At 42.0% G+C, this 246,561-nt stretch overlaps 29 protein-coding genes, 4 long non-coding RNA genes and 1 other non-coding gene across 39 annotated transcripts; 19 read left to right on the top strand and 15 right to left on the bottom strand.

Moving 5' to 3' along the window:
• The first annotated feature begins 9,197 nt into the window (after window positions 1-9,197).
• On the top strand, window positions 9,198-11,254 carry LOC9269394 (protein SHORT INTERNODES 1-like). Its single transcript, XM_015793286.3, has 2 exons — window positions 9,198-10,080; window positions 10,169-11,254. Exons 1-2 carry the CDS (start codon window positions 9,576-9,578, stop codon window positions 10,570-10,572), a joined length of 909 nt encoding a protein of 302 aa, XP_015648772.1. The 5' UTR covers window positions 9,198-9,575; the 3' UTR covers window positions 10,573-11,254.
• A 15,204-nt stretch (window positions 11,255-26,458) lies between these two features.
• LOC4346235 (kinesin-like protein KIN-7H) lies at window positions 26,459-34,071 on the top strand. Its single transcript, XM_026027641.2, is given in 16 exon segments — window positions 26,459-26,538; window positions 27,127-27,344; window positions 27,725-27,814; window positions 27,917-28,017; window positions 28,093-28,206; window positions 28,323-28,404; window positions 28,484-28,551; window positions 28,631-28,696; window positions 28,771-28,895; window positions 29,116-29,170; window positions 29,173-29,238; window positions 29,240-29,449; window positions 29,538-29,654; window positions 29,731-30,783; window positions 33,053-33,354; window positions 33,445-34,071. Coding segments are annotated over 15 exon segments (2,961 nt in total). The 5' UTR covers window positions 26,459-26,538; window positions 27,127-27,139; the 3' UTR covers window positions 33,752-34,071.
• Window positions 34,072-46,350: 12,279 nt separating this feature from the next.
• Window positions 46,351-48,698, top strand: LOC4346234 (cytochrome P450 78A9). The gene is made up of 2 exons (XM_015793446.2): window positions 46,351-47,490; window positions 47,594-48,698. The coding sequence occupies exons 1-2, from the start codon at window positions 46,471-46,473 to the stop codon at window positions 48,227-48,229; spliced, it is 1,656 nt and encodes a 551-aa protein (XP_015648932.1). The 5' UTR covers window positions 46,351-46,470; the 3' UTR covers window positions 48,230-48,698.
• A 6,628-nt stretch (window positions 48,699-55,326) lies between these two features.
• On the bottom strand, window positions 55,327-60,224 carry LOC4346233 (rab GTPase-activating protein 22). Its single transcript, XM_015792603.3, has 5 exons — window positions 59,803-60,224; window positions 58,979-59,114; window positions 58,793-58,842; window positions 57,467-57,520; window positions 55,327-56,877 (listed from the first exon to the last, which is right to left on the bottom strand). The coding sequence occupies exons 1-5, from the start codon at window positions 60,036-60,038 to the stop codon at window positions 55,656-55,658; spliced, it is 1,698 nt and encodes a 565-aa protein (XP_015648089.1). The 5' UTR covers window positions 60,039-60,224; the 3' UTR covers window positions 55,327-55,655.
• A 2,540-nt stretch (window positions 60,225-62,764) lies between these two features.
• On the bottom strand, window positions 62,765-65,759 carry LOC4346232 (probable 6-phosphogluconolactonase 3, chloroplastic). Its single transcript, NM_001422679.1, has 3 exons — window positions 64,976-65,759; window positions 64,734-64,869; window positions 62,765-63,609 (listed from the first exon to the last, which is right to left on the bottom strand). Exons 1-3 carry the CDS (start codon window positions 65,632-65,634, stop codon window positions 63,130-63,132), a joined length of 1,275 nt encoding a protein of 424 aa, NP_001409608.1. The 5' UTR covers window positions 65,635-65,759; the 3' UTR covers window positions 62,765-63,129.
• Window positions 65,760-68,071: 2,312 nt separating this feature from the next.
• On the bottom strand, window positions 68,072-71,255 carry LOC4346231 (RNA-binding protein 1). 2 transcript variants are annotated; one of them, NM_001422678.1, is made up of 6 exons: window positions 70,902-71,255; window positions 69,823-69,944; window positions 69,506-69,734; window positions 69,259-69,320; window positions 69,102-69,183; window positions 68,072-68,623 (listed from the first exon to the last, which is right to left on the bottom strand). In NM_001422678.1, exons 1-6 carry the CDS (start codon window positions 71,107-71,109, stop codon window positions 68,520-68,522), a joined length of 807 nt encoding a protein of 268 aa, NP_001409607.1. In that variant the 5' UTR covers window positions 71,110-71,255; the 3' UTR covers window positions 68,072-68,519. The 2 variants fall into 2 exon arrangements, with proteins under 2 accessions (NP_001409607.1, XP_015650783.1); XM_015795297.3 differs by lacking the exon at window positions 68,072-68,623 and having other exon boundaries at window positions 68,844-69,183; window positions 70,902-71,254.
• Window positions 71,256-73,090: 1,835 nt separating this feature from the next.
• On the top strand, window positions 73,091-75,907 carry LOC4346230 (protein LEAD-SENSITIVE 1). 2 transcript variants are annotated; one of them, XM_015793443.3, is made up of 2 exons: window positions 73,091-73,330; window positions 74,915-75,907. In XM_015793443.3, exons 1-2 carry the CDS (start codon window positions 73,237-73,239, stop codon window positions 75,679-75,681), a joined length of 861 nt encoding a protein of 286 aa, XP_015648929.1. In that variant the 5' UTR covers window positions 73,091-73,236; the 3' UTR covers window positions 75,682-75,907. The 2 variants fall into 2 exon arrangements, with proteins under 2 accessions (XP_015648929.1, XP_015648930.1); XM_015793444.3 differs by lacking the exon at window positions 73,091-73,330 and adding an exon at window positions 74,141-74,283.
• Window positions 75,908-84,732: 8,825 nt separating this feature from the next.
• Window positions 84,733-86,331, top strand: LOC4346229 (heat stress transcription factor B-2b-like). The gene is made up of 2 exons (NM_001422676.1): window positions 84,733-85,136; window positions 85,238-86,331. Exons 1-2 carry the CDS (start codon window positions 84,816-84,818, stop codon window positions 86,087-86,089), a joined length of 1,173 nt encoding a protein of 390 aa, NP_001409605.1. The 5' UTR covers window positions 84,733-84,815; the 3' UTR covers window positions 86,090-86,331.
• Window positions 86,332-90,167: 3,836 nt separating this feature from the next.
• LOC4346228 (RHOMBOID-like protein 2) lies at window positions 90,168-93,135 on the top strand. The gene is made up of 5 exons (NM_001422675.1): window positions 90,168-90,621; window positions 91,412-91,575; window positions 92,061-92,227; window positions 92,310-92,557; window positions 92,762-93,135. The coding sequence occupies exons 1-5, from the start codon at window positions 90,341-90,343 to the stop codon at window positions 92,871-92,873; spliced, it is 972 nt and encodes a 323-aa protein (NP_001409604.1). The 5' UTR covers window positions 90,168-90,340; the 3' UTR covers window positions 92,874-93,135.
• A 494-nt stretch (window positions 93,136-93,629) lies between these two features.
• LOC136351476 (uncharacterized) lies at window positions 93,630-94,230 on the bottom strand. The gene is made up of 2 exons (XR_010734662.1): window positions 94,088-94,230; window positions 93,630-93,853 (listed from the first exon to the last, which is right to left on the bottom strand). It is a non-coding gene; the product is annotated as an uncharacterized lncRNA (long non-coding RNA).
• Window positions 94,231-94,318: 88 nt separating this feature from the next.
• Window positions 94,319-96,327, bottom strand: LOC9270406 (uncharacterized). 2 transcript variants are annotated; one of them, XR_010734661.1, is made up of 5 exons: window positions 95,830-96,327; window positions 95,606-95,740; window positions 95,507-95,539; window positions 94,843-94,930; window positions 94,319-94,638 (listed from the first exon to the last, which is right to left on the bottom strand). It is a non-coding gene; the product is annotated as an uncharacterized lncRNA (long non-coding RNA). The 2 variants fall into 2 exon arrangements; XR_001547968.3 differs by having other exon boundaries at window positions 95,606-95,830.
• A 2,001-nt stretch (window positions 96,328-98,328) lies between these two features.
• On the top strand, window positions 98,329-104,101 carry LOC4346226 (plant UBX domain-containing protein 8). 2 transcript variants are annotated; one of them, XM_026019878.2, is made up of 11 exons: window positions 98,329-98,588; window positions 100,107-100,168; window positions 100,272-100,776; window positions 100,858-100,941; window positions 101,029-101,135; window positions 101,426-101,657; window positions 101,753-101,941; window positions 102,027-102,191; window positions 102,716-102,859; window positions 102,937-102,993; window positions 103,686-104,101. In XM_026019878.2, the coding sequence occupies exons 1-11, from the start codon at window positions 98,505-98,507 to the stop codon at window positions 103,797-103,799; spliced, it is 1,743 nt and encodes a 580-aa protein (XP_025875663.1). In that variant the 5' UTR covers window positions 98,329-98,504; the 3' UTR covers window positions 103,800-104,101. The 2 variants fall into 2 exon arrangements, with proteins under 2 accessions (XP_025875663.1, NP_001391822.1); NM_001404893.1 differs by having other exon boundaries at window positions 98,372-98,588; window positions 100,266-100,776; window positions 103,686-104,094.
• A 265-nt stretch (window positions 104,102-104,366) lies between these two features.
• LOC9270168 (non-specific lipid-transfer protein C4-like) lies at window positions 104,367-105,038 on the bottom strand. Its single transcript, NM_001404892.1, has 2 exons — window positions 104,684-105,038; window positions 104,367-104,599 (listed from the first exon to the last, which is right to left on the bottom strand). Exons 1-2 carry the CDS (start codon window positions 104,958-104,960, stop codon window positions 104,592-104,594), a joined length of 285 nt encoding a protein of 94 aa, NP_001391821.1. The 5' UTR covers window positions 104,961-105,038; the 3' UTR covers window positions 104,367-104,591.
• Window positions 105,039-109,620: 4,582 nt separating this feature from the next.
• On the top strand, window positions 109,621-112,339 carry LOC4346224 (BAG family molecular chaperone regulator 2). The gene is made up of 2 exons (XM_015794793.3): window positions 109,621-111,240; window positions 111,318-112,339. The coding sequence occupies exons 1-2, from the start codon at window positions 110,761-110,763 to the stop codon at window positions 111,786-111,788; spliced, it is 951 nt and encodes a 316-aa protein (XP_015650279.1). The 5' UTR covers window positions 109,621-110,760; the 3' UTR covers window positions 111,789-112,339.
• A 339-nt stretch (window positions 112,340-112,678) lies between these two features.
• LOC112936156 (uncharacterized) lies at window positions 112,679-113,145 on the bottom strand. Its single transcript, XR_003238260.2, has 2 exons — window positions 113,010-113,145; window positions 112,679-112,913 (listed from the first exon to the last, which is right to left on the bottom strand). It is a non-coding gene; the product is annotated as an uncharacterized lncRNA (long non-coding RNA).
• An 8,975-nt stretch (window positions 113,146-122,120) lies between these two features.
• On the top strand, window positions 122,121-124,114 carry LOC9271721 (protein DETOXIFICATION 49). Its single transcript, XM_015794008.3, has one exon. The coding sequence runs from the start codon at window positions 122,299-122,301 to the stop codon at window positions 123,907-123,909; it is 1,611 nt and encodes a 536-aa protein (XP_015649494.1). The 5' UTR covers window positions 122,121-122,298; the 3' UTR covers window positions 123,910-124,114.
• An 11,459-nt stretch (window positions 124,115-135,573) lies between these two features.
• On the top strand, window positions 135,574-136,410 carry LOC4346223 (non-specific lipid-transfer protein EPAD1-like). Its single transcript, XM_015794222.3, has 2 exons — window positions 135,574-135,971; window positions 136,079-136,410. Exons 1-2 carry the CDS (start codon window positions 135,629-135,631, stop codon window positions 136,204-136,206), a joined length of 471 nt encoding a protein of 156 aa, XP_015649708.1. The 5' UTR covers window positions 135,574-135,628; the 3' UTR covers window positions 136,207-136,410.
• A 1,468-nt stretch (window positions 136,411-137,878) lies between these two features.
• Window positions 137,879-139,814, bottom strand: LOC4346222 (uncharacterized). Its single transcript, XM_015793440.3, has 7 exons — window positions 139,362-139,814; window positions 139,150-139,268; window positions 138,966-139,054; window positions 138,793-138,867; window positions 138,593-138,685; window positions 138,348-138,446; window positions 137,879-138,198 (listed from the first exon to the last, which is right to left on the bottom strand). Exons 1-7 carry the CDS (start codon window positions 139,706-139,708, stop codon window positions 137,944-137,946), a joined length of 1,077 nt encoding a protein of 358 aa, XP_015648926.1. The 5' UTR covers window positions 139,709-139,814; the 3' UTR covers window positions 137,879-137,943.
• A 673-nt stretch (window positions 139,815-140,487) lies between these two features.
• Window positions 140,488-142,584, top strand: LOC4346221 (uncharacterized). Its single transcript, XM_066303836.1, has 4 exons — window positions 140,488-141,096; window positions 141,517-141,625; window positions 141,860-142,025; window positions 142,556-142,584. Exons 1-4 carry the CDS (start codon window positions 140,513-140,515, stop codon window positions 142,582-142,584), a joined length of 888 nt encoding a protein of 295 aa, XP_066159933.1. The 5' UTR covers window positions 140,488-140,512.
• A 1,034-nt stretch (window positions 142,585-143,618) lies between these two features.
• On the top strand, window positions 143,619-144,905 carry LOC4346220 (dehydration-responsive element-binding protein 1I). The gene has a single exon (NM_001422673.1). It carries the CDS (start codon window positions 143,924-143,926, stop codon window positions 144,677-144,679), a length of 756 nt encoding a protein of 251 aa, NP_001409602.1. The 5' UTR covers window positions 143,619-143,923; the 3' UTR covers window positions 144,680-144,905.
• A 2,818-nt stretch (window positions 144,906-147,723) lies between these two features.
• On the top strand, window positions 147,724-148,686 carry LOC4346219 (dehydration-responsive element-binding protein 1J). Its single transcript, NM_001422672.1, has one exon. The coding sequence runs from the start codon at window positions 147,815-147,817 to the stop codon at window positions 148,523-148,525; it is 711 nt and encodes a 236-aa protein (NP_001409601.1). The 5' UTR covers window positions 147,724-147,814; the 3' UTR covers window positions 148,526-148,686.
• A 2,289-nt stretch (window positions 148,687-150,975) lies between these two features.
• On the bottom strand, window positions 150,976-153,264 carry LOC4346217 (sorbitol dehydrogenase). Its single transcript, NM_001422671.1, has 4 exons — window positions 153,037-153,264; window positions 152,183-152,250; window positions 151,871-152,107; window positions 150,976-151,793 (listed from the first exon to the last, which is right to left on the bottom strand). The coding sequence occupies exons 1-4, from the start codon at window positions 153,167-153,169 to the stop codon at window positions 151,122-151,124; spliced, it is 1,110 nt and encodes a 369-aa protein (NP_001409600.1). The 5' UTR covers window positions 153,170-153,264; the 3' UTR covers window positions 150,976-151,121.
• A 6,479-nt stretch (window positions 153,265-159,743) lies between these two features.
• Window positions 159,744-162,317, top strand: LOC4346216 (uncharacterized). Its single transcript, XM_015794628.3, has one exon. It carries the CDS (start codon window positions 160,091-160,093, stop codon window positions 162,068-162,070), a length of 1,980 nt encoding a protein of 659 aa, XP_015650114.1. The 5' UTR covers window positions 159,744-160,090; the 3' UTR covers window positions 162,071-162,317.
• Window positions 162,318-162,375: 58 nt separating this feature from the next.
• LOC4346215 (hydroxymethylglutaryl-CoA synthase) lies at window positions 162,376-166,970 on the bottom strand. Its single transcript, NM_001403686.1, has 12 exons — window positions 166,692-166,970; window positions 165,887-165,993; window positions 165,577-165,709; window positions 165,197-165,340; window positions 164,931-165,089; window positions 164,721-164,794; window positions 164,555-164,630; window positions 164,376-164,431; window positions 163,935-164,022; window positions 163,706-163,846; window positions 163,474-163,623; window positions 162,376-162,946 (listed from the first exon to the last, which is right to left on the bottom strand). Exons 1-12 carry the CDS (start codon window positions 166,758-166,760, stop codon window positions 162,740-162,742), a joined length of 1,404 nt encoding a protein of 467 aa, NP_001390615.1. The 5' UTR covers window positions 166,761-166,970; the 3' UTR covers window positions 162,376-162,739.
• Window positions 166,971-171,371: 4,401 nt separating this feature from the next.
• Window positions 171,372-172,985, top strand: LOC4346214 (transcription factor PCF2-like). The gene has a single exon (NM_001403687.1). It carries the CDS (start codon window positions 171,521-171,523, stop codon window positions 172,640-172,642), a length of 1,122 nt encoding a protein of 373 aa, NP_001390616.1. The 5' UTR covers window positions 171,372-171,520; the 3' UTR covers window positions 172,643-172,985.
• A 3,219-nt stretch (window positions 172,986-176,204) lies between these two features.
• On the bottom strand, window positions 176,205-176,787 carry LOC4346212 (uncharacterized). Its single transcript, XM_015794053.3, has one exon. The coding sequence runs from the start codon at window positions 176,738-176,740 to the stop codon at window positions 176,258-176,260; it is 483 nt and encodes a 160-aa protein (XP_015649539.1). The 5' UTR covers window positions 176,741-176,787; the 3' UTR covers window positions 176,205-176,257.
• Window positions 176,788-178,750: 1,963 nt separating this feature from the next.
• Window positions 178,751-191,465, top strand: LOC4346211 (probable protein NAP1). Its single transcript, NM_001422669.1, has 24 exons — window positions 178,751-178,824; window positions 179,463-179,849; window positions 179,927-180,001; window positions 181,172-181,252; window positions 181,336-181,416; window positions 181,521-181,603; window positions 182,125-182,209; window positions 182,764-182,889; window positions 183,024-183,131; window positions 183,399-183,443; window positions 183,524-183,666; window positions 183,960-184,092; window positions 184,654-184,758; window positions 184,839-184,917; window positions 185,311-185,504; window positions 185,972-186,117; window positions 186,533-186,614; window positions 186,728-186,838; window positions 187,371-187,496; window positions 187,568-187,683; window positions 187,766-187,862; window positions 188,337-189,334; window positions 190,000-190,209; window positions 190,641-191,465. Exons 2-24 carry the CDS (start codon window positions 179,481-179,483, stop codon window positions 191,125-191,127), a joined length of 4,080 nt encoding a protein of 1,359 aa, NP_001409598.1. The 5' UTR covers window positions 178,751-178,824; window positions 179,463-179,480; the 3' UTR covers window positions 191,128-191,465.
• A 180-nt stretch (window positions 191,466-191,645) lies between these two features.
• On the bottom strand, window positions 191,646-201,270 carry LOC4346210 (ABC transporter G family member 45-like). Of its 2 annotated transcripts, none has more exons than NM_001422670.1 (22): window positions 200,996-201,151; window positions 200,715-200,835; window positions 198,418-198,506; window positions 198,101-198,185; window positions 197,832-197,991; window positions 197,560-197,636; window positions 197,434-197,484; window positions 197,275-197,365; window positions 196,631-196,932; window positions 195,847-196,442; window positions 195,585-195,745; window positions 195,369-195,472; window positions 195,105-195,264; window positions 194,856-195,019; window positions 194,416-194,748; window positions 194,031-194,321; window positions 193,602-193,685; window positions 193,398-193,531; window positions 193,069-193,296; window positions 192,797-192,968; window positions 192,444-192,698; window positions 191,646-192,183 (listed from the first exon to the last, which is right to left on the bottom strand). In NM_001422670.1, exons 1-22 carry the CDS (start codon window positions 201,118-201,120, stop codon window positions 191,914-191,916), a joined length of 4,053 nt encoding a protein of 1,350 aa, NP_001409599.1. In that variant the 5' UTR covers window positions 201,121-201,151; the 3' UTR covers window positions 191,646-191,913. The 2 variants fall into 2 exon arrangements, with proteins under 2 accessions (NP_001409599.1, XP_025875711.1); XM_026019926.2 differs by having other exon boundaries at window positions 191,661-192,183; window positions 193,069-193,287; window positions 200,996-201,270.
• On the top strand, window positions 196,811-199,047 carry LOC107278468 (uncharacterized). Its single transcript, XR_001548241.3, has 4 exons — window positions 196,811-196,951; window positions 197,898-197,970; window positions 198,163-198,223; window positions 198,842-199,047. It is a non-coding gene; the product is annotated as an uncharacterized lncRNA (long non-coding RNA).
• Window positions 201,271-213,141: 11,871 nt separating the features above from the next.
• LOC112936283 (small nucleolar RNA Z247) lies at window positions 213,142-213,280 on the bottom strand. Its single transcript, XR_003238410.1, has one exon. It is a non-coding gene; the product is annotated as a small nucleolar RNA Z247 (small nucleolar RNA).
• Window positions 213,281-225,508: 12,228 nt separating this feature from the next.
• Window positions 225,509-226,044, bottom strand: LOC107281977 (phenolic glucoside malonyltransferase 2-like). Its single transcript, XM_066303798.1, has 2 exons — window positions 225,813-226,044; window positions 225,509-225,702 (listed from the first exon to the last, which is right to left on the bottom strand). Exons 1-2 carry the CDS (start codon window positions 226,042-226,044, stop codon window positions 225,509-225,511), a joined length of 426 nt encoding a protein of 141 aa, XP_066159895.1.
• A 1,965-nt stretch (window positions 226,045-228,009) lies between these two features.
• LOC4346208 (bZIP transcription factor 29) lies at window positions 228,010-232,073 on the bottom strand. Its single transcript, XM_015795646.3, has 4 exons — window positions 231,011-232,073; window positions 230,794-230,926; window positions 230,620-230,704; window positions 228,010-228,749 (listed from the first exon to the last, which is right to left on the bottom strand). The coding sequence occupies exons 1-4, from the start codon at window positions 231,985-231,987 to the stop codon at window positions 228,550-228,552; spliced, it is 1,395 nt and encodes a 464-aa protein (XP_015651132.1). The 5' UTR covers window positions 231,988-232,073; the 3' UTR covers window positions 228,010-228,549.
• Window positions 232,074-239,726: 7,653 nt separating this feature from the next.
• Window positions 239,727-240,223, top strand: LOC112936215 (uncharacterized). Its single transcript, XM_026020020.1, has 2 exons — window positions 239,727-239,838; window positions 239,931-240,223. The coding sequence occupies exons 1-2, from the start codon at window positions 239,727-239,729 to the stop codon at window positions 240,221-240,223; spliced, it is 405 nt and encodes a 134-aa protein (XP_025875805.1).
• Window positions 240,224-245,369: 5,146 nt separating this feature from the next.
• On the top strand, window positions 245,370-246,403 carry LOC107275552 (transcription factor MYC2). The gene has a single exon (XM_015793873.2). The coding sequence runs from the start codon at window positions 245,512-245,514 to the stop codon at window positions 246,301-246,303; it is 792 nt and encodes a 263-aa protein (XP_015649359.1). The 5' UTR covers window positions 245,370-245,511; the 3' UTR covers window positions 246,304-246,403.
• The last annotated feature ends 158 nt before the right edge of the window (window positions 246,404-246,561 follow it).

Raw genomic sequence — 246,561 nt, 5'->3', positions numbered from 1 at the left:
TAGCTAATACTTAATTAATCACGTGCTAATGAATCGCTCCGTTTTCCGTGCACGAGGGATTAGCTCCCATCCATGGAATCCGAACACAGCGGATCTCTCCCACGTTTGTCAATGCTAACGGATCGGATCAAGATTAATACTCTCTCCATTCCAAATTGATCTACATATTTCATAGGTAGTACATCAAGATCAAGAAAAACTAATAACTCTCTCATACTATATTTACTCTAGCAACAAATTCGATGCATGCACCATACCCACTATTTCCTAGCCAATAACAAATCAAGATATTGCATGTGGGTTATAAATACTTGTATGCATGAATGCATGCATCAATGTCTATTTACTCAAATGCACAAATAACGAATAGACTTAATGAATAAATATAAATATGATGATTATTTAGGAATAATCTAAAAAAACTATATGATGATCATTTTGGGAACGGAGGGAGTACTACTGCTGCATGCGTCGCGGCCATTTTGTCAATGCCTGCCTGTAGTTGATCATGCATTCATCGACCATGTAGGACTTGCACTATACAGCTACAATGGAGCCGGCTGCCATCTTGCACTGCTACAGTCTCATGCATCTTAACAGCCACTGCTATAGTGGCAGTCGTAGTAGTAAATTTTACGGAGACAAGGACTTTTTGATTTGTTCTCGATTTGTTGATGGCCCCATGCATGATACGAATCCGCGGTTGTTTTTGTATGGTTAGTACTTACCAACTATTTGAGGTTTATTTGGAGTTAACATGAGTAATTATTTTCTCACTTGATTGTTGTACATACATACTTCTCCGTGCACTTTATAAGTCATATATATCTTGATAAATAGATTAATGTATAGATACATTTAATTAGCCTAGCTATAAATTTTACTCCCTCTGTATTTTTTTATATGATGTTGGTTAATTCATTTTTGAACTAATCAACGCTATATAAAAACGAATGAAGGGACATTGTTAGGCTTATACTCCCTTAGATTTATGTTACATGTCGTTTTAAACTTTATTCTTTTTATCAAAAGCTTGTCGTTCACATGTTCCAAATCACTTTTAGAGGTGACATTCCCTCTCTAACTTCATTAATGTAGTCAATTATTAATACAGTTATGATTCTCACTAGACTATCCATCGCAAAAATATATCAACTTACTATCGGATGTGACGATACGACCTAGTACTATAAATATGAATAGACCCCGTCTCCATATTCGTTGAAATAGGTTGTGTCTAATCTATTACTAGATTTTTTAGATGGGTGGAGTACTTGTTAAAGGTAACAATATAATCTGGCACTTCTAATTAGTTTATGTGTGATTTGCTAGAATAACATAATTTGAAACAGGCGAAGTACTTCCAAGTACTTTCACACAATATTGGTTTTATGACTATTAGAGATATACTAATAAAATACGTGTTTGCAATTTTATGAGAAAACATTGGCCAAAGTTTAGTTTTAAAAATAAAACACATACTTCCTCCAGGTTGATAATACTTATTATCGTTTTGGACATGAGTGATGTGAAACTTTGAATTTTTAACTATAAATAATTTCTAAAATATTTATCTTAGAAATATGAAGATCCTAGCTATATATAGATTAGTCTTAAAAATACTTCAATGAAACCTTGTATTTGTTGATATTCTTTTTATATTATAATAAAAAATAATGGTTACAATTGTGTTTTGAGATAATATCTTTATCTAAAACGACAAATATTATCAATTCAGATGAAGTAGTTATTACCAGTACTAGGATTTATCAGAGGGGACGGCACTGGTTTGATATTGATATGCAATGCGCAGATGGATCGATAAACGACGAGAGATGGATAATTAAAATTGCATTAAACCGCGCCACATGCGCTCATCAGAACGGGCGGGTGTGCATGTTTTGCGCAAGCAATTAATTGAAGAAGAACGCAGCTAGCTCTCGATCTGGCCGCGGCTACTAGCTCGCCAGCCTGCATGTATATGCTCGCTCAGCTAATAAAACACGAAGCTCTCTTAGCTGACCTCTCAAGAGTAAAATTAACAAGATGCATGCCCAAATACAGAGTCTCACTGTAGTCTATGTAGCTCTAGTGCATATCATAGGATCAGCAATCTCTACCGATCGACCGATTGACTTATTATTCGATGATGGCATTTTGACAGTTAATTAGGGACTACTTGTAGTAATTTTCCTGCACAACATATATATTGCAATATACTTGCGTACTAGGAGTATAAGCCAATGGGTCGTTTAAAAAAAAAGAAGCAATATGCAAGCCAATAATTATTCCATACAGCATCTCGATATTCCCCGTGTACTGTACGTACGTGTATATAGCTAGGTAGGTGTATATATAGCCACACGGATCCAAGGAACCAGCAGCAGCTATAATATACGCATGTGTCGTTACTGTATTGCTCACCTTAGTACAGTATATGTATATTGCTAGCTGCATGGTAGTGCTCATGGAGTACTGTCTAGTGCAGTAGTATGCATGTATTGTCGATGTAAACAGAGACCATCTTCTTTCAGGGATCTGACTCAGGTTTCTTGTCCGGATCGATTGATATCTCTGCAATCTTGCAGCTGGCTTTTGGCTTATATGGACACATGCATGATGAGATATGCATGCATGCTTGTGTGGTTACTGTATTACTCCCCCGTCCTAGGATATAGTAATATAGGATTTACGAATCTGAATATGCTCTCTGTATAGATTTATAGAAATAGGATACGTTGTGTCATCCGATTTTAGGTTGCTATATTAATATGGGACGGATGGAGTATTAGTTGCTCACAGTGTAAGTAAAGACTGAAGAGACTCCTATATTCCTCTCGATCAGTACTCCTGCATATGCTCTCTGTGTGTTGCATAACTATGCATGTTAATTCATCCTTTTCTCTGTCATTAAGTCATAACTACTGGTGTAGTGCGTTGCGTTATTATAACCCGTGCAAGCATCTTGTGTGAATAGGAGATCATGCATGCAAAATGCTCTACATGCATGCATCCTCATTAACCAATGCAATACTAGTTGATGAGAGTTAACTAATTTACCCGGCAAACGTACTGCCGAGTACTACTATGCAAATGCATTTCAATTTTTGGCTTGTTGTTTTCACTGTATGCCGCTGGCTGTACATGTAGCTAGCAGCAGTATGTCCCACGTACGATCGGGCCGTACGTACGTACGTCCTGTTAATTATATGCACATGACACATGAACTACTGTGTCGAGATCGATATACAACAAACGCTTTGTCATTTTCACGTAATGGGTATGGGCCCTCCTTAGCTATACTGAATGATTGCAGATTTCCAGCATCGATCAGCATCAGCTATAGCTCTCACTGATTAATTCAAACAGTGCCCAGCCACCAGCAGCAGCTGGGACCAGATTTCTGACCGACTATAGGCAACCGGGTCTCTCAGATCGACCACGTACTTGATGTAGGAGTAAATTGCAAAGGATGGAATAATGTGTACTGTAGGGAAAAGTAATAAACGTTCTGTCGTCCAACGTACAACACCATAAATCCATATTACTGTTTTACTACAAGACATGGAAGTATATGGAACAGCTCTATATGTACGATTCTCAAGGAGTCAAGGCCCCTTCGGATCGTAGAAATGGAAAAACGGAGAAATAGGAAAAACACGATATTCTGACATGAATGTAATTGTAAAATAAAAAAAAACATAAAAATGATAGTTTGATTGGACCGCAGGAAAAATGCAAGAATCGGATAAGAGAGATGGACTCAAAGGAAAATTTCTAAGAGGTTGAAGCTCTTGTTAAATTTTCATCTAAAAAAGAATTAATTTATAACTATAAATGTAAACATATATAAGCTGTGAAATGCCTAGGCAACTATCCATTTTATAGAAAATCTTTTCAAATTAATGTTAGCCTGCTTTATATACATCTAGCATCTCCACACCAAACGATGTGCATACATGTGTAGCATGTGCCGATTATATTTGTGCACGACATTTAACGAAGTAATTTTGTTCAGGGAGATCGAGCCCTACCACGTACAGTGCGTACTACACAAATATATATTAGTGTACTATGCTCCATAGTATATTTGATGGAAATCTTAGTGGAATTAACACGTGGAATATATATTACACAACGTGTAGTATACCCTCTGGGCACGGCAGGGAGGAGGACACTGTTCACTTCCCTGCTCTTGAGTTTTCATGGTGAAAAAGTTGGTAGGAGTAGCTTAGTAGCCATAGCTAGGAAAACCCCTTTAGCACCCATATATCGAGTGGTCGTCGACGTCGTCGTTGAAACGTTCGGTAGACGGTAGCTAGGACGCATGCACGCACCTTGTCATAGTTGATAGTTGCAGGGGTAAAACAACCAACACATGCATGCACGGGGCCGGTTTGTCTAGAGCCCAAATTAAGTAAAAAGAGTATGAATTAAATCTTATAAGTCTGTTTTATTCTTTTACTTAGTTATTACTACCTCCATATCTTAATATATAACGCCGTTAATTTTTTATCCAACGTTTAATCATTCATCTTATTCAAAAAATTCATGTAATTATTATTTATTTTATTGTGATTTGATTCATCATAAAATGTTCTTTAAGCATGACATAAATATTTTCATGTTTGCACAAAAAATTTGAATAAAACGAATAGTCAAACGTTGGTCGAAAAGTCAACGGCGTCATACATTAAAATACGGAGGGACTAGTATGTTGTTGGGTCAAAACCAGAAACTTGTTAGGTTCTTAGTGTGGTGGAATCTTTTCACCGGGTTCAAAACTCATAGACTTTATAAATCTCAAGATATTAATTAGCTCGTCAATAGCGAAACACCTATGTAGGGCTCATAAATCTTGAGATGTATCGGTTCAGTATTCGAAATTGCTCATGAACTCATAGCAGTATATTGTGCGTGCGTACATTTATATGAATGAGTATGCATATGTTTATATGAGCGTCTACATTTGTACTGTGTTAAAACAAAAGCAGAAACCAGATTGCATGTCGTGCTAGATTATTTTTCCCGATAATTCCAAATAATCATCTACTGTTCTAGTTTTTTAAAATCTGTCGTAACTAGTAGCAAAACGAGGGAGTGATCACTACTCCCTCCGCCCCAAGAAAAAACAAATCTAGAATTAGATGTGACACATTCTAATACAACGAATTTAGATAGATGTATGTCCCAATTCATAATATTAAGATGTGTTATATCAATACTATGCTGATTTCTATGGGACGGAGGAGGTAGCTAGCTAGTCCTATAATTTCTATGCAGTTTAGGAACGGAGAGAGGACGTGGTCACGGCCGAATAGTGGACCCCGGGCACCTTAATATTTACTCCTTCCGTCCTATAATATAAGGAATTTTAAATTTTTGCTTATATTCTTTGATCACTCATATTATTAAAAAAATTTATGCAAATATAAAAAAATAAAAAGTTGTGCTTAAAGTATTTTGAATAATAAAGTAAGTCAAAAAACTATTTTTTTTAATAAGACGAGTGGTCAAACAGTGAAAAAAAAACTCAAAATCATTTATATTATGGGACGGTGTGAGTTTATTATCTTTGCTTAATATTACCGTCGCACGTTCGTAGCCAGGCCGCGAGCGATCGAGTACAGCACGGGAAAATTTTGTACATCATCTACAGCAAGGTGTAGGCGATGCTGTTGGTGCATTATTGGTTCCTTGGTTGGCAACATCATCTCCAGCTTGATCGATCGATCGATCCATTGTGAACCATTGCATCATGCGTGTACTACTACTAGTACTCCAGTACTGAGAGTTCGAGGGTCTGTTTGGTTGGTGACAGTAGTTTGCCACACCAAGCCTTAAACGTGCCAAAAAAAATTTACGTTAGTGTTTGATTGAATATCATGCTGAATCAAGTCACACTTTATTAGTGCATTGGTTCACGCATCGTAATTTTATTTGCTAGCTAAAGTTTATCATAGTTATAACCAATAAACTGTTGATCACACCTTATGTGACTTGTCACAGTATAGCAAATGGTGAGTTCTTATTTCTCTTTGCAAGAATTGAAGCCAAGTCCACTGTCCACGGCTGGTCCAACATGGACTAGTACTAGTATATTGCTCGGCCTACAAACCGGATTGGATGACTTCCTGCTTCCTTCTTCCATTGACAGAGAGCATCAGTCAGCAAATATTTAGCTACGTACGTACACAAACCAATAAAGTATTAGCACGGGTAATATCTAGATGATATATGAAAATGATGTGAGTGTGCAAGCGAGGAGTAAATTAATTATGTGGAATAGTTCTATAACAAATTACTACATAGAATTTGTTCTTATTTTTGTAAAAACGTGTCATTTATAAGCTCGAGAAGCAAGCACATCCATTATTTTCCATTTAATGTTGAAAGAGAACAGAGATACTCCCTCCGTCCAAAAAAAAAAAAGGCAAACCCTATATTTCCGTGTCCAACTTTGACTGTCCGTCTTATATGATTTTTTTTATAATTCGTATTTTCATTGTTGTTAGATGATAAAACATGATTAATATTTTATGCGTAACTTATCTTTTTAATTTTTTTTATAATTTTTTCAAATAAGATGAATGATCAAACGTTGGGCACGGAAATTAGGGTTTATCTTTTTTTTTTGGACGGAGGGAGTAGATAGACGACCCGTATGCAACGACTATGTGTGATAAGGAGATATGCCAAAAAAAATCGACTAGCTTTGCATAATATTCAGGATTTCGATTATGTGGCTGTCACTTCCCTATAGAAACAATAGGGGTAAGCGCGTTAGCTAGCCACTTTATAAAACCATTTTGACTTTCTACGAAAACTGGTCCATAAAACCTTAGGGATTACTCCATCCGTTTCGAAACGTTTGACACCGTTGACTTTTTAGCACATATTTAACCGTTCGTCTTATTAAAAAACTTTTATGAAATATGTAAAATTATATGCCTACATAAAAAATATATTTAACAATGAATCAAATGATAGAAAAAGAATTAATAATTACTTAAATTTTTTAAATAAGACGAACAGTCAAATATATATTAAAAGGTCAACGGTGTCAAACATTTCGAAACGGAGGAAGTATGTAGGAGTAGTACGTGATGAGAAAGAGAGAGACGTGGCGGCGCTAGAACGCGGCTGGCTAGATATATGATCTGTTGGCGTACGTGTGAAGTCCAAGTGCATCAGAGTTAATGTAGTGCATGTACGTCCGTATTATACACCTCTCTACGTACGTACGTGTGTACAATTCAGAATTTCAGCTGAAGAGGTGCATGTACTACAGTACAGTACATACGTATATCTGAAAAGCTAGGCAGGAAAGCCCTGATGGATCGAAAACAATTAAAGTTGGTTAAGCCTCGGGGAGAAAACAATTAAAATTAAGTGCGGAGCGGCGGCACGGTGGGATATGTGGGATGGAATACGTATACGGAAGACCGTGCCCTTGCGCGCGGCGCCTCGTCGCTCGGATGAATCGCTGCTCCTGCTGCGACCTGCTCGAAAACTTTTTAAAACCTGCCTTCATCGTACTTTTAAAATGTTCTCCCAGTACACGTCATATTTTAAAAGTTGTGATGATAAATACACGAAATTTTATCACTGTGTACCAAAGCTTTGGCCTGTCAGCTCAAATGTGGTGTTAGCAAACTCAAACAAACACTAGTATATACTACGATTCCATCACAAAAACAAAGCCCTAAATATGATTAAGAAAAGTGCGAATTACCCCTGAACTATTACGACAATACGAATTAACCCCACACGAACCACAAAACCAGACATATATTAAACCTTGAACTATTGAAACTGGACGAATTACCCCCCTGACTTAATTCGGAGCGGTTTTTGTCCTACATGGCAGACACGTGGCAGCGACATGTCATATTAATTCCTTCTTTGTGCTGCTAGCGTTGGAGGCGAGTGGCTGCAGGTGCGGTTGGGTGGCTCCAGCTGGCGGCTGGCTGGCGTGGATAGGAGGGGAACCAGTCCGAGGCGGGCGCGGATGGGAGGGCGCTCCAGGCGGCAGTGGGAATGGCGGGGAGAGGGTGCGGCTGGGAGTGAGTTCCAGGTAGTGACAGGAGCTACGAGAGGAAGCTTTGGTTGGCAGCAAGCGCCGACGAGCGCGACTGGGTTTGCAGTGGTGAGACTTGCCTCGCCAGTGTCCGCATCACCTCTGTGGAAGAGAGGATAGGGGTGGCAAGTGGTGGAGACGTGCGCCGAGGCCATGTCGGCAACGCGCGAGATCCCTCATGTTCGTGGACAAACGCAATTTGTCGCTACACAGCGAGTACCTGCGTGGTTCCCCTTCCCCACCGCGCTTGCTGCCGCTCGGCACCGGCATGCTCCCACAGATTTGACGCTGATGATGGAGAGGGCAGATCCGGTGGGCGCCTTGCCGCTACCACCGCCACTTTCCTACCGTTTTCCTCTTCCTCTGACTTGTCTTGAAGGCGTCGATGTCAGTGCTGCCGCCTTCGCCGCTTCCCCCGCTGCTTTCCTTGTCTACCCTGGAGAGGACGAAGAGAGGGAAGGTGGAAGAAAGGAAAAGGCATGAGCATGGCATGTGGGACCATCTAATTTTAGAATATTTATTTTATTGAAATGTTCCTGAATGGATTAATACATTATCACGCTCGTTGATGCCATGCAGGATTAAAACCACCTTCTACAGGATTGATGGGGGTTATTTGTCCGGTTTAGAGATTTGAGGATGTCAAATATCTAGTTTTGTTGTTAATTTAGGAAGGTAATTCGGTCGACAGCTATACTTGGGTGTGTTGGGGGTGGGGGTGGGGGGGGTTAATGTGTTTGGGAATGAATGACTAAATTTTAGTCCCTCTAATAAAAGCACAATGATTCCATCACAACTTCTATAGGAGGGACTAAAATTTTTATGAGAGGGTCTAAAACTTTTTGTAATATGATTCCATCACAACTCACTAGTAGTATTTTGGTTTGGTTATCGAAGCAAGAGGGCGAAGGAAGGCATGCAGCCCCTGCATCAGCTAGCTGCATGCAGTGCAGTGCAGTGCAGTGCAGGTAGTGCCTTGTTTTTATTCAGTTGGCGTTGCAGCGGGAGGCAGGGCGCCGGCTGCGCCTTTGTGCTTTTGCGTGCAAACAAAGATCCCAACGCAACGCAACACAGTAAAAATCTCACCCTCCTTCCTCCTCCTCCTCTCTCTCTCTCTGTCTCCTCTTCCTCCTCTCCCTAGCATCCCATCCCAGTAGTATTAACTCCACCCCCCCACCTCATCACTCGCCGCCCAAAAAGCTGCCTCCGCCGCGTCCTCCTCCTCCTCCTCTCTCTCTCACCCCCCGCGCCGCGCCGCACACAAGCCAAAATTTCCCACCACCACCACCACCACCACCACCAGCAGCAAGAGGAGGCAGCTTTAGGAGCTCGTGGATTTTGTTTTTCTATCCCAGATCGGTCGGTCGATCGCCACGCGGCGGCTGCATGCTGATGCTGCGGGGCGGCGGCGGCGGCGGAGGCGGAGGCGGAAGCGGCATGGAGGGAACGAGAGTGGGGGAGCCGGCGGATTGATCGACCCTATGGATCTGGGCGCATGGCGGGATTCCCGTTAGGAGGCGGCGGAGGGAGGCACGGCCGCGACGACCACCACCGACCTCCCGTTAACCCCACCGACTCCGCCGCCGCGTTCCTGTACCCGAGCACCGCGTCCCGTGGCGGGTTCCAGCTATGGCAGCAGCAGCCGCCGCCGGCCGCGCACCCGTTCTACGCGCAGAACATCATCCGCTTCGCCGATGACCCCGCCGCGCCGCCCTCCTCGCGTGGCGGGAGGGGCGGCGGCCCCGGTGGCTCCGGCGGCGGCGGCACCATCAGCTGCCAGGACTGCGGCAACCAGGCGAAGAAGGATTGCACCCACCTCCGCTGCCGCACCTGCTGCAAGAGCCGCGGCTTCGACTGCGCCACCCACGTCAAGTCCACCTGGGTCCCTGCCGCCAAGCGCCGCGAGCGTCAGAACCTCCTCGCCTCCGCCGCCGAGTCCTCCAAGCGCCCCCGCGACTCCGCCGCCGCCGCCACCTCCACCACGCCCACCACCTCCTCAGGTACATGCTGCGTCCAATTATGCACTGCTTGCTCGCCCGCCATGGCTTCGATTCTTCTTCTTACGATAGATGTGTGCAATTGTTGTAGGGGAGCAGCAGCAGATGATGGTGGGCGAGAGGTTCCCGCGGGAGGTGAGCTCGGAGGCGGTGTTCCGCTGCGTGCGGCTGGGGCCGGTCGAAGAGGCCGACGCCGAGGTGGCGTACCAGACCACCGTCAGCATCGGCGGCCACGTCTTCAAGGGCATCCTCCACGACGTCGGCCCGGAACACTCGTCCGGCGGTGGCGGCGGCATGGGCGGCCGCCACGCAGCCGCGGGCGAGGCGGGCTCCTCCCCGAGCACGGCCGCGGCGCCGCACGGTGGCGGCGAAGGCGGCAGCAGCGGCGTCGCGGCGGCGGCGGCGGCCGTGTCGTCATCGGCTGTGGTGATGGACCCGTACCCGACGCCCGGCCCGTTCGGCGGCGCGCACTTCTTCCACGGCCACCCGAGGTGATCAAACGGCCACCTCGCGCTAAGCTCGATCGATCGGCCGCTTGCTTTGCTTTAGGCATCCATGGCGTCCACCTAGCTAGCTCCTCCGCTTCATTCTCTAGCTTAGCTAGCTCCTCTAATTACTATTCGATCAATTGCTTCTTCTTAATTCTTCTTCTTCTTCTCATCACTGATGCATAAATTGATGTGCTGCATCTCACTGCTTCTGTAGTTAGCCATCCATCATCCATCGATCCATGAGGTTAATTACTCCATAAAGTTGGAACTAGTAGTACTAGCTAGCTAGGGAGCAATGATTAAAAATGAAAAATCTCTGACAGTTAGTAAGTTTTGGTGTCTTGGGGGAGTGGCTTGATTGACACTCACCCTATATTCTCTTGCATGCCCTTCTTCTTTTCTTTCTTTCATGCTCTTCATTCATTTCTATGATGGTGATGATGCTGTTCCCTTGGGGGTCTTTTTTCTCTAGTACTGCAAGTAGTTAAGGTTTCTTTGCCTTTGCTCAATACTCCTAGCTTCTAGTCCTATCTATGTCTCCTCCATAAGGTGTCACAACTTTGGTGCTTTACCTTTAATTTGCTCTTCAAAAGCTGAGCCCTAGCTAGGAGTAGCTATACCTCTACTTAGATGGGAATTTTGTTTGAATAATTGCTGTGCTCAACAGTGCCACTTGCATTGAGAGAGATTAATTTCCTCTAGTCATCATATGCTCAAAGAAAATTTTACTACTTCAAGAGAGATCTAGCTAAGCTGCAGTGGTCAAATGATGAGATCACTCTTGCAGTAGTTAGCATTTAACATATCAAGTTTATAATCACCTATTAAATGTAATTATTCAACCAAAATTTCATTAATTTGGGATACTGTAGCAATGCGCATAGTATGAAATTAACGGTTCATTCAAATTAGTTCTTTTTCTTCTTCTTCCTCTTCTTCTTTTGCTGGGAATGATCCTTTCAAATCCAGTTCATATTCCAAGAAATACTACAATTATAGTAGTAAGAGATAAGCTTGATTTTCCCATGCATGTCCTTAATTTATTGACAATGTTCTTATTCTTGTTATTTTTAAAGTAAAATGAATTTGGCCATGAAATTTATCTTACAGATAGGTTTATTAGTAATTCGCCTACACTTTTTTGTTGTGCTGTTACAGTGTTCAAACTGAGAGTTGTACCACAGGATTTGAAACGGCTAAGTCCATAAGCCAAATCTATCGTTGATCCTATCATGTCTCGGAACATTCTCTCCAGCAGGAGTATGTAGTTTTTCTAGAGGTGCAATTTTACTCTGCCCAAAATAAAGGTTAATTTGCTGGATAATATTTGTAGTGATCTGTTAGGAACTTAATTTTTGTGCGATTCAACATTCTCTTGGAAGGTTAGCTAGCTTGCGATAAGTAATCTTTTAGCTTAATTGACAGATAACTGTTCCTCATATTTTACTTCATTGGAGTTGCGTGACATTCATTTCACCTCTTGAATTATCCGTACTACCTAGTATCAGACTAGCAGTACGTGCACATTATCTTTGATTCCTGAATGCTAGCTGGCCATAGAGGCTGTTGTTTTTTCTCACGAAAAGTTATGTTTTTCTTCATCGTTTTCCTTTGTTTATTAATTTTAAGATTTCAGTTTGTACTAATTAAGCTCATACAATATATTTTCTCTTTTGAACATCACAAGAGTTTATTTGTGATTTCCTCCCATGCTGGATTTGTTTTCATTGTAATTTGTATAGGCTCTGTTTTTTTTCTCACCAAAGAAAGGATCGGGAGGAATGGGAAATTTTCTTTTGAATTTTGCGTATCGTTAAACAGGGTACCATGCAACTGAACCACCAATTAATATTGTACCTTGCAACTTAATTATCTGTTTTATTGTGTATTACAAAAGCATTAGGGAAAATTAGTTGCTACCATGCATTATTTATACTAGTATTAGTCAATATAATCAGGTTAGTAATTTTTGATGCGTTGAATTCCTTTTTGACCTAGCTACATGGCAGGAGCTCTGTTGTTTTCATTAATACAAAGAGAGACAAGGTGCATGCATGTGTCAAATTATAATTTTTAGAATTATAGCGGGCACATCTTAATTATTTCTGCATACAATATTATCGATGTTTTAATTTGTTTTTTTTTGGGTGGGGTGGGGTAGGATTTCTGTTTCGCTTAAGGTACTGTCAATAGAACCTTTAAGTTATATGCAAAATTTAGTACTGTATTAATTTTCTTCTTTTCTCTTCAGATATTTAGACCTGCGAATGAGTTTAATGTTTTGGTGATCATTCTGCTGCACATGACTTTGTGTACTGCCTGATCCCCATGCATATGGAATTTCTTTGTAATGGGATCATCTGGGTTTCCAAAGTTCTACTGCTAGTGTTTGTACAATTTCTTCTATTTTTGTAGTAGGTGCAGAGCTTTATTTGGTATTCTAATTGATGCATGTACTGCATGCCTTTTGGAAGCTGGCATTTGAGTTTTATGAATGGTCTTCTCTGCCCTTTGTATTTTACTTTTTTTTTCTTTCTGGAATTTCCATATTTATGGAGATCGCTACGTGTATTTCAGATTAATACTGCGGTGCACACATTTGGTGATTATTCTTCCCTGATCTTCTGGGCATTATATAACTCTAATTTCAAACTCTTTTGAAATTTGATCTTATATATATGCATGCCATCTGCGTTTAGTTCGATATTTTTTTATTCCCAAGTATTAATTTTTTCCCTAATATATATATGTCTGGTCATTGCTGCTTTCGAAATCACACTTTAATGATCATTACAATATTAAATTTTGTGGGAATACTGTAGCTCAGTTTTGTTGATTTCGGCATAAACTGATCATTGCACCGTTAAGTTTATTTAATCTCAAATTCCTGTCAGTCACTCAATTAAGGCCATCAATTTTTTTGAGTATTATTTGTGGCATGCACTATATAATCAACTCAAATGATACTTTCGGATAAAATGCATATGGTGCAGTAATGTTGTGCTGAATCGGTTGGTCGATTCTGTTCGCCGATAGTTCATTTTAAATATTCGGATAATCCTGTAGGAATGGCAGCAAGATTTCGAGGACAAGACATATGACCTAAGGAAGATCTAGCATATCATGGGGTACAGTACAATAAGACCTTTGGCTACAGTTGTGTCGACAACTTTAAACAATCTTGGAAAGTAACCAAGTGACATCTGAAAATCACTTAAAAACCTTATCAGAATCCGAGATGCCAATCCATCAGTAAACTTAAGTTAATCACTGACGATAGATAGATTCATCTAGGATTAATTACTAACCCATGCATGTTTATGTATTTCTCACGCAACTGCAAGGGAATTAGGGATAGATATGGATGGATGGCTTCAATTCAGTCTCTTCTCTTTGGCATGTGTTCCTTTCAATGAAAAGGCATGGGAGTAGGAATAATTTGTACGTGACTTTGTTTGGACCTTTCTGAGAAGTGCGATGCATACGCTTCCGATTCGGTGCATGCGCATACACAAAGTCAATGCTATTGCATTTGTATATAATATCTGCGTTTTTTTCGAAGATTAATTATATTTGTGTTTTTTTTCCCTATCATCAAACCTAGCTTTGGACAGTGACAGATATATATTTACAAGTGTGCTTCCCTAATCCCCACCATCCTCCTCCCAATCTGCCTCCTTTTCTGCTGGAGACACCACCCTCTAGGGCTTGCAGCGATAACATTTCCAGTGAATCCTGAGAACATAAATTATATATTTAGGTGCTTCAGCTAATGTGCACAAAACTTTTTTTTCCAAATTAATGCTGCAGAAAATTAATTGTGTTGTCAATTACTGCACAAAATGTCAAATAAAAAGTAGTACTCCTACATTGGTATAAGGAGAAAGCATAAATAATACTACTGAATCCATTCCAAAATATAGGTACCTTTCTAGTAGTTCAATGGGAGTACAAATTAGTACTAGTAGTATGCTAAAAAGGAACCTGAAAATGAACAAGGATTAATTTTTCTTCTCTCAAAAAAATTCTACTAGCCATTTAATTCTAAGATTTTTTTTTGTGGAATAATGGATGACACCATTATCAAATCTAGGCAACTCTTCTCCAATATGAGTTGCTTTTCTTTTTTAGCACCATATATATGTATACTTCCATTTTTAATTTGGTATGTTCGGTTCAGTAGTCACTTTCATTGGCTGCTCGTCAGCTTATCAGCTGCGCAACCACAATTTAAAATCTAAATTAATCTTTTCATTGTTTTCAATTTTTCAGTATTGGCTTTTAAACCACTAAAAGCAGATGTTAAGTCACACCCTAAAATCCTTTATAGTTAATTTGTTTATTTTTCTACTTATGGTTATAAGCCATAGCTCAACCAATCATGCAAATTCTCGTGAGATTTGAAACTCACTCGCTAATTAGCTACTCTCTCTATTCCATTTAAGTGTAGTTGTGAGTTTGTTTTTTTAACGTTTTACCATCTGTCTTATTTGAAACTTTTTATGATTAGTATTTTTGTTATTATTAGATTATAAAATATAAATAATAATTACTCTTAGTTAATCTGACTACCCTAGAAAGTGTAACCAAGGTGTGGGGACTGATCAGACCCCACATATATATAGGAGCCAGCTAAGGTAGCTAGGAGGGTGCAAAGGAGCTACATAAGGGCAAACTTGGAAATGATAATGGCCAAGGGAGCAGTAGTATATATGCAAAGTAAAGGGTGTGTCCTGGAATATACTTCTTTTCCCTTGCAAAAAAGAAAAAAAGAAATGAAAGTGAGTACACACATTCCCTTTCCCCCTCCCTTGAGTTTTTTGCAGCCCTTTGTAAAGGGCAGAAATAAGGAAGGAAGCATGGATGTGACGGGTGCAGTGGTACTACTGTCTTCTATTATCTCCTTTACCCTCGTCTCCATCTAGTTGTACTACTATAGCCAGCTACAGTAGTAAAGAGAGAACAACTTGGTAGTAAGAACAAATTACACATGACATACAAATGAACAATACAAAATTTGTATCTCACTGCATCGACTTTTTCCGGCCCTGTCTGTCTAGCTCCAGCCAGAAACAATTGTATAGGAGTACGTGTGTGTGTAGACATGTACATGCATGGACGATGTAGCATGCAGAAGGAGAGCAGAAAGAAAGGTTACAGCAAGTACAATAGCAGCCTATAAGACAGCTGCAAACATAATTTAAGAAGATAAATGAGTAGAGATAAGAACAGCAGGCTACAAATTTATAGCCAACTGTAGCACGGACTCTAAGACGCAGTGCGTGTATGATAGGTGGAACCAGGTATTAATAGTGTAGTATATAACTATTATATGAATGAGCTATTAAATTATCTATAGATGAATTGGAGCCAGTGGTTGGCTATACTATTAAACTTGCTTCTAAATAAAGCTTAGCAGTTTGCACTAGTGCAGCAGCTGTAGCTACCGTATGTACTGCTGCGCAATGCTGCATGCATGCATGGCCGGCCTTCTCCATCTTTACCGCCGCCGCTACAGTGTATATGCCTCTGCTGTTTCTTGGCTAGCTAGTTTGCCGCGCCGTTGTTCTTCTGAAATCTCTGATAAAAGTGTAGTAACGAATTAGAGCAGGTAGAATAGCATGCTATAAATCAGCTGCAAACATATTTTAAGGAGATAAATGATGAGAGAGAAGAGCAGTGAGCTACAGATTTGTAGCCAGCTGTAGCACGGACTCTAAGACGCAGTGTGTATATGACAGGTGGGACCAGTTATTAATAGTGTAATATGTAACTATTGTATGAATGAGCTATTAAATTGGCTATAGATGAATTCGAGCTATAGTTGGCTATACTATTAAATTAAACTTGCTCTTAACGAGAGTACTCAATGCATGCTTTGAATTGGCAGCTTGTTGCATTGTATTGGGTCGATCGAGAGAAATGCCAATACATGCCGGCCATTGCCAAGGACGATTCATGGAGCAATCGATGCATGCAGCAGCAATGAGACAGATGCAGCAGCCATAGACCTAGCTGTAGCAGTAGTAGTGTAGTAGTAGGAGTAGCTTATTGCAGACAGCGTACGTAGGGTTCTTCATGGGGAATCCATAGCCATGGATAGGGTGGGGAGAGCACTGCCGGACGAACTGGTCCCAATCAACAACGTGTACGTTCTTGATCCAGAGCCGAGCTATTACTGTTACTTTTGCAATATTATTAATCGCATCAATGCTTGCATATATATGAAGTTATTTGGATGCCTGTTTGTTAGAGCTCCAAACTCCTAAATTTAGCTCTAGAAGTTGGGTCTGGAGTGAAGTTATGGAGCTGTCTAAACTCAGCTCCATCTCTCTAGTTTATTTTGTGAGAGAGTTCTACCTAGCTCCGTGCGCTCTCATTTTAGATGAAGCTCCAGAAGAGATGGAGCTGAAGCCCTAGCCGTGCCAAATAAGTCCTTGCTTTGCTATTCCTACTCGGCCGGGCACTCACATGGGCGTGCCACCCGGCTGGATAGTACATGCATGCAATTGCAGAATTTAAGAATTGCATTTGCATCTATTAATTCAAAGCCACTGCACCTGGCTGCAGCATTGCAGCTATCTGTAGCTAGGTATTACATCCGTTACAAAATAGTATAAGGTACTCGAAGCTTTTTAATTTCAAGGAGATATGTGAAACTATACAAATAAGAGAGATGCATGGTTACATGGGGTGTGTTTAGTTTACGCTAAAACTGGAAGTTTGGTTGAAATTGAAACGATGTGATCAAAAAGTTGGAAGTTTATGTATGTAAGAAAGTTTTGATGTGATGGAAAAGTTGGAAGTATGAAAAAAAGTTTGGAACTAAACAAGGTCATGATTGGCATTGAAATGAGATAATAGATGAATAAGCTAACTGAAAGTTGGTTGTTATTTGCTGAGATGGAAAAGTAGACGATAAATTTGATATATTTTAGAATAAATATTTTTTAAAATGCTACTCTCTTCATCCCATAATAAGGTATTTTGGGTGGATGTGGTACATTCTAGTACAATAAATTTGGACAGACTGTCTGTTCAGATTTATTGCTAAGATGTGTTGCATTATCTAAAATCTTTTACTCTATAGTATATTATAGGACGGAGTGAGTAGAAATTACTGCTATCCTCTAAGACAGAGAGAGTAGCAGATGAGTAGTAGCTCTGGCTTTCGCCTTTAGATCGGCTAGCTTGCTGATCATCTCCTGCTGGACCCAATTGCTATGAAGGACCCCCCCAACATGCCATCCATCCAGATCGATCAGATTCAGTTTTTCATCTCTGCCCAGCTGCATATGCATCGATCTCAGTGTCAGCATCTGGATATTATCTCTGCTCAAGGAGAGGGCTTATGTTAGCTACTCGCGCTAGTAGTAGCAGCTGGAGCCTGGAGACACTGGAGCTAGCAGCAGTGACAGAATTCAGTAATAACACACTCCACATGGCTACTTAAACACCACATAAATACTCCTATGCATCGTCCGTTCACTTCAGTTAATTAAGCTTACTTACTGTACACCCCCAGTACTACGTACAGTGTACAGGACGATGAGAGTTTATTTAATTACCTCCAGTATCGCTAATCTCTTCTCTGTAGTACCGGCCGTCCTACGAGATGGAGTATCAGTACACTGTTTGCATGCGCTTTCTGCAAGCTCAGCTCCAGGGTTTTTAAAGACTAGCTATAGCCAGCATCAATGCTCCTTTTGGGGTCTAGCTAACATATGCTACAGTTAATGTATTGATTAGTGCTGCTTTTAATTTGCTGCTTGGGCGGGGAAGTTTACAGGACACCTTTGTTCTTATGTGTTAATCATACAGAGTGCTAGTCTGTAGATTGTATTCCTGCCTTTTGTCTGCACTATTATACTGTAGCCACGCACTGAAAAATCGTGCTTAACTAGACGTTCTTAGATTTAGTTTTAAATTTCTCCCTGTCAAAGCTGTTTCATTTCTCTTGCGCACATGCATATGATGGTTTTGATATGATCGGCGTAAGTGCATACTATACGTTGTACTTTTCTCTGCTAAATCTCGATATGTCGCACTGCATCAATTAACACTAGCTAGCTGGTTGCACTTTCAGTGTACATGGCTTAACACTTGAATTCTTGCTTGTACAGACCACGTTCTTCTCTGCATGCCCTCCCTTTTCATTAGTGAAGAACTTATAGCTGCTTTGACCATTGCAACGACGATGACATTGTATCATGCACGGAGCAGTGCAGTTTTCAGGGATCTCCAGCCCCTGTAATTTACTTCCTCCGTTTCAAAATGTTTGACACCGTTGACTTTTTAGCACATGTTTGACTATTCGTCTTATTTTAAAAAAAATTATGAAATATGTAAAATTATATGTGTACATGAAAGTATATTTAACAATGAATCAAATGATATGAAAAAAAATAAATAATTACTTAATTTTTTTAATAAGACGATGGTCAAACATGTGCTAAAAAGTCAACGGTGTCAAACATTTTGAAACGGAGGGAGTATATATCATGCGTACTATGCACTTATGCAGTATGTAGGCAGGGATATTACTTACTAAAAGTGCATTAATAAATTAAATACTCCAGCTAGCGCTGCTTCTTCCCGGCCTCCATTTGATAGATGTAAGTCGTGGTCGTTGTTATTCCGGCAATGGATCGGACGCAATGACGCGATCAATCATGCAGACATTTTCTGACTCAACTAGCCGTGTTTCCAGGAGGCAGACCGGCCTCCATTATATCAGATCTGTGCTACAGCTGCTAGAATCCAATGGTATAGTATTAATTCAGCTTTATGCATGGTAGCAATATACAGCTGCTGTATGCATCCTATACGAAAGTATACTCCAGCTAGCTAGCTAAACGAATAATGAACATCGATCAATTCTCGAGATGTGTAGGGTACAAGTAGTTTTCCGACTTGGCAGAAGTAGGCTGTAACAAACTCGCCGTGTTTAATTGCAAAGTTTTTCTTCAAACTTTCAACTTTTCCATCACATCAAAACTTTTCTACACACATAAACTTCCAACTTTTCCGTCACATCGTTTCAATTTCAATCAAACTTTCAATTTTGGTGTGAACTAAACACAGTAGTACTAACAAATTGCAATGTTGCATTGGAATACTGTTTTTTTTTTTACAGCCTAGCCTTTTTGAGAACTTATTTTACATATATTACTTTACTTAGAGACCGTGGGAATGATGGAAGATTTTAGGTTGCCACCTCATTAATATTTTTAGAAACACCCCTCGTCTCTGGTTAATTGCGTTTTGATTCAGGCTCGGGCTAGTATAGTGCAATCCCTCCACATGATGCATACGGTATATTTGTTTGGTAGAAATAGATGGAGTAAGAAGAATTATTGCGAGGGATATAATTTTCAGCGCCGCATGAAATCTAATGCTACTGAGTATAGTAGTACAACTCTCGGTTACTCAATCATGAATATATATATATATATATATATATATATATATATATATATATATATATATATATTAAAAAAAGAACATGAATATTGTAGTCGATCGTCTTCCTGTCGCCTCTCTCCCCTCCTGCGTAAATTACAGGCAGTCCAGTTCTGAAGATTCAGTGCACAACCAGATCGAGCCAGAAGCATATGCTAATTTCCTGACTGACCCAACCACAATCTCAGCTTTAATTTTGTACACCGGATATTATCCTTGGAGTTTATTTACTCCTTTATGTTTCTAGTACGTACACTGCTATCCTGCACTGCATATAATTAACACCAGCGTGCATTATTTATCAGTGATCTAGGTCTACGATATTTTTACGTTGCCAGTACTGTGCCATGCATCAATAATCTAGGTTTACGACATTTAATACTGTCTTTTCATCAGTGCTCATCCGATCATTCGATTATTATTATTATTATTATTATTATTATTATTATTATTATTATTATTATTATTATTATTATTATTATTATTATTATTATTATTATTATTTGTTCGTTTTTAAGGCAAATCATCATCATCATCATTCGAGTTACAAATTCATAGCCGATCGATCGATCCTTTGTGCGTGCTGGCCTGCTGGGATGGGCTGGGCCATACACGCTCGTTCATCCCAGATAAAATTCGGCCCAATACTGAACACTAATGGGCCTGGCCTGATGGGCTCTCCACTTTGTGAGGCCCATCTCCACAAGAAAAACGCAGCCGTCGGCGGCGGTGGCACGGCACGTCTCCGGCAACCAACCGCACGGTACGGTCGCCGGAGTTAACACAGCCGCCGGATTCGCCGGCACGCGCCTGCCTTCCGTGCGTTCCCGGCAGGCAGGCGGCCGGCCGCCGCGGCCTTTAAAACTTTAACAACTGTTTTTGAAGACAAATTAAGGCGCTGTTTTGTTCTCAAAGAAAAAATTTTCACTATGTCAATATTGAATGTTTGAATACATGTATAAAGTATTAAATATAGATAAAAAAAATTTAACTATTCAGATTGCGTGTAAATTGTAAGACGAATCTTTTAAGCCTAATTACACCATGATTTGACAATGTGGTGCTATAGTAAACATTTGCTAATGACGGATTAATTAGTCTTAATAAATTTGTCTCGCAGTTTTCAGGCGGAATATGTAATTTGTTTTGTTATTAGTCTACATTTAATATTTTAAATATATGATCGTATATCTGATGTGACATGCCAAAAATTTTCGTTCACGAACTAAACAGTCCCTAATTAATTAAGACAACTGCATTCCATGATGTACGTGCACGCAGCAAAAAAAAAGGGGACAAACCACACCTTTCTTCAACGCTGCAACGCAGGTGTTGTCGGTCACTGATCGGGGCATTAATATCTCTGTTTGACAAAACACGAAAAGAAATTAATCCTAGTACGACCCTGACGGCCAACCGGCCGTCTGGGCTCTATCCATTCTCATCGTTTTATCTACAGCTAGCTTAGGTCTGATTTAGTTGGGGAAAAATTTTAAGTTTGATTGTCACATCAAATATTCGACACATTTAAAGTATTAAACGTAATCTAATAACAAAACAATTACAGATTCCGCCAGAAAACTACGAGATAAATTAATTAAGCCTAATTAATTCGTTATTAGCAGATGTTTACTGTGGCACCATATTATCAAATCATGGCGCAATTAGGCTTGAAAGATTCATCTCGCAATTTACGCGCAATCTGTGCAATTAGTTTTTTTCGTCTACATTTAATACTCCACGCATATATCCAAACATTCGATGTGACGACGTGAAATTTTTTGTTTTGGGAACTAAACAGGGTCTTATTATAAGCTGGAATACTTATTAGTGAAAAAATTATTGAATAAAACTCTTATATATGTATTTTCTTAACGTCTTAAAAACCAATGAAAAAAATAAAGTACGATAGAAATTTATTAAAATCAAGTCTAGAATTTAAATTTTAATCATGACTGATAAATTGAAGAGCTAACGATGAAGCCGTGCTTGCAATAAACGGCTGGCCGGCCGTCTGCATAGTACTTCATGTGCAGGGTTTGGTGGTGTTGATAATTAAGCACTTGAAACTGAAGTTCAAACAGAATGGGAAAATCAGGGGCATGTTCAGTCACTTTCTGGTTAATTAAAAATTGGCTCAAAAATTCAAGGGGATGAGAGGTCCGTGCGGCCTGCCTGCTGCACTGTGCGTAGTGTCATCTGGCAGGTAGCAATAGATGCAATGGTCCATGGCTAATTGGGTTGTTCAATTATGTTAAAATGTTGTTAGTACCAGACATAATTAAGCACCGTCGCTATCTGTGTCATCTCATACGTGTAGGGGGGGGGGAAATAATGGAGTTACTTACACTACGAAAATGTAGGTTGTTTTTGACCTTTTCTAAATCTACAATACATAATTCTGACCGGATCAACATTATATGGAAGTATATTGCAGGATAGTATTATCTTTTTTATGAAATCAAACCATATAAAGTTACATGTATTAATGGTCAATGCATGAAAATTCTGATTTGCACGCATTCTAGAAGTATTTTGGATTAACAGAGGGAATAAGCTAGGTCCAAGATACTAACATCCTAATTAAGCGCTAAACTACAATCCTCTAGGCGTGCATGGCGTGGGTGGATAATTCCATGAAACCCTGTCTGTTTCGAAGTCTAGCTGTCAGAAAGCAACAGCATTCAAGCAAATTTTGTTCAGCTTTACGCAACCTATAGAGTTCTTTACTCAGCAAGAGTGAAATTAATCAGCGAAAGGTGCAGCTCAATGAGGTAATAGGTAATTCAGGAACCAATAAAATATCTGTGTTTTACATTGGATTTTCCTGATTGACAAGAACACAATTGCCCCTAATATGGACTAGCAGTTTGTGCTACCAGTACGCTCTGACTTGCCATTTTCCTCAGAGTTATACTGTCAAATACTGAAGTTAACTTCCAGATCTGGTTAAATTCAGAGCTTCAGCTTCAATTCAGGAGCATACCGTCGTGCAGGTGAGTGATCAATGTGCAATTAGCTGCAAATTAACGAGAAAACAACAAGGAAAACATAATGAGCAGTGGTCAAGGAGACAGAGCCAACAAATCATGAAAGGTGTCTTCCCCAACGTGCCGGGCAGTTCTCGTGTCACTGCGATGACCACCATATCTGTTCCATTCAAGAACCTGCTAATAAAACAGACAGCCTCGCCGACAGACAGAAGGCTTGTGGATGGATGGAGCAGAGGGTTTTCCAAAATCGACGAAAACCGGCCGGTTTTTTGCAAAACCTGACTTTCCGGACTGGCTCGACAACACAAACTGCTCGATTTTACAATCATGTTTTTCAAACTAAAATTCATCTTTCAACACAATCTGACTGGATTTTGTCCGGAGTAACGGTTTTCAAACAGTTTTCGTGAAAAACCACTGACCCGGTTTGGCGAACCTGGGGTGGAGTCACCACGTCCACTGTCCACAAGCATAGCATTCCTTCCTACCTTCTTGATCAGAGAGAGATTTTCCTGAACTTTTCTTTTTCTTCAGAATCTTTGCTCTAGCTCTCTCTAATGATTATACACACGCATACTGTAGCACCACGTTCCAATCTGTTTTTCTGTTCTGAACATTAGTGTGGATTAGTACTCCTAACTACCCTACGCAATGTGTGCTGCTACTATCATCAACGGATAATTAGGGGATAGTGCATGCATATGCATGGTATAGCTGCACATGGTTTGAGCACCAAATGTGAGCCATTATTGTCCTTGCTAGAGCTTACTTAGTTGCTGGTCTCGACCTGAAGTTAATTTCAGACAGCATGGGAGAGGAATTATGGATGGGATCAGGCCAGTGCAGTTGCTGTTTGGTTTGCAGAGCTGATGAATGATGTACAGGCAATGAGCCAAGAAGCAATCATCAGTTGAGTTTGAGTGCATTGGGCTACTGCACAATTCAGGCATTGCTGTGTCATGTGGTTGGAGATCAAGTACCATTAGAGAGTCATAACAGCCAGAGGGAATATAGATAGCAAGAAGGACAGTGTTTGCAAGTACTAGATCTGTAGCAATGCCCAAACAGTGCTCATTGCCTAATTGCTTGCTACTCATTAAGCAGATCTGGTGGTGATTGTATACCAATTGCTCTGACCAAACGGTAGGGCCTTCTAATTTTCTGCATGGATGGCAGCATGGTCAGCCTACCAATTGCATGCTTTATTAGGATGACTTAATTTGGACTTAAGCTCCACTAAAACAACCTAAATCATTGTAACCAAGCTGCTAACCATGTAACCTATTTTGCTGAACAGATCTCTTGAGCTTAATTAGCAGCATGAACTAGATCAAATGTGTGCGTCAGGAAACGGTTGGAACATGCCAGATTTTCTGACACAAGCAGAGAGGCAGAACTCGTCGTCATATGAATCCTCATCACATCTTCTTAACCATTAATTCAACGATTAGAAGATATAATCATATTTTTAAATAATAAAAATAGTTTAGATCTCTGGTCTCTGCCATCCAGGGCATCGTGTCAATGTATCTTTCAGATCTAAATGACATTTTTTTTTCTTGGATGGTATCAACGACATGATTAAATAAATTTTGCCATCAAACAGTAATACATTGCCTTGGATGGTGAAGGGGTTATCACGCATTGCTTTTGAGCTTTACGCAGATCTGAAGCTTTTGCGGTTCGCTAATCTTATTGTTTAAGGCCTAAGCAAAATCGACTAGTACAGTCTACAGTGCTTGTCTGGCGCATCATCAACTGTCATTATCTTTTTCTTTAGGAGTATTTTGAAGGATATTGAACTGTCATTATCTCCTCTGAAGAAAATTGTTATAGAGTAGACATTTTACCAGGTATCCTGCACCAAACAATTCAATAAAAAAGATGATCTGAAACTTCAACAAAGACGAGACTTTATCGATTCAGCACAGGCAAAAATGGCTGAAGAAAAAAAATAAGGTGACTACTAGAATTCTGTGGTGATGTTTGATTGCTCATCTGCTGGTTTTTTCTGAAATCTGGAGTGTCAGGGTTGGAATGTTTTTAGATTGTTTGAGAGCGATCAGAATGTTTTCTTTTAACGACCGGGAAAGTGACACTGATCAATATAATCTATTATGCTAGTACATCTGGAAATGTTAAAGAACTGGGAGAAGAATAGCATAATCCATGTTCCACGCCAGGAAGCTTCCCAATCATGCCCCCGTTCTATGATAAACAATGCAGACAAAAAAACAATCTATGATCAGACTATAATCGCATGATATCGAATTATAATATTTGCTATCTTCCAAATTGTTCAACTGTTCAAATTTTTTGCGCCGTCTGTCCATGATGAGCTCCTCAACAGTTTGTTTTCAGATGCAGGGTCTGTCTGTCTGTCGGCGGCGGTGACGATGAAGATGAAGCTTAACAGTAGCATTTGCACTGATGACAATTAGATTGGTTACTAGATCATTTTGGTGTTGACAGGATGGTTACCATGGTATGATCTTGGATGAAAAAAAAAACCATGGTCCTGCATTTTTTTTGATTGGAACACTGACAATATCCTCATTGAATAAGTTTATTACCATTAGCATCATCTGTGGTGGTGCCTCAGCTTTCATGAAATGAAAGTCAATCCATGATCACCATCGATTGTGAGAGGCTAAATAATACAGTATTGATGTTGCTGATGAAGATTGAACAATTCATTTGCACAATGAACAAGCAATGGGGAATATATATATATATATTGAAGAAAGGAAAGGTAAAAGGTGAGAAGGCTTACTGTTTTTTTTATTTTTCTTTTTTCGAGATGAGAAGGCTGCATCTCGATAAGCTAGAGAGAGGACGGTTAATCAAATGTTTAGGGGTTAATTAGCCTTCTTAGTCGTGCTAAATCGATCAAAAAGGGGGTAACACAGCACGTGACAGACATGTGGGTCCCACTGGAACTTTCTATGGGGCCCACGGGCGCGCTTGACCGCGATTGGGCGATGGAGGAGTCCTATCTGTAACGGGTAGAAAAGTCGGTGTGCGCACAGCACAACAACACCTGTTCCCTTTTACACCTTTTCCCCCTCCCATTTTCCCCTATTTTTTAAATTTTACTTACTCTCTCCGTGCAGTCATGATTTTCCGTACCTAACTTTTACCCCGTACCTAACTTTTACCGTGTGTCTTATTTAAAAATATTTTTAAAAAAATTAAAAATATAAGTCACGAGTAAAGTATTATTCATGTTTTATCATCTCATAACAATAAAAATGCTAATTATAATTTTTTTAGAAAAAGACAGACGATTAAAAGTTAAACGTGAAAACTGATGGTTGTACTATTTTTGAACGGAGGTAGTATTAATTAATTAATTATAAAAAAAGAAAAAGAAAAATTCCACCAAACCACCCCTTCCTCCTCCTCTTCTTCTTCTTCCCCGCAACGAGGTGAAGTGGAGGAGACAAGAGAAGCTCGAAGAAGCTTGCAGCCGCATTGGTCGTCGTCTTCTTCAGCTCTCACCTCACCTCGCTCAGGTAATGTCCATTCTTCTTGTTGTTGTTCTTGCTCGGGTGGTTAGTCGAGTTCGTCGTCTGCCACCTTTGGGTTGGGGGCGAATTTTGATCTGGGTAAACGAGAGGAAGAAAAAACAACTAGTATTTGGGTTAGGTGGGTGTCCATCTCCCTCCTCCTCCTCCTCCACCCATGTGAGGCGCATAAATAAAATTTAAGGAAGAAGCCACGGCCATGGCGGGGACCATGGTCCGTCGTCGGAATACCTCCAACCCCGCAGTCGGCGGCGACGACCAGACCACGCATTTCTTTTCTTTTTTTCTTTTTTCTCGAGGAGGAGCAGGAGCGGCTTTGCTGTTGCATGGTGTAGTGTAGCCAAGCCACCTGGGCGGGCCTCGCCGGATCGCCGTCCACGTCCCGGCGACCGGTGACCGGCCGCTTTCGGCCGCGGGCACCACCAACCTCCCTCCCTCTCTCCCAAAATCTTTGCATCTTTCCCGAGTCCGACACGTGAGGACGATTTTCTTGCAATGCCGTTGAATTGGTACTAGTAGTATAAGAGAGGTGGGGGTTTTGATGCTCATTTCTTGGGTGGATTGGGGGGAGTGCAGGTGGGGAGGAGATATGGGGGCGGCGGAGGAGGAGGCGGCGGCGGCATGGGACAAGGCGGAGGCCAAGGAGGAGAGGATAATGGTGTCGGTGCGGCTGCGGCCGCTCAACGGCAGGGAGGCCGGCGACAGCTGCGACTGGGAGTGCATCAGCCCCACCACCGTCATGTTCCGCAGCACCGTCCCCGAGCGCGCCATGTTCCCCACCGCCTACACCTACGGTACAGTACCACCTACATCCTCCTTCACCTCAATTTTGCAAATGGGAATCTCACATTGTTTTGGTCAATCAAGTTTCTTGGAGTGTGTTTAGTCCACGCTAAAATTGGAAGTTTGGTTGAAATTGGAACGATGTGACGGAAAAGTTGGAAGTTTATGTGTGTAGGAAAGTTTTGATGCGATGGAAAAGTTGGAAGTTTGAAGAAAAAGTTTGGAACTAAACAAGGCACCATGTAGTACTATGCATTTTGTAGCCATGTAGTTTGGAAAAGTTTTGATGTTTGTAGCCATGTAGTACTATGCATTTTGTTTGGCTGGCAGCCTGTTTGCTTGAAGAATGAATCTCTTCTACTTTCTTGTTCCTTTCAAAAATTTTTTACAGATAGGGTGTTTGGTCCTGATTCCTCTACAAGGCAGGTCTACGAGGAAGGAGCGAAAGAAGTTGCTCTATCAGTTGTCAGTGGAATCAACTGTAAGCACCGAAGAAATGACGCAACTTCGTTGCATTGTCGCTTTGAGTTTTGTGAGGTGATGTGGGGTAACTAACATCTGCACTTGGGTTGGTTCTTGGCAGCAAGCATATTCGCGTATGGGCAAACAAGCAGTGGCAAGACTTACACGATGACCGGGATAACCGAGTATAGTGTTCTCGACATCTATGACTACATCGAAAAGGTGTGTGCAATGTGAACATTGCTTTACTTTACCTCTGCGAAAATTTATCCGTCTCATTGTGTGCCATTGCTACAGCATCCTGAAAGAGAATTCATTTTGAGATTTTCGGCAATAGAGATATACAATGAAGCTGTGAGGGACCTCCTGAGCCACGACACCACACCCCTCAGACTTCTTGATGATCCGGAGGTACACTCACTGTTCTCCTTTTACTAGCTTGAACTTACTACATAATCTGTTTGTGTTTTCCTCCAACCTGTATACTGTTCTCGAGTTGTTCATGTTTCCATTTGATTTCAAAACAGAAAGGAACTACCGTAGAGAAACTCACTGAGGAAACCTTGAGGGACAAGGATCATCTTAGGAACCTTCTTGCTGTGTGTGAAGGTGTGGGACTGAACTTGTTGGAAATAAGAGAGGCATTGGCCTTCAATTTTCTTTAATTGCTTAATCTGGTTTGCTACAGCTCAAAGGCAGATTGGAGAAACTGCTTTGAATGAAACGAGTTCAAGGTCCCATCAAATACTCAGATTGGTCAGTGGCACATCAATATTTTTTTTTTGTTTTATGCTACTTTTTAGGAAATGATTTTTTGACAGACTGTTAATTTCAGACAATTGAAAGTTCTACTAGACAGTATTTGGGAAGAGGCAACTCAAGCACCCTTGTAGCTTGTGTGGTATGGAATATCATCCTATATTCAAGACTCGTTTGTATTGTGTGTTCCATGCACTGAGATTCTTTTCTGGGCAGAACTTTGTTGACCTAGCAGGAAGCGAGCGTGCATCTCAGACTGCTTCAGCTGGAGTGAGGTTAAAAGAAGGTAGCCATATCAATCGAAGTCTTCTTACACTGGGAAAAGTTGTTCGGCAACTCAGGTTCATTTTCCTCTCGCAAGAACTTGTAATCTTTAGTGGTTTGCCTTCTATCCAGAATATATGTTTCTAAGTAGTCAAGGAGTCTCTGCGCACCCTTTTTCCTCTCTCTTTCATATTCACTGGATGAACTAATTTTGAATTCCTTTTGCGCGTCGCAATTCAACTCTTTGATTGCATTATTACCATCCAATTTAGTCTAAGCTATATGTTCATGTTGCAGTAAGGGAAGAAATGGCCATATCCCCTACAGAGATTCAAAGCTGACTCGTATATTACAGTCTTCCTTGGGAGGCAATGCAAGAACTGCTATTATCTGCACAATGAGCCCTGCACGGAGTCATATTGAGCAATCCAGGAATACACTATTGTTTGCTACTTGTGCAAAGGAGGTAGTTACAAATGCACAGGTCAATGTAGTGATGTCTGATAAGGCACTCGTGAAGCATCTACAAAGAGAACTTGAAAGATTACAAAGTGAGATTAAATTTCCGGCGCCAGCCTCCTGCACTACTCATGCTGAAGCATTGAGGGAGAAGGATGCACAAATTAAAAAGGTATTTTTTTATCCTATCATATAAGATACCATGCTTCTGTATCTTTTGCACCTTGTAACTTTATACCCATTTGTGTATGTGTGTTCAGCTGGAGAAACAGCTAAAAGAATTGATGGAAGAAAGAGATACTGTGAAGTCTCAACTTGACTGCTTGCTTAAAAGCGATTGTGATGACCATAGTGACGGCCGCGTTGCGAAGCGATGGGTATTTGTTTCTTTCATACTTAATATTAGAACTATTGCTCTGTGCAAAACTTAATGAACTGGCTTTCCTCTGATAGGATGAGCATAGTCGATCCTCAGAGTCTTTTGCACGGAATGCGTCTGAAGAAGCATTTTCAGTTTCAGATACTTCTGGTGTTCCTTACCAGGATCAAGATAATGCTGTGTTTAATGGATCCTATGTCTTCAGTGATGACCGTGATGATATTGTATTCCCTGTTCAAACAGTGGATCTTCCTGAAGAAACAAAGCATGAAAAATTTATGTCACCTTGGCACCCTCCCAGCCACCATAGTTCTTCTGATTGCATAGAGTCATATCATATGACAGAAGCGGCTTCCAGAACTGCATCAGAAGTCTCTGAAGAGCATTGTAGAGAAGTCCAATGCATAGATATACATGAGCATAGAAGAAGCACAAGTCACAAATTCGACCTTTTGCTGCCCCAGGACACCGAGTTCCAAACACCTGAATTAGAGATCTCCAAAGAAGCAGTCCCTCAACCTGATGAAGACCAAGAACTTGAGAGCATAACAAACAGAATGGAAGATCCTACCAGGATGTGCCCTGTCGAGGAGGAGCAACAAGATGAGATCGTAGATACATGTGAATCTAATGGTACCACAGACAATGATGTCAAGCTATATACATGTGATTCTAACATTTCTTTTGACATTCAGAAACCTTACCCTAATGGATGTCTGACTGTAAAAAGGTGTATACTGAGCTCCAAGGATAGGGCGTTGTCTAGAAGTAAAAGCTGCAGGGCTAGCTTTATGATTATTCCAAATAGTTGGTTTGATGATTCCGAGTACACCAGCCAGACACCACCTAATGAAATCTTGAAGCATACCCCAAGAAGGTTTGACAAGGTTAGGAGAAGCTTGTATCCAGAAAATGATAACCCTTCTTCAGTAGACCGTTCTGAGTTTTCTGGTGAAGTTTCTTCTGATGAAGTAGTGAAGGACATGAGCACCATTGATGAAGTAGCCAAAGACATGTGCCCCAGCGACGCAGAACAAGAAACTCTCACCAGTGACATCAGTTGTCTCACCAAGTTGAAGAAGACTGATAGTGACCATGAGGATGAACTTGATGAGTATCAGGATCAGGTAATCATGTCAAGAACTGACCTATGAGCTCTTTTTATTTTTTGGCAGTATTTTCCTTAAGGAGTCGGTAAATACTATTTCCTATAGTACTTCAATACTAGGTATCCACATCATGCTATACTGTTTTCCTTTTATTTTGATTATGGTAAGGTTTGGTTTTTGACTATCTATTAACTTATTAAAGTAGTAGAAAAAGGAGCCTCCACGTTTACTCTCATGGTCTAGAAAATCCCACATTAATCCAAATAAAATAAGAAAAAGGAGAAAAGAGAATCATATTAGGATTACAATATGTGGAAACGGACAATAAAAACAGATAAAACCCAAAGGAAATGAGGAGTACGTGCAAACGGACAAGGATTATTTATAAACAATATGAAACACCGATTTTGGAAACGGTAAGAGAAACTAATCGTAACCATATATACTCATGCTGTCATGCATGGCCGTGGCAGGCAATTTATTTGTCCATTTTCTAATTGTACAATAGTACATGCCATGCTAATAAATACATTAGAGATAATTATAAGATGCCACTAATAGTCTAAAGAGTATAAAGATGGAGGAAGGAAACAAACAAATATACCAGATGATCCATCACGTCTGCTCTATAGACATAGGAATTACTACTACTTCCGTTTCAGGTGATAAGACTTTCTAGCATTGCTCACATTCATATAGATATTAATGAATCTAGGCACACATATATGTCTAGATTCATTAACATATATATGAATATGGGCAATGCTAGAAAGTCTTATAATATGAAACGGAACAAGTATATTAATTAGAATATCGTACATTAGTCAATTTGGTTCAGCATGGTTACAATTTAAACTTTTGTTGTAATTTCAATATTTTCTACAACAAAATATGAAAGAATATATGTCATTATGTGAAAAAAAAATTATAGCGATGCTAACCGTGCAATTCGCATCGGCCACCATGTTTACTCTTATGACCTATAAATTCTCACATTAATCAGAAAAAAATAGAGTCCATACAGAAATACTTAAAGTAAGAAACATTGAAAGATGAGATTAGAGTCCATACAAGTATATAGTTTAGAACTAATTAAAATTCGGAATTAAAAATTAGGAAAATTAAAAGTAGAAGTCGGAGTCCATATCAAAATACAATTTACAAATAACTAAAATTAAAAATAAGAAAAGCAAGATTGGGAGAAGAGTATAAGTCCATATAGGAATACAATTTATAAACAATTGAAATTCGGAATTAAAAAAATAAGAAATATTAGAAAAAATTAGAGTTCATATAGGAATACAATTTATAAATAACTAAAATTCAAAATTAAAAAAAATACATAATATTAAAAATGAAGTTAGTGTCCACATATAAATACAATTAGAAATAATGGATTGGGAATTAGAAAAATAGAAATATTGAAAGAAAAGTCTAGAGTACATATAGTTCCTATAGAACTAATTGAAAGTCAGAATTAGAAAAATAAGAAAAATTAAAAGTAGAGTTTAGATTCTATATAGAAATACAATTTAGAACAACAAAACTTTGAAAATTTTAAAATAAGCAATGTTGGGAGAAGAGTCTAGCGTCCTTATAGAAATACAATTTATAAATATCTGAAATTCGGAATTAACAAATAAGAAATATTGTAAAAATAGTCTAGAGTCCATATAGGAATAAAAACTTTAAATAACTGAAATTTAAAAAATAAGAAATATTGGAAGCAAATCTAGAGTCCATATAGGAATACAAGTTACAAAATAACGGAAATTCAAAATTGAAAGAAGAGTTTCGAGTACATATAGAAACACAATTTACAAATAACTAAAATTCAGAATTAAGAAAAATGAATATTGGAAGAGAAGTCTATAGTGCATATATAGGAATAAAAGAATAAAATGTATGAATAATGAAATTCGAAATAAAAAATAAAAAAAAATGAAAGTTGAGTCTAGAGTCCATATAAAAATACAATCGATAAATAACTAAAATTTAAAAATTAGAAATATGAATATCATGCAGTTGTTAGTTTGATGAAGAATTTAAAATTATGTTGCCATTTTAATATATTTAATAAAATTTGAATATATTTAAGCTATTATATGAGAAAAAATATATGATGATGCTAGCCGCGCAATCTGCGCAGGCCACTACGCTAGTTATAACATGAATTGACAGCACACTAGTTCAAAGATTGCAACTGTTGTTGCCTATGCATAATTTGCCAGTCTGTTTTGGCCTACCGATCTGACTTTTATTGTCTTCGTGTATTTTATTTGTGCAGCAGTCTATTAGAGATGGATCTACAACCTTGAGAACTGTCAAAGATGTTGGCATAGATTCATCACTGAGTGCCTCTCCTTCTCGTTGGCCTATTGATTTTGAGAAGATGCGGCAAGAGATTATTCAGTTGTGGCACGAATGCAACGCTCCCATCGTACACAGAACTTACTTCTTCCTCCTCTTCAAGGGAGATCCAGCAGATAACATCTACATGGAGGTGGAGCACAGGAGACTGTCCTTCATTAGGAGGTCCTTCAGTGCCAGCCCTGCAGGAGGCGAGCTTAATTCTGCCGTCGTATCAAGGTACATTGTTACTTGATAGGAGTTTAAAATCAACAACTTGGCTTTGCATTGTCCAGGAAATCTGAATTCCAGCACTCATTCTGTTGACAGCCTGAAAAATCTTCGACGCGAAAGGGACATGCTCTACAAGCAGATGCTTAAGAAGCTCACCAATGGGGAGAAAGAGCGCGTTTACGCTAGATGGGGAATCGATCTGAGCTCGAAACAGCGAAGATTGCAGCTATCTCGTCTCGTCTGGACGCAGACCGATATGGAACACATCAGGGAGAGTGCATCCCTTGTTGCGAAGCTGATTGAGCTGCTGGAGCCAGCACAGGCACTGAAGGAGATGTTTGGACTGAACTTCACACTAGCTCCCCGATCTGAACGGCGATCCTTCGGCCTTCTAGGTACCTGAAAGAATTGCACATTGTGACCGGCAAAACGATGGCCCATACGATGACAATGACAACATGGAGGTAGAAGAACACGTAGTACAGGAGGTTGACTTGTTTGGAGAGGAATTGCTCCCCAGCACTGATTTCACTGAAGCTTCTGATGCTTCCCTTCTTTCATTTGTGTGTGTGTGTGGTTGGTTTCTGATGTATAATCATCTTACAGATATGAACCAATCAGCCATATTGCAGCTGTTACATATGACTATCCTTGTGTCAGTTTGTCTGGGGAAAATTCATCAATAAAATTCTTGGAAGGCTCGGTTGGGTTGTATGCTTTCTACATCAGTCTGAGTGTAACCATGCGTATTCCATGATGCAACTCTGAACTTTGAAACTCAAAATGGTGTCAGTATTACTGGGCTTCAATTGAGGCCCATGTTACGTTACGGGCTTCAGCCCAACAGACGAGCCCATGTTACATTCGGCCCAGATCGATGCTCTGACGACTCCAAATCGATCCAAGATTGTTCATCATCTGTTCGTGTCTACTGCTCGATCTAGTACTCTTGTCTGACGAATCTGTGTAGGAAGAATAAATCTGTAGTGCAGTGCAAGCGCCAACAGCAATGCATGGTATCAGCTGCGAGCAGCACACGGTTTTTGCAGACAGAGACCCGTACTTTTGCTTGTGGCTCGTGTTCATCGTTGACAAGATCAGAACACGCTAGCTCGATAGCTAGCTACAAATATATATGGTCTTAGAACATTCCAAGAAGAATATATATGAACTCTCAATCACAGAAATTTCAGAGAACAAGTTGATCTGATTGAGAGAAGCTTCGGAGAACAACTGAACAAGTTGATCTGTTGTTTTGCAGGACTAGTACGTGGTGCATTGTGCCTAACCTGAACTTGATCATGGCTATAGCTCTACTTAATTACTACTATTATCAGTCATGGTTGCCTAACCTAGCTAGCAAATCGTATATGACCACTTGGCAACCAGCTCGAGAGCTGTACGGACAGCTCAAAAACGTGGCAGAGAAAGAAACGGCCGGTTTCTGAACTTCTGATTCGACAATATCAGCAACACTATATACACTGAACGATCAGAGAGATCTGAAATATTCTGAATTGCCATTTCATTGCTTCAGACATCACAACCCTGTGCATCATCATATTCCTGTGTGTGCGTGGCATCTACAGTATAAAGCAAGGAGAGGACCAGTAGAATCGATCAAGACACGATCTGTCATCATCGATCTCTGTTTGTCCATGAACACATGATGAGCTGGGCGAGTAGCTAGCTAGTAGCCAGACTGCACAGGATGCAGGAGATGAGAGATGAACTGAAACAAAGCAGCAAAATGAAATGCATATGGCCCCGGCTCTCCATTAGCAGCAGCTGCGAGACACGTCAAGAGAGACTAAAAACATCAGGAAGCTAGGAGATAGAGGCGACATGGATTCAGTGTATGTCAGTGCATGCACTGGTGGTAAGGTACGTTTCTTGACAGCGGCAAAATATATTGGCCCACGTCTCTGATCCGATAAGATCTATGATGCGGCCAGATAGAAACCGATCGAACTATTATATTCAAGCATTTAATTAATTACCAATATCGACCTAAAGGAAATAAGGAAGAAAACAAAAAACTTTCATACACTAACTAGCTACTAGCTAGCTAGCCATCTTGGATTAGGATTAGGATTAGGTTTTAGGTATATCATGCAGTATTAATTATATTGTTGCACACACCTTGGAACAGAGATCGATCAATATCACTGATTCTAGCTAGCTAGTGTTAGTTAGGATGGTGCATGCATGATAGTACACATGGTGGTTGATTAGTTTAGTTAATAATTTGTCACGTACGTAGTACTAAGTACTCTCTCTCCGTCCCATAAAAAATGAATATGACATATTTTAGCACGATGAATCTAAACATACATATATCTAAATTCGTAGTATTAGAATATGTCATATTCTTAGATTGATTTTTTATAGGATGGAGAGAGTACTGTCCATAGAGCAGCCGGACCAACAGATAGCTAAGATCTGAGAAGCTTCCGCTGCTGTGTTTCTTTTAGTAGTTAATTTCTTGCTTCCTCCCGCCCTGACCACTGACCAAACCAATCATTCCGACACATGATTAATATTTGCTGCTTGCTACTGATTAAAAGTACATTAAATATTTATATATTATAAATCGTTCGAAAGGAGCATTTTCTTACCTTCAAAAATCGCCCTCTCCCGTGAAACGAGTGGTCTTCTTGTTGAATTACCAGATGGACAACCGAGCTAGCTATATTATGTTCTCAATAGAAACACTATTCTCAACCAACCTTAGCCTAAAATTATGTTCGGATTTAGCAAATGGCCTGGCATTCACAAGAAAAGGAGGGGCAAAATCTTATTGATTTTGTACCGTTGGATACATATCAAAATTTGTGTTCAGGCTCCTTCTGTAATTGATTCGGCGATCCTCTGACAACAAGAAAGGACAACGTTTCTGTTTCCTGTTCAGTTAGGTTTCGGATTTGTGATTAGGCTGGGATATATAGGGGCATGGGGAGGAAGAAGAGGAGGTTTCCCTAGACTTAGAAGGATAATAATCAGTGACGAGCATCAGAACCACGAGGTTGGAGGCGATGGGTGGGGTTGGTGGTGAGGGTGTTTGATCTAGAGTGGATTTACCAGGTAGCTAGGGGTGGTGGCGGTAGTAAGGGTGGAGCCGCTGGAGATGGGGAATACACTGGGCATGGGCACATTGTCACCGTACGGTTTAGAGAAGAGAAAAAGGGGGAGGGGGATGCGAAGGAGAGGTCGGTTTGGCAGGCCTGCCGATATCGTTGGCGCCACCTTCTGGCTGCGGCAAACCCAGCCACAGGAAGGAGCGTGGCGGACCGTGGCGCATATGGCTCGATCGGATCTAAGCAAGGAGCTAGAGGGGGAGGAGAAGATAAGGTGCCTTCACTGTAGCAACAAGTATGGATCTCAAAGCAATTTGGGTCGTACAACTGTGGCTGTGATGAGGGGGTTTTTCTTGCAAATGTTACATTGACAATCTGCACTATGTTTTGAGGGCTTTGATTATACATATGATTCTTCTTAATACTGTGTGCTATAGCACATTGATAATCTAAGCACTGTAAGGTCACTTTTAGTGCTGTGTTTCAATTGGTGTCTATAGGATTAATTTCCCTATAACGTAAACAAAAGACATGAGGCGATCAATTTAGCGAGGGAAAGGGGAAAAAAAAGAGAAACTGGTTTACACAAGAAGGTCTATAGTTTCAATACGACGTTCAACACATGACGAAAGAAAAATGTTACTCCCTAAGTATTTTAATGTATGACACTGTTGACTTTTCGACCAACGTCTGACCATTCGTTTTATTCAAAATTTTTGTGCAAATATAAAAATATTTATGTCATGCTTAAAGAACATTTGATGGCGAATAAAGTCATAATAAAATAAATGATAATTACATAAATTTTTTAAATAAGATAAATAGTTATACATTAAAATATGGAGGGAGTATTAAATTAGCATATTGAATTAGTAGCATGTGTTGTGTAAGACCGTATACTAGCTAGTTTGTGTTGATGACGCGAAGGATAGACACTGTTGTCCTGCACAGGAACTGCCTAATTAACTACTAGCACCAACACAACAGTGACATAAGGGAGAGCCGTACTGACCACCTACTGCTACATTACTTTGTTATCTCGTCATGGTTAAACCAGCCTCTCTACATTTATAGAAGTGTGGCTTAATTACTATACGTTAGTGTTAGAGAATTCGATGTCAGCTTTGTTTTTGCATCATTAGATGCACATTCTAATAGCTTAGTTAGTTAATGAGCTCATGCCTCTTGATGTACATGAGATCTAATTGAACTACTCCCTCTGTTCCAAAATATAAGGCTCAACCACTCATAATACAAAGACCAAAAAAAAAATTAATCACCTTCTTAATTGGATCACCTTGATGCATGCAAGCAATATGATTGGGATATTTAATGGTATAGGATTTAATACAAATCAATTCTATTGGACCAACATGTGCTAGTTAATGTATACATATATGCACGTCTTATATATAAGATATAAGAAAAAGTGGTTGTTTATGGAGGGAGTAGATGAGTGTCTAGCTAGCTAGCTGGAATGGTTAGCCGGGCCATAAAAACTGTACAATCAAGGCAAGGCGTACATGCAAAAATGAAAGATACTCCGGTTGTCGTCGTTATCCGCCATGGCCGTTCGGTTGCCTAGCATCTATATAATCCCTTCGTTTTTTAACTGGGATGACGTCGTTAACTTTTTTTAACATATGTTTAACCATTCATTTTATTTAAAAATTTTATGTAAATGTATAGATATAAATCGTGCTTAAAATATTTTTAGTGATAAAATAACTTACAGCAAAATAAATGATAATTACATAATTTTTTTAATAAGATAAATAACCAAAAGTGCACTTAAAAATCAACAACATTATCCATTAAAAACGGAGACTACTATATAGCTGGCCTCAACGACATCTCTTGCAAGCTAGCTAGCGATCAAGGCGCACTGCACCATTTGAATATATATATATATATATTTATATTCATGCTAAATATGTACTCCGATCCATATGCTTGCATGCATGTATTGTTCTTTTGTTAGCCTAGCTAGCATATATAGGCAGGCATGGACACGTGAACTGAACCTGCATAATATTGTGGGCCGGAACCAAACTGATCCATCTCCTGTGTATGTCTATACACCCCTGCATGGCTACATATATGTATATAGGGCCGTTTTTGGGTTGTAATCAATATTTTCGTAGTTTAATACGGAGTATACTACTACCTCTATTTTTTAAATAGATGACGCCGTCAACTTTTTCTCACATGTTTGACCATTCGTCTTATTCAAAAAATTTACGTAATTATAATTTATTTTGTTATGAGTTGTTTTATCACTCATAGTACTTTAAGTGTGATTTATATCTTATACATTTGCATAAAATTTTTGAATAAAATGAATAGTCAAACATGTAAGAAAAAATCAACGGCGTCATCTATTAAAAAACGGAGGTAGTAATTAATTAGGCTTGTTTGATTGAGACCGATTCATTTATAATGCCCACCCTAGATTTGACATCAGTTAGGACATTCAATCTTTACTACAATATATATCCCCATTTAGCTTCGTGCCGGTAGCAAATCAAATATGATCAATGCAATCCTATACCATATGCCAAACCAAAGAATTTGTAGGGCGGTAATCCAAAACAACCCATATATCCTAAGGCCTTGTTATTTTCAATTTTTTTCACCGGATTATTAATTTGCTTTACACATCAAAAATCACATTTTCTCAAAAGATTTCTTTTGCTACATTGTTTAGACCACTTGTTAAATGTCCAGATTTATAGTCAGAATTCTTTACATTTAGGTACAGATGAAGTACTTGTGTTGAGTTTATTTATCAAAAATATTTAATTTATCCCTACAATCAAATAGGTAATCTACAACAATAATTTGCTCAGTGATTAAATCAAACTAAGCCTTATCTTTGTGTGTGTGTGTGAATGTGTGATGTCCTGTTGAGATTAATCTCAGCACACTTGCTATAAATTAAAACAAATTAAGCATGGCTTTGCATATAGGTTTTTGGGAGGTCAGTCTTTGCTCTTTAATTGACCCCCGGCCTCAACAATGGGGCTCTCTGTACATGTGACTCTATATATGATATTAGATGTTTTGCATGCCCCGTCCTTTAGGATCCTCAGAAGCATATCAGGTTAAGTTATACTAGTATATTTATACTTGTGCTACATATATAGATCATATTATATATTGACATGGTTCTATAAAAACTGGATCATCGAAGGTATATCAGAGGCAGGCAATTTGCTTAAACTACGAGCAATAATAGTGGATGTCATTTTTAATTCTTCAGAAAAAGGGGGAGCTAGCTGTACATGCATGCATTGCTAGCTATATACAGTCAAGTGGTAGAAGACATGAACAGATGAGACAGAGAAAGGACGAACCATTGAACAGGATGGCCATATTCGTTCTGATCCAAATTAAAGAAGCTTCCTTTTAGTACTAAACTAATTATGTTTTGTATCGTTCCTGTCGTCCCCGGCTTTGAGTTCGGTCATCAGATTGAATATCATTGCATTTCATTTTTTTTATAAAAAAAATTTTAAGAATCGAAGAGAACAGAATATGTATATAGAAGCATTGGATCATTGCTCACCGGGTTGACTTGCGACTTGCGAGCTGGTCATCCTTGGACTTTCTATGTCCCAATTTGGCTAATTAATTTTTGATGTGATGTCGAAGGAAACTATAGTCAAATGACTCAGATGCTTGGCAACAGCTGCAGAGTCCTCGAGCCAACAGAATTGAGTTCTCACACACGTGTCAGTCTGTTGTTATACATGTCAAATGTATATATATATTCTCTCCGTTTTATAATTGTTGGTAATTTTGACTTTATATCGTTTCAACTTGATTACTTTTATTGTACAAAATAAAAGTACAAGTATTAAAAAATATACTATATTACTAAATTATGTTACAAAGTAGATACAAACATATAAATCCCGTTCATCACAATCAAATGATTTAAAAGATATTAGTGGACAAACTAGAGCATGTTAGTCAAAATTGTTAAATATTATAGAACAGAGGGAAAAGAAAGAAATATAACAAGTAGGGGTAAAACATGTGAGCGCCTTGCTGCCTTGGAGTCCTGGAGTCAAAGGTAAACGCTATTATGCGTTTCATTATAGTGTAAGTTGTTTTAGTTTTGTCTTAAGTTAAACTTCTCTTATTTTGACCAATTTTACAAAAAAATGCACTAATATATTAATATATATATATATATATATATGTACTAACAAGACATATTTTATGGTGCAATTTGGTGCTATAAATGTTGATATATTTGTTTCCAATAAATTCAGTTGAAATTAAAAACAATTAACTTAGGATAAAACTAAAATGATATAAAACGGAGGGAATATAGTTGATAGTAGCAGAGCAGTTGTTTGACACTTCGACGGTGACTAGACAGTAAAAGGAAGAATTCCTGATAGCAACAATTGTCTAGTCAAATTTAAGGTTACATTTATCAATTTAAAGTTCATGTTACTAATAAAAGAATAATTAGGTAGTAGATATACTTCTTTTTAGGGCATGCAACGAGTTGCTAGACCTTTAATTTGGACGAGCATCAATCGGCAAGTTTTCTTTCTCAACCCCATTGGGTTGACGACTGTGGTATAAATGCCCACACACGATGGATACTATTAGCAGTGACATATACTCCGTATATAACTATACTATTAAAGGTACATGTAGTGAAATTAAATTATATTGGAAAGGGCGAGGAAATGAGAACGCACACGTACAAGCACATAGTTTATTTCATATGGCAACTGGCAACATATATAATGGTTCAGAGAATACTACATTTTCTTATCACCGATCATATTCGCCTATCTTGATGTTAAGAATGAATCAATCATTCTCCACCTTTCAAGAATTAAAATATAAACACTACATCATATCCTAATACCATCTTGATCGGCCGGTTGGTAGGAGGTAAGGTAGAAAGGATTTTTATGAGCGTTTAGGACAGTTTGAGACGCAGCTTCTTCCATAAAGCTTTTTGAAACAGTCTAACTCTTCAGTTATAAAATCAAAAAATAAACTAAAAGTTCCTACTAGCTGCTTCTCAGAATTTAAAACTCTCCCAAATATACTTTAGTTTGTGCCACGAGTGATACTCGCGGATCGGATGAGTAGAGTATTGGGGTACGTTGGAACGAGGGTATACATAGTACGACATCAAGCAGACAAAAGACAAGATTTATATTGGTTCAGGCACCTTATCAGGTAATAGCCCTAGTCCGGTTTATATGAGATTGATGATGACGAGAACAGATTACAAAGAGGGCAGTCGGGACAGATGGTACCGACGAGATCGTAGTCGAGGGATTCGACGAGATCTCCCGGTGAGTTGGCTCCGTGTACTCCAGCTTCGTAAACTTTGGTGGGTGTGTTGGCGATGGAATTCGATGCCTCGAATCCCTCTCAGTGGGTCCTTTTTATACCGTGAATCATCTTGATCCCCAAGAAAGGTTTGAGGATATCGGACCTGGTACGGTACAACAGAAACTCTATCCCTTCCGAGTAGAACTTTGGAAATCACTTGACTCGTGGAAATATTTTCTATAATCTGAAACGGTTTCCGTACGACACTTACGAGAACAATCCGTATACGTGAAGGTATACCTTATCGGTATATTCCATAAGTCGTAGGATAGGAGGTATGCCTTATCCGTAACCCTGACAGCTTGGATGCTCTATATCGCTACATAATTTTTCACGTCCAATCTATATAATGTATAAATAGATCATATAATAAATTAATTATATACTAGTTATCTATTATGGATTTATACAATTGAGGATTCGATTTCTTATTTGCACTGTCCGGTGCGAGTCGTTAAAGAAAACGATTTGAGCAGGTAAATCAAAGCAGATGTCATTCTTGTTTGTCCTCTTTCTCTTACCACATCTTTACAAATTCTATATGACATCATATCTCACACGCTGACGCCACACCACCATAGACCATGGCAATTACTATGTCAAAATAATTAAGCTAATTGGAGTTTTTATTTATTTAATTATTATTATTTAATTTATGGGATAATTTTCTCTAAGTATTACAGCATAATAGATATCTTTTCCGGTTATAAATATTTAAAGTTTATGATAAGATTTTATCAAACTTTTACAACTTTGACTAATGAGGTATTTCTAAAATGCTTAGTTTTTTTTAAAAAAAATAATATATGTAGATTTGCTTTCAAAAACATTATCATAATATTATAAACTCCTTAGATTTTAGAAACTAATTTTAACAAAAATCTGATGGTAAGAATTCGAACATGTTTTGAACCAATATTATTTTAAGTTTCGAATATTTATAGTCAGATAATATAAATAGGTCATGTCAATCACAAGACTGTGTACGTGCCGATGGATAAGGTATTGGGGCAATTGTAAATTTACCACTATTTTGAATCGTTATTGCAAAACTGCCACTAGAAAATTACAAAAATGCCACTAGAACTATCATTCGAGTGACATCCTTGCAAAATTGAAAAAAAGGTGGTAAATTTGCAAATGCCCCTAAGGTATTACATCAATGCTTTTGTCCCGTAATACAGTACAGCGTACAAATCAATCGATCCGTGGGAGCCATCAAATCTTTGGATCGAATTCGTCGATTGCTCCATCAGCGTACCCTTGATCGAACAATCCAACAGAAATGGTCATTCAAATCTTCCATATTACAGTATGTTTCAAACAAGCTAGCTGCCAGCAGAAACGGTCATTGAAATCTCCATGTTATATGTTTCGTCAAGCGTGTAGTACTAAGTTACAGACGGCTTAAATTATTGTATGTTTTTGCTGTTGCTTCCAATCAATAAACCTGATGCGCATCATGTTGGTTAATTACGTTTGCCACCTACGTCATAATCTCATCATATCACTCACTCATACGATCTATTTAATTGGTTACCAACATTAATTCAAGTGTGAATATCCACAGAGAAAAATAGTGCCTTCGATTCCATTTTCAAAAAAAAAAAAAACTTCAATTGATTCGTGTGCCAACTCAGCTTCATCGATCAGCTTCAGTTGGTCTGGGATGTGGTGCAACTAGTCCAAGCTCTCTCCGCGCACTATGTTTAATATATGATCCGAATTTTAGACCCACGATATATTCGAATTAGTTTTCTATTAGGACTTAAGTCTTTGCCTATTAGGACTTCTATTTCTCCTATATATATATCCCTTGTAAGCTACACGGAGAGGGTGTGACAGCCCAATGTATGTCCTACGTTTGTATCCAACTCCTCTATTGTAATCATTGCTGGTCGGCGCCCGTAATTTTTTCCCGCAAGAGTTTTCCACGTAAAATTCGTATCTCCGTTATGCACCTATTTTCATAACACACTAAGGACAATCTTGTCTGGCACTGGATAGGTGACCAAAGCTACTCCGCCAGCTCAGCTTACCACAGCTTTTTCATGGGGCAGCACTCCTCCCCTTGCGCCGACATGCTTTGGCAGGCTAATGGCCCTGTCAACTGTAAGCTTTTCCTCTGGCTTGTGTTCCAGCAGCGCTGCTAGACGGCAGATCTTCTGCATAAGCATGGTATTGACAACCACTCGACTTGCCCCTTTTGCGCCCAGGAGCATGAAACGGTGAGCCACATCCTTCTCGACGTATTCTCTCGCCAAGTCTGGCGCATTACATCCTATCTCCCTCCGGCTAGTCTAGGTTCGCTCCCTCCCATCGCGATTCTCTTTAGGTCTAGTGGACAACGGCCAGGGCTCGCCTGCCTTTGCATCTTTGCAAGGGTTCCGACTCTTTGGTCCTCCTAGTTTCCTGTCAGCTTTGGAAAGAGTGAAACGCCAAGGTTTTCAATTATTCCCTTTCACCGTTTTTGATGGTTATAGGGTCCATCCTTTAGGAGGGTCGTCTCTGGTCTCTCGCTGGTGCCGCCTCGTTTAGGGACCTATTAGGAGATTAGGAGGCTCCTCTGCCAACCCTCCCGCTAGATAGGAGCAACATCTTTTTTAGTTTTTAGTTTTTGCTCGTTTTCTGTTTGAAATTCTCCTTGTTGTAACCTGCAACGACCGGTCTGGTCGGTTTCTGTAGTAAGAACTCTATTTTTCTTATATTATGCTAACATGCAATTATTTTGCACATTCAAGAAAATATATATGCCAAAGAAATAGGTCTACATATCATAAGGACGGTTCACGATTCACGAATGACTTCGAGAATGGAGTAAGGATTTACATGATGACACAGAATTATGAATTAGAAGAACAATAGTATTAGTGTAGGAAGAATGTAATCCCAATTGTAAAGGAGCGACGTGTGGTGGAGGTCGGACGACAAAAAATATTTTTTGTCGCCAGCTAATTTTTATGGGTGTTTTTGTGATTGTTAGCAAGGATAGGTGGATCCTGCATGGCCATCTGGTGAACCTGAAGTTGGTTTCGTGACATTGTAGTCCTTATTTGATTAAGAAATTGAAGTAACTCTTATAATCATCGTATAATTTTGTTTTCCATTCAAAGAAACAATATGAGCCTGTTCACTTTGATGCCATTTTTAACCTTACCAAATTTGGTAAAGTTACCAAAAAAGTGGCTATATTTAGTTTGCTGCCAAATTTTGGTAACTATATAAAAAGAGCAATTCTACGGTACTTAAGGAGGTACCATGAGGTACCAAAAATTTAGTGAAAAATTTGGTACCTCATGGTACCTCATAGTAACTAGGTATTAAGAAGTACCAAATTTACAATAGAAAAAGTGGTACCTCATGGTACCTCCTCAACGACCGTAAAATTGCTCATATAAAAAATTATGCGCCAAAATTTAGTAAGGTTTTTTTTAGCAACAAAGTGAACAGGCCCTAGACCTATAGGCGGACAGAACAAGATCACTGACCTATAGATCTACTTCACTACGAACACATATGTCAGTTACCCAAAATTAAATACATGACGTAACGGCATCGTATCCGCTTCTTGGATGAACTAGCATAACATACACACTACTCCCTATATAGTATAGTATAAGCTGAGAAACATCAATAATTAAGCGAAGTGTGACCCGAATTTATAGTTGATGCAGTTGTCCCCTATCCGGACGGCGGCCATGCACATCATCGTACGCCCCCATCATATCATCACACGTACCATCCAGAACATACTCGATCGATCGACCTCATCGTCGTCCGCAGTGCAGTCCAAAATCGTGTGGTCGCGTCGCGTCGGCGCTTATCACGGCATTGATTAGCTAATCATCACTCCATTAACGTCGTAGTACCATCTGAAATCGACAGCAAATTAACCTCGCCGGAGTCGAACGATGAGCGACGGCGGCGAGGCCGGTTTCGTCGTCGTCGTCGGCGGCGGCGGCGGCTGGTGGCCATCAGGTGGGCCGTACGGTGTACGACGTATTGGCGTGCTCGGTGGTGTGGTGGGGCCGCCACATCGATCGCACGCCGGCTCACGTGCCACCATCGGAGAGCCACGCTGGATCCACGTGCCGCTCTCGGCGGCGGTCATCCAACACCACACAAATATCGCGGGAGAAGATTAACCGTTAAACCGTTTTATCAGCCATGGGATGTCACTAGCAAATTAATCGATATCGCATCTTAAATATTGATCAAACTGTGGCTACGGATTGATGTAGAAAAAGAAAAACAGATTGATCCTTTTAGCAAGTTTAATAGCTAACTACCGGCTATAAATTATTTATAGTTGATTTAATAGCTAATTTATATAATATTTACTTATATAAACATATATACAATTAATATAATATATGGTCCCACGTGTTATATGCGCATGTATCTTGAAGTTTTTGCTGTAGCTGATTATAAATCTATAGTGCTCTTATCTCTCATCTTTTATCTTTTCGAAATATGTTTATAGCTTGCTTATAGATGCTATTTTACCCGCTCTTATAAATCTCCGATCCGGTGCTATAAAAAGGCCCCAGTGCGTGTCAAACAAACTCAAACTCAAACTGCACTTCCCTTTTCAGCTCTTCTCCAACCTCAATTTCACCCCATTTTTCCATATCCTCTCTGCACACGTACGTACAGGTAAACGTGCCTGATCATGGACATGGACTCGTCGCCGTCGACACAGGACTGTGGCGGCTGGCTGCTGTACGTCTCCCTCGCTGCCAAATGCGGCGGCGACCCTTGCCGCGTCGTCGGCTTCGTCGCCGTTGCCGTCGTCGCCTTCGCCGTCACGTCGCTCCTGCACTGGCTGTCGCCCGGTGGCCCGGCGTGGGGGAGGTATTGGTGGAACAGGAGGGGTGGTCTGGGCATTGCTGCCGCCATTCCTGGGCCCCGTGGGTTGCCCGTGCTCGGCAGCATGTCGCTCATGGCGGGACTCGCGCACCGGAAGCTCGCCGCGGCGGCGGGGGGCTCGCCGGCGAGGCGGCGCCTCATGGCGCTGTCTCTCGGGGAGACACGGGTGGTGGTCACCGCCGACCCCGGCGTCGCGCGGGAGCTCCTCGCCAGCGCGGCGTTCGCCGACCGGCCGGTGAAGGAGTCCGCGTACGGGATGCTGTTCCACCGCGCCATCGGGTTCGCGCCCTACGGCACGTACTGGCGCGCGCTCCGCCGCGTCGCGTCCACGCACCTCTTCTCGCCGAGGCAGGTGTCCGCCTCCGCCGCGCAGCGCGCGGTGATCGCGCGCCAGATGGTGGAGGCCATGAGGTCCGCCGCCGCCGCCGCCGCCGGTGGCGGCGTGGCGGCGAGGCCGTTCCTGAAGCGCGCGTCGCTGCACAACGTGATGTGGTCGGTGTTCGGGAGGAAGTACGAGCTGGCGGCGCCGGAGAGCGAGGAGACGGCGGAGCTGAGGAGCATGGTGGACGAAGGCTACGACCTCCTCGGCCAGCTCAACTGGTCCGACCACCTCCCATGGCTCGCACCCTTTGACCTCAAGAAGACGCGGTCAAGGTGCTCGTCCCTTGTCCCCCGCGTCAACCGCTTCGTCACCCGCATCATCGACGAGCACCGTGCTCGCCTCAGCCTCGCCGTCGACGCCGCCGTCGACTTCACCGACGTCCTTCTCTCCCTCCACGGCGGCGACAAGCTCTCCGACGCCGACATGGTCGCCGTCCTCTGGGTATGTACAGTACTCCAGTAATTAATTACCACTCGATAATGAGCTTAATTAATTGCTCCTAATTAAGCAAATCAACTCATAAATTGATAATTTAATTTTGCAGGAGATGATCTTTCGAGGGACGGACACGGTGGCGGTCCTGATCGAGTGGGTGGCGGCGAGGCTGGTGCTGCACCAGGACGTGCAGGCCAGGGTCCATGACGAGCTGGACCGAGTGGTCGGGTCGGACCGGGCAGTGACCGAGTCGGACGCGTCCAAGCTGGTCTACCTCCAAGCGGTGATCAAAGAGGTCCTGCGCCTCCACCCGCCGGGCCCACTGCTCTCGTGGGCACGCCTCGCCACGTCGGATGTACACGTCGGCGGGTTCCTCATACCCTCTGGGACCACCGCCATGGTGAACATGTGGGCCATAACCCATGACCCTGCCGTTTGGCCCGACCCGAACGAGTTCAAACCAGAGAGGTTCGTCGCAGGGCCCTCGTCGGACCAGGCCACGGAGTTTCCGATAATGGGGTCGGATCTCAGGCTCGCGCCGTTCGGGTCAGGAAGGCGAAGCTGCCCCGGCAAGTCGCTCGCCATCGCCACTGTCGGATTCTGGGTTGCCACGTTGCTACACGAGTTCGATTGGCTTCCCTTGTCAGATAAGTCGCGCGGCGTCGATCTGTCGGAGGTGCTGAAGCTGTCGTGCGAGATGGCAACCCCGCTGGAGGCAAGGCTAAGGCCGCGACGCAAGGTGTGATGACGTGTCACCACCGTCACGTGGGACTAAGACGAGGAGAGGGAAGCCGACTTCCACTTCCTTCTAGTGCTTGTTGAGATGTGTAAATGTCCCTAAATGTAAAGTGTTACGCTTTGAGTAGAAATGCCCCTACGTTGTAGTGCGTAGTATTGTACACTTGTAGTATGTAATGCTTGTATTTTTGTGTGTTTTGCACGTCCTAAGTAGTGGAGTAGTAGCTGATAATAGTTAGTTAATTACTCTGCTATTTAGTCATAGTTAACTACCTACCTGCAGGTGATGAGAGTGACAGTTTTTTTTTGTTTAATTAACTGCAGGTGATGAGTGTAGAATAGCTCGGTATGCCCATCTCTATCCTAAGTGCACGCGTGCGTGTGTAATTATTGTCAGATGTATGTTGTTTTCAATGATAGTGTACATATTTTTGGCGAGCTCGATCTTCCATTAGGAAGTGATCGCTGCATGCTTACCTCAAATCTGTCTTTAACTGTCAAAGCAAGAATCTTTTCACAGCTTCTTGGTCAAATATGGGGTTTGTCTTGGGGGAAATTTGGATGCATGGGACCATGCATTTCTGCATATTTTGATCGATATGCACGAGTATATAAATGCTACTACTAGTAGTAGTAGTAACAGCTATCATGGACCAGTACTGCAGATACATGTAATCTGTACCATCAGGTTGCTGTCAAGCTACATGGCCTGTAGCTGTCTGAACCAGAGCCCTGGTCTGAACCAGAGCCCTGGTCTGACATAGAGAATCTTTAATCACTGATCCAAACAGTAAAGTTTGTTTATCACTGTCGTTTAACAGAAATCTCTCAGCTCTCGATCGTCGATCATCTGAAAACCGTTGTCTGCTGGTTCGTACAACCTGAAAACCCTGCTAGGGTTCGTCTGAAACTGTGGTTTGATGGCCGCGTTAACCATGCCTGACGAGGCCAAGAAAACGATGTGTCCGAGCTAACCACTGTACTTGCCTCCTGCTTGTCGTCCCAACCACACGAAGGAAGAAAGCAAACACACCTGGTCGATTAGATCGTGTATCTGAACCCGAAAGCTCAGCTCTGCACAACACGACATACAAAACAGTAACTGATTTGCAGGTTGTTGCTAGCATGAAGCATCTTTTAAGCTGCTGCTGCTAGATTTTATCACCTCGCAGATCGAAGCAGGCCACAGTCACCACATATCTTGAGATCCAATCAAAAAAAAGGTTACAAAAAAGAAAGGGAGATCGAAGCAAAGATCGTGTTCTTGCGTTGAGATGCTTCTCGTCAGGGATGATAGCTGCGTGCATGGCGCAACTAGCTAGCAAGCAGCTGCTTATCTCCATCGTCAGAACTTCATCTTCTACCTCCGGATGCTGCTGTGTAATAATATATGCTGTATATATTTATGTATGGATGTACTGTATGATAGTAGTATATATATGCATATATGATGATGAGGTAGCTAGATCGATGTGGGTTGCGATCTTGCTTTCTTGATAAAGCAGGGACAGCAACTTTCGAGTCATCGCTACCCAAGCGTGTGCCTTTCCTTATCGCACGCACCCAGAGATCGATCGATCGATCGAGTTGCTGTCCACCATGGATGTGCCACTTCAATTCCCCCCAGCCCAAGTTGCAAAGCTAAAATGGACGCATTTCCGCACACGACGAAATTATTAGCCAGGTCTTTTAATTTGGCATAAATTCAGGAACAGTGAATTAGCTAGTGATCGATCTGCATATAGTACAGCGGGCCATTGGCACCAAGAATATTCATTATATATATATACATGCTTATGCTTAATTAGTTAGCAGCTCTTGCATGCTTATACCTTATTATGACACACCTAGATCGATCGATCGATCTTCAGTTTGATGCCTATATGAATCATCGCATCGAGTGAGCTAACCAAGCATGGGTTTCAGATATCAGCAGCAGAAGAATTGAAGCTAGACGTATATATAATATTCTTCAGATACCATCATCAGAAGAGTACTCCCTCCGTTTCACAACGTAAGTCATTCTAGCATTTCCTATATTCACATTGATGTTAATGAATCTAAACATATATATCTATCTAGATTCATTAACATCCGTATGAATGTGGAAAATGTTAGAATGACTTACATTCTAAAACGGATGAAGTAAAAGCTAGTACGAGTATATATTCTTGTGCACATGTGCTATATATATCAAAACGAGATATGCATAAAAAATGCCACTTGGTCACTTGCTGTTGAGGAGAAAGGAACTACTCCTACCAATACTAACGAATAATAGCACAGCCCCTGGATGCATCAGAGGGTGGTAATGGTATAGCTTTTCTCTTTAGCTGGGGGTCGCAAAGGAGATGAGCATACTCCTACTAGATATGATAGCCCTGTCGTCTCTGCACTATCTCATCAGCTAATATCGAGCAACAGATCATTCAGGCAGGGTCAGCTACTCACACACTCACCTGGCTGGCTCTCTGCTCTGCTCTGCTCTCCTCTGCTACTACTATATCAGTAGTACTACAGTAGTAGTAGCTTGAGGTTGAAGATAAGATCAAGAAGAGAGAGCAAATAAAAAGGGTTTGTTGGCATGGCAGGAGGATTTGAGGAGAAGATGGCCCATCGGCGCACGACGTACGGCCGGCCGACCGGCACAGCTGATTAAAGCGACGCAACAGCGGAGCCCATTTCAGCTTGCTCCCGTCGTGACACACGTTACAAAGTATCTAGTAGATCAGTGGCAGAGTTTGGAAATTGTTTGAGCCCGAACAAACTTCGCTATAACTATTACTCCCTCCGTCCCATAATATAAGGGATTTTGAGTTTTTATTTGTAACGTTTAATCACTTATCTTATTTAAAATTTTTTGAAATTATTATTTATTTTATTTGTGACTTAATTTATTATCTACAGTAATTTAATCACAACTTTTTATTTTTTATATTTGCAAAAAAAAAAATTGAATAAGACGAGCGGCCAAACATTGCAAACAAAAACTCAAAATCCCTTATATTGTGGGACGGAGGGAGTACTACTTTACTATGTAAATTTCATCATCAGTTTATTCAAAAATATTAAATTCAATTGAGTTTTTACTGGCGAGCCCGGGCAGCCAGGCAGGCGGTGCCACTGATTCCAATGACCCCCGCGGTGCCACTGATTCTAGTGACCCCAGCTGCTTGCTATTTCCTACCTTCGTTTCATAATAGATATCGCTTTGACTGTTTTGCTTGTAATGTTTGATCATTTATTTTATTTAAAAAATTAGTATAAATATAAAAAAAATAAATTATACTTAAAAGTACTTTGATAATAAAGCAAATCACAAACAAAATAAATAATAATTTTAAAAAAAATTAAATAAAATAAATGATCAAACATTATAAATAAAAACTTATATGGGGCGAAGGTAGTACTTCACTTCCTTCATCTAGAAAAACCAACTTCTATCTAAATATGTTAGTTAGAAGTTAGTTTTTTCTCGGACGGAGGACGTAGGCATGTAGTTCATGAGCTGACCGCTGCACACTCGCTGAAAGGAGCTCGTTCTCCTCCGTGCATGCAGCTCTCAACACACGCACGTACGATGTTAAGCTTGCCCACACAAGCTAACATAAAGCTAAAGCTAGCATTTTGCCGTGATCTCATCCACCGAGACGAAGAAAAGATTAATTACTAGCATGATGAACCAGTGTTAGTGCAAGAAGCATGCATGAGGTTTGATAATCAGTTGTGTTAGCAGAGTTGCATCTATACTACTCCCTTCGTCTTATAATATAAAAAATTTTGAAGGATGTAAGAAACACATAGTACTAGAATGTATAATATCCCTTCAAAATCTCCTATATTGTAGGACAGAGGGAGTATGCAGCTAGCACAGGCAAAGAAAAACATAGCAAATTAAGACCTCCAGTCTTTTCGCTTATATTTATGCTTATCAACCAAAATTTAAATTTTTAATCTTAAATTTGGAGCTGATTTTGAGGTTTTTTCATCGAAGTTTATTTTTCAACTATTGCTTTTAGATCACTAAGAACACGTATATAAAAGTTTTATTCACAAATTACTTTTTATTTGTAAATATGTCGTTTAGTTTATTCCACGAATAAAGAAAACGATGGGGTCGTAAAGTTGCAATGGCCGGTCACTCCACTGCATCAGGAGCTATTAACTAGAGTAGATTAGATTAGATAGACAGCGCGCTATGATTGGCCGGCAATCTTATCATGCGTCACTACCTCTACCAGCCTGAAGCTATTGGCTTAATTAATTTAAGGCCAAGCAAAGCTCGATCTGTCAGTTAACATAGTTTTACTGGGCGAGACATGCATGGGGACACTGATTTGATCCAAGCTTTTGTGTTGCCATTGTTGCATAATGCATAGCCATCCACTTGTAGTACACCTACATTGGCTCGAGCACTATACAGGGAGGAGATTATTTGGCAGGGATGCATATGTCGAAGCATAAAGCAGGAAAAGACTGGAGGTGATCAGGTGATCGAGCCCCAGAGCAACTGTACGCTCCCTTGGTCATGGGACGCCCGACCAGATGATCTGTCTCCCTGGCCCGACCTAGAACAGCGCCAATTTGATCTCAATCTGCAAAGGCAAAGGCAAACGAGCTAGGCACACAGTGACAATCCAGGTAGGGAGAGCAATCCAGAGATAGATAGCTCAGCTGATGATCAGCTGAGACCTCCCTATCTGCAGGTGCAGGAGGATGATTGATCCAGCAAATTCTCATGTTCCTCATCAACTGCTAGCTACTCTCCATCCAGTGGCGGATCCAAAAAATCAATTCGTTGGTGTTATAACATATCTATTGGTGTCATAGACTCATAGCATGCTAATTATACTTAGATCATGGTGTTATAATATATAGATAAGCAACTTTGCTATAGGTTTTACCAAAAGTCGTCGATGTCATCTGACACCGGCCATTACACTCTAGATCCGCCCCTGTCTCCATCCATCACATTATAGTGTTAGAAATTTGTTCTAAAATGTAGCAATCTCTCATCTCAACAAATCAAAACCATCTCTTATTTAATTTATTCATCTACTTTTTTTTATCTCAAACAATCATAACTATCAACCATTTAGTTTCACTTATCTAATTGTTTATCATGAAAAATTATAAAAGTGGAACAGTCGAGCAGTTATACTAGAGTAGTAGCATAGCAGCCTAGCAATAGCAGTAATGTACTGTGACTACATTTAGCTCCATCAGTTTGTCTGTCTGTCAGATGTGCTGTGACTACATTTATAGACATGAAAAATGAATATTGACACTGTCAATCTGTCGACAAGGGAAAATGGAGAAACACAGGTACTCCACTGTATTATAATTAATTAGGTACATTTCAGTCTCAGCTCTTAAAGCCACTGGAATCTGATATATTTACCCTGAATGCTTCTTGGGTTCTTCTTCTTTCTTGCATCGAATCAAAACTAGTAGAACGTGGTATTAATCCAGGTACATGCCTTAACCCCCCCCCCCCCCTTTTTAGTTTTTTGTCCTTTAGCGAATGAACAACAGAATTCCTGCCATATATATGTAGATCCTGGGGTAAAAATTACTACTTAGAAGAGGACGCCAAAGCAATATTCATTCAGTTCATAAATATTTGTAGTTTCTTTTACTGATGTATATATGGTCTAAGATTTTTTTTTGTCTAATGTGACCGACATACCACTGATTATTAATAACTACCATTGAACACCTGACAAGAGTAACCAAGGAAATGGTGCATTGAGCAGTGTAAAATGACTAGTATTTATGAATGGTACTAAAAAGACTGAAATAAATATGATTGGTGGGAGTATATTACAATTTTGTTGCCTATAACTCTTGAAATTTTGTTGCCTATACGCCTCAGGAATATTTTTTAGGACAGCCAAAATTTTGATAAAATATTGTCGTCTGGTTTTCTGCCAAAACTTGGGATGGCGTGGGAGATTTGCTTGTCAAAATTTGCAATGTCAATTTGCTAGTAGCATAATCAAACAGACTGATAATTTCATGAGCATTATGAAAATTTTAATATGGTTAATAGACTCGAATAAGCAAGAAACCAAACAGTTTTCCCCCGCAAAAAAGGGAAACAGAAAACAAAAACAAAAACAAAAACAGTTTTCTAGCGAGATCACACGTGCTATGTCCCAATGGGCCATGGCAAGCACTGACAGTTGCCTGGACATAGTTTCAGGTATTATCACATCGGAGGTTTGGATGGTAGCGCAGGTGTCCAGTGATTAGTACGATATGATGTGTTTATCACCCATTTTCTCTCCATGCTCCGTGGAATAGGACGTCCGAAAAGTCGATTCGATGCAGATGTCCACTCTGATCTGATGGAACATCCAGTCATAGTAAACAGCACTAGGAAATGCTTCCACTATCACGATAAAAGTTAACTAAAAAAACCCACAACAAGAGGATTTTTATAACGCTGGTGTATGTTCACCTACAGGCTGAGCACCTGAGTCTAATACACTTTTATGTTGTATTGCCCAAAAGAATATAATATTATGCTTTACTGAGATACTCCATCCATCCAAAATGTTGTAATCTAGGATGGGTACCATCCTGGTATAACAATTCTGAATAAACCCTCCATCTAAATTCGTTTTAACCCATCCTAAATTGCAATATTGTGAAACGAATGAAATATGTATTATACAAGTCTCAAATCTTCATGCATTTGCCTTGTAATAAATACTCTATCTGTCCCATAAAAACTCAACATAGGATAGGTCAGACCTATCTTAAAATAACAAAACTGAATAGACTCTTATTCAAATTTGTTGCTTTTGTCTAGATTCGTTGTTTTAGGTTGGGTTTTTATGTAACAGAGATAGTAGACTTTTAAGAACACTATAGTACTATCATATCAACTGATAAAAAATTAGAGTTAGCCATAGGAAAAAAAATTCAAAGATTCATCTCATGGAGAGGATGAACTAGGGCACAAGCTAGTGTTAACCAGCAGTTTTTGTATGAACCTGAAAGATGAATCTGTAGTAAAAACCAACCATTGCTGCCACCAACTGCAAACTCAAACAACACAGGCAACAAATAAATTGGAAAACAACACGCTATTCCAGGTAAAAGAAACTTGTTTTCCTATAAAAGATTTAAAGGGATAATGTTGTTTTTGCCAATAATACACATTAAAGGCAAAAACAAAATTTTCCCGGCAAACAATGTACGGTTTACATTGCCAGTGCCTTGGTGAGGTATATAGCAAATCAGCTTTGCTAAGTACCGCATTCTCCTATGCCCGGAACGAGTTCTTTATGCCGGGTTGACAAAACAACAGGTAAAAAAAAAAGATCACCTTTCGGTGAAAGCACACCTCAGGAATTCGCCGAGGTTTGCACGGTATTTTGTAACTCTAAATTCTAACAATCGATCTGCCAAAGAATGCAGATGCATCAGATTTTGTCATGGAGGTTAACCACCAAGTCATGTGCATCATCTAGAAGCCTCCAGACGTCGAGCTGCCCAGCCATGCTGTTGCACTCCCTGAGTATCTCATCCATGCTGCTATACCTCTCAATTATGAGCTTCCTCTTCTGTAGGACACAGGCAGCAATGGCATAGAGCAACAAATCATCAGTTGGAGGGGCATGCAGCCTTATCTTTGACCATGTGGATCTTCCAATCCCAGCTCGAATGGCTGCTTGATCAGCCCACATCACCTCCCACAGACACAGGGTCTGCTCAAAAGTGAGCTCCCTTCTGAAGAGAACCACCACCATTCTGTATACAAAGAAGCAGTCCTCAGCCTGCAGTTTCTGAAGGTGTCGGTAGAGGTGCGAGTCCTTGCGCTTGATGATCTGGGAGACGATCTTCAGCTGCCTTCTTATTCCAACCTCATCGAGCCTGAAGTTGTGCCTCGCTTTCCTCATGAAGCCCACAAAACACCAAAATGCTTCATGATCTTCCTCCATCACGACAATTATAGGTGACAAGAGGTCACTCATACCTTGGCAGTAGCCAATCTCTGGATCAAACAGCGCATATGCCTCAAGCACTGCAACTAACCGAGCAGCATGATAAATCATGTAAGGCTCTAAATGGTCATAATCTTTCAATCCAACAGATCTTGCGTACTGCAGTGCTTTCTCCTTGGACACTTCAGCTCGGTTATGTGATAATAAAGCCCATTCAGGGTCTGTCCGGATAGCATCCAAGCGTATAATGCGTTGCCATGTCGCGAAATCCTCTGGAGTTTTGTTATTCCTAAAAAAGCCTGACTTGGATGAGGCACTCCTGACAAATTTAGGACCTTGATCACGGTTCACTTCCGTATTGGCAGAGACGGACATCCTATCAAGGTCCTCTTCATCAGAAGTCCCAGAATCAGAAGATTCCGATTCTGCCAAATATGGATCTACATAAGTTAACTCACTTGTATCTTCATCTATGCCTTCAGTGGCATTCTCTTGTCGGCTTATCCCACATCTTAAAGATTTCAATCCCTTGGGTGACGGAGAAGACCTCGTATTGACACTTTCCAAATTAAGCGGCTCTGATTCTTCATTGCAACTATGATACTCACAGGCGGCTGCTTCATTTATAACATTCAGCCCACTTCCCTTGTAGGAATGCAAAACGTGATGGCACTTACGCCTCAGCTTTTCATAATCATTCCTGCACCAGAAGAAAAGCCAGTTTAAGGCAGAAGTTAAACAGTACCATGAAGGAAGTCAATGTACAGTATGATTTATCTTTATTACTTACTACTAAGAAAGAGTTGGTGGTGGCATTAGAACCACACGTCTGTACTGGATATTTTCCGTACAGATCTAAAACATGCATATGCTATTGTACAAATATCTGGTAACACATTTAATTCTCTGTACTTATTTATATGCAGTTGCTAGTTTATCTAATGTAGTTATTTAGCTATCATTTAAATACAGATCCAAATCCTAAATTATGCGCGCAACTACTTAAATTTGAGGTTAATTGTTTTTTATTTACGTAGCCTACAATGCATGACATGTTTACTTGAGAGCCATTATAATGCATGGGGAAACATGCTGTTATAATTGGAATTGCAACATGTTCTGAATGAAGTCAGGGAAATGAAGGTCCACTCATAAGCTGCACGTCACTTATTTCCTCTTGCTTCATGGTATGTCAGGATAAGCCATTTTCAATGCATGCAGGTCTTTCCTAAACAGTTTAGAAAGCACAGGCTGATGCAAGAGAAAGAAAAGAATTGTGAAAAATGTACCTTTTATTTGTTTGTATGACATTCCTTTCTGCTTCAGTACTATTCAAATCATATCTGTATGTTACAAAAACAGAGTCAATTCTCTGGATTTGGTGCAGTAACTGTAAATATGAAGTACACGTGTTAAAAAGCTAAAAGATGGACAAAAGGGTACTTTCTTAAATTCTCTATAGCAACTACATAGAGGTTAAATGTTTGTCATATTTCTGGTGATCCTGGCTAAGCAGTGTTGTTAAACAAACCTCAGGCTCCGATTGGTCAGAGCTTGAAATTTAGTTAGCAGATTCAAGTTACAGCCCTTACTGTATGTTAGGTGATACTAGCAAAACTAGGTTACTAAAGACAGCTAGCAGTAACAGAACCTTCTTGTTTATTAGTCACTGTAACTGTAACAGGTAAATACCAATAGGAGGTAAGCATTAGATTGACTTCTTCGAACTAAAAGTCAAAAGCATTAATTGATGGCCTGCTGGCTGCTGCATAATCCTACTTGGGGCATATTTGGGAAACCTTTTAAGCCTAAAGTGACCTATACTCATCCAAGGCGTTGCTCCAGCAAAGTGCACGCCACATTTCCAAATGCAAATTTCACCCAAGTTGCATTTGCCACCAGTTATTGTATGTATAGCAAGGATTGAGATTATCAGAGTGATAAATTCCCTATGTGTAATCAGATGTAACCTTTCTGTAACAGAAAACAATATGTAACAACGTACTACACTATTAGGTAGAATTTACACCAGGGGACATGCTGTATCTGTTTTCTTCATCAGTATTTGTACAGCAAGTCAATATCAGCTATGTCATCAATCTCATTATTCAGTGTCATTGTACCACATAGTACCAAGGAGAAACTACACAAGTTTGGTGTGTGTACCTACTGTAAGATTGCTCAAATAGTTTCTGATATTTATGGGATTCAGTTCCTAGAAACTTGCTACATATGCAGAAGAGGGGTTCAACATTTGCGTGTTCTTTTCTTCAAAAGCCTCAGTTCAAAATTCAACACCAAATAGTCAAATACAAGAATATGCATCTAACAATATGTCTAGCTTGATTAACTGTATTTGGGGATAAAGTGCATCCCTGTTCTTTGAATGTTTGCAGCACTGTTCTATTCAACATTTCAAGAAAATAGACAGAGAAAAAAACATGAATAAACAATTCACAGCATTAAGTACTCAGATAGGAAAAATCCTGTAAATAACTAGGAAAAAACTCAATCGATGCTTCCTATAGAATTTTTTTATCTCGTATCTACAATCCTAAAACTTCTTTATAACACAAAAATGTGCAGAACTAAAGAGATTAAGTACGCTAACTTACACTCCAAGTAGAAAGGGCCAAACTTTAGCCCTGATTTCTGGTTCAACTCCCTGGAAACAATGATGGATTAATTTAGCTTCAACATTGTATGGAACTATGAATATTCAGAAATTTGTATAGCTAACAACCGCACATCTACACTAGTTAGCCAGTACAAATATAACCTGGAATAACAACAGGACTTACTCCACCGCGGACTTTCTTTAGAAACTTCCTTCCTCCATCACGAAGCTTCCCATCTGACGAAAATAGATGGTTCCAATGCCGACAAGAAAGTGGCCGTTTTCTTTTCCTTCGAGACCACGGAGATTTAGTTCCACCTCTGAAAATAGATTGTTCACTTTTATGAAATACCAAACATGCTGAGTGAGATAAGAATAACTCATAATTGAATGATGGCTCTATGTTATGCATTGTTTGCAGCATAGCATTCACAATAGAGCTTCCTTCGACAGCCAAATTTTATGAAGAGGGTTTAGTGTTATCCAATGGAGTTCAAATGTACTACAAGTTACCAACAAACCCTACACACAACTTGTAATCTAACCTCACCAATAACGCAAGTGCTCAAGCCGTAATATGAACAGGCACCTAATTCGAAATGAACTAATCCATGGCATGATATGATTTTGCAATACATAGTTCTGAAGTCTATCACTTGCACTAACATATACCAGGACACCCTAAATCGCATAACCTAACTGTTTCGCGCACCATAAAATTGGTCAAACAGCTTATTGACATTTTGCAGAACTTAGCTTTCTAGCATAATAGGATGAGCCAGTCTCAGAGCATACAAGAAGCACCTCGTTCTGACCTCTTATACAGCAAAAAGGTAAAAACTTTTTAGTCTAAAGCAAACACCCAATCCAATCCGAGTGAAACACACCCGACAGCACGGCGCTAAAGACCGGGAAGCAAAAAATAAAATAAAATAAAAATAATAAAATCCCCATTTCTGTACTAGTAATCCAAATCCGGAGCGGGAGAAGTAGCAAGTAGCAACCCACCTATCAGAGTGCGGCGAGTACGACGCCGGCGAGAACGAGGCGGAGGCCGCCGCCGCCGCCGCGGCGGGGGATGCCGAATTCCCCGACGCCGCCAAGGACGACGACGAGGAGGAGGACGAGGAGGAGGCGACGAGGAGGGACCGGAGCTGGACCCACGGCGGCGGCGAGGACGGCGCCCTGGGCGAAGACGACGCCGACGACGACGACGAGGTGCTGGATCGCCGCAGCGCCTTCATCCCCACCACCACCACCTACTCACCACTCGCTCAATAACAAGCTAGTACCACCAGAGCGGCAAGGCCGCGAAGCCTCCCTCGCTCTCTCCGCGCCGCCGCGGCGAGCCTCCCCCATCCGCCGTTCAGAGGCCACACCTCCGCCGGCGAGAGCTCGCCGTCGAATGGATGCGGAGGCGGCGCCGATTCGGTTTCCTCCGCCGGACAGGGAAGGGAGTTAAAAAGCAGGAGGGTGGGCACCGGTTTTAAAACGTGGGGAGTCCGAACCGTGGGGCCCACCTGTCAGTGTCACTGCTCTGTGGGGCCAGGCGAGGTGGGGCCCCACCTGTCAGTGGGTGGAGTTGTCCTGGAAGCGAGTGAAGGAAGAGGGGAGGGGGGTCAGTTAATTAGTACAGGCAGGAATTTATTGTTGTATAATATTATCTTGGGATTAATTTCAGCTTGTCTTATGTGATTTAAGGGTATTTATAACTGAGATTTGTTTGATCTGGTATTTATCCTGGTTTTAATTGGGAGATTTGGTTTTGCAATGAAAATAGAATATTTGGAGATTTGGTTTGCAATGAGAAGAAAATAAATAGAAAAGATTTGGTTTGGTATCTGTCCTCTTCGTGTCGTGCGAGTGCGAGCTATGGCCGTGCCAGAGTCTCCATCTCTCTTTGATGGCGTAGGATAAATTAGTGCTATCTCATTCGGTCACTCCTTGTTCAGTTTTTGGCAACTTTGACCGCTGCTAATCACCACGGGGGTGAATGCAATTTTCAACATGTGCTTAAGCTAGCCCAGATTAGTGTCAATGGTCAAGATCATCATTGATGTTCTCCAAACTCCTCCTTTCCGTGACAAACACAATTTAAAACCCCATAAAGCCGCCGCTAATGCTATTATGCTAGTACTATTAGTCCATGATGCCATCTTGATTCATTTCTACTCGATTATGTGGCCACGACTGAATCTGTTTGAGAGAGCTTACCGTTAGGAACTCTCTTAAATAATCTATTTTTTCGTTTAGATTCTAAAAAACCATAATTATAAAATCCAGTATATAAATTAGAAGTCAAAAAGTTGAAAACCCAGATTTTCTATATTTTCATTAAGTAACTATCAATCGTCTGTTTCTTAGAATTTCAAACTCCCTGCTACAAAGGTTTAAATTCTAATAGCAACCGATGAGAATATAGAGAAGTTGAAAAAAAAAACAACTTTTAGGTTATGGTTCGTTTTCTCGATTTTACAACTACATCTTAAAATCTAGATAAAAAGTTACATTATTTACAAAACTTTTGATTCTAAAAGAAATTATAGTTGCTAGAAAACTTTTGATTCTGAAAGAAATTACAGTTGCTACAAGCTATCCACAGTCCAAGCTATTCTGTGTTCCGATACTAGGGTTGGGAACCCAATCTCCCCGCACGGAAAACGGAGCGGTCCATTAGCGCGTGATTAATTAAGTATTAGCTAATTTTTTTTAAAAAAATAGATTAATTTGAAATTTTTAAGCAATTTTCATATAGAAACTTTTTTAAAAAAACACATCGTTTAGCCATTTGAAAAGCGTACGCGTGGAAAACGAGGGAGAGGGGTTGGGAATTTGGAGTTCCAAACACAGCTATATACTATCAAGGTATGCATGCACTAGAACATTGCAAAATTGATTAGATATTGGGCAGCTTAGCTAAACAAATGGACCCATCAGATCTCCCCGACATAATGCCGGACCTAATCTGATTTTCTTTTGGTTCTTGGACTTCCTCTTCTTCTCATCGCGGCTCGAATTCTTCATAGATGAGATGAGCAGAGGCAGAGCAGAGCGGCGGGTAGGAGATGCCCAAGATCCCAACGCTGACGGCGACACGGGCTTGATGGATGGGACCTCGTGTTCCCCGGGGAAGAGACCGGGATGCACTTGTATAATCAAGGCTAATGCATTGCGCTACTATCATTACCTTACCTGTGTCACAGGAAAATGGGGCCATGTTCTTCTCCTCCATGTTCATGTGACCTCTAGTAAGAGTCACATGTATAGTATAATGTATTCTAGACCTGAGAGGTCACCAATTCACAAATGCAATTGGAGAATCTCATGTGGCTTGTGCTTAGATTTCCTTGTTGCTAGATGCTCCTGACCAAACTAATCTGTAGAAATCAAGAATTCAGAAAGTAGCATGAAGAGTAAGCAGACCAGACCTCACTGATGAGCCATTTACTCTGTGCTCATCTTTGTGTACTGTTGATCTGTTGATGCAGTTGGTAGGTTCAGACTTGAGAGCAGGGTTCACAATCTCAACGAAAACCAGACTTCTCGGGCCAGCTAGATAACACAAACCACTCGGTTTTTCAGTCAAGTTTTTTTTTAAAAAAAATAAAACTAAAATTTAATAATTTTATAAATTTTGTTGAATTTTATTGGTTTTTGTTGGTTTGCCAACGTTTTCACGAAAAACGGAGATACCGCTCAGTAACAGGAATGTGAACCCTTGACAGATTAAATATGATCATGTCATCAAGTTTTTGCGTGACATTTATATTCAGATGGCAGCCTTGCTGCATTGACATGCACAAATGGTTGGCACAGTTCTGTATAAATGTAGCCCTAAATGTTTCTGCATCTGCAGCAGTCATATCTGATGCATGACTGGGCTCGATACTCACAGGATACCTGACGGCACTGAATGATGCGTATCTGAGACATGCATGAAAGCAAATACAACTGATCCACACAAAACATGGGACGGAAAACAATATTCCACCTGATGCTACTTTGTAGTATCTGCAATGACATGTAAAGCAACAGAGAAAACCGCAAAAAAAAAACTAGCAAATGCTGAACAAAAGTGTCTTTGTACAAAGGAAACAAATAGGTAACATCAAATTGTACAGGTACTGATCTAGATATTTCCAAGCGCATGACAAATACCCCATAAAGTGGTAATCAATTGACTGAAACTGGAGTCTCAGACACTTATGCTGCATAATACTACGAAAAGAGCACAAGATTTCCACAGAGGACTAATGCAACAGAGAATAAAATGAAAATCCCCTGAACTTTTTATACTTCGGATCAAAGTTTCAAACTTATATAACACAGTGGGCTTCAGATGCTGGACAGCATTGACACTGCTGGTTTGTCAGTGAACCAAGTGAGCACTCCCTCTTGCTGTGAAACCATCTCAACAGGCAGCAAGTCTGAAGAGCTTTGCTTATCTGAGAATGCCTTATGCACTGCCCCAGCTTTCCCAGCACCAGTGACCACAAGTGCGATATGTGCCGACGAATTGACTAAGGGGAAAGTAAATGTTATTCGCTCTGGTGGTGGCTTGGGTGAATCCTTGATGTAGCTGACCCACTTTAGGTTTTCATTGACAACCGGATGACCGGGGAAAAGAGAGGCAACATGCCCATCAGGGCCCATCCCCAGAAGCATAAGATCAAGCTTGGGGAATCCAGTTACTTCTGATATTGCAACCACACCATCATTAACTAGTTGCTTTAGACAAGTTTCATATTCATCTGCAGCCCCTTCAGCTGATAGTGTGTCGTTTATGGCATAGATTTGGCTTGCAGGAATTGGCACCTACATTGTTCAAAGTCATAAACTTTTGAATACAGTTCTGTTGATATACATAACAAAGATAACAGTCTATTCTTGATAACATATGATGAAAATTTGAGAAAATCTAAGTGCAACGAGAAAACAGATATGAACCCTCTGCACACAACTCAGTTGAAGCTGAATTCGAATATACACATAAAAGGTGTGCAAACTGTGCTTTAGATTGCATGACAAAAAGTACTCATACACATAGACTATGATATAGACATATTCTTTTGCTAAAGTCTAATAAAAAAATCCTCAAATACAACTCAGTGTCCCTCAAAGATAGTTTCTAAAGAGAACAAACCTATTGCACATTTTTCACGGACTATTCGCAGCAGAAATTGAATCTCCCAGTAGCAACAAGGCCAAACAGATTAAAATACATCATGCATCACCTAATTGGATTCTAAAAAAACAAGTGCATCCAAATGTACTTGGAGAGAGCAAGAGCATGTATAGTTGTGCGCAATTGAACAATTGAGCATGTATGGCAGTGAGTCCCTTTTGTGGGCCATCACCGCTCCCGGCCACAGCCCAACATTGCAACTTTTGTACAGTTTTCACTCCTTCTATCAATACAAATGGCAGAAATTTGCTGTTTTGTTTTTTTTAAAAAAAGAATATCTAAAGTGTGCAACCCAACGTTAGAAAATTATGTGCAAAGAACCATAATCCTGGTGTTCTGTAAACCAAAGTCCAATTTAGGTGGTGAGAACTGCAATTTACTCTGAAATGACCAGATCCAGCAAAATATGCAGGACAGCATACAGTATTTCCATTTCGCACCTACGAAAGAACCATCATGACTACTTCCTCCGTTTCACAATGTAAGTCATTCTAGCATTTCCCACATTCATATTGATGTTAATGAATCTGTATAGATATATATGTCTAGATTCATTAACATCAATATGAATGTGGAAAATGCTAGAATGACTTACATTGTGAAACGAAGGGAGTAATTCACAATGATCACATTTTGGCAAGCTACCTGCAGATTGTTAAGCGACAGCAACCCAATTCCCCAACCATCGAAACGGATTATGAGTTACTATGATATGACAGCCAAAAAGGAATGGGTAATCCAAGTGAGTTGCTACCTTAGAAAGCAACCCATCCATGGCGAGTTTGTAGTTGCTATCTGCGTGGTCCTTGGGCACCACCCTCTCGTCCACCCAGAACACATGCCATTTGCTCCATTCCACCGCCTCCAGGTACGGCGACTCCGTCAACTTCCTGCAAATCCCAAGAAATCCCCATGTTTATGTCTTCCACACGATCCAAAACCCAAAGAAAAATACACAACAATAAAATCGCTATCTCGAGGAGGGCGGGGAAGAACCTGAGGGCCTTGATGAGCGAGCCACCGGAGAGCGCGACGGTGAACGCGCCCCTCTCCGCGACGGCCTCCCCGGAGAGCCGCGCCGTGTACTTGGCCAGAGACTCCGCGAGGTACTCCTCGGCATCGAATATGAGCAGCTTCTTCCTCGCCGCCGCCGCCGTCGTCCCACCGGCGCCGCCCGGTGAGGCCGTGGCGTAGACCGGCGGCACGACGGGAGAGCGTGGGGAGGTCCGGGATGCTACGAGCCGGGAGGGTAGAGACCGACGGGGTGTCGCCTGAACCCTGGACGCCGGAGACGACGACGAGCGGCGGGAGGTCGTCGAGGAGGCCGCGGCGCAGGTGGAGGAGACGGCGGCGGAGGCGGACATGCTGGCGTCGACGGCGACGGCGGCGGCGGCGGCGGCGGGGGAAGGTGGAACGAACGGGAAAGGGACGAGTGGATGGGGAGAGGTGGACCACTTTATACCGTCCAGATCGCGATGGACGGCTGGATCGCGCTCACCGTTTGCTCCGCCTCTCTCTCGATGTGGACACGTGTCTCCCGCACCATGATGACGTGGAAAATGGAGAGAAAACGCCATTTTTATATTTTTCTCCTTCCCCTTATTTGCTAGTGCTTGTTCTAGTGTAATTTCAGGTGTTAGTGGTGTATGTTCCATAAGGTTATGCTAGTTCCAGGGTTGGTTTTGTTCTTTTTGCTAACAATTTATTTTATTTATAGCTATAGTTCTATCAAAATTCATTTGTATTCTAGAATCTGACCGAAAAGAACCCTTTGACAGAGTAAAATCTCTCTTACTAGATACATATGATACATTGTGTTATTTTAGTTTCGGGAATTAGGATTGCTTTTATTCGTTTCCTAGAATCTGTTAAGGTGTATTTTATCCGTTTCACAATGTAAGTCATTATAGCATTTCCCACATTCATCCTAATGTTAATGAATCTATATAGATATATATATGTTTCATTAACATCAATATAAATGTGAAAAATGCTAGAATGACTTACATTGTGAAACGGAGGGAGTAGTTAGATAAAAGAGCTCCCAGAAAGAAAATGAGTTACATCTCACCCTGGTTAGCTATGTATCAATAAGCTGGGCGAATTTGGATGCCCTCCTTAAAAATCCCATTTGAACCTGCCAGCTAATATATTATGATTGATGTGGATGGTTGTTTGGCATACTGTCTAAAGAATTGTTATACTAGATATTCTGTTATTTACTGTTTGATTACAGTTTTAGTCCCTGGTTTTCCCCATGTGCAAGGGCATGATCCAGGTGAAAGAGAGGACATAACAACTTATGAGTTGTCTGGTACTTCTAACGGCCCCATCATTTCAACATAATTACAAATAAAAATTAATTTGTGAATAAAACTTTTAAATATGTACTTGTGTGTCCGTATATCTAATTTGACAACCAAACCCAAAAATTTTCATCAACTAAACAAGGCTTTATTATAGGTGATATCGATCACTGTTGTCTCATTTTTGCGCGATACTGAATCAATGTGATTGATCGAATGTTGTCCAGCACGTGTCCCATTTTTTTATGTTGTTTGAAATTTGTTTATGGTATCGGCCGCATGTGATGTATTCCCCCCTTCTCGTGAACACTCGTGATTCTGACAGCCCGCAGAGGCGTTGGACAGTGGATGTTCATGTACGACCATTCATGCCACCCATTGCAGTCCAACATGTTCGTTGATTCGAAAGAGAAAATGGAGGCCAGTAATTGCACAAGAACAAAAATTACAGCGTAATAATACATTCATAGGACGAGGAGACATAATCACATTAATTTCAGCTATATACGTATATAAATGCAGTTCTAACGTCCAAGCTGCCCATATACCCAGATAAGCAACGTAAACACGAGCTTGCGGAACAAATCGCGGCCCAAGATTCGAACATTTGGGCTATTAACATGGTCGAAAATATTTCTTAACGAATTCAACCAGAGTTAGTTAGATCGAAATAAATTTATTAATTTGGTGAAAGCATTACTATATACAGCAATAACTGAATAATTGATTACTCGTAGCTTCTTACTAAAATCACAAGATCAGAATATTATAAGTCAAGTACAAAACAGGAACACAGACGATCTTACACGCTGAAATGTTAATGCACAAATCTTACACACAACAGGAACATGTTGCCTAGAGAGCTGACAAAAATATCTTATAAGAAAAAGATGATAAATCAGCACTGAGCCTCAGCAGTAAGTTCAGTATTTGCAGTCAGCTCATATATATGCTGACTACTCAGATATCAGCAAGCTGAGTATTAGTCGTCAGTTTTGATATCAGTTGACAACTTGACATTATAACTGACTCAGATTCAATATGAATATCCCAACAATAAAGTAATACTAACATCAACATTATTAGATAGCATACAACTTTCTACGATAAATAAAATAGTAAACAGTCTAACATGAGCATACTGATAGAAATAACTTGCATTTGAATATACTTCATATCAAAAACTGCACTATGCAATAAGCTGAATATATTATGATCTGTGATGTGCACAGCCGAATATGATCTTTCAATTGACAAGAAATGGAAACAGTCAAGGAACCTGGCAGAAAGTACTAAAACAGCTGAGTAAAAGTATGATCTGTCATGTGCACAGCACAACAAGCAGGGACTGTGCGCGGTTTACCATTCAACAGTACCAACCTCAGCAAAACGATCACAGCACAGCCCCATATCAACAGTTTAGGGATATGAACCCTACATACCATGCCTGGCTCACAAGTCACAACTTAACCTCATACTGTTGAATATCTAAAGGCAAATCAACCCTTGTAGCACTCAACTCTATTGTCAAAGCTTTTTATATTCCTAAAATTTGGTGACACTAATAAGAATTCAACAGGGTCAAGACGTAAGCACTGCCCAAACAACCTCTGGTGGGTTCAATTGAGCACAGGCAGCTTTGCATCAGCAGGAGAATTGGTTCTAACATGCATGGTGCAGGGACAACTGATTCTACGAAAAGCCAGGAGTAGGAACAATCATTACCAAAGCTAGTACTCACGTCCAGCGCAACTACATATATTAAGGCAAATAATAACACCACAGAAAGGCAAAAGGATTACATTATATTAGATTAAACCTAAGATGTTGTCATGTATTTGCGAGAAACAGTAAGCTCTTAAAATTACTAAATATGCCCAAAAAAAAGGGAAGCAAATGTTAACTAGAGATAACAATAACCTGATAACAAGCCATACTGTCTGGGTGACGCCGCGAGATACAAATACAGTTGACCATAAATATTAAGGAAGCAGATACAGTATGAGGAAGTACTCTCAGAGTTCCAATTTTCTATCATACGGTACGCAATCTAATGGAGACTGAATATCGATTATTGCATCATCCCTTTCACGATTTCAAACCATGAGATGCCGAACCCTACGAAGAAGCCACCGGCGGAGATATCAGCGCAATATAGAAGCGTTACGCCGCAGAGTTTGAACGCTCGTATAAACGTAGGTTCCGCAAGCACCTCAAAACCAGACTCGCGCGACTTAACGCCTACCACGAGGCCCGCCAGCTGACCTCGGACCAGGAAAGCGTGAGAACTGCAGCCGCAAATGGGCTGAATCACGATCGTGTTCGTCAAACTTATAACCTGCAAAACGAATCGTGTTGGTTTATGTTTTTTCCAATCGTCGTGTGAGCAAGAGTACGAACCTCAAACGCGCATTCCGTGCAATGAAGGATACGCATGGAAAGACCAAACATAAACAGGAATAGGACATCAAGCTAAGTTTAAATCGTGCAGTATCCTATAGTGAGCTCATTCTTAGCAGCAAACTATAAAATGTCACCTCTAGAAGACACAAAGCGCATCAAAACGTATGTACTATGTTGGCATTCTGCAGTGGGAAAATTGTAGATATTTCCCAATTGATAGCCAACTTAATGCTACCTTGAAGTAGAAAGTTTAACTAAATAAGAAAGCAATACTATGACCAGTTTCCAAGGAAGCGAGGTTAGAGAAAAAGAGGAATGCACACATATACGTGACAGATGCATGTTTTCAAAGTGAAGAGTCATATTATCTGTAAAACAACACAATCCATATCTACAAATATAAGTATGTTCACCTTGCAATGCTTCAAGAGCAAGAGTAGCTTGCGCAGGGTTATCAAAATCAACAAAGCACAAGACATGAGGATCTCCTCCAGGCTGCAGAAAATTAGACAGTTAAAAAGAGATATAGTGAGAGCACAGAATTTCATAGCAAAAGCATATTAAGCATACGTGTCTTGACTCCTTGTTGACAAGTCTGACTTCACGAAAACCTACAAAAGGGCGAAATATATCTGCAGAGCGAAAAGGTCAAGGAGCAAAAGCATATACCTATTGATAGCCAAAAAAGAAATATGCCAATACACCAACTCATAGAGCTATTAAGGAAAAAAGAAATTAGAATATCAAACAAAACAAAGTTGAGTTGTTAAGGGAACGAAATTTAGAGTAGAATACAAGTACAATTATACAAGGATACGTGACACCTCCCTTCGTGTGCAGTTTGCAGGCAGGCCTTCAACGTACAGAGTGCTTGATGCATCTGCTGGGAGAGGAGGCTCGGGCCTTGCACCATAGCCCATACCTCTGCTGTCCATGCCAACACCAATCATCCGACGATCATCAACAGGATAGCCTCCCATTCCACCCATTCCACCCATACCACCAACAACTGGCCTATTGGTTTCAGTGGCAGCAACAGAAGGCATCTGCAAGCATAGCATGCAGACTAAAAGTTAAGGAACTATCAACTTTAAAATAATGCGTATATTTATACAGAGGAACTTGAAGTTGTACCCCATTACGCAAGTAGCGATCATAGGATGCTCCGATAGCCTCATTCTCTCTCAGTGCATGGTAACCTGTCCTGTCAGTCTCACGTGGATAATAACCAGTCATGTCTTGTCCTGCAGGCACATCTGCAAAGTAATAATATTAAGTTTAAAAGACGATTCCAACTATCTCATATAATTGATACAATCAATACAATGGTAAGTTCAAGATCCTTCAATAGATAAATTGATGAGAAAAGGAGGAAACGATATTATAGTAACAAGGAAAAGGATATGATGACATAAATTATGCCACCAACCACAACTACCAATAAAACAACATGCAGTAACTTAGATACTGAAGGATCTATACCCAACAGAATCTATTGAAGGATCTACACCCTGTCAGAAGATAGCATAGAATCTACACCCAACAGAATATAAACATCTGCAACTTATATATGCTTTGTGTAAATCATTTCCCATAAAGGGAGCAGCAGGAATTCTTCCCAAGGCTCCAAAGACAATGAAACTAGTGACTCCCAACCGGAGCTCCTTAGTCAAGACCATAAAAAATAATTCTAAACAGGCACATATTGTGTTACAGGGCTGTAACACTGCATGGAAGATAGTGCAATAAGCATAGTTAGAAACTTATCAGTACACCTTCACCCCTTTGAAAGTTCCGGGAAGATTGAAACTCACAAATAATAAAGAAATATTTTCAAACATTCAAACATGTAACTATCTTGGGAAAGAGGCAGTTACTGGCTAAATCAAATAATCATTACTGGCTAAATCAAATAATCATACTGCAGCATTAGATCCTATATTGCAAGCTTTACGAGACCTAAAAGCGAGGGTAAACATACTGACTGTTACATACAACGAACAAAGTTCGTATAGAAATTTCTTGTAGATCTCGTGGCGAAACTAAGGGTAAAAACAACGTGAAATTTCAACTAGATCTTCGTCAATAATTTCATAAATCATGGCACGCAAGCAATATCGGGGAGCAAAACAACCACCAAAACGAGGATATAGCCTAACCCCCTAGTACAGATCCAGATCTAAGATGGCGTAGAGCGCGAGCAACGGACGAACCTCCGTAGTCGGGGCGCGCGCGCTTGAGCGGCGGCGCGGCGGCGGCCTGCTGCGCCATGGCGGCCTGCGGGGGCATGCCCGCCGCGGCCTGGCCGGCCGTCGCGACAGTCGCCGCCGTGGGGGCCATCCCCGCCGCGGCGGCCGCCGCCGCCACCATGGCCTGCTGCTGCCGCGCGTCGGCGAACCTCCAGTAGTTCTCGGCGGCCATCGCTGCCTCCCTCTCCTCCGCCTCCTATCCCCCTAGGTCGTGGATCTCGCCTCGCGGCTTGGTGAGCTTGACGGCGGCGGCGGCGGCGCGCGGCTAGGGTTTCGCGAACACGACACGGGGAGGAGTCTGGTTCGGGCAAGAAGATGAGATCTCGAGAGAGAGAATTGATGGGGAAAAGAAGGCGAAAGCGTTGGAAGGGAATACGTATTAGGACAGGGTTTCCCTCGCAAAAATGCCACCGCAACTCGTGCTCGCGTCGATCTGGGCCGCGGAATTCCGATCGTACGGCTGAGGGAGTCGGCCAAAATAGGTGGAGGGTTCCAAAGGGTAAAAGCGTACTACTGCAGGGGGTTTAACGTAAAACAACAAGCGCTACCTACTACCACGATCTGGGCCGTGGAATCCTGATCGGTTGGCTTGTGAGGACCAAATTAAGGATTGCTACCAATGGTAACCACACTATTGGGCCTTCACACCCTGAAAGTTTATATGGGCCGAACTGGAGCCCGGTCCCCGTTAGGTGGGCCTATTCGGCCTTAGATGTGCCCATTTCGGCCGGATGAGACGTTACTCTACAATCCATGGGCCTTTTAGAGATGATTTGTGGCCGTACAGTGTGTGGGCTTCTGTCTAATTATCGTGTCAGTCACTTCGCTTATAGATATGCTTATCATGCAAATGCTAAAAAAATAAATCTTTATCTTTATCTTTTATTTATACTATTATAAAATTGAATATGTTTTTGCTAGTACTCTGGTACGTTATCCTTGTTTGAGTCGGTTTTTAATGTTGTTCGCTTTTGGAAATATGGATTCGTGTTTGAGTCGGTTTTTATGTTTGTTCACTTTTGAAAGTATAAAAGGAGTCGTATAAGAAATATCTTTAAGAAAACTCACATGCTAACTTGAGACGAAAGTTGGACTCCTAATTGCAGCTCATAATTTTCTAAAAAAAGATTAAGCGAATTTCTAGTGTAAATTTTATCTTAGCTAAACTGTATAACAATAATAAGATTAAAATAGCCTTCACCCATTGCAACGCACGGGTATTTTTTATAGTTAAAAATTAAATTTTGGTTTATAGGTATAAATATAAACGAAGCGATGGGATTTAAAAAATTAACTTGTTGCAAACCGGAGTTGGTGAATCGTCCTTTTGCAACTTTGGTCATTTGGTGCATGAGCGCCTCGTTTTACTTGCTCCTCTTTATGCTTACATCCTACCTAATAGCTATCATGATGAATTTGTTGAATGCCTTAGAACAGAGGAACAGGAGGTTCCCATGTCAAGCAAAAGGGAATGCTTTAGGCAGATCATGGAGATAAAGACTCTATAGAAGCAGCACACGTGAACGATTCTTGCGTAAGTACTCCGCCATAATTTCTGACGAAGATCGGTTTACTAATAGGAACGGACCTTTGTAGGGTAAGTGTGCGTGTAGATATAAGTGCTCGCGTCCATACTACTTCCTCTGTCTTAAAAATATAAGTATTTTTTATAGACACGAGTATATTAATAAAATATGTAGAAATGATTGGATAAGGATTGTGATTGGTGGAGAAGATAAAGTATGTCAAGACAACAACAGTTGTAAATGTGATCTGGACATAAGCATCCACTCAAAATCCCTTATATTTTTGGGACGGATGGATTAGTATTTATCAAAAATAGAAAAGAAAAACAGCAAGTAATTAGTAAGGATCAGCTAAAAAGATCAAGAAAAGCAATAGTACGTGATTAGTAAAGATTTGCTCATTAAAAAAAAGTATAGGTACGATTACGGTGAAGAAGCGGAGAAGGTGATTATAAAAAAGAAGAAGAAAGGGGCGCATCACCTTCACGTTCCGAGATGTGGCACGAATCCCGAGGACTGCAGCCCGAGATCGGGCGCGTGTCCCGAGGCAGCATCGGCGCCATCAACCAACAACAAAGATAGTACTAGTATAACAACTAATCCCAACTCGCGGAGCAGCGAGATGAGATGACACTCTTCTTCACTTGCTGAACCTGATAGCGACATTATTCTTCCTCTCACCTTGCCCCTTCACACTCGTCACTCGCTCCAACCAGCCGCCTGAGCTCTCTCGCCGTACGTCGGCGCTCCATCGGCCGGAATTATCGGCGGCGATGGGGCTGCTGTCGCACCGCGTGGAGCGGTCGGAGATGAAGCCCGGCGACCACATCTACACATGGCGCGCCGCCTACACCTACTCCCACCACGGTACGTCCCTCTGTCGATCGCCGGCGCCATTGCCATTTGCCGACGCTCCCGTTTCAATTCGCTCGCCTTCCAAACCCATCTGAATTATGCGAGTTTTTTTCCGGCAATCTAGCCATATCCCGTGCGACCTCAATCGCCGGCGCCATTGCCATGTGCTTGCGCTTCCGTTTCGCCCTCCGAACCATGTGAATTACGCCGAGTTTTTCTTTCTGGCAATCTAGTTAATTAGCTTCCGAGCAGGCAAGCATTTTCAGTTTCCAGGGGTTATGAGATCAGAATTCCCTTGCTCTTCTTCTATACTCTGTAGATGCTGCTGCTGCTGTGATACTTCCAGCAAAATTTTTCAGTGAATCGCTGCTGCAAATTATTTGCTAGGCCGGCATTGTAACCTGCACTTTCCAGTTCAGTGATCATCGATCGCATCTGCAGTCATCGGAGCTGAATTTTTCGTGCTAAAGCTGCGCAATGTTATCTCCGGTATGCTGCTTCACTAATGGATGATTCGCACTCCTGCCGCAACCAAATGTTGGTTTTACAAACATGGTTAGGATATGATTTAATTACGGTTATATCTAACCATATATATTATCCAAGCCCCAGTTGGCTAATTATTTAATTGATGACTATTTATTACTATCTGCTAGATACCCAATACCAATCCTTGTTAACCACCATTCAGTAAGCTGTGATCAAAGGTGCCTGCTTTTCTTTTACCATCACTTTGTTACCAACACGCATCAGCTTCTTCCAGCTGCGTTGCCTTACACTCTTTTTACTTTGCATCTCTCACTTTTACATGCTCCATTGATTTAATCTCTTTATTACTTCACCGACGAACGACCTTTGATCTCTGCGATTGGAAGAAGCGTAAAGGGGCTCGCCTGTGTCGCCGCTTGCTGCTACCTTCCTTCCTGGACGGCATGGGGCCGGCGTTCTCGCCATGAGATTTGCAGGTGTTTTTGCTTCCGATCATTGGCATATGTAGGGCAGCATCGACATGGTGGTGGTTGGGTTTCTCCACATGACTGCCTGCATCCAAAAGATGCGGTGTGTTTGCGAGCTACGATCGAGTACTGTGTCTAGTCTGTCATTTACACCTTTTGCACCCCCTCCAGCAATCTCTCTGGCCTGTAAAATCTTCGGGTCAGATCGATCAAAAGAAAATCTTAACTTCAGTAATTGTCGCATGATTACCATGCTAACTAAGAGTAATTTTATTGTCGGTACTATAGGTATCACATCTTCTAAGGTGAATTTTGATACTACCTCTCTCAATACCTTAGGTATGACTGAAAGAAAATCTTAACTTCAGTAAGGAAAAGTCTATACATACTAAATTCTGTCTAACTAAACACTTATTACTAAAATTGCGTGTCACATTATTTTTTTTCCGAATGTGTAAAAGTCTTGCACGCCAAAATAGTACATCTAGATTTCTTATAACTTCCATCTACTTAAATCAAACGGTTGATTACAACTTACCATTACTGCTTTAGTTAACCGTTAGTATATTACAGAGGATTAAAACAACAAAAAAATTCTCCTTGGAGATCATGTTGTGAACTTGGGTGTTGCAATATTCAGGGATTTACGTTGGAGGGAGCAAGGTGGTGCATTTCACGAGGAAGAAGGAGGCAGGGACGGCAGGTCTGGACTCGGCGATCGCCATCTCCAGCCTCCTCTCGCAGGGCTCGCCGGAGTGCCCCACCTTCCCGGACTGCGGCTTCCAGCTCCCGGACAGCGGCGTCGTCCTCACCTGCGTCGACTGCTTCCTCCGCGGCGGCTCCCTCCACGGCTTCGAGTACGGCGTCCCGCCGGCGGTGTTCCTCGCCAAGCTCCGCGGCGGCACCTGCACCACCGCCGCCGCCGACCCGCCGGACGCCGTCGTCCGCCGCGCCATGCACCTGCTCCAGAACGGGTTCGGCAGCTACGACGTGTTCGAGAACAACTGCGAGGACTTCGCGCTCTACTGCAAGACGGGCCTCCTCCCCGCCGACGAGCCGGGCAGCATCGGCCGGAGCGGCCAGGCGTCGTCGGCGATCGGCGTCCCGCTGGCGGCGCTCCTCTCCACGCCGTTCAAGCTGCTCGCCGCCGGCCCCCTCGGCATGGCCGCCGTCACCGCCGGGATGTACTGCGCCGGCAGGTACATCACCGACATCGGGGTGAGGAAGGACGTCGTCAAGGTGGAGGTGGAGAACCTGTCGGCGCATCTTGGCTGGCGTCGCGCCAAAGCCGAGGAAGAAATGGCCATGAAAAAACAGCAGCCTTCATCACATGATACTAAGGTCAAGAAGAGTTTACTTCCTCTCAAGAGAAAACGTGACAATTTCTGCGAAATTATTACGAGCTGAAATTCTACTACAATTTGTATGGTTTTGTGTGGATAGGTTTTGGAGTTAAAATGCAATAAGTCCTGGAAATATATGAAGCGTCAAGTGTGCTTTGATTTAATCAAGCATTCGCTGTCTCTGTGTGTGTGTGATAGATAGATCGATCTGATCATGAATTGGGTGTGCCAAGGAGATTGGATTGCTGTACCACTATAGTATTATAGTCAGAAAATTTACTCTCTCTCTCTCTCTCTCTCTCTCTCTCTCTCTCTCTCTCTCTTTTTCATTTGAACCATCTAGTAGTATATATCTCTGTATTCTGATAAGCAATATCTCAATAACAACTTTCATGCAGAGTTGCAGACCATTGTCTACTAGTGGTAGTTGCGAGCTTGCATTCTTTGACAATGTGTGATGAGCTGTTGATTTGCCAGTGTTCAGTGAGCTGAGCTGTGCTTTGTTTATGGATCTAGCCAAGATGTTCCAAACCACAGTACATTTCCAGAATAATAAATCTGCGAAGAGGTCCCCGTCGTCATTTCCTGAATAATTCAGGACTCATGACAGTAACATGTCGCTACTGTCTACTTGCAGCTCGTATACAATGTCTGTACTCGTCGTCAGTAGATCCTTCTCCCCGGACCCATGATTGTTAAAATGACAAGTTGTGGCAGAATCAATATGAGGTCGCCGACGAAACTTCATCGCCTTTACTCCATGTGAGAATGTGAGAAGATGAGATCTGGATTGGATGAGGAGGAGGAAGAAGATGGTAAAGATGTCTGTTGTTTCTTCTGAAATTACACTCGGGATCGGACCCTTTTCCTTTCCTCTGTGCTTGTTCTGCCTTTAATGATTGGTTTCATAGACCCTCTCGTCAGTAAATGAAAAGGCTGGCCACGTTGTGTGATTTGTGAGATCTGGGGTTGTGTGTTGGTTGAGCCAGACAGAAAAGTACCAGTTACAGACTGGTTCACAGGGGAGGCAACCAGAAATATTCTCTGCACAAGAGTTACAGTTTACAGAGTTATTACTACAGAAAAATGATCTCTTTGCCTGAATTGTGTCAGTGCATGAAGATATGGAGTAGTAGTATGATGAATATGTTGCAGATGAAATTCAGTCAAGACACAAGTAGAAGTTCATTTGGTTGGAGCCTTTGGAGAGCATGTGATTAGGAGGTGGTTGATTAATTGTTCCAATTTCCAAACTGCTCTCTTCGTCTAGCTGAAGTAGTTCTTGTTCCTACTATCTGTTTGCATGAGGGTAGGTAGGTGAAGAAGAGAGGAAAAAAAAAACGCTGTAAAGTTGAAGCAATGGCGATGAGGCGACGAAGACCTACCCCTAGAAGGGCACGAAAGAAAGAGGTGAGCTTGTAAATAATCGATGATTGCCAGGGAGAAAACAACAAGCAATGCCGGTTTCTGTTCCTGAAAGGTTGTGCTCAACACTGTTTCTGTACGCTGCACAGCTGCAGCTGGAAGAATTCCTTGCCTCTTATATGGATCCAAGGAGCAGAGATGTATGGGGATCCATGTGGCCAACGGGAAAATTGTTTCATTGACGGTAAAGGATGTCGGTAGGCTGATTTCTCTGATCTTGTGTTTCAGATTGGACAAAATAATCTCATTGTTTTCCTTGACAGGTAGCGACTAGCTTCGATTTTGCTATATATTTATTGATAAATTTTCTTTTAAAAAATTATCACACATAAATACGGTATAATTGTAGTGTAATTACATTATAAGTTGTATGAAACTATAATGTTACTTAATTTGTATGAAATTTTTGCATAATTTCAAACCGTTAGATTTATTTCATTCATGCAAGTTGGGAAGAAAAAAAATCATAACGGGTATACGGGTGAGGAGATTTGGTCTTGCGACCTCCACTTCATGAAAATAGCATGTTACTGTGGGATTTTTTAAAGTTATATACAATTTTATTATAGTTATATGCAAGTCATGATTGCACTATATTTATATCTGTTAAATTTATAGGAGAAAAAATGTCTACGGATGTACAGGTGACCGATGGGAGGAGCATTTACGTACTACTGATCTTGGTGAGCCCATCTAATAGTGGGCCAGGGGCGGTTGAATGGATAGGCCACTTTGGGCCGCCTGCTATGGCAGTCCATCTTGGATATTCCGTTCCTGTCCGAAATATTGACGGCCTATGGAGTTTGGTGTCAGGCTGTCAGCTTACGCGATGTGCGGAAGCTTAGCAGGCTGGGCCGTTTTGTGGGCCTCTTTTGCTTGTTCTGTGCAAAACAACACTAACAACATCTCCACTGCACCCATCTCTCTTGCAGGCTGCAGCCACCCATAAGTACTTCTTTTATAGGCAAAATTTACTAAATGACACTAAAAATTTGTGTAATTTATTGGTAGATATCGTAAAAGCGTGTAATTTATTTTTTACTGTAATGTTGTGTTTAAACCATGTGATTCTAGGGGCATTCTTGTCCTTCTCAAGAATTTGTCTTTACAATCGAGTTGAAAGTGTCATCCATCAAACAACCAGTTTCTTAGGATGTCTTTTAACCGTGACATAATTTTTCGATATCTATCATCAAACTACTCAAAATTTAGACGTCCTGTAGCAGATTTTACCTCTTCTATAATGGTTGAACCTACTGTTACTGCACCAACCAGCTAAACCCATGAATGCTGTTACGCACTATTTTGATAATTAACCAACTGTTTTTCATATATTTATATTTATAAGCTAAATTTTACTTCCTCCATTTCATGTTAAGTGCAACCATGAGTTTTCGTGTCCAACTTTAGTCGTTCGTCTTATTTAAAAAAAATTTAATTAGTATTTTTGTTTATATGAGATGATAAAACATGAATAGTACATTATGCGTGACTTATGTTTTTTATTTTTTTAAAAAAATCAAATAAAACGGATGATCAAAATTAGACACAGAAACTCATGACTGCACTTAAAATTGGATGGAGGGAGTAAAACATAACTATAGAACTATTTTTTATAGTTTTTGTTACAGTTTATTTTACAAACCTTTAAATCAGTAAAAACACATACATAAAAGTTTTGATATTTTTTTAAGGCAATGAACGAGGCCCAACGAATACTCTACAGAAGGATGTACAGTACAGTAGGAGGAGTCTATACTCTATACTACGCTCCGTACGCACATTGTTTGCGGCAGTCTTCAAGACAACTTTTTTTTTTTTACTGCCATGAAAGGAAGCAGGCTTGCGGTGAAAGAAAGTTGTCTGCCGATGACGATGCCAATGCCAGAGACTTTCGCACAGTACAGTAATCCATTGCGGTCAACTAGGGCCTACGGTCAACTCTGCAGGGTGCCAGGGTACAGGCAGATGCAGCCGAAAGCCGTTCAAAGGAAAGGAAAAATTACTACAAGCCGAGCAGAAACAAAGCTCTTTCAAGTTCACACTTCACACTAGAGGTGTGTTTAGGTGGTGTTTGAATCCAGTGACTTAACTTTAATTCACACTAATTTAGAGTATTAAATATAGACTACTTATAAAACTAATTATATAAATAAAAGCTAATTTGTGAGACAATTTTTTAAGCCTAATTAATCCATAATTAGATAATGTTTATTGTAGCATCACATATGCTAATTATAGATTAATTAAGTTATAGATTCGTCTCACGAATTAGTCCAAGATTATTGATGAGTTTTATTAATAGTCTACGTTTAATATTTATAATTAGTGTCTAAACATCCGATGTGATAGGGACTAAAAATTTTTAGTCCCATCTAAACAGGTTCTTACTTCACGCCAAAATTGGAAGTTTGATTGAAATTGGAATGATGTGACGGAAAAGCTGAAAGTTTGTGTGTGTAGAAAAGTTTTGATGTGATGGAAAAGTTGGAACTTTAAAGAAAAAGTTGGGAACTAAACCAGGCCTAGGCCTAGTTGGCAAAAATAAAAATTCTTTGATGTCACATCGAATGTAAAAAGTTTTTAGACACAAATGAAAAAAACTAATTTCATAACTAGCCTGGAACCGCGAGACGAATTTATTAAGCCTAATTAATCCGTCATTACCACATGTGAGTTACTGTAGCACTTATGGTTTATCATAGATTGTGTAATTAGTTTTTTTATCTATATTTAATACTCCATGCAAGCGTATAAAGATTTGATGTGACATTTTTAAGAAATTTTTTTTGAACTAAACAATGTCTAAAAGAAAGCCCAGTCACAATTTAAAACTTAATTTAGAACTATTCCAAGCATTTAAATTTTGAAAATTAATTCAAAATAATTCTAAGCATTTTTTTTCCTATTTTCAGCCTTGACCTTAAAATCACTAACGCAAAGTTCTTTTTTTCACCTTCCCAACTAATCTCTTGCTTTTCACGCGCACAGTTTTTAAATTATTAAACGGTGTGTTTTTTTAAAATATATATAAAAGTTTATTTTAAAAATGATGTTAATTGATTTTTTTTCAGTGTTCTAAGCTAATATAATTAATCACGCATTCAAAAGGAACACAGTTTGTCGTACCGGGATGTGCAGTAACTCCCAAACACAGCCGAAGAGTAGAAATATGAAAATCCTACCCAAAAAGCATTTCTCATCATCAGTGCTACAGTACCTATATGTGCTATTGACGGATTAATTAAATTTAATAAATTCGTTTCGCGGTTTTCATGTTAGTTATGAAATTAGTTTTTTCATTTATATCCGAAAACCTCTTCCGACATCCAATCAAAACGTCCGATGTCACAACAAAAATTTTCTTTTCGTGTCACCCTCATTTGTTTTTCTACGGTTTGTATTTGGAAGGTAACCAATGTGACACTGCATCAAGCAGTCAAATGTCAAATAATGGAAAATCAATCCATTTCCGTCTTCTGCATGCTCAGCAAGCTGTCCTTGCCTGATTGGCTCGATTCCCTCGGGTTTCCCTTGACCACTTCTGTCGGAGGCACATGTACTCCAGCTGCACGGTCGTTAGACGTCTGAAGTCTGATGTATAGACGGCGCACGTCTCCAGACCAAAATTCCAAACCAATCCAACAGAACATGTGTGTAGAAATTCCAAACCATTCCAAACCTTTGTTGGCCTCTCGGTCTCCATGTTCAGACTGATTAATTACCAACTGACACTAGCCTAAACTCTTTGACACTCGTTTCGAACTTTCGATCTCAAGTAGGATAAAAGGTAATATGCTCCGTGAGTCATTCCCAACCCAATAACTAGGATAATTTCCATAGTATTAAATAAGCTACCACCTAAAATAAAAAATAATGTGGTAAGTGAATAAATGAGAAAAAAAAAGAAACCAAATCTTGTATGAGATATGGTTTCTACATAATATACAAGATATTATATGAGATAAGTAGCATTAAATTTAAGTATGAAAAATAGTGTTTGTATTGAAAGAGTAGTGTCAAGTGATAGTTTCTCGATGAGGTGAGTTTATAGAAACTATATCTACTGTGGGACCGGCGTTAGTCGAAGCACACTGCACAAAACAGTAGTATATCAACGCGTAAACACCAATCATTATGGGCATAAAACCGTCATAAATAAAGCACACAGCATGTACTACAGTTAAGACCTACTCTTAGAAAAAAAAAACTATAGTTAAGACCCCTCCTGATCATTCTTGCTTCCTAGATAATCAGGGTGCCAACAGAAAAAGAACCACACGTTTCTACTCTCGAGTAATTGAATTCAATCAACAACTATTGGTGTTCCTGCAAATGAAGGCCTGGAAAATACTCTCGTGTAATTCGCTCATGAACACATGTCTGTATCACCCAGATAGTGCGAGATTAAATTCTAGCAGAACATGGCATCATCTACTCCACCATTACATTCCTATGCACCAACTGTTTTTGGTGTAGACGCAAAATATCAGCGACAGACAGAGAAGGGAACGTACTAGTTTGTATGTGATCAAACGCATCGTCTTCAGATCAGATCAGATCAGATCAGATGTTGGATTTCCAGTTGTACTTACGGCGACCAAAAAATATCTGATCCGGCGGACCCTCGTTCAGCGGCTCAGGCCATCTTCGGCTGTTACTGTTGGGAAAGAGCTAGCTCGTTCTCTCCTTGGCTACTACTAGTAGACTTGCGGAGTATTTCCGAACCGCTGCGTTCAAGATGGCAACGGTGAATTCACCATCGGGGGTCACACCCGCGTCCCCGTCATCGCGGTGAAAAAATTTCACCGTCCCCGTTCCAGTCAATCACGACGGGGCTACAATTTCTCCAGCCCCGATCACCACGTGGTGAACCCGTCCCCGGTTAAACAACAAATTCATCAACAAATCATATAAATGCAATGGAACACAAATCAGCAGTACATCACATTGATATTTTTCCAAAATAATATACTCAACAAACTACTGGTCATATCGACGGCGACGAACGGCGGAGGAATCAATGGCGGCGGATGGCGTGCTGGCCGGAGGCGGTGGGTGCCGCGACCACGGTCTGAGGCGGCGCGTGCGCGACGACGGCCGGAGGCGCTGGTCGGAGCGATGACGTCCGGAGGTGGCGAGCGCGCGTCGACGACGGCCGGAGACATCAGTCGGCGCGACGACGGCAAGAGGCGATGGGCGGCGCGACAATAGCCGGCGGCGGCACGCGTGCGTCGACGGCTGGGGGCAGGACCGCGCCCGCACGAGGGGAGACGACGGCCAGCGGCGCTATGCGCAGTGCCGCGGTGGCTGGGGAGATATTTGGAGATGGGGAGGGTTGATTAGGGTTAGAAGATATATATACATGGTTACTGAGCTTCATTTTTATGGGCCAAAACAACTGTACAGTCTAGAATTGGTCCCTAGCTACATTACATGCGGGTCACCGCGGGAGACGGGGATGGTGAATGGTGCACCGTCCCCGCCCCCGCCATCCCCGATGGTGATGAGTTTTGGACCATTAGATTCACCATGGGTGGTAGATATCAACCATCCCCATTCTCTAATATGTGAATTCATCGCGGGGAATCGATGATCAGGTCCCCATTGCCATCTCTATTCCTTACACAAGTTTTCCAAGACTTCTCTTTCGTTTTCCGCGTGCACGCTTTTCAAACCGTTAAATTGTACGTTTTTTTAAAAAAAGTTTCTATACAAAAGCTGCTTTAAAAAAATCAAATTAATTCATTTTTTTTTTAAAAAATATCTAATACTTAATTAATCACCTGCTAATGAATCACTTTTTTTTCCGTGCAGTGGAGTTAGTTCCCAACCCCAAGTATCAAACACAGCCCTATATAGAACTTTACTGATAATCAAATGAATTTAATTTTGTATTTTTTTAAAAAAAATAATATTTAATTAATCATACGCCTGATTATATATCTCGTTTGGTGTACCGCAATCGTTTCACGAGCCACGTCTGGTTCGAACAAAGCCTAAGTTTTTAAAAGTAAAATACTCCATCACACAAAGACTCATTTTTATCCGCTTCATTTGTCCAAAAACACTTAATCTTCAATACAATTAATATATTGGAGTTTAAAAAATTGATAGACAAATGTGTTAGAGTTTAAAAAATTGAAGATCAAATACATCGAGTAAACTCTTTATATCGGTATATGTGTAAAATAGGAGTAAGCAAAAATAAAATCTTTTTGGGTGAAGGTAGTACACTCTAATATCAAATTAATACGACTTCCATTGTAAAATATAGTATTCTTGTATTTTCTCCAAACTAAAATGAAATGTGACATATTTTATAATAGAAATCTGAGTTTCATCATATCTAGAATCAAATTACTAAGATATGTCGTATCTGTACTAATTTTTTTTGAACGAAAAAGTACTATATATAAAAGTAAGAACGCGTAGAAAAAAAATATAGGGCCTCATCTTTTCGCTTATGCTTATACTTATTAGTCAAAATTAAAAAAATTAACCTTAAATTTAGAGCTGATTCGTTAGGAACGTGTAGGGCTTGTTTGGTTTAGTGCTGTACCAAAACATTGGTAATGCCAAACTTAGGCATGTTTTGGTACTACCAATAATTTGCTAGGGTAGAATTCTTACTAATGTGTTTGGATTGATATGAATTGAGAGCCAATTTTTTTTATGGTAAAGAAAGTTCTAGAATTATACCAATTTTAGCATGGGCATTACCATCTATTTGTATTAAACCAACCCATCATATTTACTATTCAAATTGTATAAAAAAAATAAGCATGGCACATTTTAATATCAATCTAAAGTGACCCGTATTTTTAAGTAAAGACCGAGATATTATATTTTATTATAAAAAAAGTGATCCGTATGTAAAAGTTACCCATGGCTCCGCTATATGTACAATATGGACAAGCAAGCGAAGCAAGACAATCAGAGCAAACACAGTAGCAGTAGTATGTAACGTTATCCGAGCTACTAGTAGTAGTGTTCCAGTACGTGACTGGCTGTGCCTTTCCTAGTGGAGGCCCACACCACACCCACGAAACGTGTCCCTGATTCCCCCGCCTCCAACGAACGACTTGAACCTTCCAGAACAAACCAAATCCATAAAAAAAGACACGGAAACTTCTCGCACTTTCCCCCACCCATTCTCCCACCTCCCGCACGCAACCCAACCCTCCCTCCGTCCGATCTCCCGCGCGACGCCCATCCAACCGCCGGTCAGTCGCCGTGACACGACCGACTTGCTGTGTTAGCCCCTCTTTAGATTCCACGCTAAAACTTTACCCCCTTATTAAGCGAACATTTGAACATATGCATGAAGTATTAAATATAGGCTAAAATAATAACTAATTAACAGATTACGACTAATTTGCGAGATGAATCTTTTAAGTCTAATTACTCTAAAATTTAATATGGTGCTATAATAAACAATTACTAATAATGGATTAATTAAGCTTAATGAATTTATCTCACGGTTTATTGACGAATTCTATAATTATTTTTTATTAATGTCTAAATATTTTATACGAAAGTCTATATATAATGTCTGTTGAGACACGCTAAAATTTTACTACCCTAATCTGCACACCCCCATAGTTTATATCTCTCCCGCCTCACCCGCTCCCACCTCTCCTTCCGTTTCCTCTCATTAACTTCCTCTCTCGCTTCTTTTCTCCACGCCACGCTACCCGAAACTTCCAGAAGCAACCAGACACCACGGTGTATCCAGGCCAGATCTGCGCGGCCGCCGGCGGCGGCGGTGGCATGGCTGACCAGACCGCTGCTGCCGTTGTCGTCGGAGGAGGAGCGGCGGCGACGATGGGGGAGCCATCTCCACCTCCGCCGGCGCCGGCAGCGGAGGCGGCGGGGGTGGGGGTGGGGCAGCAGCAGAGGACGGTGCCGACGCCGTTCCTGACCAAGACGTACCAGCTGGTGGATGACCCGGCGGTCGACGACGTCATCTCCTGGAACGACGACGGCTCCACCTTCGTCGTGTGGCGCCCCGCCGAGTTCGCCCGCGACCTCCTCCCCAAGTACTTCAAGCACAACAACTTCTCCAGCTTCGTCCGCCAGCTCAACACCTACGTACGCCTCGCCGCCGCGTTTTCCTTTCTCTTTTCCGTTCGATTTCGATCAGCTCGACTAATTTTTGTCTCGGCCTCGCCGGAATGGATTGGATTATACAGGGATTTAGGAAGATTGTCCCGGACAGGTGGGAGTTCGCCAACGACTGCTTCCGCCGAGGGGAACGGCGGCTGCTCTGCGAGATACACCGCCGGAAGGTGACGCCGCCGGCGCCAGCGGCGACGACGGCGGCGGTCGCGGCCGCGATCCCGATGGCGCTGCCGGTGACGACGACGCGGGATGGCTCCCCGGTGCTGTCCGGCGAGGAGCAGGTCATATCCTCCAGCTCGTCCCCCGAGCCCCCGCTCGTGCTGCCGCAGGCGCCGTCCGGCTCCGGCTCCGGCGGCGTCGCGTCCGGCGACGTGGGGGACGAGAACGAGCGGCTGCGGCGGGAGAACGCGCAGCTCGCGCGGGAGCTCAGCCAGATGAGGAAGCTCTGCAACAACATCCTCCTCCTCATGTCCAAGTACGCCTCCACCCAGCAGCTCGACGCCGCCAACGCCTCCTCCGCCGCCGGGAACAACAACAACAACAACTGCTCCGGCGAATCCGCCGAGGCGGCCACGCCGCTCCCGCTCCCCGCCGTCCTCGACCTCATGCCTTCCTGCCCCGGCGCCGCCTCCGCCGCCGCGCCCGTATCAGACAACGAGGAGGGAATGATGAGCGCGAAGCTCTTCGGCGTCTCCATCGGCCGGAAGCGAATGCGGCACGACGGCGGCGGCGACGACGACCACGCGGCGACGGTGAAGGCGGAGCCGATGGACGGGCGGCCGCACGGCAAGGACGAACAATCGGCGGAGACGCAGGCCTGGCCCATTTACCGGCCCAGGCCCGTTTACCAGCCCATCCGGGCCTGCAACGGATACGAGTACGACCGAGCCGGCAGTGACCAAGACGGTTCAAACTCTACCTAAAAGTTGTGTGTTAGACCCGTCTCGTTTAATCAATCTACTCTAGCAATTAACTACTTCTACTCCTCGATAGAAAAAGAGGCAATCAACCTTGGGATTTACCTAGTCCCAATGTCTTTGTAGTGTTCTTTTTTACTTGTAGTATGTAGTACTCCTACTAGTTTTTTTTTTCAGATTATTATCCTTTGTATATATACTGCTGCTGCTAGTGAGAAGGCATAAAAGATCAGATCGAGTTCACTTGCTATTTCTAACCTTTTGTTTGGTCATAGACGGTGTGGAGATGTGAGATTTGGCTGCCGGATTAAGATATTCCAAGGGGGGGATTAGTGATGGCGTTTGTTGTGTAACGGGGAAAATATCTTGCCCACACGGCGCACCTACTAGAAGGTGCGAAAGCCACTTTTCTTCCAAGCCAAATCGGGGGTTTTGATTTTATTGCGATTTGGACAGTGACCTGTCCTGCCAGCCAGCCAACGGTCGAGACCACAGGATTCTAGTATGGGCATTTCGTTTCCCAGTTCAGTTTCGTTGTTGTTGTTGTTAGGAGCGAGTCAAATTAGTCAAAGACGTCGAGTAAATATCATTTTTAATTGACCTGGTTAAAATCATGTTAGTTCTACCGAACATTGATGGTTAATTTTTGAGTATTTTTTAAGCAACATAGAAGCAAAACGGCTGTCTGATGGTTTTGTGCCATTTTACACTTTACAGTTACCCGTTATTATATGATACAGTAAATTATAGCCAAAGGGAATGAGGTACAAGTTGTGAGGTGCTACTCTGATTTGAGTACTTGAGACCATTTTAGGCACGACTCAAGGTTGGAGGTCTCAAAGTTGATACTTGGCGCTCCATCTGCTTGTACAATGCAGGTTTACTATAAAGATTTGGGGCCTTATTACCTCATGGATGGTCTACCAATAGCTATATCGATTCAGGCTGTTTTTAGTTCCCTTCAAACTTTAAACTTTTTCGTCACATTAAATGTTTGGACATATGCATGAAGCATTAAATATGAAAAAAAAAGCAATTACACAGTTTACATGTAAATTGTGAGACGAATCTTTTGGCCTAACTACATCATGATTTGACAATGTGTTGCTACAGTAAATATTTGCTAATGACGGATTAATTAGACTTAATAGATTCATCTCACAGTTTATAGGCGAAATCTCTATAATTTGTTTTGTTATTAGTCTACGTTTAATATTTCAAATGCGTGTCTGTATACGTTAAAAAAGTTTTAGACGGAGAACTCAACACGGCCTCAATGGAGATCGACACAGAACATTCAAAACTGGTGGGAGACAAATACAAAGGAGTGCCCAAGAAAGATCTACGCACACTAATTCTCCTGATTGTCTAGGAGACCTGGAACGAGAGAAACCCAGCGATATTGCAGCTCCGAATCTACTGAGAAAGATTAAGCAATGACTTAGGCTCTAGTAGGAGTATAGCTGCTACAGGATTGGAGCTATTACCTAGTAACTTTGTATACTCTATGGGTGTGTTTGGAAGATAGGTTAGGAGAGGTTGTATTTTCTCCTCTTTATTTAAGGAAAAAACACAATCTCATACTTTTTTTTTCAAAAATTGATACTCCAGCAATGATTTAATCTTTTCTTGAGCTATAAACGTGTCCTCCTCACATTGCTCATATTTTTTCCCTTTTGAAAGTTCACGTTGTCTCACACCTACGATCCATGGCTGCCATCCTCAAGTATGCTTCATGGTGGCCATGCAGACATGATGTACCTTTACCGTGTACGATGTAACAAAGAGTGTGGAGCCAAGCCGAGCAACCAGGACAAGAAAGATGTGAGCACTGTGTCGTTTAATCCTCTCTCTCGAATTCTCGGAGTTCATTGATCCTGACAAAAATGCAGTTAGGCTGTGTTTGGATCTAAAGTTTTTTTTTTCAAACTTTTAACTTTTCTATCGCATTAAAACTTTTTTACACACACAAACTTTCAATTTCTCCGTGACATTGTTCCAATTTCAACCGACTTTCAATTTTAGTGTGAACTAAACACATAGCTTCTTCGACGGTGGGTTGTTCTGATTTCTGAATCTCTGCAACTGCACGGCCGTCAAGTTGTGGGGGCTGTGCAAGAATGGCGGCGCGACCGTCGTGGCCATCGACGGCCTCCTGCAGGTCACGTTCAGTTGCGTACTTGCGTCAACAACCTCCTGGTCACCGGCGCCGGCACCCTCGACGCTGGACGAGAGTACGAGACCAACTCCCTACCCAGGCCACGACGGTGAGATCTTAGGGTTTGTTTAGTTACTGAAGTTTGAAGAAAGTTAAAAGTTCGGAAAAAAAAGTTAAAAGTTTATGTGTGTAGAAAAGTTTTCGATGTGATATATGATGTGATGGAAAGTTGAGAATAAAGCGGAAACTAAACACGGCCTTATTAAACTTATCGATACTAATTTACTCAGATTATCTCCTCTTATGAAGAAAGTAGTGGGGAAATTCTCGTACATCCTGCAGATTCTGAAGTTGGACGGCGTGACGAGAACACGGTGATAAGAGCGGCGGACATGAGACGCGGGGATTCCACATTTCCGCGTCTCCATGACATTGTTATGGCCGACGTGTCTACAACCCCATCATATTTTGAATTCAGGTTGTCTAGCCCACCACCTTATATAGCTAATCGGAAGATCCACGGGCGTTTCTCGACCAACATTACTCCTCGATAGCCGCCCATGGCAAATGCTCCAACGCCGCCAAGGTGACAAGAACAGAGCTTTCCATTGCCAATTCGCCGTTGTTCTTGCAGCTACCTCTGGTGCAGATCAGCGAGACGTGACGTCCGAGAGGATCAACGGCACGCCGAACAGCAGGAGGAAGAACCAGGTCGATCAATCAGTCTCAGTTGTGACCAAACGCCGGCTATAATGCAGCGCAAAGAACAGCAACGACGTGCCAGGGATGCCCAACTCGTTGGGCCAAGCACCCAGCCCGGTCGCCTGAGCAAGACGCTGATGTCAGAGTACTCCAACACTGAACAAATTCAAGTAATTGAGTTTTGTTACTCTGGTGTTCAAGTAATTGAGTTTTGTTACTCTGGTGTGTTTGGTTCACGTTTAAATTGGAACGATGTGATGAAAAAGTTAAAAATTTGTGTGTAGAAAAATTTTGATGTGATGGAAAAGTTGGAAGTTTGAAGCAAAAGTTATGAACTAAACCAGGCCTCTGATGATAGAGAGTTAAGGGCCGGAAGAAAATTATTAATTGAGCGGCGAAGTGAGCGTAGCTTAACTGATTATATTTTTTAGGTGACCTATCTGGGTTCAAGTGTTAGACTTGATACTGATGCTTATATAGTTATATTTACGACTAATTATTCTTTTAGTGGTAAGTGACATACCCGTCGACTATGAGATACCTATAATGACTTTATTAATCTCAGTATATATATCAGTTCAGTTTTTTTAAGGTGATTATATAGATAAGATACATGCGTGTATATTCGTAGGGACGAGTGTGTGCGTGTTGTGAGCACATGCGCATGTGTTGTACTATGTTTAAAAAAATATTAATTGTATTTATAGGATTTAAATTTGTCCCAAAATAATTGTCACAATAGAGTACTCGTAATCTCATTAATCATTTCTCATTTAAAATATTTCTAATTTTATCCTCAACCACCCATCCACTCTTACCTACAAATCATTTAATAAAAGACGTCACAATCTTTTTTCTTAAATTTTAATATATGCTAAACTATTTAGAATTATAATTATTTTGGGATGCATGTAGTAAGTCTACTTTTAACATCCGACTCGTTTGGAAGTAACTAAAAACCTTCAAAACACTACACTACTTTGTCATTAGAAATTTTTAAATGCTCATAATAAAGTTGGGTGGCACAAACCTCTCTTCATAATAATTTTTACTAAATGCTTAACAAAATCCTATCTCCTCCTGCCTGTCACCGGTCACCGACCGATGGTCCCCGCAATCCAATCCAGCCAGCCAGCCTCGCATCCCCCCCTCCCCCACTCGCCGGCGACCGCTGCCGTCGCCGTCGTCCACCTCATTCCCCACCTCGTGCCTCGTCTCCCTTCCAAGCCAAGCCAAAAACCCCTCCACGAGCCGCGCCGTACGCCATCGCCAACCACCACTCCACTACTACTTCCCCCCACACTCACTCACTCCACTCCCACCACAGCAACCGCTTGCTTTGCTTCGCCCATCTGAGCTATAATTAGCTCGAGGAGAGAGCCCTAACCCGCCGCGCCATGGCGAGCAGCAGCGGCGAGGGGAAGGGTGCCGGCGGCGCGGGGTACCAGTACGCGCCGTACGGCGGGTCGTACTACGACGAGGAGCGGCGGTGGTGGCCGTGGCTCGTGCCGACCGTGCTCGTGGCCTGCATCGTGGTGTTCCTCGTCGAGATGTTCGTCAACGACTGCCCCCGCCACGGGAGCCCGCTCCGCGGCGAGTCCTGCGTCGCCGGCTTCCTCCACCAGTTCGCCTTCCAGCCGCTCCGGGAGAACCCGCTCCTCGGGCCCTCCTCCGCCACGTACGTAACGCTCCTCCTCCTCGCTGCTTGCCATTTGATTCGATTCCCCGTTGCGCAATTGAGCTTGGAAATTGGGGGGAATTTTAGGTCCCGTTCGAATCCACTAAAAAAAGTGGATTTAGTCAAGCGTGTGAAGCTGGCGTCTTTGTCGTTACAGGGGATTTCCTTTTCCGCTCCAGGTGTCTAGGAGATAAAAGAGAGAGAGAGAGAGAGAGACTGCGATGGCGACTACTTGGATCTTTTCAACTACCGTTTTCGAAAGAGAAAATTACAAAACCTTTAGCAGCATTGCATTAGATTATCTTGTGCCATCTATACATCTGATGGAGTATTAAGATTTATTATGCTTTGTGCCTTCGTAGAATGGAGCAATGCAAATTCTGGAACAATTCGGTTGGCACAGGAATATTTTATTCTTACATGATTTGTCTACTAGTAGTGTTTACGTCACTTGCAGGTTTCCCAAATTGCAGTCGTGAAATGTAGGTAGTATTTTTATCAATTAGATTATTAGAATTAGGTGATTGGCTTTTGTATTGGTACTACTACCCCTTGCAATCCAGGATTATGGAGGAGTGACGTTTTTTTTTTCCAACACATGTTAAAAAGGGTGAATTTTGTTTGTTCTAGCCTGCGAATTTCATCACATCGGAAGCTTTCTGAGGACTACATTATCTATCTTCATTGATGCATACTGTTCTGTAATACGCCTGTGCAGTTTATTTATTTTGATAGTGTTAAGAACAAGGGGGGTTCTTAGTGCTAACAAGTTGTTTGCTCCATTGGCCAGTTTGGAGAAGATGGGAGCACTAGACTGGGCGAAGGTTGTTCATCAGCACCAAGCATGGCGTCTCATTAGCTGTATCTGGCTACATGCTGGCCTAATCCACCTGATTGTCAACATGCTAAGCTTGCTATTCATCGGACTCCGTCTTGAGCAGCAATTTGGGTTTGGTAAGCTTCTACAAGTACAGAATCGGTCCTTTTTACCCTCAGCACAGCATACCGTTTCTGTTTGAAGCAACTTGGTTTACTATCTTTATACATGATCGTCCCGTCTTTTATTTGCAATTGAGTTCTCCGAGGTAGTTTTGACTTGGCACTTTTAGAAGTACTTGTCGTACCCTATGTTACTCATTATTCATATTCATATCAGAGTCTCAAACCCATATATTACCATTGTGTTAAAGCCAATTAACTGGTTAGATTGCCATGTTATCATTTTGTAGGCATTACTTACAATGCAAGGCCATTGTTCTCACAAATTTGAGAATGACTTTATCTTCTAGTCTTCATATAAAGATGTAGTCAATTTACATATGTCTATATTCTAAATATTGGACCCATAACTTTCATATGTCAATGTGTACCCATTTCTCATTTTGAGTTTGAATCTGGTAATGTTCCTGCACACTGACAACAGTTTCCTTACTTACTAGTGCGTATTGGAATCATCTACTTGCTATCTGGCTTTGGCGGTAGCGTGCTGTCTGTGCTGTTTTTACGTAATAACTACATCTCCGTTGGTGCCTCTGGAGCTTTGTTTGGCTTACTTGGGTCTATGCTCTCCGAGCTTATTATGAACTGGACTATTTATTCCAACAAGGTCAGCAGAACAGAGACTGTACCTATATTGTTTACTCCAATTCAGTTGTTCCCTGCAAGTTTCAGTTTGTTCACTCTTGCAGGCAGCGGCAATCATAACTCTCCTGTTTATAATTGCAATCAATTTGGCGATCGGGATACTACCTCACGCTGATAACTTTGCACACATTGGTGGATTTGTGACTGGATTCCTTCTTGGGTTTGTCCTGCTGGCAAGACCTCAATTTGGTTGGATGGAACGTCATGAGTTGCCTCAGACTAATCAACCACGAAAGTACAGAGCATACCAGTATGTTTTGTGGGCTGTTGCACTCTTCTTGCTGCTAGTTGGGTAAGTCTCTCCACTTCATCTAAAAGCACAGTGCATGTGCATAGTTAATACTCGTTCACATCTCACTTTTGTAGTAACAAAAGCATAGCGTCGACATATGCAATGCTATAGACTGACATAAAATAGCTTGAATAAGCAACAGTTTGACAATTCATCAATAAGAAGCTATACCTGAAACCTGACAGAGGTGAATTACTGATGCAGGTTTGTGATTGCCCTGGTGATGCTTTTCAAGGGGAAGAATGGAAACGATGGTTGTCACTGGTGCCACTACCTGAACTGCATACCAACATCCAGATGGAAGTGCAGTACTTAGATGCTTCAGAATTCCGTTAGCTCTTCTCCAAATTACAAATATTCTTCGGGAACCATTTTCAAGCTTGTGTGCTTGTAGATATCTACAAGAAATTTGCCACAGAGTCGAATTCTGCCCTTTCCAAAGTGTAGTACAATTTTCTGCTTTGTAATTTGAGATTGTAACAGCTGTTTATTTCAGCCCAACTCCATACTGCATTGCTCAAAAAATTTGTGATGTTCAATTGGATTCTCTTATATCATCTAAAGTTCGAAACAATGTTAATGGTTATGGAGTCTAAACATTCTTCTTTCAAAGTTTCAAGGCCTTCTCTGGAAGACTAGAATGTGGGAGTTTCTACTGGTCTAATGGAATTAAACCAATTCATATGAAACTAGTAATAAATTGAAACTAGTAATATGCCCGTGCTAATGCTACGATAAAAATTGATATTGCAAATAAAACACCCAAAACATTGGTACTTTCAGCAATGGAACAGATAGTTAAAAAGTTTACGTTAGCACTGAATTTTTTTCGGCAAAATATTATGTATTACATTTTGTAGTGGGTACTAAATACGCACACAAGACAAGCCATTCCTATTTTAGACAGAAATCAAGCTCCACTGTATTTTCCTTTGAAGTTAAAAAATGGAAAATAAACACAACTTCTCAGCATGCAACCAGAGGACAATATGGAAAGAAATAAATGATTGCAGTGAAACCTCATTTTTATTTCCATACAAAATAAAAATTAATGTAAAAATCAGAAATTCACTGAGCAGAACCACATCAATATCTTTACATTAGATGAACAATATCTTTACATTGTTCTTAATGAAAATACATCAATATATATTGTGGTAACACCTAGGAGGTTCAATAAATAAAATAACTTAAGATCTTGCAACATGTGTCACTAATATTTAACAAAGTGGAACAATTGCCATGTAATTTGTCTATTCTTCACTTGGAGGTTGGTGATGCTCTGGTAGCTGGTAGCTGGCAATTGAGTGAAAATAGCTATAAGTGAAAAGATTTGCCATATTCTCACCAACCTTAAAGTGCAAGATAAAATGTTATTTTGCAAGGTAATATGTATCAATTGTGATGAAAAGAAAAATTCTCAGCATGGAAATTAAAAAGGATGCTTCTCTAATGCCACCTTGGATCCTTTGGAATAAGATCATTTCAAACAATTTATTCTCAAATGGTTTGCAGAAAAAAAAACAGTACCAAGCTAGCGCCAACATGGCCTTGCATGACACAGACACACTCCCGGTGTTCATGGAAGTCGAGGCAAATTATCATGGGGTGTGCAATATCTCAGCACCTTAAAGCACCATAGCCCTTGCAATCTTTAAGCTTGACAAAATATTGTCCCTCAAATAATTCCTAGGTGACATACATTCTAAACACAGAACTAAAAACTGGAGTCATTACCTCACTTCTTTTTTGAGAAAGTAGTGATCAATTGAAGTGAAAAATATTCATTCAAACTCATTTGTTTTTCTGAATCAATGATCACATAAAAATGGTTTGTTGAAGTTCAGTGATCCAGCACTGTAAACAATATTTATTTTCTCATAATGAGGAGAAAGTTGTTTACTTTCCAAGACATAACTGCACAACATCTTCTCGTTACTATTGTACATAACTGCACAACATCAGAACCCGAAACACTTCCTCGTTATGCGTGCGTGGAAAATCACTTCTCAAACTGCTGCAACGAACGTTGTCAAGCAATCTCCAGTATGGCAGTATGTGATCTTTGGTGATATCCAAACCTAAGCAATTAAAAAACCAGCAGACTCCGAATCAGCTCCAAGAAACTGTAGTTCAGAATGGAACTCAAACAACACCGAGAAAGATTTTTTAAAAAAAATTAGGAATATCAAGTGAATCAGGAATGGAGTATGTGTGCTGTCAAAAAATAATGTCATTACAAAGGAACAACTAAATCTTTGATGTGGTAGTAGTACAGGTCTTACTTTAAATATTTCCAAGGCTGAAATGAACCAAAACTTCTGCAATGTATTGATTGTTTTGCCTCAGGTTGAGCGATTAAGGATAGCAGATCTGTTGACAAACAATATGGGTAAGAGTTGATGTCAGGAGACCATACCACCAATATATTGCCCAAAATTGGATATTTTTGCAAATACACGGTTTTCAGATAGCAAATAGTGCATGCGGCATTAAATCTAACAATTTCCCTTTTCTTGAGAGGGAGAGAGATTCTATTACATGCAGTACAATATACACATTTGGTGATTTGATAATATAAATCTGTTATTTGTTATATAAATTTCAGTATATACCCCTATAGGAAATAAAGCAGCATATACCATCTCTATAAAGAAAAATGCAGTATATATGCTCGTAATGGTGAATAAAAAAATAGCACATAGGGAACATTGCAGTAAATACTTCTGTATATAAAAAATCAGTATATGCATTTACAGGAAACATTCAGCATATGCATCTACAGGAAAATTTAGCATACAAATCTGAAAGCATGCAAGGACTGACCTACAAAATATCCATATATAGAAACATAAAGATATTAAATCTAATGGTCTCCTAATAAACCACTGGGAACAATAAATCTAATGGTCTCCTAATCAACCACTGGCAATAAGTTTTGGGGCATACTTTTGACTCAAGTGATAAAACGATTCTCCTCACCTGCAAACGAGTAGAAAATTTTAGACACTGTGAATGATCTTGCATTAGAAAAACACCTGTACTAACCTGCTGCTTTGCCACATGTACGTGAATACTCTGCTGCTCTCCTTCAGATGTGTTCATCACATCGGGTCAAAAGAAACCCAGATGGCAGCCGGGCTGATGTGGTGACGATGGCGGAATTCAACAAGTCAATATATCCTGCAACGAGGAAAACAATGGTGTCAACTGTACATCATTGAGCAGACAGACAAACAAATCAACATGTTGTTGATGAATGTCGCAAGCACAGATTGTCATGGAGGAAGGCGTGCGACGGCGATGCAGATCCTGGTGATGCAGCGTGCGACGGCGAACAGGCGGCAGGATGGAGGGGAGGGGCGGTGCTGGGTTGGGCGTTGGCGGCGGGGGTGGACGGGGAGGAATGCGTGCGACGGCGACGGCGGTGGCGTTGATCTGGCCGAGGGATGGACTCGAGCGGGGAGGGGCGGCGGTGGGTGGGGCGTCGGCGATAGGCGGGGCATCAACAGCGGTGTCTGTGGGTGAGAAGGGAGGAGATCACCGGTGGAGAGGCGCAGGTGGCCAGAGGGTTGACGGGATGGGGGCGCTGTGCGGCGAGGTTGGCGTTTGGCGGAGGAAGATCGGGGACTCCCGTCGATCCGGCGGTGCCGCAGGTGGAGGTGCCGCCGTCGGCCGGGGAGCGGCAGTAGGGGGAAGGGGCGCGAGGGGTGGATGCGCGAGCGGAGGGGGTGGTTGGCGGCTGAAGGGATGGTGGCACCGTGATGTGCGGAGCAAAAGAGGAGGCGTGGAAGGAAACAAACCAATTTTCTGCCCGGTGACTACGCGTGTGCGCGATCTCCCTCCCACCGTGTGACCCCGCGCACGCTGCTATCGTTGGATCCGAAGCATTGGATGATTTTCAGCCGTTGGATTTGATGAATGAAGTATGAAGGATGTAAAAGCCGGTTGGTGAATTATAGGGTAGAATAATGTAAATTTTTTGCGTTCCAAGTGGAGGCATGAGAGCATGAAATCCGACGCTAAAATTTATAACGTGATCGAAGATGTTTACATGGGGCGTGTTTGGTTGCCCGGCTCGTACTTGGCTCGCATCTCGGATGCAACTTGTAGGATGTTTGGTTGACTGTACATGTCCCACAACTAAGCCCAGCGGATGCAAAAACTCCCTCGCAGGCAGGCTAAGGAGGAACGGCCGAAACGAGCTTCGCTGCTTGTCCTGGCTCCACGCATGCAGCCGCGCTGCACACACGCGTGCAAGCGCCGCACCCGCGCATGCAGGGAGAGGCGATGGGGTCACCAACACCAACCTGCCTCCCTCCTCATTTCTTCCGTCTTCTCTCTTCGCTATCGCCGGCCACAGCCACAAGTTGCGACCATCTCCATCTCCACCAGCCAGATCTAGCTGCAAGTCCTGCTCCTCCGTATTTTCTTCAACAATGGGCCACGAAGAGCTCTCCGCAAGTGGATCCGAAGGGCATGAGCTCACTACTGCCAGATCTACCAGTCTGGTAGCGTTGAATATGGCGGGTGCTCATCACCACTTTCCTCACCCCAGAGAGAAGGATGAGCTCGGCTCCAACTTCTTCATGTCATTGTCGTCGTCGTCGTTACCAGCGCCACCACCTTCCTCGTCGGCTTGAGCTCGTCGCTGCACGAATGCCCCCACCGCAGTCGGCAGCTACCTTGAATCTCTCTCCTCCTCACCTTTCTTTCTTTTTTTTTTTGAGAACACTTCCTCACCTTTCTTTGGCCGGATTCAGAATTAACCTAGGAACTTAGGCCCGCCAGATCCAAGTAGCCACAAGCTCCTGACCGCCAGACCCGCTGCACCCACGGCGGCGAACATGCCTGGCTGGGTGGCACGAGCGGCTAGCTACCGGCGGCGACAAGCTCCTCTGCGAGCTCTCTTATCATTTTCTTTTTTTTCTTATTCTTTCTTTTTTCAACCGAATGTTATTAATCACTAATAAATATACTTGATTTACTGCTGTGTGACCATATATGCTTTTGACAGTGTCTTAAATTATTGTATATGCTCATCTGACAGTGTCTTAAATTATTATCGCCAGGAACTCCAATATCAATTTTTTATACATTCTGCTTATATTAAATCTGCTACAATATACCGTAAATAAATAGCTTTTACATGATAAGAATTTTCACTCTCAAAGAAAGTAAGTACTCGAACCTACTTTCCATACAATCAACCAAACAAAATCTCTTTCAAACCGTATCTTCGATGCAAGCAACCAAACAAAATCTCACTATAATCCAGCTAAACCAATACAACCAACCAAACAGCTGCATGTGTATCTACTTGGCCAGGCTAAACTCGGTCTGGACGAGAGAGATGGGCCAGGCTAAGAAGATGCGATCAACCAAAACACACCCAGGAGATGGGCCAGGCTAAGAAGATGCCATCAATCAAACACACCCATGGTTTCACATCGGAGAAGGCAAGGTATATTCGACTAGGGGCAGAGGAGGTGCAGCAAAAGTGCTTTCTTTTGTGCCTTCTTTTGCTTCGGGGAGATGCCTCGCTTCTCTCCCTTTCCTCTTCCACAAGAAGATGGGCAAAGCAGCGAGTGTAGTATTTTACCTCCATGCCCCTAACACTGCCCCGGCACTGCTTCGGCTTGTTCCTACCCTTCGGAGGGTAATAACGTAAATGAACCTAGCCTAGTGGGCTAAACCGCTAAAGCAGTTCACGGCCCACGGCCCAACAAACCTTAAACTACGGGGAAAAGAAAAGAAAAAAAAAAGAACTCGCAACTTGTCGAATTAAAATTCTTCACACACACACACGGCCTCGTGGCTTCGCGACTCCTCCTCCTCTTCTCGTCTTGGGTTTCTCTCCCTCCTCCTCGCCGTCGCGTCGCCGCGGAGGCGGAGGCGGAGAGCCAAGGCCGCGGCGGTGCAGCCGCCCTCCCCTCCTCCCGCCGCCATGGTGAGGCCGACGCAGGACGCGATCGACACCTTCGTCGGCATCACCGGCGCCGATGAGGCCGTCGCCGCCCGCAAGCTCGAGGTGACGCCCACCCGCTCCGTTCCCGTTTGTTCCCCCCATCACCCCCCCCCTTCTCCTCCCTTCACCGTCGCCATTCTACGCCTCGGAATGTGTGGGGCTTGGATGCGTCGGGTCTCGAGTTAGGTTTGTTGTGTTAGATGGCGTTGCGCTGCGGCGGGGGATGGGTGGTGCGGGTGCGATGCGCGATTTGCGGGAGGTGATGAGAACGTGGGGGGGGGGATGGGGTTCTAGGGTGTTTAGAGTTGAGAACATTTTGGGGATTGGGGATTGTGTGGTGCAATGCCTTCGAATTTTGAGCTTTTTAGTGATGCATATGCTCTTAGTTTTCTCTTCAGCTTGCGCGGTCAGGAATGCTGAACACATTAGTGGATTAGTTTATGGGCATTGCTATGGGTACGATTGTGAATTGTCGATTCACGCGGTAGGACATCCAACTTTGTTTATGTTATGGAACTTTGTTGACACAATCCTACTTGGAGTAAGAGTTGGATGGAGTAATTCCTATTTTAATGTTTTTTTAGGGAAATCCTATTATAATGTCTTGGTCTTCCATTTTGTAGGAAGACCGCTGTTGTCACTGAATGGTTTAATAAATGTTTGCAGATCTGCTTTCTGTAATTTTATTGAACATTGATTTATCTATCGGGCAAGATGGTCTTTATTGATCAATAGTCTTTGTGAGAACAATTTTCAGATTATGGTCCATTGAGTTTAAGCATGAGAAAATTACTTTATTCAATCTTTATGTGGATTTTTGACTAGTACAGCAAATAAGCATTCTGCTTAGTGAATATTTGGACAGGTTAGTTATATTGTTGTTGTTGCAATAACTCTTGCCAATCATTGGTCTGTTTGGAAATGCTCTGTTGGAGTGCTGAGTGAAGTACTGCTTTATACTTGTTTCTTCTGGTTGCAGTAGGAATAACTTAGCATAGTACCTTCTGCACCTCTGCCGAAGATGCTGAATCAGAGTCTGTTGGGCCTTAGCCTCTTTCTTCTTCAATTATGAGTTTGGAAAGATTGTTATCTTATTTTGTTAGGAATCATATATATTAGGATCCTTATTACAACTCCTCTTTATATAAAGGAAATATCAGGAAGAAATAATGCGAGCAAAGTATTACGCTACTTCTTCTGCCTCTCTTCCACTGCATTTCTTCTGCCTCTCTTCCACTGCATGCTTCTGCCCTTTTCCCCGTTACCCTTGAGTACTACTTCTTCCGTTCTGAAATATAAGCATATCTAGGATTCAAATTCTGTACACAATATAAGGATTCCTAGAATACTTGTCCCATTAATCACCTTTCATTCAAATTGTCTCCCCATCTTACCACAACCACCCCTCATTTAATCAGGACACTATATTCTTCTCTCCTCAAAACTTAATCTATGCTAAACAACCTAGAACTGCATATATTTGGGAATGGAGGGGGTACAACACACAGAGGCATACACAAAGTCCTTACACAAGTAGATATTTCAAAACGAATTTCTAACTGACTAAAATCATTCTACCAGGAACATCATGGTGACCTAAATGAAGCTGTGAATGCCTATTTCAATGAAGGAGATAGGACCAGGTACGTGTTTTTTCTCCTAGCGGTTCTTATGTGCATTTATTGACCTGATACCATGTTGTTCCCGTTGTTATATTTAACTGACTCATACAATTTTCAGCACCAGAGCCAATGAAAATCCTATACCTACCGGTTATGATGACATGGAGTTGGATGAACCATTTGGTCCTGTTCCTACATTTCACATGCCTTTGGGCAACCCTTTTTCACTTCTGGATCAAGGTTTTTTAGAACGAGCTGCTGCTGTGTATGGTGAGGGACCTCATATTACACACCCTAGGGAGGTGAGGCGGATAGATGTTGAAGTTAAGGACAACAATACTCCAGCAGGTAGTTCTGGTCATGGTCCTGTTATTGAAGATGTTACTGGACATGAGTTTTCACATGGGCCGGAAATTCGTGGGACTGTTCTGATTGATGAAGATGATGATGATGATAACTTGCCATCTGCTCAAGATACTCGTCTCCCAAGCAATCCTTCAACTTCAAACTATTCTGTACCAAGAGCTCCTCCAATTGCTAATGTTAGTGACTACAACAATGACATAGAAGAGGAGATGGTTCGCGCTGCAATAGAAGCATCAAAAAGGGACGCAGATGGACTGACAAATGTAAGACTGCTTATCAGATATCTACTTTTAAAAATTTGGAACCTACACATCTTTTTTATCAAAACATTTGGTACTATGCAGGGTCTAAGAAGTGGAGAACGTGAAAATGCATCACGTGGCAGAGATGATGATGAGATTGCTCGGGCGGTTTCTATGTCCTTGGAGGTAGTTGTTGAACACACAAAGTTCTGTTTTTATGTGTTCTGTTTTTTGTGTGTTATGCTGAATTCATTTTTTTTTGTGACTATTTAGACAGCAGAACAAGAGAGAGTTCTGCGCCAAGTGGGAGCGCATGTGTCTGATCATTCTGATTTATCCGATAAGGAAGACATTGAAGGAGCAACTGGGACAGTGGAAAGGTGTCCATCAAATATATTGTCTAACAATCTATGCATGTGTGATTTTTCATTATATTTGGTTATTCATATATCAAGTTTTATTAGGTTCCTAGTTACTCAATGTCCATTGTTCCATGAATCTTGAGTTCTCTTAATGGTTTCAGCTTCATAAAAGCAATGCATTCTTGCAGCTGCACCTACCATATTCTTTGGATATCTTTTTTGTTATTAAGTTTGTTGTGATTAGCTGAGCATGAGCTTCTTCTATCTAGTTGTGACTGATTCATTGTACATATTATTTCTTGTTGTAGGCAAGTACCAACTTCAGGGAAAGTTGGAACATCTGATCAGTTGGTAGATGAAGAGAATTTCCAGGATGATGACGTTGAGGAACATTCTTTTGTTAGACAACACTCTAGGCGTGTACCATCTGGAAATGATGAGTCCACAGAAGCACTTGAAAGGGCCAACAGTCATCCATCCAGTCTCCTCCCTCATAACATTGAAAACAATCAGCAGTTCAATGGAGTTTTTCCATCAGAGGTGGTATTTTAATCCATCACACCTGTAATGAGATAGAATTTAACCATACTACAGCTTCTTCACTGCTTACAAACCCGTTAATTTTTGTTGCAAAGTGGGGTGGCATTTCTTCTGAAGAACATGATGAAGCTGTTATGCTTGAAGCTGCAATGTTTGGTGGAATTCCTGGAAGAGCAGCATATCCATTTTCTCTCCCGTATCATCAAAACTCAAGTCGCTACCCCACGGTTGCTCATCCTCCGTCACCAACATTAACTGCACAACGGTTGTTAAGGGAGCAGCAGGTATAGACTTTGGAGTAGTATCTATCTGTGGGATAACATAACAACGGCTGCATGCAAGTATGTTAACCTGGTGTTTGAATTGTAGGACGATGAGTATCTAGCATCTCTCGAAGCTGACCGAGAAAAAGAATTGAAGGCAGAGCAGGAGGCTGAGCTCCGCAGATTAGAAGCTGCTGCTGAAAGAGAAGCTGCTATTGCAAAGCAAAAACAAGAGGAGGAAGAAAAGCGAAGAAAACAACTCGAGGAAGAGGTAATTGAGTTAGTAGTTAGCGCGTTTGAGAGTTGAATGGATAGTAGTCATAGAACTGTTCATACATTAGTTATATTGGCATATAACCATGCTAATCATATCGTTATGGTTTATTAAATTAAAGTCATGCCACACTGTTGGCAGGCCAGTGTGCTTGATGAATTTTATCATTAGTGCAGATACGATTGCATGTCGGTAACAATGTCTGGATTGTTGCAAGTTATATTGCTTTACTTGTTTCTTATCTGGAGGACTTCTCAGACTAACTAACTCCTTAGGTCTGATGAGAAACATTCTTCTGTATTCTTCTGTAAATTATGTCATTAGTAGTAAGAAAAGGTAGTTAAAAGCTAGCACTATGATCTGACTGTGACCATCTTTACCATCTACGTAATATCAAATAAATGATAAGGAAGTAATTATGTGTCCTTTAGAACTTGCCTACTATGCCTTTTCCATGGTTTGTGTTATTTTCACCACACAGTGGTATATTGATTATGTTATTTATGGCAATGTGAGAATAGGAATTGGAGTCCAAGCTTGCAGCCAAACAAGCATCATTGCCAAAGGAGCCATTACCAGATGATGTAGGGGCCGTCACTGTTGTAGTTCGCATGCCTGATGGTCGTCGTCAGGGAAGGCGCTTTATGAAATCCGACAACCTTCAGGTAACATTCTTTTAGTTGCCAGAATACCTAATGAAACTCACTGGTATTCCCTCAATAAATTTTTGGAATTCTTGCAGGTCCTTTTTGATTTCATAGATATCTCCAGGACTTTCAAACCAGGAACCTATAGGCTGGTAACTTTGCTAACCTTTTCATTTTTTTCATGGTGTTTCAGGAATGTTCTATACACAGAAATCAGTGTAGTTTACCATTAACCTGTTGAAACTGGATTTGCACTAGCACAAGCTGGTTATTTACGCCAGCACAAAAAGAAAAAAAAAACGATGATTCTGCCTGCTTTTATGTCATTATGTGTCAGTTTATTTTGCTATTAGTGTTATCAAGTATCATGTACCATTCCTAGAATAGATCAATTTCTGAACTATGTGATTTTAAAAGATTTAACATCAATACTGGAGGTTGTCTGATAGTCAGCGTACTCATCCCGTTGAGCTAGGTCAGGATAATATGCCTGTGGCATGGTAGACTGTAAAGAGATTACATTGAAACCGCAGCACCAGCTATTTTTTAGCACTCACACAACATTTAGTGGGCATGCTTTTTATTTTCATTCCTCTGTTTAGGTCCCTAAGATTTAGGATCTTGTTTGAATATCGTATACACAATGCATTCTAGCTTGTTGGTTTTGCCATGTTGTGATATTTGGATTATAAAAAAAAACTAGTTACTTAAGTAGCCTGTAAACAGGGGAAAATTAATGCATGGGAGATTTCATGTTGTTTCTGTTTTATAGCATTTTTAGATGTTGCTGATTGAATCTTGTGGTCCTGAATATTAAATATAAATGAAAATCTACAATGTGCAGGTGAGGTCTTATCCCAGGCGTGCATTCACCGACTCTGAGTCTCAGATGTCTTTAAGTGATCTTGGCCTCAATAGCAAGCAGGAAGCCTTGTTTCTAGAGCAGATTTCAGGATAGGGGGAAACCGGGAAAGAGTTAATTGCAATTAACACAACAGGGATTCACAGAATTTTTTTTTCTTTTTACTTATGCCTGGCACATGTTCGTGAAAATATTAGCAAGGTTCGCATGAAACTTGGCGTTAAGGTCTCATGACCCTCTTTTGTGTTTTGGAATGGTGACTCTCAAGTACCGGGTTTCATGTGATACTCACCCTGCATATTTGAACAGTCAGAACTCAGAATGTACATAGACTGCTGCTTTCAGAGCTACCGCAATTCATCAATTCATTAATCTATGTTCGCTTGTTCAAGATAGTATCTGCACTGTTGGACTGTTTATAATGGCATGAATCCAATTAACCCTAGTAAGGTACTAGCATGTATGGGTGGCCTCTTGGCCCTTTTGTCCCTGAACATAACTTACCTGCTCCATTGATTCGAGATGTAGCCAGCCAGAGGGTAGGTTGGATTTATGTTCGAGAGTGCATCGCTGGTGCTGTTCCACGGAAGTCGATTCTTCCAGGAACGCAATATTGTTGGCTTGGATCGTTTAACATAAGCTGAGAAAGGAAAACACACAAGGAAAACAAAGAGGGGCACGATAGCCAAAGGAGGTCATCGTTAATGAACCAGCAACCGGGCATTACATGATTGTTCCATAGTACTTACTGGTATTATTCATCGACATCAATAGCAACTGCAGTACAATCTGAAGATTTTACTAAACGAGACACGAAGACAACGACGGCTTCGTCAACACCTTGATTATTCTTCTTCCATGGCGTCCGGGGTTAACTCTCGTCTCGTCTTAGGCAGCTGCACACAGCAAAAGAAACAATGATGATTAGAGGCAATCATCATGAGAAAGAAGCCGATTAGTTTTAAGAGGGGGTTACATACAGCAGTTGATCTGGCTGAGGTGGCATCTGGAAGGCAGGCTGTTCATGATGCTGATGGCGCTGCAGGCGCAGCCCTGGGAGATGGAGCTGAGCGCGCTGCAGCACTCGGCGCTGGGGTCACCGGCGCCGGGCACCGCGTACGCGCGGCACGCCAGCAGCCTGTTCAGCTGCGGCACGCACTCCCCCCCGCCGCCGCCCTGCGCCTCCGCGCCCACGGCCAGCAGCACCAGCACGAGCGCGCACGCCGCCGCCGCCGCGTTCCCCTTGCTCGCCGCCATATCTCCCCTGCTCCTGTGCTTCTTCAGACGATGCTGCAAATATTACCTTACCTTTGCTGCTGCTGCTTTGCTGTGCTTGCCGGTGACGGTGAGGAGCGGCGGGTTTTATAGGGGGTGGCCGGAGCTTGGGGGCGCCCGGCGAGCTTTGCATGGCTCACCTATGCCGGTGATCGATGGAGAAGCCGAGCACGGCAGTTTGTGCGCGTGGTACCGAACATGCGTCACGCTCTTGGACTGTGAGCCTCTTCCCCGCCGTGCGTCTCGGCCGGGGTCGGAGAGGAAGAGGGAGCGCCTGCTGCTTTGGTGAAGAAACGGCCCATCAACCCTTCGGGCCCCGTGTGAACTAACACGACCCAATCTCGAAATTAATGGGCCATATTATATGGGCCACGTGGAGCAGGTAATGCCCAAGTAGTTCTTTGCAGGCCTATGTTAGCTTTTTTTTTTGGGCCTTCCCAGCTGCCGAGTCGAGTATATTTTGCGGATTAAGTCCACTTTGGCTCTCTGAAAAAATGATTCAAGAACCTAAACCACAAAGCCGGATATCTCGACCCCCGAACTATTGAAATCGGTATGATTTGACTCCCTTAGCGGTTTCGCTAATGTGGCGGTGTTGACCTAGTCTGTGGGGTTGACGTGACGCTTAAGTGGCATTTGAATTAAAAACATATATGTGGGACCCGTTTGGCCCCGCATATCATCCTCTCTCTTTCTTCTTCATCCCTTCTCTCTCTTTCTCTCTCTCTCTCTCTCTCTCTCTCCCGGAGTGGTACCGACCAGCGGGAGCTAAAGCGGCGGCGGCGGCAGCGAAGGAGGAGAAGGAGGCGGTCCCACGTTGTCCGCTCAGGTCTCCCCCCAGCACCCTCAGGCCGCGCCGACACCCATCTCTTGGCCCGCCAAAGCCATCAACCACCGTCCCCCTACTCGATCTCGTTGGCGTCGGCTCTAGCTCGTCGTCGCTGCCGCTTTAGCTCCCGCCGGCTACCACCACTCCGGCCCTCGCCCGCCGCCGCTCCAGCCTGTGCTCCCCGTCGCCTGCCGAAGGGGAGAGAAAGAGAAAGAAAGAGAGAAGGGAGGAAGAGGGGAGGAAGAAGAAAGAGAGAGAGGATGACACGTGGGGCTCACCTCACAAATTTTTTTGTGTGTGAATGTCAAACAGGTCCCACATATATGTTTCTAATTCAAATGCCACCTAAGTGTCACATCAATCCCACAGACTAGGTCAACACCGCCATGTTAGCACAATGTCAGCGAAAACGCCCTCCAAAACCGCTAAGGGAGACAAATTGCATCGATTTCAATAGTTCGGGGGTTGAGATATCCGGTTTTGCGGTTTAGAGTCATGGATTAGATTCTGGTCACTTTTCAAGGAGTCAAAGTGGACTTATTCCATATTTTGCTGGACTTATTCCACACACGCTGACGCTGTGTAGTAGTGTAGTACCGTACAGATCTGAACACAATACTGTATTTCTGATCAATGTACAAAATACAGTGTGCGTTCAGTTGACAGAACAAGTGGCTGTTGCTCGCATTGTGCCATGCATCAATTTGTTTTTCTAAGCAAGCTAGCACACACGCATCTCTGCAGAAGAATCCCACGACCTTTGGCATCTTCTCTGCATCGTCCACTGACCAGCGGTCTGAATTCCGGCTCGGCTCATCCTTTCCCGGAAAGAAATTCTCCATGTGCGGTGGCCACTGGATCTGTATCATGCAACACGAGGGACTAATTAATTTGATATAAGCTTAATTGGAACTAAAGTATCAGCTGGAATCAGGACGTCAACTTGATTAGATAGCCAGGTATTATCACCTTATTATTTCTGTCCATTAGGCATGAACCAGGAACATCACTCTGATCTCCCATTTCAGTACTGAAAACCTTCACCAAAGCAGACCAGGCCGTTCAGATTGTATTTATATATGCTCTTCGAGTGCGATTCTGAATTAGATTATATCAAAGGAGCTAGGTACACAACTACACAGAGTATCTCGTAAAGCAGATCAATGAGCAAATCAGTGATCACTGAATAATTGCAGGGCTTTTTTCTTCTCCTTTATGGTCCACATATTCTTGTTCGCCATGGTCCACTTTAGATCATAAATATGTGCATGTAACCATTACAAAATAAACGCTAATCCAGTGTCTTTTTTGTGATAAAGAACGGGCCAGTCGGCAAAGATATGAACTTTATTCGGATGCCATTACATTGGTCATGAACAGTGTAACGATCTAAAATCTTTTTCCTATGATATCCTACATGCTAGCGATGCAACTCATAGTGACTATGAGCATACATAATTGAGTGGGCAGGCACCTAGGAGTATCTGTATATATCAATAATATCATCGTCTAACAGTTCATTTGTCACTCTTTTGTCAGCTGATCGTTCAACTTCATGTAGCTATATAGGAGTTGATGTTGCAACTTAATTATTAACCCCTGAAATCTTAACCAGTACTGGCCAAAGTAATCTAGATGATCTGGCAGCGCATACCGTGTGGAGTTAAATTGGTAGGTGCCTTTGATGCTTTCACGATTTCACCTATCGAAATCTCAAACGAAAACGATCTTTTTGGTGCGGTTTTTCTCCTGGTTCTTTTGTGTACTTTATACCATAACCACCAGAGATACACACCAAAGCGATGAACAGTGAAAGGAACAGCAACATCCTTCAGACTTGAGAGTTCAGTCTTCCAGATCAGCAAGCGAACTGAATTTAATCAAATGTACTAGTACTGTTTTCTGGCGGAGCTACAACTGTATGATCCAATGATCAGCTTGTTGGTCGTCTCAAGCATCATATCCCAAACAAAAAAAGAAAAAGAAAAAAGAATCAGTAAAGTACACCTCTCGCTTGATTGATTGCAATGGTGGACCAAAAATTACAGTTTGATCGATGTGAAGCGTGTTGCATCAGTAACTTTTTAGTTTTTACTACGTACTCTCCTTTTCATCGAAAGAGCGAGATCGAGAAAGGATGCAGTGTTTGCAAATTGCAATTGACGACGAGAAATCAATCGAAAACGAAATAATTGGCAGTACGGCAGTAGGTCTGACTCACGCGTCCACGAAAATTAAGCGACGCCAATATTCTTCAAGCTCCGTTTCGTCTTCGTCTTCGTCTACCTCTGTCATGTGCCTGTATCGTACACGCTCGTGCGCGGATCGAGTACACGCGCGAGCGATCGAGCCGTACCGTTGTGCGTACGTACGCTCTCGCGCGACCGGTCGCCGGCGGCCGGCGACCGGTGGCCGGCTGGTGGTTGCCGCGTCGGCGGCGAGGGTGGGGCCCCCATCGATCGGTCTCGTTCACCTCGCGTAGTAGGTTACGGCGTCCCTTTCCGATCACGTACGCGCGATCCTCTCGCGAAGCAAAGAACATCATCCTTGTGATGGAGGACGTGGGTGCGCGCCGACGTGGACGCGTCGCCGTGCTCCACGTGTGCCCCGGCTGTCGGTGGCCTCCCTTGCCCGAGGAAGAAGATAGTGCAGCTCTCGCTGACAGATGGCCCCCACCTGTCATAGGCACGCGTGCAGCATCCGACGGTACGGATCACCCGCAACGGCTTTTTACGTACTCAATCCGTTTCATATTTTCATATAAAAAAATCGTTTGATTTTTTTTAATCAAACTTTGATAAGTCTAATTAAGTTTATAAAAAAATTTAGCAACATCTAAAATATTAAATTAGTTTTATTTTAATAATATGTTTATTTTGTGTAACTGTATGGATTGCGAGAACAAAATATCAGTTATAGAATGATGTGGCAGAATGTATATCACCATTGCTAACATTTTAAGTATAGACAACCACCGATCTGATCCGACGTGGCAGGTGACGTGTGCTTGAGTACGGGCAAGTACATTTTCATCTCGAGGCTTCTCCGGATCACCGTCGTTAACGTAACACGTGGAGATGTAACAACAGTAAAAAGGCCAATTATTATTCAGTTTACCCTACTGCCTTTCTTTTTCTCTTCTGATTGGCAGATTGGCATACAGGATTCAGGATTTACCTGTCTGAAGAATTGGACTGTTGTTGTGGCAGCTCTCCCATGCAGGGATGTCTCTGCTTGGCCATATTCTGCTTCTGTTCACCGAACAATGCAGATTTTTTGTTGGCTTCAGTCAGCTTCATTTTCCACTTCGTCCCCAACACATTCTCCAGTGTGGGGGCAAAGCTAGCAACTTTACAAGTTAGCACTAATAGCACTTTACCAAGTTGTTATATCTTTGATGAACGATTGTTATATTATTAATACACAGTGCACTCAAGCATGCAAGATGCTAGGCAGCAGCAATGCAGTAGTAATATCTGAAATTAAAGAAGATGCCATCTGCCCAGCAGATAGATCAGCAGAAGGAATTGAGCATGATGAAGCATCAGATGTAGGCGTGTACAAGTGTAACGCTGCTGCTTTCAGGACCATCCTGAAAGAAACACCCTTTCTTAGGCTTTAATTTGTCCTGCACTAACTGAACATTTTGCAAATGGAGGCTTTCTTACTCTCTTCTTTCTTCTAGGCATCTACCCACATCCATGCAGTAGCACTAGTACAGTACTTGTTACCATCATATCATATCATATCAAGAATGGCACTGCATATATACACAACTGATTGAGTGTGTACTAGTAACAGAAATGTTCCAACCCATGATTGGGGTGATGAGCACAAAGATGAGAGCAATGAGCAATTGAGCATTGCTTGCTCTCCTGCCGGTTTGTATCAGAAGCTGACACTTGGACGACATCACCAATGGCCGATGCTTCTCTCGCAGCACGTACACTCCAAGGTACTAGTAGTAGCAGAGTAGGAGAGAACTTTACAGAAGTGTATACACGAAGCATATCATATATTCATATCATTCCTAGAAAACAAAAAGCGAAAGAAATTAAAAAACTAAGAGTAGTAGTAGTTGGTAGGATTGTAATTTGTCAGGTGAGGGGTGAAGTTGGCGAGATAGCTCTACAGAAGCAGAAGGCTTTGCTTGGAGGCGAAGGCCGGCAACGCGGAGATGAACTGAAGAAGAAGGAGAAGAAGGAGAAGATCGAGCCGTACCAAGCAAGCAGCTTTTGCAACAAACCAAACCACCAACCGATCGATCGAACAAACCACCATTCCCCACACAGCCACGCTCACCAACCCAAACCGACGCGTAGTCGACGAGTTCGATCGATTGCCCGACCGTATCCGTACAATTGCTGACGCAACCAAACCATCACAAGGTTAAATACAGTAAAAGAAAAAATAAAGAAATTCTCTTCTTCTTGTAGTAGAAGAAGATGATGCCATTGGAGTTCTTGGCCATTGTATAAACAGGGCTAAGCTAGGAGAAGGAGCCCCACACTTGTCTACTTGCAAGGTGGACACCATTGGGGTTGGGTTGGGTTGGGGGTTGCTTGGTTGCTTGCATTGCTTAGTTTTCATCAGTATAAATATTCTGCTGCCCTGTCCCTTAGTTGTACCCTGTCTTTTTCTTCCTCCTCATACCCTTTCTTCTTAGCTCTTCCTCCCATTCCTTCTTCGATTCATTCCTGTCTCCAATTGGAGGTCACAATTGCAGCTTGCAGCTAGCTCAAATTTCCATTTTTTGTTTGGTTGTCTCTCGGCAGCAAAGCAGATATAGAGCAGAGGAAAGCTAAGCTAAATTAGTTAGTTAGATTACTAGTCTCTGGCAGCTGGGTGATCTTAATTTGATCAAAGAAGAAGAAGAAGAAGCAAGTTTTTTTAGCTCCTGAGTATATTATAGGATTAACTACTACTAGGATAGTACTCCTATATGAGAAGAAGATGATGCGCGGGAAGGATCAGAAATTTCCGGCGATGAAGAAGGAGACGGCGGCGGTGGCGAAGGAGGAGGTGTGGGAGGTGCGGCCCGGCGGCATGCTGGTGCAGAAGCGGAGCCCGGAGTCGGAGCCACCGCCGGGCGGCGCGCCGGTGCCGACGATCCGGGTGAAGGTGAAGTACAACGGGGTGTACCACGAGATCTACATCAACTCGCAGGCGTCCTTCGGCGAGCTGAAGAAGCTCCTGTCGGAGAAGACGGGGCTCCACCCCGACGACCAGAAGGTGGTGTACAGGGACAAGGAGAGGGACTCCAAGGCGTTCCTCGACATCGCCGGCGTCAAGGACCGCTCCAAGATGCTCCTCCTCGAGGACCCCACCGCCCAGGCCAAGCGCCTCCTCGAGGAGCGCCGCCATTGCAAGGCTGAGCGCGCCGCCAAGTCCGTCTCCCGCGTCGCCCTCGACGTCGACAAGCTCGCCTCCAAGGTAGCTACCCCGCTGCTTTGCTTTGCTTGTCTTCTCCGACTCCGGCGTCGTTGAGCTGTTTGGTGGTGTACGTGCAGGTGTCGGCGCTGGAGGCGATCGTGAGCAAGGGCGGGAGGGTGGTTGACGCCGACGTGGTGGCGCTCACCGAGGCGCTGATGAATGAGCTGGTCAAGCTCGACTCCATCGCCGCCGACGGCGAGGTCAAGGAGCAGCGCCGAGTGCAGGAGAAGCGGGTGCAGAAGTACGTCGAGGCCCTCGACGCCATCCGTGCCAAGACCAAGAAAGCGGCGGCGGCGCCGCCCAAGGCCCGGCCGCCGCACCTGCCGCCGCGGCCGCCGCCGGCGCAGCAGCAGCAGCGCCGGCAGTTCCAGCCGCCGGCGCCCGCCACGGCGACCGCGCCGGCGCCACAGACCGCGACGGCCAGCTGGGAGTCGTTCGACCTGCTCTCATCCGTGCCGTCCACGTCGTCGGCCCCGGTGACCACCATGGCGCCGGCGACCACCACCACCACCTCGCCGTCGCCGAGGTTCGAGTGGGAGCTCTTCTAGACGATGTGGGGCCCACACTGGCCGCATGTGTGTACACGTTCATTGGCCGGTCGGTACCTATGCCTTTCTTGCATGTTCATCTTTGGTCACTCATGGTGCATGTCAATTGTCATTCTTCCTTTCCTCTCTCTCCCCAATTCTTTCTTTCTTTCTTTCTTTCTTTTCTGAATTCTGAGTGTATATTGATCTCTACAAAAAAAGGGGCTAAAATGTCAAGTGAGTGAGTGAGTGTGATCCTCATGAAGAAGACAACATCAAAACCATGAGACACTCTGATGATCCATGGTCTGCAAAAAATAAGTGGTGGCCTTTGAGATGATGATCAAAAAGGAAATTTTTCATGACAATATATATGTACAGTACTGTATACTACTACTAGTGTACATCAATGGTCTCAGCATATGTTGCCTGTCTCATTCATCTTCTTCTACACTGTATGTATGTATTATCATCACTTCCTACATTGTACAAACAATGCTGCTACTACTACATTTCTGGTACTCATATTCAGTAGAATTCAGCTGTCTGGAAATGCAAGTGCAGCATATGCATCACAGCTCTGAATTTCAGATTGATTGGCTGAATAATTGTGGGGACTGATGGGCAATTATTAGGCATCTGCCAGTGCAGGGTAGTTAGCAATTTGGATGCATTCGATCGGCGGCATAAAACTATGTGCTCTCTCCTCCATGCTTTGGACCGGCCGGATTTTATGTACATGCCATGGATCAAAAGCCTCCATTTTTCTGCACTTGTTTAGAAGCTCTGTTTGGTCAGCATGACAGGTAGCAGTAGTAGTAGTAGTAGTAGTTGTTGTTGTTGTTGTTGTTCAGAGTTCAGAATTTGTGTGCAAGGAGACAGGGGAAGCTAATAATACTGGGCTTGTGGGGTTTGTATAAAGTTTGATACATACTTTCATTCATGTGATGGCCAGATCAGCCTATCAATTGTGAGTTGAGTGGTGCAGCAACAACAACACTTCTGCTATACTATAGTGTACTCTATTACAAGTAGATATGATCCTCTGTCCCATTTTTTCAGCTGGCACTAATGACATGATCACTGCACAACTTAATTTGTTCTGTTCCATGCTAGCCATTCTACCAGCTCTTCTCTTCCCTTCACCTGAATACACAAGCCAAAATGAGAGCTCAACATTTGCATCACGAGCTCTTTTCGGACAATCTACTTGGGTTGGTGTGCACACAATTGTAGTAGTACCTGTTGTGCAGAGGGCAGTAATTGGTGTTGTCCTCAAGTTGCAGACTTTGCAGAGATGCCTTTCTTCAGAGAAGCACAGAAAGAAAGGCAGGCTGAGTTGGAAGCTTCATGCCCAGCTATTAGAAATAGGGAGTCTAGGAGATCACAGTAGTAGTAGTAGCAGCAGTAGCTCATTTGGTAGTAGGATAAAAATTAATTACTCAATTAAAGAGAAAGAAGCTGCTTGTAGTAGTAACCTAGGAGCAGCATCATAATCGTATTGGCTTCACGTTGTACTTTTGCCGTCAATTCGTTGCAGATGCGTAGTCGCTATCTGCCCGTAACTTGACACCAATGGCTGGCTCGACAGAGACAACCCAGCTTATAATTAATCAACATCACAGAAGAAAAAGATCATTAGCGTCCGTCAGTTAGTCCTCAAGTACGTACGCCTCCCTGTTCCTTTGCTTGCACATTTTCGTGCAGATCAGAATCAGTTCAGAGCAACCAAACTTTCGTCCTCAACACACACACCTGCAGCCTGCAAGCTTGCGTTTTTCTGAATTTTTTCAGTCGGTGGCGTCTCAACAGCTCGGTAGGTGCGTGAGAGAGTGAGGAGGAAACGTCGCATTTGACTTGTGAAGCTGGTCATTCCTTTTGGCTTTTAGATCTGCGTGTACTGCTTGGGCTTGATGCTTTACCTGCCGCTGATGTTTGAAGTTTCTGCTAATTAATCAGGCTTTGCTCATCACAGAGAAAACACTTAAAACACCCACTTGCTGAAGCTGGTCAATGGTGATTAGCTATACTATTTGCCATTGCAGCATGTGATGCTCGCCCCGTTGATGTAGTATATATGAATACTCGAGTCAAGTTTTGGAGCAAATGAGAATGGTGATCTGCATTGTCAACGGTTGGCTCTTCCTGTAATTATATTCACTGTTCAGAGCTAACACATGCTCGGCCATCTTCTGCCATGTCTTTCTTTTGCATTTCTGACAGATCTTCTGCCATCAGCCATCTCTAGTAGTAGTAGTAGTAGTAGTAGTTGCTCAGTCGTTAGATCCATTGCAAGCCAAGATTTGTAGCATGTTCCATGTTGTACATTGCTGACAGAGGATTCAACACACGATTTTGACTGTGCACATTTTATATGGAAACAACGCTCAGTCAATCGACAACTTTCGTGACCATTTTCACCCAGCCTGCCATCCACGATCCAGATTAGTAAGGCAGAAATGGGCTAGAATGTAATGGTGCTTGTGTTAGAGCCACACGTTGCAGCTGCTCTCCACACGGTACAGTGGATGAGTGGAATACAGTGTGTTGCCGTCAGCGATCGAGTGCTTTGTGGAGTTCGTGTGTGGACAGACTTCAGCAATTGTGTAGTAGCAGCTGGTGGCAGGCTGGACCATTCTGTTTGGGCCGGTCAAGCTGTTGCTGTACTTTAGATGGGCCTTGCACCATGAAACGAGGTGTCAAATTTTGGCACATTCAGGCCCATGAAAACCATCCCGGGCTATAAACACTAGCATAAACAGTACTGGACTCACAGCCCAAACAGAGGAACTGTTTCAGCCCACAAAGTCAAACAGTACTGGACTCAGCCCAAACAGAGGAACTGTTTCAGCCCAAAAAGTCACCAGTAGCCCTGTTAGTGTTAGCCCACGCATGAAGTCATCGTCGGCCCATTATCTTGGGCCGTGTCAGCCCATGAAGTCATCGTTGGCCCATTTTCTGGAGATTGGAATTTCCAGTCCTTTTTGCCCTGTTCTTTTTCAGCCCATTCACTAAATTATTAAAATAAATTATTTGCCTCACGTTTCAACAAATACGTTTATTTTTTCCAAAAAGTTTTCTTGCACTGTCTTGCGTAGATCACTTGTTTTAAACTATTTGTTATGTTTATTTCTTAAAATATTTTATTTTGCTCTATAGTTAAGTAGAATAGTAGATACTCCCTCCATCTATTTTTAATAGTTATATTTTCAAATCTGAAAAATTTATTTTTATAGACATATTTCAATCTAACAACCTATCATCTTAATGACTTACTCAGATTTAATGCGTAAATATCCATTCTTCCACACAAGATTGGCTACATGGGCATCGAGAAATGTAAATATTAATGAATCGCTTGTTTACGAGGAATGACTAGTAGCATGTTTAAATAGATGATAAGTAGAATTACTTATCTTTGGTCTGTGTGCCAAGATGAAATATGACTATCAAAAGTAGATGGAGAGAGTAATTCACAAACACAATGCTTTTTTAAAAAAAATAAGATATTTTTTTTGAAAAGATGACAACCACAATGCTTTCAATAATCTAGGGCCTCGCACCAAACTTCCCTCAAACTCCCAACTTTCCATCACAACACGTTACATCTAAAACTTTCCTACTCACATAAACTCCTAACTTTTTTTCTAAACTACCAACTTTCCCTAAACTTCTCCCCAATTTCAGAAACTAAACACAACCTAGATTAAACGAGACAGTTACTTTCAGTGATTCACCTAGCAGCTTCCAGGTGTGTATGCACTATGCACACAAGCAGTTGCACTGCAGGTTCAAGTGCCCCATTTGTGCAGCACTCTTGGTGAAACAGTATCAGCTTAAGCATGCACACAAACATGCAGTACAGTGTATCACTGGTGATGGATCTGTGGATATGGTGGCATCAGGTGGACCAGTACTACACATTGTTGGTATGTACCCCTCCATTTTTATATCATAAGTCGTTTAACTTTTTTGTTAATTAAATTTTTTTGAGTTTGACTAAGTTTATAAAAGAAAATTCTAATATTTTTCATATAAAACAAACAGATTATCGAAATATATTTAATGTTAGATTTAATAAAACTAATTCAATATTGTAGATGTTGCTAACCTTTTTTTATAAACTTGATCAAACTTAAAGAACTTTAACTAAGAAAAAAAAATCAAATGACTTTTAATAGGAAACGGAGGGAGTACCTCCCAACTGTAGCCATGCATCATCTCTGCACATTTTCTCTTCTTGAGCCCAAGAACTGAACAAACAAACATGCAGACTAGATAGCTCCTAGCATTGCCTGCATCATCATCATTCGTGTACTGATCAATCTTGTTACGAATCATGCTGCAACAGAGGCGACACCCAACAAACCAGAGCCATGCCTCAGATCTGGTCGATTCATTCATTCCGATATCGATCGATGCGTCCAAACCTGATCGAGCTTGCCTGCAGGATCGCCCCTGTTGCATCATGCACCATACATGATGCATGCAATTGCAATTGCAGCTGCAAATTAATTTGCAATTGCATTCATCAGCTAGCTTAGCGAGGCTGCATATGCAGTGAAATGTGCATGGATGGATGGAAGCAAGCATTCTGTTCAGTCTGATCAGGAGACCCAGCAAGCATGTGCCTCCAGAAAAGCAGCTTCTCTAACTAACCAGGCCCTGTTCATCCATCAGACTTTCAGTGGCCAGCTTGTTATTATGGGCCTCTCTGATTATCTCTTTTTCTTGCCCTCGATCTCTACCGACTGCCTGCCTCATCCTCTGCTGTGTATGTGACGTTAGCTCCTCGATCTCATCAGGCAAAGATTTATTACATCGCCATGCACTGAACATGGGAGACTAGCCTACATTTGCTAACAACTTGTGGCGCCGATTTGGAAAAGATAAACGGGCGAAAAATTTGGCAATTTGCACTCTAGGATTTGGATGTCACAAGAAGAGGTTAGGCAAGAGCACCAAGCAGTCAGGAACTTAGATAATTAATTATTGTCCCAAGAAGTAAGCTAAGCTAATTCTATTGCCAACTAGCAAGTTAATTGGTCTGTTTGATTTAGATTATTAAGTGAATTACTAATTCTCATAGATTATATATTCACTTAATTAGAAACAAAAAAAATATTTTAAGTAATAATTTTAATGAATAGATTAAAATAAGTGGTCTAAAAAATATAGTAAAATAAACTCTCTCTTTTTTTTTAAGATAACGCATCTTGGAAACATGGGACAAATAATCTATTTCGATAATAATCTGAAAAGAGCGCATGAACCGGATGACGCATATTAAAGTTCATCATATCCACTCTCTGAAATGATCGATCTGCTTGCTAAGATGGAAATATCCAGAGAGTGATATATGATCCAAAGCAGAGACTATTTCCCGGCTTTTTTGGCACAGTGAAATTTTGCTGGTCCGTCACCTCATCGGTCAATCGGCGAGAGAGCATGCATGCAGCAATCATTTCTTGCGTCCTGGACTTTGATTATTGATGCTAACTGCTGCATGCTCTCGATCCAGCTCCCAACTTTCTCAAACGAGGTGGGCTACTAGGTACAGGCCAGATCGATCGGAATTATATTCATTCATGCAGCAAATATAAAGCTAGAAAAAAAAGATCATCTCCTAGCTACTAGATAAAGTGAGAAAAAGACCTGTAGTTTTGGACTGATCACTGAACAATATAGGTAGCTAGGGGAGTTACATTTCACTTGGAAAACTCTGATTGATCGATCATATTCATGTAGATAATTAGATATTCTTGCGTGACGCAAGAATATACCGGATTAGACGCACCTAACCGAACAATTACCCAAACAGTGCAGGGATCCATAACCAAAACAAAAATGCGATGACAAAATGGCTAATTAACCCGCCCAGAGGATTGCACATCTATCCATCACATCGCTTGTGCATGACTCGGCACAAACATGCACATATCAGCAGTGGTAGCTAGCTTATCAAGAGACCTCTAATTAATCATGCTCTTTGTGCCATGAACCGGGGAAAATTAGTAATCCAAGAATGCCGATTCTAGAGGCAGCACACGTACATAGATCAGATTTGTCAGGCAAAGAAGATCAAGAAGGAGCAAGCAATCAATCATAAATGGGCAGGCATGCACCTGTGCGTGTAACTGAATATTCAGCTAGCGTTTGCATCATTCAGATGTGGTAGTAGCAGATAGTAGCTACTCCAGTAGCATACATCGTTCGTCAGGATGATGGTCAGATACATGCATGGTTACCGACTGAATTCAATTGGACCACAGCATCGATCTCCTAGTGTTTCTCCTCCCCCGCAAGGAGTCAAATTCATCCCCAAGGATGACGCACGCGCAAGTGCAGCCCAGCCAGCTACTATCCCTATCTTGTACTGTCTCACTTTCTAGTGGGCAGCTGCATCTAACGAGGACACTGGACACACATAAGGTGTGTTTAAATGCGAGTGGATGATGGACATTGGCTTCATCTTTTCGTTTATACTTATGCTTATCAGCTAAAATTTTAATTTTTAATCTTAAATTTAAAGCTGATTTTGATGTTTTCTTTATCGAAGTTTATTTTTCAGTCTTTGCTTTTAGATCGCTAAGAACACATATATAAAAGTTTTATTCACAAATTACTTTTTGTTTGCAAATATGCCGTTTGGTTTATTCCACGAACCAATGAATTAACTACTAGAAATAACATAATCCGCCATCCGTTAGCTAAAAATAACATAACCTTAATATAAGGGTCCGTATATGTCAGCGCATAGGCTATACCAAAAAAAAGAGATGTTGGATGTTTATGATGTCATGACATATACGATCTTATAGAAATTGAAAAGGATGATTTTACCATCCTTGAGAAAGTATTAGGAGGTATTATATTTTTTAGTGTAAAATTTGGTACCAAAAATTTTAGTATAAAATTTAGGTAACTTGAGATACTCTCTAAAGGATCATAAAATTACTCAATTAAAAATGTTTGAACCAAAAGAGCTTACTCCCTCTGTTGTCAACCGGTGGGAGTAACTGAAAGATTCTTACAATGAGAATTGTTTTTTAGTTTTTGAGAAGGTGCCAAGAGATTTTTACATTTTATAGTATAAAACTTGTTATATTCAATATTTGATATACTAGTGGTACTAATTTTTACCATAAAAAAGTGGCCTCGTGGTACCACTCAAGGACCGCAAAATCACTCATAAAATATTCAAGGCCAGTCCCTTTTTTTTAAAAAAAAATAGATACTCAAGGCTAATTGTGTAATTCAAAGGGCTTCATAGGAAAAGGTCCCACAAAGTTTCAATAATGAAAAACAAATTCTTCTCAGTAAGTACTGTTGCTAATATTCGACCTTGACATACATAGGTCAGGCTGTCAAAACTAAATTATCATGGCCTTCATGGTTTCAGGCCTAACTACTAGGGAGCTGTACAGTAGCATGGAAAACTTTCAGTCAGGCCGGCCAAACTGTTAGAGGCCTGTCACTGTGGTAAACTATGAAACTGATGTTACTGTTGTCTGTTGAAGTTGGACAATGGACATACCTACCTGTGCTGTATCATCAACATTATAGATAGGCTGATTTTGTTTCCTTTCCATGATTTGTATAGTACTAGTAGTGTACAATAATACCACCAATGTGACAAATTCAGTTGGATTAGACGTATGAGCGAGCCTAGCGAATATGTAGACAGTGCTCACCTACAGTGTCCTAGCTCGTCCTAACAACCTGCAAATTGGGCTACAATTGGGTGCCACCACACGATGGATAAGAGGAGGTAGATCTATCGGGGAAAAGCCTGCCTTTCCTCTATCTAGATCGACCGATGGATAACAAGATACTATTATTCAGTAAAAACACTCCAATTTTCAGTTCTGACAGTTGTGTACTTCCACGTTCAGAAGAACAAGTCAGGACAGCACTGTAAATATGACAGCTAGTGTTCACTGAATGCCAACTCGGTGGTAATAGCAATTCAGAGGTCAGAACAGGAAAGCTAGTGTAGTGGACTCTGAAGATTGGCATGATGGAGAAAAGAAAGTTCAGACTTCTCCCATTTCCTGGGAGCATATAGCTAGCATATGCGTGTCTCATTCCCATTGCATCTCTGTATCGTCTTTTGCACCGAATGCACAGCGCGATCCAGGCAACGATCGATCAAGGTTGTCAATGAAAAGAGGAGGATAAGAAAAGCTGTGCAACCACCGGGCCACTCCATGTGTGCATCGATCCCAAACCAAAGTGGAGGAACAACTTACACACATCATTTGCCTTACAGCATGTCACACTTACTAGTGACAGAGACTGAAAGTTTTCTTATTATCTACTTTGCATCTAAATTTTGTTGAGAGTTATATATAAAATTTGTTTTAAGTACTAAGGACATAACTCGATTTCATTTTGTTAGTAGCTCCAAGAATCAAAATTAGTAGTTACTAGAAAATTATATGTAGAATGCATCCTGGAATATCTTACCAAAAAACTGCATGCACCATAGTACTTGTGTACTCCAAGATCCTTATGTACGGAATTTTGCAGCTACTTCTACTTAACTGTCATTCATGTCATTTTCAGTCATCTGGAGCAGTATAGTGTCAATGCCTGCTTGAGAGGAATCTTGGGGGTCAGGTAACTTCACATGGAGACCTCATCACCGAGCCTAATTGGCCTTCTCCAGAATAGAAGATGCAAAAAGACCAGCATAGGATTCACTGCAAATCATTTCGCACGTTTCCAAATAGCTCTTACAGATTAAATTACGAGATGTTCAATCAGTCTGCAATAACACCCAGTTGTTTCTGCCATTTCATGACAAGAACATTACCGTATGTTCGGTGTGCATTGCTATCATGGAGTCCGATAGTTCCAAGCCACAAAATTTCAGAATCCAGGGCACTTGGATTAGTATGGTTGAGAGCGCCATGAAAGGAAAGAATTACAAACTGTTGCTTCTTATGTACTTTAGGAAAAGCAGAGAGCATCGTAATGGTTGTGTGTTCGTTTCCCGTCACCAGTCACACTGAAATGATGCAAACCCCGCTTGTTGGCTGCCTCTTATCTTTTTGTTTGATTCCAATTCTACTAATCATCATGTTTCTTGCTCCAAGGTATCTCTATGCTGACTCTGAAAAAAAAAGGGCCATGCATGCATGATAGTTTCAGTTTCTGAATGTGTTTTTCCAGATTTTTCACATACTTTGGTCTTTGCTTAGCTCTGCCTGCATGGTTCGTTGACTAGCATAAATTGGTTCAGGTGTCTCCAATTACATTGCACGAGTCCTCGTGTGTATATGGATCAGGGTTTGGTTCGAAATTTCAGTAATTTCGCCTCCCCCCTCCCACTGGCAAGCTCACATCTCGCCCGAAATTTTCCCTTTTTTGCTTTTTTTTTGTAAATTTGGTTAAATTTTATTGAAACTCATTTAAAATTAGTCAAATTTTCAAATAAAATTAGCCAAAAACTTCCGAAATTTTGATAATTTTGGTCCCCACCGGCAAGAAAACTAATTCCAAAATTTCAAACCCTGATATGGATCTGGCCGTCTAATTGTGCGCTATAAGATTTGAAACTAAACTTTTTGAAATTTAGTTTCAGGAAGACACTCTCGATGGTACAATAATGTATCAGGTCTTTTGCACCCCAAATTGGAAAGGATAATGAGGTACTCCTTCTGTCCCAAAATAACTCAACCTAGGATGAGATGTGATATGTGACCCATTCTTATCCAGATTCGTTGTTCTAGGATGGGTCATATCCCCCTAGGTTGAGTTATTTTGGGACAGACGGAGTATGATGCAAATATACTCTTCTTTCGATCATCAATAGCAGCATAAAGCACCTGAAGAAAGTAGGGGGGGGCTTCAAATGAAAACGTTTTAGTATTCAGTATTCATTCCGAGGGAACTTACTTCCTTTTTCTTTACTATACACGGTACAAATACAAATGCTTACAAACATACCTCATAAGATGGTGGGCTAGCTAGCCTGGATTCAAAGTCTCACCTTTTTTATTTATTTGATATTAGATCTTTCCCTAGTGTTCGCATCTTTTTTTTAATAAAGTCACATAGGCAGCTCGCTATCGACAAACACGTCGTATACAACCAAAAGAATAATTACTTGAAAATACGAGTTGGAACCTGTGTATACAGATTCAGCTTCGCACATCAATCTAATTTCACAATGAAGATGCTTATAGAGCCATAATTAAAAATCTTGAATCCTAAAACTAAGAAGAGAAGAAAAAGAAAAAGTTGGAAGAAAAAAAAATAGAAATGCCTTTTTTTCTGTGGGCCCCATGTGACTTTGATCATGTCAGCAGGGCAGGCCGGCTGGATCAGTTATAAATAGTTCCAAGTCCCTCATAACTTCCTCTCCATCAGAAAAGCATCACTCCATAACATCCTTAACCATTTGCACCCAAGAAACGCCATTGATGATAGGGTAAGCTGCTGAGCTAAGAGTAAGAGCTCTCACATTAGCTAGCTGTACCACACACTACACTAGCAGCTGGAGCAGCACACACATCACACTACAATGTGCCACTGCTCGTCCAAGGTCGTAGCCGTAGCACAATGCCACCAGCCTCTGCTCCCGCCACCGGAGGCATGCCCCGCCCTGCATGACCGCCCCAGGTCGGCGCGCGGCGGCGGCGGCGCGATCGCCGAGGTGGCATCCATCGTGCGGCTCGCCATGCCGATGGTTGGAGCTGGGCTGCTGATGTACATGCGCTCGCTGGTATCCATGCTCTTTCTTGGCCGGCTTGGCCGTCTCCCGCTCGCCGGCGGCTCCCTCGCGCTCGGCTTCGCCAACATCACCGGGTACTCGGTGCTGTCCGGGCTCGCCGCCGGGATGGACCCCGTGTGCGGCCAGGCGTTCGGCGCCGGCCGCACGTCCGTGCTCGCCGCCGCGCTCCGGCGAACGGTCGTGCTGCTCCTCGCCGCGTCCGTGCCCATCGCCGCGCTCTGGCTCGCCATGCACCGGGTCCTCGTCGCCGCCGGCCAGGACCCCGACATTGCCGCCTGCGCCTACGAGTTCATCCTCTGCTCGCTCCCGGACCTCGCCGTGCAGTCCTTCCTCCACCCGCTCCGCGTGTACCTCCGCGCGCAGTCCATCACGCTCCCGCTCACGTACGCCGCCGCCGCCGCGCTCGCGCTCCACGTCCCCGTCAACGTCCTCCTCGTGCACGGCCTCGGCCTCGGGATCCGCGGCGTCGCGCTCGCCGCCGTCTGGACCAACCTCAACTTCTTGCTGTTCCTCGTGGCGTACGCCTACTTCTCAGGTCTGATTCGTGGCGACGACGACGACGACGGCGGCAATGGCAAAGCCGGCGAGGAGGGCGCGACGACGACGACGACGACGATGGAGTGGGGGTGGTTGGTGAAGCTGTCCGTGCACAGCTGCATGTCGGTGTGCTTGGAGTGGTGGTGGTACGAGATCATGGTGCTGCTCTGCGGCGTGCTCGCCGACCCGAAGGCGGCGGTGGCGGCGATGGGGATACTGATCCAGACCACGTCGCTGCTGTACATCTTCCCGCACTCCCTCAGCTGCGCCGTGTCGACGCGCGTCGGGCACGAGCTCGGCGCGGGGCGGCCGGAGCGCGCGCGCCTCGCCGCCCGCGTCGGGCTCGCCTGCGGCGCCGCGCTCGGCGTCGTGGCGTGCGCGTTCGCGGCGTCCCTGAGAGGGGTGTGGGCGCGGATGTTCACCGCCGACGCCACCATCCTGCGGCTGGCGTCGTCGGCGCTGCCCATCCTCGGCGCCGCCGAGCTGGGGAACTGCCCGCAGACGGTCGGCTGCGGTGTGCTGCGCGGCAGCGCGCGGCCGGGGAGGGCGGCGAGGATCAACGTCTCGGCGTTCTACGGCGTCGGCATGCCCGCCGCCCTGGCGCTGGCGTTCTGGCCGGCGCGCCTCGACTTCCGCGGCATGTGGGCCGGCATGCTCGCCGCGCAGCTGGTGTGCGCGGCGCTGATGCTGCTCGCCGTGCGGCGCACCGACTGGGACGAGCAGGCCGCCCGCGCGCGCGAGATCACCGGCGCCGTCGCCGGCGTCGTCGTTGGCGATGGCGACGTCGTCGTCAAAGGCGATCATGCAGACGCCGCCAAAGTAAAGGCAGACAGTGGCTTGCTCGTGGTCACAGTGCTAAGTTGATTGCCATATAATGGAGTATTCTTGACTCCTTAAAATTCGTTTTTTTTTTTACCTTTTTGATCTTTTTTTGAAGCATCCATTGGAAATTTTTAGGTATTGAAACGATGGATATTTGGATGATACATGCATCCTACTAATTTTTTCCTCTTCGAAAAAATTAACTATGTACATGATCGAAGAGACGAGAAATCTTCTGGCAAGGTAATCGTGTGTGTGCACTATTATGCAGCAGTGAAGATCGAGTTGCAAATAGCGGCACGGTGATGTGATTGTACACGTGGCGCCCTCACAGCGCTTTGGCCTAATCTAGTATATACTTTTGGGCCCTAATTAACTACTGTTAAACCCCATATATATGCATTGGATCTCATTATTGTGAAGTTACTTTTGAAAGGATGCATGATTATTTGATAGTGGTTATAATCATCTTTTTAATGTGCATGCATGCACAACCTCCATGGCTAATCACTTTCTGATCGATTTGGAATTATGCATGTGTCTTTTGGATCTATGCATATGGCCAGGGTAATCTATGGGGTTAAATTAAGATGATTGAGCTGAAGTGCACTTCAGTCTGATCATTTACATCATTGTCAATTATTTTGCTGATGAATAATTATGCCAAATCCGACAGACAAATCCCTTTTTTGTCGGTGTAGAAATGACCTCTCTGATCAGCACACCATGCAAAACTATTTTCGTCCTCTTTCGTCAGATGCATTATGCACCAAAGTACAGTCGTTAATATAATTAGGCTGATCGAGCTCCCCACTGCCATGTCAAAAGATTAAAAAGAAAAAAGGTGATTAATTAAATGTACTACTAGGACTAGCTACTAACCAGTTAGCCAGCTATCCCTCTCAAAAGAACAGGAAAGAGGTTGCTGATTGGAGCCCTGTTTGGCCCGGGACCGGAAGCCATTTGGGATTCCTCATCAGGAGACAGCTCAAATCCTTGCTGATTGCAGTATGTTAACATCAATCACACGAACACAACACACATGGTAAAGCCCTTTTTTGCGTTATTGCGCTTTTCTACTGTTGTTGTTCTGTACTACTACTACTTTGTACTTTCTCTTCTTGTCCTGAAATGATATAGAAAAATGGACTGAATTGGAGCAAAAGTAGTATGTAGTGCTAGGTCAGAAACATTAATTAGTAATAATATATATGTGCTAATTCAGTTCAGTTCCGTTTTGCTTAGCTGTAGCTCACTTGGTTTAGTTAATGGCTTAATGTCACAACAAACACACCTAGGCTGTTTCACTCAAAGCAGCACACATAACAAAAGGAGAGATTCCTCTCTCCAAGTTCCAACAAAGGTGAGCTTCATTACACACTGATCTACATCTGCTTTAAACCTAGTCAGGGCACAATGCATTACATTAACTTTTGTCAGATATTGTATTTTTCTGTCAGATATTGTTAAAAACGTACTCATGCTTGGAAAAGTGTCTGCATGGGTGTCAACTACTCCCTCAATTCCATATTATAATTCGTTTGTCTTTTTTCCTAATTAAACTTCTTTTAGTTTGATTAACTTTATAGAAAAATATAGCAGCATTTTTAACACAAAATAAACATATCATCAAAATATATTTAATGCTAGATTTAATGAAACTAATTTGATATTTTAGATGTTGCTAAATTTTTCTATAAATTTGTTCAGACTTAATAAAATTTGACTAGAAAAAAAGATAAACGACTTACTATAATATAAAACGAAGGGAATAATTAACTTGATCCAATTAAAGTTTCTAACTAGATTGGCCGTAGATGCAGATATGATATGTGCCCCAGGGGCCTAGGTGTGTGTCAAAAAAAACTGTGCATTGTTTGCGATCCACGTAAGCAACATGACACAAGATGTACTGTGTATATTAATCTATTAGTAACATTTTAAAACACATGATTACACATAAGGTTCTGAACCTACAGTACTAGACAGGTAGCTGATGTTCCCTTTGCTAACGAGATAATTAAAGAAACTACTAATTAATTAGTAGTGGTCCTCTGATGATATCCAAGAGCTAAGCCGTGCCCAATAATGTAACATAAAATTGTCCGAAGACTATATAATACCTGTGTGGAATTGTACGTCGACCTTTCTCCTTTGTGGATGGACAATTTAGAAACCAGATTGCTTATGTGTAACTGTAAAGACGGCCAAAAGGCCATGAATAAAAAAAATGTTCAGATTCATCGATCGGGCCTGAATGTATCTGAAATTCTCTCTGAACATACGTACGCACGAGCAGGGCAGCTCAGAGCACTTTGATCATCAGGGACTGAACTGGCGGCTGCCATAGTTAATTTAGCTCGATCCTAATTAAATGCCTGAACAGTACTTGAGCTTAATTTGTTAACTAACTGATCAGTAACTGGCTGCGTGCAGCTGCTAGCTAATGATCAATTGGCAGATATAGAACTTTATGAAAAGGAGGCCACATCTTTTTGTGCATGCATGCATGCATAAAATGCAGGCCATATGATGGTGATGAAGGAACGAGCAAGCTAGAGAGATCAATCGATCGATTGAGCTGGGTGGCCTCATGTCAGCCAGGCTCGTAGAGTTAGACACTTAGATAGATAGATACTCCCTCCGTCTAAAAAACCAACCTAGAAGTGGGTGTGATCCCTTCTACTTCCTTCGTTTTATAATGTAAGTCATTCTAACATTATCCATATTTATATAGATGTTAATGAATCTAGAGATTCATTAACATCTATGTGAATCTGAATGAATCTGGATAATGAATTATCTAGATTCGTTGTAAGAGGGGTCAAATGCTGATTTTTTTTGGGACGGAGGGGGTAGATAGGTGCAAGTGGGCAGACATGTGGGATAATTTGGAGGAACGTAACGTGTAGGGTACAGTAGTGTTTGTTAAGGCGTAGGCAAGCAGCACGGCGATGGCGATGGATCGATCAGTGTAGTACGTGGATCGATCTACTGCAATGTCCAATGGCAGCATGCATGCAGTTGCAGCCGTATGTATGTGCGTCACCCAGCTATCTGCATGCCTGCAATTCCTGTAGAGAACCATGTGTAACCTGCACTGCATATATATACTGACATGAACGAACGCATGGCATATAAGAGAGACTGACATGATGATATATATACCGCGCGCATGTGAGAAATTAATTGAAACTGATCTTTCGATGGATGGGCCACTTTTGTGTAGAGATGCAAGCGGGCTAACCCGTGACCGTGAACAGCTTATAGACAAAATTAGTGAGTAATCCGCCGGTTACTTACTAATTTAAATAATTATTATGGGTTGATCCACTTGCATCTCTACGACGCGACAAGCCAAACTATGATGTGAAAACTCACGGATTACCCTTTACTTAACATATATAAGTAGTTTTGTAGATCGGTCCGCTTGCATATCCCTACTTTTGTTGTCGGTCATAGTGCAGTCGCGATGGATCGATGAAGACGACGCTTGGTGGTGTGGTCTCTGATACTGAATTGAAGGCAACTTTTAATTTAGGCCATCCAATAAAACCGATGGACGCCTTGCAGTTAGTTGCAGGCCAGCAAATAAAGCTAGAGATCGAGCCTGCATGCATATATATCAGCATATGGATGGCTGTATTTTAGCCTGTGCATGTGCATGTACATTGCACGTTAGCTAGATCCTAGAGGTAGCAACGTACAGCCAACGCATACTTTGGTGACTTTGGGGACCGATAGGAATTACGTACGGTACGTAGCTATAGCAGTGTGCAGTGTGTGGTGTGCATGCATGCCAGGAGTAGTAATTAAAATGAGTAGTAGGAGAACTGTTTTAAACATTCGGGTGGACGTCCACCCGTTTCTTGTATGTCATCTAAATGGTTATGAAAAATTTTCAAAAAAAAATTGACATGATAGGTTAATATGTAATATATCATCTCACAAACATGCAAATTCAAATTCGACTTCTACAAGTTGGAACAAGAACAACAAATTTGACTGTGAATATACGTATACTAGTTAGAGTTTAATTTGTTATTTTTGTTACAACTTGTAGAAATCGAATTTGAACTTACATGTTTGTGAAATGATATATTACATATTGAAGTATCTTATAATTTTTTTTAGGATTTTTTCATAATCATTTAGGTGACATGTAAGAAACGGGTGGACGTCCACCCGAGAGATTGGTGGTATGTAAAAAATGGGTGGACGTCCACCCGAGAGATTAGAATCCATCTCCTGAGTAGTAGCAGCAGCAGCAGCAGCATGCAGATTGGATTTTGGTTGGGTTAGATGGGGCGTCCCTGTCGACACACGAGTGGCACAGTACGTAGTTGAAAGGAGATCGATCCTGCCGTTGGCGAGAGGCGCCAGAAATAAACGTGCGTCATCCAGGCTATCCATGCGATGCATGCATGGACCACCAATAATATAATCCACTCGTGCTATAGCCTCTACGTGTACCAGCACGCTTGATCGCCGCCGGCCTAGCTAGGAGTAGCTAGGCCGGCCGGCCGGCCGGAGACGATCGATCGACGAAGAAATAATCACGCATCACACCACGCGCCGACACGTATGTCTCGTGCATAAGAGCAGGGTATAAGCCCGCTGCAAACATATTTGAAAAAGATAAATAAGGAGAAAGAAAAGCAGCGGACTACATATTTGTAGTCAGCTGTAGCACGGATTTCAAGACGCGGTGTGTGTATGATATATGGGACCAGGTATTAATATTGTAGTATGTAACTATTGTATGAATGAGCTATTAGATTGGCTATAGATGAATTGGAGCTAGTAGTTGGCTATACTGTTAAACTTGCTACAAATCATCTATAGCCAATTTAACAGCCAATTTATACAATAGTTGTTTATTATACTATTAATATCTGGTCCCACCTATCATACAAACATTACGTCTTGGAGTCCGTGCTACAGCTGACTACAGATCTGTAGCCCGCTGCTCTTCTCACTCATCTTTTATCTCTTTAAAATATGTTTATAGCTGGCTTATAATCTATTATTGTACCTAACTATGTAAGCGGACCGACCCGTGAACCTACTTATACGTTAAATAAAGGGTAATTTATGGGTTTTTCACGTCGTAGAGATGCAAGAGTGGATCAACCCATAAATTCATTAATTTATAGATTAAATTAATTAGTAGGTAATCCACACCGCGTGTTTTACTCACTAGTTTTATCTATAAGCGGGTTCACGGTAGGCCTTGCATCTCTATCAGTTGCATGCCGCGCGTGTGTACGAAATGAAGAAGAGAAGAGGCATATATATGATGTCGATCCCGACCGGCTGGCCCAATCGTGCGGCCGCCACGCGTGCACCGGCCGACGGTATGACCAATGCCTATATATAGAGATGATCAGATGACCACGTACCCGGCTGGTGTATATACATATAGCTAGCAAGATAGACATAATAAGCTAGGAGAGCTTAGTGACACATCATCTTACAGATGCACGCACGCACGCACGCACGTACAGCTAGTGTACACCACACAAATTAATCTCAGATGGATCAATCGATGATGCCAAATTGCCCCGGGCCAATGCGTGCGCGCGTACGTCTACCTATATATATCATCTTCATCTCCAACTATTTAACATGCAGAGATATATGCAGATGCAGGCAGGCCAGCATGCATGTTACATAGTCCTTCGTCCGTTTCACAATGTAAATTATTCTAGCATTTCTCATATTTATATTGATGTTAATTAATATGTCTAGATTCATTAATATCAATATAAATATAGAAAATAACTAGAATGAAATATACAGTACGTAGTATATCCCACTTTACCTAATGAATTATCTATATCTAGCACTTTAATGCACGAGACCGAAAGAGACATATATGGCCAACCGGCCGCCGGGGCCTCCATCGCCAACCGATCGACCGGTTGCGCTGAACCCTGTGCACGCGGAGGCAGGCACCATGAACATCCATATGCACACACCGTGTCGTCGTTGCGTGTCGCCCGCCTCGACGCACGTTGGTCGGGACGGAGTCCTAGTACTATTCCACAACTGTTACGTTTGTGCTGCAGCCAGCTAGTGTCTGACGTCACAAGTGTTCGTCCGATCCGTCGCGTAGCTACCACACACGTACGGGGTACACCTTAATTTGCCGGCTCCAATATGGAGTACGTGTACGTCTTCCAGGGGGACCAATAATCATCCACACGCATGCTTGCAGCACACACTACTGCTGCACTCTACTCACCTGCATGCATATGCCTCTGCACACACGAGATCTAGTCGAGAGTAAACTAACCAACACGATCGATCGATGCCACCTTAATTGCCACTGGCCGGATAGCGCGCACGACAACACGTTGGTGAGGATCTCGATCGATCGAAGCAAATTAAGATGAGGATAGCTAGACCGGGAGGTTGATTTCCACATGCTTCGCGGGTAAAACATACGTAATCCCTCCCGTCCAAAAAAAAAAGCCAACCTAAAAAATATGATCCCTTCTAATCCAGATTTATTATACTAGAAGGGAACACATCCCCTCTTAAATTGACTTATTTTTGGACAAAGGGAGTACGTACGTACTCGATCGATACTACCTAGCGGACCTGTACATATGTCTTATGGGTGGCGGGCATACATGGCCATTATTCATTTGATCGGGAGCTACCTTGGGAAAAATATATACTGCTAACTTTAAAAAATAATGTAAACCTATAAATCATTGTACTATTTAAAAAATATGTATACATATGATCACTCTAATTAAAAATTTGATGTGGATAAATTTAATACGTCCATTTCTCAATACTCCCTACATCCTAAAATATTTGACGCCGTTGAATTTTTTAAAAATATTTGACCGTTCGTCTTATTTAAAAAATTTAAGTAATTATTAATTCTTTCCGTATCATTTGATTTATTGTTAAATATACTTTCATGTATACATATAGTTTTTACACATTTCATAAAAGTTTTTGAATAAGACGAACGGTCAAATATGTTTAAAAAAGTCAACGGTACCAAATATTTAAGGAATGAGGGAGTACTATGTTAGTTTTCAGTTTGGCACTATAAATATGCGATTTTCATTACATGTTTTCGATCCCTTCCCTCCCAGCTTTGCACCAATAATAAACACGTACTCCAGCTTTGCACGCCTGATACTACCGTGAGCCTGTGCATTTCGGGCCTACAGCTACATATAACAACACCTCCAACTGTTTTGTAAACTGTATAATATTTTTGTATCTTCGATTCTCACACGAGCACTTTGATTCCCTGTATGTATATGTTCACTGATCTAATTTACTCTTACGGGAATAGTAAATGAACGAATGATCCATGCTATGAGCAAACGGGCACAGCTAGCTAGAAATGGCTCTTCGCCTGCTCTGAAACTCATCGCACGCATTGCTTGCTTCATCTCCTGTTCTTCAATTAACTATACATAATCATCAATGATAGACTAATTACTATACATGATCATCAATCATAGACTGATTACTATTGACTGTATTTAATTTGAGTACTTGTTGATGAAGTCATATTCGATCTCTTATATGGTTATCTGAATTTTTTATGGCAATGCTGCATGTGATTCTCGTACAAACATATATTCAGCCATACATCGCGTGACACTGGTTATGTATAATACATGTGTGAAGTTGACCGATCAGCGAATATGTGTATCATCACGGATGAACGCATAAGAGATCAAGTTTTGACAATTGGGCGCAGGAGACTGTATCCTTATCTTTCGTCCAACAACTAGCTTCAAACCATGCATCACGAATGATGTTATCGCCTTATCGGGGGATAACTAATATATTTGTTCGTGAAATGCATGATTAATTCCATTCAAACAACTAATTTAATTTTGGCTACGATTAATTAGTTAACTTCTATGTTATAAGTAATGTGTTGAATGATTGCAAAGTGAACGTAGATTAACTGGTTAGATTCCTTGTGGTAGAACAAGCCTATCCGGTTCAAATTTTCGACTTGGCACATGATAGTCTACGTACCTGTCGACAATGAGACACTTGTAATGACTTCGTTAGTATCAAGAATACGTGGTCCAACCATAGAGGTAGGGTGTACGTGATTATATGAGCTCTAATATTTGTATTGTGTTGTATGATTGTAAGTAGACATACTTGCTAGAGCGGCATGATCACATATACTCCCTTTATTTTATATTGTAAGACACTTTTTTAAAATTTAAGTTTGATCAAGCTTATAGCAGAACATAGTATACCATTTTCAATCAAATAAACATACTATCGAATATATTCAATATATATTACATCTAATGAAACTAATTTGGTGTTATAAGAGTTGCTACATTTACTTATAAGCTAAGTCAAACTTATATAAGTTTCTTTTAAAAGAAATTAAAGCGACTTAGTTATAATTTGAAAAGCGGGGAGTATTTGCTAAATGTGGATCAGCAGAGCATCAATTCCGCGCTGGTGAGCCGGTAGATAGTCGATCAGGTTCGTCGCAGTTAACTAAAAAAAGGAAAATCTATGGCTACCTGACTAGATGAACAATTATGCAAATCATGATCTCGTCAAAGCCTAATCTCTACATCTGTTAATTTAACTCAATATGTTGGGGTTTCGCCTCCATTGATTCCATTAATCTACTTGCTGGCTGCAGGCCCATGCCATTATATAACAGCACCATTTTCCAAGTATGTTAAGCAAGAGGAGGCTTATATATGAACAAAAGATCTTTTGCAGTCGGCATTGATTGTAATCCGGAGTTCCTCTAGCTGAAGTACTCTGTCCCAGATTAATTAATGCGTTATCGAGATTTGGCCTTAAAATGCTATTGAGATTTGGCCTGTCTTTTAACTATTAGAGCAAGTTTAATAATATAGCCAACTACTAGCTTCAAATAATTTAGAGCCAATATAATAGCTAATTCATACAATAGCTGCTTACTATACTATTAATACCTGGTCTCACTTGTCATACACACGTTACGTCTTGAAGTCCGTACTGCAGCTGGCTACAGATCTATAACCCGCTACTCTTCTCTCTCTTCCTTTATATGTTTAAAATATATTTATATCTGGCTTATAGCCTGCTATTGTACCTGCTATTAAAATGGAGCTGTAGATCGAGATCGATCGATCATCAGTACGAGGATTCAGCATGAGGAAGTACGTTTAGCCTGCTGAACATTTGCCTATATATATTCAGATCATGTACCAAATGGTTTTAATTAATAATGGAGGCAGATCTTGTACCGATATATCTATATCTGTATGCATCGTCAAGTTGAGCGCATCGGAACATGCATTACTGGCTCTGTATGATTTGGCAGAATCTGAATCCTTGTCCATATATTGCTAGCTAGCTAGCTTGACATAAATCGATCACATGTATCCTCCTACTTGTAAATATTTTCTTTTCCTTGCTCGTGAAGCGAATCTAGCAGCATGTAGTCCCAAAAAAGATCTACACATAATTATCAGAAGCTTAAGATAATCCTGCTAAGAAATCAAGCTTCCAGGTTGTGTGTACTAGTGTAATGTTTGGTTTACCAGATCCAAACAAACAGCTTGAGGTTAGCACTTAGGAGTGGCTGTAGCAGTGAAGTTCTTCAGGTAAAGAAATGCATGGGCAAAGTGATCAGCGGTCCTTATATTGGGCCGTACAGTAAGCCCAATACGACCCGTGCGAACTGTTGACTTGGCCGCTAGCAATGGTAGCGGCCCTTTTGTTGATGGGCCAAACGGAGGCCCAACGTTTTGCTTCTAGGCCTGCTCAGCCGGAGCTCTCAGGGGGTTCGGAGAAAAAGATGCCGAACCCAATAAACGGCAAAGTATCCTACGCACACATAGGCTTCTCGTGTACACTCTCTACATACCAACTAGTAAATGTCTTAGAAAATTTTACAAAAAATATGACATGTACTCTTAATAATACTACACATATTACAAAGTCTTACATTCAAATTCATTGTATTTTAGCCGTAACAAAAAAGAGAAAAATCTAACAATTGTAAGAGTAAAAACCAGTAAGAATTGTCTTTTTTTTTTGTTACGGCTAAAATATAATAAATTTGAACATGAGATTTCATAGATAGGTGTAATACTATTGAAAGTATGTGTTTAATTTTTTATATAATTTTCTGTGCACGGGAAGCTTGTATCCGTAGTATATGTTCCCCCAATAAACACGGATTCAAAAATGCCGGCAGCCCGGCACTGGTGCTCTAGCTTGTTCTTGGGCATCGTTCAATTGGCAGCAGCACATATAGCTGCATACGGCTATATATGTATTATTTCATAGATGATTGATGATTTCTGATCGATGTCAATGCTAGTTAATTTGTTTTTGCAATTTGGACGAGCTTGGAGGTCCCTCCCGGCCCTCTGCTTATAAAAACAATCTTTTTGTGTTTGCACTGTATATGTATAGATGGTTGCTTTTTGGGGGTGTGATTTGAAACTCTAGAAAGTATATCTCCTCGTTTTTAGAGCTTTTTTACGGTACATTCTACTGCTAGTATATACTACCAGTATATTTGATCTGACGGTGTAAATTTATCTGATTTCCCTCTTAATTATACTGCAATATAAATTGGATAGGGTATATTTGTCTTTTTATCTTTTTGCGTGGGAGGGTATTTTTGTAAATTAATGCGAACTCACTTAGTCAGATCCGTTTCACCACATCGACTCAAACTGAATCCGCTCGGCTCGCATGGGCGACCGCCGCCGCTGGCTTCTATGGGCGCCGCCCCCGCCGCCGACAGCCACAGTCGCCGCCGCCACCGGGAGCCAAAATCGGCGCCGCCGCCATCGAAATCGATTCGATTTCCCTCCTCCTTTCCTCCTCTCGTGTCTTTTCCGTCCACCCAAAACCCTATCTCTTCCAAAAAATCCCCAAATCGGCGCCGGCTGCTGGGTCTACGGGAGGGCGCCGGCTGCTGGGTCTACCGAAGGGCGAAGCCTGCTGGGGACCTTGTCTGCCGCAGTGGCAGGGGCAGCCGGCCAGCGGTAGGCGGCAGCGGCAGGGGCAGCAGGCCGGCGGTAGGTGGCAGCGGATGGCTGTCGCGGGGCAGACCCTCTTGTTCGGCGCGGGAGCGATGTGCACCAGGAGCAGCGACGCTGGAAACGCGAGATGTATCGAGAAGAAGCAGATGACGACATCCACAGAAAAAACTAACGAAGGAAAATTAATCCGGATGAAATTAATTCTCTAATTTAAAGGACCAAAAAGCCATTTTCAGACTTTTACCTAATACCAAAACTACCCTTGTATATACTGGTAGTATATACTAGCAGTAGAATTTACCGTAAAAGTCCTCTTATTTTATACTAGGTATCAACTCAACTGTAAAATTGGAAAATAATAATGATATGATATATTAATTCACAAACATTAAGTTCAAATATAATTACAAACATACTTTAATTTGCTAACTAACATTGCATTATAACATACTTTTAACTTTCATAAGAAAAGCTGCGAGACGAACATCAGCCAGATGGCCACCGGCTGCATGCATGCGCTACTGCACACGCTCTGTTGAGCGATCGCCGGCTAGCGGGAGAGATGGATCAGACCCTGTTAACAAATGGACTAAATAAGTAGTTTAGTCATGCGTTTGGCAGGTACATCGATCTCGATCCAGACGACAAACCAAATACTCGTAGCTATTTAAAGGCTTAAGCGCTCTAATTAATAATCACCCCTAAACCATATACACTCCTGTAACCTCTGCCTGCCTTAAGCTAAGCCGATGGAGATCAAGCTCGTCTTCTTCTTCCTCCTCCTCCTGGGTTTTGGCAACGCGGAGGAGGAACTCGACACCGAAACCTGCGACGTCGCCAAGCTGTCGGCCGAGATTGGCACCTACTGCGAATTCGACCAAGGGAGGATGTACCCCGGCCGGTGCTGCGACAGCATCATCGACGCCGCGGATGGGCACGATGGCGGTGGCACTCAGTGCATCTGCCGCGTCTGGATGGAGGATGCGGTGAGAAAGACCGGGATCACTTTCAGAGAGTTGTTGCATAAGTACATTGATTGTGGTGGTCTGCAGCCCAGCCTACCTCATCTTGCCGACTCCGCTTGCTCAGCTGGTAAGTAATTAAGCATTAATTGCGTCTCCATCTCGAATCGATCAGTCTCTAATTAACTTTTGTTGTTTCTTCCTTTTCTGATCTGTCTGATTAATTCACTTGATCAGCTCCTGAGATGGTAGGCACACTTCCAGGTCCAGGCAAGATCAGCGGTGCAGACACCACCAACGTCGGAGTCATCTTCTCCGCCATGAGGCCGGCCATTATCGTCAATAAAATGCTAGCTAGTACTTGATACATATATATAGCGAGTGTTCGTTGGGGTATTTGTTAAGTTAATTTAGTGTTATTGCCGGCTAATAATATATATAGTAGAGAAGCTATGAGTTTGATGTCATATTGCAGTGCATTACATCGTTTTGTTATTATATTTTGAAAGCAGACTGTAAGTTCCCTGACGCTCTATTTGAGAGATAAAAAGATTATTATGCCGAAAGAGATCAACTACTCCCTCCGTCCCACAATATAAGGGATTTTGAGTTTTTCTTGCAACGTTTGACCACTCGTCTTATATTCAAATTTTTTTTGCAAATATAAAAAATAAAAAGTTGTGCTTAAAGTATTGCGGATAATAAAGCAAATCACAAATAAAATAAATAATAATTTCAAAAAAAAATTAAATAAGACAAATGGTTAAACGTTGTAAGAAAAAACTCAAAATTCTTATATTATGAGACGGAGGGAGTAGTAGTCTAGTACCAGCATGCAGTGTGTATGTTTGTGTGTGATGTTGATTTGTTTTCTAATTGCATGGCCATCAGCCCCATGTCTTAGGTTCAGGTGTCCCGTGCTGAATCTTGAAAGTGCTACTAGTTTGATGGCTCACAGAATTTTCATAAATTCGGTCACCATTTAATGCATGTGGCCCTTACACCACAACTGTAATTTAACAGATCCGATCAAACAGCTCTAGTCTACGGATTTACCCAGAAACATGGGTAGCGGTTTAATCTATGGATTGATAGTAACTAAAATATATGTTTCTGTTAAACTTTTGTGCTTGAGAGATGTTCTAGTTGTTTCTTTTTTAGCTGTGTGTATTTTATGCAGAGGCCGGGGGTGACTCAGTTTGATTATATCATCTTGATGTAAATAAAGCTTCCATTATCTTAAAAAAAAACAGCTCTAGCACTTAGGATTAGCGGTGATGTTCTTCTTCTTCTTCTTCTTCTTCTTCTTCTTCTTTTTAATCAGCCGTGATGTTCTTCAGGTAAAGAAATGGGTAGAAGTGATGAAAGATCAGACCGAGACAGGCCGTCATATTGCGCTCCTACTACGCAGTAAGCCCAATACGACCCATTTGTTGGTTCGGTCGATTTGTTGATGGGCCAAATGGAGGCCCAACTTTGTGCTTCTTGCCCTGATCTGACGGAGCGCTGGGGTCGGAGAACAAGACGCCGGCCCCTACTCATCATAGCTACTGATTGAATACAATTATCATTCTTCTACATTCTTGAGTTCCTACTTGTAACAGTCTCGACCGCTTCGTGCGACGTTGCCAAGCTGTCGACTGAGATTAATTGGCACCTAGTGCGGTTCAGGGAGGATGGACGGCGTTGATCAGTGCTGTGACGCCATGGAAGCTCGGTGGTGCTCAGTGTCTCTGCCCGTCGTTTCTACTTGTGGGTTATGTTACCGATGAAAAACCATATACATGGGTCCTCCTATTCGTCGCAGTTATACTTTATTTGTTAAGTTTAGTGTTAATTATTGTCTGCTAACAGTGGAGAGCTATGAGTTTGATGTCAATGCCGCATTGTCGTTTTGTTCTTTTATTTTGAAAGCAGACAGTAATAAGTTCGAACGGATTCTAAATCTCTCAAATAGAGCTTCAGATTTAATGTTCAGTATTATGCTAGTACTAATGTTTTAATTATGTGATACTCCTATATTAACATTGAATAATGTGACTGCAAGCAATTAGCTTGTCAAGATAAAATCATGCCATGTTGTGTTAGAGCTGCATTTATACTTAGAAGACAGCATGCAGCTGTTCATACAACCCCCAAAGTACAATCCCTATTATTGTGTCCCTAACCAGCCCTTTGATGAGTGAGCTTGCCCAGGTATCAGATGATGCTCTACCAACAAGATCACGGAATCTCAAGTCTCCTTGATCAGAAATCAGTGCATACACCACACCATTCATATGTCCCTTTCCAATGATCCCAACGACAGTTTTGCTCTTGTTTACAGCTTTGCTCCTCTTCAGAGACCATGCAAGGAACTGTAAAACAGACGACAAATTAGCTTCAGATAGATTGTTCAATTCAGAGACCATGCACTTGGAAGCAAGATACGTAACTAATTAACTTTCTGCGTATGAGTGATCTTTCTGCAGGTTGTAAAATTCAGACAAGTTACCGAGGAATATACCATGTCACGCTCATGTATCAGAGGTTGCAGTAGTGAGGGATATGAGATGCTCAGTTTCTCATACAACTCGTAGGGGCTACCTGCAGCTTTCTCATCCTGCTGCATTACCACTCAAACAAGGATATCGACGTAAATAACGCGAAAATTATGTTTTGCAATGAAATGATTTAGAGGAAATTACACTCGTGTAAAAATGCAACACTGCTGAGAACAGAGAGATACTTCTAGGAGTATTTAGAACTTACACTTGTGTCAGTTGTAGAGGTAATTCCACGGAACAATGAAACTACCAATTTAGTCTTCTCATCCCAGCTAAGGGATTTCCAAGCTCGTTCAAGCTGCAACAACAACTTGGCATGAGCTTCAGAAAACTTATCATTTATATTTTGCGCAACTGCAAATCGGAAAAGAGTTCGCAGATATATAGTAGTAGTTGTATATATACAGTTATTTCAATTGGACGATCCCCAAGAACGAGCTGAGCGCCAAGATCTTCAGACACCTTCCTAGCCGCTCGGAACTAGCAAATGATGGAGTAAAAGAGGAATTGTTTTCAAGAGTTGAATTAAATCATCAGAAAAAAAATGAAAACTAATGACAGGAATAATTTAATTACACCTCTTCTCCGAAGGGCCGGTTTGCACCAGAAGAGATCTTTGAGGAGAAAACGGCAAGAAGCAGACGCAGAGCAAGTGCAGTCTGCCCACCTGCAAGCATCGTCCCAAGCAGAAAAGAATTACCATCTTCTGGCTGATTGGCAGTAGGATTATATCATTGTAGAGTGAAAAAGAATTTCAATTACCCAGATTGATGCTCCGGTTGACGGCTCCGAAGAACTTGGAGCCACCGAGAGAGAACATGTTGGATTTGAGGAGCGGCTCGCCGGCAGAAGAATCGGTGGTCACGTACATGATTCCAGCTCTGCAGTGAAGGCTCTGCAATGGCAGCAATTAGCTCAAGAAGAGATTTCACGGCCATGTCTGACTGAGCAGGCCTAGCTAACGACGATCTTGCCTGCTCCGGCAGAGCTCGACGACGACGTTGTCCGGGCGGACGGCGCGGAGCACCCGCTCGACGTCGGCGACGGACTCCTCGGAGAGGTGGGACGTCCCGAGGATCCAGACGTCCTCTGGCTCCACGAACTCCGGCGGCCGCCACGCCGGGACGGGCCCGAACCGCCGCCGGGGAACGCGCACCAGTGCGCCTGACTCGACCAGCGCGGCGAGCGCCGGGTCCGCGGCGGTCACCGCGGCCGCCCGCGTGTGCCCCAGCATGGCCTCCCTGTAGTCGAAGCACGGCGGCGGCGGCGGCAGCGGCGGCCGGAACGACGCCGCCGTGGATGGGGTGGGCCCCGCTGCCATCCCTGGCGCGGCGCGGCGAGAGGAGGAGGATATGAGAGCGCGACGCGACGCGACACGGCGGTGGCGAGCCGCGGGGTCATACAACGTTGTGGATGACGTAGATGGGCTCGCTGCCTCTCGCAACTAAAGATTTTTTTATCCCTACTTTTCCTTGATTTTTTTAATTTTATTTATTATAAAATATTTAAAAAATAATTTTCTATTTGAAAAATTTACAAAACTAGTCACCCATAGCCCTCTATAAAAGTCACCCTCCTAAAAGGCGATTTTATTGGCTTGGCAGATGGCTGTGGGCCCTTCCATAACGGTTGGCCACTGAGGACGCCGAAATTCTGCAGGCGGCCCCCTTCCGCTCTCGAGGACGATTTTTTTACTATGCGACTGCCTGCAAAAATACCACCCCCTACCATCCTTTAAGCAAGTGGCCCCTCGCATTGGAAAAAATCATCCTCCTAAAGGGCGGTAAGGAGACCGCCTGCACATTTTTGGCTCTTTTGGTGGCTGGCCGTTATAGGAGGTTCAATGGCTGTATGCCACGTCGGCAAAATCGCTCTTTGGGAGCGATAGGCGACTAGTTTTGTAAATTTTTTATTTATGTAAATATTTTAATAAAAAATTCACTTTTCCTTACCGGCAAATGGGCCGCATTTTTTATGGGCCCGCAAGTTCGTGTCCGAATCCGGTCCGGACTCCAACCCGGCCCAACGAGCAAGAGTTTCCGATCGATAGTGACGAAGGATTAATAAGTAGAAGAAGCTGAAGCAAGGAAAGGAAGAGGCCGGCGGAACACGTACGGCGACGTTGATGGAGGACCTGCCGGACGACCTGTTGCTGGAAGTCCTCCGCCGCCTCCCGCCGATCAGCCTCGCCGCGTCGCGCGTCGTCTGCAGCGCATGGCGCGCCGCCGTCGACGCCAACCGCCTCCTGCGCGCGGACCTCCTCCCCCTCTCCGTCGCCGGCATCGTCGTCAACCCCCTCTCCCTGGGCTCGCGCTTCCTCTGCCGCCCCAATGCCGCGGCGACCATCGCCGACGACCTCGACGACATCCGCAACACGAGCAGAGGCATCTTCAACCGCTTCGATTTCCGAGTCAGCGACCACTGCAACGGCCTCTTCTTGGTCGACGACGACGTCCAGCACGTGGTTAACCCGGACACGAGGCAGTGGGCGCCATTGCCGGGCTATCCACCGCCGCATCCGTGCTACCCGCACAAGCTCTTCTCCCCCACCATCTGCCTCGTGTTCGATCCCGCCGTATCGCCTCACTTCGAGGTGTTGGTGATTCCGCGGCTCCGCTCCGAATTACGCAGGCCACGAGAATGGCCGCCGTCGCCGTTCGTCCTGCGTGCTTTCTCGTCTAGGACGGGCGGCGATCAATGGGAGGATAGGTCCTTCGTTCGGGAAGGCCCCCGGCCTACGTACAAAAGGCAGACTTGAGTTTCGGCGGCTACTATCGCGTCAAACAACAGCAGTGTTGTGTCTATTGCAAAGGAGCGCTCTATGTGAATTTTCAGGCTAACAATTTCACTATCAGGTAACTATCTATATATCTATAACTTCAATTCTTGGCTATCTTTATTTACTTTGGTTATTGTTGTTCGTTGTTGTTGTACAATTCACATAGTGATTTGCTCCGGTCTAGCAAAAAGTACATCGAGGTACCGGTACCTCACGGTATCAAATCATTTCCGATCGTTGGATCTGTATCTCGAGGTACTTTTTGATGAACCAGAGCAAATCTCATTCACATATATATATATATGCATAATTTACTAATGTATGTTATCCTGGCCTTTTTTTTTCCATAGGATATCACTATCAAACGGGACTTACCGTGTGATTCAATCGGAGCCTAGCATGTCGCTGAGATATAGGGAGAAACATCCAGACCTTTATCTTGGGAAATCAGAAAAGGGGGTACATTGTGCACGCGTTAGTTTCGACCATCTTATGGTGTTGTTCCTTAGTGAATCGCATGGTCAGATGAAGTGGGTGTTGAAGCATCGTAGCTGAATTGCATCCTTGCTACCTCGTCGCACCACCTACGAAGAACAGAGTGGCGAATCATGGATCTTACATGGTGCTAACTATCAAGGAGATTTTCACGCTGATGCTGACGATGTATCATGGATGTTTAATTGGGAATGGCAGAGGGACTCTTATGATGACGATGATGATCATCATGAGAGCAACCGCCATGCCAAACATGTTACTTTCTTAGGATTCCATCCTTTTGATGAAGAGGTTGTGTTCCTCGGTGAAACTTTCAGAAGGGGATTTGCCTATAATCTGAACAACTCAGAGATCCAAGACCTGGGTAACTTGTGCCCAAAATTCTATGATCTCACTTATCACCAGGCGTTGATACAAACGTCTTTTGTGTACACGCCTTGCTGGATTGGATTAGAGAGAGCTCTCTCTCTCTCTCTCTCTCTCTCTCTCTCTTTCTCTCTCCCTGTAAATAGCTAGTACTCCCTCCGTTTCAAAATATTTGACACCGTTGACTTTTTAGCACGTGTTTGACCATTCGTCTTATTCAAAAAATTTAAGTAATTATTTATTCTTTTCATATCATTTGATTCATTGTTAAATATACTTTCATGTACACATATAGTTTTACATATTTTATAAAATTTTTTAAATAAGACGAATGGTCAAACACGTGCTAAAAAGTCAACGGTGTCAAACATTTTGAAACGGAGGGAGTAGTAATTTAGAATCTCACCTTGTTGTAGATTATTTTGAGTCTGTGTTTTAGTGGCAAGCAGATGAAGAGAGCAGATGTACTATTTCATCCCAATATATACTTACATTAGTTTTAGTAGCATCAATCTTTGAAATTTTTAGGATTATATGATATCTTTCTTAAGCAATAATATATATCCATGGCAAGAGTACTGCATGCCACATTGCTACACTGAACATGCTTAATCAGCAAAAGAAAACCTGTAGCACCGCACGATATCCACAAAATCCATCGAACTAATTAAACAAATATACACGGACAGGAACGGCTCAACAATTCAACGGATCACTGATGAAAGGATTGATGCTCTAGCTGCTACACATGGCCAAATGGTCTTTCTTTACAACAGCAGCTAGCGGAGGAGTGTTGTTTGTGTGTAGTGTTTGTGTGGATGGAAATGGAGCTACTAGTCCTACATGGATAAACTCCGCACGTCAGTCGCCCTGGTGGTCGTCGCTGCATGCGCTTTCTGCACTTTTTTTCTGAACTTTTTGCTTACAAAACCTTGCGCTTTTTGCCCTTTTCCCCGACGAGTTGGGCGGTTATGGCGAGGGTTGGGTTTCTGGACGCAAGTTGGCAGCGGTGTAGCACGCAGGATTGATTGCACGTTCGTTGCAGCATTGAGAATCTGCTGGCTTTCGCATACCAGCGGCCGGACGTGTACGACGCCGGTTTTGGGCTCGAGACCAAAAACGGGTGGTGGCGTCCTTGCCTCTATTGGGCTCTGACGAATGCTATGTTTATCCGGATGAGGTAGTTAGCCTACTAGTAGTAGAAGAATATTTGTTTCCGTTTTAAGGCTTATTGTTTGATTAATCGCCGATCGAGATTGTCATAGTGGAGTGCTACTCTACGAGTTGATGATGGGCCGACCAACGAGAATTGCTTACTCCCTCAATACTAAAAAAGAATAAAACTATTTTTACACCTTTCGACCAAGCATAACTTTTTTTATTTAATTTATTCAATTATTTTTTTTCTTCTTAATAAACTAATCATAACTATTTTTTATTTAATTTATTAATTTTCTTCTAAAGCAACCATAACATTTTACATCCACTTTCTTGATCCACATGAAAATATTATGCTGATATGTTTTTTCTTTAGAAACATAGTATAAATACAGGCGCTCACAGAGAATCTATTACGCTCACTTGGTTCTGTGCTGGCATGTTGACCTTCATTTTCTGTGAAACTCTGGATGCAGAAACATTTATTCAGTTTAAGGTTGCCCATTCCATTCCAGAGCGAGTGCGACCTGTGCACGCCGTGACCACCAATCAGGATAGACTTCCTTCCACGGCTGCACCTCTCGCCCACTGGACCAAACCAAACCAAAACCATTGCCACCCCCACAACCTTCCACGTCTCGTCACAAGCCGCTTACAAATACTCGCGTTCCAAACCACCATTTCCCACCACAAACACCTCCATCACCATCACCACGGCACCACCACCTCCAAATTCCAATGTGTACGAGCAAACTAGAGGAGATCACCGGCGAGTGGCCGCCGCCGGCATTGCAGGCCGCCTCCACGACGTCGTCGTCGGAGCCGTGCCGCCGCCTCTCGCCGCCCAGCAGCAAGCGCCCCGCGGGGCGCACCAAGTTCCACGAGACCCGCCACCCGGTGTTCCGCGGCGTGCGGCGCCGCGGCCGCGCGGGGCGGTGGGTGTGCGAGGTCCGCGTGCCGGGCCGCCGCGGGTGCAGGCTCTGGCTCGGCACGTTCGACGCCGCCGACGCCGCCGCGCGCGCCCACGACGCCGCCATGCTCGCGCTCCGCGGCCGCGCCGCCGCGTGCCTCAACTTCGCCGACTCCGCCTGGCTGCTCGCCGTGCCGCCCCCGGCCACCCTCCGCTGCGCCGCCGACGTCCAGCGCGCCGTGGCGCGGGCGCTGGAGGACTTCGAGCAGCGGGAGTCATCATCGTCCGTGTTCCCACTCGCCATCGACGTCGTCGCCGAGGACGCCATGTCCGCCACGTCCGAGCCGTCCGCCGCGAGCGACGACGACGCCGTCACCAGCAGCAGCAGCACGACCGACGCCGACGAGGAGGCATCACCGTTCGAGCTGGACGTGGTGAGCGACATGGGCTGGAGCCTGTACTACGCGAGCTTAGCGGAGGGCCTCCTCATGGAGCCGCCGGCTTCCGGCGCATCGTCCGACGACGACGACGACGCCATCGTCGACTCAAGCGACATCGCTGACGTGTCTCTGTGGAGCTACTAGCATTGAAGCAGACGCGCGTCATGCTCTTGTACATAAAAGAGTGACTTCCTAATTAACAGCAGCTGAGCATGTATGGCCTTGTATATAGGGTTTTTTTTTTTTTGATCGCTGTACATTTTTCCTACCTCTGGAATCTTTGATTCCTATGTACGGTTTCCTCATTTCGGCATGTTTTGAGTGATTGAGAGTGAAATTATAAAAAAATGTCATGCATAATCAAAGACTAGGGAGGACCAAAATATTGCAAATGAACATTGTTTGTGTGTCGCTACGTTTCATTAATAGTGTAGAAAGCCAAAGTTATGTTTTACCCCGAAACGGCTAAAATTCACCACCGGTTTTTAACTCAAATCCCTTAATTTCAACTCAAATCAGGGGGCCGTTCCAGGGTTCCATATTTCAGGCTGAAAGGCATTGTTTCGGCTAGAATAATATTTTTTTCAGTTAAGCAAAATTTGATCATATTCAACTTTGTTTTTCTAGTTTTTGTTTTTTTTTTTTGAAATTTCAATTCTACCCGATCCCCTCGAAATGTTTTTTATTTATATCCCTAGATGGTTCCAACGACATAAAAGGTAAGAACATAATTTTTATTTTTTTTATTTGAAATTTAAAACTAGAATTATTTTGACGGGATGCCAGCATGAACAGTAACCGGATGTATCGATAAGCAGCATGAACGGTCAAGATCGTCTTGGATCTGTCTAGGATTTCCCTTATCATTTTCGGCACGGTTACCGAAACTCCATAGTAATATAGTTATCACGATAACCACGAGACATATCGTGGTTTTAAAAACTATAAAACGATTTTGTAAACCCTGGATCCATCTGTTGCAGGGTCCTAAGTGTGCGTGCACTTCACCACACACGCACCCAAAATACTCTTCCGCTTGGGTTGATTAGTTCCTAACAATATCAAACCAAAACGTCATTTCGTGAGAAATCGATGGACTTCGATCACAGCTAATACCCGTGTACAGTGGCGAATCTAGAATATAAATTGAGGGGGTGCTAGAGCAAATTAGAGATATGTCAACTCGAGAAATATTTTTGATGAAACCCAAATATGCATAAGATCAACAGAAAACACATTGTTTGCTCCATTTTAATTTCCAGTTACATTAATATGCATCTACAAAATGTATGAACAAATTAGTATTTTGTACTGAGAGAGTGTAAGAGTGCATTATATATTTGCAACTTTAATCACCAAACTCTTCAGCTAACATCCTGGCATTCTTTACGTGCGGCCAATTTTACTATAAATTACTGATTATACTCACTAATGACTAACTAAATACATGGGACGGAGCTGGGGCTTGCGCACCAACAAGCACCAACAATGGATTCGCCGCTGCCCGTGTATAAGGGTGTGTTTCAGGAGAGGAGATAGAGAAGATCGGAAAGATACGCAAAACGAGGTGAGCCATTAGTATATGATTAATTGACTATTAAGTATTTTAAACTTTAAAAATGGATTAATATGATTTTTTAAAGCAACTTTCCTATAGAACTTTTTTTTGCAAAAAACGTACCATTTAGTAGTTCGGGAAACGTGCGCGTGAAAAACGAAACAAAACTCACTCACAATCACCTAGATCACCTAGTAAAGAACACAGCCTAGTCTTCATCCTGATCAATAATGCTAAACAATCAGTAGTACGAGAGATGGTACACGAACTGAATTCGCCGGCTACTCACAATGATACTACTCCCTCCGTCCCACGATATAAAGGATTTTGAGTTTTTGCTTGCAACGTTTGACCACTCGTCTTAATCAAAAAATTTTGAAATTATTATTTATTTTATTTATGACTTACTTTATTATCTACAGTATTTTAAGCACAACTTTTTGTTTTTTATATTTGCAAAAAAAATTTAAATAAGACAAGTGGTCAAACGTTGCAATTAAAAACTCAAAATCCCTTATATTATGGGACGGAGGGAGTATCATACTACAACTTGCCTCGTACGGAAATAATAATAATAATAATAATAATAATAATAATAATAATAATAATAGTAGTAGTAGTAGTAGTAGTAGTAGTAGTAGTAGTAATACAGTACAGTACTAGAATGAGTAGAATACTCTGCTTTGTCCGTACACCTGTGGGGCGCATCAATAGATCCAGAAGAGGCAAAAACAGCAGCGGCGGCAGCAGCAGAAACGCCCGCCCATGGGTGTGTGCTCAATACCAGAAATGGCAACTAGCCTCGGATTTTTCCCTTTTATGTCATTGCAGGCTGACACGAGAGGTTTGCATCCATTTGACTTCTTTTTGGATAATAAGCTAAACAAAAGCCATGCTTTGCTTTGCCTTGCCTTGCTCTGGAAACCGAGGACAACCGAACCAACAGATTTTGGCCGCGCGCTGGATACGGCTAAGCAATTCGATTCCCTTGTCGACACATGCGTGTCAGCTCCAGGTTTATAACTACTCAATTTGTCTCAAAATAAACGAATTTCTATAGTTTAGAATTTATCCTAAAATAAACTAATTTCTATCGTTTTACCTATCAGTAAAGCGAGAAAATTTTATTACTTTATTCCTTTCAAAAAAAATATTACTTTAACATCCTTTGCTTATCCATCAATCAATATAATTTTTACATCAATTAAGAGCATTGTGATATATTGTTTCTCACCTTAAAATTTTCCTGAGATATTAGGGTTTGGGTAATTTGGGTACAGATAGTACTCTGTTGCACCAATCTGATGTTGTATTATTGTTACTTTGTGTTTCCAGTGAGCACGACACGAGATCGATCAACCGACCTGCGACGAGAAATTGCTACGACATTTTCTTCCCCTCGAAGATATCCATGTGTATGTCAATGTCACGTGATATGTCTTGTGTTGCTGCTACAATCATCATCATCATCACGTCCGTCATGATGGCGCAATCAAACTAACACCGCTTTACGCTTTCGCCGCCTGGATTAATTTCTCCTCTTCTCTTCCTCCCGTTTATAATAATTCTCTGTTTAAAATTAAAAGCCCTCCAAAATCCACCATTTTTCCCGCGTCGCAGCCACCTTACAATACGCAGCCATACCTATATATACAAGCTTTCCCCGTCGCCGCCGCCGCCGCCAACACCAACCAACTGCGGCTTGAGACGTCGCGCGCGACATGGAGAAGAACACCACCGCCATGGGGCAATTGATGAGCTCCTCCGCGACGACGGCGGCGACGGCGACGGGGCCGGCGTCGCCGAAGCGGCCGGCGGGGCGGACCAAGTTCCAGGAGACGAGGCACCCGGTGTTCCGCGGGGTGCGGCGGCGCGGGCGCGCGGGGCGGTGGGTGTGCGAGGTGCGCGTCCCGGGCAGCCGCGGCGACCGCCTGTGGGTCGGCACGTTCGACACCGCCGAGGAGGCCGCGCGCGCGCACGACGCCGCCATGCTCGCCCTGTGCGGGGCCTCCGCCAGCCTCAACTTCGCCGACTCCGCCTGGCTGCTCCACGTCCCCCGCGCCCCCGTCGCCTCCGGCCATGACCAGCTGCCCGACGTGCAGCGCGCCGCCAGCGAGGCCGTCGCCGAGTTCCAGCGCCGGGGAAGTACTGCCGCCACTGCCACCGCCACCTCCGGCGACGCCGCATCCACCGCTCCTCCGTCGTCGTCGCCCGTTCTGTCACCCAACGACGACAATGCCTCGTCGGCGTCCACTCCTGCGGTGGCGGCGGCGTTGGACCACGGCGACATGTTCGGTGGCATGCGCACCGATCTGTACTTCGCGAGCTTGGCGCAGGGTCTGCTCATCGAGCCGCCGCCGCCGCCGACCACCGCTGAGGGTTTCTGCGACGACGAAGGATGCGGCGGCGCTGAAATGGAGCTGTGGAGCTAGCATCAAATTAACCAAACAATCTTCACTAGCTTGTTGGATGTAGTAGTAGCAGTTCTAGCTAGCACAAGTGCAGAACACAAAAGGATCGTTTGTGTTGTGCCTGCGAAAAATTCCCCAAGGAAATATTTGTATGCATTTCATTTAATTTGCATGGTTACAAATTCCTACACATTCTATTTGCTCGAATACATTATAAAATCTATGAATTGTCAAAATATCAATTCTTTCTTCCATAAACACAGGATAACACACCAGAACTTCACCCCTTTTCAGCAGGTTTTACTGCAGTCAACTAATATGACCATCACAACAAAGTAGCCACAGAAGTAACGATGGCGACCTGATCATCCAAAGTCAAACACTTGCACGGTACCTGTGGCCACAATTAGAAATAGAGAGAGATATGATGTTAGGATGAGATCTAGCGTTAGTAACAGTAATTGTACTCACAGAGTTATAATAATTTATTGAACTCAGCTTGCGATCTCCCATCAGACGGGGACTGATGATGGTACTTTGCCATGGGAGGCTGGAGGTCGGCATGACAAGACGGCTACGTGGACGCCTGCGGATTCATTCGATCAGAGCTGATAAGGTAAACGCTGCAGACGGCAGCGTCGACATCAGCGTACGTGGCCGCCGCCGGCCGCCGTGGCGCGCAGCAGCACAAATTTGCTCCTACAACTCAGCCCAAATTTTATATATGTCGAGGACGTGATGAACAATTCAACGACGATTAGTGTCGTCACTAGTCACTACACGCACGATTTGAAAACAAAAACGGCTGCGGTTGCAATTCATCCTCGTGTTCATTCCCCTGGCCGGCCATCACTATAAATCTTTTTGCTCATTTAATCTGCAAAGATCACCTCTGACGGATTTGTTAGTACGTAGAAGAGGAGGAGTCGTAGATGGCATCGTTGTCTTAGGCCCTAAGTCACACGGCAAAGCCGCCAAGAGCGTTTGCTCCTCTGATCGATGGGTTGACTTCATCATCTCCATCTGATCGCCATGAAAAAAGGCGATTGTTGTCGTGTCCCGCCGCCGAGGAAACGTGCGGCCAAACGTGGTTGTTCCGCGGGTCACACGCGTCGCGCCGCGGTATAGTTGGGCGTCGGCATGGCAACCGCGCACCAGCAGCAAGTTGGGCGTCGGCTTCGGCTAACGACGCGCGCGGACGAGGAAAACCCGGAGATCTCGCGGAGGCCGCGACCGTTTTATGGGCTTGCAGCACTCGACCTAGCTGGCCTCCTACTAACCTGGTTCTCTTTCGGCCCAACTATTACTAGCTCCGCAGAGCCCAATATCCCATCGCTGCATTGGACGTGACAACCGGGACTATGGGCTGGATAAGGAATAAGTTCACCTACCATCCCTCAACTTTACGTCGAGTCTATATGACATCCCTAATCCCCAATACCAGAAATCTTCACTCGTCAAATGTTTAAAACTGTACAATCAAGTCCCATGACAGTATATATGGGTGATCTCGCTAACGTAGCATCCTACTCAACAATCTAGACCTATATGTAAGTGGGTAAAAAATATTTTGGGGGCCACATCCCTTCTTTCCACCATTTTCTTCTTCTTTTTATTTTTTCTTCTCCTCTTTTTGTTCTTCTCTTTGCCACAAAGAGAGGAGCGGCTACGGCGTGGCGGCGGTGATGGCAGGCGAGCACACGGCCGACGGAGTGGAGTGGTGGCCGGGCCATCTGCCGCCGGTTGCGCGTCGAGAAGATTGGAGAGGAAAGGAGAAGAGAAGAGAAGAAAGAAAAGAAAAGAGAAAAAAAGAGAAGAAATATGATATGTGGGCCCCCATTTTTTCATCTCACTTACATGTGGATCACATATTTTTTTATTTTATTGTTTACTAGGATGCCTCATCAGCGAAACTACCCATATATACTGCCATGGGATCTTGATTGCACGGTTTTTGAACATTTGAAGGGTGAAGATTTCTGATATTGGGAATGTCATACAGATTCGACGTAAAGTTGAGGGGCGGTAGGTGAAGTTGTTAACGTTAATGAGTTCAAAGGCTAGCTCGGTTTGGCTCATGAGTTGGCTCATTAATGAGGTATATCTCATTTGTATCATATTAATTATTTCAAATTTACCATTTTATCATGTATTAATATAATAATAAACACTAATTAATAAAGTACTCAATAAATACGAATAGTTTTAATGTAACTAAAAGACAAAGTACCTGTTAAAAAGCACCAAGTTTACGAAGGTTTGGTTATATCTTGTACTAACGAGTTAAACGAGCAGCTCATGAGTTAAAAGGCTAGCTCAGCTCGACTCATTAAGATTACGAGTCCAAGCTGATCCAAGCCGAACTTGCTACAAGCCGATCCGAGCTGCGAGTTTCGATTTCCCCCCTCCCACCCCTAGTGTTCAACAACCATCGAATGAATTGAAACAGACAATGCACACGCTTAGTCCATGAGGACAGAACGTTGCCGCCTTTTATTCATGTAGAGACAGACAGACACGGCAACCAGCAAAGCAAGCACACATTTTTTTGTCCGATCGACATACGTTCCAAACCCGTCACATATTTTGCTGTCGATCGATCGATGGATGGATCGATCTAGAGGTTGAACATGACCTTGATGGCGTCGCGGCCACGGGCGCTGACCTCGAACGCCTCCTCCACGTCCTCCTGCGAGAACCCGAATCGGTGGGTGATGAGCGGCTTCACGTCGATCTTGCCGCTGCGGAGGAACTCGATGCAGAGCGGCCACGTGTCCTTGTACCGGAATATCCCCACCACGTCCACCTCCCTGATCGCCGCCGACGTCAGCGGCACCGTCATCTCGTTGTGCCCCATCCCGACGAGGCACACCTTCCCGCCGCCGCGCGTCGCCTCCAGCGCCGTCGCCACCGTCTTGCTGAACCCGGCGCAGTCCAGGCTCACGTCGATGTCCCCGCCCATCGCCGCCCTGATCCGTTCCACCTCCTCGCCGACGTCCTCCGCGCGCGCCGACACCCTCACGGCGGCGTCGGCGCCGAGGGATCGGGCCACGGAGAGGCGGTGTTCGTCCACGTCCACGATCACGACGCGCGTCGCGCCGAACGCGCGCGCCGCCAGCAGGGTGACCAGGCCGATCGGCCCCGCGCCCATGATCAGCACCCCCGTCTCCGGCCCGACGTCGGCGCGGCGGCACGCGTGCACGCCCACGCTCAGCGGCTCGCACATGGCGCCTTCCTCCAGGCTCACGTTCTCCGGCAGCTTGAAGCACAGATCACCAGGGTGCACGATCTGAGTACCACGACATTGATCAGAATTGCATCTTCTTCTTGGAGAGAAATCGAAATCGAGCTGAATTGCTTGCTTGCCTGGTTGGCGAGGGATCCGTGGACGGGAGGGGTGGCGAAGAACTTCATGTCCTCGCAGAGGTTGTAGCGGCCGCCCTTGCAGTGCCTGCAGCGCCAGCAGCTGATGCCGGGCTCGAGCGCCACGCGGTCGCCGACGGCGAGGTGCGTCACGCCGCTGCCGACCTCCTCTATCACGCCGGCGCACTCGTGCCCGATCACCATCGGCTCCTTCACCACGAAATGCGCAATGCGCATCTCCTGCACGCACTCAAACAACAAACATATATAAGCCACATTATCTTTCATTCTTTCTGTGAGCGAACAACAGATCACCCTGAGGTAGTGCACGTCGCTGCCGCAGATGCCCACTGCCTTCATCCGGACACGGACATCATAAGGCCCTGAAAATGGTCATCTATCTCAGTGTTGTTTCATCCAACATTTTTACTGAATTTCACACTCACATTTGTAGCCATATACAGCAGACGAATGCAAATGCTTGACGCTTATAAAGAAACAAATATCATAAAAAACATATCAAAATTCAGGAGCTGAGCTTTTGAGACTCAGGCATAGCATGAGCTGATTGCATAGTGAAGTAGTAGGCGTCCACATGAAACAGACTAGCATTTCATAAACAGGAAAGGGATATTTCTTCTTTCTAAGTGCCAAAACCTTAGTTTTGTACTAGCAATCATCTTTTTTCGCGAACACGCAAAAGAATTACACGTCAATATATTAGAAGAATAGAGTTTTTGTTACACGATGCACTCAGCAAGTACTAGCAATCATCTTTCAGGAAACTGGAAACGTGCTACTATTACTCAACATGCTTTATATATTATCCAAGACAGGATAATATAAAAAAAAAAGGGAATAGTCAGAACTACCTGGGTTATTGGACAGGAAAATAAACTACCACAACAACTGATGAAATTATCAGAAAAAGATTGGAAAAGAAAGTATACTACTACACCCAGGGGATTTCTGAACTGAGTTACTGCTACACCAAAAATTCTGAACTATTCCCAAGGAATCAAATTAGCACAACAACCGGCCAATTTTTTATCTCTCCACGAAAGAAAACATATCAACAAGAAGAGAGTAGCACTCCCATCACAGAGCAAAGTGAATTTGTTTATCAAAGAACAACCAAGGTCAGGGACAGGAGAGGATTTCACACGAACCAACTGGCGGGAGCTTGAAGGGCATGATCTTGAGGGTGTTCTTCGCCACCAGCCACGCCGCCATGTTCTCCTCCTCACCGGCTCCGGCCACCGCCGCCGCCGCCGCCTCGGCTCCTTTCCCTCCCTTCCCCATCTTCCTCCTCTTCACTCACTCACTCACTCACCCAAAGTCACAGTGTTTGCAGAGAGCAGGTGATGACTGATGAGCTAGTGATGTGACGATTAAATAGGGATGAAATGGCACGGATGCGTCTATTTTTAGCGGAAGAGAACAAAGAGTACACGGCCTACGCTGCGATGCTTATCGCCATACGTGACAGACACGATGCCTTAGCAAGTTGAGGACGCAAGAAAACGACAGTGGCAGCGTCAGATTTTTCTTGGCTTCATGGTCCTGCTCACGTAATTATCTTTGCAATCATTCCAAGGAGAGAAGAAAAAAAATCAGTGGGAGGTTTTAGAAGGAGCCAAGCAAATTGTGTGATCAGAAGAGCGAAGCACTGCGCTTTACGATTGGATTAGACAAACAGCATTTGGTTCTTTCAGGGAAAAAGATGTAACAAACATTTGGTATCTGCTTCGTGATCCCAGGACGCGTCACGAAATGGGGAGAGATTGTTAAAAATCTGGGTATCAAAATCCACGTATATGCCCTGTTTGGACCACGGTTTTTATTGCGTTCCGTCCACAATCAGACGGCAACCGGTGACGACGAAAGCAGCTTCAGGCTTCACCTTGGCTGTGACGATCGATGAATCAAGGGCACCATGTGATCAGTGTGTACTACCTATAACCTACTCCATCCGTCTAAAAAAAAAACCTAGGAGCCGGACCGGTGGTACCAGATCCTCCGCCGGTCTGGTCCAGCTAAAAGATTGCCTGTGCATGTGAACACGTAAAAACCAGCTGGACCACTCGGTTTTCTGGGAAAACAGCTTAAAACCGGTCAGAAAATCGGCACTAAACCGCTAGGCAGGTGCTGTAGTAACTTAGAGGGCAGGCGCATGCGGGGGAAAGAGGAGACCGGCGGTCAGACCGGAAAAAAACCAACCAGAGCGGACTATCCGGTTTTCAAATCGGCACTGCACTAAACCGCTAGGCAGGTGCTATAGTAGCTCAGAGGGCAGGCGCATGCGGGGGAAAGAGGAGACCGGCGGTTAGACCGGAAAAAAACCAATGCTATAGTAGCTCAGAGGGCAGGTGCACGCGGGGGAAAGAGGAGACCGGCGGTTAGACCGGAAAAAAACCAATGCTATAGTAGCTCAGAGGGCAGGCGCACGCGGGGGAAAGAGGAGACCGGCGGTTAGACCGGAAAAAAACCAACTAGAGCGGACCGCCCGGTTTTCAAATCCAGAACCAGAGCGGACCATCCGGTTTTTATATAGGTAAAACGGTTGCACATGCATGCTGGGGAAAGAGGATAAAATATAGGTAAAATGTGTGTTGGGTAGGATTTGAACCCACGATGGGTTGATTGGAAGCACGAGCGCCAACCACCAAGCTATGCTTGTGTTTGAAATGAATAAATTATCAACCGGTCAAACCAATGACCCATCAAACCGAGGGCCTCGCCGGTTCAATGACCGGTCCGGTCTCAATTACAATATGATCCCTCATAATACAATAAATTTGGACTACTCTTCGTCCAGATTCGTTGTTCTATGAGGGATCAGGTTGAGTTTTTTTTTGATGGAGGGAGTACTCTTCGTCCAAATTCGTCCTAAATTTGTACTACTACTCTAAAAAAAGAAAAAAAAATCCTAAATCACAGACGAACTGATCAAAAGGCCCAATCAAATTGGGCTCTTCGGCCAGATTCATCCTAAATTTGTACTACTACTCTAAAAAAAGAAAAAAAAATCCTAAATCACAGACGAACTGAACAAAAGGCCCAATCAAATTGGGCCGTTTCGATGAGTTTGGGCCAGGGTGCAGAAGTCTGAAGTTTGCTACTAACGGCGACATAGACGTCCCAATGAATAGACAGTGATAGAAGATTATAAATAACTCCAATAGGCGATAAATGAACAGTGCGCACCGGAAAAACATTAGGTAGTACTCCCTCCGTTTCATAATGTAAGAATTTCTAGAATTGTTCACATTATGTCTAGATTTATTAAGGCCCCGTTTAGCACAGCTCTAGCTCCCAACTCCAATTTACCTGGAGCGGGAGTTGTGCCAAACGGTCCAGATTCTTTTTTTTTTCGGAGTGGAGTTGGCAGAGCTACTCCTAGAAAATGAACTACGGGGGTGGAGCTGGGTTTTTGCTGCTCCACAGCTCCACTCCACCCAAAAGACCCACTACCCTCTAATATTATAGTGTATTTACATGAAAATACCACTCAACTACCCCTTCACCCTTCTTTCCTCCCGTTCTCTCTCCTCCCCCCAATCTTCCTCCCAATCCCGAGCTAGTGCGGCGGCGTCGGCGGGCTGCGGTGGCAGCAACAGCGTCAACGGCGACGGGCAGCGGCAGTGGCGGGCGGCGGCGGCTGCGGGACGACGACGACGGGCGGTGCGCGCGGCCGGAGGCTGGCGGCGGCGGGCTGCGGCAGCGGCGGAGAGCGGCTGTTGCGGGACGAGGACGGGCGGCGCGGCGGCGGGGCCAGCAGGTGGCGGCACCCCATCTTCTTCCCCATCCTCCGATGACGGCCACAACCGGTTGTGGCGGCGTCTGCGTCGGCAGCATACGGGGACAGTGAGCATGGGCCGCGACGCGTCGGCGGTGGCAGGCAGTGGCGGCGGTTGCGGGCGGTGTTGTGGTGGCCGCGACTGGCGGCATGCGGTGGCGTCGGCATCAGCTCGCGAGCGGCGGCGTCGACAGGCGACTCGCGTGCGGGGGCATCGGCAGAAGGCAGCCTGGGCGACGGCGCTTGCGCGGCGGCTTGGGAGGCGGCGGAGATGCGTGGGCCTCCCGGCTGCGGCGGCAACGTCAAGGCGGCGCCTACAAAGTGTTCGATGAAATGGTGACAAAGGATGTATAAATGTGGAGCTGAGTAATCTAGCCAAACACTTTTTTACCTACCTCAGCTCCTAGAGGAGCCAGCTCTCACTGGAGTTAGAGTTTGGAGTTGGGAATTAGAGTTATGAGCTCTACCAAACGGGGCCTAACATTTATATAAATGTAGGTAATACTGGAAAGTTTTACATTATAAAATGGAGAAAGTACGGAGTGTATGATTGAGTTATTATTGTGGCATTAAAAAAGAGAGGTTGATTAGACAAGAAAGGAACGTTTAAGGTAGTATAACCGATCATGCACGGCATTACTACTATATTATATAGAGCTGAAATTCTGGATGCTGGAGTATATATGAAGTTGGTATTTGGTAAGTTGTCGGTTGCCTCCTTTCATCAGATATCAGCGACAGGTATTCTTCTTCTTCTTCTTCTTCTTCTTTAGCTTGACCTGGTATGGACGTCATTAGCCCATCATGGTCCTAATCATGGTGTACGGGCCAACGTTAATCGCCTCGTCTGTTCAAGTGTAAGATTATGCAGTACTACTACTGTTGTTTAAGCATAATTAATAATAAGTGATTAGTTAAGGCAAGATGTACGTATGTACGTGTAGGAAAGGATAGTGCAGGGGAGAGCCCACATGGTCGATGATGACTTGAAACAGGATTATACTACATTTATACTATGGGCAGCTGAAAATTAGTCGATGCATCGCCGTCAGGGAAGATGGGGATTTGATCAGTTGATTTGCAGCAATAATTAAATATTTCAGTGGACACGGTAAAAAAAAGGAAGAAATTAACTCAACGCCGACATCTATATGAGTATGACCACCGAATTGTCTACTTTTCACCTGTGTCGGTACAAAATCCAGCCGCAATATATTACCGGTCGCCTTTTCACATACAGTAGTCCTCCCTTCGTACTCGTATAGGAAATCGTTTAGAACAATTTAAGTCAAGACTTTAGGAATATAAATCATAAATAACTCTTAAGTTGTTGAGTTTGAAAACGTAAAAATTATATTAATATATTTATCTTGAAAAATACTTTCATAGAAACATACCTATATCACTTTTCAATAAATATTTTTGTAAAAAACAAGTAGTTAAAGTTGTGTTTTAAAGATCATGTCGCTGTTCTAAACGATTTTCTTACGAGTACGGAGGGAGTACTTGTATACTTGATCGCCGCAGTAAACATCGATCGAGACGACTCCAGTTTAGCCATAGCAATTGGAGATTGAGAAGCACGGAGCCCACACGGTTGAGAGTTGATGTGGGGGGAAACCGCGTCGATTCGAGCTAGCTGGAGAGGAGGATTGGAGGATATTCTCGATCGTCGGCGAGCGGCGGCGGCAGAGCGAGCATGGATGAATTCCTCCGTACGTCGACGTCGTTGAACAGGTCGCGGGCGGCATGGATCGGTGCTTTTCTCCTTTTCTTCTCGGCTATTGTCCGCCACGACGACCGGCTAAACTCCATCACTGTCCCACATGGCAAATGCCCATTGGAGCTCCTCTCCTCAGATGACACATATTCTAGTTTCTGACGAGATGTGAGCCTGTGGCGATCCTTGGAGTCACGTCTGTTTTAATCTTAACCTCAATTTTTTAGGCAAAACAAAAAACAAAAATTATATAAAAAAATTAAGTCTAAAAGTCTGTTAGAATTTATCTTTTTTAATTTACCTATATATATATATACATATATATATATATGATGAATTACACGTAGATGTAATATTATTGAGAGTACATATATATTTTTTCTAGAATTTTCGATGAAATTTGTTAGTTGGTGTGTATGATGTGTACACGTGAAAACTTTTATGCATAGGATATGATTCCATTAAAGTTAATATTAAAAAATTATGACAAAGAAAAACCTTTAAATTAAATTTTGGTTGCGCTGATAAGCTGACCAACAACAACAGAACGGTATGCATTCATACAAATATCAAATGTCGGCCAACCCTTATCTTAGGACCCACTGTCATGGCTTCACCGATGCTATGGTGCAGCCCCGGTCATCGGATGAAAAAAAAAACAGGGGGCTTAAAATAAGGGATTATCTATATCATATTTAAAAATTAAGACCACCAAGTCTACTTTTCAAATGGCTCATATCGGTTTGATATATATGCAGCCTCATGCCTCCACCTTATCCCCTCCCTCTCCTCGCTCAAATCGGCATGCTCGTTGCCAAACCCCTTGTTCATCGCGCTACACTAGTGAGCCCTCCCATTCCTCCTCCCCATCTCCAGTGGCTTATGTAACCGCCGCTCTCGTCTCCTAACCTCTCCCGTTCCCTCGCCTCCGTCCACCTCTCGTATCCATCACCCATACCAATTTGGTCACTGCTATGGGTCATGACCCAATTACCCAATCCCAATCTCAAACGCCAATTAATTCATTCATAGGTTCTCAACGTCAACGAGGATCACTCTATAGTTAAAAGGAGAAGGGTCCGAGTGAGTTTTGATGCGGATACAATGATCCAGTTTTCATTTTTTTTAAAAAAATATACATCAAAATTTCTTAGCATTTTCATTTTTTTTAAAAAAAGGGTCAATGAGCAGCCGAGCTGAAGCAAGAAAGGCAGGTCAAACACAAACACCAGTACATCACTCTGACCGCCCGGCACACGGCGCTTTCAATCACCCCCACTCCACACTCGTTTCCAACCATCTTTCCACAGATGAGGAGGCCTTTTGCCACCATCACCCCCTCATCTCACATGGCACTAGCACTGTGCTAATGCGATGAGTGCATCCATCAAACACACAGCAGCAAGCAGTGGCCGTCTTGTCTTGTGGCATCTGTTGTTTGGCCTTCGATTCCGTAATGGCATCGTCACCTTGCAATTGCAAGCTTGCAAACATTTCCCCGGGGGTTGAAATGGTCAGAGCAATTGCAACCTACAGCCTCCCAAAGTTGGGGTCCCCCCCCCCCCTCCTACTACCTCCCTGCCTGGCTGCCTCCCAAGTTGCTGTCAACAATTTACTCTGAATAATTGTGTCCTTTTTTCGGTGTCTGATTCTATTTGTTCTTGGGTAAGTAGTGAATCGGTTGCGATCGCAGAAAGACCTAGCGGTGATATGGAAATTTACCGACATCAGTAAGACCGCGTCGATGTCTAAAACGATAACGTTGTTAGGCTGCGTTCGAGAAGGTAACTTTCCTATCCTTTTTCGCCACACACAAGATGAGAATAGTTATTAGCATATGATTAATTGGTATTAACTATTATAAATTTAAAAATATATATTTTTGATTTTTTTAAAAAAAACTCCTTGATAAAGCTTTTTTACATAAAACGGTATGGTTTAGTAGTTCAGAAAGCGAGAACGGTGAGTTGGTAAAAATAAATCGGGAGACTGAGCCGAAATTCAGTATGGAATTCACATACATAAACACTCAATAGGAGTAGAAATTGGGCCGGTCAGCGCCGGCAGCGCAAATAGGGGAGCCATATGGAGTACAAGACAAGGCGTGAATGCTGGGGAAGACGAGCAACTTGATTTGGTTTCTGACCAAATTAAGAGAATATCTGGAGGTTGGGGGCTTTCACACCTAATATTAAAAAAAACATGTTCTTTTCTTCACCTTTTTAAACAAAAAAATCCCCTTTCCCTATATAAATAAGTAAAACCCTATCCTGTTCCTATATGATCATCTTGTCAGTCAGCAGGATGCCATTGACTGGATTGTAGTATAACAAGATGGATGATGCATATCAGCATTTGCATCACCTTCATCAATCCTCTGCTTGGTATGTTGCTGTCACTCCCTGTGAGCCTGTGGCCAACTGAATGAAAAAAAAAAGGAAAAAAAAACAAGCCTTTTTCCCAGCAGCAGGACAGCCACTGGCGCGCACATCGATCCATCGATCACCACTTCACCACCAAGAGCCGAGCAAAAAAGCTAGCCGGAGAAGAAAACCAGGAGGCGGCGGCGGCGGCGGCCGGCGACGAGGGAGAAGCAGTCGCATGCGGCCACTCGGCGGCCATCCGGTCGCTCTCGCCGTGACAGCAGCAGCAGCAATTGCAACTCGCCGAGCTCATCCAAGACAACCCTATCCATGAGGCAACCATGCTCTTGCTCATCAACAAGTACCTGTCCAGGAGCAAGAACCCGGCAGCCGGCGACGACAAGGAGATGCCACCGCCGCCGCCGCCACCGCCGGCGAACGGAGCGGAGCGTGAGTTCATGTGCATCCCCGGCTGCGTGCCGGTGCGCGTCAAGAGGGGAACCACGACGACGACGACGACGACGACCACGGCGAGGACGTCGCGGCACAATTTCGTCAAGTCGGCGGCGTCAGGGCTGTTCCCCGGCGCGCAGTTCACCAACCACGAGTCGCTCCCGGCGATGGAGGAGGCGTACGCCGAGTTCGTCGCCGCGTTCCCGCAGTACGCCGGGCTCGCCCAGGCCGACGCCATCAGGGACGGCGAGTACCAGCACCTCGACCGCCACGTGTGCCTCGACTACACCGGCATCAACCTCTTCTCCCACGCGCAGATGAACTCGTCGGTGCCGTCGACGTCGGCCACGCCGCCGGCGTCGTCGTCGGGCGCGGCGTGGCAGCCGCCGTTCTTTGACATCGCGTACAAGTCCACGAGCCTGCGGTCGCAGGTGCAATGCGGGGACGACGTCGCGGCGGCGTCCGCGGCGGGCGGGATCGGCGGCGCCGTGACGAGGCGCGTCATGGCGTCGCTCAACATCCCCGACGACGAGTACGCCATGGTGTGCACGGCGAACCGGACCACCGCGTTCCGGCTGCTGGCGGAGTCCTACTCCTTCCAGCAGCACGGCAAGCGGCTGCTCACCGTGTACGACTACGAGAGCGAGGCGGCGGGCGCGATGGCGGAGAGCGCGCGCCGCCGCGGTGCGGAGGTGATGTCGGCGACGTTCGCGTGGCCGGGCATGCGCGTCCACGCCGCCGACCTCCGCAAGAAGCTGCTCCGCGGGAGGCGGCGCGGCGGCGGCGGCGGGCACCGGAGGGGGCTCTTCGTGTTCCCGCTGGTGTCGCGGATGACGGGGGCCAGGTACCCATACCTGTGGATGAGCGCGGCGCACGAACAAGGGTGGCACGTCGCGCTCGACGCGTGCGCGCTGGGCACCAAGGACCTCGACACGCTGGGCCTCTCCCTCCTCCGCCCGGACTTCATCGTCTGCAACTTCTTCAAGGTGTTCGGCGAGAACCCCTCCGGCTTCGCGGGCCTCTTCGTCAAGAAGTCCAGCCTCGCCGCGCTGGAGCGCTCCGTCATCGCCCGCAGCATCGGCATCGTCAGCATCGTCCCCGCACGCCGCTGGTCGCTCCACGACGGCTACTCCACCGAGCTCGACCCGGTCGCCGCGGCGGCGGACGACCTCGACACCACCAGCTCCTTCTCCGGCCCACTCAGTGGCACCCTCATCGCGCTCACACTCAAGAACGTACCGGAGATGGACGCCGCAGGCGAGGAGAACGGCCACTCGCCGGAGATCCGCGAGGCCGATCCGCCGCCACCACCACCGCCAATAATGGAGGTGGAGTGCAGGGGGCTGGACCACGCGGACGCGCTGGGGCTGATCGCCATAGGCAACCGGCTGAGGTGCATCAGCAACTGGCTGGTGGTGGCGATGCAGAAGCTGCGGCACCCGCAGTCGGAGCAGGGGAAGGCGCTGGTGCGGGTGTACGGGCCGCGGGTGAAGTTCGAGCGGGGGCCATCGCTGGCGTTCAACGTGTTCGACTGGAAGGGGGAGAAGGTGGCGCCGCCGCTGGTGCAGAAGCTCGCCGACCGCCACAACATCTCCCTCACCTGCGGCTTCCTCCGCCACATCTGCTTCTCCGACAAGTACGACGCCGACAGGGCCGCCGTCCTCGAGCACATCGACGGCGGCGGCAAGAGGAAGGACGCCGCCGGCGAGATGGGGATCTACGTGGTGAACGCGTCGCTGGGGTTCTTGACCAACTTCGACGACGCCTACAGGTTGTGGGCGTTCGTGGCCAAGTTCTTGGACGCCGATTTCGTGGAGAAGGAGCGGTGGAGGTACACCGCGCTCAACCAGAAGACGGTGGAGGTGTAGCCGACATGTCCATCCACCTTCAGCTTCCACCATTGGTACACTTCACTGTCACTGTCACTGTTCGCCATTCTTTTGGGATCAGCTCGATCGGCTGTGCAGAGCTGCTCCGTCCATTCTTTGTGTGAGAGAGGCTCGCTCCAGTGTGTTCATGATTATACTGTAAAATGTAGTCTTTGCTTCCTTAGAAAAAAATATGTGCCTATTACTTGTTCGCTATACTGAAATCATTTGGTTGCCATCTCCAGGATATGAATTCTGCATCATTGTTTCAAAGCAGAAAAAGTTACAGCTATTTTCTTTTATCTGCTCAAGACTTAACTGAATTTTTTAGATAAGATAAAAATTACATCTTCAACGTCTGCATCATAAGATGCACACAGCCAACAGTTTTGCAGGATATTACTGAGAACAATAAAGCATGGGGAGGGAATTAGCTAGTAACAATGAAGCAATAGAGCTAGAGGAAACAAGGATACTAGGACCTAGTACTACTACAGTACTACACAAAGGTTTATTGTTCAGCTTAAAGTAAAAACAAGCTGAGGGGCACGAGGGGAACAATGAATTATTGGAAGATATCTAGACTGAGCACTCTAAGAATAAATACATCAAACTGAGCAACAAGATGGCTAATAATGCGCGTGAGCTCACAGCATTCTTGGCACCCAATCAGTGACCGTTTGCAATGCCGTTGCAGCCCTTGATTTTTCCCTCGGCGGCTTTCTTGTCATAGAACCTCCTGTACATCGAATCAACTTTTGTAAGATAGAATGTTCCTGGTGGCAACAAGCTGGTATCTTTGCTTGTTTCAAAATCTTTTGCTCCATAGCGGTGCTCCATCAGCTTCAATGTCTCAATAAACTTCTCAGGTGAGGTCTATTATAACATGTAAAGGAACAAGTTAGCTTGCTGTAGAGAAATCACACTAACGAATGGACTATTCAGAGATGACTACAGCGGAGCATTTCACAATCAGCAAACATATAATATCATGGAAACTACAGTTGCATCACTTTTTATACGAACAAATCAACTAGTGGTATGTAGCCATCCTTAACAAAGGCAATTTTTAAAATGCTTGAAACAATTAATAACACCCCCCCCCCCCCCCAAGAAAAAAAATGTTGAGGTAAACCTATCCAATAGTGACCGCCCTTGCCCTTTCTTTCCCTGGTGACAGGTTTGGTGGTACAGTATATTTGCATAATTGCATTTGACCAATTCTTTCATCAAATAGCGACGTGGCCATAATGGAAATAAATTCCAAAACCATGTCCGATCATACCGCATGTATGCAACAAATGTACATCATAATATGCTTTATCGCATGGTCATATAATTATTTCTATCTGCAAGTCCACATTAGCAAACTGGCTGGGGGTTGTGAGAATGGAAGACCATACCACATGTCTTGACTCAAGCTTTGTCGTCACATCAAGCACAGAAGCAATGTTCATTAAGCTAAAGGGATGTTGACCATCATGTAGTCTCAACGAAAACATAGTGGATGTCAATCCACTCCCATAAGAAAACATGAGAATTCGCTGGCCATCCTATAAAAGAAATATAATTTAGCTACGAGGAATGATAAAAAATGATGAGGTGTGCCATAAATAGCAAATACATTAAGCTCACCAGACTGTCATGCTTGTTGTAGATCACAGATGCCAATGCAGCATAAAGAGATGCAGTGTACATATTACCGATCTGTTTTGGAAGCAGAGTTGATGGTTGAACTTTGATATCATACAGATGCTTTGCTACTTGTTGAGAGGCCTGAAAGTTTGGTAGAATGGAGTTAACGTTTACATCAATCAAGGCATCAAGCATTTCAAGAAGTAACATCCAACAAATAAGAATGGACCTTTTCCAAGTCACGACTTTGGTAGCTTTCTTCACTAGTCAAATTTGCAAAAGGCTGAAGCTTCTCTTTAGCATCATTATCAACCGTGCTAATGTTCATGAAAAGAAAAGAGACAAGAAACATCAATTAGGGGCCATGGCATGTCAGATTAAAAAAAAAAGAATTATGTATCACCCAAAAAAAAAAACAGGAAGTCTCCTCAAGAGCCACATAACAGTACTACCTCCGTTTCAGGTTATAAAACTTTCTAGCATTGCCCACATTCATATAAATGTTAATGAATCTAGATACATAATTATATCTAGATTCATTAACATCTATATGAATGTGGGCAATGCTAGAAAGTCTTATAACCTGAAACGGAGGAAGTATTTGATATGTAGCTCAAGAGACTACATCGTAAGGAGTAAAAGAAAGAGCCATGGCGTGGATATTACAGACCTGCAATTACGCATGAAGTCATTGAAATAAAGTCGGGCGAAACTCTTTTGTACAAGCTGTCATAAACCATAATGCAACGAAACAGTAAGCATTCTCTGAGAGTTGAGAGGACAGGATGGGCAAATCTAAACCGCATTCGACAAAACGCTTTGTCTTGGAGAGGTGTTCAGTCATCATACCTTATTATATGGAGAATGGAAGACACAGTATTCTGCATCAGAAATCGAGAATTGTTCTCCCACTATCTTTTCATACCTATTGTTATCATAGTACAAATTGTTATTGCTTGAGAAGGTTAGTATCTTAATGTAGTACAATTCAGGGGGATAATGGCATTAGACTCACTTGGTACAATATTGCCTATAGCACGAATCAAGAGCCATCAGATAGCATGTCTGAGAAAGTTTTCCATCAACAACCTACAGTATGTCCAGATGCAACAGTATTGTAAGAATACAATACTATGAAATGAATAACCAACAGCATAGTGTAGGATTGAGAAAAATGACCATTGTCATTCACAAAGAGAAGCACATGCAAGAATAGAATTCTAACCGGGTATTCACTTGCAAGATCAGGCTTGTAGAAATCGTAAACATGGGCCATGTGTGAAGCCCTATATTTACTTTCAAAAGAAATGGGAGCATTCGGACCAATAAGCATAGCAATAGCAGCAGCACCACCTGTTGGACGAGCTGGCCCTTCTGCATAAACCTGATCATAATAGTTGCATAAAATGGGCCATTGAATGAGGAGAGCTGCACATGGACAGAAGCAAGAGAAAACTGAAAATAACTGGAAGGTGATATTGGGTAACAAACCGCGCTATCTGTGCAAACAACAAGACCGTAGCGTCCATCCCAGGATTTACTTTCCACCCAATTAACACAATTCAACAGGGCAGCTGTTCCACCATAGCATGCGTTACTTGAGTCAACCCCCTCAATGTCAGTATTGCCACTCTCCTATGTTTGAGATAAATGTTAAGAATAATGAATCACTGTGGCTAAAATGTACAGCTAATAAAACAAATAAGCTGAAACTGCCTATTCATCAAGAGATTCTGGACAAGAGGAAAGGTAGTAGATAAAAATAAATCAATTCAAAATATGATAATTGCATATCTGGTTCAAGCCAAAAAGAAAATTCATGTCTGGGTTAGGTGGGGTTCTTATTTTAGTTAGGGGGGAAACCAACAAACCTCGAAAATATGCATCAGCCATGTTTTGATGGATTTGCTTTTGTCTATCACTGTCTCACTACCAACCTCCAGGCGGCCAATTTGCTTAGGATCAATGTTGTACTTTTTCAGCAGTGATGCAACAACCGTCAAGCTGAAACAACATTCATTCTGAGCATTCACATACAACTACCAACTACAGAATTGCATGTAAAAGAAAAGAAGATATTTATTGCTTCGTGAATTCAATCTGTTGTGAAACCCAACACAGATAAAATAAGGGGATCAATATAACAGATAAGTTGTTCAAACAAGTTAACAAGGGAGATACCTCATAGAGATAACATCTTCCACCTCGCTGCAATAGGCCATGCAGTCCTGCCCAAGACCAATTGTGTACTTACCCTTGCTGGCTCCATCGTGCGCTTCCAGCGCTTCCTGCAGCAATTTGTTAAACACATGAACATTCAACTCTAAGTGTAACAAAATTCTGTCAAGGGTAATCTGCTCTAAAAAACTAGAACCAACACAGCATAAATAGCATATTATCATTCATTGATAAAATCTAGAACCAACGCAGAATATTACAATATTATTATTATCCGTTGATACAATTATCCATGCATTGTTAGTAGATAAACTCATCGGACTCTTCCCTAATGCAACACCAAATGCCATGCTCTGTTCGCTTTCTGAATACCAGGCACCAGGTATAATGCAGTTGAGAGCTGATTTCACACACTCTATGGGGAAAAAACCGCCGCGCTAATGATCCACAAATCTAGGAAAGTGAAAGCATTGGGAAACGAAGGTTGAAACGTTTACGACAATCCCACTCCTGACGATCTCAGCCATCTCCTCCAAATCCAGGTTTTCACCCATCACCCATAAACCCCCGCCGCGGTAATTTCCCCCCAAAACAAACAATTGTCAAATTTTGATTTGAAAAAAAAAAGAAAAAACAAACAAACCATCCATGATCTCCACAAGCCTCCTCGGATCAGCCAAGCTCGCCACGCCAGCATCGCATCACATCGCAGCAGGAGAGGAAAAAAACAACGAATCGAACGGAGATTTTGTTTTTTTTTTAAGATTTTTTTAAAAAAAACAAAACTCGTGCGAGAGAGAAAGCTCACCTGGTGGACGCAGGCGGGAGGGAAGTAGATGTCCATGGCGAGGATCCCGACGTCGTTGGGCTGCTCCATCTCGCGATCTCTCTCGATCTCCCCTCCGCTTCCGCGTTTCGCTTCTCGAAGTGGCTGGCTCGCGCGGGCGCCGCCTGAAGTGTGAGGGGGGCGGGGGCTTGACGACGGAGCGGAGCGGAGCAGCACGTCGCGTGAAGGATGGAGATGAGACTCGAATACGGATCTCGCGTCCTCCTCTCGTGGAAGTGTGGAACCGGTCTTTTGTGAGCTGCGTGTGACTCCCGTTCAGCTACGGCTGCTTTGCTTGCGGCTGCCCACGACGATTGCCCAGCTGGCATCATCACAGATGGGCCACGACGGAAACAGGAATAAAAATTTATTATTGTACAACTTTGAGACCACACATGCGTTTTGTCAGCAATAAGGACAGTACTATTTCTTTTTCTGGTAGGAGGAGAACAGATTAGTGTCTTAAAATATGCTCCATGCTCGGTAAAAGAAACTCAAAACTACGAGAAAACATGTTTTTTTTCATATTCGTGTTACTAGGATGATTTTTTTAAGGATGAAGGGAGTAAAACTTTATCAATCCAGATTCGTTGTATTGTGATATATCCTATCTAATACCATACTATTTTAGAACAGAATGAGTAAACAACTTAGTAGGAATATACTCCTTTCATTTAAGGAAATAAAAAAAGTATCAGACACGATACATCCTAATCCTATGGATATGGATAAGAATATGTCACATCCAATATTAGATTTATTTACTATTTGTTTTTTCATATAGGGAGAATGTCACACAAAGAATCTAGACAACTATCCAAAATAAAAATACGTTGAGGCTGTAGGTCCAAATTCGTAGTTTTATGATGGGTCTTATTCTATTCTAGATTGGTACCCTCCGTCTCAAAATATAAGTATTTTTAGACTAGTGTTAAGTCAAACTTTTTTTTTTACTTTGGCCATTAATAGTAAAAAAAAATAAAAAGAGATCAATCACGTAAAATTGATGTTATTAGATTTATCATTAAACAAACTAGAAAAAAATATGCAACTCTTTTTATTTAAATCAATTTACTTTTATAGATATTGTTGGTCAAAGTAGCATATCAAATATCGTGTCAAGATCCAAATATACTTATATTTTGGGATGGAGGGAGTACATATTTGGATGGAGACAATATACAAAGAGTAAATTTCATCACCGGTCCCTAAACTTGTACCGTTGTGTCATCCCGATCCCTAAACTCGCAAATCGACCGTTCAAGTCGTTCGACTGTGTTATCCCGGTCCCTAAACTTGCAGATCACTCGTTTAGATCCTCCAACTTGTTCAGTTGTGTCACCCCGGTCTCTAAACTTGGATTTGAATATCATCTAGGTCAAATATGATGGTCTAAAGACTTTATATTTAAAAATAATTCATAATTTTTTCATGTGAACTCTAATGAAAATAAACTTTATAACAAACTTGTAGCCCTCGACACGATCTACAACTTTGTGGTTGAAATTTTTTTTATTTTAAGTCATTTTTTGTCCCAAAATGTAATTTTAAAATTAAAATTTCAAAATCTATAAACATGCAACAATATTTTGGGACCCTAAATAGTTTTAATTCAAAAACTTTTTAACTACAAAGTTGTAGGTCGCGTCGAGGGCTACAATTTTGATATAAAGTTTGTCTTCATTAGAGTTCACATGAAAAAGTTATGAATTATTTTTTGATATAAAGTTTTTAGACCGTCCTGTTTATGGACGGGGGTGACAAAATTGAACAAGTTGGAGGATCTAAACGAGTGATCTGCAAGTTTAGAGACCGGGATGACACAGTCGAACAAGTTTGAGGACCTAAACGGTCGATTTGTGAGTTTAGAGACCGGGATGACACAGCGGTATAAGTTTAAAGACCAGTGATAGACTTTACTCATATACAAATGAATACTAATCAATTGAGTAACTTTCGACTGAAATACTCTCTTCGTTCAAAAAAAATTAACTCAATATGATATGTGTCACATCAAACAGGTGAAATTTGAATAGGAGCCTGACCAGATTTCTAGTATATGACGAGTTACATCTCATATTAAATAATTTTTTTAGAATGCAGGAAGTGTGCTAACGTTTGGCTGCGACTTACAATGGAGGAACGTGTTTGAAGCAACGAAAACTATTTGTAGGTTACTTTTTTTATATAATTTTCAAGTATTAGTAAATCCAAAATTGATAGCAGGATGAAAGTGAATTGAGAAAATATCCTAAATTAAGTAACATAATTAGAATTGGATGCACTTTATAAACCATAACTTAAAAACACAGATGGTCGTGAGATGAGATGTTTTTGTTAGTGGTATACGAGTATTGGTACAGGGTGTGATCGGTTAGATGCATGAACATTGTGCTAGTTTGATTTCCTGATTGAAGTTTCATAAGTTAAAATGTTGGTAAGTTAAAACTAAATACTCCAATAGAACTCTATCATACCAAAAATTTCCAACATATGACTGGTGCAAGAAAATTAATTTCTAATATCTACTTTCAAGGCATGTTTTTTAAAATAGCTGAATGATTTTATGATAATTATTGTTTTAGAGGAAATTTTATTATAACTATTATAGAGTACAAACGAATGAATTAACTATCGTAAAGTTGCAAAATTAGTTTCCAAAAAATATTCACATATATAAAGCCTTTGTGAAAATCACAATGTTTAAGAGCCCGTGAAGCATTTCATTGCTTAGAAAAGAACCCACTAGTGGTCTACATGCTCTGTTCCAAAATAAATTCATTTTTCACCCCATCCCATATATACCAATACAAAACCAAAAGGACTAATATCCCTACTTCTACTTTACCTACTGTAAATGCAATTACTTTTTATTTTTATAACCTCCGATACAATAATTGCTCAAATATGAACCTACTTTTGGAAAAAATAGGATGAGTAAAAAGAACTTATTATGGGAAGTAGGGAGTATAGACAAGTTTGGAACTCTGGATTACAATATGTGAAAAGGAAATCCTGAATCTCTATTATTATAAAAATTGAAAACGTTTTTTGCCGGTATTTTGGTACGTCATCCGTATATGAGTCGGTTTTTAAGTTCGTTCGCTTTTGAAAATACATATCAGTATTTGAGTCGACTTTTAAGTTTGTTCGCTTTTGCACATACAAAAGGAGCCGTATAAAAAAATATTTTTAAAAGAACTCGCATGCTAACTTGAGATTATCATACTTCTAACTGCAGCTCATGATTTTCAAAAAGAAAATATATTCAAGCGAATTGCCACAATAAATTTCACCTTAACTAAAGAATAAAATAGTAATGAGATTAAAACAGTGTTCACCTGTTGCAACAGACATTTTTTCTAGTTAATTATAAAATTCAAAATAAGGCCAGGTTCAAACACGTAGGCCCTTTGACGTCAAAACATCCGCTGTACTAAATTTACACAAACTCGGCCTAGTGGGGTACCAATACGTGGGACAAACCAAACGGCCCACTAGTGTTGGGCTTGGACCGTACTGGTAGGAGAGAAAGGGGAAATGGGCTGTACCTATCAGGTCCATTGCATATAGGTTTTAGATATCAGGCCCATTTAATTAACTTGGCTTTGTTTCGAAGCAGCTAAGGTGCCTATCGTTTGTAGGTAAAACTTTTATAAATGTGTTCTTGGTGACTTAAAAACTAATGTTGAAAAAGAACTACGTTAAAAATATCTCAAAATCAATCTTAAAATTAAGCTTGAAAATTCAAAATTTGACTTTTTCTTTGGCTGATTAGGCCAACCGATGGGAGCCTAAACATATTGTCAAGTAAAGGAGAGGAAAAAAAAAAGTTTTACACACTACAAAACCGTGATCCTCGCTGGCTCGCTGCACAGCGGATCCCGCACGATATCTCTGGAGACACGGGCCCAGATCTCCGTATCAGGTAGGTGGTCCCCACATCCCGCGTTGGATCCAGCTGGGCCAATCCGGGGCCCCTCCCCGGCCCCCTCCCACTCCGTCCCTCCGGATCCCCTGCTCCCGCTCCCCCGCGACGCTCGCCCACGCTACACGAACGCAAGCCACCACTCGCCTGCTGCCGCGTGTCCAAGCTTCCGGTGGTCCCTCCTTACTTGCCGCCGGTGGGCCCTCCCCACCACTACAGCCCCCACCTCGCGTATCCGGGCCCCACCTGTCATTTAAAGTGACCCCATGTTACTCCTACTACTATACACACCTTTTGAATATCCGTAATATTTTACTGGTCCAATATTTTCAAAGGTGTTGGGGAGTAGTAGTAGCTGGGAAGTCACGAGTCACGCACGGATGCGAATCTTAAGACCGGGCCTAATCCAAATGGCCACTCGTAATACTGGCTTAATTACTCATCAATGCGTTGCAAACTTGACTAGAGTACAGTATCATGTGTGTGGGGCCCACGCGAGGCGGCCGGGTCCCCCGTGTCAGGAAGGGTGAGGAAGCGACAACGCGTCCTGGGCCGTCGGATCCGCACCGGCGCGCGGATTAATGCGGCGGGGCCCGGTACAGGTCACCACGGGTCCCCACCACGACCCGGTTGGGGCGGTGGCCCCGGGCCACATCGACCGCACAAGGGACCCCACCGCCAAGTGAGACCACCCCCACCACTTGATAAATCCAACTCACCCCATTCGCAGCAGCGAAGCGAAGCGAGTGAACACACACCTCTCCCCCCACCCTTTCCCGCAACACGCGAAAAGAGAGGCGAGGCGGAAACAAGCCCGGGCTTTTCCGTCTCGTCTCGTCTCCCTCCCAAACCGAACCAATCCAATCTCTTCTCATCCATCCCCATGGAGGCGCAGGCGCAGGACAAGGCGGAGGAGGGGGAGGAGGAGGGCACGCGGCAGCAACACGCGCAGGCTGGGCCGGTCGGTGCGGCTGGTGGTGGTGGTGGGGGGGGCGCGGCGGCTGTGGCGATGAGCGCCATCCCCATGAACAGCTGGCTCGTGCCCAAGCCCGAACCGGTGGAGTTCTTCGGCGGGATGGCCATGGTGCGCAAGCCGCCGCCGAGGAACCGGGACCGGCACACCAAGGTGGAGGGGCGCGGGAGGCGGATCCGCATGCCGGCGGCGTGCGCGGCCAGGATCTTCCAGCTCACGCGGGAGCTAGGGCACAAGTCCGACGGCGAGACCATCCGGTGGTTGCTGCAGCAGTCGGAGCCGGCAATCATCGCGGCCACCGGAACCGGCACCGTCCCGGCGATCGCGACCACCGTCGATGGCGTGCTCCGCATCCCCACCCAGTCGTCGTCGTCCTCTGGCCCGGCGTCCTCCGCGGTGGTCGACGGTGAGGAGTCCTCGGCCAAGCGACGCCGCAAGCTGCAGCCCACGCGCGCGGTGGCTGGCGCGTCTCCGCTGGCCACGGCGGCGCCCGCGGCGTACTACCCGGTCATCGCTGACCCTCTCCTGCAAGGTAGCGGCGGCGCGGCGATTTCAGTCCCGAGCGGCCTCGCTCCCATCACCGCCACCGGCGCTCCCCAAGGCCTCGTGCCCGTCTTCGCCGTCCCGGCCACTGGCAGCCCCGCGGTCGCCGGCGGCAACCGCATGATCCCGCAAGCCACCGCCGTATGGATGGTCCCGCAGCCCGCAGGCGCCGCGGGCGCGGGCAACCAACCCACGCAATTCTGGGCCATCCAATCCGCGCCCCAGCTCGTGAACTTCGCCGGCGCGCAGTTCCCGACGGCGATTAACGTCGCCGACTTCCAGCAGCAGCAACAACAGCAGCCGGTGTCAACAACCATCGTCCAGAACAGCAACTCGGGCGAGCACATGCACTTCTCCGGCGCCGACTCCCACGAGCAGCAGCGGCGCGGGCGGAAGGAAGGCAACAGCGGCGGCGTGGTGGACCACCCGGAGGAGGACGAAGACGACGACGACGACGAGCCGGTCTCCGACTCCAGCCCGGAAGAGTAGCAAACACACACAGCACAACACAAAAAAAGCAAGCGAGGCGAGCACTCCACTGCACGCCAAAAAGTCCACAAGTCCCCCCCACACACAAAGCTTAGGTTCCTTTTTGCTCCGATTCAATTTCTCGATCGTTTCTTTCCCGCAATATTCCTCATCCTTGTCATGATGAACTAGTAATTACTCCCGCGTGTTGTGCTGTGCTGTGCTGGTACTACTCCTTACTTTCCCGTCCTTAGCTCAGTGTTTAGTCTTAGAGAAGAAGAAGATGATGATGATTTAGCATGCAAATGAGCAGTTGACAATTTGACATAAGATTAAGTCTAATCCAGTACTACTTGCTGTGACAGTGTGATGTGCTTGTTCGCTCTGATTTGATTTTGGAAATGGTGGTAAAGCTAATGGTAGGAAGGATGGAGGGATGGTAGAGCGGCCGGCACGTGCGTGCGGTGGGACCAGGGGGCGCTTTAACGCACACGGCCGGAGCCCGGCGGTGGGGCCAAGCCGGTGGTGGTTCGGGTGTGGCCAAAGTGGTGGTGGTGTGGTGGGTCAAAGAGCGCCCTCGCGGACCGTGCGGTGGCGAGAGTTACCGCCTGGCCATCACGTGATTGATGGGGTGGGCCCGCACGTTTGCCGCCGCGTGGTGGGGGCCGCGTGGGTGGGAGCGGTAGGTGGGGTCCAACTGCCTCGGGTGGGCACCACGTCGACACGTGTTGGGACGCGGGTGGTGGGGACGGTGGGCCCTTGTCCTCCTCTCCCCTATGGGTGGGGACCTGGTCTGGTGGGGCCCGAGGCGTGGGTGCCGGTGACGTGGTCCCCGCGAATATGCGCAGTTTCGCACGCGGGATCCCAACTCCGATTACCGGGATCTAAGACACAGACAGTGGTACAGCTAATGGCATTAGACTATTCCTAATCCAAGACACATAATTTTCATAAATTTTATTTCATCGAGAAACTAGTGTACTAAACACTACTCTTTCATGTGCACCACTTGTTCATATTTAAATTTAATACTATTTATCTCACATGATATCTTATATGTTTTGTAAAATCATATCACATGCAAGACCTGGTTTCTTTCTCTTTCCTCATTTATTAACTTGTTACGTTATTTTTCATTCTAGCTGGCAGCTTATTTAATGCTATGGACACCATTCTAATCATTGGGTCGAGAATTGTCTTATAAGCTTACCACCATTTTTCGTTACTGCTGTACTTATTAGAGCAGATAAACACATATCAAAAAGATAAAAGAAAAAAAAGAGATGAGCAGCGGGCTATAGATTTGTAGCCAGTTATAGCACGAGCTTCAAGACAAATGTATCTATGATAGGTGAGATCATATATTAATAATGTAGTGAGTATATATATTTACAGGTAACTAGTATATGAATTGGCTATTAAATTGACTATAGATGATTTGGAGCTAGTAATTGGCTATACTATCTCTAGCAGCCGTATTACCGCACCAACCATACCGCTTTTACTGATCAATTAGGCACGTCTCTTTCTACTACGTGAAGAAAAGCGGTTTTAAAAGTTAAAAAGCTGGATTTATCAGTTGCAAATGTACTTATGGAGTACTACTGCCTTCTGAGGTGGTATTTGGTTGGAGGGATTAAAGTGGAGCTAAACTTTAGTCCCTCTAAAAAAAAAACATAAGTCCATACCATAAGGACTTATAATTTTATGAGAGAGACTAAATTTAGTCTCTAGTTTCCAAAGACCCCCCGAAAGAGGTGGTAAAAAAACAGGTACAGTTATACTGCGATGCCGTTACTTGTCTGGGTCTGAGTACTCTGTACTGCTACTGAAGAAGAAGAAGAGGAGAAGGGACAAGGAGAAACCTTAGCCCGTATTGCTACTCCTCCAGTACAAGGATTAGGTGTTTGGAGAGTGAGGAGGGAGAATCGGAGGAGGTTAACGCAGAAAGTGGCCGTCTTTTCCCTTTCGTAATCGGCTAGCTTGGCTAGTGCGGCTCCTAAAAAACTTTCAGGTTCAAAGGCTACTACTGCTGCTGGTAGAGGAGTGGAGGAGTAGCGCGCCTTTGGTGAGTTGAGCCACTGCACGAGGCGGCACTACGGTGGCGCTGTTGCCGTGCGCCGTCGAGATGGTGGTGATGCTTTTGCGCAAAGGAGAGATCGACTCGATCAAAAGGAGAGTGCCGTTAATCATCTCTGGGCCTTGCGGCCTGATGAGCATTTGATGACGTGCTTTTATATACCCATCCTATAAATACGAATCTGGAGTCTAATTCTATCCTAGATTACAATATATTAGAACAAAAGGAGTAGTGTGACATACTTTTATAGTCCCATCGTAGAACTACGAATATAGAGGGCATGTTTGTTACAGCGAGCTCAGCTATACAGTTTCAGCTCCATCAAAACTAGGAGTGAAGCTGGATGGAGCTCTCTTACAAAATAAACTAGAGTTGTGGATCTGGGTTTAGAGAGCTCCACAACTCCACTCCAGACCCAACTCCTGGAGTTAAATTTAGAAGTTGAAGCTGTACCAAACAGGCCCGGAGTCTAATCCCATTCTAGATCCCAATATATTGGGACAAAGGGAGTAGTGTGTTGCCCATGCTAATACCCCGTCCTTGTACATGTAGGCTGTGTTTAGTTCCTTCCAAAGTTGAAAGTTTTGGTTGAAATTGGTACGATGCGTATGACAGGTTGATGTGATGAAAAAAGTTGAAAGTTTGGATCCAAAGTTTGGATCTAAACACAGCCATAGTATCCGTATAAATTGTGACCCTTTATTTATGGGATCTGATTAATGAAAAAAAAAGATGTAGCGGATCGAGTTCTGGTGTTCGAGATCAGGATAATCTCAAGTTCTTGTGTTGGAAGAAATCCTAAGTGCTAAAATGCCTGCATGCACCAATCATCCGATGGAACGGTCAAGGGAAGAGATCATGCCATCTCATCGATTAACGTCAAACATGGAGCTTGAATTGATTATGATCAGTATTTTTATTATGAGTAAGGTTGTCAACATTTCGTTCTGTATTTTAGTATATTACAATTCTACAAAACCGAAATTATGTCTATCGTAACTAATATTTTAATTTGTGATCTTACTATTCGTTTCCACGATTGTACGAAATCTTAGATAGTATCCCAATTATAAGATGGATTAAAAATAATATGAATAAATATGCTTAAACTTACATAAAAAACAAATTAAATTTATCAAAATCAACATTATATGATTTAATTTATACAACATATTATATATTTAATATAAAAACATACACTTTTTAAAATTTAATAGTATCCCATGATAATATTCTGATTCTATGATACCATAAAAAATATCCTATATAAATTTCCGATAATGATTACCATGTTATGGGTCGCTAGATTCATGAAGCTAAGGGTGTGTTTGGTTCACGGTCAAGACTGGATGGGATATGGCGGTCGATATTTTGTTGGATATGGGGATCCAGTTTTTTGATTAGTTGAGCGAATATGACGATCCAGTCTTTTTGTTTGGTTGTAGGGATGAAGATGGATTTGGTGATCCAATTTTTTATATGGTGAGTATAACCCCCATCAAATTAATACACAATACAAAACATAAAATTTCCAACAATTTACACTACTATCTCCATTATAAATACACATAGAAAAAAGAAGAAAAAGAAAAAGAAAAAAAAGAAAAAAAAAGGAAAAAGGCCGGCTGGATTTGGGCCTCTGGGGGCTCACCGCCGCTGCCGCCTCCTCCCGCAGGCGGGGACCTCGCGCCTCCTCCCGTCGCCGCCGCCTCCTCTCGCCGGCGGGGACCTCGCGCCTCCTCCCCCGGTCGCCGCCGCCTCCTCCCGCCGGCTCGCCGCTGCTCCCTTCTCCCCCTGATGCAACACGTCGTCGTCGTCGTCGCCGGGCACGCATCGGCCTCGCCGTCGCCGCCGCGCTTGTCGCCCGGGCCAGCACTCGCCGCTGCTCCCTCCTCCCGGCCGCAGCACATCGTCGTCGTCGTCGCCGGGCACCGGCCATCTCTCTCTCTCTCTCCACGCGGTGACACGACCGCTCGCCCGCTCGCCCGACTCGCCCGCTCGCTCGGGCGGCCAAATCCGCCCAAATCGGCCGGATTCATCCATCCGGCATCTGGAGGAAATATTCTCCTCTGGGCCGCCCTATCCCACTCCCACCCACTAACCAAACACCCATAAAAAATAGGCCGCCATGTCCTATCAACCCAAAACCCTCCATCCAAACACACCCTAAAGCTCACACACTAATCGACTCTGAACTTGCAAGCAGCAAATGCAACATGCATGCATATGTGCGATGCTCCATCATACGTGCATTGTACCTTTGTAATCATCAATCCACAGATCGAGACTCCGATTATCCAATAACGACCCTGCAAGGATTCGCCTGGACGTACGACGCTACAAGTACACATGAACGCAGTATGGATATAGCACACGAATGGCCAAGATGGAGAAAACTGTATCGTACAGGCACACGCACAATGTACAACTGTTGCCGTAGTTAACAATTGATCGGGATCGAATAATTGAAACACGTTCTTGATACAGCAGCGTAGCATATGAGCCGGTTTTGGCTATAGCACGCTGAGAGCACGTGTGAGAAAACGCAACGCATTGCCTGGTCCGTCATCAGTACTGACAGACTGACAGTGTCATACTGTGGCTATGTTTAGTTTTTTTTTTTGCTAAATTTTTTTTAAGCATACGGACATACATGGAAAGAATTAAACATAGACTAATAAAAAAAATTATAGATTACACCTGTAAACTGCGAGACGAATTTATTAAGTATAATTAATCCGTCATTAACAAATATTTACTGTAGCACCACATTGTCAAATCATGGCGCAATTAGGCTTAAAATATTCGTCTCGTAATTTATATGCAAACTGTGTAATTAATTTTTTTTTCACATTTAATGTTTCATACATGTGTTTAAACATTTGATGTGATATTTTTTAGAAAAAAAAAGATCTAACCACACCCTATGTACCCGTGACTATTGCATACAGCATACTGCCACTCTGTATCCTTCCGTAGTTCCGTCCAACTCTCAGGTTTCGCTCTCACGGCGCCTGTCAACAATATCTTCCCTGGCTTTGGCAGCGGTGTAGTCGACGTGTAGAGAGTAGTAGCTTTCTTCAAAGCAAACGTGTAGATTGCAAATCTACCTAAAAATATGCTCCGAAAATAAACGTTACTATCAAATCACTTCATCTTCCTCACCTATCATCTTTTTATCCTATGTTTGTATTTTTAAGGAGAAATGCAAAACTACCTCTATTTAATAATAATCGTCGACTTCCAATGTTTCAAGCATTCATCGTTATTTTCATAGAAATTTCAACATTCAACATTTTATAACATTTAACATATATTCATGCATAAAAATGCTTGTCATACACTTATGCTATGGAAAAGAGATTTTTTTCATTTTTAAATTTTTATTTTTTAATATTTTAAAAAATATTGTACTAGCGAAAATATTTACATAAGTAGACCCTGCCATCCTCGGAAAGTGCGGCAGGGTGACATGAGGGACGGGCAAGATGGAAAAAAAAGAAAAATGCATTTTTGGCAGGGCAAAAATTGCATTTGCCCCCTTACAGCCCTTGTAGAGGGCAACAAGGGACCTCAGTGCAAAATGCGCACACCTTGCCGCCCTTCACTTTGGCGGCAGGGACCATTTATGTAAATATTTTGGATGGTATAATATTGCTGTAAATATTAAAAAATAAAAATTTAAAAATGAAAAAAATTCTGGAAAAGACCTCATTGCAGGCCGGGGTCCACGTGATAGAAGAGACAGCCCACAAACGTCGGATTAAGTTGGCAGCTAGTGTCCTCGGCCCACTAATACGCAGCCCACAAGAGATCCCGCCAAGCCATGCCTTGGCCCACCGACCGGCCGCCACCAAACCGCCCGGTACGTGGGCCCGACGGAGTCATGCGTAGGAGTAAAGACGAATCCAAACCACGTCGAGGTGGAGGAAAAAAGGTACGAGTAGTAGTAGTTGCTGGCTTCACCACTGCTCCCCTCCACCTCCATCCAACTCCTCCTCCACCACCTCCGCGAGGGAGCTGAGAGCGAGAGCTTCCTCCGCAATGGCAGCGAGATCTCGCCGCGGCTGAAAGCTACGGGCCTACCACTACTACCTGCGTGCGTGCGGTGCGTCCCCCATAGGTGAGCTCGATTTTTACTCGTTACCTCGTTGGATTTGGTAACCTGGGGTCAATCGATCGGACTACTCGCCGGAGATGCGGGCGTTTTGGTTGGCGACCCGATGTCGCCGGTGCTCGCCTCGGAGACCGAGGAGGTGGTAGCAACGGTTGGCGGCGGCGATTTCGATTTTGGCGAGGCGACGGCATCGGAGCTGTCTCCGATTTGGGGAGGCGGCCCCGGCGATTTGGTCCCTTTGGTTTAAGGGCATTATCAAGCTAAGCCTCCGAGTAATCGGACGAGATGGATTTGGTTATTAGCGCCAATTTCGGGAGATTTCAGTGGGATTAAGCGCCCCTCGTCCTCGCGTGTCAGAGTAGACCGCGCCTAGAAATGTTCGCTACTGTGAGTGTTTTGAGATCTGAAATGCTGAATTCCGCGCAGTCTGAATGCCTTCGGTGCTCCTGCTCTTCCCTCCTGGAGTTTTGATGGTTTGGTCTCTTTGAGCATTCAGTCGATTTGCTTGCAGTTAAATCCGTGACTTCTTCGTTACTGGATATTTTTCATGAATTTACCCCATTGTTGCTTTGACTTTAGCCTCTTGGTGTTGTGGATGTGATTATATCAATTCCTCACTCTCATTGGTTGAATTGTCCATGCAGTTGTTCTGTACTCAAAACATGGCCCATGTTTCGTTCAAATCCAAGGAAGCTGACAGCATGTCCCGCTGGTCGAAGTACCTTAGTACTGAAGAGTCACCCCCTTCAGCATCACTAAGCTGGAGGGCTATGGGTGTCGATGGCCCTCAAGGTTCTGCAAGTGGCCAGAAACATCTTCAGATGGAGCCAGTTGTCCAACTGTCAAAGGTCGCTGAAGGATTGTTAGCCAAAATGTATAGGCTGAATAGCATCTTGGACTATCCAGATCCAAATGCGCACACATTTTCAGAAGCATTTTGGAAAGCTGGTGTTATGCCAAATTTCCCAAAAATTTGCATCACATTGTCAAAGAAATTTCCTGAACATCCTAACAAGCTGCAGCTTGAAAAAGTAAGAATTTCTTTAACTCCACACATGACTAATTTCCTTCTGAATGTATTGAACCTTGTGGTAACTCTGCTTTGCAGGTAGATAAGTTTGCTCTTGATGCGCTGAATGAAAACGCAGAAGGTTACATGCAAAACCTTGAGCAATGGATCACGGTATGCACTAACCGCCAACTGACAATCTTTTTAATTAATCGTAATCTATACAAAGAAAAAAAGTTCAGTTCTATTGGCTAATTGATTGTGTCTTGAAATCCACTAGGGAAATTGTGCTTTGTACATAACCCAAGGGTGCTCTGAACTCTTAAAGTGGCATTACATGACCTAGTTTTTAAAAACTATTTTCTGCATACCTGTAATTGAGCACACCCATACTTCACATTTGCGGGTTCGCGTGAAACATATTCAAATATATATTTGCCAGAGATAATAGCAACGCTAGTTTATATGTCAAGGGTTAGGGAAAAGTAGAAAATAGGAGGCACTGGAGGCGAAATTGGCCCTCGACATGGGCCTGTCCCATGTGTAACGAGGCTTTGATTGCCCAGGATAGGTGGGTGAACCTATTTCTTTCTCGAACAGTTAAACTCCCAATGCAATGCTAGGCTGCCTTTAGAGAATCAGGCATCTCTACATGAGGAAAGCAATGATAGCTCGGAATCAGACTCATCTAGAGAGAAATTAGGAAATGAACTCCAAATGCAACGCTAGGCTGCCTTTATAGATTCAGGCACCTCTACACGAGGAAAACAATGATAGCTAGGAATCAGACTCATCTAGAGAGAAACTAGGAAATAGTAACTATAAATAGATAGACAGCAACTAGGAAACTTATCTCCTAGCCAAATAGGATACCTCAGCCATCTCTGCTGCTATGCCTGATTCGACCGACTCGATCTTGTTGCACCACCATTTATGGCTTGTCCATATCTCCTGGCCACAACATTGGTGATGTGATTGCTTCCACCGATTGATGAAGAATGTTTTATTTTGGCTGCTTTAAGTGTATAACCATGTTGCCCTAAATCTACTTGATCATCAATTGGTTGGCATGTGAACCAGAAAGGAAATTAAAATTTGTTGGCTATTTTCAAATTCATGTAAAACACTATCAAAATATTGGCATTTGTTACCATGACTGGAATGGCATACTTTAGAAAACTGCATGCGAGGATCAGCTTGTTGATGGGTATTCAATTGTTTACATTCTGTTAACTGTTCTATTTGAGTATATTGCATCATACAAGTGAATACATATTACCTTTAAAAAGTATGCTCCTTTATTTTCAAATTTGATTAATTTTCTTTTAAATTCCATCCCATCAGTTGCTTCTTGATTTGCTGGAATTCCGTGAACAAGCTCTTCGACTTATTTTAGATCTGAGCAGCACAGTCATAACATTGCTGGTATGGAAACTCAGTTTGGGTGATGTAACTTGCTATATTTTTTTATTATCTGTAGATAATGACATTTCTACTTTTTTTCACAGCCACATCAGAACTCTTTAATTCTTCATGCTTTTATGGATCTCTTTTGCTCTTTTGTGCGAGTTAACCTTTTCTCTGACAAGGTAATCATTTATTTTATCTCATCCTTTAAAATACTCTACTCTATACCCAATTCTGATTATCTTTTGTACTTATACATTATCCTTCCTGAATTTCTGATTTACAGATACCAAGAAAGATGATCCTCCAAGTTTACAATATCTTGCATATCATGCTAAAGGGTGGCCGTGATTGTGAATTTTATCATCGGTAAGGCAGTAAGGGTGTTCTGTTATAGAAAACACAAATCCCCCCCCACCCAAATCAAAACCTTTAATGCTATCCTGTATACTTTCCTAATCAGCTCAAACATCTGAATACCACAGGTAGTAATGTATCTATTGATGATAATTGGTTCCCTCTGAGAAAAAAAGAAAATAACTAGGTAGCAAAAGTATAGTTCAAAATTTGTAGGCCAGAGAATACTGACTGTTTGACTTTTCATTGCCGACACTTCCCTTGCTTGTTTATAACTATTAGAATTCAAATATCTTGTTTATTAATTCTAAATTCATTAGTTGGTGCATGTTTTTGGGTTTTTAACTTAATAGTTTTATTATTGTTAGTAGCAACAGCTATCTACATACTTGCTTTTCAACTGCATCCCTGTGGGAATCCATTGCGAAGACCAATGACTTCATAAATTGTGTTGCTCTTACCAGTTAGATTCCTTTTATGGAATTCTTTTATCACTTGTTTCTCCACTAAGTTTTGTGTTTTATCATACACAGATTGGTTCAGTTTGTGGACTTATATGATCCACCAGTCAAGGGGTTGCATGAAGATCTAAATTTTGTGAGCCCACGTATTGGAGAGGTGATGCCCATCTCCTTCGGAAGCAATAACTAGGATGTAAAACTTTCTCAACTATAACATAGTGTTAACCCTATGTTTGTGAATTGTGATTATGCAAGCCTTGCTTGCTCTCATCACTCAATGCAATTGATCATTCAACTATGACTGTGAAAGAGATCACACAACTGATGCTTAAGAGTCAGTCACGTAGTCTGGGATATATCTGTAGACTGTAGTGACAACTGTTATACCAAGCGACACTTTGCAGCATGGTTCATGGATGATTCGATTCATACTACTACTACCAGCACATGCAAATGGATTCCCAGACCACTTATAGTTTTCAAAGAGTGCCATGGAAAATGTGCGCTTTCATAGACAGTGCATGGTTTCACAAACTTGCACAGGTTCAATCAAGAGAGGCATAATTAACACATCTTTTATGTATTCAAATCTGATATCCATTTTATTTGACCTTTTTGCTTAGGTTCTTTGTATGGTCCATTCATGTTAGCTGTGGCTTCAATTTCATAACTCATTTTATGTGCTTTAACTGTAATACTATTGTTATTCAGGTCCTGGAGGCTGTTGGCCCAATTATCTTTCTTTCAACTGATACAAAAAAGTTAAGAAATGAAGGGTTCCTCAGTCCATTTCATCCACGTTATCCTGACATCCTTACAAACTCTGCTCATCCTATGGTTAGTTATTTGATTATTTCATTAGCTAGGGGTGAATTATCATCAGATTTACATATACTTTCATTTATTAGCGATATCATAATATTGAGAGGTATTAAAATTTGGACAATTATCATGATTCTGTTTCCTCTCAGAGGGCCCAAGACCTGGCTAATGTAACATCATATCGTGAATGGGTTCTTCTTGGATATCTTGTTTGTCCAGATGAACTACTTCGAGTGACCAGTATAGATGTTGCAATGGTACGTTGTGTGCTTCTCTTTTGGTATTTGTTTCCCTGAAATGTATTCATGCAGTTTAACAATAAATCTCTCTATTTAAGTAATTTATTAACTGATATTTTTAGATAATTAAAAATGTGGAAGGATAACTGATATGATGTCTCGTGGTAACATGCACGGATTCCTTACACACGACCATACACTGGCACATATACCCTCTTGTTTTCTCAGACAGCTATGTCTGTTGGCTAGTGTCCTGTACTTCATTTGTTGTTAGTGCCTTTTCAGGTTGTTCTGAAAGAAAATTTAGTACTCTCCCTGTTCAGAGATGAGGTAAAGATCAAATCTCATGTGGTGGCCATGGTTAGTTTTTTTTGTTTGATATACTAATTTAGGCTTAATATTTTATGCAGTACATCTTACTCCATGAGAACTATCAACTCTATGTCCTTCCAAAAGTTTTAGAATCGAAGAGAATGGCTAAATCTGGACGTACTAAGCAAAAGGAAGCTGATCTGGAATACAATGTTGCAAAGCAGGTTGAGAAAATGTTAATGTATGTCCCTCGCAACCTCTTCTTCCCTACTTTGACATCTGACCTAAAATAACTCACGTGAAAAGGGATCTTGGCCTTTTAAGTGAAATTTGGGCAACCTATTGTTTCTTTGAATAATTTAGCAAAGCTTTCGGGATATTCCAATTTTTTTGGGCTGCTGCAAATACAGTGATCCGCTTGCAAGGAGGCAAATTATGTTTTATTGTTTGTTGCAACCTAACTTCAAAATGAGAAATTGTTCAATTATTCTAAAAAGTATGTCCTCTCCTTCATGCATATTATTCCTCCTGCAGGGAAGTACATGAACAAGCATTGGTGTCAGCTGATGCTCTACATCATGAAAGGAGAATTCTTCTGAAACAGGAAATTGGAAGGATGGTTTTGTTTTTCACAGATCAACCTAGTCTTCTTGCTCCTAATATTCAGGTTGGTTGAAAATTTCACATTTTATGTACTACCCCCTCTGTTCCAAAATATAAGCACTTCGGGTTTTAGCAAAGATTATGGTTGATTAGAAAAGACTATGATACTCATTAAATGAGGGATGGTTCAACGTGGGACTGTGGGATGGTGGTTAATGGGACAATTAGTACTCTAGAAGTGCTTATATTTTGGGTACAAATTTCAAATCTAGAAGTGTTTATGTTTTGGAACGGAGGGAGTATTACTTTTCTGGGACTGCCATAAACATTTCAGCAATGTCAACCTACCATATTTCTGATCTTAACATTTTGATGCTAGTTTTATGTTGGCCCACTAGTCCTTTCGAATATTAACATCTCTGTATCGTAATGGCTCCAAGAAGTTTTAAAGAAAAACTTATTCGGGTATGATGGGAACATATCATATGGATTTATAGGTAATACTGTAATAGTTATTGATGAAAGGGTCTGCATAAAATTTCAGCCAAATGCAGATCAACTGTCTGTGCCTAATACCTTGTTATTGCAAATTGCAAGGCATAGTAACATTCACATATTCTTGCAGATGGTCTTTTCTGCTCTTGCTTTGGCTCAATGTGAGGTGGTTTGGTACTTCCAGCATGTGGGGATTGCATCATCGAAATCTAGTCGAGGGAGAACAGTTGACATTGTTAGTAAATTTGCTCATTTTCATTTGGATATCATCATTCCCTGTTTCTGCCGTTCTGACTTGGTCATCAAAACCTTTAGGATGCGGCAGACCCAACTATTGGATTCCTATTAGATGGAATGGGCAAACTTTGTTGCCTGGTTCGTAAATATATAGCAGGTTCTTCCTGACCTGTTGACTTATTCAAGTTTTTCTTTCAATTTCTTCTGTATTGTCTGAAAATTGCCTTGTTCATGCATTAAACTTTATACCTTAGTAATGCTACATCAGACAGGCCTAAAGTTTTTGCACCTTCTCTGCTGAACATATTTGACAAGTTCTTGTAAATTATCTAAATAATTATAATCTAGCATAAGAACTGAACTATATCCATGCACAGTTGTGCGGAATATTCGGCTAGTTTCATATATGCTGTCAAGGAGATCTTTCATCCCCCCCCCTTCTGCTGACACTCGCTTACATTTGGAAAATGAGAATAGAGAAATATATGCCATAACTTATTGATACAAAATGATGATGCCTAACTCATTCTTTGTTATGTTCTTTTTGCAGCAATAAAAGGTTATGCATTATCATACTTGTCATCTTGTGCTGGAAGAATACGGTTCTTACTTGGTACTCCAGGCATGGTTGCTCTTGACCTAGATGCCACACTGAAGGGCCTGTTCCAGCAAGTCCTCCATTGTCTGGAAAACATTCCGAAACCTCAGGGGGAAAATGTCCCTGCTATTACTTGTGACTTAACTGTAAGGGTTTCCCTATTGCCATCTACAAAAAAACACCGAGTTTAGAAGAAAAGAGATGGCCCTAATAATTTTCAACTCATATCATTGATGAGCATGTGCACATACATACACCACACACATGCACATGACTTTCTGGTAGTGCTAATTCAGTCTCAGCTGATCTTTCCCATGCAATTTTCTGTTACTGCTACCTCTTATTTATTTGCACACTAGTGATTGAGGGTAAAGAAAATCTTTTGTCATGAGCAAACATCTTTTTCCTTGTAAATTAAATTTCTGATGAAAGCAATTACAATTATCTACTGATTGTCGCAATTTGCACATGAAACTATTGACGCTTGCAATAAAACATATGACGATGAAGCAACCAAGTATATTGATTTACTGTGTAGTGTGTTCATACATATGCTAATTTTTCCATACAATTTACTTTTAGCAATTGATAAAAACATATGCTGATGGTGCAGGATTTGCGGAAGCACTGGCTATCCATCTTGATGATTGTCACATCATCACGATCATCTGTAAATATTAGACATTTGGAGAAGGCTACTGTGTCTACTGGGAAGGAGGGCCTGGTCTCAGAAGGCAATGCTGCTTACAATTGGTCTAGGTGGGAAATTTGCTGCTTTCAATTGATTATTTCAATGTCATGACACAGATGTAACTAACATATTTTCCTAGCTTATGAATTCATTAGTAATCATGATAATTAATGGAACTGTACAGATATGGCATTTTTTTAAAAGTTGCATCCGCCGTGCTGCAAAGTATGGTAGATTCTAGAACATAGATTTTTGTCTTATGTGTTGTTGCCCTTCTCTAGATTATCTGTTGATTCTGTTCTGCATTTTTAGTTAGCATTTTCTACTATTAGATGTAAACTGGATTTCAGAGGGTATCTATGAAAATGTTCACTCTCAGCTTTAATATATTATGATTTGCTGGTGATCCATGTTTTTTCAGAATCATGTCCTTTTTTCTAATGATCCGTGGAATCATGTGTCCTCACTGTACTTATATTGCAGATGTGTGGATGAACTTGAGGGCCAGCTTTCCAAACATGGAAGCCTGAAAAAACTTTACTTCTACCATCAGCATCTTACAACGGTGACTCCAGTTTTGTTTATATTTTCATCCAATTCTCATAGTTTCATTTTCTTTTTATCAAGTACTAGTGTTTTCTCAGTGTTAGCAAGCTCAATTATGCTTGAAAATTGCAGGTCTTCAGAAACACAATGTTTGGTCCAGAAGGCCGTCCCCAACATTGTTGTGCGTGGCTTGGAGCAGCTTGCTGCTTTCCAGAATGTGCTTCTTCCATTATTCCTGAAGAGGTGCATATTTTAACTCACTTGTCTTTAAGTTCAAGCATTATTTTGATGTACAAAGAATACTGAAGACATGCTTTTGCAAAATGGCTAGTTTTGAGGAATTGTGAATAGGATGAGGTGGTGCATCATTATTGATCTTTACTCAACCGATAGGCCTCTAATGCTACGATAGTTGATTCAAAAGCAAGAAAGTTTTTGGGTACACTCTGGAACATGAAAAACTCTGGACCATCACGAAGATCAATAATTAGGTTGTAGAAAACAGTTTTCTCAACCTGTGTGAACCCATTAGACTTAGACCTTTGTTGCATGCATATGTTCTCTTGCAGCTTGAAAACCTGAAAGCATCTAGTTCTGTCTCTGTTCGGAAAAACCTATTAAACCAACCTTTTACAGTGTCATCAATAATATTTGAGTTTTTTTTAAAACATATCTCAGCTATGTTAATGCAATGTCTCTATTGTTTCCAAAAAAAATGCCATGTCTCTATTGTTTGAAATATTTATTTGTGAATGCTCCTTTGATTAACATGTAGGTCAACAAGATTGGCAGAGATTCTATCTCATATGTTGAGTCCCTTATCGAGTCTATAATGGGTGGATTGGAAGGTTTGATAAATATTCTAGATTCAGAAGGTGGATTTGGTTCATTAGAGATGCAGGTACAGAATTTCTGAACTCATAGTTGTTGTGCTATCTGTTATATCTAATGCCCTCACTTTCTATTCTTCAGCTTTCGCCAGAGCAAGCAGCTATCCGATTGAATAATGCAACAAGAGCAAAAGCTGTTTCAGGCTTGTTAGCACCAGGGCATGAGAGCTATCCTGATAATAGTTCTTCAGTTAAGATGTCAGTCAATTTTCTACTTCCTGGCACTGTTTAAATACTATTGAGGTTCCATTGCTCTAATTGTGGATGTATGAAAAAACAGGCTGGAAGCTGCTATGCAAAGGCTGACAAGTCTATGCTCTGTGCTAAATGACATGGAGCCTATTTGTGTTCTCAATCATGTTTTTATTCTCCGAGAGGTACAGTAACAAAAAAAGATTACCACCACCTTTCTTTTATGTCAAGAAGTTGTGATTTATTCCGTGTATTATACTGTTGATGCAAATAATCACATTCAAGGATAAGGATTGGATGTGCCAGTCTTCATTTATTTTATCATAAGCAGAGATGGATATGTTAGGTATTGTGGTAATGATAATTTGGATGGTGGTTCATGACTATTAAGATGGCGGCTTGCTAAATTTATTATTTTCTTGTAAAACAATAATCTTGAGATGAAAAAGGATCTGATTACATACATAAACAAAAAGAAAATATCTTGTTCCAGAAGTTGCTCTCTGGAAAGACAACTAGACCATGTTTCTTAATATATATAATACCGCCTAGATAAGTTCATTTTCATCTTAATGGTTTGTCTATTATTTTTTAATAGATTTTTTATGCATATTTTGTTTGTTTCTAAAACTGGGTATGAAAATGTTGTTGTTTGACAGTACATGAGGGACTGCATCATAGGTAATTTTAGGAGAAGATTTCACAGCATGATTAGAACTGATAGCTGCCTTCAACGACCATCAGTCATAGAATCTCTTCTAAGAAGACACCTGAGCATCATCCATCTGGCAGAGCAGCATATCAGTATGGACCTTACTGAAGGTATACGGGAAGTGCTACTTGCAGAGAGTTTTACTGGGCCATTTCCCAACCTGCAAGTATTTGAGACACCAACAGAAACACATGGAGGAGGATCTGCCATAGACATAATATCTAATTGGTATATTGATAACTTCGTAAAGGATGCATCTCGCACTGGAGTTGTTTTTGATGCATCTCAGAATTGCTTTAGGAGCTCACAGCCTATTGGTGGTGGATATTTAGCGGAAGCATTCACAGATAAAAGAGAACTCAAAGCACTTGTTCGTTTATTTGGTGGTTATGGAGTAGATAGGCTGGATAAGTTGTTAAGGGAACATACATCAGCTCTACTAAATTGCATTGACTCAGCGCTTAGGTCAAACCGCGATGCCTTAGAGGGCCTTGCTGGAAGTGTAAACTCTGGTGATAGGATTGAAAGAGATGCAAATCTAAAGCAGATAATTGACATCGAAACATTGGCTGACTTCTGTATCCAGGCAGGTCAGGCAATAACTTTTCGCCGGTTGTTGGTAGAAGCTGTTGGAGCTGTTCTTGAAGAGAAAGTACCTCTCATATATTCTCTGCTCAAGGGATTAGCTATGCAGTTGCCAGAAGAGGTACCTGATAAAAATGAGATCATTAGACTAAGAAGGGTTGCTAGCAGTGTTGGTGTCGGTGACAAACATGATGCCGAGTGGGTTCATTCTATTCTGGCAGAAATAGGTTCTGCTAATGATAATTCTTGGACCTTACTTCCATATCTTTGCGCTGCATTTATGGCATCCAATATGTGGAGCACTACTGCTTATGATGTCAATACAGGTGGATTCAGTAACAATTTGCATTGCTTAGCAAGGTGAGCACTTGCTACCTATCGGTTATGTTTGACTGGTATAGAAATATCCCACCCCTTCCGTCCTCTCTCTCTACTGATATCTCAGATAAAAAACCTAGTGGTTTCCTTCATGTAACAGAAAGAGAAAAACCTAGTGATCGTGGTGAATATGCCATTCCACTGCTACCTCTAGAGTTTGTGAGATCTTCTTGGCTATCTCTGGTTTGATGTTTGCTTACATGTTATATATTTTTTCCATGAGAAACATATACAATTTTTAAGTTTAGAACTTATGTTATATATTTTGAAATCCATTGCAAAAACGAATATTTTGCTAGTACTTTCTCTAAGTATGTATCAATGTGTCTTTGAAGAATTCCTTGCCAATTTTGAGAGTCTAGATACTGGAAATATTGCATGGTAGTGTTAAAAACAAGTTTGGAAATGCCAAATTTCCTTACTATGGATGGTAACAAATTTACAAGGCAGCAGAAAAAACTAACAGGAAACATTGTCATATAATTTGTTTTCCTGCTTACAGCTATTATGCACAACTAAGTTCCTAAAGCTTCTCCTAGCATCGATATTAGTATATTTTTTATATCGTAGGCTATTGACAGTAGAGGGCGTAAGCGTTAATATTGGGTGCTCTGAATTGCATGTAACTGCTCTTTGTGTTCTCCCAGGTGTGTAAGTGCTGTGGTTGGAGGAAGTGAATACACTAGGATGGAAAGGGAACATCGGAGAAGTTCACTTTCAAATGGGCATATGGATGAGCTGCAAGAGCCTGAATTACTGAGCCGTGTCTCAGCTGAAGCAAATATTAAATCTGCTATGCAACTCTATGTCAAATTGTCTGCAGGGTTAGTCCTGGATTCATGGAATGACACTAGCAGGTAAAGTATTATGTTTGTCCAATTTGTTCCTGAATGTCATCTTGGTTGGCTAGGTTTTCTCATACTACCCTCTATCCCAGTCCATTTGCATGAATGAATTGCTTAGCCATGTTGGACAGCGTACTGGATGTGGCACAGATACTAGGTGTAACACTAGATATTGCTTACTGTTTGGTGCTGCATATGCCGCTCATTTGCCCCAGCATGCTAATGATCCACTAAATTGCCATTTCTCAGTAAAACCATTTAAGCAAAAACTAAAACCAAATGAATATGCAATCCAATAGGCCATCTAGATAGATGGAGATTCTAGTTTTCTTGGAGGCCAGGAAATTATTGATTGTCTTGTTTCAAATACTTTAGTAAAAATCAGTTATGATTTTGGTATGCTAATGGTTTTGTGGTCTGCGTTGGTTGCAATTTTCTTACAGGCCATACATTGTTCCAAAGCTAATATTCCTCGATCAACTCTGTGAGATGTCCCCCTACCTCCCAAGGAGCACCTTAGAAGTTCACATACCTTACACGATTCTGCGTTCAATCTACCATCAATTATATGGAGCTTCACTGATGGCCACAGAACCAATGGAGCCATCCCCAAGGCAGTCCCCTCTGATATCTCTGGCTCATGCATCACCATCAATGAAGCAAAATCGAGCAGACACAACGCCCAGGTCTCATACTTTCGAGCCTGGATACCACAGTTCATCTGGGTCCCAGTACGATGAAGGTTATGAAGGGGATAGAAGAACTGGAGAGAGGCAACTCCGAAGCATGAGGCGATCTGGGCCACTAGATTACACTGGAACCAGGAAAGTGAAGTTTGTGGAGGGTTCAAGTTCTGGAAGCCATGGGGCTGGCTCAGGCTCACTACAGAGATTTGCTGTGTCAAGATCTGGCCCCCTATCCTACAAATAAGATCATGTTAACAAGTAACAACAGCATTCTACTGGCAATCATAGTTTGCCAGCATCAGTATCTAGCAATTTGTATTTGAGTGGACTCCAGTCAATGCTCCCATTCGTCTTTGTAGAGCATCTGAGCATATATGTTATTTAGCTCCTTTGCGTGAAGTAATATGTATTCTAGCTGTATTTACGTACCTAGTGCTCTTGTAAGTCTATATGTATGGTACCTATTGCTCTTGTAAGTAAACCCTCCTCTGTTGCTACATGAATTAGCAATGTGCTAGTTGTATGTCTGTTAATGTAAATGGATTGTATAATTGCCTTCTATCCCAGATGTAACGAACGACCAGAAACGTGTCAGCTGCTCAGAAAAATTGTGTTGCAACAGCCAACAAATAGTTTCTTAAAGTCCAGTTGTGATAAAGAGTGTAAGGAACTTGGATGTTCTGAATCCAGTTGGATGGAGTCCTCTTCGCCCATCTCGGTAAGTTGTTACTACTTGTCAATTCAATATGCTATACATTACTATTGGCACGGTCTGCATTGCAATCAATCTGCGAACGAAACTATATCTTTACAAATTCTTCCAACATATACACTTGCTTTCTTTTGTATATTTCTCGACCATGGTACTACAACAATTCTATACTGCTATTACACATGCAAATCCCTTACGGTTTACATATTTTAGTAACAAATCCTTATGTTGTGCATTTTTGTTATGTTCTCTTACATTTGTACAGTTAAGTGATTGGTTATTAGTGTATATTTGCAGTTTGCACGCATCAATTCCGTGCTACCGCCTCTGGAACTTGAGGTGCTTGATGGAGAGGAAGAAGAGGAAGGTGAAGAGCGCGATGATGGCGACGTGCAGGCTGGTGACGAGGTTGAAGTAGCGGTCCTGGAGTCCGAGGTAGCCCTCCAGGAACTCCTTCACCGTCTGCTCTGGCTGCCCTGGCACCTGGATCAGCTCCGTCCGGTCTCCCAGCTGCGAGAACATGAGCCCGTACACCGTCCATGCCGCCGGGTTTGCCCAATACACCCATCTCCACCACACCGGGATCATCTGCATCATTTGTTGTTGTTCATCAGGTTAGTCAAACATACAAATTTTCTTTTCTTCGCAAGCACACACAAATGTTCAAAACGAAATCTAAGACACGATCTCTGATTATGAAGTTGTGGGGTTATCAAGGGTAAACTTTTTATCAATTTTGTTAGGAAGAGGTCTGAGAATTTTAGATTTATCCTCCCTAGTAGAACCTAAATTTAAGGTTTTGACAAAAATTGGGGACTTGAAACAACAGAGTAGCAGGGTAGTAGTACCTGTCTTCCAATGATGAATCCAGAGAAGACATTCCAAAAGATGAAGATGAGGAAGGACAACCCAGCTGCTATCTCAATGTTAGGTGTTAGTGCTACTGTCATCATCCCATAGAGCGTGTAGTACAGGAAACTTAACACCATGTAGAGGGCAAACCAAAAGAACTTTGTGGCAGTCATTTGGAACCCAATCATTGGGTACACAATCGCTGAGAAGATGAATACTTGGACAAACATGTAAGGCAATTCAACTGCCACCTGCACACAAGAATCCAGCATTTGTGTTTAGAGTCCATTTCAAATCCTCTATTTTTCAGAATAGTTGTTTTTTTTATACAGATCTATATATTAATTACCTGAGCAATGGCGTACGCCATAGTGGAGTACATGCCTGCCGCCTTCTCTCTGTAGAGGACAACTCTTTCCATTCCTACAACTGGTTGTAAGATGCTGCAGTTCATGAAACCCAGAAATAGTGCTGACCCATACACAACCCCTAGTATGTTGAATACATCTTGCTCATCCTTACTGTTGCACAGGAGAACAAAGTTAGCATTTAACCAAAACAATATTGAAGCACTACAAGTTCTCATGAAATAAAAATATTTGGATAGCTATTCGTACTTACATGGTTGAGCCAATTTTCCAGAATACAATTCCAAACATAATTGACACAGCAAATGTGTTTATGAATCGGACAACGTTGTGTTCTGAATTTTTCCAATAAGCACAATTTTGCTTCCACAGGCATGCCATGCATTGTGCCCTAAAGTCTTGCCAATATTTGGGTGGAAAATGTAGATCCTCTGTGTTTGGTTCTGGTTTTCCTAGGTCATCAATTAGTTGCCTGTTCTCCCTGAAGAAACCATGTGTGATTTCATCATGTTTATCCTTTTCCTTCTTGTTCAAACAAGTTAGCAAAATAGTAATTTTTGCTTTATGATCGTATTGCGTTACCAGTATAGGGATGAGCGCTGATAAATTTCTGCATAGTCCACTCCAATCTCATATTCTGCTGTGCGCGAACTGATATCTAACATCCACGCTGCTGGGTTTTGCCCCTCTTTTATTCTAGGAACACCAGGTATAGCCTGCGACAAAAGAATTTTAAGACCTCTTCTCTCCATTTTGGAACAAGAACCCAATCTTAGGTAATCTTACCTCGAAATACTTTATCATATTGCTAGATAGGGGACCTAATGAACCACTGTATATGAGCTGACCTCCTCTCTTCATAAGTAGAAGCTGCGATCAATAAGATTGAACTCAAATTCAGAAGGACGACCTATGTACTTGTTCATAGGAAAGGTAAATTGAGCTGTGGTTCCTGAAATATTCTACTTGTCACAACTATCTTTAACACTTTAATGGTTGCTTGTGTTAAAAGAACATTTTAATGTGTGCTACTATTGAAGAAAGGGGAGCATAAATGTGAAGTCAATTAGTTTTGCTGTTTGATTTGACAAAAAGCACTACTTTTGGTGCTGTGCTTTCAATTATCGTTCAGTCATTCACCTGCCACTACTGGACTATTCTTTCTTGATTTTGTAGTGGAAAATATTTTTGACTCATTTATTGACTTACTCATACCTCGTCAAAAGATTCAAATATCTCGATGCTTGGCTGATGAATTGTGCAGACAACAGTTCGTCCAGTGTCTACTGTCTTTCTTACTGTTCTCATGACAATTGCTGCAGCACGAGCATCCAAACCAGTGGTTGGCTCATCCATAAATATAATGGAAGGACTAGCTACCAACTCAACAGCTATTGTTAGTCTTTTTCGCTGCTCAGCAGACAGGCCTGTCGCTCCTGCTAGGCCAACCATGGCATTCTTCAGTCCAGTTAACTCAACTAGGTCCATGACTTCATCTATAAACATCTGAAATATGTTTGAACATAAATATCATGAGATCCTATGTTTGATGTGAGCTTCCAACTATGTGAGAAAAAGGACAAGAGGTCAATGCACATACATTTCTCTGGTGAGATTTAACATTTGAAGGAAGGCGAAGCCATGCAGAAAACTGCAGTGATTCATATACGGTGAGATTGGGGGAGTGAATGTCACTCTGTTCACAGTAGCCTGAGATCCTTGAGAATGTCTCCTGCTTCTTTGGGTAGCCTGCTATTTTTACAGTTCCTTCAATGTATCCTCCAGTTTTTCTTCCAGCCAAAACATCGAGCAGTGTTGTCTTTCCAGCACCAGTGATCCCCATCAGAGCTGTTAGCACCCCTGGCCTGAAAGCACCACTGACATCTTGTAGCAGCTGAAGCTTTTTATCTGTTACTCCATATTTTGTCATCTCCTGTCAAAGATATTCACAGTTGATTAAGATCAAGAGTGGAGCAACAGATTGGATGTGGTTAACATGATTAAACTATTTGGTAATGTCTGATGTGGTCAAGATCTTACCTTAGGCATGTCAACAAAATAATTGATATGATCAAATACAAGGGAGAGGGGCTGAAATGGGAGGATGACTTGGTCCGTTGATGCCGTGCCATTTCCAACTATCTGGCTGTTGTAGTCTACTTTCACCTTTGTGGCATTGATGTTAACTTGATGCTTGTGTGGAGCTGCATATGATAACCAACAAGAGTGAGTACCATTTGTATTTCTATTTCAGTATCTATGAGGCTTAGTGTAGCTTGGCGTACATACATCTCATGTATTGTAGTGCAAATATGCTGAGGATGTTGAAGACCAGCGAGAATCCAAACAAAATGCTCACACAGATCCAGTACCAGTGCCACTCTGTGAGCAGCCCCCTTACCTTGAGGATCGTTTCACCAACAGTATTTGCATTTGCGAAATGAAATTCCTATAAGCAGAGATCATCATCATTAGGAATTTTTAAACAGCTTTGATCAAGAATTTTACTCTACTTTTTGGTTAGCTATCTCAAGTGTTGAAATGAGTTCTTACTGTAGCCCATCTGTCGTCAAGGAATTCATTCAGGGCAACTGCATTCTGTGCATAGGTGAATGGGGACGTCCAATATCCCCAGCGCAGCCATGGTTGGAGGTTATCTGGACAAGTGTACAAACTGGTGAGTATCATTACTGCACATAAGCCTTAAATTGTTTCCTGTAGTACAGAGTTGCCATACTTTTCAAGGTACTCTAAGCAAAATCGTCTAACCTTTTGATATGACAAAGCCTCCAAGTATGTAGATTGCTATAAGAGCTGCAGTCCCCAGCATATTAGCCATTACTTGTGTTCTTCCTATGGCTGCCAAGAAGCGATACAGGCTCATTGACATTTGATGCATGGCAAAAAGTACCACAAAGTGCTGGATAAATCTGTCAGAAGCAAGAGAAACTTCCACCTGTTACTTCAATCTATTCAAGTAAGAAAATCCTTATCCTTATTGTTTAAATATAGAACTTGCTAGGAGGAGTACCTGACAAAGGAAGGTGCGTAGCCGATCACATAGTAGGTTAAGCCGGTCCAAAGACCTGTCTCTACAAATGATATTGGCAGACTAAGGAGGAATACTGAAGAAAGGAGTGCCCATCCTGGCAATGCTAGTATTTCTCTTTGCTTGTAGAAGATGGGGAGCCGCTTTATTGTCATTGCAATTTCAGTCATGCCATTGAAGTTTACTATGACAACAGCCATAAAGAGTGCTCCCATGTACTTATTGGCATCAAGTACAGTATCATGTCTCATATTTGTCCGGAGAAAAAGAGTTGAGATCACTAAAGCGAGAACAGTTATCTGTATGGTCTTGAATATATGCACTGGAGAGTTTCTTTTTAGGAGCAGCACTTCCCTTGAAAAGCATGCCTTGAAAATATTCCAGCTGGAGATCATGCGACTTGTGCTTGTTTTTACCTCCTTGCTCTTTCCGGCATTAGTTGATTCAAAATGATCATTTTCTACGAGTCTTGGGAGGTACGAGGTACGGAAGGACTCTGCAAATTTTTCAATTGAATGGTATTGATACTTATTTGCGTTGCCTATCCAGTATTGTTTTTGGTCCATCTTCGAGGTCACCTGACCAAATGAGAAAGTTACTGTTAGTATTATGTTGTTATGCACAAGTACCTATTAGAGAATAATTGATTTTGGGAACACAAGAAAAACGTGGCTATCCTGAAGTTGCTCTGTAAGGAGATCAACTGTTAGCAATGTTTTTATTTGACAATTTTTCTTTATGATAGGAGTAATTGATAATGGAGTACCTCTTGAAGGAAATCTGCTACATTCTTCCTGCTGGGGCATTTGAATCCCATAGTTTCAAAGAAATCTGTAGCATTTTCTCGAGGACCATGGTACACAATTTGCCCCTCACATAAAAGGATTATGTCATCAAATAACTCCAATGTCTCAGGTGGTGGTTGTAGCAAGGAAATAACCATTGTGAGATCCATCAAGTGAGCCATTTGTTGCAGAAACTTCATGATCTCAAATGTGGTGGAGCTATCTAGACCAGTTGATATATCATCCATGAAGAAGCATCTTGCAAGACCAACTAGCATCTCGCCTGCATCAACGAAGCACCTGTAAGTATGTCGTTTATCTGGTCCTGCTCTTTCTCTGCTTACTTGCTGCCATCTGGCTCGATGGCTAGAAGCATTTTACCATGCAGATTTCTACGATGATAAGGACTTTACTTTTCTTTCTTTCATACAATAATTAAGTTGTTGAGATGATAAAAGTTTTCTTTCCTATACCGGACTAATTGAATGTACTCTTAAGTGGTAATAGAGGATGATGATACGAGCAGAAAACGTAGTAGAAAAAGATACAAATATTTACTGGAGAAGTGATAATAGAGGATGACGAGAGAAACAAAATACATAGTAGAAAAAGACAAAATGCTTACCGATTGTAGCTCTTTTCTTTTGTCCTCCTGATATGCCTCTTCGCATCTCGTCTCCCACTAGGGTATCAGCGCATTCGGATAAACCAAGTATCTGCATGCACTCAATTTTTATGGCTGTGCCTCAGGATAAATAATGAATCAAACAAACAACACACTAACCTTGATAATATAGTTTGTTGTAAGGTTGCTTCCTTCTCCAAAGGTTGTGGCCTGTGCAAATCAGCTTTTTAAGTGATGATAACTAAATAAGAAATGAGTTTTATGCAAAAAAAAAAGGTTAACCACCTTAATAAAAGAGTCAAGTTCTTGGTCCACTCTATTGATGACACCTTTTTTTCTTCTAATTGCTTCTCCCAGCATCTCTAAGGTGGTCATTTCAAACAGGAATGAGTTAGTCTTTATGCCATACAAAAATTAACATACCTTAAGTACGTCCATGAAAATTTCATGAGTTACAGCACCCAATGTCTTTTAAATTGTGAAATAGAATAGGGTACACAAAAGTCATATCTTGTTTGTGAATTGAATAACACGCCATACAGAAGATGTTGTCTTACCAAATTCATTATTAGTTCCCAACATCTTGGATGAGAAGTCAATAGTTTCTCTCACTGTCATTTCAGCATGGTGAAGATCATACTGGCTAACATAAGCATGTAGATACTGAGGTGTCGAGGAATTCACTTCTTCTCCATTGTAAGTGACCTTTCCTTTCATCTATTGAGAAATGTTACATCATGAAAGAAAATGCATTGTTTAGTCAATGCTACGCATTATGTTAAGTACATACTTTTAATGGAATGTACACAATTCACATTCACTTTACCTTCAGAGAAGAATCCAACTTTCCTGCTAATGCTTTTAATAAGGTTGTTTTCCCTGAACCAGGTGCTCCGAGAAGAAGTGTCATCCTGATTGCAGAATGGGTTGCAAAATTTCATTACCTCAGGTAAGATAATTAGTGCAATAATTAAAGTGATAGATCATAATTCATTTTTTATTTGAAATTTGTGAATAATGAACTTTCTGTTTCTGTACTTTTAAGAAGTTAGTCAAATTTCTTAGAAAATGATAGCAGTTATTTTCAGTTTAATTGGTATTTGTCTTAACCTCTTGCGGTCGTAAATAGTACTCGATGCTTACCTTGATGGTCGAATCGTTCCGGTTGCTTCATTTATAATTTTCATGGGCTTTTTCCTTGTGGTGCACATGTGCGCACAGGCTGCTAGTTCCTGCATATCAAATTGAAATGTTATTTCAGAAAGATGGTTTTGACTTTTAAATCGACTCACAACATAGTTGCAAAGCAAATGACGCTGCCATCTTGTCCTGGAAAGAGATTACGTACGCGTGCGTTCAATTTATACTGTGTTAAGATACAGACATGCTGTGTCAACTCGCTTTTATTTTTCCACACATTCTAATCCAGAAGTAGTTCTGCACTTGTACCTATGGACTCATGGTATATATTCGATATTTTTTCGTTGTCTTGTATTGTGGCTTGCACGTAATTCATCTGTTTGTCGTTTTGTAATACAGTTTTTCAAACTCCTGACCTAATGTGCAGGTAATCTGGGATCATTTTGGCTATGTTAGGCGCGCGGTGTTCAGGCTCTATGCACACACGTGTTGCGAGCTTTCGTGGGATATACTGGACACGTTGGCACGTGCTGTACTTTCTGAAAACGAAAGAAAATTGACCTGCCAAACTGCCAAAGGATCACTTCTCTCCGGAGAAATCAACTGATCATAAGGATTTCTGAATTCTGAAATGCATGCATGGAGAGAAAAGGGACAAACAGCTGCAGGCCTGCGGTCAAAACAGTGCTGGGCCATTAAACTGATCTAGTCAAGCTTGACATACTTGTCAGAATCTCGACATATATGATTAAACATGCCTCCAAGGATCTAGGATATCTGGTCAGATATCTGCATTTTGGCTATTCGCCAATCATTCCCAATAGCTGCACCAGAAACTTGGCACGATTGCAAACAGGAAGAAAATCTGGAATAATTCCGGCTATCAGATTATCAGGTAAGTATAGTGTCTTATGATCTCTTTTCTTAGATGGAGTATCTGCTGTAGCTAATAAATAGCTGCAGCTGGTGAACAGCACCACCGGAATCTGAAACCTTGGAATTTAGTTTATGGATGATCCAAAAGAGGCGTGCGTGCCCAGTTCTCTGATCTGTTTTCTCTCATCAGGGAAAGGAACAAGCAACAGCCCGGGGCCAAACGACAAGCCCACGATTAATGCAGATGCCATCATCTTCACTACCGATGTCGTCATCGATGCACTGTTCAGGCTGCTGGAGCTCTAGCTCGAGTAAAAGACAGGTTAGATATCTGTGCTATATACTGCTATACCTCTGAATTTATTACCGTGCATTATTTGACCTGGCTTAGTTATTGGGAATATCATCAGGATTTATGAATGATCTGTTGCCGGTTGGGTGAAAGAAGCCCATGTCATTGCTCTCTGTTTGAGGTAGACATGGTGGGGGCAGCCCTATTTATACGAATATATTGGCCTATTATTTAATTATTATATACGCCATAATATATCCCACCTTACTCTATCTTAATTTTGTGATAGATAGTAGAATAAGACTAACCTAAATCATGGGCCAACACCTAATTTAATCCAGCCTAGTATTAGTGTATTACAAAGTGCCTTATAAGATGGAAACAGATATATTTTTGATAATTAAGTTTTTGTCTTCTTATACTTGGAAAAATGCACTCGAAAATTACGAGATCCACACTGGATTACATGACAAACTAACTACTATACTAGCTTTCAGTAAACAGTAGAGAACAGTTGTGTGTAGGACAGGTTTATGCCGATTTATGGCATAGTTATTCTCGAAATATTATTGTTGGATAGCCACCCAACTGTCCTTGTTCTAGTTATAGTAAGTCACTATCTCAATCGATTACCAACACAAAGTATGTGTAACTAAACACATGCAAGCTATGGATTCATTCTACTACCATTCCATCTGCATGCATGTTTGTGCTACTACTAGCTAGGTTTCCAGTAGGAGTCCATGGACTAACCAATAGCTGGTTTTCCGGATGAACAAACAACCCAAAATTAGGAGGCAGGCACACACACACACACTAATTAATGCCCAAGCACTTGATCGGAGTTGAACTGATCTACGGATCACAACCTCTTCTCTATATGTGGCAGACCACATATCTCACTCTTTATCATCTCTCTCGACATTTTCGACATTTGCGATGCATGCCATGTCATCCGTGTGCATGCAAGAGAAAGAAAAGGACGAAAGCGAAAGCGCTTTCAGGCTTGGACAAAGAAACCGAAAGGCCGAGAAGGCATGCATATGCAGCAGACAATATATGTTGATGATATGTTTAAGGGAGAAGAAAGGTAACAAATCAACAGTGGCTGGAAGAATTTGCTGCTAATTACCTGAGCGGCGTTGATGGCGCAGTTGAGCAGCGTCGGCACGGCGCGGCGGCCGACTCGCACGTCCGCCTCCACCGTCAGCTTCTCCAGCCTCACCTCCACCTTCGCCGCCCCTACCCCCAACCTGCAAATCCACACACACATATATTGCCAATAATCCATACATCAATCTGATGAATTAACCATCGATCTTGCATATACAAGTTCTTTTTTCTAAGAAAGCAAAAGATCGATCATCTTGATTCAATTCTTGCATATATAGTTGCATGCATACATCTATTTACCTTTCCTTCTTCTCCCGGAGCATCTGGAGGAAGCCGCGGTTGTCGTCGTGGGTGAGCGGCGGCGACAGCCACCTCGTCTCCGCCGTGGTTCCTCCGTCACCAGTGAGCTCCACCGCCGCCGCCATCGCCGCCGACGAGGATCGATCGGATCGAAAGACGGACGTACGGCCGGCGAACACAGATCGATCAGTGCTAGCTATTATCTACTTGTGTCCTAAATGCATCTACAAGTATATACATGTAGATACACTGTTTGTAGGTTATGTAGAATAGATCGATCTAACCAAGCGAATGCAAGTAGATCGATTGAGTATATAAGAAGAGAAAGGAAGGAAAAGGAATTGAAGAAGCTAGACAATGTTTATGTAGCTAGCTTAAGCTCTGAATATGTAGAATTTTGAAGAGAATGTGGGTAGAGAGAAGTCGTATATATAGCGGAGTGTTTGGCTCTCAACAACAACGCCGCCGGCCTGTTTCTGTGCCTCCATTTAATTCCGGGGTAGCTTCTTCTCTGCAGGCAGCGTGTCTACCTTTTCTATTCATTCATACTTATTTTGCGATTTCTTCTCTCTTTAATTTCCTTTTCTTCCTAAACAATACTCGACTCAGAAACACACAGGAGTGCATAATATGCAGAATATTGCAGTTGACAGGCTAGCATTAATTTTATCTCTCTTTTAAATTTATCTTGTAGCATAAGAGATAAAATAATTAGCAATATATATATTTTGGATCTACTATGCTGCTTTAATCTTATCGCCACGTTCAAATCTAGGAAAGATGATTTACATATATTTACAGGCAGATAAAAAATTGGACAAGTTATATATGCTAATGTTGTCTGGTCGGAGTACGTCAGCAAAAATATGTTATCTTAGCCTTATCGGATATATAATCTCTACTAGTAGTAAATAGTGTCCTACTATGCAAGCACCATGCAACAATGATAATATCGTTGCATGTTAATTATATGATGATATATGATATATTTTTTACCCATGTTTTGGCCGGCCATATCGGTACATGAATGCTATGCGCGCTTTCTTTTTTTTTTCTTTCTTTCAACTAGCATGATGTCCCGTAGATTACGAGGCCAGCATCCTTATATTTTCTCTTATATAATAGAATATATATTTTCTTATTTTATTCTTAAAATATATTAAAATGATAACATAATTTTAATTTTGTACTAATTTTACCAAACTGCCAATGTATAATATTTATTTGTATTGTATATACGTGATAGTTATTAATTATTTTTAGTATTAAATTTTAGTTATTTCTATATGAACTTTAGACTCTTCTTCTAATATTCTTTATTTTTTAATTCTGAATTTTATTACTTATAAAATTTATTCCTATATTTCTTATTTTAAAATTTATAATTTCAGTTATTTAGTGCATATATTTCTTATTGGAAGAGGAGTCTAGTGAGAAAGAAAGATAGTTGACATTCATCACACCCATGCTAACAAATTTAGGTCCGCTATGTAAAATATATAAACTACAATATAGTCCTTAGAAAGGAAGATAGTTGACATTTACCACTCATGCAAATAAACTTATGTCCACTATGAAAAATATATAAATTAAGTTTTAGTTAGTACTCAATAATTAACTGAAAAATCATAGATGCGTGAAGACTTGTCGTGATGAAAAAAAACTCATTATGTGCACGCTTTCCGAATCGCTAAATAGTGTATTTTGTAAAAATATAGAAAATTTACTTTTAAAATCATATTAATCAAAATTTCAAATTTAAAGTAGTTAAAGATCAATTAATCATGTGCTAATGGCTTACCTTGTATTACGTTCTTCTCAATCCTCTCTTTTTCTATCCTCTCAAACACACCCTAAGTAGTTCTTGATTCCATAACTGCTATCTTCACACTAATCCAATCTAATGATTAAAAAAAATATATATTGATGATGTGGCTTTGTGTATGTGTTACTTTATAGGAATTAATATTTTTAATAGGTATAAACTATATAGGAAATATATATGCGTGCGTGAAGAATGGAATGGACTTGTCTCGCCGACATGACTCGATCTCTCGGTAGTTATTCGAGATATCAACGAACCAAGCTAGAACATGAGCATCACAGGTTGGGAAAAGCAAGTGCCTCTGCATGTGAGATTCCTTAATCAGACGATCGGTGGCAATTACTAAGGCATCATGTAGTACAGTAGTAGTATATATAGAAATTAAGTTGAACTTTTCTCAATGATCAACAATTTGCGCGTGCTCTAAGGTACGTAGAAATATGCATATCCATGTATATATTATATATTCCAAGATAGTACGTATGGTAAACTGATTCGATCATATGTTCAATTGATCATTATACAGTATGCACGTCCACATGGATTATTTCCAACGGATCATATCAACTGAGATCATTACGGTCGTATGGATATATATCCACATGGATTATTATTCCCAGCTGACCGACATATATACCGGCTCCATAACCTACAAGGTAGTGTGTGTTATGTACTTATGAATTTCTTTTTTTTTTACTCTACATACGCTAGACTCTTCTTCCAATATTTCTTTTTCTTTAATTCAAAATTTTCTTTATTTGTAAATTGTATTTAATTTCTATATGAACTATAGGCTTTTCTTCCAATATTTCTTATTTTTTAATTTTTAATTTTCATTATTTCTGATTGTATTTTTATGTGGACTCTAAACTTATCTTTCAATACTCTTTATTTTTTATTTTTTATTTTCAGTTACTTCTAAAATGTATTTTTATATGGAATTAAATGTATTTCTATATGGACTCTAAACTCTACTTTTAATTTTATTATTTTTATTCTAAATTTTAATTAAAAATTCTAAATTCCTATATGGACTCTATACTCTTATTCTAATATTCCTTATTTTTTTTTATTTCGAATTTTAATTATTTCCTACTTGTAATCCTATATGGACTCTATATTCTTCTTCTAATATTCTTTATCTTTTTCATTCCGAATTTCAGATATTTCTAAATTGTATTTCTATATTGACTCTATACTCTTCTTTCAATATTCTTTTTTTAAGTTCCGAATTTTAGTTATTTCTGAATTGTATTTCTATATGAACTATAGCCTCTACTTTTATTTTCTTATTTTTTAATTTCGAAATTTCATTGGTTCTAAATTGTATACCGGTATAGACTCTACTCTACTGTTTCAATATTCATTATTTTTAATTCCGAATTTCAGCTATTTTAAAATTGTATTTCTATATGGACTCTATTTTTCTTTTTCTCTGATTAATATGAGAATTTCTAGACAGCGTGTCTACCTTTCTATTCATACTTTTTTTTATTTCTTTTCTCTTTAATTTCCTTTTCTTCCTAAACAATGCTCGACTCAGAAACACATAGGAGTACATAATATGCAGAATATTGAAGTTGACAGGCTAAAATTAATTTTCTTTCTCTTTCATCTTATCTCCACGTTCAAATCTAGGAAAGATGATTTACATATATTTACAGGCAGTTAAAAAAATTGGATAAGTTATATATGCTAATGTTGTCTGGTCGGGGTACGTCAGCAAAAATATGTTATCTTAGCCTTATCGGCTATATATAATTAATCTCTACTAGTAGCAAATAGTGTCCTACTATGCAGGCACCATGCAATAATGATAATATCGTTGCATGTTAATTACTATATGATATATGATATATTTTTCACCCATATTTTTGCCGGCCATGTCGGTACATGAATGCTATGCGCGTTTTCTTTCTTTCTTCAAATGTAGGGAAACATGACACGATCGATTTTGTACAGAAACTTGATATATGTGCAGATGAGGGTGACACGTGTACGGTGTAAAAAGGACAAAATTTGGAGCCCCATTGGCAGGGAATAATAATACCGATCTGGATCACAATTTTTTGACGGCCAAGCTAGGAAATTGCAACATGGATAATTTGTTTCCAAGAGCCGTACGTCTCGTTTCAAAGACTGCCTAATTTGTTTTGACAAAATCAGCTCGAACTTAATAACTCTTTGCTTCAAAAGGTGCCCATCAGAGCTAGCATATAGAATGGCCTACTGCTATTAATATATGCTTTGATTAAAACATCACACCATGAATTCATTCCAACGAAACAAAAACTGAAAGGTGGGATAGAACTAAACTTATGAGCAAAACTTTTGGATATATGTGTCCTAAGTGACTACAGAAGAAACTACATTAAAAATATTCTAAAATCAACCCAATAGTATGGTGGTGTAGATAAAAATTCTAAAAGGGATAGAACTTACTTATTAGCAATTTGCGGATCTAATCTAGTTAAAGGAACAGAAATGAACTTATTTATCGACTAATGTTAGATACTAGTAGTACGTAATACTTTTGTTTTGGACGAAAGAAAATAACTCTGATCATGGCTTATTAAAATTACTATATACTCATATTTTTATTTACACTCTTCCCAATGGTCACAGTGTCATTGCATCATCACAGTAATTAATGGAGCATATATATTTATAGGTCACGGGTCACCCAGACAACAACTTAAAGCGTGCATATAGACATGTCCAGGATCGACCAATTGCATTTTCTGAGATGTTTCAGAGAGGTATATGCATGCATGCTTATATATAGTACATATGTGTGTATATATATACTACAATTTGCTTTGTTTATTTCACCTTGAGTCCTCGAGAGATCGAGCTGTATGCTAGCTAGTAGTCAATTTGGACTGTAGATGTCACTGTGAACTGAGATGATCACTAGTAATAATTGTCGAGATATATATTGTCTCATATATCAAATCAAGCAACTATGCCTGCTTGTGCTGATCGAGATCGCTGCCATGAAAAACGACACATCAACAGCGTGCCATGCTCTCCTAACATGTTTCCACGAGCTCATTAATTAAGTGATCTCTCCTCCACTGGCTAGCTAGCTGGCCTTTAATTTCACATATACATGATGAATCCAATAGTCGTATCTACTAGTAATAACTGGTATACAAGGAGAATTAATCCAAATGCATGGGCTAACATTTATTTGTACGTTCATGGTGCAGTGGCCCAAACGATTGATCGATCGATGTATCAACTATATATGAACCGATTCGATCTCGATTGGTAGGAGTTGCATGTCACTATACACATACGTCCACTTCTTGATCCATGAATTTGCTCAAGAATTTTGTACACCATATATAATGTACATTGCACACGGACAAAATATGCAAGGGTTGGCCATCATTTTGAGAACTCTAGGATGGCATGCATGTAATATGGACGGCCAACGACCAACCTGGATATATATATATATATATATATATATATATATATATATATATATATATATATATATATATATATATATATATATATATATATATATATATATATATATATATATATATATATATATATATATATATATCTCCATGGATATATAGATCGAATTAAGCTACGTACCAAAAACAGGTGAGAGTACTACGGCTAGCTTTAATTATCACAAAGCTAGCAAGCAATCAACCGTTCAAACTATGCGGCAACTGCGCCACGTATGTATGTAAGCTAGCACACAGTATCCCATCTTGTTGGACCTGTATAACTGTACATTGGCAGTATTCCTACTCCCTCCGTTCCACTGTAAATGCAGTCATGTTTTTCTGCGTCCAACTTTAACCGTCTATCTTATTTAAAAAATTTTAGAAAAAATTTAAAAACATAAGTCACGGGTAAAGTACTATTCATATTTTATCATTTCATAAAAACAAAAATACTAATTATAAAAAAAATTTAAATAAGACGGATGATCAAAATTAGCTGTGGAAATTTATAGTTGTACTTAAAATGGAACGGAGGGAGTATATATTAAGCATCTAGAATTTATAATTTCTACTGTTTAAATTCGTCGTTATTATGGGAAATAACGGCATGGGTTTGTAGAACACACTCAACCCAGACCTTCCGTGTAGGCAAGAGCTAAGAAACATAATGAACTATACATATATCTAACTGACTACTGTAGCGTGAAAAAGAGATCGATGAATATAATCCATCTAGAATATATCCATCTCTACTAGCGAAGTCATGCTTGCATGCACGTGTATGTACGTGTATATAAGTATGCAAGTACAAGTCAAAATGTGGCGTATATATCAACTTCGATACTCCTTCCGTCCCATAATATAAAGGATAATGGGTGGATATAACATATCCTAATATAATAAATCTGGACAGATGATTTATTCAAATTATTCATCATACTAGAATGCGTTACATCCACCCATTATCCCTTATATTATAAGACGGAGGGAGTACATAATAACCTGCCTCATCATTTGCCTTCAGGTTCATAAGTTGTTGCTAAAATTTTTAAAACTCAATGCTGAACTTGGTTTTGAGGTATTTTATAACGTTGTTTATTTTTCATCATTAATTGACTCCTAAATTTCTAATGACACATGTATAAAAAATTATCTATAAATTATTGTTTACGTTGTTAAGTCGTTACGGTTTATCACCAGCGCATCTGCCAAACGATAAGGTTGTACATGTGGTGTGTATAATACATGTGCCATGAAAAAGCCGTATGCAGCTGTATATGTGCATGCTCGAAGAAGACAAATGAAGCAACTCATGAAATGAGATCCTCCTCTATAATACTATGTGTAATACTGCTCACTGACACGTAAACACACGAATAGATCGATGGAGCCCATATGTTAGTGAGCAATAGTTTGCTTTTACTTGCTACTCACTATACCTCTGTCCCAAAATGTGTATATAGCTAGAATTAAATTTTTTTTTGGATAAATGCTGTAGTAGGTAGCTAGCTAGCTGCTCGCATACACGCAGTACTCCCTCCGTCCAAAAAAAAGACAAACCCTTAGTTTCCGTATCCAGTGTTTGACCGTCCGTCTTATTTGAAAAAATTATAAAAAAAAATAAAAAGACAAGTCACGCATAAAGTATTAATCATGTTTTATCATCTAACAATAATGAAAATACTAATTATAAAAAAATTTCATATAAGACAGATAGTCAAACGTTGGACACGGAAACCCGGAGTTTGTTTTTTTTTTTTGGGGCCGGAGAGAGTACATGGTAGCGGCTGAGCGGCAAGCAGGGTATTAATTGAAACCATTTGCGAGAAGTGGTTGGTAGATAGCTGACTGTGATCTCATCAACTGCATGCATACATACGCATTTGCATGTATTTTTGTGGACATTACACATGTAGAGAGAGCTAGCTATAGAGCTGTATGCATACGCACATATACCCACATGCATATGTTGTATGCATATGTTCGCTTGCATCGATAGATCGATCTCATGCTGCATAAGTATATATATTGTGTCTTCTGGATGGATGTACTCATACACCGCCCGGCCGGCCTCTCTCTAGATCTCACTCACTCACCAACCACCAGGAGCTCTAGCTGGAAGAGGAAATTACACTTCATCCATGCATGGATGCTTATCTGATTGAAATTTGTCTCTATTCAGAGATTTCCCTGAAAATAAAACGTTTCCTATATGGCTTGCTTGTAGAGACAGAACTCAAACTATCTCAGCTGGGTGAGGAAAAAACTGGGAAGGATCTGAGCAGTGACTGTGTTTTATGTAATGCACTTGAGGATGCCCCAGTGCTAGTTTCTTGTGGTGAACCACTGTACCATTAGAGATGCTTTTCTTTTTTTAAAAAAAATCTGGTTCCTAGCTATTTTGATCAATTCTTTGTGGAGGTGATTTGCCAACCTGCCATGAACAGTGTAATGAGGGATCATGTTGCTTGCTTGGGTTCTTTGGCTGATCAGAAATGATATGGTGTTTAAAAAGAAAATTCCACCTACTCCTAGGGTCTAATTTCCCACCATCTAGCTAGGAGCTACTCCCTCTGTGTCTCATAAGAACCAACCTAGTACTACATCCTAGTATTATGAATCTGGACATACCTCTATTTAGATTTGTTGTACTAGAATATGTCACATTCAACACTAGATTTGTTTTTTCCGGGACGGAGGGAGTACTCAACAACAAAGGCCTCCATGAAATAGCTAGGGTCGATCGATCGGCTAATAAACGGTGTGTGTTTTTTCTTTAAAGGGACCGTGCGTGTGGCTTGCTGCTGCTGGTTGAATCTTTTGGTGTATTTTGTTTTCCTTAGATAGTTTGTCAGCTTATGCGTTCTAAACTATGTTTCTGCCCGCTTAGCTAATTCCTCGATCTTCGTCAGCACTCTTTTCAAATGGTCAGCATATAAAACTCAGGTGTATGCAGGAAAGCGTCACGGTGGACGCAGGGTTTCGTGTTGATTCACAATACACAAAAACGCGCTGAGTTTACAGATATATATGCATGCAGATGTGTTGGTTCGGTGATCCTAATTACAAGGGATTAGAGTCCTATCCTCTATCTATCCGAACCAACATGCATCCGTGCATATCCATACAGAGAATGATAAGATATGATAAGATCTAACACTCCTCCTCAATCCTAACTCTTTCTAAGTTAAGATTGTTCTTGAACATCTCCATTTGTCTTACTGGTATAGCTTTTGTAAAACCATCTGCAACCTGATCTTTAGTAGATATATATGCAATTTCAAGCAACTTTCTAGCTACCCTTTCTCTCACAAAATGAAAGTCAACTTCTATATGCTTTGTACGAGCATGAAAGATTGGATTAGCAGAAAGATACTTAGCTCCAAGATTATCACACCATAGCTTGGCTGCTCGAGGCGATTCTACTCCCAGTTCTTGCAACAAAGTCTGTACCCACATAATTTCTGCTGTTGCATTAGCCAGAGCTTTATACTCAGCTTCAGTACTAGACCTTGATACTGTAGCTTGTTTTCTAGCACTCCATGATACAAGATTTGGGCCTAAAAACACTGCAAAACCTCCTGTTGATCTTCTGTCATCTGGAGATCCTGCCCAATCTGCATCTGAAAAACCACTAACAAGCAGAGAGGGATTCCTACAGAACTTAAGACCTGTATCAACTGTATATTTAACATATCTTAAGATCCTTTTTACAGCTGCCCAATGAGTTGTAGTTGGAGCATGTAAGAACTGACACACCTTATTTATCGAAAAAGAAATATCTGGTCTTGTCAAAGTTAAATACTGTAAAGCACCAACTACACTCCTATACTGAGTAGAATCCTGAGGTCCAAGCAATGTTCCCTCATTTACTGATAATTTTTCTGAGGTTGACAGAGGAGTACTGACCGGTTTACACTCATACATACCAACCCGTCGTAGAAGATCCGATGCATACTTCTCTTGACTAAGCATGAGACCATCCTTCACTTTATGGACCTCGATTCCCAAGAAGTAATGCAGATCACCAAGGTCCTTAAGAGCAAAGTCCTTGCTTAGTTCCTGCAGAAGTGTTGAAGTTGCATCTGGTACAGAACTGGCCATAATAATATCATCAACATATATCAGAAGAAATATAGAAACCTGTCCTTTCTTATAGAAGAACAGTGATGTGTCTGCCTTTGAAGGTACAAAGCCTAACTCACTTAACTTAGTACTTAACCTGGAGTACCAAGCTCGAGGCGCCTGTTTAAGTCCATAAAGAGCTTTATCTAATTTACAGACATAGTTAGGCATAGACTTCTTTTCATACCCTGGTGGTTGCTCCATATAGACCTCTTCTTCTAGGACTCCATGTAGGAAGGCATTTTTAACATCCAATTGTCTAAGACTCCAACCTCTAGAGACAGCAAGAGATAAAACTATTCTGATAGTAGCAGCTTTAACAACCGGACTAAAAGTATCCTCATAATCAATGCCATACCTTTGCTTGAATCCTTTTGCAACCAACCGTGCTTTATACCTGTCTAGACTGCCATCTGCTTTCCTTTTGACCTTATACACCCATTTACAATCTATGACATTTCTTCCTTTCTGAGGAGGAACCAAATGCCATGTCTTGTTTTCTATCAGTGCCATGTATTCAGCATCCATGGCCTCCTTCCAGTGTTTATTATTCACTGCTTCTTCCAGACTCTGTGGTTCACCAGAAGAAGTAAAATTTAGCCATTTAACAGTTCCATCAGTATATACCTTTTCTTTCCTGATCCCGCTTTGGAGACGTGTTTTTGGTCTGATCGGTGCAACAGCTGCTTCTGGCATGGCCTGATCAGTTTGATCAGACTGATCAGTAGTCACATCATCATGCACGCCAGCCGATGATGCAACAGATGGCGATGTGGACGACGCTGTTTGTGGGGACGCCTGCACCAGGTGCTCCTCCTGGATTGGATTGCCATGCTGCTCAGCTGCCGACGCCGTCGCATCATCTGTCACAGGCGAAGAGTGCTCCGGCGACGCATCATATGCCACACCATGCACGTCGTCCTGTGCACCACCATTTGCTGCTGCTGCTGCATTTTCATCTGCTGCTGCTGCTGCATTTTCTTCACCGTTTGCTACAATTTCTTCACCGATTTCTGCATTTTCTTCACCAAACTGATCAGTAACATTAGGCGGATAATTAAGCACATGGTTATTCTGTTCTCCCCCTAATGAAGAAAGATGCGGAACCAAGGATGGTGGAAGGAGAGATATTTCCGCTCTAAGGCATGCGCCGGCATTTGAGTGGAGTTCGGAGAAAGGAAAAATGCTTTCATCAAAGGTTACATCCCTGGAGACATAGACTCTGCCTGTGGCAATTTCTAGACACTTGAACCCTTTATGTAGGTTACTATAGCCTAGAAAAACACATCTCTTGGAACGGAAAGCTAATTTGTGTTTATTGTAAGGCCGAAGGTTGGGCCAAACAGCACACCCGAATATTCTCAATGCTGTATAGTTTGGTTTTTCCTTGAACAATTGTTCTAAAGGACATGCAAAGTTGATAACCTTGCTAGGAGTGCGGTTAATAAGGTATGCCGCAGCAAGAACAGCTTCGTCCCAAAATTTAATTGGCATAGATGCATGTGCTAGTAATGTGAGTGCAACCTCAATGAGATGTCTATGTTTTCGTTCAGCTGAACCGTTCTGTTGTTGAGCATAAGGACAGGAAACATGATGAGAGATACCTATCTTAGCAAAGAAGGTGTTGAGTTTTTGATACTCTCCCCCCCAATCTGTTTGAACAGCAAGAATTTTGTGACCAAAAAATCTCTCAACAAGAGTTTGAAACTCCTGAAACTTTTGGAATACTTCCGACTTATGCTTAAGAAGGTAAACCCAAGTAAATTTACTATAATCATCAATAAAACTGACATAAAACTTCTTTCTACCAACAGAAATAGGAGCAGGGCCCCAGACATCAGAAAAAATAAGTTCTAGAGGTTGACTTGACACACTTGAAGACTTAGGATAGGGAAGCTGATGACTCTTGCCCTTTTGACAGGCATCACAAATTGAGTCTTTATTTGCTACGGTAGAACAAGGTAAATTATTCTTGCTAAGAACTCTAGTGACTATGGGCACGGCTGGGTGTCCCAAACGACTATGCCATCGGGAGAAGGAAGGAGTTGTGGCGGCATGGACTTGCTTGGCAGGTGATGTAGGAAGGGAGTAGAGGCGACGGCGGCATCTCCCCTTAAGAATCGTGTTCCTCGTGACTCGATCCTTTATCAAAAAATAATTGGAATGAACCTCAAGGAAAGCAAAATTATCCATAGCTAAACGATGAGCAGAGATAAGGTTCTTTTTCGCTTGAGGAACATGTAAAATATTTTTGAGATGTAATTCACGAGTAGGGGTATGAATGACAGAATCACCAATGTGCTTAATTTCCATACCTGCACCGCTTGCGGTGTGAATCTTGTCTCCTCCCTTGTACTTCTCCCGAACATCTAACTTGTCGAGTTCGTTGGTGATGTGGTCGGTTGCCCCTGTGTCGAGGTACCAATTGGTGTCGATGCCATATGCAGCTGCTGCAGCCGCACTCCTTTCATCAGGGACATAGGTCTCATCGTACCTATGCCAACACTCTGCAGCGACGTGCCCCCTCTTCAGGCACACTTGGCAGATGGGGCGGTCATTACCACCCCGAGTCTGATTTCCTCCAGTGCCGCGCCCACGTCCTGGAGCAGCAGGATTGCTGCGCCCACATGTGCCATGGCCGCCGCCGCGACCACGCTGAAAACCACCACGGCCGCGTGCGGCCGCGTTCGCCGAAGCATGAGCTTGCCGAAGAGCTTGCCTGTTCTCAAAGTTAAGAAGCTGAGAGTACACTTCCGCCATTGTGGTCGACTCATTGCGTGCCACAATAGCAGATACAACAGGTTCAAAATCATCATCTAGCCCATTCAGAACATAAGCGACTAAATCTTCCTCATCAAGGGGTTTCCCTGAACTAGCGATTTCATCTGCTAGTGCTTTCATCTTGCCACAATACTCAGATATACTCATGTTACCTTTCTGGGTATTGGTGAGAGTAAGCCGGACGTTGAGCGACCGGGCTTTGGTTTGTGCAGTGAACATGGCGCACACCTGCTGCCATGCCTGCGCCGCCGTGGATGCCGTCGCCACTTGGGTGAGAATGTCTCTTGACAGCGTGGAGAGAAGGAAGCCTAGGACCTGTTGGTCCGAGGCAAACCACTCCTGGTAGGCGGGGTTGACGATCTTCTCCGTCGTCTTGTCGCTCGCCGTCTTCTCGATCTCCATGGATGGAGCGGCGGTGGCGCCGGTGATGTGGCCATCAAGACGGGCGCCGCGTATCGCGGCCAGAACTTGCGCCGACCAGAGCGCATAGTTTCCTTTGGTCAGTTTCTCTGAAACTTGAACGCCAAAGAGAGGATTGGTGGAGGCAGTGCTTGACGAGGAACCTGCCATCACGCCGGACTTGCAGATCACGCCGGACTTTGAGGCTCTGATACCATATAAAACTCAGGTGTATGCAGGAAAGCGTCACGGTGGACGCAGGGTTTCGTGTTGATTCACAATACACAAAAACGCGCTGAGTTTACAGATATATATGCATGCAGATGTGTTGGTTCGGTGATCCTAATTACAAGGGATTAGAGTCCTATCCTCTATCTATCCGAACCAACATGCATCCGTGCATATCCATACAGAGAATGATAAGATCTAACACAGCATACTTTTCAAACGGTTAAATGGTGTATTTTATACGAAAATTTTCTATATAGAATTGCTTTTAAAAATATCAAATAAATCTATTTTTAAGTTTTCAATAATTGATATACTCAACTAATTATATCTAATCATGTTTCCCATTTTTTTGAAAAAAAAAGAGAATAGATTTCACATGTGGCTAATAATCTATTTCAAGACTCTCTTTAGAGTACACACCATGCACTTTGTATCGCAAAAGCTGGTTGACAACAGTGCTAGCTCTAGAAGCTGATGTACAAATCTATTCGGCTTTCTATAAATTAAAGGGTGGGTCGTCAATGGCCTTATGTCTTATTTTCTTTTTGATCTTTATTTTTTTCGCCGTAAGAAGAATGTTGAATTTAATTTTGCATATCTTTTTGAAATGATATATATTAAGTGTGTTATGTTTTGTTGTTCTTTTTCAGAGTTTTTCATATTAATTTCTTTCTCTTGGACCACGATCGATCGAGTTTCTCATAATAATTTTTTTTTTGCCGGACCGGTGGAAGGACGCCGACCGATTTTCGTAACATGGGAAGGAAATCTAGCTGAGATCGTGGAGGCTACAGTAGTGGCGAGTTGCATAAATAAGCGCGTTAGTTGACCCAGTATAGTTCATGCAGTAGCCAGCGTTTTCAAGTTTTAATGCGTGTGTATGGGCAACACAACGAAAACGAGGACCGGCAGCTGCTCTCGATCGCGTACTTGCCACTTAATTCTTGTCAAAGATCCTGTTGTTAGCACAAGTACAAATATTAGGCGCGCATACACACAAAATATAGTTAATTACTACTTCCTCCGTTTCACAACGTAAGTCATTCTAGCATTTCCTTCATTCATATTGATGCTAATGAATCTATATAGATATATATGTCTAGATTCATTAGCATCAATATAAATGTGGGAAATGCTAGAATAATTTACATTGTGAAACGGAGGGAGTACAAATTTTGGACGATTAATTTTTTTTTGGAAAATTAAACCAATTCATGTGAAATTCTACAAATTCTTGAACGCATAAAAGACTTAAAAGGAAAACTCAAGTACAGGCAAGAAAGTCAGCTGAAACATTATAGCCAATCACTCCTAAAACTAGTTCGTGCAACTCTCATATTTCTGGATTATTAAAACATAGACATGCCACACTAAGTAAATCTTGCTATGTAATATATATATATATATATATATATATATATATATATATATATATATATATATATATATATATATATATATATATATATATATATATATATATATATATATATATATATATATATATATGGTTAACTGTGTGACCCACATGTTAAATGCATTGCCAAAGAAAATAGCAGGTCAGAGTTGACCACTCCAATATAATGTCACCCGTGTTTTCTTGATTTGGAAGCTTCACCTAGAGGTGGGTTGAAAAAAACCAAACAAAAAAACTGAGACCGAAAAAAATAGGCGCTAGTTCAATCTCAAGTACGTTGAAAGACCAAATTTTGTTCGGACAAATCGAATTTTGGTCCAATAGGTCTATTAGGTCCACCAACCCAATTAAACCGAAATTTGGCTAAATTTTAACCTCCAACATGCTTTGATATGTGACCTATGATAGTGAAGAGAGTCAATTTGTGATTTTCTAATACGTTTTTTATGTGTATAATTTTTTATCTAGAACTTATTAGGGGTGTACTTGGTTCGATGAATTTCTCGGTTTTCATTATTTTTCAAGACCAATCGATCTCCAGTTCTAGATGTTCGAAATTTCTAAAATATCAAAGATCGAGACTGAATTTTTCGGTGTGAGTGAACGCCCACCCCAGCTTCACCCATCCTGGCCGGTGTGGTTTCCATCCCCTGCATGCCAAGAAGGAATTGAGGCACAGAGGTACACCCCTACTGGCTACTCCCTTTTGTCCAGAATAAATTTATTTTTGGCTCCTTCTGTTTGTTCTTAAATAAGTTTATATTTTAGTAATCACTATATTGGAGGTTTGTGAAAGTAGGAGACAAATGTATTGGGAGTAGGTAAAATAAAAATAATTACATTAGAAATTGATAAAGTGCATAAAGTGCGAGTATTCTAATTTTTTAATTTTTTATTGATATATGTGAAATGAGTAAAAGTTAACTTATTTTGGGAGAGGGAGTACGCCGGAAAACGGCCAATGGTAAACCAGTATATATATATATATATATATATATATATATATATATATATATATATATATATATATATATATATATATATATATATATATATAGGATTTAATTTATTGTTTGTTGCTTTCAGGTTAGGATAGTGCACGTACAGTGAGTCCCTGCATTGCACAAAAAGCAAGCCGGTCTCAAGATTATCAGTATATTCAAGATCTTGAATATATTGATGTAAGCTAGCCGAACCAATCTTAACAGAACATGGATTGTTCGCATATATTGGTGAATACAATGCGCGTGCATCCTTACTTGACGTATCTCCTTTCCTATTTTTGTCTTAAAAAAGAGCAGCTACTCCCTCCATTTCATATTACAAGTCATTCGACCTTTTTTTCTAATCAAACTTCTTTAAGTACTTTTAATACAAATAAACATATTATCAAAATATATTTAATGTTAAATTTAATGAAACTAATTTGATATTTTAGATATTACTAATTTTTTCTATAAATTTGATAAAACTTAACAAAGTTTAACTAAAAAAAGTCAAACGACTTGTATAATAAAACGGATGAAGTATCAGCATACGTACATATAATCGAAATCAATATAGATCACGTCGTCGAGAGGCAAAAATATTGTATCACATGCCGTTACGAAAAGAGAAATTAATCTAGTAGTGACAAAAAGCCTAGCACTCCAAAATAAGTGGATTTGCAGGCAGCTAGCTAGCTATACTCCATCAACACATAATCTTACGGCTTGTTTAATAACTCGAGAGAAGGGGATTGGGAGTTTACACGAGGGAATTGATGTTAAGATTAAGATGGGAATTTGATTTTTCATCCCAGTCTCTTGTTTGTTTGGTAGAGGTGGTGGAAATTGATAGGGAGTTTAGTTGTAGATTAGATTATTAATGAAAACGGATGGCTGAGATTTGTTTAGGCGAAGTAAAAGAGGAATTCCCTCCCAATTACCTGCCCCTACCTAGGTATTGAAAAGGAGGGAGTTCATTCCTCAATTCCCCATCCCCATCCCACCAAAATTCCCATGGCCCCCAACCAAACAAAACAGTTAATAGCCTCATCCCTTTAAACTCCCAATCCCTCCTAGAAACTCCCTCCAACCAAACAGACCGTTAAATTTGGTCATTCCAAAATTAAGATTGGCATATTAAGATGAATTTTCATCTTGGACGACATCCACTTGTTTTTTTCATGTCATATCTATGGTAAATAATAATTATTCTTCAAAAAGAAATTAACAAGATGTATTAATATAAAATATACCACTCCACAAACATGAAATATCAAATTCGACTTTTAAAAGTTATAAAAATACAAATTAAACTGAAACTAGTTAACTTACATTATATTCGTTTATATTTTTTTTTCATATAACATGCATAAGTCGAATTTCTATTTTACTATTTAGATGTCATGTAAGAGCCGATCGAGAGAATATTTCCTCGCCAAAGATGAAAACAATTTTCCATTGATGCGGCATATATACCAATCTTAATTTAGTTATATGTATAAGTTTAGGGTAATACCAGGAGGTAACATATTTTCTAATATAAAATTCACTACATTTATGTATTTTCTCAATTACTATAAACTTTCTCATGAGTTTATGACTACTTGATCAACTAACTAATACTCCTACTAGCTAGCAGCTTGGTGCAGCGTGCTAATAGGCAGCAGTCGATCGATCGATCGATCGATGTGGATCAATTAATTTAATCGCATGAGAATCCGATGGAAGAGACAAATTAGGAGAGGGTGCATTACAAAGGACTCACGCATGCATGACGCGAACTTGTTCAAAAGTACACTGCATGCTTCCACCATGAGCATATAACCCCCGTATATCCACTAATCAAGCTAGTTAATTAGTCCTACTTGCGTTGGTATACAGTTTGGTGCAGCTTCTACACACGGATCTTAAAAACTATATTTGCTATTAAACGACAAGTTATGCTGCGAACTATAAGTTATGATCAAGTAGACTGAAGAAGCAGCTGATGATCTTCCTTCATTTTCAGAATCAGAAGCCAAAGTTTTTCTTCCCCACGAACTTCTTTAATTTAATTCCTGAACTGGCTTATGTATACGTACACCGAATGAGACCTTAATTAGTCAGTACATCTCAAAAAACCAGCTGCTGTACACGTTTTTTCCAGGCCCCTATAATATAATTAAGATATTCCCAGGTCCGGACAAATTAAGCTTCAGTTAATTAAGCTAGGTTTAATTTGACAATTGACACAAACAGGAGGCTAGCTTCTTCATTCAGAATTTCAGATGCACGCATGCTAGCTCCTACGACATATCCTGCCTGCCAGCCAGGGCGCGTCTAAACACAGTAAAACACACGTGCAAAACTTGTATAGGTTCCATTCATAATGTGCAGTGGGTCATCTCTACGAATTTAGGAGACATCCGATAAAATTGAAACGATACAGAGAAACGTGGGTGAGTCGTTCCCGCAAGATGGGATAGACTATTGACAAATGACAATGCTATATACAGTTCCCACCACAGGTGACCTTTCTTCATTACTGAGACCCGTAAATTAAAAAAGTCGGATAATCTAGCACCGACCCTTAATCTAACTTACAGTCGATGACAACCTCACCTATCGTATGCAATATAACAGAATTATTTTCCTTAAATAATATATATAACATCGTTATAATCAGCTCCAGCCGCCGTCGATGGCGATCGATTTGGGCTAGATGGCAGGCGGGAATTGGGCGAAATCTAGATGGAATTTCAACAGCGTACGTACGGAGACGACGACCCATGACTTATTAAGCACTAACATTACCTCATACACGACCGCCCAGTGCATGCTTAATTTGATGACCTGAAATTATATACTCCATCCGTTACTAAATATTTGATATCGTTGACTTTTTAAAACATATTTGACCGTTCATCTTATTAAAAAAATTAAATAATTATTAATTTAAATAATATTTATTGTTAAATATATTTTTACGTATACATGTAGTTTTACATATTTAAAAAAATTTAAATAAAATGGACGATCAAATATATTTAAATAAGTCAACGGCGTTAAATATTTAGGGATGGAGGGAGTACGTTTCACACGGCAAAGTTTTCTCCTAATTTCGTAGTCGCTAGCTTAGCTAGTTGCCGGAGAATCTGCCGGATGCGATGTGATTGCAGTTAATTTTGAAATTGAGCTAACAATGACGTGCGCTAATCTAGCTATAATATATAGCTTAATTTGCTGCAAGTGACACTGGCTTCCAAGCGGGGAGCATTGCTATCTACTATATCTTATAGCTAATTAATTTAATTAATTTGGTTTACACTTGATAATACTACTACATGTTCTCATACACACAAGTACTGCAGAATTAATTTTGGCCCATCGAAATGCGGCCTAATTAAAGCCCACTGTTTCGGTGCAAGCCCACAGTAGCCCACTTCTCCTCCTCTCGTTCCGGCCGCCGCAAACCGCACCGGCGGCGGCGGCGCACCATGTGTTTTTCAACATCATCGAGGTCCTAGCTTAATCATGCATCCCTGCAAATTATCATCAGTAATTAAGCTAGCTAGTCGACGTGCATTTGCAAAAATCTTGCCGCGCCCTGGCACCGATCATCGAGAGGCTTCACTTTGTGAATGTACTAAGTAACTTGCATTAATTAGTTTCTTGTTGCTTTCAGGTTGGGGGGTAGTTAACAGTGACTCCCCACAACTGCACAAAGAGCAACCCGGCCGATCGATCACTGCACAACATTATAATAGGAGAAGACTTTTTGCCTCTTCCATACATGCACACTATATATATATTCATGCAAATTAATAGAAGCAGTACATTGAACATGAATATAGTGTGCACATATCCTTAATTACTTGACGCATCTCCTTTCCTAATTTTGACTCAAGCTGCAAATTAATGAAGCAGCTATCTACGTACATGTATAATCAAAAGCAATATATATAGACACGTCATCCGGCTGGAGATGTACGTGCCATTACGAAAAGGGAGTTAATCAAGCACTAAGAGGACGGATCGAAGTGTACATCATCTAGCTTGGAGGCCATTTCGGTTTGGCTCTTTGTAGTTAACTAGCAAAAATACCCGCACATTGCAACGGGTAAAAAAATTCTAATAATAATATATGTTTTTCGTGCATAATCATGTCAATAACAATGTTTCTATTTTAATGAGCGGCTTGTTTTTTTATAAACAGTGTTTTTTTTCTTACGCGATTTTCTCAAACCATTTTTCAGAAATGGTGTATTTCTTTCTAACAGTTCTTTCCTACCATGTATTTTTTGCTTTTTTTACTGACGAAGAAAACCATATTTTTCTCCCTTTTTTGCTTTTCTTTTCTCGTGTGTTTTTTTCTTGTTTTCTCGCACGTTTTTTTTCTTATTTTTGTCGAAGGTTATTTTTTGTTTTTTTCCAATACAGGAGAATATATGATGAAATAAAGTCATGTAGTATATGGCAAAAAATCGATGGATCCTATCCGACTCAAGCGTCCATCAATTTAGCTTTTTTCTGACAGTTTTTTCAGAGCGATTTATTTTTTAATAGACGGTGTTTTTTTTTCTTGCACGGTTTTTTAAAACCATTTATTTAGAAATGGCGCGTTTTTTCGACAGTTTTTTCCTAGCATGTTTTTTTAAAATATTTTACCGACGATGGAAATAATTTTTCTCACGCGTCTTTTTATTTTTTTTATTGACGATGGAAAACCTTTTTAGCATGTTTTTTGCGCTTTTTTTGACTTTTTCCTCACACGTTATTTTAACCGTTTTTATTTTCTCATGCATTTCTCTTTTTAAATAGTTAGATTAGAGATAGAGAAGAGATATATACTGGTTAGAAATCAGATTTTGTTTCGCCCTTTCCATTTTTTTTTCTCTCGCATTTTTTATTTTATACGAACCAGCTTTTTATTTTTTACGAACTATTTTTTTGCCACTTTCTTAGAAAATCGAACGAAGATTTTTAGATTTTTTTTCAAGATTTTTTTTCGCCTTTATAGGAATTAGACTTTTTTTTCGTTTTTAAAGGAATCGGATCTAGCGTTTTTTTGTCACCACTTTTTTTTGCCTTTTATATGAATCAGTTTTTTTTCCGTCGGATCTACATTTTTTTTCGCCACTCAGGGGAAAAAACTTTTGTTGTTGTTTTTTTTATTTTCTTTTTTGTACGGCTTTTCTTTTTATTTTTATGCACCTTTCTGCCTTTGTTCTCTTTCTCTTTTATTATTTTTTTAACAAAAACGACCTCAAGTACCTTGTTGCAAGATTATAGGGACTCAAATATAAATATAAAAATTACAGGGACTCAAATATAAAAGTACAAACCCAAAAATTAAAATTATATAAAAATGGAATGCTCTCGACCTGTAGATTCCGTTTTTGCAAACAAATCTTCAATCCGGCATATCAATTTTTTTCACCAATCTAGAGTCGGATTTTTTTTTTCCGTTTCTAAGAGCGAATCTGATATAGGAGTCGGACTTTTTTTTTCACTATTTAGGATATAGGAGTCAGACTTTTTAATATTTTTTGCTATTTTTTTACGGACGAAGGAAGCACCTCTTATTTTTTAAGTAATAAAAAAAGTAGAGATATTACCTAGTAGAAAAAAAAATTAGTGGTGCTGGTTCACAATAGAAAATTCCTTACCTGAGACTTTTAATACATTTTCGGACATTCAAACTACCTCTAATAAAAAGTCATTAACTAAAAATGTTATAGATCTCATCAAACTCTACAAATTTCATATAAAGTTTATCTTCATCGACTTCGTATAAAAACTTAGGTAAAAGAAACACATATATGAGTTGCGGTATCATAGGTGCCAGGTTTTTATTAAGAACCGACATATTAATGATGCCCATAGGTTCACAATAAAAACCAGTTACCTCGCGTGATTTCAACCGCCATCGCTACCTACATCTTGAGCCCAAGGATGGTGGATACGCCCTTCCCGAGCTCGATGACAGCGGATCTGGCACTCCTGAGCCCAGCGATGGTGGATCCACCTCTCCCGACCTCGCTGAAAGCAAATCCGCCTCACCCAAGCTCGGTCATAGCCCTTGCTGTAGTAATCGTCGTTGTCCCGGTCTTGCTGCAGTAACCGTAGTTGAGCCGAGCCATCCGCCGCCAGATCTAGCCCCTTTTGCTATATCAAATCCACATTCGTCGTCAACACTTCATCAGGGGAGGCGGCTTCATCGCCACTGTTGATGAGCTCCGTCACTACCTCCATCGCGCCATCCATCTCCTTTGTTGCCGCCGCCTGCCCGTCCTCCCCCCCCCCCTCCCTTTGCTGCTACCGAATGCCGCTGTCGGTCCTGTCACCTTGATAGAGTGATGGGAGGGAGGATGTGAGGAATTGAGAGAGAGAGAGAGGGGGTGCGGTGGTAAAAAGGAAGGAGAGAGAGATCCATGTGCGCTGGGATAAGGGAAGAGGGATAAGGGTTTTTATATTTACCTAGCTCACACTTACTTTTCATGGCGACTGCTTAAAAGGACCACTAGTAAAAATCGATTTTCACAAGCGGTTCCATTAAAACACCGCTTATAAAAATAGTCATATTTTTACAAGCAGTCCTAATTAATAATATGACCGTCAATAAAAATTGGTTTCACAAGCTGTTACTAACCAGGAACCTATGTTTGTATTTTGTCCATTTGAGAAAAAAGAATGGTGACACTAGGAAAAAATCTTTTTTAAGTTGTGTAATGGGCTAATAGCCAGTCAATCCATTGATCCACATACAATGGATCAACACGTACTATATAATTGCTTTGAGATCGAATTAAGAGAGGCTAATGATTAGAAGTTTCGATAGGAAAAGGAGGCATACCGAATTTGTGCAAAAATAGTGTATGCGTGCGTGCGTGGCAGGACAAGAATTATGCAGACCTCAAGAGCAAGCCCCGTACGTAAGCCATTAACCGATCATGGATATCGATCCCTGTCAAGTTAGTTAATAGTAGTACTACGTAGTATTCCCTCCGTTTCGAAATATTTGACACCGTTAATTTTTTTAAACATGTTTGATCGTTCGTCTTATTTAAAAAATTTAAGTAATTATTAATTCTTTTTCTATCATTTGATTCATTGTTAAATATATTTTTATGTAGGCATATAATTTTATATATTTTACAAAAAATTTTAAATAAGACGAATGGTTAAACATGTGCTAAAAAGTCAACAGTGTCAAACATTTCGAAACGGAGAGAGTATTTAGTCGTCGTCTTAGACTGGCACATGTTGTACACGCAGAAAAGGTAGATTATGTGCTAGCTGCTAAACGACAAGATTATACTAGCTGTTACTAAATTTATCTTAAAATATAATAATCTAAAATCGGATGAAACAAATCCTAATACTACAATTTTAGATATAGAGAATATTCAGATTATATATGTGTCTCGTCCGATCCTAAATGCGTTGCTATATTTTGAAAAAGAGAGAGTATATGCTAAGTTACAAGAAGTTGATAGGTCAAAGTAAGATGATTTTAATAGTAGTATTATCTTTTTATTATAAATTCAGAAGCCAATTAAATTAAGTTGTCTTCCGCGATCGAGCTGCTTTAATTCAATTTCTTCCCTAGGACCCTAGCGTATATATACCATTCAGGTGAAGAACATATATAAGTTACCCGGTCACATGTAGCTTTGCACCGATGATCCGATCGATTTATAAACACGCATATCGATCGATATATTGATATCCGTCTATTGTTGCGTGTGTAACATGTGTACATGCAAGTTAGTTAGTTAAGCCGGATTATATCTACACGCAGGGATCGATCGATCGAGTTGTAAGGTACGGTTTGACCGTACATTTGACAACAAGCTATCTGTTCAATTCAGATGCATGCATCATTTGCATTGCATGGCCTGGCCGGCCTAAACTAAACACACACGTGCAAATTAAGCAAGCAAGCTAGCTGTTCTGTTTCATATTATTATCACCGCACAAGGCGAAAGCTAGTGATGGTGAAGCTGCATGCGGGAGGTTGGCGAAAACGAGACATGGAATTTCAACTGCGTACATTACATAGAGTGCAGGTGAGACGACCACCGGAGACTACTGGCCGGGCCATGGAATTTCAGGTTAAGGCAGGCATGCAGAGGCAAGTTTTGACCTGTAATTTCACGGCAAAATATTGCTTTATTTTAATGTATGACGCCGTTTACTTTTTAATCAACGTTTAACCACTCGTCTTATTCAAAAATTTTATGTAAATATAAAAATACTTATGTCATGCTTAAAGAACATTTGATGATAAATCAAGTCACAATAAAATAAATTATAATTACATAAATTTTTTAAATAAGATGAAAGGTCAAACGTTTATCAAAAAGTCAACTGCGTCATACATTAAAATACGGAGGGAGTACTACTATACTATACCAGATTCCTACGGCGGCGACGTGGGTTGGTGTGGGCGGGCGAGGATTCAGCCATCCATCGCGGCTGTTTCCCAAACTTCTTGGCGGTGGCTTCCCTTCCCATTGCGCCCGACTGCCGGAGAGAGAAGATGAGAGAGAGAGGGGCAGAGTATAGATGACCACCATCTGGACGGCACGGCCCGACCAATACACCGGGCCGTGCTGTGCCGGCCCACATGCTGACGCATCGGCTCAGGTATGGCCCAATACGACTCGAGCCGTGCCGACCCGGCCCAAAGGCACGACAGCCTATCGTGCTTCTTCAAAAAAAAAAGGAATAAGATCACTTTGACTCCCTCAACTGACCACCGAATCTAAATCGTATCCCTCAACCGTAATACCAGAAATCTTGACCCCCGAACTTACAAAACCGGTGCAATTTAACTCCCTCGGTGGTTTTGGAGGGTGGTTTCGCTGACGTGTCGCACACGTGGCAGTGTTGACCTAGTCTTTGTACCACGTGGCATTGACGTGGCGCTGATGTGGAATTAAAATAAAAATATATGCAGGCCCATTTGTCATTCAAAAAAATATTGTGGGACCCACTAGTCCCACATATCATTCCCCCTTATCCCTTCTTCCCCCCTCCCCGTCCTTGGCCATCTCCTCCTCAACCAACTCCGGCGAGGGTTCACGGCGTTGAAGCGGCAGCGGCAGTAGCTTCAGTTGTCGAGAGGCCGGAGGAGAGAAGTTTAATGGAGGTGGAGATGGAGCACGGCGAGGAGGTGGCGGCGATGGAGGAGGAGCTGAAGGGGTGGGACACGCCGAGGAGGGAGAAGTGCCGCATCCCGGTGGCCACGGCCGCTGTGGCGGCGGAGGGGGACCACATCTCCAAGAATCGCTACAGGCCGCGGCCGTCCGCCGCCGCGTGGTGCACCGCCACGCCCCCGCCACCGCCGACGAACTCCATCAACTGCGCTGCCATGACGGGCGTGGGGAGCTCATCCCAACGGATGTCCGGGACGAGCTGCCGCAGCGCGTCCTCGTCGTGCTCCTCCCCTTCTTCGACGAGCCTCTCGAAGTCGAGGTCCGTCTCTGCCTCCACGAACGCCACGCCACCGCCAGTCTCCACGACGAGTCGACGATGGACAACGACCCCTCCTCCTCCTCCTCCTCCTCCTCCTCCTGAGAGTAGACCAGCGCACCGGCGAAGGGGTAGAACGCCGGGAGCACCGCCTCGAGGGAGTCCCTGAGCGCGCGGACGACATCTCCGAACGGTGGTGGTGGCGGCGGTGGCGGGGACGGGAAGAGGAAGACGCGGCGGACGGGCGGCAGCGCGACCCAGTACACGTCGAATGGGGAGAGTGGCATGTGGCGGCAGCCGCCGCCATCTCCATGCGTCGGAAGCGCGACGGAGGTGACGCTCCTCGTGCGCATCGACGGCGGCAGCTACGACATCTCGGCGACGATGAACTCCTCCACCGTGTTCCGAATCTCGCCAAAGCTTTTGGGGTGGTTTGACCCCCACTATACGCCATCGTCGCTCTGTCCGCCGTCGCCGCCGCCTATCCGGATGCCGCTCTCGCATGAAGAGAAAGAGGGAGAGATAGAGAAGGGAGGAGAGGGAGGAGGAAGAAGGGATAAGGGAGGATGACATGTGGGACCAGTGGGTCCCACAATTTTTTTTGTGAATGACAAATGGGCCGCATATATTTTTATTTTAATTTCACATTAGTGCCACGTCAATGCCTAGGTCAACACTGCCACGTGTGCGCCACGTTAGCGAAACCACCCTCCAAAACCACCGAGGGAGTCAAATTGCACCGGTTTTGTAAGTTCGGGGGTCAAGATTTCTGGTATTGCGGTTGAGGGATACGATTTAGATTCGGTGGTCAGTTGAGGGAGTCAAAGTGATCTTATTCCTAAAAAAAATTCTAATTTCCATTCCTCATTTTTTTTGCAATGTCTGAAATGATTGTAATAAGTCTATTTTGCATCCCTTCTCTCTTAGGCGTGAATTATATGGCTGCGTTAAGTCTAATTTTAGTCCCTAAACTATTTTTCTTCCCTCACTGGATCGGGCCAGGCCGTGCCAGGCCGGCCCACCGTGCCAAGGCATTGGCCCAGGCACGGCCCAGCTGTCGGGTCAAGTCGACCCGGGCACAACCCCAATCGAACCGTGCCGTGCATGGGCCAGGCCATCGGGCCTCGGGCCTTATGGCCATCTATAGGGTAAAGGAGGAAGAAGATGATGACAATGACACCTAGGTCCTACTTATTTTTTTTTTCTAATTGTAAGCATCAAATAGCCGCCCCGTAGGATGATGAAGGTGTCAAACATGCCATGTGGACATCAAATCAGCCAAAACCACCGTTAAAATCACCTCAATTGTTATTTGAGGGATATAAAATGAAGTTTTCCTTGTTACTAACTGCTATTGTTGTTGTTCGCGGCAGAGCAATACACTTGCGGGCGCCACGGCTACATTTCTATTTTATTTTATTTTGGTTATTACCTTCGCTGGAACCTGAGGTGCAGCGCGAATGTTTGATGAGACTTCCGGAGTACTATATCACAAAAAGCAAATAATTCACCGAAATAATCTCATACAAATCCCCGATCAAAAAGTAATAACAATACTCCCACACAAAAGCAAATAATAACGTTGATTGTAAACATCACTTTCAGCCTGCCAATTATTTAGTTTGAAATGGGCCCTGAGGCCGATAGCCTCATCAGATGACACGGCCCACTGGCTGGCCCGGCGCCTAACTGCACCTGAACGCCGGCCCAATGTATTACGCACCTTCAACGAAGCAACCAGGCAGTAGGGTCCTGCAGCTTCGTGTCGGTGCCAAAAAGCCTTTACAGCTGCCACAAACTCCAGGAGCAGCAAGCCAGCAACAAAGGACCACACCGAATCTTGTGTCACATTGCTTTCCCTTTGTACTCACTTGTAAGTCCATCCTCTTGCTGACAATATGTTACTAGTTCCTGTTTCTGAGCTTCTTTCACAATTTCCACCTCTTTAAATAATCCAAATTCTCACCGCGATTCTAAGAATATGTAACTATAGTTCATAAAATGAGCTACCAGTACATACTCATTTTCCACGTTTTCACCAGTTGCTTCTTACGATCTTCGGCTCCCTAATCATGGCCTTAGCCCCCACATTGTACTTCCTCCGTTTCATATTATAAGACTTTCTAGCGTTACTCACATTCATATATATATGTTATGTCTGATTCATTAACAACTATATAAATGTGAATAATGGTAGAAAGTCTTATAACCTTAACCTGAAATATAACCTGAAATGGAGGCAGTAGTAGATAACAATCTGAAAAGTGAGATAAATATCAAACCTAAGTACAATCACAAATTTCTGTGCTGCTTTCCGGTAAATGTAAGGTAGGAGTAGATACCATTGAGATGTAAAGCTCCAGGAAACACTAAGCAACGCTATAGGTAATTACACTATTACAGCCAGCATAAGTACTGTTGTACATTTGTAATACGCTATCCTCTTGGACAAAAGTACAAAAGCACCATGGAAAGAATCTTTCATAGGACTAAACACGATGCCTCCTATTCAGGCCAGGCGACTGGTACTCATGTATAATACGATGCGATTGCGATGAGATAGGATACTCCAGCCAAGGCATTTACCACCTTGAACAAAAGAACTCGCAACAGAAGACCCATCTTCTGCTGCTATACCACCATACCTATCCTACAATCTGTCTGAGATATATATATATATATATATATATATATATATATATATATATATATATATATATATATATATATATATATATATAAGCAAAAGATTCTTCTTTTCCCAGCATGGATCACCATCATCCTTCAATTTCATCATGCTCATCATGATTTCAAATCAACTGCTTTGCGATAGGAGGTCCAGCTTTTTGGACCTTGATCTATGCGGATTTCTGTGGCTGTTGTTGCTGACCTTGCTGCGTCGTCTGCGATGACTGTTGTTGCTGTATTTGCAGCTGTTGCAATTGAATCAGCTGGGAGTTCATCTGCTGCTGTAGGCCCTTTGACATACGACCGTCAGTTATCTCGCCAGTTGCAAGTTTCAGACGCTGGACCTCGGCAGTTAATGCTTCATTCAGGGCTGGATACACATGAATCATGAAAAATACATAAATGAGTGTCATAATAAGACTTTTAAGACAGCAGCATAATTAAATCATATGATAGGAATCATTTCACATTAATGTAATAGTTCTTCATGTGTTGGGAGGAAAAAATGAATGCTGTAAATAAGCAAGCACTCAATAGTCAAAAGGAAGACGATTATACACGTGACTCCATAATTTAACCAACTCCCAAGAGAGACCTACAAAATGATACAAGCAAATATAAAGCAAATTTGGACATAAAAGTGTCAAACCTGCAAAATGTCATAAAGATTTTCATTTGCACGTGCAAGTTCAAACATGTAGGCTTCGCAGTTGGGGAAAATTCATCATTATGAATTAAAATCAACTTGTTACTTCCTCTCAAAAGAAGATCTACTTACTTAAAGATACCAGTAACTTATAACTCCAACTACAGTAAATTATGCTGCCTAAACGGTTTCGATGCTGATACTGTACTAGAATTGAACCCTAATGAGAAACTAGCTACACAACAATTGACCATACAAATGTACATAATATATACGAACTATGCAACAACCCAGCAAGGATTCATGCAAATTAAACAAGTCATTTTGTTTGTTGCCTGCCAGTGAAAAGGGAAATACTACATTTTCTGCAATCACTAGCAGTAAAATTACAGAAACAATAAGACAAACAGCACAAAAAGAAGATATTATGGATCTTACATCACAATTGAAAATGTGAGAATACTAAAAGAATTCGTGCCGGAGTTATCCTGACTTTCACATTTCCGTATGCTGTTAAACTACTTTTTTCTTAAAGGGCATAAGCTATTAAACTAAATTTCAACTAAAAGGCTAGACAACAATCTCTCATGTAATCAGTAGATACTAGATAGTGCTACATAGCTCTCCACATTTGAAAGAAAAAGGGATCTAGAGAAGATCTATTATGTTGCAATGCAAATCTGCAAATGATGCTTTAAATGTTAAAGCAAGAGTGAATTTTCTGGTTCAGCAAGGTTCACAAGAAAATCTCAGGATGGTTTAGAACTGAGGAAAGCAAGGTTTATACATTATGATAATGGAAAAACATATTGGGCTAGTATTTCTCAGATTGGATCAATATGATCAGATGTCTGTACTCAACAAAAAATAAACGAACAACGCCAGGAAATGTAATCAACGCCTAGAACAAAGAGTATCAACAATATTTATGATATTTGTAAGACATTAGATTAACAATTGACTAATACAAAAAAAATTCAGACCTAATTCTTGATATACTAACATTGATGTTGGATGATATACAATAGGATTTTTTTTTCATTTTCTAAGCATCTAAATTGCGTCCGAAAGTTAATTTCAATCTAGTTCTGTGGTTTTATTCTAAAATCACTACAGATGATCATACAAGACTAAAATCCCACAGATAACATTGCTACAATGATATGTGTGGGTGTGGAACCGTGCATTGGATCAAATGAATAACTTAGAGGCAATTAGAAAACGGATTCTTAAAGTAAGCTGAACTACAAATATTTGTGCAATCTGAGGTTTGGTTGTGATTGATAAACCCTATGGTGCCCAATGCACATAAGCAAAAACTATCCCAACCTACAACCCCTCTCATAGACCCCCTCAGAACAAGAAACAGCTGTCCAGGCTTCAGTTACCGCCACGACAGAAAAGAAGGAAATGACTTGCTGACAAACTTGTCTATCAAACCAGCATAGATTCCTAGTAGCACATTCAAAATGTACCATTTTTTATAATTTAAGATCAAATGCTGCTAGTTCTCCAATTAAGTTATACCCTTTCACTTCATTGTTATAAGGAAAAATGAGGACTAATGCTGATGAGGGTTGATAACAAGCATTACCATCTCTTAGCTGTGCTTGTTGCTCCATTGCTTGCAGCCTGATTTTCAACTCATTGTTCTGAGTGGCTAGTCCAGTGGAGTCCCTCTGTAAACAAGCGCATCAAGGCAAGGGTGACTAAATGATCATAATAATGAGTTAAAATACACAGCAACTTCACAGTATGCAAAACAAACCTGCAGCATTGTCAACTGTGCTGAGAGTGTGGTAGCCTCTGTCTGCAACACCTGAACCTTGTGCTCAAGCTCTTGAATGTACCTCATCTTACGCTCCTTTGACCTTGCCGCAGACTGCCGATTTGCCAAAATTCTGTAAAATGTTAACAGGTCAGAATGCTTAATTTCAGAAGGAAACCAAAACCCTCTTTCCCACTCTATGAATAATTGCTCTCACCTTTTAACCCTCTTAGGATCAGTCAAAGCGATCTCGGCAAGGCGCTCATTTGCCATGATCTTCTTCTTCTCAGCTTCAGTGAACTCCCCATTGGCAAACTCAGCACCAAACAGAGATGCAGCGCCGCCATCCAAGGACCCGCTCCCGCTTCTGGATAGGCCACCGCTGGGAGACGGCAGTGGCAGCTTCGGTGACTCGTCGAAGTTGAGCTTCTCGATGAAGCTGTCCACCGATAAGCTGCGGCAATGCCGGGATTTGCCTCCTCCGTCCTTCCTCTCCACTGGAGTCGAGTGGCTCTCGGCCTCGTTCTCGCTGCTGTCGGCCACGCTCCCGGTGCGCGTGCCGCTGGCGCGGCTGTCGCGGTCCTCGTGCCGCTCCTCGGAGGAGTTGAGAGCCTCCATCCCGTCGAGGTCCATGTAGGAGTTGACGAGGTCGTACAAGGCGAAGTCATCGCCGTCCGATCTGCACCCCTCCGCCGCCGTGGCGGCCTCCCGCTTCACGGGCGCGGGAGGCGGCAGGGGCGGGCTCAGGTGCGAGAACCCGAAGGGGATATCGCTCTGCGACCGCCGGTGCCCGCCCTTCCGCGGCGGCAGCCCTGGCGGCGGCGGGTCGGAGCTCGAGGAAGGCGGGGAGGGCGGGATGGCGGGCGGCGCGGCCAGATCGGCGTACGGCAGCGGCGGGAGCGAGTCGAGCGAGAAGAAGAGCGGCTGCGAGAGCGACCGCGCGTGGTGCCCCGACGAGCCCGCCGCCGCCGCCGACGACGAGGAGGGGATCTGGGGGTACGGCGAAGGGAGACGCGCCTGCGGGTGCGCGGGCGGTCGGAGCGACGGCGAGAGCCTCCTGTACGACGCCGCGGCCGCCGCCGCCGCGGCGCTCGACAGGTCGAGCGGGGTCGGGGAGCGCGGCACCACCGGCGGCTGCCCCGGCGACAAGTGGTGGGGGCGCGCCCCCGGATCGGCCGCACCGGGGTCGTCCATGGCGGCGGATCTTCTAGAAGGTTCGGCGAGGGTAGAGTGTGGAGCGCCGACCACGAGGCGGAGGAGATGGCGAAGATGGATGGAGTGAAGAGGAGACGCGGCGAGGAGGGGAGCTCGAAAATAAAAACGAAATTCCCAAGGTTATTTTCGCGTAAAATTATATTATTTTGATTATTTATTTGAGGGGGTTCGGCGCAAAATTGGCGGTGGGTTTGCGTGTGCATGTGGTCCGAGGCGGGGATTACGTGACGCGTGATTCTATTGGAGAGAGAAAATTTCAGAAAGTGTTTTTTTTTTGGTTTGGAAATATTATCTGGTTGATTTGATTGAGTGGCAGATTGGGGGATTTGTTTATTTATTTCTGGGTGTGGGTTTGGTTTTGTTAATGATTGATGGCGCCGCAATTAGTGGGTGCGTGTGCGTGGGATTAGGGACCTGTTTGAGTCTTTGGACCAGTCAATCAATTAGGGCACCCACAATGGTTATCTATAAACTCTCTACAAGAGATCCATATCAACATATTTTCCTACTTGAAAGAGATTAAATGAAGAGAGAGAGTAAAGCTATCTACTAACCTGGAAATAGTCTATAGAGAAAAACGAGGCAATGGATTAGAGAGCTATAGATACCCATGTAGACATACCATTGAAGTGGTTTACTATTAATCTAGTCTATTGCTGAGATGTACATGTTTTATATAGATATCACTTTACTTTATCATTGCGGTGCTCTTAGTAGTCTGTCTTTTCTTTTATATGTCCTTCAAATGTTTATGTATTTCTCAAATGGTCCTCCAAACCTTTTTTTTTTCATATACTTTTTTTCTAAAGTTCATCTCCAAGCTGAAATTCAACTTTAAAAGAACTGGAAGACAAGTCGTACAAGCTATATTTCATAAATACAGGTTGGAGTTCATAAATCAGGCAAAAATTCTATAGGATATCCCCCTTCGGGTTCTCGCAGAGCGATATCCCCTTCGGCAAAAATATGGAGGTAGTATTTTTTTTCTCATTGTTAGTTATATATGTCAGGTTATAAAAATTCTATAGGATATCCCCTTCGGGTTCTCGCAGAGCGATATCCCCTTCGGCAAAAATATGGAGGTAGTATTTTTTTTCTCATTGTTAATTATATATGTCAGGTTATAGATACCACATACCTAATAGTAGTTGACTAAATCTCGGCAGGGCCCACCACATACTATGTCCTATACAGAAACAACCTGCGGATATAGGAGGAGTTCCGGATAAGGAAAGACAACCAGAGTTCTACATGGAAACGACAAGGACTACTCGGATTGTATCCATATTGGTTTCCCTAGTTCTACTTAGACAAGGAGACACCTATGCGTATAAATACAATACCCCCTAGGAGGAGAGGGAGGACAACCACCATGGGACAGACAATCAGCACACCCACCATAGAAGACAGAAGATCAACATAGAAGCCAACATACGCCAAGACAAGATGCCGGATATCGACATCAGAGATACACCTGGATCGACCCTATCCGGCCGTAGGGATCTAGCGTTGTCTCTGATCTCGCCGGGCACGGATTCGAGGAGGAAAACTACCATGTTGTCGACTACGAGTCAGACCTTCAGATCGCCATGTCGATAACAGTTAGATAGGCTACCCCAAATATTGTACTGATGTGATTATGGCGAATAAGAGCAACAACGGCTTCGGCCAACAGGATGTAGGGTTATTACCTGACAATTCAGGGGCCCGAACCTGTATAAAAATCTTCGTCTCCGTCTCTTTTACCTCAGTCTCGCGTACCTCAGTCTCGCGTATACTCTAGTACCAACAATCCCCATACTATGCAATTACCGGAATCGCGGCATCAAACATCGACAATATAGGATATGTCGGTAAAAGAAAAGAATGATGCATATATGAGTTGTCATATAACACCGATGACTTTAAAAAAAAACTTAAACTGCTTATATTCGTATATTATAATATTAGTGTCTAAGTAAATTACTCTCTCATTCTCAAATTGATCATCCTATAATAGAATTTAAAATTTCTCTCAAATTAATCATCATATAACCGCATGGACACGGATTTCATCAGAATACAATTAATGTAGCAAGAGAAAATGTGTACATGCTAAGGTAATTGACATGATATTTTAATCGATGTATATATTATGGGAGAATGTGTGCATGATGTCTTAAATCTTGATCGATGTGATTTAAATTATCATTAGTCTTGGTGCATAAACATATATATGAATATCAATTTAGAAAGGAGGGAGGGAGTAACATACTATAACACCGCTGAACATATTATTTCTGGATCCGTCATTGCGAGTTGCCTATGCACCGGCTGCGATTGCGACATAATTTGCGCTAACAAAAGAAAACGAAAATACATACGGTTAAAATACTAGTTGAGTACTTCTTCCATAATAAAAGAAAATCAATCTCACCCTAGAATATGTTTTTCTTTATTTTTTTAAGGGAGAAATACATTCTGTCTTTGTTCAAGTTTGTATAGTGCAGTGCGAACCGTCTAGATTCGATCATGACTCATCTTTGTGTGACTTGTGAGTCGTGAGTACTACTCCTAGAAAACAGGAATTCGTATACATCCCGTAGATATATTCTTCGTGACGGCAAATAATGCAGGCAAGCATTCCCTTCCATTGCTCTACTCCAGTCCTACTGGTAATGATTAATGATCGTTGACTGGATGCCTGGACGCACGCAATTCAAGGAGCTAGCAGAGTAATTAAAGTCACTGCCACAGTGTTTAACACTCCTCCCAGCTCTCTTTATCTTTCGTCCACCAGAATGGAAAAATAAACATCGCTAGTATTTCATCGGTTTCAGGTTATAAGATTTTCTTATATTATTTATATTTATATAGATATTAATAAATTTACATATATATATATATACATATACATATACATATACATATACATATACATCTATACATATATATATGTATATACATATATATACATATGTATGTATATGTACATATATATATGTGTGTAAATTTATTAATATCTATATAAATATAAATAATATAAGAAAATCTATATATATATATATATATATATGTGTGTGTGTGTAAATTTATTAATATCTATATAAATATAAATAATATAAGAAGGGGCACCATGGTATCAAATGCACAAAATCACTCAAACTTTTCAAAATTTTTAAATTGTGAGTATATACCTAGTTATAATAATTCGATTCATACCTATACCTATCAAAAAAACAACTCAAATTTAACTTTATTTCACAATCCATGATTACATACCTAACTAATTATATGTATGGATGCTATATACCTAGAATCAAAATCTAACAAAAACAAGTTCAAATTCAGTTCAAACTTGCTTTGAACTAGTTAGTAAAGTAGTTAATGTTAATACCTAAGTAATTGAAAAAGTTTCATACTCATTTGAATTGGGTATATACTCAATTTCAACAATGGTGCCCGGGCACCATAGAGCACCAAACAAATTATATATATATATATATATATATATATATATATATATATATATATATATATATATATATATATATATATATATATATATATATATATATATATATATATATATATATATATATATATATATATATATATATATATATACTCATTAACATATATATGAATATGGGTAATGCTAGAAAGTCTTATATAACCTAAAACGGAGGTAGTAATAGATTTATCATTAAGGGTTAATTTTTGAAGTTACGGGCTTGTTCACTTTATAGCCAATTCAGCCTTTCTAAAATTTGGTATTGTTAAAATTTTAGCAAGTTAATAATATTACCAAGTTGCTTTAAAAATCATATTAATCTATTTTTAAATTTTAAAATAATTAATACTTAATTAATTATACACTAATAGCTCACATCTTTTTGCATATCTTCCCAAACTTCTCTTTCCTCTTCTCCTTAATCTCAGCCTAAGTGTCGCAAGGAGACAAAAGAGTAGCTTAGTTTAGGATGATTCCAGAACAACCTCAAGTAATCATGGAGTGGTAGCTCGACGAAGGTACCTGAATGCTGCCTAGAAGCAGACTCGGTGATCTGCGATGTTGTCTAGTGGAGTACTCCCTCCATAAAAACACAAGCCTATAATTGAATTGACATATAAATAATAGTTCATTCAGATTCATCCTAATAGGTTTAGTCGCATTCAATTCTAGGTATAGTTTTTTTTGTTAGCGGGAGTGATACTTCTAGCATCATATATAATAGATTTTCGTTAGCACGTTTTCAATAAATGATATATTTCGTGAAAAAACTTTTTATGTAGGAATTGTTTTAAAATATAATATAAATCCAACTTTTAAGTTTGTAATAACTAAAATTGAATTAACCATGCATTAATAGCTAGCTTTCCCGTTTACGTGTCATCACTTAATCTTTATCTCCATCATATTCAAACGGGATTGTTCTGTTTGAATATGATGGAGATGAAGATGCGAAACGAGAAAACTAGCTTTTTAACATGTGCTTAATTCAATGGCGACTTTTCAACATATCAGCATAGTAGCATATTACTCCCTCGTCTTAAAATAAAAAATAACTTAATTTACAATATATAGGATGGATAATAAATTTGGATGTGACTTATCCAGATTCGTGGAGATTGAGTTATTTTGAAAGTGCATGTGGCTGTGGGCATAGGAGTGGAGTATCCAAGGAAGAAGAACACGGCCGGCGGTCGTCACACGGCACGGGACTCTCTCTGTTTCTCTCTTTCTTTGGGTTGGGTCGGTACGTGTGACAACTGACAAAGTACGTACGTAGAAGCGATATGATGCACGACGCACGCACGCACGGTGGTGGCGCCCCCGTAGCTTAGCGTTGGTCGTCGCGCGCTAGGGACGTACGAGTACAAAATGCAATACACGGCGCGTCATCAGGCTCCACGCCCATGCAGCAGCAACGTGTTGTGCTCGCTGCTGGAAAGCGACCACCGATATATATTAACTATATGATACTCATGATGCACCGCGACAGACCACGCTTTCCACGTCGCTGTCCCCGTCCACATGCGACCGACTACTATGGCTATGGCATATGCGATTTGCGAAGATGAATTGGCCACGCGCACCGCGCATCCCTTCCTATCGCCCAAACGCCACTACTGCATCGATCGTGCTCATCGTCTTGTTTGTTTCTCTGTCTAGTCTCTCTGTTTGTTTCTGCAGTCACCCTATATATATCCACCAAATTTCTACGGGTGCGCATGTCACAAGGTCCAGAAGCAGATTATGTGTGTGTGTGTTTGTTTTTTTTCCCTTCAGTTCTCATTCAAAAATAAAAATGTATATATAGTACCGTGTATTGATGAGAATAGCGGTACAATTAATTACAACATTCAACAGGTTGTTAACAGAATAAAATCAGCTACAGTGTAATTGCATTGTAATCATACTGTGTTACATGTAATCACAATATGTAACTTAAATAAAATAACTTAAGAAGCATTACATTATAACTATACTAAAAGTATAATTTATATGTAACTCGTATAAAATAACTCAAGAAGCACAAACGGCATGGTGGAGAGCAAGAATGAATCTTTTTTAAAAAAAAACTAATGTGTTTTAGTATTTACTAGCAAAATGCCCGTGCTCCGCTACGGGTATAATAAAATGTTAAATGCTATAAATACACAGTTAACATGTAATGATGTTCCAAGATAGATAAATTATTCATTCAGTTAATGATAATCAGGACTGATAAGAAACACCATTGCATATTGATATACTCATATTGTCATAACACACGCTCTTTCAACTATTGCATGGCAAGCGCCTGATATATTAATTTCTAAAATTGAACACCGAGTCGCGTGGAGACGGGTCATTTAACGGCTCGGGGCAGACTCTAATATGTCGTGTTTTGCATATGACGAAAAAAATGTTTAATTTTCAAATTAAAAATTGGTTTATAATAAGATTTTTGAATCACAAAATATCTGTTGAAGAAAGTGGTGTAAAACTTTTGATTGTTCAGTGCATGGTCCGTGCTAGTGGCGGAGAGAAAAAAATTACAATTAAATAGAATTTGAGATGTGGGAGGCAAAGTAGACTTATTCTGAGTAATAATTAGTGTTAAATTTTTAGATACGGTAGTGCAATCTGGCATAGGAGAGGCCGGCCCATAGACAATGCAAATAATACATGGGTAAAAGGTGAGGGTGGTGGGAATCGAACCCCACTAACCAAGTTGGCCTGCTAGTTGTGTTTGATGGTTACATCAATTAATACATATTCTATATCAATCGCGGTTCTGAAGTAGATTGAAAAGGGTCCGACTCGACTATTGAGCCGATTAAAATCGATTTTAGCAACGTTAACGGGATGACGGACGAAAAATAAAACCGGAAACCTTGCGTATTTTTTAATTAGGTATAGATTAAGTACAAAGTACATGTGTTACATTCTCTGGTGCAGTAAAGCTGAGAGAACACCTAGTTTTGCATAAAAGTTCCTGAGTCATGACCAAATTACATTTCAAGCGTAACATATGCAAAGAAGGATATACAAAAATACCACGGTAAGTTGCAATGGGCGAAGCTAAGGAGCGTACCCAAATGGGACCTCTCGACGGAGCTTGAAGCCACCTTGGCCAATAGGAGAAATCTTCAGTCACCTATAACAGACGACCAACGTATGTGCGGGAGACTCACCTAAGAAGGGGTAAACAGCCGACACAACCTTTTATTTGACGGGCTAGAGGACAAGCCCTCAACCCTAACCAAAACAACAAAACTCCTAACTGAAGGCTTTGGAGGTGAACCCAACATTCACCGGGCAGGAAGACGACGCTAGCAAGACGTTGATGAGGTTCGCATGTCCGTCAAGCTAAGACAAGAATAGTTGAATGTAAGCAACCCTCTTGAGCTACATAAGAAAAAAGGATGAACGCGAGAACGGGAGAGACCCGACTAGACCCAAAACAATCCCTACTATTGGAGGAATGAGCCAGACCCCTCCCTCCATACAATGACAACCAGAAAGCCGTGGGAGAAGGAAGAGAAGGGGCTAAGAGTCAGAGCTTTTTAATTTTTTTCCCACCTGCCTTTCGCTAGAGCCTTAAAGACGAAGCGAGCCTAGCCCCAATGATAGTAGTAACCCTTTGCAAACTAGTAAGCAAGCATGAATCACCACGATCCGACGGTCATAAACTCAAAAAGTTTTGGAGGGAGAAAGTAATATAAATATAGCAATTTCTCTGTGTATTTCTCGACCGCCAAAAATCTGGAATATTGCCATAAGAGAATATAAAGGAATATTCTTCCTGCAATACCAAGGTGGCAAGGTGAAGATGGAAAGCAAACCCCGCTAGGCCTTGTGTGAAGCGGAAGCGTTGCAAACGAACATGCTAAGCTAGGTTAGTGCACTGGGCCTTCGGCCCTTCGCGATCTTAAGTGGGCCGTACAAGAGGCCGTTCACCTCAAGCCCAGGTTGAAAAAACGTCACGGAATCGGATGCCGCTCTGGGCCTTAATTTTTTGGATTGTACTGGACGCCTTTAGCCTTTAGCCCTGACGGCCCATCAGTCATATCTTCCTCTTGTTAATTTCTGCATAGGAAACCACATAGCATACGAATCCTCCTCGGCTCAATCTAGCTTGCAACTTCTTCTTAATTGAACCAAATTAAGCAGCAATATAATCGTCGTATCAATCTCTAACTACGGCGGCCGGAACAGATCGTCGAGTGGTACAAGTTGATCGGACTAGATGGCCGGCGGCGGCGTGAAGGGCTTCTACCGGCAGAAGAAGAAAGGCGGCGTCGCCAAGAAACCAATATCCAGAAAGAAATTACCGCCACAGAACTGCTCCGAATCCCAAGGTAAATTGATGAACTTGTTCTTTCTAATCTTCCCTCAACGCGATTCAAAGTTGATTAACAATAATTTTATTTTAATATGCTACTCGTTTCAGATTGCGGTGATCATGATCTTGGCGACGAGGTGGAGGAGCAGCTGCAGCAGTTCGACATGGACATGACGTACGGCCCGTGCATCGGCATGACGCGCCTCCGACGGTGGGAGCGCGCCGCCGCCATGGGCCTGCGACCGCCGCCCCGTCTCCGGGACCTACTCCTGCCACCTCCGGCGCCTCATCCTCTGCCATCGTCTTCTTCGTCTCCGGCCAAGATTCTCACCGGCAGCAGCGGCGGCGGCGGTAGCACCTCCGTGCAGGGCGAGTGCCTCTGGGAAGGCAAAGTGAGCTAGCTAGGTCATGAAGAATTCCTTGTGGGCATGCGTAAGTCAGATTTAAACTTTTGAAGGAACCAGCTGATGTTTTTCTGGAGATGAAAAATACATATCTCTCTCTCTATCTATCTATCTATCTATCTATCTATCTATCTATCTCTCTCTCTCTCTCTCTCTCTATATATATATATATATATATATATATATATATATATATATATATATATATATATATATATATATATATATATATACACCTAATTAAAAAATATGTAAGGCTTCCGTAAAAAAAAATTCGTCCGTCAAAAGTTTCCGTCCGAGATTAAAAAACCTGTTCGTCTCCGATTTTCTATTGTCCTCGCGCAAAAAAATCATCCGTCCCCGATTTTCCTTGCGCACGAATTCGCTCGGTTAGAGATGGGCCAGCTTTTCACGTCTCCTCCCTGCCCAGCTTCACTAGCAGAGAGGCATCAATAGCGTTGGTGAGGCCTGACAGACCGATCTCCTCCCATTCCCCGCCTCCCTCCCATTTTCTTTATTCGTATAAGCCGGCGGTGGCACCACTTCCTGAGTCACCCTCTTTTCCATCTCTAATGGCTCGCACTGCCTAACCCTGTGGCCTCCCTCGCCCCCATGTCCATTGCCGACGTCCTCTAGCCGCCACCTAAGATATCCTCTAAGCAAGGGAAAAATCCGATCTTCTCCTCTTGCCTAGCCCCTTCTCTGATCCCAAAACTTTAATCTAACCTCGCCACTACCATCGTGCCATCGCCACTGTCTTCACCGTCAGAAATCCGTTGTCGCCGCCACCGGTGAATCTTCTAATCTTCCTCCTCTACTTCTCCATCCCCAACCGGCTAGAGCTTGAAGACGGGGCAGTGGCTGAGAATTCACCTAAAAACTAGCAAATCCAATAATATTTTGATCAGTCAACATGTATATATTACTCTCATTCCCTGATGCACTAGTTAAGAATACATTGATCGATCAGCATATACATACTCTCACTGCCGATGATTGTACAATGGTTAGTTAATTACATATGTAGGAGTTTTGTCTACCTAGAGCCTAGAAACCGTGCTTAAAATCTTGATTATTACAGCAAATCAACCTAAAGAGAATACTTCAGTCGTTCAGAGCTAAATGAACATCATTGTCCATTGATCTTATCAAAACATGCCTGTTCTGTTATCTACATAAGGCCTTGTTTAGATCCAAGAAATTTTGACAAAAAAATGTTACATCAAATGTTTGGACACATACATGGGCATTAATTGTGGAAAAAAAACAATTACACAGTTTGCATGTAAATTACGAGATGAATCTTCTGAGCCTAATTACACCATGATTTGACAATGTGATGCTACAACAAACATTTGCTAATGACGGCTTAATTAAACTTAATAAATTCGTCTCGCAGTTTATAGGCGGAATCTGTAATTTGTTTTATTATTAGTCTATGTTTAATACTTTAAATATGCGTCCGTATACTTTAAAAACTTTACACCCAAATAACTAAACACGCACTCAGCCTAATATGGCATTATATATGTCACATCGCTCTTTCCCTGTATACTCTCTACATGTCACATCTATTCGAGCACATGGGTGGAAAGTGCTTGAAAAAAGTTTGTCTACCAAATTAATGTGCTAATTTGTTATAAAGTGTAGTATAACAGTAACCATTATTGTCATCAATTAAGGATACTTAGAGGACAAAACAAGAATTTGTGCAATACACAGCATCAGCTCACCGTTGGCATATCCATAAGGTAATCAAAATATTAATTGAAGGGACTAGAGTTTTCAGAACAGAATCGACGGTACACACTCTCTCCAGTTGTGTTAATTATTTTCCCAATTTGTATTTAAAAAACTTGTTCAATTTGTTATTAGCTATTTGTAGCATTTAAATTTTATCCTAAAATATATAGCTATATATTTCTAAAGTACTATTTTCCCCGTGAACCGCTCCTCATTTAATTTCCGTCCAATCTTGCTCTCAACCGGATTTCTCATTTTCAACCATCTCTCATTAATAAGGTGAATTATAACTTTTTTTTCTTTCATCAATAATCATAAAAAAAAATTAGAATTGCTTTTATATTTTAGGACGAAGAGAGATAGTATAACAACAGGAGAATAGGTTATTGATATACGGCATTGGGAGTACGACAACCCAATAATGTAGTATTAATTGTCAGTGAACATAATCAAGGCATAGTACTTGGGTCACAAAAATCATAGCCACATTGTATTGAGGCCCAGCATTCGATCCAGCAATGCATGCAAATGTGATGAAGAAAAAAAGAAGTGTGTGGCAGCATCAACTCCACAAGATTGCAAATTAAAAGCTTTGGAACTTGTTTGGCATATACATGTCACGATCCCTTGGTCACCATCTTAATTTGGGACCAATTTTGGCAAATCGTGTGTTAACTTCAGCCACCCAAGTGTTGGGCCTTATGGCCCTTATCCTTTCCCCATTTGCTATACTTACCTTTTGAGTCGTTTGTAGACTTTTCAGAAAACGCTCTGATAAAAACTCTTACCAACATCGCAACTCGCTGCTTAAGGGATCCATAGTCGAGAGATTCAGATCGAACTAGAAATAGTACTACCTTCATATTTTATCATATTTTAATGTATGACGCTGTTGTCTTTTTGTCTAACGTTTGACCATTCGTCTTATTTAAAAAATTTATGTAATTATCATTTATTTTATTGTGACTTGATTCGTCATCAAATGTTCTTTAAGCATGACACAAATATTTTCATATTTGCACAAAAAATTTGAATAAAACGAATGGTCAAACGTTTGTTGAAAAGTCAACGGTGTCATACATTAAAATACGGATGGAGTATAAGAGAGCGATCGAACGAGAGACTGAGAGTGTGTGCGCGTGCCTGTGGCCGAGAAGGAGTCCCTTAATGATATAACTTTCATGTGTGATGTATTGTGCGACATTATCTTGTGTGTATTGCAAGCATCTGGGTATTATATAGTCACTTCCGGTCATAAATATTTTACGTTTAGTGCAGGATTTTGACAAAAACTTAAAACTTTAAGTACGATTTAAATTATATTAAAAATAGATTTATAAATTTAGCAAGCTTATATTATTGTGACGATACTTTTTAAGAACAGTAGGTGGGTGTCGAGCACCATGTAATCTTAGTTCTTGGTGATTTCCTCCATTAAACTTGACAGCCTCTCAGACACTGAGTCTCCATCTTCACATTTATGAGGGCAAGTACTATAATATTCTATATATTATCTCTAAGAGTGCAACATAGGATTGAGTGATGAGGTGGAGGAGAGAAGTGAGAAGAGAAATGATGAGCTACCTCTAAATCAAAAGGCAACCTTCACATAAACTTCAAGATGGGTGTGAAAGTATTAGATATATTGGTATTTGTGTATTAGAGGCGATACATTGTATGGGTTGCATCTTAATTCATGAATAAATAAAATAGATAAATTTGGAGGTGATAGTGATAGAGGAGACTCTCATAGTTGCTTATGTTCAGCTCTGGTTGCGGCATGCCCCACTTCACCGATCTCCCTTCGCACTGCACGTTGGATGACCACCCATCACAGTGCCGCTAGCACCTTGGTAGCGTAGAAGAGGATCCTACATCTTTTCTTTTAAATATATGATGTAATACTCCCTCCATTCTAAAATATAAAGCACAATCATTTTTCTATCATATCTCATGATATAAGGCGTGCATGCATGTATACATTAACCAGCATCTCTTGGTCCTATAAAATTGATTTGTTTTAAATCTTATATCATCAAACCTCCAATCACATTGTTTGCATGCATCAAGCTGATCCAACCAATAAAGTGATTAAATGTTTTCTTAGTCTTTATGTTATGGGTGGTTATGCCTCATATTTTTTGATGGAGGGAGTAGTTGACATTTTTTTATCAAAATTTAACCAATAATGTTTGTTCAATTACCATTTACCAATGAAAAGAGTGCCACTAGACTTATCATCAAAAGAACTTGTGTCCCTAGTATATTTGTCTATTTGCACAAATATTTTTAGAACAAATAATGAATAGTCAAACGAATTAGAATTTCAATTACATCACGTATTAAAGAATTGAGGTAGTAATATAATTTGTTATCAGGGTGAACTGAATGTAGCCCACAATATTAGATTAATTGTGGTACAATTTGCCCCCCTCCCCTCCCCCACCACCCTGTTCTAAGTCTACACAAGTGAAGCCTGATTGTTTGGCTTATGCTTATGCTTATAAGAATTTTAAAACTAAATTTTGAATATGATTTTTGGATTTTTTTTATCGTAGTTTATTTTACAATATTTGCTTTTGAATCATTAAGAACACGTATATAAAAGGTTTACTCACAAATAATTTTTTTATTAGCTAATAAGCGATTCAAATAATCATATGGATAAACGAACAACGAGGTTGCTTTTACGGGGTTAACAATGTGATGCTTCTGATAGTTTCATTAATCTATAAAAATATATCAGCTCGGTTTTTCAAATTTGATTATATAGATAAAGTGTGCTTCTTTATTCATATGGTTGGTACTGATTGTGCGTGTATGTATAGTGTGTTTGGTTGCTAGCTACACTTTACCACAATTAAAGTTAGACAAATTATGACAGATATAAAGGTGTAGTGGACAAATTGTTAGTTATAAAGTGTTGCAAAGTTAATAAAAAAGCCTATAATGTGTGGCACATACTCCCTCCGTCAAAAAAAGACAAACCCTGATTTTCATGCCTAACGTTTGACCGTCCGTCTTATTTGAAAAAATTATGAAAAAAATTAAAAAGACAAGTCACGCATAAAATATTAATCATGTTTTATCATCTAACAACAATGAAAATACGAATTATAAAAAAATTTCATATAAGACGGACAGTCAAAGTTGGACACGGAAACCTAGAGTTTGCCTTTTTGTTGGATGGAGAGAGTACTATTGAAAAAGTATGGGTGTGGTAAATTGTGGCTATGAATCAGTTTATTTTCCGTTTTTAGAAAAAAAATATAATTTGTTGTCAAGGGGTCAATTCTAACAGCCAAATGTAGTACTACACGCGAAGCTTACTGTAGCCAAACATGTAGGTGAGGTCCCTAGCTTTGCTGCTATTGATTCCTCCATGGCTCACACTCTCACACTGCTGCTATATACTCCGTATACTGCTACCTGGCTGCAGCAAAGGTATTCCACTTTTAGCACTATACAACAGTTGACGTGGCCTAGTGGTGGTGGTGGTGGAGCATAGCGCCACGTCTACCGACGAGCTAGCCACCCCGGCCATGGACGAGCTTGTACTCTCCCCTTCCTCCTTCTCCGCCACGGCCTGCTTCCCGACGCTTGACTTCGAGTTCTGCGAGGTCCCCGACCAATGGCTGCTGGGACTCGGACACGACGAGCTCGACAAGGATGCCGCCGCCTCCGCCTTGGCGGCGGCAGCGGCCTCGCAATCGGCGAGCAACGACGACGTGCCCAGGAACCCGCCCGCCACGACGACGACGACGAAGCGGCGGGGGCGGAAGCCAGGGCCACGCTCCGGCGGCGGCGGCGCGCCCCCGATCGGCCACGTGGAGGCCGAGCGGCAGCGGAGGGAGAAGCTCAACCGCCGGTTCTGCGAACTCCGCGCCGCCGTGCCCACCGTGTCACGGATGGACAAGGCGTCCCTCCTCGCCGACGCCGTTGACTACATCGCCGAGCTGCGCCGCCGCGTCGAGCGGCTCGAGGCCGAGGCGCGGAGGGCGCCGCTGGCTCCCTCCGCTGCCGCCGCCGCCGCCTGGGCCGCGGGGCTGGGCGCCGGCGCCATCGGCCGGGATGATCTCGTGGTGCGGATGATCGGGCGTGACGCCGCCATACTGCGCCTGACGACGGCGGCGGCGGCGGCGCGGCACGCCCCGGCGCGCATGATGTGCGCGGTGCGGGCGCTGAACCTGGCGGTGCAGCACGCGTCGGTGGCGCGCGTGGGCGGCGCGACGGTGCAGGACGTGATGGTGGACGACGTGCCCGCCGCGCTCCAGGACGAAGCCCGCCTCCGCGCCGCGCTGCTGCACACGCTGCAGCTCGCCGACACGACCTAGCTCTTGCTAGCTCGAGCTGATCAATGGCAGTGATACATGGCTAGATCGAACTAGCTAGCTAATCTATTAGTCCCTCTGTTTTAGGTTATAATACGCTTTAACTTTGGTCAAAATTAAACTACTATAAGTTTAACTAATTTTATAAAAAAATAATAATATTCTTAACTTAAGATAAATATATTATAAAAATTTATTTAATTATAGATTACCTGAAAAGAAGTGAGTATATATACACATTGATCTACGTACGTGTCTGTA

Source organism: Oryza sativa, chromosome 8, assembly GCF_034140825.1.
Source record: "Oryza sativa Japonica Group chromosome 8, ASM3414082v1".
Lineage (NCBI taxonomy): Eukaryota > Viridiplantae > Streptophyta > Magnoliopsida > Poales > Poaceae > Oryza > Oryza sativa.
The sequence above is the reverse complement of the archived record's forward strand: the minus strand, read 5'-3'. Positions and strand labels throughout refer to the sequence as shown.

Coding starts and splice junctions, on each gene's coding strand:
- LOC4346229 (NM_001422676.1), top strand. CDS start 84,816: ATGGCTGACCAGACCGCTGCTGCCGTTGTCGTCGGAGGAGGAGCGGCG. Junction 85,137..85,237: donor TCCGCCAGCTCAACACCTAC/GTACGCCTCGCC, acceptor TGGATTATACAG/GGATTTAGGAAGATTGTCCC.
- LOC4346219 (NM_001422672.1), top strand. CDS start 147,815: ATGGAGAAGAACACCACCGCCATGGGGCAATTGATGAGCTCCTCCGCG.
- LOC4346233 (XM_015792603.3), bottom strand. CDS start 60,038: ATGAAGGCGCTGCGGCGATCCAGCACCTCGTCGTCGTCGTCGGCGTCG. Junction 59,115..59,802: donor TACTCGCCGCACTCTGATAG/GTGGGTTGCTAC, acceptor ATCTATTTTCAG/AGGTGGAACTAAATCTCCGT. Junction 58,843..58,978: donor TAAAGAAAGTCCGCGGTGGA/GTAAGTCCTGTT, acceptor CATTGTTTCCAG/GGAGTTGAACCAGAAATCAG.
- LOC4346214 (NM_001403687.1), top strand. CDS start 171,521: ATGGAGGCGCAGGCGCAGGACAAGGCGGAGGAGGGGGAGGAGGAGGGC.
- LOC4346231 (XM_015795297.3), bottom strand. CDS start 71,109: ATGGCCGCCGAGAACTACTGGAGGTTCGCCGACGCGCGGCAGCAGCAG. Junction 69,321..69,505: donor CACACGAAGGGAGGTGTCAC/GTATCCTTGTAT, acceptor TTCGCTCTGCAG/ATATATTTCGCCCTTTTGTA. Junction 69,184..69,258: donor TCAACAAGGAGTCAAGACAC/GTATGCTTAATA, acceptor AATTTTCTGCAG/CCTGGAGGAGATCCTCATGT.
- LOC9271721 (XM_015794008.3), top strand. CDS start 122,299: ATGTGCCACTGCTCGTCCAAGGTCGTAGCCGTAGCACAATGCCACCAG.
- LOC4346224 (XM_015794793.3), top strand. CDS start 110,761: ATGATGCGCGGGAAGGATCAGAAATTTCCGGCGATGAAGAAGGAGACG. Junction 111,241..111,317: donor TCGACAAGCTCGCCTCCAAG/GTAGCTACCCCG, acceptor GTGTACGTGCAG/GTGTCGGCGCTGGAGGCGAT.
- LOC4346230 (XM_015793443.3), top strand. CDS start 73,237: ATGGGGCTGCTGTCGCACCGCGTGGAGCGGTCGGAGATGAAGCCCGGC. Junction 73,331..74,914: donor CTACACCTACTCCCACCACG/GTACGTCCCTCT, acceptor TGCAATATTCAG/GGATTTACGTTGGAGGGAGC.
- LOC4346208 (XM_015795646.3), bottom strand. CDS start 231,987: ATGGACGACCCCGGTGCGGCCGATCCGGGGGCGCGCCCCCACCACTTG. Junction 230,705..230,793: donor CACAGTTGACAATGCTGCAG/GTTTGTTTTGCA, acceptor GCTTGTTTACAG/AGGGACTCCACTGGACTAGC. Junction 228,750..230,619: donor ACAAGCACAGCTAAGAGATG/GTAATGCTTGTT, acceptor ATGTGTATCCAG/CCCTGAATGAAGCATTAACT.
- LOC4346220 (NM_001422673.1), top strand. CDS start 143,924: ATGTGTACGAGCAAACTAGAGGAGATCACCGGCGAGTGGCCGCCGCCG.
- LOC4346221 (XM_066303836.1), top strand. CDS start 140,513: ATGGAGGACCTGCCGGACGACCTGTTGCTGGAAGTCCTCCGCCGCCTC. Junction 141,097..141,516: donor GGCGATCAATGGGAGGATAG/GTCCTTCGTTCG, acceptor TTTTTTCCATAG/GATATCACTATCAAACGGGA. Junction 141,626..141,859: donor TTGGGAAATCAGAAAAGGGG/GTACATTGTGCA, acceptor TGGGAATGGCAG/AGGGACTCTTATGATGACGA.
- LOC4346216 (XM_015794628.3), top strand. CDS start 160,091: ATGCTCTTGCTCATCAACAAGTACCTGTCCAGGAGCAAGAACCCGGCA.
- LOC4346234 (XM_015793446.2), top strand. CDS start 46,471: ATGGACATGGACTCGTCGCCGTCGACACAGGACTGTGGCGGCTGGCTG. Junction 47,491..47,593: donor ACATGGTCGCCGTCCTCTGG/GTATGTACAGTA, acceptor TTAATTTTGCAG/GAGATGATCTTTCGAGGGAC.
- LOC4346222 (XM_015793440.3), bottom strand. CDS start 139,708: ATGGCAGCGGGGCCCACCCCATCCACGGCGGCGTCGTTCCGGCCGCCG. Junction 138,686..138,792: donor ATCGTCCAATTGAAATAACT/GTATATATACAA, acceptor TTGTTGTTGCAG/CTTGAACGAGCTTGGAAATC. Junction 138,199..138,347: donor TGATACATGAGCGTGACATG/GTATATTCCTCG, acceptor TCTGTTTTACAG/TTCCTTGCATGGTCTCTGAA.
- LOC4346217 (NM_001422671.1), bottom strand. CDS start 153,169: ATGGGGAAGGGAGGGAAAGGAGCCGAGGCGGCGGCGGCGGCGGTGGCC. Junction 152,251..153,036: donor CTTCAAGCTCCCGCCAGTTG/GTTCGTGTGAAA, acceptor GACCATTTTCAG/GGCCTTATGATGTCCGTGTC. Junction 152,108..152,182: donor GCGACGTGCACTACCTCAGG/GTGATCTGTTGT, acceptor GAGTGCGTGCAG/GAGATGCGCATTGCGCATTT.
- LOC9270168 (NM_001404892.1), bottom strand. CDS start 104,960: ATGGCGGCGAGCAAGGGGAACGCGGCGGCGGCGGCGTGCGCGCTCGTG.
- LOC4346223 (XM_015794222.3), top strand. CDS start 135,629: ATGGAGATCAAGCTCGTCTTCTTCTTCCTCCTCCTCCTGGGTTTTGGC. Junction 135,972..136,078: donor CGACTCCGCTTGCTCAGCTG/GTAAGTAATTAA, acceptor TCACTTGATCAG/CTCCTGAGATGGTAGGCACA.
- LOC107275552 (XM_015793873.2), top strand. CDS start 245,512: ATGGACGAGCTTGTACTCTCCCCTTCCTCCTTCTCCGCCACGGCCTGC.
- LOC4346215 (NM_001403686.1), bottom strand. CDS start 166,760: ATGGAGCAGCCCAACGACGTCGGGATCCTCGCCATGGACATCTACTTC. Junction 165,341..165,576: donor GGCTGATGCATATTTTCGAG/GTTTGTTGGTTT, acceptor TCTCAAACATAG/GAGAGTGGCAATACTGACAT. Junction 165,090..165,196: donor TTGTTTGCACAGATAGCGCG/GTTTGTTACCCA, acceptor TATTATGATCAG/GTTTATGCAGAAGGGCCAGC.
- LOC4346232 (NM_001422679.1), bottom strand. CDS start 65,634: ATGGAACATACACCACTAACACCTGAAATTACACTAGAACAAGCACTA. Junction 64,870..64,975: donor TCGCTCATCAAGGCCCTCAG/GTTCTTCCCCGC, acceptor TGGGATTTGCAG/GAAGTTGACGGAGTCGCCGT. Junction 63,610..64,733: donor TGGATGGGTTGCTTTCTAAG/GTAGCAACTCAC, acceptor TGAACAATGTAG/GTGCCAATTCCTGCAAGCCA.
- LOC9269394 (XM_015793286.3), top strand. CDS start 9,576: ATGGCGGGATTCCCGTTAGGAGGCGGCGGAGGGAGGCACGGCCGCGAC. Junction 10,081..10,168: donor CACGCCCACCACCTCCTCAG/GTACATGCTGCG, acceptor CAATTGTTGTAG/GGGAGCAGCAGCAGATGATG.
- LOC4346211 (NM_001422669.1), top strand. CDS start 179,481: ATGGCCCATGTTTCGTTCAAATCCAAGGAAGCTGACAGCATGTCCCGC. Junction 182,890..183,023: donor CAAACTCTGCTCATCCTATG/GTTAGTTATTTG, acceptor GTTTCCTCTCAG/AGGGCCCAAGACCTGGCTAA. Junction 189,335..189,999: donor AATTTGCATTGCTTAGCAAG/GTGAGCACTTGC, acceptor GTGTTCTCCCAG/GTGTGTAAGTGCTGTGGTTG.
- LOC4346210 (NM_001422670.1), bottom strand. CDS start 201,120: ATGGCGGCGGCGGTGGAGCTCACTGGTGACGGAGGAACCACGGCGGAG. Junction 198,507..200,714: donor GCGCCATCAACGCCGCTCAG/GTAATTAGCAGC, acceptor TTTGATATGCAG/GAACTAGCAGCCTGTGCGCA. Junction 197,992..198,100: donor AGTTGGATTCTTCTCTGAAG/GTAAAGTGAATG, acceptor ATTTCTCAATAG/ATGAAAGGAAAGGTCACTTA.
- LOC4346212 (XM_015794053.3), bottom strand. CDS start 176,740: ATGAATCCGGCCGATTTGGGCGGATTTGGCCGCCCGAGCGAGCGGGCG.
- LOC4346228 (NM_001422675.1), top strand. CDS start 90,341: ATGGCGAGCAGCAGCGGCGAGGGGAAGGGTGCCGGCGGCGCGGGGTAC. Junction 90,622..91,411: donor CTCGGGCCCTCCTCCGCCAC/GTACGTAACGCT, acceptor TCCATTGGCCAG/TTTGGAGAAGATGGGAGCAC. Junction 91,576..92,060: donor TGAGCAGCAATTTGGGTTTG/GTAAGCTTCTAC, acceptor CTTACTTACTAG/TGCGTATTGGAATCATCTAC.
- LOC4346226 (NM_001404893.1), top strand. CDS start 98,505: ATGGTGAGGCCGACGCAGGACGCGATCGACACCTTCGTCGGCATCACC. Junction 101,136..101,425: donor GCAACTGGGACAGTGGAAAG/GTGTCCATCAAA, acceptor TTCTTGTTGTAG/GCAAGTACCAACTTCAGGGA. Junction 102,994..103,685: donor AACCAGGAACCTATAGGCTG/GTAACTTTGCTA, acceptor TACAATGTGCAG/GTGAGGTCTTATCCCAGGCG.
- LOC112936215 (XM_026020020.1), top strand. CDS start 239,727: ATGGCCGGCGGCGGCGTGAAGGGCTTCTACCGGCAGAAGAAGAAAGGC. Junction 239,839..239,930: donor GAACTGCTCCGAATCCCAAG/GTAAATTGATGA, acceptor TACTCGTTTCAG/ATTGCGGTGATCATGATCTT.
- LOC107281977 (XM_066303798.1), bottom strand. CDS start 226,044: ATGCGCACGAGGAGCGTCACCTCCGTCGCGCTTCCGACGCATGGAGAT. Junction 225,703..225,812: donor GGCGTTCTACCCCTTCGCCG/GTGCGCTGGTCT, acceptor TCGTGGAGGCAG/AGACGGACCTCGACTTCGAG.